The following is a 288,358-nucleotide window of genomic DNA, read 5'->3' as shown; positions in this document are numbered from 1 at the left end:
GCTTCCCACTTAAGCTATCAATCCACCCATGTTTTCAGCTCAAGTGAGGTAGGAGAGGTACTGAAATTGTAATCCTCTTTTCAGTCAATCCATGTAAGTAAAATTACAGTCATTTCTGTCACATTGTAAATAGAATAACCCTACAAGTTGAGGGTTGAATTTTAGACCCCACTCTGCCATAACTTGCTCTTTGATACAGTGGAAATGGCACCGACCGTTCCGACACAGAGGTAGTTCCTTAACTTCTCTGCCATGTGTGTAAAATCTTGTTTAGTTGTGAAGTCATGTACAACTGTTTTGCGACCCCACAGATAGTAGCCCACCAGGCTCGTCTGTCCATGGAATTCTCCAGGCAAGAAGACTGGAGCAGGTAGTCATGCCCTTCTCCAGGAAATCTTCCCAACCTAGGGATCGAACCTGTGTCTCCTGCATTGCAGGCAGATTCTTTACTACCGAGTCATCTGAGAAGACCAAAATAAAGATAATACTATTTAATTCACATGAGAGTTACGAGGATCAAATGGATTCACTTATAAAAAGGAATTAATGGGTGGTATTCAATAATATTAGTCTCCTTTCCTACAAAATGAGGGAGTTGAATTCAGTAAGCTGTATGTTCCCCTCTGGAGCTAACATTTTATGTCTTCTATTATTTTTTCCTAGGTCCTATAAATTGTATAGCAACCAAGTTCCCTCTCCTAGGCTCCAAGCTGCCCAGCCTCCCACCTGTAGACTCAAAACAGCACCAAGCTGGGAGGCTCACGGCAGCCCACTCCATCCCTCTTGCCTGGAAAATCCCACCGACGGAGGAGCCTGGCGGGCTGCAGTCCGTGGGGTCGCAGAGAGTCGGACAGGACTGAGCGACTTCTCTTTCACTTTCCAAGACTCATGCCAAAATGTCCACGCTGAACCCTTCTCTCAGAACTGAATCGCCCCTGACTTCCTGCCTGTACCATGTTCCTCTGTGAGTCTGATGGCATCCCCTCCCTCCCTTTCCTCCCAGGGCATGGAGCGATGTCCACGCCCTATTAGCACAGCACCAAGTGCAGGCCAGTACTACCTGCAATCGTCCCCCCGGCACCGACCACCTGCCGGCTTGGATGCTCACTGCTTGCCTGCTGCCAGTTTGAGAGCCCTCAGCCACCAGCCAGGACATCTGTCCCCAGACCACTGCCAGGCCTCCCAGCTACCAGCCACCCGCCCGCAGGCCCGCCTCACACGCTCGCTGGGTGGAAGCCAACCGGTCCTCTCCTGCTCACCAGTGGGTCCTGCACCACCAGCAGAAACCCGACCTAAGGCGGATGTGAGCCCTGAATCAACACAAGGACACGATGGCTCTCATTATTTCTGAAACGAGTGCATTGTTTTCTATATTTGAATGATCTGTCTTAATACCTATATTTACTCTATTTTGTAGCTTACTTTTTATTATCTACTTTGTTCATCAACTGGCATTTCTCTGGAGGTAAATCACATATTCAGGAAAGTGCACAACACATAACTGTGTATCATCACATAGCAAACATATCCAAGCAAGCAGTTTCCAGGTGAAGAAATAAGACACCATCCTGGAGGTTCCCTCAAGCCCCTTTCCGATCACTACTCTTTAATCCTCATCCAAGGCAACTTCTATCCTGACTTCTAAACCCACAGTTTCCTTTTGCCTTTTTTTTTAATTTTACAGAAGGGGAATAAGACATTATACATTCTCTTTAGTCCGCCTTTTTTACTCTATATTTATTAGATTAAGCCATGTTTAGTTTTGTGGCTGTGATTCATTTGTATTATTACTTTAAAAAGTCCATTGTATGAACCTACCATTATTCATATATTCATTTTACTCATGATGACTATTTGGGCCTTTTCTTGGTTTGGGCTATAACTAATAATACTGCTTTGACTATACTTGGGCATGCCATTTACAGCACACATGCTTGTGTTGCTGTTGGGAAAATACTGATTGAGTTACAGGGTACACATACCTCCAACTTTAGGACACAAATACCAAACTATCTTCAAAGCAGCTGAACTAACTTGCATGCCTCCTGGCAGTATGTGAGGATCCCTGTCACTCCACATCATCACTAATGCTTGATACTTTTTAACTGTTTTCAATTTTAATATTCTGATAAGATGGTACTATTATCTCATGGGTTAATTTGTAGGAACATGAAGTATTCACTTTAATGTAGCCCAATTTATTATATTTCCCTTTTCAATTGCTCATTTTGCTGTCCTGTTCAAGAAATCTTTCCTCATCTCAAGGTTATAAACATAGTTTCCTATAATATAGTAAAGAACTGCACTGTGCATTACTATAGTCACTAGGTACTCATGGCTATTTAAATTTAAATTTATATCAACTGAAAGTTTTCAGACAAAAATTCAGTTTTTCATTCACATTAGCAACATGTCAAGGGCTCAGCAAGCACATGAGACTAGCGGCTACTGTGAAGAACAGTATGGTTACAGAATGTTTCCGACACCATGTAAAGTTCCACTGAGTGTAAAGTTCTCTCCTAGAATCTTCATTGACTATCATTTTACTTTTTCATGTTTGTGCCTATAACTCTCATCTGGAATGATTTCTGTGAGACCCAGGATATTTTTTCCATGTGGTTAAACAATTGATTCAGCACATTGAGAAGACTGTTCATTCCCTGCTGCACCATAATAAAATTATTGTCATAAAAATATTTACTTATTTATGTACACATGTAAATATATGTATATACCTATACATAGACAATATGAAAAAAGCATGTTTACATAAAAACATTTTACATATATGTATTTATGGCAACTATTGAATAAAATGAGTCCTCCTGGCTTGTTCTTGGGCTTCCCTGGTGGCTCAAATGGTAAAGAATCTGCCTGCAATGCAGGAGACCTGGGTTAGATCTTGTTCTTCAAAGGAGTCTTGACTATTTTTGGTCCCTGACATTTCCATATAAACTTTAAAATCAGCTTGACACTTTTCACTAAAAAATAATTGGAATTTTAATTGATATGCCATTAAATCTATAAATCAATTTGGAAAATGCTTTTATATGTATTATACTGAATCTTCTAATCCATGAATATGGCTGCTGCTACTGCTACTGCTAAGTCACCTCAGTCGTGTCCGACTCTGTGTGACCCCATAGATGGCAGCCCACCAGGCTTCCCCGTCCCTGGGATTCTCCAGGCAAGAACACCGGAGTGGGTTGCCATTTCCTTCTCCAATGCATGAAAGTGAAAAGTGAAAGTGAAGTCGCTCAGTCGTCTCCAACTCTTAGCGACCCCAGGCTCCTCCATCCATGGGATCTTCCAGGCAAGAGTACTGGAGTGGGGTGCCATTGCCTTCTCCAATGAATATGGCACATCCATAGAAATATTTAAATCTTCTATAATTTCTCTCAGTAATATATTATATTTTTTCTGAGAACAGTATTACACATCTCTTAGATTTACTCTAGTCCTTAATGCCTCCCTGGTGGACCAGTGGTAAAGAATCCGCCTGCCAATTCAGGAGATGTGGATTCGATCCCTGGGTTGGGAAGATCCCCTGGAGAAGGAAATGACAACGCACTCCAGTATTCTTGCCCGGGAAATCCCACAGACAGAGAAGCCTGGTGGATTACATGATCCATAGGACTGCAAAGTCAGAAACGACTTAGGGACTAATCAACAACACAGTCCTTAATACTATTTGATACTACTGGATTTTCTTATACTCTATGACTGTTAAAAAGAAATGTGGTCAATTTGAAAAACTTTGATGATGCACCTAGCAGCCTTGCTAAACTTATTTTTTTAATTCTACACACATGATCATATGTAAATAATTCTTGTATCTTTTATTGCTTTTTCATGACATCAGATTGGTTAAAGCTGTAGTGCATGTATCTTTTGGGGGTCTCCAACGGTCCCTTCAGGTTTTATGGCTCATTAGAAGGACTCACAGGATTCGTTATTTAGTTATACAAGCAGAGAGATACAAAGCAAATTCAACAAAGGCAAAAAGCACAAGGAGTAAAGTATGGAGAAAGCCAAGAACAAGTTTCCAAGAGTCTTCTCCCAGTGGAGTCAGGACATGCTGAATCCTTCCAGCATTTAACTGTGACAACACAGAAGAAGTATAGTCTACCAGGGAAGCTCATTAGAGACTCAGTGCCCAGAGTTAATAATCCCGGGCTGGTCACATATGTACTCTGCCTGCTGCTGCTACTGCTGCTACTGCTGCTGCTGCTGCTGCTAAGTCACTTCAGTCGTGTCCGACTCTGTGCGACCCCATAGATGGCAGCCCACCAGGCTTCACCATCCCTGGGATTCTCCAGGCAAGAACACTGGAGTGGGTTGCCATTTCCTTCTCCAATGCATGAAAGTGAAAAGTGAAAGTGAAGTCACTCAGTCGTGTCCGACTCTTAGTGACCCCATGGACTGCAGCCCACCAGGCTCCTCTATCCATGGAATTCTCCAGGCAAGAGTACTGGAGTGGGGTGCCATTGCCTTCTCCGATGTATTCTTGCCTAGCACATACGAAAATTCCAGATTCCCAGAGCAATCGTGTTTCTTGTACAAACAGTTTAGGCCCAGTGTGTCACTCATCAACCAGGGAACAGGGGGAATACTCCTGAAATCCAAGTTTCCAGACACCAGCCAAGAGCTAATGCTGCAAACAGGCCTTTCTAAGGATGGGGTCTCAGGCCAGCTAATGCTAACTGTTTTGTGCAACGGTTGAGCATAACCAACAACAATCTTTCTTCATAAATGCTTTTCAGGATTTATTATTGTTTTGCAATCTTCAAAAAGCAAGTGGAAAGTATTCTCTCCTTTCCCTTTGCCTGAAAGAGTTTGTGTAAGAGTGACATTATTTCTTATTATTTTCTAGAATAAACTAGCAAAGTCACCTGAGATGTAGTTTAATTTGTGGAAAAGTTTTTAATTATGGGTTCAATTAATAGATGGGACTATTCAGACTTTGTATTTCTTCTTATGTTGGTTTTAAATATGACTTGGTCTAGGATTTGGGGCATTATCATCATCATTTCATTTACAGATGAATAAAATGAGTCAAACAATTTGTCCAACATTGCATATCTAGTAGGTAGTGTCACTGGGATTTCAGCCTATAAATTCGACATCCAGAGGACATGTACAAAGCCGTTTTGAGGCACATTTTTTTTTCAATGAATTGCTGTTGGAGTATAGTTGCTTTCCGATGTTGTGTTAGTTTCTACTGCACAGCAAAGTGAACTAGCTATACATAGATTCCCTCTTTTCTGGATTTCCTTCCCATGTAGGTCACCACAGAGCATTGAGCAGAGTTCCCTGAGCTATACAGTGTGTTCTCCTTAGGTATTTATTTTATGCATAGTATCAAGAGTGTATGTGTGTTATCCCAGTCGCCCAGCTCTTCCCACCCTCTCTCCCCCCTTGATGTCCATGTTTGTGCTCTCAGTCTGCACAGCTTTTTTAATTTATTTATTTAGTTAGTTATTTTGGCTTCCCTGTGTCTTCTTTGCTGTACATGGGCTTTTCTCCAGTTGTAGCAAGTGGGGGCCACTCTAGGTGAGGTACACCGGCTTCTCACTGCCGTGCCTTCTCTTGTTGAATACCGGCTCTAGGCGCCCACACTTCAGTAGTCACTGCATCTGAGCTCAATAGTTGCAGCTCAAGGGTCCTAGAGGGAGTGGCCTTCACTAGTTATGGCTCACAGACTCTGGAGCCTGGGCTCAACAACTGTGGCACACAAGCTTAGTTGTCTAGCAGCTTGTGGAATCTTCCCAGACCAGGGATCGAACCCATGACCCCTGCACTGACAGGCAGATTCTCAAGCACTGAACCAAAAAGTGGTCCTACATAGCTTCTTAAAATCATGTTTTACATAACAGAGCTTCATTAAAAAAGAAAAAAACAACTAAGCTCTCAGTTTAAATAACCATAATCTCGTAGGGACAGATGTCCTCTAGATAAAGGCTGATGTTTTTGAACAAAAATTATGACATCACTTTATATTCTAAAACCAGTGCATTCCAAATTTAGCAGAGTGTTTGAGATATTGTGTCAAAAATACATATTACAGGGTTCCATCACTAAACTACTAAATCAAAATCTCTCTAGGTAGAATCCAGGAATCTGTGACTTTTAAAATCTTGCAGTCATTAGTAAATGCAGACAGACTTGCAAAGCATTGCTTCAGAGCTAATGAACCTAGAAGTCATGACTGCTTAGTTCATGTACTCAGAGTATTAGCTAAAATAAATCTTGTTCCTGGGTTCATGGACGATACATCTACCACTGACCAGTGTATCCTCCCAGATGCTTGCTGTTCTTCACATAGAAAACCAAGTAAGACTGGAGATTGCTCCATCCAAACTCACCTCCTGGGGTCTCTTCATAGTCTCATAAGAGCACCAGCCCATCAAAGGCCCTATCCTTACAACATCATTTAACTTCAACTACCTCCTACAGGCCCTATCTCAAACACAGTCACATTGGGTGGCTAGCCCTTCAACATACAAAATGGGGGGAGGGTGACAAAATTCAGTCCAAAGCAGGTGCAGTAAAAACAGAATCAGTTACACAAAAATAATAATGCTCAACCTGTATTATGAGGTTATATATGTCAGTACCTAGTATTTTGCTATGACCAGTGCATTTTCTTGGCAAAACTCTATTAGTCTTTGCCCTGCTTCATTCTGCATTCCAGGCCAAATTTGCCTGTTACAGGTGTTTCTTGACTTCCTACTTTTGCATTCCAGTCCCCTATAATGAAAAGGACATCTTTCCTGGGTGTAAGTTCTAAAAGGTCTCATAGGTCTTCCCTCTTCCAACAACACAAGAAAAGACTCTACACATGGACATCACCAGATGGTCAACACCAAAATCAGATTGATTATATTCTTTGCAGCCAAAGATGGAGAAGCTCTATACAGTCAACAAAAACAAGACCAGGAGCTGACTGTGGCTCAGATCATGAACTCCTTATTACCAAATTCAGACTCAAATTGAAGAAAGTAGGGAAAACCACTAGACCACTCAGGTATGACCTAAATCAAATCCCTGATGATTATACAGTGGAAATGAGAAATAGATTTAAGGGCCTAGATCCGATAGATAGAGTGCCTGATGAACTATGGAATGAGGTTCATGACATTGTACAGGAGACTGGGATCAAGACCATCCCCATGGAAAAGAAATGCAAAAAAAGCAAAATGGCTGTCTGGGGAGGCCTTACAAATAGCTGTGAAAAGAAGAGAGGTGAAAAACAAAGGAGAAAAGGAAAGATATAAGCATCTGAATGCAGAGTTCCAAAGAACAGCAGGAAGAGGTAAGAAAGCCTTCTTCAGCGATCAATGCAAAGAAATAGAGGAAAACAACAGAATGGGAAAGACTAGAGATCTCTTCAAGAAAATTGGAGATACCAAGGGAACATTTCATGCAAAGATGGGCTCGATAAAGGACAGAAACAGTATGGACCTAACAGAAGCAGAAGATATTAAGAAGAGGTGGCAAGAATACACAGAAGAACTGTACGAAAAAGATCTTCACAACCAAGATAAGCATGATGATATGATCACTCACCTAGAGCCAGACATCTTGGAATGTGAAGTCAAGTGGGCCTTAGAAAGTATCACTACAAACAAAGCTAGTGGAGGTGATGGCATTCCAGCTGAGCTATTTCAAATCTTAAAGGATGATGCTGTGAAAGTGCTACACTCAATATGCCAGCGAACTTGGAAAACTCAGCAGTGGCCACAGGACTGGAAAAGGTCAGTTTTCATTTCAATCCCAAAGAAAGGCAATGCCAAAGAATGCTCAAACTACCACACAATTGCACTCATCTCACACGCTAGGAAAGTAATGCTCAAAATTCTCCAAGCCAGGCTTCAGCAATACATGAACCATGAACTCCCTGATGTTCAAGCTGGTTTTAGAAAAGGCAGAGGAACCAGAGATCAAATTGCCAACATCTGCTGGATCATGGAAAAAGCAAGAGAGTTCCAGAAAAACATCTATTTCTGCTTTATTGACTATGCCAAAGCCTTTGACTGTGTGGATCACAATAAACTGTGGAAAATTCTTCAAGAGATGGGAATACCAGACCACTTGACCTGCCTCTTGAGAAATCTGTAGGCAGTTCAGGAAGCAACAGATAGAACTGGACATGGAACAACAGACTGATTTCAAATAGGAAAAGGAGTACATCAAGGCTGTATATTGTCACCCTGCTTATTTAACTTATATGCAGAGTACATCATGAGAAATGCTGGTCTGGAAGAAGCACAAGCTGGAATCAAGATTGCCAGGAGAAATACCAATAACCTCAGATATGAAGATGACACCACCCTTATGGAAGAAAGTGAAGAGGAACTAAAAAGCCTCTTGATGAAAGTGAAAGTGGAGAGTGAAAAAGTTGGCTTAAAGCTCAACATTCAGAAAACGAAGATCATGAAATCCGGTCCCATCACTTCATGGGAAATAGATGGGGAAACAGTGGAAACAGTGTCAGACTTTATTTTGGGGGGCTCCAAAATCACTGCAGATGGTGACTGCAACCATGAAATTAAAAGATGCTTACTCCTTGGAAGAAAAGTTATGACCAACCTAGATAGCATATTCAAAAGCAGAGACATTACTTTGCCAACTAAGGTCCGTCTAGTCAAGGCTATGGTTTTTCCTGTGGTCATGTATGGATGTGAGAGTTGGACTGTGAAGAAGGCTGAGCACCGAAGAATTGATGCTTTTGAACTGTGGTGTTGGAGAAGACTCTTGAGAGTCCCTTGGACTGCAAGGAGATCCAACCAGTCCATTCTGAAGGAGATCAGCCCTGGGATTTCTTTGGAAGGAATGATGCTAAAGCTGAAGCTCCAGTACTTTGGCCACCTCATGAGAAGAGTTGACTCATTAGAAAAGACTCTGATGCTGGGAGGGATTGGGGGCAAGAGGAGAAGGGGACAACAGAGGATGAGATGGCTGGATGGCATCACATCACTGACTCGAAGGACGTGAGTCTGAGTGAACTCCGGAAGTTGGTGATGGACAGGGAGGCCTGGCGTGCTGCGATTCATGGGGTCACAAAGAGTCAGACACGACTGAGTGACTGAACTGAACTGAACTGAACCTAGTCCTTTATTTGTACTGTTCTTTTAAACCTCTGGTATCCTATTGTGTAACTACCATTATTGTCCACTTTTCACATGGAAGAAAAAGATCCCCCAAAAGACTAAATAATAAAAATCAGAACATGGCCTTTCTCCTGATTAAAATTTTCCAGTGACTTTCTATTATTCTTAAAATTGGATCCAAAATCTTCACCATGGTGTCCATGAACTTCCTCAACAGTTCTCTCTAGAATATTCTTTTCATAGATCTCTGCATTTTTCTTGCTTTGTGATTCAAGTCTTAAATGAAATAACATCTTCTCAAACCTTGCTACACACTCTAGTGCCATCCCTCACAATTACCTACCAACACAGTGGCCTGTTTTTATTTTCTTCATAATATCATTTCAAAGTATTTTCTTTTATTATTTTGATATTTATTTTTGTTATATTTTTGTCTAACATATTAAAATGTAACCATTGTATAGATAAAAACCTTGTCTTTTCTTCTTCACCCTTTATCCCCCATATCTAAAAGCTGTCATAGAATACAACCAAGTTACACGGAATACACAAGTAGATCAGTGCAGGAATGAACAAATGAGTCATCCAAGATCCCACAATTAAATAAATGATAGGAACTGAGCTCTAGTCATTCCCATTTCAAACCCTACAAAGTAATGTCTAAGAGACTTTTTTCCAAAATTGTACACCAAAGTTTAAAACAAGGAATAGATTAATTTCTAGAAGAATTTGATCAAATAATAAGTATAACTTCCACTTACTAAGGGCCTTACCTGTGCCATGGGGGCATCCGTGGTGACTCAGCAGTAAAAAATCTGCCTGCAATTCAGGAGACATGGGTCTGATCACTAGATCAGGACGATCCCCTGAAGAAGGAAATGGCAACGCACTCCTTTATTCTTGCCTGGAGAATCCCATGGACAGAGGAGCCTGGCGGCTTCAGTCCATGAGGTCACAAAGGCTTGGACATGACTTAGTGACTAAACAACACCACCGCCACCCTGTGCCATTCACTCTGTTAAGAACCTTCCAAGCACTGAATGCTTAACCTTCAAAACATCATACAGAATCACTGTTATTATCCTTCTTTTGCTCTGAGGAAATTGAGGTTCATAGAGGTTGAGTAATTTGCCCACGTCACACCTAACAGGTGACTGACAGACAGAACCCAGGTCTGTATGCCTCTAGATTCTGAACTATCACACTCCATACCAAGCTTCAAAATAATATGTCATATTGCATCTATTTCCTGATCTAAGTATGCATTTACTTGATACTTTAAAATAAATCTAAGACAATTTGTGTCAAAAAATAACATGTAAGTTTTATCATCACTCCTGACACTGTTCTTGTCTTCAATTCTTTCCCTCACTAGGAAACAGGATGTTACTTGATGGTGAAAATTTCCCAGCACTATAATCTAATATGCTATGTAGGAGCACAGTTCCACTAAATGGAAATTATAGCTGGCAGATGTCCAGAGCTAATTCATTGCCTTTTAAATGAAATAGCAAGAATGTCTTTGAAGGGACATTTATACCACCTAATAAGTAATCTCCCAAGTGCAGTGTGTTAGCGATTATTAACCAGCACAAACTGCTGAGGTTAATGAATAATGCTAATCTGAATCCATCTGCAGAAACTCCTTTTACTTGATTTTCTTCCTAGTTTTCTCTTGAGATGGCTATTTACAAACTAAAGTAGGATTTAGAGAGTTGCAAAGAGTTATCAGACATCTACATTTAAACATCTGTGGATGCAGAACGCTGAATGGAAATAACAGATCATAGAGACAGTCTCTTGACTGTTTCTTACCCAAGAACCTGTGTTGAGCAAGCCTGGAAAACCAACTTTCAACAGAAGCAGATGAGCTATAATCTGTTGATAAGAGAATTCTATAGGGGAAAGGATGTTAAAAACATTCACAACTGGGCTACCCTGGTGGCTTGTGGTAAAGAATCCACCTGCCAATTCAGGGGACACGAGTTGGATCCCTGATCTGGGAAAGTCCCACATACCGAGGAGCAGCTAAGCCCATGCACCACAACTACTGAGCCAGAGTTCTAGAAAGCGAGAGCAGCAACTAGTGAGCCTAGGTGCCGTAACTCCTGAAGCCCAAGCGCCCTGGAGCCCATACTCTGCAGCAAGAGGAGCCACAGTAAGGAGAAGGCTGTGCCCACAGCTAGAGAGAGCCCGCACAGAGCGAAGAGACCCAGCACAGCCAAACAAACAAAAATTATTGTTTTAAGGTGAATCTATCTTATACCTGGAGCTATGGTCTGAATATTCATGTCCCTGCAAAATTCACATATTGAGATTCTAACCCACAAGGGGGATAATACCAGGAGTGGTGACTTTGGGGAGGCAATTAGGTCATGAGGGTGTGACCGTCATGAGTAGATCAGTGCCTCAGAGAGCTTGCTTGTCCCTTGAGCCATGTGAGGTTACAGTGAGAAGAAGTCTGTCAACGAGAAGCTGACACTGAACCGGCTGGCCCCATGACCCTGGACTTTTCAGCCTCCAAACTATGAGAAATAAACATTTGTTGTTTATAAGCCACCCCATCTATGGTATTTTGGCATTGCATCCCAAACAGATTGCTTCACTCACTTACATTACCAGCCTGGTCTCTGAAGCCATTTTGATTTGCAACCCCAGATCTAGACTGTGAACTCCATGGTGGAGGTAGGAGAGCAAAGAAAGAAAAAGGAGGTGTGCCGAGATGTTGTTGTTGTTGTTGTTGTTGTTGTTGTTGTTGTTACATACTGCCATATCTTCCATGCCTAGAGCAATGCCTGGCACAAAGCAGATCCTCAGTGTTTGCTGAATAAGCACAATCTAACAGTAAGAGAAGAGAAGGCAATGGCACCCCACTCCAGTACTCTTGCCTGGAAACTCCCATGGACAGAAGAGCCTGGTAGGCTGCAGTCCATGGACTCACTGAGAGTTGGGAATGACTAAGCGACTTCATTTTCACTTTTCCCTTTCCTGCATTGGAGAAGAAAATGGCAACCCACTCCAGTGTTCTTGCCTGGAGAATCCCAGGGACAGCAGAGTCTGGTGGGCTGCTGTCTACAGGGTTGCACAGAGTCAGATAGGACTGATGTGACTTAGCAGCAGCAGCAGCAACAGTAAGAAAGAAGATTATTTTAAAATAATAACTGCAATTCCTCAGTGACAAGTACTACAAAAGAAGTATGTACTGGTTACAGTGGAAACAGCAGGCTTTCCCTCTTTATCCAGCATACAGTATAATAAATGTGAGCAAAAAGGGTCCTGTGTCTCCTGGTCCACTCCATACCGCTCCCCACACTTCAATGTTGGCTTCCTTAGCAGGGTCAGAAACATTTTCTGCAAAGGGCCAAAGAGTACTTTAAGGTTTTCAAACCATGCTGTCTCTGTGACAGCTATTCTACCCTGCCACTGCAGCACAAAAACAGCCATAGCCAATTCGGGGGAGAAACGAGCGAAGCTATGTCTCAATAAACCTTTATTAACAGTCAATGAGCAAAATTTGGCCCACAAACCATCAGTTCAGTTCAGCTCAGTCACTGACTCGTGTCTGACTCTTTGCAACCCCATAGGCTGCAGCACACCAGGCCTCCCTGTCCATCACCAACTCCCGGAGTTTATTCAAACTCATGTCCATTGAGTCAGTGATGCCATCCAGCCATCTCATCCTCTGTTGTCCCCTTCTCCTCCTGCCCCCAATCCCTCCCAGCATCGGGGTCTTTTCAAATAAGTCAGCCCTTCACATCAGGTGGCCAAAGTATTGGAGTTTCAGCTTCAACATCAATCCTTCCAATGAACACCCAGGACTGATTTCCCTTAGGATGGACTAGTTGGACCTCCTTGCAGTCCAAGGGACTCTTAAGAGTATTCTCCAGCATCACAGTTCAAAAGCATCAATTCTTTGGGGCTCAGCTTTCTTTATAGTCCAACTCTCACATCCATACATGACTACTGGAAAATCCATAGCCTTGACTAGATGGACCTTTGTTGGCAAAGCAATGTCTCTGCTTTTTAATATGCTATCTAGGTTGGTCATAACTTTCCTTCCAAGGAGTAGGCATCTTTTAATTTCATGGCTGCAGTCACCATCTGCAGTGATTTTGGAGCCCCCCAAAATAAAGTCTGACACTGTTTCCACTGTTTCCCCATCTATTTGCCATGAAGTGATGGGACCAGATGCCATGATCTTTGTTTTCTGAATGTTGAGTTTTAAGCCAACTTTTTCACTCTCTTTCACTTTCATCAAGAGGCCTCACTTTCTTCCATAACGGTGGTATCATCTGCATACCTGAGGTTATTGATATTTCTCCCAGCAATCTTGATAGTTTGCTGAATATTGTTCTAGAGGAGAGAAACTATTTCTATTATCTTTATAGCTGGTTAAATTGCTGATACATAATTTTTGCTCACTTGAAGCAATGTTAACTGACAATAAGTACCTCCAGAAAAATGCTGCTGCAAAAATAGCAACAACATTTTTTTTGTGCATGGCTTCCTAAGGGAAGCAAAAATCTTTGGACTTTCACAATTAAAGTCTTGACCTCAATATAAATGTGAGGTCTTAAAAATATCCAAGGGAGTATCAACTTAGAAACCTAAACACTTGTTCTGGTGCAGAGAAAATTGACCTTATTATCATCCTATTTTCTCTGATGAGAACTCGAGGAATGGTATTTATTGAGAGTGTGTTGGTTCCCTAAATTAAAGTTTAGATATCAGGGCTAGAAAAAAAAAAGAGAAGGATACTGTATTATACATATGCAACATTCTTTTAATGAGAAATAAAGCAGTTCTTCAGATGAAAGGAAAGAAAACGTCTCTGTGTAGGAAATCATAATCTCTTTAGTCCTGATTATCCCCACTGGAGCTGGAAGATAACTATTCTATAATAGAAAATTAAGGAAAGTACAGAGAAAGGAGACAGAGAACATGGAGAGATACAAAGAGTAAATAATGAGGAAGAGAATAGTAGAAAGAAAGGAAACAGTAAGGAAAAACAAAAGAGATCAATGTGCCTGTCCTGGGAGGTAGCAGGTTGTCAAGAATTTCTTCAAAGTCACATAAGTATTCCAAGGTCACAGATAACCAAAGTTCACAGTTTTGTTTTGTGTGATCCAATAGGTTGTATTTTATAGAAGTTATGGTGACTGGCTTGTTTCAGTTCTATGTATTGGCTTGCAAATTGTTCCCCTTCCTCCCTAAACACACACACACACACACACACACACACACACACACACACTGGATAAGGAGAGAGTGGAGACAGAGGGAGGCCACTTCGGATTGGTAAGTGGCAGGGTTCATAAGCAAGAGAACTTAAGGTGGTTTAATCAGCAAGGGAACTTCCCAGGCTTGTCCGAGGCCAAGGCAAAATGAGTAGAGCCCCACATCCTTCCATCAGTATCTTTAAATTTCATTTAGAGGTTCCGTCGTGTGTTCAGTTCAGATGGTCTCAACAGCACTTATTCTTTCAAGGCGCCATCCTCGAAGCAGCCCCAGCTATGGAATGGTGGCCAGAATGTACATTCCAAGAGCAGGGTTGGGTGGGGAAGCCTCCAGTTGCCCCAGTGCAGATCGCGGGTGAGACGGCAGTCAGGACCTCTGTATAATCTCCCCCAACACTATAAAACAAACATCTATTTTAAAATTCAGGGCAAATATAATTGTTTCAGTGTTACCTCGGTGTGTTTGCATCGCTGGACTCTGCACTTCCACCATCTGCGATATCTGTTCTGAGAAGAATCGTGCTGCATTTGCCAATGAAAGAAAATACATGGGCGGTAAAATAGGTTGGAAATGACTAAAACGGCATTAACTGCCTGTGACATGACTTGTTGATTTCAAGGAGTGACTGAGAAGATGGTTCTTATAAGTGTCAAAGGAGCCTCTGAGGAACTCTAGAAAAGCCTAAGTCCCTCGTTCCACTCTGAGATTATTGCTGAAACCCAAATGGTGAAATTCACATGTGTGTTCATTTTCCTATAATTTGTCTTCCTGGTTACAAAATGGCCACTAGGTTTTACGTTTTCTTTTCAGGGGACTTCACGTGATATGGCCAAGCAGAAATTGCCTAAAGATAATGCATCTTTCTGAATTTTCTTTTTCCCTTAAAGTCTATACACATTTAGGGAGTGAGGTGGGGTCTGAAGGGAAAGAAAAGAAGGGAATAAGGTAAGCGGTTGGAAGAAGAGCTTCTCCTGAGATCCAGGAAAGGAACTGAGAGCTGTGGGGTCTACAACAAAAAAGGTTCTGCAAAGTGAGGAGACGGCAGGACCTCTGAAAGGAATGATGGCTTTGTGTAGGTAGGGAGACCAGACAGGAGGAGCACCTGAGCAAGCAGTAGCCTCACAAAGACCCAGCCTCCGACTGGTCACAGAACGGAAAAGCTGTGTCATGTCACTTACATGTGAACTCTAAAAAAATAATGAACTCATAGAATAGAATGGTGGCTGCCAGGGGCTGGGGGTGGGAGAAGTGGGGAGATGTTGATTAAAGGGTGCAAACTTTCAGTTACAAGATGAATGAGCTCTGAAGAACATACAGCATGGAACTATAGTTAATAACACTGTAATGTACATTTGACAGTTGCTAAGAGTTGGATTATAAAGAAAGCTGAGCGCCAAAGAATTGATGCTTTTGAACTGTGGTGTTGGAGAAGACTCTTGAGAGTCCTTTGGACTGCAAGGAGATCCAACCAATCCATCCTAAAGGAAATCAGTCCTGAGTGTTCATTGGAAGGACTGATGCTGAAGCTGAAACTCCAATACTTTGGCCACCTGATGTGAAGAACTGACTCATTTGAAAAGACCCTGATGCTGGGAAAGATTGAAGGTGCAAGGAGAAGGGGATGACAGAGGATAGATGGTTGGATGGCATCACCGACTCAACGGACATGAGTTTAGGTGGACTCCAGGAGCTGGTGATGAACAGGGAGGCCTGGCGTGCTGTGGTTCATGGTGTCACAAAGAGTCGGACACGACTGAGTGACTGAACTGAACTGAACCGAAGATAGTAGATCTTGAAAGTTCTCATCACAAGAAACAAAACTGTAACTATATGTGTGATGGGATTACTACAATAATAACTAGAATTATTGTGATCATTTCACAATGTATATAAGATATTGAATCATTAAATTATTCATCTGAAACTAATATGCTAAATATCAATTGTGTCTCATTAAAAAAAAATACTGTATTGTATACCTGAAATTTACTAAAGATTTGGATCTTAAGGCTTCTGACCACCACCAAACAAACAAAAATGGTAACTATGTGATATGATGGTCTTCCTGGGTGGTTCAGTGGTAAAGACTCCACCTACAAGTCTAGAAGATGGGCTCGATTCCTGAGTCAGGAAGATCCCCTGAAGAATGAAATGGCAACCCACCCCAGCATTCTTGCCTGGGAAAGCCCATGGACAGAGGAACCTGGTGGACTATAGTCCATCGGTCACAAAAGAGTTGAACAGACTTAGCAACTAAACTACAAGCACGTAAGGTGATGAGTGTGTTGATTTATTTGAGGATGTGTAATAAGTTCACAGTGCATGTGCGTGTGTGTGCTAAGTCGCTTCAGTGGTGTCCAATTTTGCGACCCTGTAGGTTGTAAACCACCAGGCTTCTCTGTCCATGGGATTCTCTAGGCAAGAATACTGGAGTGGGTTGCCATGCCCTCCTCCAGGGGTCTTCCTAACTCAGGGATCAAACCTGCATCTCTTGTGTCTCCTGCATTGGCAGGCGGGTTCTTTACCACTAGCAGCACCTGGGAAGCCTTCGCAGTGTATACTTATATACATAATCACCACATTGTACATTTTAAATATATACAATTTTATTTGTCAGTTATACCACCATAAATCTGGAGTTGGTCAGGGGGTGGGGTTGTAGAACAAAAGAGCCTCTCCCCATCAAGGAGAGATGTGAGCTTGTGCAGATATCTATTTAAACCAAAAACAGAAGACTCATCCCCAAACATTCTCATTGTAGGATTCACCTTCCCGCCTCAACAGCACCTCTGCCCAACCTGGCGACAGAGAAAACTCCAGTAACTAGTGAGCCATTATTTTCAACCTACATAATGAAAGACAGGCTCAGAAGAGATTAAATTTGAGTTAGAGAAGTAAAAGAAATTTCTTACACCTAGATTTTGGAGTAGAATAAAATTCATTGCTGTTGTAGCACTTTTTAATGAGTCGCTTCAGTTTTGTACAGCTTAGTCACATCTCACATTAAATGCAAAGTAGACTCATTGGTATTCTCAGCCTCCTCCACTCATGGCTCATAAGTTACAATGTGTCAGACACTGCTCTCCATACTTTACTGCAATTCTAGGGGGGAGATACCATGATCACCCCCATATTGCAGATGAGGAAACTGAGGCACAGTGAGATTGGATAAGTTACGAAGGTCCCACTGCTTGTGGGCAAGAGAACTCGGGCTCAAAGGCAGGTCACAGGACTGCAGAGGCCTCGGTCCCCATCAGATGGGTGCTCCCGCCCGTCTCCCCGTGGACAAAGCAACTTAAATCACACACAACAAGAACTTCCATGGGCCCGCTCTGTCCTGGTATAGCCATATGATAGCAGATGTGGAAACTCTGAACATTAGCACAAAATAAGCTTCAGTGAATAGCTGTTGATGAACTGAGTGTTTTCCTTGACAAGCCTTAAAAAGCAGAAACTTAAAGCCTTTTTCGACAATAGTGCCAATTCTAGCACTGTTAAGTTTTTCAGTGGTGTCCTGAAGCCCAACTGGTCCCTTTTTAGATTTCCAGAGAAACAGAGAAAGCCTTCTCAGCACACGCATGCCTGCTCAGTCGTTCAGTTGTGTCTGACTCTCTGCAACCCCATGGACTGTAGCGCACCAGGCTCCTCTGTCCACAGAATTTTCCAGGCAAGAATACTGGAGTGGGCGGCCATCTCCTACTGCAGGGGATTTTCCCAACCCAGGGACCAAAAGCACATCTCCTGAGTCTCCTGCATCAGCCAACAGATTCTTCACCGCTGAGCCATCTGGAAAGCCCCCTTCTATCAGCACATCTCTCCTCAAAGACCCCCGTCCCTTCAAAGGAGGGAAAGGCCATCCCCTCCTGCATTCACTCCTGCATGGGGGTGTGGCTCCAGCAAGAAGTAAACTGGGCCAGGAGACTGGCACGTGGTGGGAAATGGGAAGAGGGAATATGTTCCCTACCTTTCTCTGAAGGGTCACCCTCCCTCCACTCCAGACCCAAGAGAAAGGCCACAGCTTGATCGAGAGGGTGTGTAAACAGGAACAAAGATCTGATTAAAACCCCGTAGCATATTCTCAGTCTAATCTCTTTTTTCCTTTCCAACATGATTTCAGCAATTATATTTTTATCGTTTAAATGCCTCCTCTTGTTCATAACTTTGATGATTCTCACATGGGCTGTAGACTGTTTACTCTAATTTTATTCTTATTAACATTTCCATTTTAAATGGCTAAAAATAAGACTTTGGCCTTCCAAAGTGAATGCCTGATTACTGCCCTTCCTTCAGGAGAAATTAACTTTGGAAACATCCCCAAAGTATGTCCAGGGTGATGTGACCATTTATTTTTCTCCCGAATTGTTTCCTTCAGATAGAGTCTCTCATTTCCTCTCTGGGAAGAGACATGAGGGTAAAAGATTCCTTGGATCTCAAAGAAAATATCACAAGATACTAGTAACAAATGGAAAAGGTTTTCACAGGAGAATGCTAAAGTGATTAGTCTTTCTCACAGACTCACTGATCGAATGCTTTTGGTTTTAGGTAATAGATCAAATAATGACTGGGAAGTATTTTTTGTAATATATACCACCAGTTAAAAGTGGCTCAGCCATTAAACTGAAGCATTTGAGTTCATGTTTTCCATTTAAAGAAAAACTATCACTAGATTATTTCAGGGAGAAAAGAAAAGAGTCTGCTTCCCTACCAAAGAACAAAAACCAAAAAAGAAAGAAAGAAAACTCTCCTTAGGAATGTGGGACATGAAGGATAGTGAGGATTTTTTTAAATATACAAAATGGAAGATTAAAAAATATGTGTTAGACACCCTTTTAAATGAATTAAAACAATCAAAGATCAAAAGAGCCATTTGTAAAGACTTGGAAAACCTAACCCAACATATCCCATGTGCCCTTTATAAATGTGTGTGATAGGTGGTAACTGTCAGTGCCAAATAATAATTCTATACATTTTATTGATAATTGTCTTCAGCCTGACATATGGAAGGAAGCATAATAGTTGCAGGGAATTGCAGCAATATATTTAGTTCTTTTAAACCTCTACTTCAATCACCGTTCATAAAGTAAAAGAAATGAAAGGAACTTTGTAAGATATACAAAGGAAACTAAACTTATTGATATATGCTAGAAGATCCAAACCAATTCCTTTCATCCAGACACACATAATTCTTACTGCAGACTAGACTCTATTTTTTGGATGAGCAGTCACTCCCTCCCATTAAAGCTGGAGGAGAATGACTACCTCTGATCAAGTATCACTATCATTAAAATTGAGGAAATATGCCCACCCCCACCCCTTGCATATGAAAGGGAAGAAAAGTAAAAAATCATCATCATTAACTTCCAAGCACTGACTTTTTATGTCTTTTATAGGGATCCATGAATCTTCCAAAATTTATGACAATGGATAAGCTTCCTCTAAGATTTTGCAGGATGCTGCTGGCACATTTCTCCAAAGTAAAGCGATTTACTTTGCCTTCAGAGGAGGAAAAAGAAAAGGGAGGACTTAGAAAAATAAACTAGCTTGAACATAAAATTATAAAGCTGAAGATATAACATATGAAAGAAACATCCCACCTATCCTCAATTTTAATCACCTAAGGGAGAATTAAACTCATTTATTCCCCCAACTGAGGCCATTTTGCTGAAATTACAAAACCTGTCATTTTGCAAAAGAAAAGGAACAAATGATAAACATTATTTGCTGTCCAGAGTACACATTATGGATTAAAGAAGAAGGAGGAAAGATAAAAATGAAGCTCCATTGAAAAGAAGTGATTGCAGTGAACATATTTTCTACTGTGTACTTTAGTAATAATAAACATCCAAATCAAAAACTTTTCTTTATTTCTTTTATTTTTTTTTAATTTATGTATTTATTTTTTGGAGGCTAATTACTTTACAATATTGTATTGGCTTTGCCATACGTTGACATGAATCAGCCATGGGTGTACATGTGTTCCCCATCCTGAGCCCCCCTCCCATCTCCCTCCCCATACCATCCCTCTGGGTCATCCCAGTGCACCAGCCCTGAGCACCCTGTATCATGCATCGAACCTGGACTAGTGATTCGTTTCACATATGATATTATACATGTTTCAATGCCATTTTCCCAAATCATCCCACCCTGTCCCTCTCCCACAGAGTCCAAAAGACTGTTCTAGACATCTGTGTCTCTTTTGCTGTCTCGCATACAAGGTTATCATTACCATCTTTCTAAATTCCATATATATATGTTAGTGTACTGTATTGGTGTTTTTCTTTCTGGCTTACTTCACTCTGTATAATCGGCTCCAGTTTCATCCACCTCATTAGAACTGATTGAAATGTATTCTTTTTAATGGCTGAGTAATACTCCATTGTGTATATGTACCACAGCTTTCTTATCCATTCATCTGCTGATGGACATCTAGGTTGCTTCCATGTCCTGGCTATTATAAACAGTGCTGTGATGAACATTGGGGTACATGTGTCTCTTTCAATTCTGGTTTCCTCTTGTGTATGCCCAGCAGTGGGATTGCTGGGTCATAAGGCAGTTCTATTTCCAGTTTTTTAAGGAATCTCCACACTGTTCTCCATAGTGGCTATACTAGTTTGCATTCCCACCAACAGTGTAACAGGGTTCCCTTTTCTCCACACCCTCTCCAGCATTTATTGCTTGTAGACTTTTGGATCGCAGCCATTCTGACTGGTGTGAAATGGTACCTCATTGTGGTTTTGATTTGCATTTCTCTGATAATGAGTGATGTTGAGCATCTTTTCATGTGTTTGTTAGCCCTCTGTATGTCTTCTTTGGAGAAATGTCTATTTAGTTCTTTGGCCCATTTTCTGATTGAGTCGTTTATTTTTCTGGAATTGAGCTGCAGGAGTTGCTTGTATATTTTTGAGATTAATTCTTTGTCAGTTGCTTCATTTGCTATTATTTTCTCCCATCTGAAGGCTGTCTTTTCACCTTGCTTTTGAATCAGTTCTAATGAGGTGTATGAAACTGGAGCCTATTATACAGAGTGAAGTAAGCCAGAAAGAAAAACACCAATACAGTATACTAACGCATATATGTGGAATTTAGAAAGATGGTAATGATAACCCTGTATGTGAGACAGCAAAAGAGACACAGATGTCTAGAACAGTCTTTTGGACTCTGTGGGAAAGGGTGAGGGTGGGATGATTTGGAAGAATGGCATTGAAACATGTATAATATCATGTGTAAAATGAATTGCCAGTCAATGCATCGCCAGGTTCGATGCATCGCCAGGTTCTATGCATGATACAGGATGCTCAGGGCTGGTGCACTATGACCCAGAGGGATGGTATGAGGAGGGAGGTGGGAGGAGGGTTCAGGACTGGGAACACGTGTGTGCCTGTGGCAGATTCATGTTGATGTATGCAAAACCAGTACAATATTGTAAAGTAATTAGCCTCCAATTAATATAAATTTATATTTTTAAAAAATGAATATACTAAAAGAAACATTTCATAGGAATCTTAGAAATGCAGGAGAACTCTCTGTCTCTGTCTCTCTTTTTTTATTTTTTTAGTGACAATGTCTGCCAGGAATGAGGAGATCTACAACTCTTTTTAGGCTGCGCATAGGCCTTCGCTCATTGTGGAGCGTGGGGGCTCCTTTCTATTGCAGTGCACAGACTTCTTGCTGCGGCTTCTCTTCTTGCAGACAGGGGCACTAGGGTGCACGGGCTTCAGTAGCTGTGGCTCACGGGCTTAGCTGCCACATGGCATGTGGAGTCTTCCCAGACCAGGAATCAAGCCCACGTCTCCTGCAGTGGCAGGCCAATTCTTAACCACTAGACCATCAGGGAAGTCCCAGGAGCACTTGCCTAATCCGCCTCCACCAGACTAATCTACTGCATCACCTGCACTCCCCCACCTCCCTGTAAAGCTTTTAGCCTGTTGAAGCCCAGCGCAGAGACCCCGACCTGTCTCTTCACTCAGTTCTCCTCCCATCAGTTGAGCGCTTGCCAAGACTCCATTGTTTGTTCTCAACTCTGTTTATGTTTCTTATGCTTGTTTATTTAGTTGCATAATTGCATGATTTAACAAAATATCCTTCCAGGCAAGATATGTGATTGCAAAAAGAGAGTAATAGCTTCTTCAAAACCCGTATTGACTGCTTGAGAAAAATGTTATAAAGGTGAGTCACTAAAACATACACTATCAGATTAGATGTGAGTGAGACCATTGTAAAACATTTTTAAACTATCATAGAAATGTGGAGAAGACTCTTGACAGTCCCTTGAACTGCAAGGAGATCAAATCAGTCAATCCTAAAGGAAATCAATCCTGAATATTCATTGGAAGGACTGAGCTGAAGCTGAAGCTGAAGCTCCAATACTTTGGCCACCTGATGCGAAGAACTGACTCATTAGAAAAGACCCTGGTGCTGGGAAAGGTTGAAGGCAGGAGGAGAGGGGGACAACAGAGGATGAAATGGTTGGATGGCATCACCGACTCAATGGACATGAGTTTGAGCAAGGTCTGGAAGTTGGTGATGGACAGGGAAGCCCGGCGTGCTTCAATCCATGGGGTCGCAAAGAGTCAGACACGACTGAGCAACTGAACTGAAAAATGTGGAGGATGTCAGCACTTGGGTGGCTGTGCTCATGTCTTCAGGCTATTATTCCACTTGAAAAAGGCATACCAGAACTTACAATGAATTACAGCTGTGGTTGGTACAAAAATGATGCAAAACTCCAGCAAGGGAACCATATGAAAAATGAAACGGGGGGTCTACACTAAAAATATTGGTTGCTGTGGTTCAGTTGCTCAGTTGTGTTCAACTCTTTGTGACTCCATGAACTGCAGCATGCCAGGCTTCCTTGTCCTTCACCATCTCCCAGAGCTTGCTCAAACGCATGTCCGTTGAGTCGGTGATGCCATTCAATCATCTCATCCTCTGTCGTCCCCTTATTGGTGAATGAGCATAAGTTTATGTTTTTTGAGGTAAGCAAAATCCTTAAGGTGTTTTTTCAAAATAATTCCCTGCTTTAATCAACTTTTCCTATTAAACATTTTAACTACTGCCCTGATGTCATTAGATTAAAAGGCTTCTGATGTTATTTTAAACTAGACCAGAAAGCAAACCATAGAGATCAAATGATTCATTCCTAAAGTAAGTCCTTTATATACACAGAAAAAAAATTACCTGGTTGAACTGGACAATGACTTTGATTTTCGTTGTTATTTTTGTCATCTTATCATTACTGGAATGGGAACAGTGTTACAAAAGTATTGAGGCCACTGCCTTTAAGGCAGGCTGCTCCTGTGAATTCCTAAATAAATGAGAATCTCTGCATTGAAGTTTCCCTTTGATTCCTTTTATATCTGAATAAGAGTTTTGATGTAATAAATTATATGTTGTAACTTAACATTTACCATTCAACAGTGTGGGATGCATGCCTGTAATTATGAAGTAGGCAAATAAATAATTAAACTGACCTACTCTAGTCCAGAGGATATATGACAGTGTGACAGAGAAAGCAGAGCAGTGATTATGCTGCTGTACAGTTCGACCCAGCATTTCTATCCGAACCCAGAACATTAGATAAAACCACCATAACCAGGGAATCCACCAAATAGAGGTACTCTGACGAGGACTCTAAAACCAGGGCAACCATCGCTAGCGTAGTCAGGAATACCTATGGTATGGAAGAAGGGGAAAACAGTTTCATATATATTTTTTCTTGGTAATTATACCTCAGTAAAGCTGGAGAATAAACAACATACTCTCTCAGAAGTTTGTGCTTTTTACTATGGGAATAGCTGGGATGCTATGAGAATATGATTCAATGAGAATTTAGAGGAATATTAGCTAAATGTGAGGGATTCCCAGGTGGTGCTAGTGATAAAGAACCTGCCTGCCAGTGCAGGAAATGTAAGAGACAACGGGTTCAATCCCTGGGTCAGGAGGAGGGCATGGCAACCCACTCCAGTATTCTTGCCTGGAGAATCTCATGGACAGAGGAGCCTGGCGGGCTATAGTTCATAGAGTAGCAAAGAGTTGGACAAGACTAAAGTGACTTAGCACATATGCTAAGTGAACTATATTTTTCCTTTCCTATTTACACATATAAAAAAGCAGGAAAAGGTCATTTTTCAAGGATGCAATTATAGTTAGTTTTGCCACAAGAATAGGCTCTTTAGGAACTCTTAGTAGTGAAGCCGATCAGTAACAAAAACTAAAACTAAGTCCCATAAGGGTAACAAGTTAGGATGTCAACACTAAAGACATGATCTTTGACAGCAATCTCTTTTGAAGACTGAGATGGATTCTGTGTTTTGAGTAGCAGAAGGAAACTAAAAATTGGCTCCAAAGAGTAAGACATGTCCTGTTCAAAGGAAAGAGCCTTCTGATGTGCAACAGGAACATCGTGAGATACATAGAAAAACATCCCCAAATTTGGACGGTACAGCAGAGAAAACTGGAGCGAAAACTGTTCTTCTCAAAAATATTTAGCGGAGGTCTGTCCTCATTCCTTAGTGAAGAGGAATTGAAATTCTAGTCTCGCTGACATCCTTTGAAGTTTGTCATCTGTGATGATGCTGAGGTTATATGAATGGCAGTAAGGCATGCAACTTACAGATTGTCTGCTGCCTGAAAGATCAGCTCTTTCTCCTGCACTAGTCCTGCCCCCCACTCTCTCTTAAGAACTGAAACTCAGATATGTCCATGAACCAGCTTCAGCCAGGCAGAAAAAGACATGCTCTAGGGAACAGCAGAGCAAAACGATGGAAGAATCCTGGATGCCACAGCGACTGCATGGAGCAGACCCTCCCCGTTACCTGGAGTGGGACATACATAACTTCATTTAAACCACTTGAATTTGGAACTCTTCAACACAGCAGTTCAGCCTTTCCTGAAACTTTACAAATATCATGAACTGGAATAACCACATGCATATCCAAAGCTGAGAAAGCTGACCTTCAAGAAACACCAAAAGGAAGCAAAAATAAGAAAACTTTGTGCCTTAAAGAAATGAAGACACTAAGTGTTATTGCTGTCTTCTCAGTTACTTGTACCATTCTTTCTTAGTATTCTCAACTAATTTCATGGATGTCCTTTCAGTAATCTCCATTTATGCTTGAGCTAGTTTGAGTTTCTGTTACTTATATCTCTAAACCTCCAACTAAGACTGAGTTGGAGGAAGTAAGAGGGAACATGAGTAAGAGGAAGTACATCAAAACGTCACAAGCAGTTGTGTCAACAAAGCAGGTATACATGACATTTTTAAAAAATTATCTATTTCTTTTAATTGGAGGCTAACTCTTGAGAGTCCCTTGGACTGCAAGGAGATCCAACCAGTCCATTCTAAAGGAGATCAGCCCTGGGTGTTCTTTGGAAGGAATGATGCTAAAGCTGAAACTCCAGTACTTTGGCCACCTCATGCGAAGAGTTGACTCATTGGAAAAGAGCCTGATACTGGGAGGGATTGGGGGCAGGAGGAGAAGGGGACGACCGAGGATGAGATGGCTGGATGGCATCACCGACTTGACGGACATGAGTTTGAGTGAACTCCAGGAGTTGGTGATGGACAGGGAGGCCTGGCGTGCTGCGATTTATGGCCATCGTAAAGAGTCGGACACAACTGAGCGACTGAACTGAACTGAACTGAATTACTTTACAATATTATAGTGGTTTTGCCATAGATTGACATGAATCAGCCATGGGTGTACATGTGTTCCCCATCCTGAACCCCCCTCCCACCTCCCCCACCCCATCCCTCAGGGTCATCCCAGTGCACGGGCTTTGAGTGCCCTGTTTCAGGCATCAAACAACTTGGACTGGTCATCTCTTTCGCATATGGTGATATATTTTATTTACTTTTTTTTAAGTTTCCAAACTTTATATAATGGAAAGACATGACTTTTCTAATAGAGACTTTTCTGAACTTTCTAAAAGTTTATACCAAAAAATGTTTCTAGTGCAAAAGAGAACAAATCAAGAAAATAATCTTTCTAAAAGCCTTCTCTATTAGTCATATTTCGTGGTTGGGTGTGCCAGGTGTTCCATTAGTAACAATAACTTTATCAAACCTCTATCATGTGCAAGGCACTGTACTTGGAATTTCTAACATGTTATTTCTTGAATGTTTCTACCAAAGTATAAGAAAAATATTACCTCGATTTTAAGGATAAAGCAATTGAGGCTCTGAGAGGTTAAGGATCTTTCCCAAGGTCCCTAGATGAATCATGGAGAAAATTGAGACAGGTTTGTCTAACTCCAAAGCCCATCTCTTGTCACTAGGCAATAAATAAACTAATGCATTTTTTGTTTTTAATTGCTTTACGATGTTGTGTCTGCCATGCAACAACATGAGTCAGCCATAGGGATGCATATCGCCCCTCCCTCTTGAAACTCCCTACCGCCCCTTACTGTAGCATCCCACCCCTCTAGGTCATCACAGAGCTCCAGGTTGAGCTCCTTGCATCATACAGCAAATTCCCACTGGCTGTTTTATTTATGGAATTGTATATGAGTTTCAATGCTACTCTCTCAATTCATCCGACCCTCTCCTCCCCCCACTGTGTCCATAAGTCTGTTCTCTGTCTGTGTCTCTATTGCTGCCCTGCAAATAGGTTCATCAAGTACATTTTTCTAGATTCCATACATATGTGCTAATATATGATTAAATAAAAATTATTTTAAAAAAAGAAAATCACATGCTAAGAGCCCACCCAATTTTTTTTTTTCCAGCAAAGAACTACTGTGCTGCTACTGTGATTGACAGGGAACTTCGATGTTACTTGCCTGAAAAGTGTTAGTTGCTCAGTCGTGCCCAACTCTTTGTGACCCCATGGACTACAGCCAACAAGGCTCCTCTGTCCATAGGATTTTCCAGGCAAAGATACTGGAGTGGGTTTCCATTTCCTTCTCCAGGGAATCTTCCTGAGCAAGGATCGAACCCAGGACTCTTGCAGGGCAGGCAGATTGTTTACGACTGAGCTACCAGGGAAAGACTCTACTTGCCTAGAGTCCTCCCATTAACATAGGGCACCTGGAAAGTGGAAAGTTGTCTTAGTTTTCTCTGAACATCAGGCCTGTAGAACACACCTGACCAAGAAGCAATGACTTTAGGAGGTGACATGATGATAATTTGCCATTATCCACACATAGTGCTCTAGTTAATAATTTGGGGGCATGTAGTACTCCTTTCGGAGAAAGCAATGGCATCCCACTCCAGTACTCTTGACTGGGAAATCCTTGGACGGAGGAGCCTGGTAGGCTGCAGTCCATGGGGTCACGAAGAGTCGGACACGACTGAGCGACTTCACTTTCACTTTCATGCATTGGAGGAGGAAATGGCAACCTACTCCAGTGTTCTTGCCTGGAGAATCCCAGGGACGGGGGAGCCTGGTGGGCTGCCGTCTATGGGGTTGCACAGAGTCGGACACGACTGAAGCGACTTAGCAGCAGCAGCAGCAGTACTCCTTTACTCAGCATTAATTACGAAGAAACTGAAGAACATCAACCTGAATAAGCCCAAGGATACTCAAATGAAGGGTTTTTTTTCAATTAACTAATGAGGACTCTGCAATCTCTAAGTGCTACTAAACATGAGAAACATTGCTCAACACACACAATGTGTTGTTGTGTATTCTAGAGGAGAGTGGGTGATTGAAAAACAAGGGAGTATTACTGGAAATTTGTTCATTTTGTAAATTGTAAGAGGTATTGGGAGGGCTTTGTATCTAAACCTAACACTGCCAACCTGGATTTGTTTGTAACTCTTAGCCAGTGCACACTTGAATCCTTCAAATCTCCTCACTATTTGACCTTGTGAGGAAGGACACAGTGTGGATTGTGTAGAAAGTCTGGATGGTGGTGCTACAATGTGAAAAAATTTCTTCTTGTGGTAAGCAAAAGAATGCCCCCCAGGGACTTCCCTGGTGGTTCAGTGGCTAAGATTCCACCCTCTCAATTCAGGGGGCTCAGGTTTGATCCCTAGTCAAGGAACTAGATCCCTCACGCTGCAATAAAGTGTTCACATGCTGCTACTAGACCTGGCGCAGCCAAATACAAACAGACAATATTTTTTAAAGATAATAATGCCCCTCAAAATGTCCTTGTTCTAATCTGCAGAATCTGTAAATATTTGGAGTTACATGACAAAGAACTAAGGCGGTAGATGGAATGAAGGTGGCTAATCAGCTGGCCTCAAATTATGGAGATTATCCTGAATTGTCCAGGTGGACCTAGTGTGTTCACAAGAGTCCATAAAGTGGGGAAATGAAAACAGATGGGAAAGAGAAGCAGCTGCAATCATAGAAGCATGATCAGAGCCATACAGGATGGGACTCAGCCTGCCAGTGTTGGCTTTGAAGACAGAAGTAGCCACAAGCCAAAAATGCCACGGTCTTTAGAAGCTGGAAAAGGCAAGGAAGCAGATTCTCCCCTGGAGCCAGCAGAAAGGACACAACCCTGTCGACACCTTGATTTTAGCAGTTAGAGTGGTGTCAGACTTCTAGCCTAGAGAACTTTAAAAATTTGGGTTGCCTTAGCCACTAAGTTTGAAATAATATGTTACAGCAGCGATAGAAAGACTGTACTACTAGTGTGAGAGAGCTGCTTGTGGACATGGGTAGATTAAAAAGCAGAAATTGAAAAGAGGCTGAGGTGAAAGAAAATCTGTCTGCCTCTCTGGCTCAAACTGGCCTCTGGAATGGTTTTCTGAAAGTGATTAGAGGGAACTACAATTAGTAATTGTGATGTAAAAGAGAAACAATTACTATGATATGGTGGCAGGATACTGAGAACTGTTCAGTACACTTTCTGCCAGGTTAATCAGATCTGAAAACCCTCAGAAACCTTTAATAACATAACAGAGGGGTAGACAAGTCTTATGGAATCTGGTGAAAATCTGCCCTGTGGTCACTGACCCAGAATCAGAAGCACAGAATCATATGTTAAATGAATTTTGGAAATGGATGAGTTAGAAATTATATAATCCAGTCCTCCTTTTTTTCCTATTTATTTTTCATTTGTTAACAATGTTATTGAGGTATACTTGAGACACAAAAAACTGCACAAATTTAATATACATAATTCATGAGTTTGTAGATGCACAAACACCCATGAAACCATCACCACAGTCAAGGTGATGAAGATATCCATCATCTCTCAAAGTTTTCTATGCCCCTTTGTTTTTGAGGCTTTTTTCTGATAATAACACTTAACGTGAGATCCACCCTCTTAACAAATTTTTTTAATTGCACAATACAGTACTGTTAAATATAGGCAGTATCTTATACTCAGACTTTTGGAAGCTATTCACCTGACATAACTGAAACATTATACCCACTGAGAAGCTCCCTATTTTTCCCTCCCCTGGCCCCTGGTAACCACCATTCTACTGTCTGCTTCTATGAATTTGATTATTTTAGACACCTCATGTAAGTAGAAATAGGTAGTATTTGTCTTTCTGCAACTGGCTTATTTCACTTAATATAAGTCCTTCAGGTTCAAACTTGTTGTTGCTGAAGACAAGATTTCCTTCTTTTTTAATGCTGGACCATGTTTTCTTTATCCATTCATTCGTCAGTTGACATTTAGGTTGTTTCCATACCTTGGTTATTGTGAATAGTGCTGTAGCGAACACAGGAATGCAAGTATCTTTTTGATATCCTGACTCCAAATCTTTTGAATATATACACAAAAGTAGAATTGCTGGATCATATGATAGTTCTATTTTTAATTTTCTGAGGAACCATAGTGTTTTCCATATGTATGGAAATATTTCAGTAAATATGTTACACGAATGAGTTCAACTGCGTCTTTGAATCTTAAAACAAAGGTCCGTAGTGGCTGCATTGCTTTACACTGGGCCTCCCAGGTGGTGCTTGTAGTAAAGAACCCACCTGCAATGCAGAAGACACAAGAGACTCGGGTTCAGTCCCTGGGTGGGGAAGATCCCCGGCAGGAGGGCACAGCAACCCCCTCCAGTATTCTTGCCTGGAGAATTCCACGGACAGAGGAGCCTGGAGGACTACAGTGCCTGGGGTCGCAGAGAGTCAGACACGACTGAAGCGACTTAGCACTCAGTTTACATTCCCACCAATGGTGTATGTACAGGGGTTCCAATTTCCCCACATCCTCACCAACCCATTCAATCCTCTTTTTATACTGGAAAGAAACTAAGGCTCATGAGATGAAATGGCTTGCCCAAAGTAGTTAATGTCACAGCTAATACAAGAACACAGCTGTCCTAATCAGAACATTTGCCTAAAAAGTATAGAAGCTGGCCACAGCTCCAGCTTCTATACTCTATTTCTTGATAAGCTGTAAAAGTAAACTATAGAAGCAAAATAGTTGTCTTTTAGTAGTGAGAAAATATAAATTATTCTAAATCCCGACCAAAATTAAATATTAATATTGGCCAGGAAAGAGATACTCTAAAATTAAAAAGCACCACACCCTCGGGACAAAAACAATTTTTTCAGAATCTTGGTAGCAAAGTACCCTGGAAACACCAAGTAATACTCCCAAACGAAGTCCCTTCATCTAACCACATTTTGGGAAGCATGGAGAGCCTCTTTGAGACCCCAGAACTAATCTTTTTCCTTCAGTGTGTGTTACGGCCCAGTCTTAACCAACCTCAATGATAATGATAAAGAAAGTGAAACTGTTAGTCGCTCAGTCGTGTCTGACTCTGCAATGCCATGGGCTGTAGCCCACCACTCTCCTCTGTCCACGGAATTCTCCAGGCAAGAATACTAGAATGGGTTGCCGTTCCCTTCGCCAAGGCATCTTCCTGACCCAGGGATGGAACCAGGGTCTCCTGCATTGCAGGCAGATTTTTTACCATCTGAGCCCCCAGGGAAGCCCAATAATGATAAGAGGAAGAATAACAGCTCACATCACTGAGCACTCGCTGCATGCCAAGGACTACTCCAGTGCTTCACAAGTATCACCTCATTTAATTTTCACAGTAACGAGATCTTGTTATCCTCGTTTTACACACAAGAAAACCAAGGCACAGGAAGGTTAAGTCACTTGGCAAAAGTCATTCAGCAACTGAATCTGAACCAAGCTAGCCTGTGGCCCGTGGTTTAGCTCTTGTTTAAACAAAGGGTTACAGAAGGGAAAGAATTAGATCTTTATTGGTGCATTTCCGGTGCCTGGCACAGTTTCAGCACAAACAAGGCAGAGGAGCCCTAAAGTTCAGAGCCCAGGCTATGAGGTCAGACACTTCAGGTTTTAAATGACACCAACACTCAACATGATCTACGGTAAGTTATTTATTTTCTCTGAATTTTCAGATTATTTAGCTAAAAAAAGAAAAGAGTATAATAAACATATCTGCCTCATGAGATTGTTACAAAGATTAATGAGGGCTTAGCCCTCATTGAAAGGGCTTAGCCCTCATTGAAAGGGCTTAGCCTAGCACCTGTATTTGATAAATAATAAGCAAGACGGCATAACTGGGAGTTATTTCGTTATCTCTCTTTGCCTTTCAAAAAAATCTTTTAAATCTTCCAAAAACCTAAATGTTTCCCAAATTCTCTCCCAAGTATGGTGAAATGTCCATTTAAAGAAGAATAAAATTTTTTTTTACTTAAAAATCATACAAAAACACTCAAAAGAGGTTTGACTCAACACTCAGAAGGGAAGCCAGGCTAAAATTTGGTAAACATGGCAATGGCAGTGGAAAAGAACTAGTAAAACACAGAATTTTGTGAATAGATATAGGAGTATATTCAGGTCAGCAAACCTTAGACTTCACTCGGACAGTTTTCCAGTTACTCACCGGTAGGTATTCTTTTGGATAATTCTCCCTGTTCCATCTAGAACTGCTTCTGTGACATCGGTTTCCAAACCTACTTTTCTTGGCCTTCCATCAACAAATATTAATTTTTTTATTAAAAGAATTTTTATCGTGGTAAAAATCACATAATGTAAAACATACTATTTTAACCATATTTACATTTCAATGGCATTAAGTACATTCACATTGTGGTACAGCTCTCACCATTATCTATTTCCTGAATTTTTTACTTTCCTAAACTTAAACTCTGTCCCCATTTAAAAAAAGGCGCTGGGGGGTGGGGGGGGGGGGGTAGTATTACTGAGCTCCAAGCTGTGTTTGCTTAGAACTTTGCATAAACTGAAAAAATAGAAAGTGTCACTGTCAAAGTATGGCATGGAAGATTGCTAGAGATTATGGGAGGACTGTAATCTCCCTAAACAAAAGCTTGATGATTGAGTTTGAGGAGGGCAGGGATGGGGTGACTTACAAAGGGGAATCGTTATATTTTGTTCTTTGTTTTTTTGTGTTCTACACTCTTAACCAAAATTTTAATATACTGATGTATTCGTTGTATAATAAAAGACAGGTTATGAAGGTAGAACCAGGTGGTTAAAAAAGAACAATGTATTCCCTGGTGGCTCAGACAGTAAAGCGTCTGCCCACAATGCGGGAGACCAGGGTTCGATCCCTGGGTTGGGAAGATCCCCTGGAGAAGGAAATGGCAACCCACTCCAATACTCTTTCCTAGAGAATTCCATGGATGGAGGAGCCTGGTGGGCTCCAGTTCATGGGGTCGCAAAGAGTTGGACACAACTGAGTGACTTCACTCACTTATAAAATAATAAAGCTTCCATTTATTAGGTGTCAACAAATGTCATGGGGCAGGCATTGAGACAAATACCTTTTATATTTTTTTCAATTTAGAAGAACTGTGAGATGGGTGAGAGCCGCTCTTCTGTGGACTTTAACTGCATCATTTCATATAATGTCCACAACCACACTATGAGATCACTACTATTACTATGTCCCATTTCACAGGCACAAGAGACTGATTAAGCCAATTATCCTCATTAGTAGCAAAACTGGGCTCTCTGACCCCAGCCTCTACACTCTGAGCACTACATTTTAGAGAAAAGAAAAATCTATATAGCAGCTAGGCCTATGCATCCACATTTTGAAGAATACCAACTGTATTACAAACTCTCACCCTGATTCAGGGAGAAGAACAAGGAATGAGTCTGTAAAGTGAAAGAGAGATGTTTTAAATTTTCTCACATGCATGCCTCTAAAAAATAGGGCAATGTGATGTCACGTTCAGACAAATCCACCACTATGTTCTCTTTGGTTTCACTGTGAGAGAGAGTTTCTAGGCAGGTTGATAAGAAGTCCTGGGGTCCCCAAGGAGAGAAGGGTCTGGAATTCTCATGGAGGAGGAAAGGACAACCTTTTTTTTCCCTCTACATTCCTTAGGATTATATAACAATCATGTATCCTGCATTAGGACAGTTTCTGGAAAAAACCTTCTGGCTAATCCTGTTATCTTAAAATGTAAATTATGGGAGTGGGTCTAGTAAGGTCTTTACAACCTCTAGACATTCTTGAGATGGACAGTGCAGAAGCATGACCGAGAGGAGCTACCCCTCACCCAATGGTCAGGGGCGGCGACCGAGAGTGCCAGGCTACATTGGCACAGGAGTGGCCAAGAGGAGCTACCCCAAGTCCAAGGTCAGGGGCAGCGGCCGGGAGGAGCAACTCCACATCCAAGGAGTGGAGGCTGCACGGACAAAGGAGGGCCGAGAGGAGCTACTCCACGTTCAAGGTCAGGGGGAGCGGCCGTGAGATGATACCCCTCGTCCAAGGTAAGGAGCAGCAGCTGCACTTTGCTGGAGCAGCCGTGAAGAGATACCCCACATCCAAGGTAAGAGAAATCCAAGTAAGATGGTAGGTGTTGCAAGAGGGCATCAGAGGGCAGACACACTGAAACCATAATCACAGAAAACTAGCCAATCTGATCACATGGACCACAGCCTTGTCTAACTCAATGAAACTAAGCCATGCCGTGTGGGGCCACCCAAGACGGGCGGGTCATGGTGGAGAGGTCTGACAGAATGTGATCCACTGGAGAAGGGAATGGCAAACCACTTCAGTATTCTTGCCTTGAGAACCTCATGAACAGTATGAAAAGGCAAAATGATAGGACACTGAAAGGGGGACTCCCCAGGTCGCTAGGTGCCCAATATACTACTGGAGATCAGTGGAGAAATAACTCCAGAATGAATGAAGGGATGGAGCCAAAGCAAAAACAATACACAGTTGTGGACGTGACTGGTGATAGAAGCAAGGTCCAATGCTGTAAGAGAGGTATTGCATAGGAACCTGGATTGTCTGGTCCATGAATCAAGGCAAATTGGAAGTGGTCAAACAGGAGATGGCAAGAGTGAACGTCGACATTCTAGGAATCAGTGAACTAAAATGGACTGGAATGGGTGAATTTAATTCAGATGACCATTATATCTACTACTGTGGGCAGGAATCCCTTAGAAGAAATGGAGTAGCCATCATGGTCAACAAAAGAGTCCAGAATGCAGTACTTGGATGCAATCTCAAAAACGACAGGATGATCACCGTTCCTTTCCAAGTCAAACCATTCAATATCATGGTAATCCAAGCCTATGCCCCAACCAGTAACACTGAAGAAGCTGAAGTTGAACAGTTTTATGAAGACCTACAAGACCTTCTAGAACTAACACCCCCAAAAGATGTCCTTTTCATTATAGGGGACTGGAATGCAAAAGTAGGAAGTCAAGAAACACCTGGAGTAACAGGCAAATTTGGCCTTGGTATATGGAATGAAGCAGGGTAATGGCTAATAGAGTTTTGCCAAGAGAATGCACTGGTCATAGCAAACACCCTCTTCCAACAACACCAGAGAAGACTCTACATGTGGACATCACCAGATGGTCAACACCAAAATCAGATTGATTATATTCTTTGCAAGCCAAAGATGGAGAAGCTCTATACAGTCAGCAAAACAAGACTGGGAGCTGCCTGTGGCTCAGATCATGAACACCTTATTACCAAATTCAGACTTAAATTGAAGAAAGTGGGGAAAACCACTAGACCATTCAAGTATGACATAAATCAAATCCCTTATGATTATACAATGGAAGTGAGAAATAGATTTAAGTGACTAGTTCTGATAGACAGAGTGCCTGATGAACTATGAAATGAGGTTCATGACATTGTACAGGAGACAGGGAGTAAGACCATCCCTATGGAAAAGAAATGCAGAAAAGCAAAATGGCTGCCTGGGGAGGCCTTACAAATAGTTGTGAAAAGAAGAGGAGTGAAAACCAAAGGAGAAAAGGAAAGATATAAGCATCTGAATGCAGAGTTCCAAAGAATAGCAAGGAGAGATAAGAAAGCCTTCCTCAGCAATCAGTGAAAAGAAATAGAGGGAAACAACAGGATGGGAAAGACTAGAGATCTCTTCAAGAAAATTAGAGATACCAAGGGAACATTTCATGTAAAGATGGGCTCTATAAAGGACAGAAATAGTACGGACCTAACAGAAGATATTAAGAAGCAGAAGATAGTAAGAAGAGGTGGCAAGAATACACAGAAGAACTATGCAAAAAAGAGCTTCACAATCCAGATAATCATGGTGGTGTGACCACTCACCTAGAGCCAGACATCCTAGAATGTGAAGTCAACTGGGCCTTAGAAAGCATCACTACGAACAAAGCCAGTGGAGGTGATCAAATTCCAGTTGAGCTATTTCAAATCCTGAAAGATGATGCTGTGAAAGTGTTGCACTCAATATGCCAGCACATTTGGAAAACTCAGCAGTAGCCACAGGACTGGAAATGGTCAGTTTTCATTTCAATCCCAAAGAAAGGCAATGCCAAAGAATGCTCAAACTACCACACAATTGCACTCATCTCACACACTAGTAAGGTAATGCTCAAAGTTCTCCAAGTCATGCTTCAGTACGTGAACCGTGAACTTTCAGATGTTCAAGCTGGATTTAGTAAAGGCAGACGATCCAGAGATCAAATTGCCAACATCCATTGGCTCATTGAAAAGATGAAAGAGTTCCAGAAAAACATTTACTTCTGCCTTATTGACTATGCCAAAGCTTTTGACTGTGTGGATCACAACTAACTGTGGGAAATTCTTCAAGAGATGGGAACACCAGACCACCTGACCTGCCTCTTGAGAAACCTATATGCAGGTCAGGAAGCAACAGTTAGAACTGGACATGGAACAACAGACTGGTTCCAAATAGGGAAAGGAGTACGTCAAGGCTGTATATTGTCACCCTGCTTATTTAACTTCTATGCAGAGTACATCATGAGAAACGCTGGACTGGAAGAAGCACAAGCTGGAATCAAGATTGCTGAGAGAAATATCAATAACCTCAGATATGCCGATGAGGTTATGGCACCACCCTTATGGCAGAAAGTTAAGAGGAACTAAAGAGCCTCTTGATGAAAGTGAAAGAGGACAGTGAAAAAGTTGGCTTAAAGCTCAACATTCAGAAAACGAAGATCATGGCACCTGGTCCCATCACTTCATGGCAGATAGATGGGGAAACAGTGGAAACAGTGTCCGACTTTATTTTGGGGGCTCCAAAATCACTGCAGATAGTGATTGCAGCCATGAAATTAAAAGACGCTTACTCCTTGGAAGGAAAGTTATGACCAACCTAAATAGCATATTGAAAAGCAGAGACATTACTTTGCCAACAAAGGTCCATCTAGTCAAGGCTATGGTTTTTCCAGTACTCATGTACGGATGTGAGAGTTGGACTATGAAGAAAGTTGAGCACCAAAGAATTGATGCTTTTGAGCTGTGGTGCTGGAGAAGACTCTTGAGAGTCCCTTGGACTGCAAGGAGATCCAACCAGTCCATCCTGAAGGAGATCAGTCCTGGGTGTTCATTGGAAGCACTGATGCTGAAGCTGAAACTCCAATACTTTGGGCACGTGATGCAAAGAGTTGACTCATTGGAAAACAGCCTGATGCTGGGAGGGATTAGGGGCAGGAGGAGAAGGGGACAACAGAGGATGAGATGGCTGGATGGCATCACCGACTCGATGCACATGAGTGTGAGTGAACTCCAGGAGTTGGTGATGGACAGGGAGGCCTGGCGTGCTGTGATTCATGGGGTCACAGAGTCAGACATGACTGAGCGACTGAACTGAGCTGAATAAGTAGTTAAAAAGTATATAACTCCATTGCTAACACTGGCGAGGGGGCAGTCTTTCTGCCCCTCTTTCTGATGTCTATGTCAGAAGCTTTCTTTATCTCTTTATACTTATGAAACTTTATTACACAAAATCTCTGAGCAATCAAGCCTCATCAGTGGCCCCAAGTTGAATTCTTCTCCCCTGGAGGCCAAGAATCCCAGCATCTTTCATGGTTCAGCAACAACCTTTCAATTGTATGTATAGCAATTATACTAAATATAATGGATATTAAACTAAACCTGACAAAAGAATCTAATTAATAACAGTGCTCAGTTGTCTAATTTTCCCTAGATTGAGGAAGGTAATTCTAAAGGATAAACTATGATTAGCTAGTGGAACACTAATTCATTTTTTAAATCTTCATCTCAAAAGAAAGCGAAGGAAGCTATAAATAATGTTAAAAATAAAGTGTGGTCATTCAAAAGCAACATTTTTAGTAAAGGGAAAGTCTTCTACTCTGAAGTGTTAGTGAAGCTAAATAGGCAAGTTTCTTCTACAGTTAAGGGAGGCATTTGACACTGTATACACCTCTTAGTGGAGAAGGCAATAGCACCCCACTCCAGTGCTCTTGCCTGGAGAATCCCATGGGCAGAGGAGCCTGGTAGGCTGCAGTCCAAGCGGTAGCTAAGAGTCAGACACGACTGAGCAACTTCACTTTCACTTTTCACTTTCATGCATTGGAGAAGGAAATGGCAACCCAGTCCAGTGTTCTTGCCTGGAGAATCCCAGGGGGGAGCCTGGTGGGCTGCTGTCTATGGGGTCGCACAGAGTCAGACACGACTGAAGCTACTTAGCAGCAGCAGCAGACCTCTTAGACTTCACATTCTACCTTTATTTTTCTAGGTTCAGTTCAGTTCAGTTCAGTCGCTCAGTCATGTCTGACTCTTTGCGACCCCATGAATCGCAGCACGCCAGGCATCCCTGTTCATCACCATCTCCCGGAGTTCACTCAGACTCACATCCATCGAGTCCGTGATGCCACCCAGCCATCTCATTCTCGGTCGTCCCCTTCTTCTCCTGCCCCCAATCCCTCCCTGCATCAGAGTCTTTTCCAATGAGTCAACTCTTCTCATGAGGTGGCCAAAGTACTGGAGCTTCAGCTTTAGCATCAGTCCTTCCAAAGAAATCCCAGGGCTGATCTCCTTCAGAATGGACTGGTTGGATCTCCTTGCAGTCTAAGGGACTCTCAAGAGTCTTCTCCAACACCACAGTTCAAAAGCATCAATTCTTCGGCGCTCAGCCTTCTTCACAGTCCAACTCTCACATCCATACATGACCACAGGAAAAACCATAGCCTTGACTAGACGGACCTTAGTCGGCAAAATAATGTCTCTGCTTTTGAATATACTATCTAGGTTGGTTTCTAGGTTATATACCCCAGATCATCACAGGTCACAGCATATCAAGAAAAAATATCCTGGGAAAGTCTGAGGCAGAAAAAAAGGAAGCAGGCCCCATTTTTCCCATAGTAGGGACCACAGCATCTCACATATGTGTCATCTTGGTAGTTAAATGAGTTTCACTGTATCAGCCTGCCTTTCCATTAGTATCTTGATACTTGATAGAAAGTAAGTCACAATAAAATTTACCTTACTTTCCAAAGAAAGATTTCACAATCTAGGCTTTGCCAGTGATTCGGCTCTGTGCTCAGGGGCTCTACTCATACCTGAGGACTACGGATGAGGGGGAAATGGGTAGGGGTGTTGAGGCTCAGCCCTTTGGAGTCCACAGCTCCTCAGCCCTTAAAGCTCTTCTCCTTCAGCTTCTGAAACCACACATCCCTGACCCTTCTATCACTCTTGACCCTCCTCTTCCATTTCCACCACGGTGCCTCCTCTCTGCCCACCACTTTACCATAAGAGCTCCTCACAAGGCCTTCCAGCCTGCATGTGAGATGATGTCAAGTGCAAAGTGATTACAGAGCAGAGGTGGGCAGAAGAATGGGTTGATCAAAGGTGGTGTTTACCACTAGCATGGGTAACAAGAAACAGGATATTAACAAGTCCAAAAAAAAAAAAAACCCACAAACTGATAAAAACAGAACACAGTGGATAAAAACCCACCACAAGTCTGATCATTTAGGATCCAAGGACAAGCTCCATTAGCATGATGATTTCTTTAAACAAGACGACAGTTGTAGTCTGGAGTATCATTTGGATTTCTGCCCACCTATTGTTTCCCAAAACTGCCTCCCTACCCACAAGACAGGGTGTCTGCAGCCGTATTTAAATTGCCTTTCCCTTCCACTCTGACCTCAGTCAATCGGACCAGGTAGGAACAGTTGACCCACACTGGATCAATCAGCTTCTCTTTCCCCAAAGTTTGAAATTTCAACTCAGAGGCAGTGAGTCTATCTTTGGCTAAAACTATAAGATATAAAACTCAGGAGTTTTAGAGCCAACTATATATCCACCATGCAGATGGGTACATAGATAAATCCCATCTGTAGAGAAAGGGGAAGAATAAAACAGAGTCCCAGAGAGCAGAATGAACGGATGTGCAGAGAAAGCGGAGGTGACAACAGAAACGTCCAGAAGCCCTTCAGGTGATCAGCTCCGATCTCTTCTGAAAGCTCCCTACATCTGCACCCATTGGTTCATGCTCGTGCTGTGCTCAGTCCCTCAGTTGTGACCCCATGGACTGTACCCATCAGGCACCTCTGTCCATGGGATTTTTTCAGGCAGGAATACTGGAGTGGATTGCCTTTCCACCTCCATGGGATCTCCCCAGCCCAGGGATCAAACCCACATCTCCTGCATTTCTGCACTGCAAGAAGACTTTACCGCCGAGCCATCATGAGTCCTGGGCTTCCCTGGTAGCTCAGTTGGCAAACAGTCTGCCTACAATGCGGGAAAACAGGGTTCGCTCCCTGGGTGGGATAGATCCTCTGGAGAAGGAAATGGCAACCCACTCCAGTATTCTTGCCTGGAGAATTCCATGGACAGAGGAGCCTGGTGGGCTACAGTCCATGGGGTCACAGAGTCGGACACGACTGAGTGACTAACACCCATCCATCTTAAGTCCTATGTAATAAAGCTCCTGTGTGTGTTAGTCATGACTCGAGGGTGACTGACCCTTGTTTCTAGGCTGGTGATTAGAATCAGCCCTCCATTCAAGATTGTTCTATTTACAAGAAAGACAAAAAGGAGGCAAGAATAAAGCTCAAAGTAAAACTGAACCCAGCTACTGTTTTCCTTCCCATATTAGAATATTTCTCTAAAAGTGGATTCTCCAGGGAAGAGAACATCACAAAGGAAACAGATGGCTAGTTTAAGGCAAGCAGGAGATACTCCATATTGCCTTTAGCAGGAAGGACTTAATCAGTTGTGGTTATTCCTCACGTATATTCCAACCTCCCTGTTTATGCAGTGCAATAGATAAGCAGATAATTGTACTCCTGCACTATCAAACCAGCAGCTGAATGTGGAAAGGGACTCAGAAATGGAAACTTTGTCAGTTAGTTAGTGAATTATCACATGAAACAAATTGTGCACTTTTTGTTCAGTCCATTAGCTGCAAGGATGAAAGGAATTGCTCTCCCAACACATAATATTCCAATTTCATATTTTCACTTAGCACTTCTCTTTCCTGCTCTGCAAATAAAATGTATTTATATTCTGCACGAAATTGTTCCCTCTGACCAGGACGTTATTTTCATCAGAGACAACTGTAAACTCAATTGCTCTCTGAAAGGGAGCCTTGGGAGTGCAGTACCTCTGACACGAGAGCAGGTTGGCTGGGCCTGCCTTTTAGTAGCTGGATGGTGACTGGAATGTACACCCACCAGCCACTCTGCCTCCTATTTCTGTACTTCTGAGATAGACAGTGGCAGAATGGCTCAGAGTCAACTTGCCACAATTCAATGAACTATGAATAATAGTTCGATTCGCTCAGTTTCGTTCTTCCAGGAAACTCCAACCTTTATATTGTTTCATTAATTTGAACAGGGTTTTATATTTTTATTCCCATTTCATAGATATAAATTTTGATGTCCAGAGAGAAATGCAAACCATCTCTGAGGTCACTGAATCAGTTAGTGTCCATTGCTTTTGAATTTCTAGGTAATGATTTAAGACTATCATGCAAATGACCGCAAGCCTACAGATTCACGTCTCAGTGAGATGCAATCAGTTCTACTAAAGCCTAGTCGAATACAAGTATGAAAAGTCATTGAAATAAAAACAATGGCCCATAACAATGGGGCCATTAAGGTACAAACATTTTTATCATTTAAAAGTGTGGGGAAAGCTGGGGATGGTTAAGGGCATTTAAATTTAAAAACAGGAAGAGAAGGAAATTAACATTTGCTAAGTAATTTTTATGGTTAGACATGTATAATATTTAATTTTCATAATAATTATATAAATGAAGTATTTTTATTCCCATTTTACAGAAAACTAAACTCTCAAGCTCAGGAAATGTCTCCAGTAAATCTGTAAACATCACCTGGCTTGTAAGTAGAAAAATGAGCATTTGTACCTCTGTGAAGAACTGACTCATTTGAAAAGACTCTGATGCTGGGAAAGATTGAAGGTGGGAGGAGAAGGGGATGACAGAGGATGAGATAGTTAGATGGCATCACTGACTCAATGGACATGAATTTGAGTAAACACTGGGAGCTGGTGATGGACAGGGAGGCCTTGTGTGCTGCAGTCCATGGGGTTGCAAAGAGTTGGACACAACAGAGTGACTGAACTGAACTGACTTCCATTTACCTGATTTCAAAGCCCATATTCTTTGCTAGAGTCCGAGAGAGAATTTTTGTTTCAGAGTGCCTAATTCTAATGAAAATCAGATCCTCCTAATACTAGTCTCAATAAAAAGCTGGAACAGAAAACGTTTTATCTAGTTATCTTAAGTTTAACTTGCTTTGATATTCCTTTCTCAAGGATGAAATCGGTGGCCTAGAGCTTGAGTCTCCGTCTCCTAGAACCCAGTTAAACCCTTCTATTGAGCAGTTATGCTGGCCACATCTCACCAGAAGAAGCCATACCATTACCAGCATTAGAGGAAGGTAAAGGGGTCAGGTATCCTGAACTTCTATGGCAAAGACTAAGCCAAAAAGAAACAAATAGTACTTCTTCAAGAAGTTGAAATTGCTAAAACCAAGAGGAAAAATGTGAGGAAAAAAAAAAAAGCAAATATAAAATCTCCTGTCTCTTCTCTTGTGCTTTTATCCTGGGTATCAGCACTTTTTTGGTGCTGGTGACAGTAAAAGAAAATGACAGTGGGGAAGGGAGAACCATGTATTAGCTCCCAGACCTGGAGAATCCAAAGTTACATAGAGCATCAGCACGGGCACATCCATGAGTTTACAATGAGACACTGTCCCACCTCTTACTCTTGGCTCTGCATTCCCTCTACAGAAGCCCCCTGACAGCTCCAGACTTATACGCTATCACTTTCCAACCACAGAAGAAAGCACCCCTCTCTCCTCAGTGGTTCCAGAAAAGTCCAGGTGCTGACCTTCTTCAGCCCAGCTCAGAACGCGGCCCAGCCTTGCACAAGTCATTTAGGGCAGGGAGATACAACATCTCATCAAAGTCTTGGTCAGAAGTCCAGCCCTTGGAACTGGGAGGGAGAGTCAGCCTCACCCCAGGTATAGATTGAAAATAGGAGCATATTCACAAAAGAAAATTGGGGGTGTAGTTATTGGCCCAGAAAAAGGTGTACATGCTGGGCAAACAGCACTGTATGCAGAGAGACAACCATCCTCCAAGACATATTTCCAACGTGGGAAAAACACCTCCACCCAGGCTAGGTAGGAGTCATGGTGATTTTTCCTCTCTGTTCCCAGGCAGAAGCTCAAGAGGCACACTCGCTCTGGCAATTAGCTGTCAGCTGATCACCAATTCAAATGTGCTGGGGTGAGCCACACTGATGATCTGTACTTGCAGCAATCACTTGGCTGGGTGAATCAAATTGTGCTTTCCAATGCCACTTCAAATCAGGATTGCTATGTCTGAACTCATTTTTAGCAGTAAGGATTAACCTGCAAGTTATTTTCTTTGATACTGACTATACGTGGGCAAGGGAGGAATTTAGGCTTCTTTTAAGTTCTGCTCAACAGGCAAGACCGAAAAGTCTTAGAGATTTGTAAGGAGGCTAATTAGAATCTATTCCAACTTAATGGATACGCTTTCATACTGAAATGGATAGGGGACATGTTCTGCCCTTGCAAGGTAGAGATTTTTCTTCCAAGTAAGTATCTGAATTAGGAACCTCATTCTCTCATAATGCCAGGTTCAGTGATCAATCAGATGTAATGATCAGAAAGACATTTGCCTCAATCAATCCCAATAAACAAATAACTGCTATTGTGGCAAACCTCACATGCTCTTCACTTCAAATTCACTTGCCAATAATTGGCCTCATTAACGTCTGTGAAGTTAGTTGTTCACTAAAATTGGGCAAGCTGTACATTAGATGTGTTCAGTGGTTTGCCAGCCTTTGGGAATAACAGACGTACTGAATCAGCATCCAGCAAGTTCCATGAAAATGAACAAACTAAAAAAGTAAGGAGACTGTAAGAGAACTGGAAGGAGTGAAGGAGACGTTAGGAAAGTCCAACACCCTTCCTATAATTAATATTAACGCTTCCCTGGTGGCTCAGACGATAAAGCATCTCCCACAATGCGGGAGACCCAGCTTTGATCCCTGGGTGAGGAAGATCCCCTGGAGAAGGAAATGGCAACCCACTCCAGTATTCTTTACCCTTTTTTTTTTTTAATATAATTGGAGGTTAATTTTAAACTTAATTGGAGGTTAATTACTGTACAATATTGTATTGGTTTTGCAATACATCAACATGAATCTGCCACAGGTATACACATGTTCCCCATCCTGAACTTCCCTCCCTCCTCCCTCCCCATACCATCCCTCTGGGTCGTCTCAGTGCACCAGCCCCAAGCATCCTGTATCCTGCATCGAACCTGGACTGGCTATTCGTTTCATATATGATATTATACATGTTTCAATGCCATTCTCCGAAATCATCCCACCCTCTCCCTCTCCCACAGAGTCCAAAAGACTGTCCTAGACATCTGTGTCTCTTTTGCTGTCTCGCATATAGGGTTATTGTTACCACCTTTCTAAATTCCATATATATACATTAGTATACTGTATTGGTGTTTTTCTTTCTGGCTTACTTCACTCTGTATAATCGGCTCCAGTTTCATCCACCTCATTAGAACTGATTCTAATGTATTCTTTTTAATAGCTGAGTAATACTCCATTGTGTATATGTACCAAAGCTTTCTTATCCATTCATCTGCTGATGGACATCTTCCATGTCCTGGCTATTATAAACAGTGCTGCAATGAACATTGGGGTACATGTGTCTCTTTCAATTCTGGTTTCCTCTTGTGTATGCCCAGCAGTGGGATTGCTGTGTCATATGGCAGTCCTATTTCCAGTTTTTTAAGGAATCTCCACACTGTTCTCCATAGTGGCTGTACTAGTTTGCATTCCCACCAACAGTGTAACAGGGTTCCCTTTTCTCCACACCCTCTCCAGCATTTATTGCTTGTAGACTTTTAGATCACAGCCATTCTGACTGGCATGAAATGGTACCTCATTGTGGTTTTGATTTGCATTTCTCTGATAATGAGTGATGTTGAGCATCTTTTCATGTGTTTGTTAGCCATCCGTATGTCTTCTTTGGAGAAATGTCTATTTAGTTCTTTGGCCCATTTTTTGATTGGGTCGTTTATCTTTCTGGAATTGAGCTGCATACGTTGCTTGTATATTTTTGAGATTAGTTGTTTGTCAGTTGCTTCATTTGCTATTATTTTCTCCCATTCTGAAGATTGTCTTTTCACCTTGGTTATAGTTTCCTTTGTTGTGCAGAAGCTTTTAAGTTTAATTAAGTCCCATTTATTTATTTTTGCTTTTATTTCCAGTATTCTGGGAGGTGGGTCATAGAGGATCCTGCTGTGATCCATGTCAGAGAGTGTTTTGCCTATGTTCTCCTCTAGGAGTTTTATAGTTTCTGGTCTTGCATTTAGATCTTTAATCCATTTTGAGTTTATTTTTGTGTATGGTGTTAGAAAGTGTTCTAGTTCCATTCTTTTACAAGTGGTTGACCAGTTTTAGCATCACCACTTGTTAAAGAGATTGTCTTTAATCCATTGTATATTCTTGCCTCCTTTGTCAAAGATAAGGTGTCTATAGGTGCGTGGATTTATGTCTGGGCTTTCTATTTTGTTCCATTGATCTATATTTCTGTCTTTGTGCCACTACCATACTGTCTTGATGACTGTGGCTTTGTAGTAGAGCCTGAAGCCAGGCAGGTTGATTCCTCCAGTTCCATTCTTCTTTCTCAAGATTGCTTTGGCTATTCAAGGTTTTTTTGTATTTCCATACAAATTGTGAAATTATTTGTTCTAGCTCTGTGAAAAATACCGTTGGTAGCTTGATAGGGATTGCATTGAATCTATAGATTACTTTGGGTAGTATACTCATTTCACTATATCGATTCTTCCAATCCACGAACATGGTATATTTCTCCATCTATTAGTGTCCTCTTTGATTTCTTTCACCAGTGTTTTATAGTTTTCGATATATAGGTCTTTAGTTTATTTAGGTAGATATATCCCTAAGTATTTTATTATTTTCGTTGCAATGGTGAATGGAATTGTTTCCTTAATTTCTCTATTTTCTCATTATTAATGTATAGGAATGCAAGGGATGTCTGTGTGTTGATTTTATATCCTGCAACTTTACTATATTCATTGATTAGCTCTAGTAATTTTCTGGTGGCGTATTTAGCATTTTCTATGTAGAGAATCATGTCATCTGCAAACAGTGAGAGTTTTACTTCTTCTTCTCCAATTTAGATTCCTTTTATTTCTTTTTCTGCTCTGGTTGCTGTGGCCAAAACTTCCAGAACTATGTTGAATAGTAGTGGTGAAAGTGGGCACCCTTGTCTTGTTCCTGACTTTAGGAGAAATGCTTTCAATTTTTCACCATTGAGGATAATGTTTGCTGTGGGTTTGTCATATATAGCTTTTATTATGTGAGGTATCTTCCTTCTATTCCTGCTTTCTGGAGAGTTTTTATCATAAATGGATGTTGAATTTTGTCAACGGCTTTCTCTGCATCTATTGAGATAATCATACGGCTTTTATTTTTCAATTTGTTAATGTGGTGAATTACATTGATTGATTTGCGGATATTGAAGAATCCTTGCATCCCTGGGATAAAGCCCACTTGGTCATGGTGTATGATCTTTTTAATGCATTGTTGGATTCTGATTGCTAGAATTTTGTTAAAGATTTTTGCATCTATGTTCATCAGTGATATTGGCCTGTAGTTTTCTTTTTTTGTGGCATCTTTGTCAGGTTTTGGTATTAGAGTGATGGTGGTCTCATAGAATGAGTTTGGAAGTTTACCTTCCTCTGCAATTTTCTGGAAGAGTTTGAGTAGGATAGGTGTTAGCTCTTCTCGATATTTTTGGTAGAATTCAGCTGTGAAGCCATCTGGACCTGGGCTTTTGTTTGCTGGAAGATTTCTGATTACAGTTTCAATATCCGTGCTTGTGATGGGTCTGTTAAGATTTTCTATTTCTTCCTGGTTCAGTTTTGGAAAATTGTACTTTTCTAAGAATTTGTCCATTTCTTCCACATTGTCCATTTTACTGGCATATAATTGCTGATAGTAGTCTCTTATGATCCTTTGTATTTCTGTCTTGTCTGTTGTGATCTCTCCATTTTCATTTCTAATTTTATTGATTTGATTTTTCTCCCTTTGTTTCTTGATGAGTCTGGCTAATGGTTTGTTAATTTTATTTATCCTTTCAAAGAACCAGCTTTTGGCTTTGTTAATTTTTGCTATGGTCTCTTCTGTTTCTTTTGCATTTATTTCTCCCTAATGTTTAAGATTTCTTTCCTTCTACTAACCCTGGGGTTCTTTGTGTCTTCCTTTTCCAGTTGCTTTAGGTGTACAGTTAGGTTATTTATTTGACTTTTTTCTTGTTTCTTGAGGTATGCCTGTATTGCTATGAACTTTCCCCTTAGCACTGCTTTTACAGTGTCCCACAGGTGGGGTTGTTGTGTTTTCATTTTCATTCGTTTCTATGCATATTTTTATTTCTTTTTTGATTTCTTCTGTGATTTGTTGGTTATTCAGCAGCGTGTTGTTCAGCCTCCATGTGTTGGAATTTTTAATAGTTTTTCTCCTGTAACTGAGATCTAATCTTTCTGCAGTGTGGTCAGAAAAGATGCTTGGAATGATTTCAATTTTTTTGAATTTACCAAGGCTAGATTTATGGCCCAGGATGTGATCTATCTTGGAGAAGGTTCTGAGTGCACTTGAGAAAAAGATGAAATTCATTGCTTTGGGGTGAAATGTCCTATAGATATCAATTAGGTCTTACTGGTCTATTGTATCATTTAAAGTTTGTGTTTCCTTGTTAGTTTTCTGTTTATTTGATCTATCCATAGGTGTGAGTGGGGTATTAAAGTCTCCCACTATTCTTGTGTTATTGTTAATTTCCCCTTCCATGCTTGTTAGCATTTGTCTTACATATTGTGGTGCTCCTATGTTGGGTGCATATATATTTATAATTCTTATATCTTGTTCTTGGATTGATCCTTTGATCATTATGTAGTGTCCTACCTTGTCTCTTTTCACAGCCTTTGTTTTAAAGTCTATTTTATCTGATATGAGTATTGCTCCTCCTGCTTTCTTTTGGTCTCTATTTACATGGAATATCTTTTTCCAGCCCTTCACTTTCAGTCTGTATGTGTCCCCTGTTTTGAGGTGGGTCTCTTGTAGACAACATATATAGGAATCTTGCTTTTGTATCCATTCAGCCAGTTTTTGTCCTTTGGTGGGGGCATTCAACCCATTTACATTTAAGGTAATTATTCAAAATTCTCCAAGCCAGACTTCAGCAATACGTGAACCGTGAACTCCCTGATGTTCAAGCTGGTTTTAGAAAAGGCAGAGGAACCAGAGATCAAATTGCCACATCCGCTGGATCATGGGAAAAGCAAGAGAGTTCCAGAAAAATATCTATTTCTGCTTTATTGACTATGCCAAAGCCTTTGACTGTGTGGTTCACAACAAACTGTGGAAAATTTTGAAAGAGATGGGAATACCAGACCACCTAACCTGCCTCTTGAGAAATCTGTATGCAGGTCAGGAAGCAATAGTTAGAACTGGACATGGAACAACAGACTGGTTCCAAATAGGAAAAGGAGTACCTCAAGGCTGTATATTGTCACCCCGTTTATTTAACTTCTATGCAGAGTACATCATGAGAAACGCTGGACTGGAAGAAACACAAGCTGGAATCAAGATTGCCGGGAGAAATATCAGTAACCTCAGATATGAAGATGACACCACCCTTACGGCAGAAAGTGAAGAGGAGCTAAAAAGCCTCTTGATGAAAGTGAAAGAGGACAGTGAAAAAGTTGGCTTAAAGCTCAACATTCAGAAAACAAAGATCATGGCATTCGGTCCCATCACTTCATGGGAAATAGATGGGGAAACAGTGGAAACAGTGTCAGACTTTATGTTTTGGGGCTCCCAAATCACTGCAGATGGTGACTGCAGCCATGAAATTAAAAGACGCTTACTCCTTGGAAGGAAAGTTATGACCAACCTAGATAGTATATTTAAAAGCAGAAACATTACTTTGCCGACTAAGGTCCATCTAGTCAAGGCTATGGTTTTTCCTGTGGTCATGTATGGATGTGAGAGTTGGACTGTGAAGAAGGCTGAGTGCCAAAGAATTGATGCGTTTGAACTGTGGTGTTGGAGAAGACTCTTGAGAGTCCCTTGGACTGCAAGGAGATCCAACCAGTCCATACTGAAGGAGATCAGTCCTGGGATTTCTTTGGAAGGAATGATGCTAAAGCTGAAGCTCCAGTACTTTGGCCACCTCATGTGAAGAGTTGACTCATTGGAAAAGACTCTGATGCTGGGAGGGTTGGGGGCAGGAGGAGAAGGGGATGACTGAGGATGAGATGGCTGGATGGCATCACGGATTCGATGGACATGAGTTTGAGTGAACTCCGGGAGATGGTGATGAACAGGGAGGCCTGGCGTGCTGCGATTCATGGGGTTGCAAAGAGTCGGACATGACTGAGCGACTGAACTGAACTGAACTGAACTGATAATCCCAATGCCATTTACTTTATTGTTTTGGGTTCAAGTTTATACACTCTTTTTGTTTTTCCTGTCTAGAGAATATCCTTTAGCATTTGTTGGAGAGCTGGTTTGGTGGTGTTGAATTCCCTCAGCTTTGGCTTGTCTGTAAAGCTTTTGATTTCTTCTTCATATTTGAATGAGATCCTTGCTGGGTACAGTAATCCGGGCTGTAGGTTATTTTCTTTCATCACTTTAAGTATGTCTTGCCATTCCCTCCTGGCCTGAAGAGTTTCTATTGAAAGAGCAGCCGTTATCCTTATGGGAATCCCCTTGTGTGTTATTTGTTGTTTTTCCCTTCCTGCTTTTAATATTTGTTCTTTGTGTTTGATCTTTGTTAATTTGATTAATATGTGTCTTGGGGTGTTTCACCTTGGGTTTATCCTGTTTGGGACTCTCTGGGTTTCTCAGACTTGGGTGATTATTTCCTTCCCCATTTTAGGGAATTTTTCAACTATTATCTCCTCAAGCATTTTCTCATGGTCTTTCTTATCTTCTTCTTCTGGGACTCCTATGATTTGAATGTTGGGGCGTTTAACACTGTCCTGAAGGTCTCTAAGATTGTCCTCATTTCTTTTAATTCATTTTTCTTTTTTCCTCTCTGATTCATTTATTTCTACCATTCTATCTTCTAATTCACTAATCCTACCTTCTGCCTCTGTTATTCTACTATTTGTTGCCTCCAGAGTGTTTCTGATCTCATTTATTGCATTATTCATTATAGAATGACTCTTTTATTTCTTCTAGGTCCTTGTCAAACCTTTCTTGCATCTTCTCAGTCCTTGTCTCCAGGCTATTTGTCTGTGGTTCCATTTTGATTTCAAGATTTTGGATCATTTTCACTATCATTATTTGGAATTCTTTATCAGGTAGATTCCCTATTTCTTCCTCTTTTGTTTGGTTTGGTTGACATTTATCCTGTTCCTTTACCTGCTGGGTATTCCTCTGTCTCTTCATCTTGGTTATATTGCTGTGTTTGAGGTGTCCTTTCTGTATTCTGGCAGTTTGTGGAGTTCTCTTTATTGTGGAGTTTCCTCGCTGTGGGTGGGGTTGTGTACCACCCCTGCAGGTGGCTTGTCAAGGCTTCTTGGTTAGGGAAGCTTGTGTCCGTGTTCTGGTGGGTGGAGCTGGATTTCTTCTGTCTGGAGTGCAATGAAGTGTCCAGTAATGAGTTATGAGATGTCAATGGTTTTGGAGTAACTTTGGGCAGCATGTATATTGGAGCTCAGGGCTGTGTTCCTGTGTTGCTGGAGAATTTGTGTAGTATGTCTTGCTCTGGAACTTGTTGGCCCTTGGGTGGTGCTTGGTTTCAGTGTAGGTATGGAGGCATTTGATGAGCTCCTGTCAATTAATGTTCCCTGGAGTCAGGAGTTCTCTGGTGTTCTCAGGGTTTGTACTTAAGCCTCCTGCTACTGGTTTTCAGTCTTATTTTTACAGTAGTCTCAAGACTTCTCCTTCTATTGATAAAAACATTGATAAAACACCTAGCACCATTGATAAAACATCTAGGTTAAAGATGAAAAGTTTCTCCACAGTGAGGGACACCCAGAGAGGTTCACAGAGTTATATGGAGAAGAGAAGAGGGAGAAGGGAGTTAGAGGTGATCCGAATGAAATGAGGTGGAATCAATAGAGGAGAGAGCAAGCTAGCCAGTAATCACTTCCTTATGTGCACTCCACAACTGGACCGCTCAGAAATGTTCATGAAGTTATACAGAGAAGAGAAGAGGGAGGAAGGAGACAGAGGTGGCCAGGAGGATAAAAGGGGGGAATCAAAAGGAGCGAAACAGATCCAGCCAGTAATCCATTCCCTAAGTGTTCACCACCTTCTGGAACACACAAAAATTCACGGAGTTGGGTAGGGAAGAGAGGGGATAGGGAGGAGACACAGGTGACCTGGTGGAGAAAAAGGAGAGTCCAAAGGGGAAGAGAGCAGTCAAGCCAGTAATCTTGCTCCCAAGTAAAAATGTGTACTGAAGATTGGGTTCTTAAAGGTACAAAATTGATAACAAATACCAAAAAGCAAAGATTAAAAATCTAGAATAGAGTTTGGAATTTCAAAAATACAATGTTAAAGAAAAGAAGAAAAAAATAAAGAGAAAAAAAGTCACAAAAATTATAAAATATATATATATGAAGTTTGCTTTTATAAAAACAGGGTCTTCTTTTTGCAAAGTAATAGTAGGTTATAAAAGTGAAAATTAAAGGAATAATAGAGGACTTGAAATTTTTTTAATTAAAAAAAAAAGAATGATCCTAAAAATAGTAAAAATATATCTAGAACTTTCTCTGGTATTGTTGTGGGTATTGTGGGGTCAGTTCATTTTCAGATAGTTCCTTGATCTGGCTTATATTTCTCAAGATCTATAGGCCCCTTCCTATGTAGTCAGTACTAATGACAGGGTTTTAATCTATGGCACCTGTCACTTCCAAGGCGGTTCCCTCTGTTTTAGCTTCTTCTGTTTGCTGGTCTCTTCAGTGTCTGATTTCAGCCCTGACACAAAGTGGGCAGTGGTGGACACTTTTTTTAGGCTCACTTGTTCAGTCGCGCTGTGGGGTGGGAGGGACGCTGCAAACAAATAACACTGGTGTGTGCTTGCAATGCCTCAGCCACACTGGGCCTGCCCCCGCTCACAGCATGCATACCCTCCCTGCCCACACTGCTCAGACTCTAGGTTGCTCCGCTGGGAACCATCTGAGGTCAGCCCTGGGCTTCATGCACCTCCCAGGTGTAAGCCACTCAAGTTCAGGCACTCGGGTAGTCCTCAGAGGTGCAGACTCGGTTGGGCCTGCGTTTTGTGCCCTTCCCAGGTCCGAGCAGCTCCGGTGATGAGGTGTTTGGCGAGCGCAGTCGCTGCGACTGATTGCCTCTCCTGTCCCTGCTGCTCAGTTTTCTGGGTGTACAACTGGCACACCTTCTCAGGCAGATGTTGACTGTCCAGAACCCAAGAAGTCTTAGTTAGCAAAGAAGCCTGCTTGCAGATTGGTAGATAATGTCTCTCTGGGGCTGAGATTGCCCCCTTCCAGCTCTGGCTGCCTGTCACCAGAGGGGTATGGTCTGCAGCAGGCTAGTTCTGTTCAGTCCTTTGTTCTGTGCACGGGCCTGGCAGTGTCTTTGGGCTTTTCGCATGGTAGCTATCCCACAGTCTGGTTTGCTAGCCCAAGTTAGTTCGCTCAGATTGCCCTCGGGGCATTCAGGCCAGATCCTCACTCTAAGCAATGCAGCCCAGGCCTCCCTGCCCAGTCCCCGCTTGCTAGTGGCGGGTGCAGGCGTCTGCGCTGCTTCTCAGCTGGGGGAGTTACCGTTGGGCTTGTAATCTGTGGGGTTTTAATTGTTTATTTATTTTTCCTCCCTGTTATGTTGCCCTCTGTGCTTCCAAGGCTCGCCACAGACTCAGTAGTGAGAGTGTTTCCTGGTGTTTACAAACGTCTCTCTTTTTAAGACTCCCTTCCCAGGACGGAGCTCCGTCCCTACTTCTTTTGTCTCTTTGTCTTTTATATTTTTCCTACCTGTTTTCGAAGACAATGGGCTGCTTTTCTGGGTGCCTGATGTCCTCTGCTGGCATTCAGAAGTTGTTTTGTGGAATTTACTCAGTGTTTAAATGTTCTTTTGATTAATTTGTGGGGGAAAAAGTGGTCTCCCCATCCTATTCCTCTGCCATCTTAGGACCTCCCCCCCCACTCCCCGCCACTCCAGTATTCTTGCCTGGAAAATCTCATGGACAGAGGACCCTGGTAGGCTACAGTCCATGGGGTTGCAAAAAGCCAGACATGAAAGAGTGACTTCACTTTCACTTTCAACCTATAAAATCAGGGTTAGCTTTGCATCTTTTTTTAAAGATTTGATCTTGACAGAAAATGAACTTGATTTCTTTTGCCACTAGTTTTCAAATTACCCTGCCCGCATCTGTCAGTTCGTTCTGTTGTTCAGTTATAAAAACTGTATCCAGACTGGATTATGAAAAAGCTGTTTGCTTGCACCATCACCATAGATGCCCTTGGGTTGAACATCAGGCTCACTACAATCCTCCCCTTCAGCTGCTGCGCCAGACCCATCCTTCTTAGAGAGAGGAAGACGCCTCAGCAAGTGAAACACTCAGGGGCACTTCAGATACATGTTGGGCAGATGGACAGCAGCGAGAAGAGTTAAAGTAGACTTAATTAACTCCCTTGAACCTATATGACCTACTCCTATAGAAACGACCAGGGGACCGTGAATACGACTATTTCAGTTTGCCCAGGGGCGAGGGTGCTGTTTTGTCTTGAATTATCCCATATACCAGTACCTCAATAATCCCCATTCCTTACTTCATTTCTGCTTATGCAATGACTATGAATCTCTAGAGAAAAAAAAAATGTGTTTGCTCTCCAGTCTGCTTTCTTACCCTTAAAAGCTATCCAGGGAAAACTAAACATGAGGTGATATTTTGTTAAAGGAAGCGTTAATTATTTGCATAAGACACAGGATATCATTGGATGTCTGCTTTTCCAGTCAGATGATAATCCACCCAGGTGCTGGTTATTCCAGTTTCCCCTGGCGTTTCAGTTGACAGTTCTGAGTCACTTAGTAATTTATTTAATTATAACTATTTTTAATGATGTCCACCACGACCCAGTAAGATATTGATTTTTTAGAGTCTCAGTATTGCAACCGTCTCCTAATTGGTTTTCCAGCACTCTCCAATCCCCCGACAATTCATTTCCACACAGCAGCCTGAGTCACCTTTAAAAATGTAACTCAGATCTTGTTTACAACACTCCAGTGACTCCACTGCATTGAGAGTCCACCCGACCTGCTCTGGAACCCTGTATTATCTCATCCTTGCTTCCCAGGCTGTCATTTTATCCTTCCTCTCCAGCCCACTGGCAATCTGTCTTCCGTGAACACATCCATTTCTGCCTATGATCTTGCTGTTCCCTCTTTCAGAGGACACTCTTTCCATGGCTCTCTTCATGTCTGGCTTCTGCTTATCCCATGGTTCTTAGTCAAATGCCATCTGCTCAGAAATGCTTTCCCTGGCCGGCTTATTCCCTCCCCATTCCATTGCTCTGTATCACATCACTCCAACTATTTTCTTCATAAAATCTGCCATGATCTCAATCTGGTTTTTTGCTGATATCTCTCTATTAGAATATAAGTTTGAAGTGGGCATAAACCTCTCTGCCTAATTCATCACTATATACTCAGTGTTGAGAACAGTGCCTGATGCAGCCCCTGATATGGTCTAAGCCATATCTGAACATTTTGAGACCACAAGTGACATTATAAGGACTCATCATTTCATGTTTCAGAACTGGTTTATTTTGAACACGTGCAAATCTAATATGAGAAGAGCAATATATTACTATTAATTCCCTTGCCTCTTCCCAGAAAATGGCAATCTGCATAAGAATAATTTTCCCAAATAAGAGAATGTCTTTGGAAATTGAAGAAGAAGGGGGAAAAAAAAAACTCAGACACACTAGAAAACCCTGGACTGCTTTCTTTTTCATAAGTAAGACAAGGTTCACGAGAGTAAGCATCAGGGCTTGATTCTTTAGAAGTTGAAAATTAGATCAAATGAATTAAAGGACAACTACATCTTGTATTAATGTTTTCCTTCTCAAATGAAGAAAATGAGATGATGTGAGCCATGACTGCATTTGAAAATGAAACTTTGTATTTCTATTTGCTTTCACGTTAAAGCACACTGTTTTTCATTTTCAAACTTTTCATGTTGGAAAATGTTGCAATACATTACATTCATTAGGTGCAGGCCCATTTACCATGTGCAAGCAAGACAGGCATGAATATATCATTCCCATAAAGCATCATCTCTAAATTACACAGTAAATAAATGAGACTAAGCCAGACACTCGTTTCACAATTCTTAACACTAATGTAAAAAAAAATTTTTTTAACCAGCCTGGGTCACAGTTACCCACTCTTAAAACCAGCAATTTATGGAGAGGGAGATGGGATGGAGGTTCAAGAGAGAGGGGACATATGTATACCTATGGCTGATTGATGCTGATATTTGGCAGAAGCTAACACAATTTTGTAAAGCAATTATCCTTCAACTAAAAAATATTTTTTTAAAAAAACCTGCAATTTACGAACAATCTATTAGGGCAAATAAACTGATCATCCAGGAATACACTGGTTGACTGACCCCAACACATAACAGACAAAAACGCTTTAAGGAAAAACTGAACTAATCAGATTCTGGCTGGTTTTTGCAAAGGATGATTCATAAGAAACCTGGTCTTACTAGGAACCTTGGGCTGATTTCTGATTAGCTGATTACAGAAGACAGCAGCAAAGCCACAATAAAGTAGCGATTCACAGCGAGATGACAGTGAGCAAGTATCTTTAAATTTATAATTGCCCTTGGATCTATATAATTTAGCTTTAAGTCAGGAGGCATAATTGAGACAAATGGTTGCACTGAGCAGGTACCAGATATGACAAGAATCTGGCTGTGATTATTTTGTTGTACTGTTTCCATTTGGGGACTTTTTCTGCCAACACTTCTCCTCTGATGGCTATTAAACTTTACAGGACTTTTCCCATTATTAGTTGTAGTGGCATTTGCATGTTAAATACTCACAACAAATGAAAACCACGATTCCATTGTTTCACATGCCGAGAACCATGGTTACTGCTATTCCAAATGGAGAACAAATCTAAAAAGAATCAAGTAATTCCTCCTCCTTGTATGATACCCCTATAAGCCTGTGGGAAAGCCTTGCAACTCTTCTATTTTCGAAACAACATAGGTTTTTGCCCATGTAAGAAAACTAAGGGTGCCACTATAGCCGGTCAGAAGACAGATCAACTGTTATTTTTGTTGAGGGAGTTTCTCTATAATTAAGTACAATTCTTCCTTCAGTACATTTAACTAAGAAACTCCCCTTTCACTGGGGCTAGAAGGGAAAAGCTTGATGGCTACTTTTGGGTTTTTGATCTTTTACTGAATTACAGTGACTGTAATATAAGTGTAGGTATATAGTATTCACAATTTTTAAAGATTATGCTCCCTTTATAGATAATGTAAAATATTGCCTATATTCCCCTTGTTGTACAGTATATCCTTGCAGCTTATTTTATAGTTACTGCTCTGTACCTCTTAATCCTCTACCCCTATCTTGCCCCTCCCATCTTGCCCTCTCCCCTGGTAACCACTGTTTTGTTCTCTATATAAGTCTGCTTCTTTGTTGTCATATTTACTAGTTGATTGTATTTTCTTATTTCACATATAAGTGATATCATACAGCATTTGTTTTTCTCTGGCTGGATTATTTCACTTAACCTAATGCCCTCCAAGTCATCCCTATTGCCACAAAAGGTAAAATATTATCTAAAGCAACACCAAATTATGGGAACAATAGGAAAAGCAGAGATTAAGAGTGCCTTAGCCAATTTTCTCCTTTGAGAAAATTCAGCAACAGTTCTGGAAACTTCTTACTGTTCCTAGTCTCTCTTAATTGTTTATGGTAAATTTCTGGATTCATTGATCTGGGTTATCATTCTAGATTAGTATTTATAAGTAATTATTCAGGGTCATCTAGATCTAACAAAACAAGATGTAAGAAATTAGGTCTTTATGGATTTAGAAAATGATTGGAATTTACAACTACTTGATCATTTCAGATTTTATTTGGGTTCAGCTTGCTCATCATTTCTCTACCACTGATAATTTTTCAAGGCACTACTCTTTCAGCTCAGATAGCATTTAAACTGCATGATTCTCACATTCTAACCATCAAATCCCTTCTCAAAAACTTCATTGTTTTGAGAATCCTTAAAAAATGAAAGAGCCTCAATCATCAAGATAACCAAGAGTCAAACGTCTGATTTCTCATTGTAATTTTACCTCACTCTGATGTATATTTTAATTTTCTCACATTCTTCTTGAATTTATTTATTCCCAAAATTTCTGACTTGTAACAGGCCATGCAACAGTATGAATTAGTCTAAAATTTTATGCAATTTCCTATTTAAAGAACAAACTTGCTGCTAAGTCGCTTCAGTCGTGTCGGACTCTGTGCGACCCCATAGACGGCAGCCCACCAGGCTCCCCTGTCCCTGGGATTCTCCAGGCAAGAACACTGGAGTGGGTTGCCATTTCCTTCTCCAATGCATAAAAGTGAAGAGTGAAAGGGAGGTCGCTCAGTCGTGTCCGACTCTTTGCGACCCCATGGACCGCAGCCTACCAGGATCCTCTGTCCGTGGGATTTTCCAGGCACGAGTACTGGAGTGGGGTGCCATCGCCTTAGAAGTAAATATTTTAGAATTGCTAACTTAAAAGTTATTCTGTAGCCTTATTCTTCTCTACTTTTTCTCATCCTCTCTCTCCTCAGCCCAGTATTCTGTGCTCCTAAAGCAGATTAGAGGAACAATGGCTGCATTTGTTAAGGGAATCAGAAGCTAAAACTCATTCACTCATTCAGCAATTATTTGTTCACTTAATCACCTCTTATAGCAAGAGATGACTGAAATTTACACTGCATCATTATTTTTTTTCATTATTGGAGTATAGCTGCTTTACAATGTTGTATCAGTTTCTGCTGTACAGGAAAGTGAATCAGTTGTAGGTATACCTATATCCCCTCTTCCTTAGATCTCCTTCCTGTGGTATATCACTATCACTTACCTAAATTTGCCCAAACTTTGGGCAAGTGGCCAGACTCCCAGAGACCTAGCATGATTTGGGGTTGTGAGAGGAAACATCTGTACTGTGGTCAACCCTTGATAACAAGCCAAGTCCTATTTACTGATAAACATTAGTTCTGATAAGTATTACTTTCCCTTCTATAGGTACATACATACACCAAGCTGAATGTCTTAGCAATCCAAAAGTGAGATGTGATGGTCTGTTAACATTGATGCTTGACTAACTGTGCTACTCCGAGCAAATCACTTAACTCTCTGTGACTCAATTTCTATACCACTGAAATCAAAGCTCTATGAATATTATTATTCTACAAGAGAAATGGGTTAAACACCTGAGCAGAATAATCACTTTATTTCAGCATAAAATTCACACTCCCAAGGTTTATTCTCTACTGTTTAGTCTTTCCTAATGTCCATTCTGGAAGTATTTTCTTCCAAAATATTTTGGGAAGCATGCCACAACTCAGTTTCTACAAGCTCAATGCAATCTATATATTCTATGTGTGAAAAGTTCACTTTTCTTACATTGTATAAATAATCATCCTGAAAACCATTCCAACTAGCATGTTCACTATCCATTTTTGAAAGAGAATACTGAATCTTTTAGTAATGTGATAGGAAGTTTCATACAATTCTGAGTTTATCTCAAATAGTGCTGTGAAAACACTCACACTGGAGAAAATAGAAACAGTTTACTGCTATTTTCATCTTATCTAATGAACACAAGGAAAGGCTCTGATCTCAGAAAGAAAAAGTCACAAGCTAGAGTCAGAAGAGGGCTATTTGTTACTAATTTTCAATAGCTACAGTTTAGCTAAGGACACTAAGCTGGAATGTCAAATTTATTTAAGACATTTAAACCTGTTCCATACAATGAGTGGCTATCTGTCATTGGGTTCTTTATGGTGTTTCGCACATTATCACAGTAAGTTACTAGTAGGTAGGAATACACAGAATTGCGTGCTTACTAGCCAAGCCATGACACAGAAAGCTATTGGTGTTATATGACATTGAATTGTTGTTAATTCCCCAAAAGATCATGCTGGCAGTGACACGGGTCCCAGGCATTAAATCCCCAGATACTGGTTCATTTTGTTCAAGGCATCACACACGGTGTTCAAATCGCTGCGGAGGTCCTGCACGACATTTTCAATACTCCTGGTGTCCTTCAGAATTTCAATACTCTGAGTGTAGGGATTGAAGTAGACTGAGAAGGGACGGGTAATTGACTTTGCAAAGTCCCTGCAAAATAAACAGAACAGAGGAGAATATGAGGTCAACCCTAACAGGTTCAGGAGACAGATATAAGGAAGGAACAGAACCAGCAAAATAAAAAGGCATGTTCTCTAGATGGAAGCAAAAGAAGTTTACCTCATCTTTTCTTTGGCTTCTTCAAAACTTTCTGAAACAAAGTAGGCTTCCTGGAAGGTGGTGATAAGGCATTCCTGCAAGCAGGTTGTTTTGGGGTCAAAGGCTTTCACACACGCCTTGTCAGAAAGAGCATGCTGCAAAACACACCGTGAAGCCTGTTAAAGTCCCTGATGAGACTGCCGAAGGGCCACCAGCTCACACTCCTCCAGAGCAGCTCCGTCCTGCCACAGAACTGCCCAGTTACTCCTCCACCATGGCACGGGGGACTCTCCCCAAGGCAGGGGAAACGGACTGTGAAGGGTTTGGAAGTCTGTTAGTAGCTGAGGGGGCAAAAAGGAGATAATGGTATTATTTTATTTACTATTAACCAAATTCATTCTGAAGGACCGTTCAGAGCTGGAATCCCACAGAATGTGCATGCGTGCATGGTCATGTCAGGCTCTGTGACCCCACAGTCTGTAGCCCACCAGGCTCCTCTGTCCATGGGATTTCCCAAGCAAGAACACTGGAGTGGGTTGCCATTTCCTTCTCCAGGGGATCTTCCTGACCTAGGGACCAAAACTGCCTCTCCTGCATCTCCTGTACTGGCAGGCAGATTCTTTACCACCACATCACCTAGGAAGCCCAAGTCCACAGAAATGAAATTTTAAATCTCTGCTATGAATAGAAACAGGAGAGAGAACAAATATGGTCTTCCATTTATTGCTATAAGCAATGGACTGGAATTTCCCTTAAATGGCAGAAGTAATAATTACCTGCATGGAGAGGTAATTGGGACTCTGACTGAACTATTTATGGACTCATTGTGAGACATTTTGAGGCCAGGTACTACGTATCAACAGAGGCTGGAGTGGGCCTGTATATTTGAGGATACATGCGAAGCATTCGTTTACCTTCCCTCAAGCACAGCAGAGCAATATACAGCAGATAAATATTGCCAGGTGGGGAAAAAAAGTAATATTAATAGTTATACTTATGCTCAGAGCAGACATGACGGACACAGGAAAGCTAATGCAGGTACCCTGTGAACCATCATTAGCCCTGTTCAGTTCACTCCATGACTGGCACTAAGAACAGCAAGCAACAATGAATGATCGTATTCAAGATAAATCCAGTGATGCTAAAAGTCAGCACTCTTTTCCTGCCACCTGCCTATTTATAGTCCCTGGATCTGTGGTTCTCACACAGAATGTGCCTAAGAGTCACTGAGGAGCTTGTAGAAAATGCAGAAACCCAGGCCTCAATTTTATTTGGAAGGTCTGGATAAATCCCAGAAGTCAGCATTTTAAAGGCATCCAAGGTGATTCAGACAGGTGGATATAAATTATATTTTGAGAAACACCCCTTTAGATTCCTTCCTTCTTAATTTAAATGATAAACTGGTTGGGAGAGAGAGGCAGAGAGAGAAAAGGTAGCAGAAACAGCCTTGAACCGAGAGTTGGAAAAGCTATTTGCAGGGCAGGAACAGAGACGCAGACATGGAGATTGGACTTGTGGACACAGAGGGGGCGGAAAGGGTGGGATGACTTGAGAGGTTAGGATCGGCGTGTATATACCACCATGTGTGAAATAAATAGCTAGTGGGAAGCTGCTGGGTAGCACAGGGGCCTCAGCTTGATGCTCTGTGCTCTGTGCTGACTCGGAGGGGTAGCATAGGGTGGGGAGATGCGAGGGATGCTCAGGAGGGAGGGAGGGGTGTGTGTGTGTGTGTGTGTGTGTGTGTGTGTGTGTGTGTGTGTGTAGTGAGAGAGAGCTGATTCACATTGTTGTACAGCAGAAATCAACTCAACACTGTGAAGCATTTACACTCCAATAAAATGGGCTTCCCTTGTAGCTCAGGTGGTAAAGAATCTGCCTGCAGTCCAGGAGACCCGGGTTCGATCCCTGGGTTGGGAAGATCCCCTGGAGAAGGAAATGGCAACCCACTCCAGTATCCTTGCCTGGAAAATCTCATGGACAGCGGGGCCTGGAGTGCTGCAGTCTATGGGATCGCAGAGTCAGGCATGACTTAGCAACTAACACTTACTTACTTAAAATAAATAAATAAGAATAAGTGGTAAATCACAGAAAAAGAAAGAAAGAAAAGAAAACGTGGACTCTAGTCCAGGTGTTGCTGCTAACTGGATAAACTTGGCAGATGATTTCACCTCTCTGGACCCCCATTTCCTGAGTGTCCATGAGAAGTCTGGGCTGGCTGATTTCTGAAGGCACTCTATTCCAGCCTCTGGTCCACCCAAAGCACTTCTCAATCTCTAACTGCTAAGGTTTTCCTGGAGAAACACTGAAAAACCTTTCCTGTTCAATATTCCTGCTGCATTCCCCCAACAATTTCACACTGCTTGGAATGATTTGTAGCCTTCTGTGAAGAAGGCTGTGGTTCTCTAAGTGTGAAAATACAATAGTGAACGCAAGGACTGACGGGTGAGAGAAAGGGCACACGGTCCTACCCGGGGTAAGATTTGCTTTCCCGCCAAGTCCCATTGTCCAGATCAATGCAGATGTGAATCAGGGAATGCAGAGGGCCCCATGGAGTGAACTAACTTTTTCTTGGCCCACAGAACCACTTCATGATATGTGCAAGGTCACTGCACCAGCACACGCATTTGTGCTATACTCAGTGCAGTGCAGTAAACAGCAGGGGATTCAGGGCTCCACATGACTAACAATTCTGTCCACATTTTCAAAACAACTTCACAGTTTCAAGAAACAAAATGTGCTTTGATGAAAGCTGTTGCTCCTCTTGGGGATGGTCTTGATCCGTGTCTCCTGTACAATATCATGAACCTTCGTCCATAGTTCATCAGGCACTCTGTCTATCACATCTAGTCCCTTAAATCTATTTCTCACTTCCACTGTATAGTCATAAGGGATTTGATTTAGGTCATACCTGACCTAAATCACTTTTCTCCACTTTCTTCAATTTAAGTCTGAATTTGGCAATAAGGAGTTCATGATCTGAGCCACAGTCAGCTCCCGGTCTTGTTTTTGCTGACTGTATAGAGCTTCTCCATCTTTGGCTGCAAAGAATATAATCAGTCTGATTTTGGTGTTGACCATCTGGTGATGTCCATGTGTAGAGTCTTCTCTTGTGTTGCTGGAAGAGGGTGTTCGCTGTGACCAATGCATTCTCTTGGCAAAACTCTATTAGCCTTTGCCCTGTTTCATTCTGTACTCCAAGGACAAATTTGCCTGTTACTCCAGGTGTTTCTTGACTTCCTACTTTTGCATTCCAGTCCCTTATAATGAAAAGGAGATGGGTGTTAGTTCTAGAAGCTCTTGTAGGTCTTCATAGAATGGTTCAACGTCAGCTTCTTCAGTGTTACTGGTCAGGGTATAGCCTTGGATTACCATGATATTGAATGGTTTGACTTGGAAACGAACAGAAATCATCCTGTCATTTTTGAGACTGCATCCAAGTACTGCATTCTGGACTCTTTTGTTGACTATGATGGCTACTCCATTTCTTCTAAGGGATTCCTGCCCAGAGTAGTAGATATAATGGTCATCTGAGTTAAATTCACCCATTCCAGTCCATCTTAGTTCGCTGATTCCTAGAATGTCGATGTTCACTCTTGCCATCTCCTGTTTGACCACTTCCAATTTGCCTTGATTCATGGACCTGACATTCCAGGTTCCTATGCAATATTGCTCTTTACAGCATTGGACCTTGCTTCTCACCAGTCCCATCCACAACTCGGTATTGTTTTTGCTTTGGCTCTCTTCATTCTTTATGGAGCTATTTCTCCACTGATCTCCATTCTAAAGGAGATCAGTCCTGGGTGTTCATTGGTAGGACTGATTTTGAAGCTGAAACTCCAATAGTTTGGCCACCTGATGCAAAGAGCTGACTCATTTGAAAAGACCCTGGTGCTGGGAAAGATTGAGGGCAGGAGGAGAAGGGGACGACAGAGAATGAAATGGTTGGATGGCATCACCAACTCAATGGACATGGGTTTGGGTGGACTCTGGGAGTTTGTAATGCCTGGCGTGCTGTGGTTCATGGGGTCGCAGAGTCAGACATGACTGAGCAACTGAACTGAACTGAACTGTTGCTCCTCTGCAAAGAATAGGCCTCCTATTGGTTCCCCATGACTTTTGGAACTAAAAGTTGCTTCCTTTGCAACCATACACTTTGCGTGCATTTTATTTAGTATGTTGCTCTATCTGTCCATTTATCCATCAGTACATACAAACAGGAAGACAGTGCCTGACTTAGTGTCCCTGATGTCTGCATATTCTCACTCTCTCACTGAGGGGCACATGCAGAGAGGGAGCAGAACAGGCTGTATGGACGTTCAGGGCACGGCTCCCTCAGGGCTCCCTGCTGAGCCAGACTTCTCACCGGGCCAAGGATAAGCAAGGGAAGAGGAGGAAACTTATCCACCTAGGTCTGCAATGTGACAGACCTTGGCTGCAACAGGAAAGTAGCACCTTTAGCAGTCACCATGTGTAGAGGATGCCTCTGGTATATAATAACAGAAACCAAAATTAGTGTAGTTTTAGAAAAATGTATCATATGATGATTCTACTAGATACTCAAATGAGCTCATTTTGTCATTTTAACAGATAAATGAGATAAGAGTGGACCAAGAAAACACCCAGAGGGCAAAGTGCTCTGCCTTTAAGAAAAGTCAGTGTATTCACAGCATATGATGTGAAGCAAAGTCCATTAGGTAATATATCTCACACTTGACTAATGCAATCATCAAAAGGACAGTTGGAAGTCCATTGTTCTAAGCTCTCAACAATGTAGTCTATCCTCAAGATCCTGCTGCATCCAACAGCTGGTTATATGCTGGCGACCGCTCCATCCATGGAGTATGAGACCAGTGCTACCCCTTGGCTGTTAAAAATATAGGGATGATAATGGTACCCAAGGATTAGCCTGGAGAATGAAGAGTCTAGAGTTGGGGGAATAGCCACTGAGTGAGGCCTACACAGGAGGTGGCGATCACACCAGTAAGTGTCTCACTTACTGGTGGGAAGTTCTTCTGCGCGATGACGGCCAGGAACATCCATGCAGCCCATGAAGGGGCCCTGCTTCTGAAAACTAAAGCACAGCTCAAGGGTTATAGAATATCGTTCATGTCTCCACTGGTTCCACTGCTCAGCAGAGCAAAGCCCTACTGAGTTTGCTTCTCAACTCCTACCCACGTCTCTCTGTAAGCCACCTTGGTCTTAGGGAACAAGTTTCACACTCTCTTCTCTGTGTCCAGAGTCGATTCTCTGTAAACATACAACCAAACTGCTTGATGTCCCTAGGGAGCTCTGTGGTGAATCCTTTCCAAAGTGTTAAGAGTCTGATATCCTGAAGTCTGCAAAAATTAATCCAATTTCCTGCAGAGAGAGGCTTTCTAATGCTAAGAGAATCTGGCTGAGAGCTTTTTACTCTGAAGCCATTTTAAAAGTGCAGGAATGCTTGAGAATCACCTGCTCTCATCTACATACTCTCTAAAAGGGCTGTTTTGGATTTATCCACAGGGCGAAAGGCAAGGACACAGGACTAGGAACCAGGAGACCTGGATTCTAAACATAGCTGTTCCAAAGGTTTACCAGATGAGTGAAAATTCCCCACGTTAGGATGCAATTCCTCTTTGAGAAACTGCAAAGATTATATATCTACCTGAACTCTAAAGCTCTTCTTGTAATAAAGTTCTAACAGGGCCTGCAATACACTGGTTCAGATGGTAAAGAAACTGACTGCAATGAGAGGAAACTGGGTTCCATCTCTGGGTCAGGTAAATACGCAGCCCTCAGTCCACGGTTCCCTCCCTCCACCCCAACCTGCATAAATTCACCATAGCAACCTTTCCCACTGGGCCTGGGTATGGTCTTCCCTCCCTCCCCAACAGAGATGGCCATTACCAATTAATTGACTTTTTAGTGCACGAATTTAAGGCCTTTTTTTTTTTTTGCCTGTTCCAGTCTTTTAAATAGAAATTTCTGTTTAGCATCAAAAATTTCTCAGAGTTGTTCCACCTCTGTAAGCCTATTCCAGTGTTCATCTGGAAAACGGGAATAGTTACAGTGTCTATAACCCAGGAATGTGGTAAGGATTAAATGAGAAAATGCATGCAAAGTGTCGGGCAAGTGGGAAGCGCTCTGTAAATCTGGTTATCATGGCTGCTTCAGGCTCCCAGTGATGCCTGGTGTACACATCCACTGAGCCACACCTTCCTTCACTGGGGCAACTCTGCTGGAACCATCGAGAAAGAAGGATGGCCCTAGCTATGAGACTGCCAGTTCCTAGACTGCAACAGTGCCGGGCCTGAATTTATCAGTTTAAAATCTTCCTTCCTCCCAGCCACCTGAACCTGCCTTTGCAATAACACGGAGTTATTATCTCAGCTCTTCTAGATGTCAACCTGTGATCCTCACTCTCTATATTAGGACTGGTTAAACTTGGGGAAAAACTCAAGTGTGAAGTCTAGGTAGTTTGGGCCCTAGATCCTAAATAAAAACTTACAAACACCTTTACATTCACACTACAATCATCTTTTCCTACATCAGAACATCAAACACATATGTTTGTATAATAAGTATGTATGCATAAGTATGTAAGTATATTTTTTGAACCTCCCTCAAATGTTTTTCCTTCTAACTGAGCACAGCATGGTCACAACACCCCTGCTGCCAAACTGGGTGATGATGGTATCACACATTTTTCATCAGTGATGTTGAAAGTTTCAACAGTTTGAACAAGATTCCGGGGGCAGGAGGGGGCGTTGGGACAAACTCGCTCAACAAGAAATCCCTGTGCAAAAGCCAAAGACCCTTCTCCAGCGCCCATTGTGTGATCTTTGCTCTGTTCTTACTAACAGCGCTGCTTCGGGAAAGGAAGGGGTGGGAAGAAGGGAGCTAGGAGCCATCTGAGCACAGTACAGGCAGAGCAGCTCAGAGGCTGTCGGAGTCCTAACTCCAGCCACGCTGCCGACACACTGCAAGACCTCAGGGAACACGCGGGGGCCCTGGGCCACCTCCACAGCCTGGCCGTAATGGCCAGCCTCTGACCACCTCACAGAGCTGCTGCAAGTGCCTGTAAACACAAATGACTGTAGTAAATACAAAGCTGTTATGTAAATGCTGATAAACAGCTACGTAAAAGCAGAGCCATAGCAGTTGTATTCCAATAAAATAGACAACGTGGAAGAAATGGACAAATTCTTAGAAAAGTACAATTTTCCAAAACTGAACCAGGAAGAAATAGAAAATCTTAACAGACCCATCACAAGCACAGAAATTGAAACTGTAATCAGAAATCTTCCAGCAAACAAAAGCCCAGGTCCAGACAGCTTCACAGCTGAATTCTACCAAAAATTTCGAGAAGAGCTAACACCTATCCTACTCAAACTCTTCCAGAAAATTGCAGAGGAAGGTAAACTTCCAAACGCATTCTATGAGGCCACCATCACTCTAATACCAAAACCTGACAAAGATGTCACAAAAAAAGAAAACTACAGGCCAATATCACTGATGAACATAGATGCAAAAATCCTCAACAAAATTCTAGCAATCAGAATCCAACAACACATTAAAAAGATCATACACCATGACCAAGTGGGCTTTATCCCAGGGATGCAAGGATTCTTCAATATCCGCAAATCAATCAATGTAATTCACCACATTAACAAATTGAAAAATAAAAACCATATGATTATCTCAATAGATGCAGAGAAGGCCTTTGACAAAATTCAACATCCATTTATGATAAAAACTCTCCAGAAAGCAGGAATAGAAAGAACATGCCTCAACATAATAAAAGCTATATATGACAAACCCACAGCAAACATTATCCTCAATGGTGAAAAATTGAAAGCATTTCCCCTAAAGTCAGGAACAAGACAAGGGTGTCCACTTTCACCGCTACTATTCAACATAGTTCTGGAAGTTTTGGCCACAGCAATCAGAGCAGAAAAAGAAATAAAAGGAATCCAAATTGGAAAAGAAGAAGTAAAACTCTCACCGTTTGCAGATGACATGATCCTCTACATGGAAAACCCTAAAGACTCCACCAGAAAATTACTAGAGCTAATCAATGAATATAGTAAAGTTGCAGGATATAAAATCAACACACAGAAATCCCTTGCATTCCTATACACTAATAATGAGAAAGTAGAAAAAGAAATTAAGGAAACAATTCCATTCACCATTGCAACGAAAAGAATAAAATACTTAGGAATATATCTACCCAAAGAAACTAAAGACCTATATATAGAAAACTATAAAACACTGATGAAAGAAATCAAAGAGGACACTAATAGATGGAGAAATATACCATGTTCATGGGTCGGAAGAATCAATATAGTGAAAATGAGTATACTACCCAAAGCAATTTACAAATTCAATGTAATCCCTATCAAGCTACCAGCCATATTTTTCACAGAACTAGAACAAATAATTTCAAGATTTATATGGAAATACAAAAAACCTCGAATTGCCAAAGCAATCTTGAGAAAGAAGAATGGAACTGGAGGAATCAACTTGCCTGACTTCAGGCTCTACTACAAAGCCACAGTCATCAAAACAGTATGGTACTGGCACAAAGACAGACATATAGATCAATGGAACAAAATAGAAAGCCCAGAGATAAATCCACACACATATGGACACCTTATCTTTGACAAAGGAGGCAAGAATATACAATGGAGTAAAGACAATCTCTTTAACAAGTGGTGCTGGGAAAACTGGTCAACCACTTGTAAAAGAATGAAACTAGATCACTTTCTAACACCGCACACAAAAATAAACTCAAAATGGATTAAAGATCTAAATGTAAGACCAGAAACTATAAAACTCCTAGAGGAGAACATAGGCAAAACACTCTCCGACATAAATCACAGCAGGATCCTCCATGATCCACCTCCCAGAATTCTGGAAATAAAAGCAAAAATAAACAAATGGGATCTAATTAAAATTAAAAGCTTCTGCACAACAAAGGAAAATATACGCAAGGTGAAAAGACAGCCTTCGGAATGGGAGAAAATAATAGCAAATGAAGCAACTGACAAACAACTAATCTCAAAAATATACAAGCAACTTATGCAGCTCAATTCCAGAAAAATAAACGACCCAATCAAAAAATGGGCCAAAGACCTAAATAGACATTTCTCCAAAGAAGACATACGGATGGCTAACAAACACATGAAAAGATGCTCAACATCACTCATTATCAGAGAAATGCAAATCAAAACCACAATGAGGTACCACTTCACACCAGTCAGAATGGCTGCGATCCAAAAATCTGCAAGCAATAAATGCTGGAGAGGGTGTGGAGAAAAGGGAACCCTGTTACACTGTTGGTGGGAATGCAAACTAGTACAGCCACTATGGAGAACAGTGTGGAGATTCCTTAAAAAATTGCAAATAGAACTACCTTATGACCCAGAAATCCCACTGCTGGGCATATACACCGAGGAAACCAGAATTGAAAGAGACACATGTACCCCAATGTTCATCGCAGCACTGTTTATAATAGCCAGGACATGGAAACAACCTAGATGTCCATCAGCAGATGAATGGATAAGAAAGCTTTGGTACATGTACACAATGGAGTATTACTCAGCCGTTAAAAAGAATTCATTTGAATCAGTTCTGATGAGATGGATGAAACTGGAGCCGATTATACAGAGTGAAGTAAGCCAGAAAGAAAAACACCAATACAGTATACTAACACATATATATGGAATTTAGAAAGATAGCAATGACGACCCTGTATGCAAGACAGGAAAAAAGACACAGATGTGTATAACGGACTTTTGGACTCAGAGGGAGAGGGAGAGGGTGGGATGATGTGGGAGAATGGCATTGAAACATGTATACTATCATGTAAGAATTGAATCGCCAGTCTATGTCTGACGCAGGATACAGCATGCTTGGGGCTGGTGCATGGGGATGACCCACAGAGATGTTATGGGGAGGGAGGTGGGAGGGGGGTTCATGTTTGGGAACACATGTAAGAATTAAAGATTTTTAAATTAAATTAAAAAAAATTAATTTAAAAAAAAAAAAAAGCAGAGCCATAAATTCACCATGCAAGGATATCCTAAAACTAAAGCCAAAATATAATAATCAGTAAATTTTCAAAAACCACCAGCTTTATCAAAACCTGAAAAGCAGAACAAATTATTTTTATGTAATATTCCAGCGACTCTTATGAGGTAGATGCTAAGGCCATTTGCCAAAAAAAGTATAATCTCTGCCCTTAAGGAAACAAAGAACTAGATTATGGTCTTACCTGTAAAAGGCAAGGAAAAATTACCTTTCATTTTTGAGATGGATTAAGATGGTTGGATGGTATCACAACTCAGTGGACATGATTTTGAGCAAATTTCAGGGGATAGTGAAGGACAGGGAAGCCTGGCGTGCTGCAGTTCATGGGGTCGCAAAGAGTCAGACACGACTTAACAATGAAACAACAGCAAACTTTCTGAGATAAGACTCAGCCAATTCATCAACTAGGAAGCAGTCCTTTACCCCCTAACAAGAACAAACCGCGCTGTTGCTTCTCCAGGAGGACTGGATTCAGCAAAGACCCATATCCATCCCTTTGTTATATTTTACCCCCGTTAGGCACAAACTTTCTTGGAAACTGAGACTTTCAGTTCTGAGTTTGTTCAGTAAAATAAGTAAAGGAAGGAATGAATAATAAATTTTTTAAATGACAGTGATACAATTAAGTCAACTCTGAGATAGAAAAAGAATAGAAAAAGGAAAGAAACACGCTAGACTGTGAGTGAATAGTAAGAATTATCCCATTTTCAACCTTTTGTAAAGTCAGTTTTCCAGATGATCTAGCTCATTATTAACTGCTCCCCACAGTGATGAAGGTTTAGAAAGGTCCTTCCCAAATACACTTCTGGAATTCCAAAAAGCACATCACAGAAAAAATGATTGGAACAAGAGAGGGAGAGCAGTCATTGCTGAGATGTTTTTGATATTCTTTACAGTTAGCAGATGTATGGTAGTTTTTATAAGCATTTCTGTATTTATTTCCTTTATATCTTCAAAGATAAAAAATAAGCATTGTCAAAAAATAGGAAGGAAAAATGAAAGATATCCTTCAAACTATAGAGACACTGCTTGGAAGTACTTGGGCAACTCTGAAGTGCAACATTTGTTCCTGAAAACTGAGCCTCTTAAAGCACACATTCTAAAATGTGCTCAGTTCAAGAAAAGACAAATTGTGGAGAGTTCTGTAAAAGTTAGAAGAACTACACCAAAACTTCTGACAACTTTTCCAGAACCTACAAATGGACGGTAATTGGAACAGCAAAAGCAGAGTTTACCGCAAAAGGTAGCCACATTCAAAACTGCAGTAATAGGTGGGTTTATACAGAGATTATTATAATGCTGTTAATAAAGTTATCCCCACCTGGGCTCAAAACTATCATCTGTTCATTCAAATAAAAGTTGAACAGATGTATTCACAAGAGCTGTGAAAGGGCCCTAGACACTCAGGCCAAGGAGAGCAGGGATGGGGTAAAGCGTAGGGCAAAGCTAAGACGCTAGGGAAAGCTCTTGTGTTATGTACTCTCTGCGAACAGTCAGAAGACATTTCAGAGGGAAAGAATTTCTGAGTTGTAAAAATGGTCCAAAGTAGCAATCACTGGGATGTTGGAGTGTTGAAATATGGGAATGGAAGAATGCTAATGACCAGAGCTGATGGACCAGAACAAGAAGATTCACGGCAGACAATGCCCTTCAGTGTCCATGTTTCTGGCTGATTTCCATTTCCAGATGACTCGATCCGTACCAACAGGAACAAAAACAACAGATTCACCCCAGTGCTGCCTACACATGCCTCATTAACCAGACCAGAGGACCCTGTCAAAAGTTGGGGCAATAAGAGATTGGTTTCCTTTTTTCATTCTGGTGTCATTTGTAAGCCCTCTGAGAAGAATGTAAATAGATATAACTCAAGAGCTACATCATTTTCTGACTAATTCTTTTTCCTAGGAAATCAAGAAAGAGATTATAGGAGGCATGGGTCACACAGGGAGATGACATCATGCTATGGCTGTGAGCTTTGAGATTAACCCCAAATGGACTTTTTTGGTGTTGAAAATTTAGAAAAACAAAATTTTCACCACAACACATCAGACCTTTGTTATGTTGAATATTATCATCTGTTCCAGAGAGGCCTAGCCTCACAGCTCCCGTAACAGGCCAGGCTCCGAGGAGGGGACACTCACGCCGTGGTCAGTGGGCTGATCCAGCATCTCACCTCTCTTCCCCACTCCTCCCAAGCCACCCTTCGCTCTCCTCCAGAATCCGCATGGGCAGCAGCACCTCGTCAGGAAGGCCTCCCAGGCGTGGCCGAAAACGTGACAGGTTTTGTCACACTGTCTGTGTTACCTCGGTCGTTTGTCTCCTGCACTAGAATGTCACCTGCCTTTAACAGGGATCCCAGGCAGCAGGCTCAGGTCCTGGAGCTCACACCGCCTGGACTCGGGACCACCTCCGACACTTACTGGCTGTGGGACCATAGACACGCTCCTTACTGTCCTTCACACCTCAGTTCCTTACCTGTGATGATGATGTTACTTATCCTACTGGGTTGCTAGGAGAATTAAGTGGGTTAATGTGTTGCACCTAAAATTCTAAGGTTTACTGAACTGTCTTTTGAGAGAGCTGTTATCTTCTTCATACTCTTATTCTTCATCATGACTATTTGTCTTTGTACCCTCAGTGCCTGGCACAAGTACGTGGTGCATAGTAGGTGCTCAACTAAATATCTGAGAATTGAATGAAGTCATAAAGTGAGTGGACTCAATAAAACTACAGCTAAATTGCATCTTTCAAAAGTACAAACATCTGAAAAGCTCTAGTAAACATATACATCCCAGGATAATAAATATCCTGTAAGGATAATGAATATCAATATTCAAAAAAAAAACCCTAGGACTGTCCATAATCCTGACCTCAGTCTGAGAAATCAAAGAAAGATTAAATTATTTTCAGTACCATTTCCAGATTAGATATCACAATGCATTCTAAACTCATCAAAACTTGCTATCCCCCAGTGGTATACAGATAGGAATTCTTAATTAACCGGAATAGTTAAATGATCAGAATGTCCCAGACCTAAACATTTCTGAACAAATTATTCTACTGTATTTTAAAGCAAAAAAAAAAAAAAATATATATATATATATATACCCATATATACACACCATCCATTAGACATCACTGCTCGTGTTAGATACCTCTCTGAACGCATGTACATTTAAGTGTTTTTTTTAATTGTACATGCCCATAACTATTTTAATTTACATCAGTTGTGAAGAAGCTAAAATATGCTCAAATTCCCCTTTGGAAAGTAGATGGTAGGGAATCCATGGGTGCTATGGGGGTGACAGAATTGAGAGTAGCCAAGCCACCCTCACAAAGACATTTTATATCAGTAGGGTCCCTGCTAGCTCAGTGCGCACTTTACAGCACCAGACTGAGGCTGGTCATTTGTTACCCAACATCTGAGCATACGCTTGTCATTCCTGTTGGTTCAGGCACATGGCTGCTCATCCATTTGAGTCACATCACAAACCCAGAAAGGCATGACCCATTTTCCAAAGTGTAAAAAGTTAGGTCAGCACCCACATACGAGGTGCCAAGTCCTCTGTACTAAATATTTATGGGGTATCTGTGAGTAGAGAGGCTCAGACAGATGAATCAATATTTTCTGTGACCTTGAACCAGTTTGCTTGGGAAGGATATTTTGCTCACAGCTTCATACCTTTAATTCTCCAATGGAGGAAAGCAGTCCAGCGCCATATGCCCGCAGCTGCCCTTCTTGTTTGCAAAGGCCAAACTCAATCGTGAAGAAATAGCACTGCAAAAAAAAATTTTTTAATGGACACACATCCAGTGAACTGGGCAACAAATTCTTCTGTAAAATAAAAGGGCACCAAAATAAAATGGTGCACTGTGCATAATTTCTTCAACACTGTCAATGTAAATGAATTTGAATCAAGATTTATTGACATCATTCTCTTGCCTAATAATCCCTCCCTAGGTTAAAGGTATACAGGAAAAGCATTAACTGCCAAGAGTCTTATTTTTCCTAGATTCAGAAACCCTATGAGTCAAATCATATCCCTTGCAACGATTTTAAAATTTTTTTAAAAACAGATTTATAAAAAATGAATGTGTCACAGTGATAATGTCATAAGAACATGCTACTATATTTCCTAAGTTGTGGTTCAGTAACATAAATAAATCTGCGTAAATGTGGAAAAATAACTTGGAATTCAATAATCTCAAACTGATTTTTACAGTTGGTTTATTCATTTAGCAAACGTTTGTTGAGTTCCTACTATGTGCCAGTGCTTGTAAAGAATTGTGGTGAAGACACCAGCAGAGTCCAAGAAAACAAGTGTGTGCCTACCAAATTACCATTTTCTTAGCAAAAGCTTAAACGGATGCCAGCGTGTGCACTTATATGTGTGTGTGCGAGCATGCTAAATCACTTCAGTCGTGTCTGACTCTTTGCGACCACGTGGAATGTAGCCCACCAGGCTCCTCTGTCCATGGAATTTCCCAGGCAAGAATCCTGGAGTGGGCTGCCATTTCCTTCTCCAGAGGATCTTCCCGATCCAGGGATCAAACCCATGCCTCCTGCACTGGCAGGCAGATTCTTTACCACTGAGCCACCTGGGAAGCCCACATATTTACACACGAATACATTAAACATATATAGTAAGAACCATTTCATTGACCAATGTTTTAACTTCATCAACTACTGCAGTTTCCCCAAGACACTAAAATCTACACTTACTTCTTTTAAGTTCCTACAAAATCAACCTAAACAGAAATCTCTGTACAACCAAATGACTCACCATGCTCTTGAGAGGAGCTGCAGTTACATTATTTGTGCTCTGAAAGTAAAGTAAGAGGCTGACAATGAGCAATAAAAAAATGCATCAAATTAACGCTGTCCTGTATCACTGATGATGGAGCGATGAAGCTGCTGAGAAAGAATTTAAACCCCCTGAAAGGGGGTAGAAAATCATAATTATTTCTAGCCTATGGCAGTTTGCTGTATTTTTATTTGGAGGTTAAGATGTCCCTTGGCTCCCAAGCATTTTATATTTTTATTACATGTGGATGACCTCTAAATTTGAATGGCCAGTATGCTGGAGCCCCAGACTGCACCTAAAGGACTGGTCAGGTCACAGTGCTGAACCTCTGGAGGCAAAACTTACTTTCCTGACTTATCTCCCCAAGAAGCTAAAATCACAGCCCTTCCTACCTCGTCACCACCCACAGCACCTACCAGCCTCCTCCTTACCCTGTTCTGACTGGGCTTTCTTTTCAATCACATCACTTTTTGACATGGATTTTCATTTGTGTATGAAGTGTACTATTTGTCATCTGTTTCCCCCGTGACATTATCAGCTCCATGAGAGCGGTATCCCTGTCTGTTCATCTAGAGCAGAGGTTCCCAATCTCAGCAGGATTGACGCATTAGGATGGCTAGCTCTGTGTTCTGGGGGGGCTGTTCTGTACATTGCAGGATGCTCAGCAGCGTCCCTGGCCTCTGTCCCCAGTAGTCCTCTGATGCCAGTAGCACCCCCACCCCGTTTGTAACAACCAATAATGTCTCTAGACATTGAGTAATGTTCCCAGAAGGTCAAAATTGCTCCTGGCTGAGAACACCTGACATAGAATAGTGTCAGAAACATGAATAGTTGGTGAATAAATAAACAAATAGTGACTGAATTACGTCTAAATTAGGCTTATTGTAAGGCAGCAGAATCTAAAGGAAAGAAACACACAAGGAGACCCGAGTCTTATACTCATTTCTAATTGGCTATGTGACCACAACCTCTCTGGGCTGTAGTTTTCCTGCCTGTGACATCCATCCATTCATTCATCTACTTATTCTACAAACATTCCTACAAACCTGTATATGCCAAACTCTGCTCCAGCAGGGAACAAGGGAACAAAGTACCCCATCCCACAAAGCAGGTATGCTACATGGGTGAGACAAAGAAAACAAAATCAACATACAGGGGACTTCTCTGATGGTCCAGTGGTTAAGAACCCTCCTTGCAATTCAGGGGATATAGGTTCGATTCCTGGTTGGGGACCTAATATCCCACGTGGAGCAATTAAGCTCATGCACTATAACTGTTGAGCCCACTCACCACAACTGGAGAATCCACGTGCCGCTAATGAAAAACCTCACATGAGGTGACTGAGACCAAATGCAGAATATAAATAAATAAATAAAATATTAAAAATATGTTAGAGGATAATGTCAGGTGAAATCTGCTATATAAATCATAAAATCATGTAACATCAGATATCAAGCAGAGGATATGGCTGTTTTAGATGGAGGGGTCAGGAAAGGCCTCCCTGAAGGAGGGATGTTTAAGCTGCAACTTGCTTGCAAGTGGCCCTTTCTTTAGGATATGAAAAAGCCAATTGTATAAAGACCTAGGAGAAAGAGTGTTCCCAATAAACAGCCAGTGCAAAGGGCCTGAGGCAGAGATATATCTGTATTTCCAAGGGTGTCAGGAAGCTATTGGAAGGTCTGAGGCAGGAGAAAGATGTGTTCTGATTTCCTTTTCCAAAGATCATGTTGGTGTTGGGTAAAGAATAGCCTGTAGGGAGGCAACCGTGGAAGCAGAGAGACTAGTTGGAAGGCAGTTGCAGCCAAGAGACAAAGGTGGTAAGCCACTTAGAACTTGACTTCGGCCAGGGGTAGCAGGAGGTTGGGAGAAGTCAGTGTCACAGAGGCCTCAGGAGAAGATCCCAAACAAGAGATGTTAAGATGCGTCATGAGAAGAATCAAAATAAAAGGATGTAATGTACAGCATAGGAAATACAGTCAATAATACTGTAATAACTTTGTATGGTGACATATGGTAATTAGACTTGTGGTGATGATCACGTTGTAACATATAGAAACACTGAATCATTACATTGTATATATGAAACTAATATAAAACTGTAAGTCAAATACACTTCAATTGCAAAGGAGAAAGAATAGTTAAAATACAGTCCTCAAGTGAGTCCTCAAAAATCTTTGTACAACCCTGGGCACAATGGCGATGTGATCATACAGTCACAGAATGGGAGGACTGGAAGTTCAGCCTTTTTAACAAAAGGAAAACTCAAGTTTAAGGAGATGAAGTGATTTATCCTGGATCAGTCTAGATGGTGATATTTAACAGATCCAGAGCTCAGTGTTTTACGAGCTCAACATCTGTCACATTTTAAAGTTTCCAGGTAAAAGATTAATAGATGCATGATTTTCCCTTACAACCAGAAAAAAAAAAATAAATGGGGAAATGAAAGGCTAAATCAGGAAAACTAGAATCTCATGACATCTTCTTAGTATGTTTTTGGCTTATTTCTCTAATTTATGCTGCATCTATAGCGCATGATGTGAAATCCTTGGAGTCTTAACATTAACTACAGAAGAGTTTGTGAAAACAAAATAAAAATGTGGAGCCAGCTACAGGAGCACTGAGGTCAGCCTGTAACAAGCATTTTTAATTTTCTGCACACTACATCAGTGCATACATAATCCATCGTCATGATCGTGGTTTACCAAACCATGATTATGGTTTACTCTGGTTTACCAAAGTAGACTGAAAGCACCCCTGAGAAAATCTGGTACACCATCCACATGGTTTTCACACAGACCTGGCATCCCAGTCTAGCACGAGGCAGGAACTGAAAGGTCTGCATCAACTCACCTAAAAATTCTAAGCTACATCTATCAGTGTGTCTTTGGTCCCTGGGCTTCTAGAATTGGGGTAGCCTCAGAGGAAAGAACCCCTGAGTTTCTTCCTCCTTGTTGCTTAGAACGCTGTCTGGCCCCATCCCTTATCTGGGAATCCTTCCAGAAACTCTGACCTTATACAGTTCCATCTGCTCATTCCCTATCTGCCTTTTCCTCTGGCTTCCTGCTCTCCTCGACCAAGGAATGAGCCTAGATGCTGCTTCTGCAGCCTTTGCTAGTTAGCTTTCCGTTTGCAGCTCCATGTTGGCTAACAGACAAAGAGGAAGGGTAAAATGTACCTGAAGCTGAGATGTTGGTAACATTTGAATTATGGACTTGCTCAGGGTAATTTTTCTCTTTCTGTTTCTAAGGCCTCAAAATTCATTAGGTGGAGATCTCAAAATGCAGAAGACCCTGAGCACATCACCAGTGAGGAGAAGAGGGCAACGACACATGTCTTCTGCCTAGTGGTTTTTTTCTTTTTTGTGGCCAAGCCATACGGCACGTGGGATCTTAGTTCCCCTACCAGGAATCGAACCTGCTCCCCTGTATTGGAAGCGTGTAGTCTGAACTGCTGGACCACCGGGGAAGCCCCTGCCTGTGTTTTAAATGCAAAGCCAATTTAGAGTTGGACTGGATGACCCCTGGGGACCCTTCAGAATTCAAAGGTAGCTAATTGCTTCTTGAAACTTAAGGAACTAGAATTTGTTTTCCTCAGCGCACTCACCAGATGAGGATCTGTAACATATTCCCTAGAGACTTATCAAATAAATATCCTACCTATTATTAAAAAAACAAAAACTGCGCCCTGAAAGAACTCCTGTAAAAGAGAGAATTGCAGAGTCTTGGCCACTAATGCCTTTTAAACAGAAACAAATAATAATACTAAGACTAACACCTCCCAAATTGAAGGGTACCTTTCATCAAAGCTGACGTTCATGAATTCAAGTTTTACATACCACTAATTATATGTAATTATTTATAAATATTTTATTTGAATATAATTACACATAATCATTAACTGAAAACCAAAACAAGAATGATAGATCGGGCCTCTTCCCTAAAAGAAAAGCAGAGTCATTTACACACACATAGTCATTAAGCAGAAGAGGGTCTGAGTGACAGTGTGAAGTCCAAACGCAGCCAGGGGATGAGCTAGCAGCGAGGCGCTTTGGAATATGAGATAGGTCGCCCAATGCTGCCATCTTCAGATCACGACTGGTAGGACACCATTCTGGCAAATGTTCTGGCCTCAAACAAAGAGCTGCAGTGAGAGCCGGAAGGAGCAAAGTCCACTGACACTGAACACATCGGCAAAACCCACCTGATCCTACACGCACGTGTGTGCTCATGCTCGGCCATGCCTGACTCTTTGTGACCCCACGGACTGCAGCCCACCAGGCTCCTCTGCTCGTGGGATCCTCCAGGCAAGGATACTGGAGTGGGTTTCCAATTCCTCCTCCAGGGGACCTTCCCAACCCAGGGACCAAACTCATGCTTCCCTGTGTTTCCTGCATTGGCAAATGGGTTCCTTACCACCAAGCCGCCTGGAGAGCCCTGATCCCACATGATGATTTACAAAAGGACACGCTGCAATAGCCTTCTTATGTTTGGTGTTAGACATCTGAAGCTCTCGCTAAGGCACATGCTCCAATTAAAGAGTCCACATCTGTGCAAGCTCGATCGTTTCTGACTCTTTGTGACCCCATGGACTGTAGCCCACCAGGCTCCTCTGTCCATGGAATTTTCCAAGCAAGAATACTGGAGTGTGTTGCCATTTCCTGCTTTAGGGGATTAAAGAGATGTACACCTTTTTCAACAGGTTTCCCAGGTGGTGCAGTGGTAAAGAATCTGCCTGCTGATTCAGGAGACCCTAGAGACACAGGTTGAAGAGACATTTCCTGGGTCAAGAAGATCCCCTGGAGGAGGAAATGGCAACCCATTCTGGTATTCTTGCCTGGAAAATTCCATGGACAGAGGAGCCTGGCATGCTACAGTCCATGGAGTCACAAAGAGTCAGACATGACTACATGACTGGGCATGCATGCACACGTTTCTCTCTTGATGAAAAAGAAATTTATTGTTCTGATCTTTCTCTGGAAGAGTTCTTTTGCCTCCTACTTTCCCATCTCTCTGCATCCTTTGAAATAATTATATAACCTCTTCCTGAGACTCAGTCTGCATTCTTAGATTTAAATGGTGCACAAAGTCATAGAAAGATGCCCAAATATCCTACTTCTTTCGTTTTGTTCAGGAAATTTGTTATACACATCATTTAATAAATGCTTGAGAGGGCTTCCCTGGTAGCTCAATGGTGAAGACCTTGCCAATGCACAGGACACAGGTTCGATCCCTGGTCCAGGAAGATCCCACATGCTGAGCAACTAAGCCCACGCACCACAACTACTGAGCCTGTACTCTGAAGCCCAGGGAGCCACAACTACTGAACCCCAAGCACCTAGAGCCCATGCCGCAACAAGAAAAGTCACCACAGTGAGAACATGTGCACTGCAACTAGCGAAAAGTCTATGCTGGAAGGAAGACTTAGCACAGCCGAAAAATTGTTAAATAAATGCCCAAGTGAATGATGTTCATTCTCTACCACCTCCACTAAAACTCGGGGGCTTTTATTGAGCTGGTAGCACATACTTCTAAGTAATCGCATACACCATTTCACACCTGGATCCAGCATCCACATATACAGCACAGACAAGAAACAAGAGGCAAGCAAGGAAGTTCTAAAACAGCCCTAACTGAGATGTGCTAAACATAACAGAAAGTTATGTGCTACATTTGATTTGCTTTACATGTCAAAGAATGCCTCAGGCCCTCACTCAGATGCCATTTATCCATATCTAGTACACAGTTCAAATAAACTTCAGATATGTAGCTTCTAAGTCCACACCCTGACATGAGAGGGGAACAAGAAGAACATACAAAATGCAGATCTGACACAGAACACAATATTTGGTGCTTGGATAAACAACCCTAAACACTTTCGTAATCGAAGTTTCACCTAACAGCAGAGTTCAATCATGACAGTAACAGCAGGAGAAGAGAGTGGAATGAACTGAGACAGCAGCATTAGAACATGTACATCCCCATGTGTAAAGCAGATAGCCAAGAGGAAGCTGCTGCGTAACACGGGGAGCGCAACACGTGCTCTGTGACAGCGTGGGGGGAGGTGGGGCGGGGGGGGGGGGGAGGCTCAAGAGGGAGAGGATATGTGTACCCTTATGGCTGATCCACGTTGCTGTATGGCAGAAGCCAACACAACATTGTAAAGCAATTATCCTCCAATTAAAGATAAATTTTTTTAAAAGAAAAAGATAATAGGGAAACTTAGCCAGTGGACCTCCAGTTTAACAACGTGTCCACGCATACGTCATCTTGCTACAAATCTGCTACCTTACTACTAACTGAATAGAGTAGCTATTATTATTTCCACGGTACAGAGGGGAAAGCTGAGTCTCAGTGATCCAGGAGTCTTCCCAGATTCCTGAACCCACGGCTGGCAGAGCTAGGAGTCACGCTCCTGCTTCCTAACTTCAGATCCCACATTCTTTCCTCATCAACAAGTGCACCCACAGATGCAGGGCCACTACCAGTCTGCCACACTAGCATAGCAGTCCTTGTTGAAATATTGAGACACGTCCAGAACAGGCATAAACATCTGTGAACACTCTCCAAATGCCCCCCGCCAGCCATGCTGCCCCAGCCCTCTTTCAAGCTCTGACCCCCCACCCTTCCCCTCACTACCACTTCTTCATGATCTGGAAACTAAGGTCTCAATACCTATGAAGCTTGAACCTACTGTACCCTGATCCCACACAAGTCTAATGAGCATCATTCTCTTTGGTACCTACGTCATCACAAAAAGATCAGTCCCAGAAAGGAAGGCCACACAAAGATGCTCTTATACCGGGGGTCCACACCTCAGTAAGTGCCGATGAAAATGCAGAAAAAGAGCCCTGTGTTTCACAGCCTCCCTTTCTCTAACATCTTTCCATCGAACAACTAGCACGTCAAAGAAGACATTTCAAAAACTGCTGAAAAAGTGAAAAGGATCCAGGTCCCAGTCACTCCTCTGCCACTTGTTGCCAGCTGCTAGAGTTTGGATTTTAACCACATTGAATTTCAGTCTACAAGCAGCAAGTACCTTCACACCTATACCCCAAATTCCCTTAATCTTGAATAAATTGCAAATAATAATAGTATTGGGACAGGAATGAGGTTTGATAGATAAGGGGGAAGTTTTGAGATGGACATACGAAGGCAATACAAATCCACACGGGGGAACAAAACCAGAAGTGGAGGCTGCCCTGCTGAAGCCATACAGGTCATCTGTCAAATGTCAGAAGGTAGAAAACTCCCCAGACATCCATTTTTATTGCAGTTTCTTTGACCACTTAAACTGTCAACACTCCAAGAGTCACATATAAAGTCAAATCACACTAGGGTGCAATGATTATTACCCCCAGGCTTTGTTTCCAGAGCAAGTGTTCCTGGCTGGGCACAATCTCTGGAACTGAGCTTCAGAAAAGCAAAAAGTGGGGGAAGTGGAGGTTTGCCATCTTCATTAGCTGACCCTGGGCTACTCCTGTGTGAAACAAAAGCGTAAGAAATGCTAGACACTTAGAGCTGGAAGACACTGGTCTTTTGCAGTCCCAGGCTACAGCCACTCTGTAACCACAAGCCATCCGCACCCCATCTCAAAGCCTCCCGGTGGTAAAAGGAGTGTTTCGGCAAAAGTCTTCCACCCTGTGTTCACAGATTTGGGGGCCAGCTGCTGTCTAGATTCTAGTATCATCATCCAGATGACTGCAGGATTATAACCACTCTTAGATCTCCACACTCATATTTTACCACAAGCCCCTAAATGAAAACTTCTATAGCAGATCATAACTTAATACATTTTTTAAATTTATATTTGCCCAGTTCTACTGTGTCAAGCTCTACTGGAGATTACAAAAGTAGTTAAAGATATGGTCTCGAGAAAGGTACAACACAAACAGGTAGACAAGACCTATAATAAAAACAACAACAATAATAATAAAGTTCTGCTGTTTTAATGCCATCACAAATTTCTGTCTTGAAACTGCAGCGTGGCTTATCTGTCTCAGAAGATGAGGAACATGAAGCTTCTGCTGGACTTTGAAGGATAAATGGGATCTCAGACGAGCTTCAGGAAAAGAGGAAGCTGCTGGAAAGAGCAACTAACATCAAGGGCCTGGGGGCTGGTGATATTTGGGAACCCAAAATGTGAATAACAGGAAGTTGAAGGTAAATCAGGTGATGGAAAGGATCGGCTCACAGGCTCCACTGGAGTGGTAGAGACTGCCTCTTTTGCCAGTGGTTCTCCTCAAACCAAGACAGACAAAAAGAAGTTGAGAAAAAGAGGAAGGTTGGGGTTTGAGTTTCATCTTGTCAGCTAGAAAACAGTGACCCTGAATTGTGAAAACAGCATACTCTGTCTTAGGTTAACAGCAGCCACAGAATGAATTAAAATGTAAACCCTAAGCTCTGAGGAAACATTATGGCAAACCTTGTGGAAAATTGATCATCAAATATAAGAGGCACATCCATAGGGAGGATTAAAAAAACATCAGCAGAAAACAACTTCTATTGAAAAACTACATCGACATAGGCGATTTTCAAGCAGCTCTGTTTGCGGCAAGATTTTTCTGTCTGTTTAACTACCCTTGCCTCTGTCTCTTGGGTTGCTTATAAGAACAAATGGATGCTTTGTTTAAGTGCCCTCTGACCGTTTCAATTTTATGGCCCCTTGTTCAGCTTATCTGAGAGCATTTTCAACTTCAAATACCACGTGACTTGGTATCGTTTTACATTTACAAGTTTTTATATCAGGCTTTAATGGTATTTTTTAATTAGAAAAAGAAAAAAAAATCTCTCATCCCCTGCCTCCTGCTCATGGACTAACAGGAATGAGAACCATTCACCCAACATCTGGGCCACCTGAGCCACTGGTCCACGCCTAAACTCCAACAGGATCCACTCCACAGCCTCCACCCCCCAGGGCTCAGTATCAGGTCACAAGGGCCATGTGTTTCAAATCAGCACTGTCCCCACCAGCCTAGCATACAGGTCATACTTCATATGGCATAAAAGACCCTTGGGACTTCTCTGCTGGTCCAGTGGTTAAGGGGTCAGTGCAGGGGACACAGGTTTAATCCCGGTCTGGAAACTAAGATCCCACATGCCCTGGGGCAACTAAGCCCACGCATGTGCCACAAATACACCATCCAGGCCCCAGAGCCCACCACCATCAACTACTGGCCCTCAAATAGCAACTACTGAAGTCTGAGCGCCCCAGAATCCACGCTCTGCAATAGGAGAAGCCACCACGATGAGCAGTCCACATGCCATTAGCAGAGAAAGCCCACCCAGCAAGATCCAGCACAGCCCAAAACAAATAAAGACAGAAGAAAAGACCCTCAAGGACTTAGGGCCCTGCCTCATGCAGCCTCATCGGCAGCCTGCCCTCACTCCCTGCCGCCCACCCTGCTACCACTCTGGGCCCCAAAACTATTTGCAGCTGTGTGGATGGATGTGCTCTTTCCAGCTTGCCACCTAAGCCTTAGAAGACCGCCCTCCCACTGCCAGGGATGCTCTCGTCATGTTCAGCCCCTCTGCCTACTTCCTGCTGGTCTGCCCGAAGGAGATGCGCTTACAGAGTCAGACAGAAACTTCCAGTCTTCCTGCAGCTCCCTCCTCCAGACTCAGGGCAAGGCTAGTCTGCCTTGTGTTTGCCGTTGCTGCCGTTTCACGGCTGGTCTCCTGCCCCCCACCTGACATGTAGCGGGTGCCTGGCAAATACTGAAGGCAGGGAGGAAAAGTGAATGGAGAAGAATTTCCCAGCAGGCTAAGCCGACAGGGTCCACACCAATCTCCCAGATCAGTAAGTACTCCCCTCAGCACCCTTTCCAACATTACAGACTCTGAAAAGATGAAAATCCCACGACTGTAGCCACCGAGTCATTTTTAACCTATACCTTCAGAAATGCATCAGCCCCTTGACCTCTCTCTATACCTCATTCACCAAAAGCCGAGGGTCCCCCGAGCCAGTGAGGAAGGAGGGGGCCTTCGGGACCCGGCATGCAGGCTGATTGGCAGGTGTCTCCTTCTGGAAGCTGAACAGTCCTGTGGCTACGTGGCTTCTGGCCTCCGTCATGACTAGAAACAATTCACTGATTCTGACATCTGAGAGGAAAGCTTTTCAGTTTGCTGTTTCTAAGACTGTGGCCAACTGGAAAGAAGCCAAGAAAAACACTGACTGTGCTTGGTCCGAGTATGGAGGGGTTTGTGCTCAATCCAGCCCCTGAAGTACCCTGAGCACCCGCGAGGAACGTCTGTCAGCACCCCTGCCTGGACCTTCATTGACCAGCTGATAACACACGAGATCAGACAGACACTATTTTCTTCTGGAAATAAACTTGTGAGATGATCATCCGTCCAATTCTGTTTCACAAAATTCTGTAGCACTTTGAAAGGGGCATGAGGAATACACATAGGCTCCTTTTCAGTGTCTTCTGAACCTTCAGGGCTTTGGGTTCACAAATGAAAAGCTGGTCTTACATTCAGTATTACTGCTTGGACCCTAGATTACTGCGTGAGCCTCAGTGAACCATCTCCAAAACAAAGTGATCCACAGAGTTTGGCTCTCTTCTTTTAGGGCAATTCCATCTTTTTTCCAAATGACCCTTTTTGAACTTACTATATCACTGTGCGTCCATGCTCAGTGGCTCACTCATATCCGACTCCTTGTGACCCCACGGGGCAGAGCCTGCCAGGCTTCTCTGTCCATGGGATTTCCCAGGCAAGAATACTGGAGTGGGTTGTCATTTCCTTCTCCAGGGGATCTTCCCGACCCAGGGATCGAACTAGCGTCTCTTACGTCTCCTGCACTGGCAGGCATATTCTTCACCACTGAGCCACCTGGGAAGCACTGCTATATAACTAGCCACCTTGAAACGGCTAAACGTCACTCTGAGTTTAGCCACGACACACCCACCATTTCATACCAGGTGGAGGATCAACACTCCATTTATGTGTGTACTTAATCTACTGTGCACGGAAGACCTACTTAAGCAAAAGCTATAGGTTTGGAAGTGCCGAAGAACTGACTTTTATAACCTAAGCAATTCTGAGCTCCTTGAAGGAGAAGAAAACTGATGAGCACATTTTCAGCCACACATCCTTCTGCATGCCCAAGAACGTTCTGCCTCAGATCACACATTCTCCCAAGATGTGGCGATTCTAAGATAGGCTCTCAGATGCTTGTAGGAGAATAAGCTTTTTACTGCCTCCCAAGTAAGCCGAGGGTAATCACCACCACCTTTAAAGGGTCATTTTATTTTTATCCCTGTGTTATGAAAAGCAACACCCTCCCAGACATCACGACTAGAGAGCTGGCATTTTCTCACCTATTTCTTTCCAGGCAAGGCCAAGGATCTTGGGAAATGATTATGTGTCTGAAAACTGAAGAGAAAAGTACATTGAGTGGAGAGAGCCATTTTCACTGCCCCGTTGCACCGAGCTGTCCTCTATATTAAGTTTTTATTAATGAAGTCATGTTTCTTTTCCAGTCACTAACCAAGACCATGATCATCATCATCTCTCACACTCAGAGTCGACACTAACCATCTCTATGTGCAAATGGGGTTGAAAAGATTTACCTATGAATTGGGGTCCCTGCCACAATGAAGGTCTATAGGTAACTGAACCTCTAAGAAGAATTTCAGCTTAGTTGAGCTCCCCTACCTCTAATAACAATCACTGCCACCCTTGTGGCTCAGATGGTAAAGCGTCTGCCTACAATGCAGAAGACCCAGGTTCGAGCCCTGGGTCGGGAAGTTCCCCTGGAGAAGGAAATGGCAACCCATTCCAGTATTCTTGCCTGGAAAATCCCATAGATGGAGGAGCCCAGTAGGCTACAGTCCATGTGATCGCAAAGAGTCGGACACGACTGAGTGACTTCAATTCACTTCACTTCACACCCTACCACCATACTAAACGCATTACATGGCACTAAACGCATTACACGGCGCTCACCGCAACCCTCAGAGGCAGGCAATGTGACAGTAACGTGACAGGGTGGTTTGAGGGTTTAACTTTGGAGCGAAAGGCCAAAGTTCAAAGGCAGGCACTGCCATTTCCTTGACTTTAGGAAAGTTATGTAGCCTGTCTGAGTCTTAGGTTTCTTGTCTGTAAAATGGAGAAAAATAAATGAATAACATTTACTGAACTCTTACTATGTACCAGTGCTAATTCACGAAGGACGGATGCTGAAACTGAAGCTCCAATACTTTGGCCACCTGATGCAAACAGCTGACTCACTGGAAAAGACCCTAATGCTGGGCAAGATTGAAGGTAGGAGGAGAAGGGGACGACAGAGGATGAGATGGTTGGATGGCATCATCAACTCAACGGACACGAGTTTGAGCAAACTCTGGGAGATGGTGAAGGACACGGAAGCCTGGCGTGCTGCAGTTCATCCATGGGGTTACAGAGTCGGGCACGACTGAGTGACTGAACTGAACAACCACCAGAGCTAAATCCCCCCATTTTAAAGATGGGAAACAGGTGGCATTACTTGGGCGAGGTCAGGGGTGACAGAACTGGCTGGATGAGTTGTGCCTGACGCCCACTGTCCGTGCTGTTTGTACTACACCATACCGCTCGCCTCTGTTCCTGGTGGCGGCAGGCCCTAGAGGTGATGTGTACATCACCCTGGTGGCACTTGAGCTTGGTGGGTTCCTGGAAAGATGGATGCCCATCCAGCTTGCCTACAGATATCCTGGCCTGGCTTGCACTGGGTCTCATGTCAGTTAAGGGGCGCATCACAGACATATCAGGAGCCAGTAGCAGCACACGCTAGAAACTGGCCATGTCAGGAAGCCCAGGCTTTCGAATCTTGCCAAGGAACAAAAGCACTACAGCTAAGCTCAGGAGAGCCGAGACTACGACAAGACAGGCTGCGCTGGAAATAAAATATATCACGTTTATGTTAAAAAATCATATTACAAAGCCCCAAACCAAATACTACATTGTATTGCTTTAAACTACAGCAATCTATTTACACTGGATATAGATGCGTTATTTCATGGGCACAAAATAGATCTGCTAAAGGATCATCGAAAAAGCACAAGAGTTCCAGAAAAACATCTATTTCTGCTTTATTGACTATGCCAAAGCCTTTGAATGTGTGGATCACAATAAACTGTGGGAAGTTCTGAAAGAGATGGGAATACCAAACCACCTGACCTGCCTCTTGAGAAACCTATATGCAGGTCAGGAAGCAATAGTTAGAACTGGACATGGAACAACAGATTGGTTCCAAATAGGAAAAGGAGTACGTCAAGGCTGTATATTGTCACTCTGCTTATTTAACTTATATGCACAGTACATCATGAGAAACGCTGGGCTGAAAGAAGTACAAGCTGGAATCAAGATTGCCAGGAGAAATATCTATAACCTCAGATAGGCAGATGACACCACCTTAAGGCAGAAAGTGAAGAGGAACTAAAAAGCCTCTTGATGAAAGTGAAAGAGGAGAGTGAAAAAGTTGGCTTAAAACTCAACATTCAGAAAACGAAGATCATGGCATCTGGTCCCATCACTTCATGGGAAATAGATGGGGAAACAGTGGAAACAGTGTCAAACTTTATTTCTGGGGGCTCCAAAATCACTGCAGATGGTGACTGCAGCCATGAAATTAAAAGACGCTTACTCCTTCGATGGAAAGTTATGACCAACCTAGATAGCATATTCAAAAGCAGAGACATTACTTTGCCAACAAAGGTCCGTCTAGTCAAGGCTATGGTTTTTCCAGTGGTCATGTATAGATGTGAGAGTTGGACTGTGAAGAAAGCTGAGCACCGAAGAATTGATGCTTTTGAACTGTGGTGTTGGAGAAGACTCTTGAGAGTCCCTTGGACTGCAAGGAGATCCAAACAGTTTATCCTAAAGGAGATCAGTCCTGGGTGTTCATTGGAAGGACTGACGCTGAGGCTGAAACTTCAATACTTTGGCCACCTCATACAAAGAGTTGACTCATTGGAAAAGACCCTGATGCTGGGAGGGATTGGGGGCAGGAGGAGAAGGGGACGACGGAGAATGAGATGGCTGGATGGCATCACCAACACAAAGCACATGAGTTTGGGTGAACTCCAGGAGTTGGTGATGGACAGGGAGGCCTGGCCTGCTGCGATTCATGGGGTTGCAAAGAATCAGACACGACTGAGTAACTGAACTGAACTGAATGAGAATTCATGAGACAGTAAAAAAGTGTGACCTGAAATACTTTGATGCCTCATGACAAGCTATTAAATGAAACTTATCCTCTGGCTCTGGCTACCAAGAGAACTGGCATGTTTGCTGCTGCCTAGAATATCAATCCTTCTCTTCTCTCTCCATTCCCCTGACCAATAAAGGATGGACAGGCAGGTGACTGGAAATGAAATTTCATTTCTCAACTCAGGATCATGTACCCCATCTAATGGGGACAGCAACTCAAGTACGGCCACATGCATCCTTGGATAAAGACAGTCCGACAGCCAGAGGCACTGGTCTTTTCAAGAGCAGCTGGCAATCTGGATTTCCATGTGATGGCCTCTGAAGTGGAAACACAGGGCATTTTTTAAAGCTTCATCAAGGTGTGGACTATATTTTTTCCCACTGACATTAACCAGAAGACTCTGACTTGTAACCCCATTAGAGAGGAGCATGATTTAACCCTGTATGCGAGACAGCAAAAGAGACACAGATGTATAGAACAGTCTTTTGGACTCTGTGGGAGAGGGAGAGGGTGGGATGATTTGGGAGAATGGCATTGAAACATGTATAATATCTATATATGAAACAAGTCACCAACCCAGGTTCAATGCATGATACTGGATGCTTGGGGCTGGTGCACTGGGATGACCCAGAGGGATGGTACGGGGAGGGAGGAGGGAGGGGGGTTCAGGATGGGGAGCACGTGTACACCCATGGTGGATTCCTGTTGATGTATGGCAAAACCAATACAATATTGTAAAGTAATTAACCTCCAATTAAAATAAATAAATTTATTTTTTAAAAAATAAACAGCCCGAATCCCACTTCCGTACCCATAACTTGCCTCCAGGACACCAGGCACATGGCCCTGCTGTCTCAGCCGGTCCCACCTTGCCTTGACATCTAAACTCTTGAGAAGTGGGCTGGCACACCAGATCAGGACACAGAAAGCCCAGTAGCTCAGCCTCTGCCATTACTGTGATGCATGATCTTGGAAGAGTCATTTCCCTTCTCTCAGTCTCATCTACAAATGGGGACTCCTTTCCTTGCCAAATTGTTATTAGGCACCAATTGTATTTATAGCAACATGTGAATACCAGGAAGTGTGCCAGCAGGTAATAACATGAGTCCCATCTGTCTCAAAGTACTACTGAGACTCAAATGAATAAATACATGTCAAATGCTAAATCAATGAAGAGTTTAAGTTTAGGTGAAGGTTCCCTGCTCTGAGGTTATTAAGACCATAGTCATATTCACATTGACTCATCCCCTGTCCCAGGACTCTGATTCTATAGAGAATCCCCTCTGGATAGGTGACAGCAGATTTAACTACAGCTCAACAGTTCCTGAAACCCAGTCTAAGGAGCTCTGCAATATGAAGATAGCCTGTTGAGAAGCAAAAGTTCCCTGGAGTATTAACATCTATTCTGTCAGTAAGCATATATCACAGCAAATTAAAAAATAACAATTAGACTGCTAAGAAAGTCTTCCTCAGAAAACCACTTCTGATCATCCATTCCACTTCCCGAACCTGATCCAAGCACCTTCCTTTCCGTATCTTTGCACTTGTTATATTCAAATCTTTATCTGTATCCCTCAGTAGACTGTAAGGCCCCAAGAAACAGGACCATGGCTGCCTGTTTTACAGTTGAATTCCTGATGCTTGACATGTAGTAGAGGACCAATCACTGAAAGAATATGTGAATGGGCCAATTGATTCCATCAGAGCTAGGGAAAAGATGCAGTAGGAATCCAGCAAGGTCATCCCTTTACTAAACATCTTTGCAAAGAAGCAGAGTCCAGTCCCCCTTTCCTAGCCAGTTACAGCCTTGACTTTTATCTTGGAGACACTCTTCTTAATTAGAGTTGAGGGAGGAAAAGGTGAACAGCCCCCAAAAAAGTGTTTGTGAGAGCTAAACATTTAAACGTTTCTAAAGTATGTCATTTAAGGGCATCTCCCCTGGTTCTATTACAGAGAACTTTCAAGCCTTGCTTTTTCTTTGTTCAGTCACTCAGTGGTGTCCCACTCCACAGCCCTATGGACTGCACCACACCAGGCCTCCCTGTCCTTCACCATCTCCCAGAGCTTGCTCAAACTCCTGTCCATTGAGTCAGTGATGCCATCCAACCATCTCATCCTCCGTCGTCCCCTTCTCCTCCTGTCTTCAGTCTTTCCCAGCATCAGGCTCTTTTCTAATGAGTCTTGCTAGTTAGACACTACATAGGCTCTCTGTGTATAAGTATGGAGACACATCCAAAATGCATCAAAACTAGAACAAACACCTTTTGGAATTCTTCCAATGGCACACTTTTCTGTTAATACAGCCATCTTACAGCCAAACTGCAAACACCTGGCTTAAATTCTCAGGAACGTGAACTCAAGGAGGGAGCAATCAAGATTAGAAACCCCAAATTTATTGCTTTCTTGAGTTATTAAGAAAGCAATAAATTGGATGCAATCTCAAACAAGACAGAATGATCTCTGTTCATTTCCAAGGCAAATCATTCAATATCACAGTAATCCAAGTCTATGCCCCGACCAGTAATGCTGAAGAACCTGAAGGTGAACAGTTCTATGAAAACCTACAAGACCTTGGGGTCGGTGAAGGATCTCAAGATGGCTGGACGGAAACTTGCTCTAAAAACCATTGACTGGGTAGCTTTTGGGGAGATCATCCCTCAAAACCAGAAGGCCGTGGCTAACTCCTTGAAGTCCTGGAATGAGACCCTAACCTCCAGGTTGGCTACTCTGCCTGAGAAGCCACCTGCCATCGACTGGGCTTACTACAAGGCCAACGTGACAAAGGCTGGCTTGGTGGATGACTTTGAGAAGAAGTTTAATGCCCTGAAGGTTCCTATACCAGAGGATAAATATACTGCCCAGGTGGATGCTGAAGAAAAAGAAGATGTGAAAAGTTGTGCTGAGTTTTGACTCAATCAAAGACCAGGATTCAGGAATATGAGAAAGAGCTGGAGAAGATGAGGAACATAATTCCATTTGATCAGATGACCATTGAGGACTTGAATGAAGTCTTCCCAGAAACCAAATTAGACAAGAAGAAGTACCCCTACTGGCCTCACAGGCCAATTGAGAGCTTATCAGCTCGAGTCCAGGAGACAGCTCTGGCCCTGGAATTATAAACTCTGGACATTAAAAATAATTACATGGTAAAAAAAAAAAAAAAAGAAAACCTACAAGACCTTCTAGAACTAATGCCCAAAAAAGATTTCATTATAAGGGACTGGAATGCAAAAGTAGGAAGTCAAGAAACACCTAGAGTAACAGGCAAATTTGGCCTTGGAGAACAGAATGAAGCAGGGCAAAGGCTAACAAAATTTTGCCAAGAGAATGCACTGGACTCAGCAAACATCCTCTTCCAACAACACAAGAAAAGGCTCTACACATGGACATCACCAGATGGTCAACACTGAAATCAGACTGATTATATTCTTTGCAGCCAAAGATGGAGAAGCTCTATACAGTCAGCAAAAACAAGACCGGGAGCAGACTATGGCTCAGATCGTGAACTCGTTATTGCTAAATTCAGATTTAAATTGAAGAAAGTGGGGAAAACCACTAGACCATTCAGGTAAGATCTAAATCAAATCCCTTACAGTGGAAGTGACAAATAGATTCAAGGGATTAGATCTGATAGACAGAGTGCCTGAAGAACTATGGCCAGAGGTGTGACATTGTACAGGAGGCAATGATCAAGACCACCCCCAATAAAAGAAATGCAACAAGGCAAAATGGTTGTCTGAAGAGGCCTTACAAATAGCTGAGAAAAGAAAAGACATGGAAGGCAAAGGAGAAAAGAAAAGATATACCCATTTGAATGCAGAGTTCCAAAGAATAGCAAGGAAGGATAAGAAAGCCTTCCTTAGCTATCAATGCAGAGAAATAGAGGAAAACAATAGAATGGGAAAGACTAGAGATCTCTTCAAGAAAATTAGAGATACCAAGGGAATATTTCATGCAAAGATGGGCAGAAACTGTATGGACCTAACAGAAGCAGAAGATATTAAGAAGAGGTGGCAAGAATACACAGAACTATACAAAAAAGATCTTCATGACCCAGATAACCACAATGGTGTGATCACTCACCTAGAGCCAGTGAGCCTTAGGAAACATCACTACAAACAAAGCTAGTGGAGGTGACGGAATTCCAGTTGAGCTATTTCAAATCCTAAAAGATGATGCTGTGAAAGTGTTGCACCCAATATGCCAGCGAATTTGGAAAACTCAGCAGTGGCCACAGGACTGGAAATGGTCAGTCTTCATTCCAATCCCAAAGAAAGGCAATGCCAAAGGATGATCAAACTACTGCACAATTGCATTCATCTCACATGCTAGTAAAGTAATCCTCAAAATTCTCGAACCCAGGCTTCAACAGTACATGAACCATGAACTTCCAGATGTTCAAGCTGAATTTAGTAAAGGCAGAGGATCCAGAGATCAAATTGCCACCATCTGTTCGATCATTGAAAAGGCAAGAGAGTCCCAGTAAAACATCTACTTCTGCTTTATTGACTATGCCAAAGCCTTTGACTGTGTGGATCACAACAAACTGTGGAAAATTCTGCAAGAGATGGGAATGCCAGACCACCTGACCTGCCTCCTGAGAAATCTGTATGCAGGTCAAGAAGTAACAGTTAGAACTGAACATGGAACAACAGACTGGTTCCAAATCAGGAAAGGAATACATCAAGGCTGTATATTGTCATCCTGCTTATTTAACTTATATGCACAGTACATCATGAGAAATGCTGGGCTGGATGAAGTACAAGCTGGAATCAAGATTGCCAGGAGAAATACCAATAACCTCAGATATGCAGATGACACCACCCTTATGGCAGAAAGTGAAGAGGAGCTAAAAAGCCTCTTGATGAAAGAGAAAGAGGAGAGTGAAAAAGTTGGCTTAAAACTAAACATTCAGAAAACTAAGATCATGGCATCCAGTCCCATCACTTCATGGGAAATAGATGGGGACACAGTGGAAACAGTAAGAGACTTTATTTGGGGGGGCTTAAAAATCACTGCAGAAGGTGACTGCAGCCATGAAATTAAAAGACACTTGTTCCTTGGAAGAAAAGTTATGACCAACCTAGATAGCATATTGAAAAGCAGAGACATTACTTTGCCAACAAAGGTCCATCTAGTCAAAGCTATTGTTTTTCCAGTATTCATGTGTACATGTGAGAGTTAGACTCTCACTGAGCACCAAAGAACTGATGCTCTTGAACTGTGGTGTTGGAGAAGACTCTTGAGAGTCCCTTGGACTGCAAGGAGATACAATCAGTCCACCCTAAAGAAAATCAGTCCTGAATTTTCATTGGCAGGACTGATGCTGAAGCTGAAACTCCAATACTTTGGCCACCTGATGCAAAGAGTTGATTCATTTGAAAAGATCCTGATGCTGGCAAAGATTGAGGGCAGGAGAAGAAGGTGACAACAGAGGATGAGATGGTTGGATGGCATCACCAACTCGATGGACGTGAGTTTGAGGAAACTCCAGGAGTTGGTGATGGACAGGGAAGCCTGACTTGCTACAGTCCATGGGGTCGCAAAGAGTCAGAGACAACTGAATGACTGAATTGAACTGAGCTATTAAGGGAGTGCTGCATGTACCAGTGAACAGCATCGCTCCTAATCTGCTTGAGCAGTTTAAGTCAGGAATTCATTATTTCATGTGCTCTCATTGGCACAGACAGTATTTATTCATTAGTTCTCCCCAGCTGTTTCCTGCAACTTGCCTTTCTCTATGCTCACTCAGGGGAGGTGTGCTATTAGCTCCGACGAGGCCTCTTCCATCTCCAGGGAGAAGTTTGACATAATTTGGAGGAGGCCTTCCCTTTATTATTTATGGTTAAAATACCTTACATTGCAAAGCAGCATGCTGGTCCATCTACACCCCTTTGTAATATAAACTGCACAGCCTGCATTTCAGAAGGGAAAACCTGAGTTCAGTTGAAAGTTAGAGAACTAACCAAGATCACCAGAAGAGTCACAGTTCTCTCCAGGGGTCTTTCCTGCACTTGAGTTTGACTGACTGGTGCAATTTGTCAAATACTCTAGCTGGTATTTACTGAATATCTAGCTCTGTGCTAAGCAGCTTTACAGTGCCTTATCTTATGAATCCCCAATAGCGCTATAAGACTTGATAGTATTACTATTCTCATTTTAATGTTGAAGAAACTAGGGCACAGAGAGGCTAACTAATTTATCCAAGGTTATCCAACCAGTAAGCGATACAGCCAGACGTGAAGTCACATAATTTGACCTTGAAGCCTGCAGTCCGAATACCTACTACACTATACTGCCTTGCTAGCAAGTCCCTAAAGTACTCAAGAAAAACCCTCATATATAGGAGCGTTCACTCTATTTCATTCCAGCTTTCTGTTTCCACCTTACCTGTATGATTATCTGAGATTAAGGGCTCTGGGTAAAGATGTTCATGATCTTATCAAAAAACAAAAACAGTGGGAGGGGTGAATATTGGTTAGATAAAAGTAGCAATCACTAATTTGGGGACAAGAATAATGCAAATTTTGAAGACTGAAGTTTAAAAGATATATGAAAACCAATTTTCTTATTTTAAAACGTGCTAACTTTTTTCATGAGCTGCATCTGATGTTCACTAAGGCACTTTGCAAATGAGCCGAGTGAAAAATCATAATCTCTAATTTCTAGAGTACTTCCAATTTACTTTTTCTTCTGTTGATATAAAAGGTAAAGTCTCTCCTGACAGCACAAGTGTTTGATCAATGGATCAACATCTTGCTGCTTCTTTTTCCAAGGCCAGGACTCCCCTTTACCAAGTTCTTATTTGCCATGGCTAAATAACTTTTCAGAAAAACTAGGAGGTTATACGCCAAATTGTTAACACTGGTTATTGCTGCTGTGATATTACAAATGATCTTTAAATTATTTTCCTTGCTTATCCATTTTTTGAAATTTTCTACAGTGAATATGTGTCACTTGTATAATAAGAAAGAGAAACAAAGGTTTTTGTAAAGACTTCTCAATAGAGGAGTCCCTAATTCACCCCTCCTTCTCTTCATTGCTGAGGGAATGGGTGTTTTTCCCAGTTTTATTGAGACATAATCAACATATTTAACTGTATACATTTAAGGGGTACAGCCAAACGGTTTGACTTACATGTATTGTGAATGATTACTATAAGAAGTTAGTTAGCATCTCATCTATCATCTCATACGTATGTATGTACGTGAAAGTTGCTCAGTCACGTGTGACTCCTTGCAACCCCATCTCATAAAGACAGAATAAAAAGCAAAAAGAAAAAAGTGTTTTTCCTTGTGATGAGAATTCTTAGGGTTTACCATCTTAGCAATTTTCATGATGTTTTATAGACACTGTAAAGGACAGACTTTAAGACTGTTTAAAGAAGGATGAGGGCCCCGCCGTGATTTATTCCTTCCCAGCCTCCTGGCAGTTCTTACGTGACACCTACCCCGCCCTCAAATGATAGTATTTCCATTTTCTGGAAGCCTTCTCCCCAGGATGAAATCCACCCATCAGAAATGTTCCAGAAATGCCCACTCTCACAGTGACAAATATATAAAATTCTAAGCCAATTACAATATTTCTACAAAGGGAGCAAAAAGACTTTTAATCACCATGTGTTCAGTCTCACGTCGCGTTTCTTATTATGCTTTCTTTCACCATGGATCATAATGTACAGTAATGCATTTTACATCTACTAAATGCGTTCTGGGTTTTTATATCACTGTTCGGAAGAATAGCTCTGGAAAATCTTTTGACTCCTTTATTTGAAAACTACATTTGTGGAATGGGGTAATTAAATTCCTATAGTTCAATATAACATTACTTTTTCTATTCTTCTTCATAAAAAAAAAATCCCAATCACCTCTCTCTGCTTTTGCTAGAAATGGAATTACACCACCAATATTTCTGTTAATATAAGCCTAAGATTTTGAAAACCTACTTTATTGTTGTTAAACTAGAAAATTCCTTCTTCTCTACATCTTTATGGAAATTAAAATGACTGTACAAATCTGTGCCTGAAGAATGCATTCCAGCTTACTTTGAGCAGAAAAAGTAAGACGGACTCAATGTCAGAGCTTTTGAATCACAGGAAGAAGTTAGCTCTGTGTGAGGAACTAGAGGATTTAGGGGCTTGAAATGACTTTGAAATTAATCAACAATATAACTCCTCTGGTGCAATTTGGATTTGGGGAGTGACCTGGTGGGCTTCCGTCTATGGGGTCGCACAGAGTTGGACACGACTGAAGCGACTTAACAGCAGCAGCAGTGAGATTAATATCATATGTCGATATACTATATTAGACAATACAGCATACATCACAGAAGTATTTCCTCTCATATGATCCTCATTCAGCATAGAGTGGTAGAAGAATATCTCCATTTTAAAGGAGACATTTGAGGCACAAATAGGGAACATAGTTGGTCCCTGAGTATAAGATTAAGAAGTAACAGAGCTGGTACTCAGGTCACCAAAAGATAAGACCCAGGTGTTCACAAGGACGTGGAGAAAAGAGAACCATTTTGCGCTCCTGGTGGGAATGTAAACTGGTACAGACACTGTGAAAAACATTATGAAGTTACCTCAAAAAATTGAAAACAGAACTACTATATGATCCAGACGTTCTTCTGGGCATATTATCAAAGGAAATGAAAGCAAGATTTCAAGAGGTATCTGCACTCCATGTTTATCACAGCATTGTTTGAAATAGCCAAAATATGAAAACAATCTAAATGTCCATTTGTGGACTAATGGATAAAAATGTGAGATGTATATATATACACAGTAAGTCACTTCAGTCATGTCTAACTCTTTACGACCCTATGGACTGTAGCCCACTAGGCTCCTCTGTCCATGGGATTCTTCAGGCAAGAATACTGAAATGGGCTGCCATGCCCTCCTCCAGGGAATCTTTCCAACCCAGGGATCTGCATCTCTTACATGTCCTGCATTGTCAGGCAGGTTCTTTATCACGAGTGCCACCTGGGAAGTCACACACACACACACACAGTGAAATACTATTCAGCCGTGAGAAAGGAGGAAATCCTGCCATTTCCAACAACATCGATGGACCATGAAGGTATTACACTAAGTAAAATAACTCAGAGAAAGACAAATATCTATAATGTCACTTATATGTGGATTCTAAAAAAAATGAACTTACCAGAACACAAATTAGAATGGTAGTTGCTTCCCTCGTGGCTCAGCTGATAAAGAATCCACATGCAATCAGGGAGACCCAGGTTCAATCTCTGGCTTGGGAAGATCCCCTGGAGAAGGGGATGGCTACCTACTCCAGCATTCTGGCCTGGAGAATTCCATGGACAGTATAGTCCTATAGTCCATGGGTTCGCAAAGAGTCAGACACAACTGAGCGACTTTCACTTTTTCACTTCACTTTACCAGAAGATGGGAATCGGGGGAAAGGGAGATATAGATCAAAGGATAGAAACCTCCAGCCGTAAGACAAGCAAGTCCTGGGGATCTAATGTATAGAATAGTGATCATAGTTAATAATACTGTGTAATGTACTTGAAAGTTGCTAAGAGAGTAGATCTTAAACATTCTCATCACAAAAAAGAAATGGCAATTATATGAGGAGATTCAGGTGTTAGCCGTCACTATCGTGGACACCATTTTGCAACAGATAAGTATATTACTTATACAAGGTTGTAAGTCAATTACATCTCAATATAGTTAGAAAAAAACAAAGCTGGCACCCAAACCCCATCGGGCTCACTTCAGGTTCAGACCCTTCCCACAACATTACCCCACACCATGTACTGCCCATCAAACCATCCATCTAGTAACTTCATCAAGTTCTGAGACCCCCAACTGCTGGCTTGCAGTGATCCTTGAGGGTAAAGTCAAGTGGGCACCGAGCTTAACACACAAACAGGATGAACAGTTATTGAAGCAGCTCTAACTTTATGAGCTTCCAAATATCTAAAATAAGCTGTTGGGTTGTTTTTTTTTTTTTTTTTTTTCCTCATCTGCAGTTATATGATGGCTCTCTGAGGCCCCTAGGATACAGTTATAAAATGATGAACAAAGATTTGAGTTGCAAAAATGGATGACTATTCCGAACTGCAAATAGATTTGTTTCTAAACATAGTGAGCAATGTAGAGCTCACTTTTTAATTCCCAGTAACAATGGTGTTCTCATCATAATATAAATAGATGACAAGCACCTATAATAGCAACCATGAATATCCTAAGTGAATCATATACAGATAGTGCAGAATAGCCTTAGCTCCAGTGTCAACAGTCTCAGGAGAGAGTACAGTCAGAAGAAAGAATGGCCTTGGAGCACTCAGGTAAGAAAAAGACCAAGGACAGGGGTAGTAAAAAAAATTTTAAAAAAGACAAATGACAGAAGTGAAGCTCTAAGAGGCTGGTTAAAGAAATATAGAGCTCCTTGCAGGGCAAGACCACTCTTCTCTATGCACAGAATACATAAAAGTGAAAGTAATGAGTTGGAATAGATATTATTAATTTTTAATTAAGTTACTCTCAGAAATAGCACACTAACTCATCATCCACCCAAACATCTCAATTAAGAACATGTAAATGTGCATTCCTTCCAGCTTTTTGTCAGCTTTGCATCAAATGATCCAAATGCCTAAACTAGTTCAAAGACTCTACATGGAATAAATAAGCCTGGGGCTTATTTCAAGCTTTCTGTAGAGCTATTAAATGGTCATTTTTAATGTAATACATTCCAGAAAGAAGTAGAACTGGGCATAAGCTTTTTAAAACCTGCAAGTTCCCATGCCCAGCCAGGTAGGCAAACTCATAAGAGACGGGGTAACAAGCTAACGTCCTCCATAGACAGGAAAATATTCATTAGCAATTCATAAACTAATGTTCCCTTTACGATTACACTTCTAATGTGAATTACAGTCAGTTGTTAGTTTAAAGCTGACCGTACATTTCATTACCACTCTCAGCAAGAGAAAGTCCTAGATATACCTGGAAATTCAAACACACTTCATTTACAGCCATCAAAAGCCCCAAATAATGCAAACTTTTTACTTGGAACAAATAAATTATTTGTTTTTATAAAGTATAAAAGCACCCTATATTGTTCATTTTTTGACAGTCCTTTCTTACGAAAAAAATTAGCTGGTGATTTTTTTTTCATTCAGAGATTCTGCTGACAATGAATCTCATCCTTTCAAAAGGACATCTAGACTTGTATCTCCTAAACTGCACTCCTTGGAATGTTAATAGCTTGGGATGCTAATATGTATTCCATGAAAAGAGACTTTAGCAACCATCTAATTACTGGGTTGGCCAAAAAGTTTGTTCAGGTTTTTCTGTAACATGGGGAAAACCCAAATGAATTTTTTGGTCAACTCAGTACTTTCTTAATTTTCAAGTTCACATTTTAACATTTCTAAAATAGAGCTTCTTACAAAAAATATTTTAAAATTTGCTAACTGAATCTTTTTTCCCCTTTCAAAAAAAGCTATTAATGATATGTCTTACTACCAATGTCATCTTAAGATGGAAGAAACTTCAGTTTGTAAAAATAAAATTTTTATCACTTATAAGATTCACTCTGCACATTGTCTTAGGAAAGGCCCTGAAAACTCAATACTTTGAAAACAAAGTTGTTTATTTCATTTAATCTAGTTTTCCCCAAATATATTTGTCTATGGATCCCTTCTGTCACAGAGCTCATAATAACATTTCATGAGACTAATATTCTGGGAACGCATTAAGGAAACGACTGGCTGTTCCTTCCTTACCCTTGGCCAAGACTCTCTGCTCACCAGCCTCACCAAGACTCAGGGACAGAAGCTCTTCATCAGGAAATGAAGGGAAACATGTTTTGGAGTTGACAGACTGAATGGATGACCTAAAACTCTCTGTAAAGGGAAAATTCTAACTGGGCCAGAGGCCGATTTATTCTGCTTGGGAAACATCTGTGGTGCGTTTCTGCTGATTGCTTTCTCCAACAAATGATGCGCAGCTTCGCCTGTTTGAAATGCCTTTATGATGTGAGAAATGAACAGACTGAACTGAAGCCGTCTGCATCGTGGGCTGGGATGCACCGCATGGTGCAGGCATCCCTTTACACTTCCTAACAGTTGGGGAAAGAGAAGTCAATAATCCTTCTGGGACTGGCTCCTCAGTTTACCTGCTCAGCAAGTTTCTGTGTGTGCATTCCTGTAAAACTGAACGGCATAAGTCATATGGCAAGCGAGCACGTGGCAGGAGAGTGTGAGAGCAGACACACAAAATGGGACTGGTGACAGGCACTCAGAGACACAAGGCTCCATTTTCAGGCTCAGGAGAAGTCCTAAATAAACTCAGGTCACACTGCACAGTATCTATCAGGCAATACCCTGTGAACCCAGTTTTTAGGAAAAGTATTGAATCTGGAACTAAGGCTAAAGGATTGCCATATGCCTTCTGAGAAACATATCCGAGCCTTGCCTAACAGGCAGACCTGTGTACCAAGTCACCTGCTTCTCTGGACCACCAGTATATCAGCAGTACCTGGGATCTCATCAGAAATGCCAGATTTCAGGCCCCATTCCAGACCTAGTTGCCCAGAGTCTGCCTTGTAACGAGATATCTAGGTTATTTTATACACATTACCATTTGAAAAGCACTGACATAGGGAATATACCCTCTGTCTGTCTTCCTATTTATATTGATTGAGGCCCAGATGCCAGGAAGTCAGGTGTCAATTTTGTGAGGATTGATAAATTTCAAGTTATTTTTGTCCACTAGACATGCAAATGATTTCCTTCAGGGAATAGACAGTCTCAGTCTCTGAAATTCTTCTCTGAGCGAAATTTACCATTTTGCTTTTACCTCATGAGTGAGTTAAATAAATTGTCAACACATGCTCAGCACATATGTATGACAGTCATGCCTGTGACTGTTTAAAGTTGTAATTCAAAACCAGCCACCTCTCAACGGCAATAAGATATGTATTTCTAGTGAACACAGTAATAGCCGTCTTTCCTTGGGAAAAATAGCCAGTTGTCCAGTAAGTGGTAATTGAGTATGTCCAATATAAAACAGAAGTGAATCCAGCATGGGCTGGTCCCTCTGCATGGTATAATACAATCCAACTTTCAATACAAGGGCTGGCAACTGAGAGCCTATAGTTCTGTTTTAGCTTGCAAACAAAGATTTGTAGTTAAAGAATATTTTGTTTTATTTTTATTTTTGGATGTGAAGGCTTTTAGGTATAAGATGTATACTCTGGTTCTCCACAGGCTCCAATACTCCTTATTATCCTATATCAGGCTATTTCAGACATCCTTGCTACTGTCTGGCTCCTGAAGGCATTTAAGTTTACAGCCCTTAAAGAAGACACTAATCTATTAAACCCATGTAAGCCAGCACTACTGTGGGAGACGGCTGGTCTGAAAATTACAGCACATGCTAGGCAGGCATTATTGGGAATATTTTTGCATATCTATCATGCACAGACCCTGGACAGCTATGATGAGTATGAAGAGTACTGCTGCCAAATCCAGTGACCTTATTCATTATCCACCAGAGGGCAAATTATTTACATGTATAACAGTGCATTTCAAATACAGTTACTGAGCATCATCAATTTATTCAGATACAAAAGAGTTTCATTTAAACAGTTCTCAGGGAGCTGCAACCATTGCCCACATAAAACAGCAGAGATAGCTTCATTCTCAAAAATGAGCGTTATTAAAATGTCAAAATAAATATCATGGAGAAATATAGCAAAAAGAGGCAGTAGCTATAGGCAATAACCTGGTCTCTCTGAAATCATACCCAGAATTTCAGAAGCAGCTTGTTTTAAACAAAACAAGAGTTTGGTGGCATCCACCAGGCTTAGCAGAGGTTGCTTTCTTCCTTAGACGGATTTGTTGATGGCACATCACGGAAAGTTAAGTGTCTACTTTTACCAGGCGTGACTCTCCTTTTCCTAAGTGCTTAAATTCACTAAACAAGGAAAGGGAGGCAGTATATAAACAGAGTCATTAATAATATAAATCTTACCTAGAGTAAAAGAATAATATGGGCTGTCTCATTTTTCTGCATAAATAGTGATTTCTGTGCTTTCCCATTTGTCCTCTCTATGGATTTTCCTCTGGCACATCTCATCTCTCATTTTGCTCTAATACTTTTTCAGGAGACTTAATGGAAACTACTTGGAGGAAATCAGCTAATAATACCTCCGTTTCTCATCTGGACAGCTAAGAGGCCTCACTAACCACCACTCTTCCTCCACCATTGGTCTTTTTACCCTTCTCATTGAGGCTTTACCTCTTAATCTCTTAGTCCTTGCAACAGAGTCATTAAATTGAGCTTCTAGCTTCAGCACATGGCTTGATAGTCCTTACTATGTGTGCCATCCAATAGGTTATTTATTCCCAGGTTTACGATGAACTTGCCTAGCTGGAATCAGTTTTCTTTCAAGCCAAATTCCAGCAGTTTTTGATTCGTTTTGTTTTAACTGAGGGATAAGATGTGGTGTTGGAAGTCAATGGCAGTACAGTATTATTTCAGCACAAAACCTTGCTAGTCTCCTCACACTGGGAGTCTGTCTTCCTCTATATTCTCCCCATTATGCGAGTAAAACTTTCCAAATTTTTCCTTGGTCCACAAAATACTTTTCAACGTAAATGGGCAGTCTATAAAATTGAGAAAAAATGGAACTGCAAGGCTTGTGAGAGACAGAAAATCAAACAGAATTGCTCATGCAAGATCTGCTCAAGCAAGGTCAGGAAAAGAGGAGATCAGGCTCCAACTCTCCACTGTGTTTAAAGAAATGCATAATCTTTAAGTTGAAGTCTTTTGAAAGTTGATGGTCTCCTTGGTTTTTATAACAGTCAAAGCGACTATGAGGTTCCAGACTTATTCTCTCCTTTGAGAGGCTTTTGATCCTCCACAACCTGACTCTGCATCCCAGTCTCCAACAATGAGCTCAGAACTCAGACACACTTAAAAGACTTAAATGTACTTCTACTATGTATCTGCTTATGCATATAAATGAAAGCTAACACTGACTGGGGGTTTGCTGTATTTTTGTGTACTGGATTGTGAGTTTTTTGAAGTACTACTTCATTGCCTTTCCCCTATTCCCACTCATGGAACCTGGGATTCTTTAGCCACTTAAAGACTATCTGTTGACTTGAATTGGCTCCTGCAGAAAAGTGGTATCTTCTAGGCAAAGAACAATTGAAAAAGAGGAAGAAAGAGAACAAGAGAAACATGATTAGTGATCTCTAATAGATGGAATTGTTTCCGGCCACTGGAACTAAAGCAATCCATGGCCAAGGGTATTGGAATGATGCAAAGGAATATAAGTTCCAAAGGAAAACTTATTCTACAAATTCACTGGCCCTAGTGAAAAAGGTTTCAAGCTTCCATTGTTGGTTTTACCTTGCAAGTGTTAAAACAGAAACAAAGAAGAATGTCCTCTCAAAGATATCCAGAACCTATGAATATGCTATCTACGCAGTGAGTTTGAATGGGGAAATTTGTGAATTATCCAGGTAGGCCCCACCTTAGCCCTTAAAAGCAACCGTGGATGAGAGACAGAGAGAGATGTGACAATGGCAGGAAGGCCAGAGAGATGCAGCATGGCCGTGTTGCTGGTGGATGAAGGGAGCCACGAGCCAAGCTATGCAGGCAGCCTTTAACAGCGGGAAAACGGCCAGAAGACAGAGTCTCCCCCAGAGCCTCCAGAGAGTGACACAGCCCTGCTGACACCTTCCTCTTAGCCCAGCAAGACGTGTGTCAGACTTCTAACTCTATGAAGCTGCATTTACCCTGTTTTAGATGAGGAGTAATTTGTTCATTGTAATGACAGAAAAGGTGATCCTTGGTTTCAGCATGGTCCTCTAAACTGGTGAGCAGGCCTTCCCTGTCGAGCCTCCAAACCAGAGGTATTTCTTCTAAATGAAACCATCCTTCAGCTCTTCCTTCCCCCCTCCCACCTCTCAAGACTCAACACAAAGTTTCTCTCCTCTGACAAGCCTTAGTTTTATCTATATAGCCTATGACTTTCGGAAAGGTGAGGATCCTGTCATATTGTTTGTAAATGTTAGTTTGAAAGATGGAATTAATTTATCATCGTTCAATGGAAGAGAAAATAAAACTATTTTATTGTCACTGCTTTTAAAAAAGAAATTAGATCATTCACTAGGATCCACCTACATTCACATCCATGAAGTCCTACCTCACTCCTTCTCCTCCTCTCTTTGGAGACAGATAAACACACACACACACACACACACACACACACACACAACCTGGCAGGGTTGACTCCTAGTTTGCAGCTGTTCAGAATAAGACAAGCAAGCAAACCATCCATCTCTGATCAAGAGTATAAGCTACAGGGGTCAAAGGAAATGTCAGGAATTTTCAGACAATTTCAAGGAATTCACGGGGCACAATCAAGTTCTGAAATGTAGCATTTAAAGCCAGAGTTAAGGTTTGAGAATTAAGTAACAGGACTTACGGTGCGGGGTTTTTAAAATACATCTACAGGGCTTCCCTGGTGCCTCAGTGGTAAAGAATCACCAGCCAGTACTGGAGACATGAATTCAACCCCTGATCTTGGAAGACTCCACATGTTGCCGAGCAACTAACCCCATGTGTCACAACTACTGAGCGCGTGCTCGAGCCCATGCGTCACAACTACTGTTCCCACGTGACTTAGAGCCCATGCTCCACAAGAAAAGCCACCACAATGAGAAGCCCATGGACCGCAATGAGCAGGCAGCCCCTGCTCGCTGCCACTAGAGAAAGCCCACGCAACAGCAAAGACCCAGCACAACTATAAATAAATAAAAGAAAATACACCAACAAACGCTCTGATGCTGCTTTCTCCAAACAATAGAGGTGAATTGTCCTCCCCTTGAGTGTGCACTGGAGTGAGTCCCTTCTAACGAACAGAACGTGGCTGATGTGATTAGCACATGATCAAGTCACAAAAGGCATTACAACTTCCTCCCTCAATACCCACCTCTGAACTGACTTGCAGACACAGCGGGGGAAGGAAAGGGTGGGATGAATGGAGAAAGTAGCGCTGACGTATATACAGTATCCTGTGTATACATGTCATTACGTGCGATCACGTGTAAAATGGAGAGCTAGTGGGGAGCTGCTGTATAATACAGGGAGCTCTGTGATGACCGAGAGGGTGGGGCTGAGGGGAGGGGACATATGTATAATTATGACCGATTTGTATTGTTGTACTGTAGAAACCAACACACCACGGTAAAGCAATTTTCCTCCAATTAAAAACTAAATTCAAAAATTAGCTATCTCTATCTCTTCCCTTTTCTCTCTTTCTTTCCCTCTCTCTCTCCTCTTCCTCTCTCCCTCTCTCTCTTCTGAAGGAAGCCAGTTGCCAATATCCACATGGCTGAGCCATCTTGGGAGAACTTTCCCAAATCTGAAGACATCTATAGGTCTAGCCCACATCTTAATAGCAACAACAGAGATTCCCTGAGACAAAACCACTCAGCTAAGCTGCTCTCAAATCTCCAAACAGAGAAACTATGAGATAACAAATGTTCATTGTTTTAAGCCACCAAGTTTTGGGATTACTTGTTACATAGTAATAGATAACCAAAATACATGAGATGCAATTCCTAGAGCAGAGGTTACAAATTGGAAGAACAGATCCTAATTCAGTCTACAAATATATTTTCCTCAGCTCATGATGGTAGCTTTTTTTTCATGAGCTAAAATTTTTAAATCATTAAATTTCACTTAGAAATCCAGATTTCCAATCTCTCTCAAATTTAGAAGATCCAGCAACACAAAGGCCTACATTCCCATCTGGCAGCCTTCTGCTGTAAAAGACACACACTCTCCCGAGCTCATGGCAGCCTCCACCAACCCCTGTTCATTGCCACACTGACACCAGCAGCATGGCTATTCCACTATTTCTCTTCAAGCAGAATAATACTTCTCAGTTTCTATGTCTCTATCAAAATTAGGAAACAAAAGATATATTTCCTGGTGGGAGTGAAGAATATTCCTGCATGCCTAATATGTCACCAATGTATGTCTGCCAAACACACAATTTAGGATCCTATTTTTCCTTCCTCCAGTAGCTTTGCTCATTGTTGTCAACAGACTGTCCCCTGTAGGTGAGTCTGTTACTCTGGCTTCTTCATATGGGGCTAGGATAAAGCATATGAGTTTGCTGGATTGGGCTCTTCAGCAGCTTAAAGGTAGCTGCCAACATTACACCTTTCTTCTCATATGACTTGTTTTGCAAAGAACCTTGCTGAGATTATAGTATCTATTCAATCCTTCTCTGGTTTTGTACTTATAATAATTGTTTAGCATGAGCTGCTTAATGCTGGCTCAAATTGAGTCTGAAAAACCCATACTGACTAGTCAGAAATGATCCCAAGTACAACTCCTGCATGCATGCTAAGTTGCTTCAGTCATGTCCAACTCTGTGTGACCCCATGGGCTGTAGCCCACCGAGCTCCTCTGTCCACAGGATTCTCCAGGCAAGAGTACTGGAGGGGGTTGCCATGCCCTCCTCCAGGGGATTTTCCTGACCCAGGGACCAAACCCATGTCTCACGTCTCCTGAGCACAACTCCTACTTAAATGCATACTTTTCACTATTACAAACAATTCTAGAAAATAAACATTGAACTGGAACAAGGGGCTTCCCAGGTGGTGCCGGTGGTAAAGAATCCGCCTGCCAATGCAGGAGACGTAAGAGATGAGGGTTCAGTCCCGGGGTCGGGAAGGTCCCCTGGAGAAGGACATGACAACCCACTCCAGCACTCTTGCCTGAAGAAATCCCATGGACAGGGGAGCCTGGAGAGCTACAGCTCACGGGGTCATAAAGAGCTGGACACGACTGAAGCACCTGAGCAGCAGCAGCAGCACGAGAGCCAGCAAACGGGCCAAATCCGGCCCACTGCCAGCTTTCAAACACAGAGTCTTCCTGAAATCCAACCACACGTTCATTTGCATGCTGTCTGTGGCTGCGTTTACATCACACTAGCTGAGCTAAGCAGTTATGAAAGAGACCTCAGGACCTACAAGTCTAAAACGGTTACTAGCTAGCTAGCCCCTGAATGAGAAGGATGAAATACAAAGATTTTGGCAGTTAATAAACCAAGTACCCATTGTGCTACAGAGGAACCCACATGGGGGAAATAAAGTTGCCATGTCCTCTCCAGAATGTGCCCTATTATTCACAGTACCTCCAAAGCTTTCTTCATCTTACAAATGGACATAAACAGAATGGGTTTTGGGTTGAAAAGGAACTCACTGTGGCTAGTTTCTGAACATCTTCATCCGACGCTCCCAGAGATGCCAGGCCTATTTCTTGCGAAAACTGAGCAAACTTAGGATCTGCCAGCAGAGGGACATGTCCCAGGAGTTCATGACATGTGTCTCTGACAAGAAAAACATCACAGAGAAATGTCAGATGAGTTAAATTATCACTGGCAGAAAAAGACCTAAATTCTAAATATAACTTTGTTACTATAATTAATTACTAAGTTTTATCAACCTTAAGATTTTTTTATCACATTTTAACAACTGAAATCCATATGCATCCTACAACAAATGGCATCTTAAATTACATGATATACAGCACTTTAATATTTTTCTAGTAATATTAAAATATCTACTATTTTCAAGTAGTAGATATTTGGCAGTAGTAGATACTCGGCATTTTGTCATATGCCAAGCATTTGGTAAGTGTTTTGTTATATACATTGTCTCTTTTAATATTCAGAAGAAACTTGAATTAAAGTAATTTATAGGTGCAACATTCTCTAGATCATGGGTAGGCAAACTGCAGCTGTTGGCCAAATCTCATCTATTGGCTATTTCTGTAAAGAAAGTTTTATTGGAACACAGCCATGCCTATTCATTAATGTATTATGTGTGGCTCCTTTTCACTAAAACAGCAGAGTTGAGTAGTTGTCACTGAGATCATATGGCCCGCAAAGCCTAAAATATTTACTAGCTGGCCCTTTACTGAAGAAAGGTTGACTCTTGCTACAAACAGTCATAAAGCCAAAATCTGAATCCAGCTTATGGTGATTTCGAAGCGCTTGCTCTCAACCCTTAAGTCACACTGCATCTCATGTCACCCTTTTCTGGCACTGGGCAAGAGCAGAGGATCATATTGCCATCGAGTGGCTCTTCCCATAGACAAAATTTTATGTCTATAACACAAGCAACTTCCTGGAGCCTGCACATTGGAAGACCCCCAGTCCTCTGGCTTGTCCAGCCTGAACTGGGTCATAACAGAACTTTGGATCCTCTCTCATTTGCCTGGGCTTCCACCTGGAGCCAGATGACCAGGGAAAGGCAGGTATGTGCTGCAATTAAACAAACTGTTTCCTGATATCAAACAACACTGCAATGCTTTCCCCTATGATTCTCCGAAAACAAGTCAAAAGGCAGACCATATTTCATTTTCTTGACAAAACTAATGAGCCAGGTAGTAATTGAAAGATGTTTCCTGATATCGCCTGGCCTTCTCTTAAGTGTTACTACTTCAAACAGATGCTACAAAATAAATGCCAGGTACTGCCACCATCAATACAGGTATAAAGTAACCCAGAGGGTTATGAGGTTGAGGCAAGGGAATGGTGGTCAAGGGGAGATGATGGATACCAACGTAAAACAGACAGCATTCCTCAGTCAAAAAATCTCGTTCCCACAACTCAAAGCACACGTCCAGCCCTGGCCAGCCACTTCCCAGATATATCAGGTTGAGAGGACAGCCAAACAAGAACATGTAGACATGATACTAAAAGAAAATCCAAATTCATTCCCCATCAACTATGTGCCGAGAGTCTCCTTTTTTTGCACAGAAATTGAATTTGTGGAAAAGACTGTGGCAGTTACTCTCCAATCACACTGCTTAAGGCAGACAATCAGACTCATGACTTTAGTGCATAAGAGGAATTTAAATGTTATTAGAACCCCTCATTTTACCTGCAAAGAAGTTAGAGACAGAAGGAAGAAATAAAGAAAGCTAACATATAGTAGGCTCCTGTTATGTGCTGAGTATGATGCTAAATGTTTTCATATCCCATTAGTAATTTCATCTTCACTTCCAAAGAAGTCTTACTAATGTGAGAAGAAGTCTTTGTAATGTGAGACCAGGGTAGGTCATGGTTGCTGTGGTGGTGGATTTTTGGTGCAAAACTGGGTTCACTTTTGAGCTTGTTAAATGCTTGATGAGGACAGTCTTCTATTAATATCTGCCGAGGTACCAATGGAGTCCAAACACTTATAGGCAGAAGGGAAAGTGAAAAGCAGCAGTTAAAAAAAATGAAGGAAAATGTGAGAGATCCAAAGTCTTTAAGGAGTCAATTCCCTGTGGTAGAAAAGGAGCTCTCACCTGGGTTTCAAGTTAAGGTGTCATTATCAGAAACCTATAACTCAGAGTCAACTTAAGAGTCTTTATTAGCATTACAATGATACGGTAATCCAACCATACATAGAAGAGAAAAGAAATTAAAATTTGAAAGAAAAAAAATCATACAACACAGCAGAATAAGTTTCATTAAGAATGAAGGCCTGAAGCCAGAAGTCTCACAGATTTACTAATGACACATTCTGAATGCCTTTGCTCTGTTCTGAGCAGAAATGATTGCTCTGTGTTCTGCTGGTTTGTACTTTCTTCACTGCTAAGTTTCCACATAGAGACCCCTAGAAGAAACTGCTGTTCAGATCAAGCAGAGATGCAGTTTACATAGTAACCCCACTTCTCACTGAGTCAAGGCTCTAAGCACTGAAATTCCAAGACCATAAATAGAGCTGTTATCTTTTATGACTTTGGTGGAATAATCTCAGAAATAAACACTGGATTGGTCTCATTCCAGGCTCTTTGGCTAAGGCACATTGTGTAGAGAAAGGTAGCTAAAGTGCCTGGAAACTCTTCAACCAGCAAAGAGAGATGTTCCATGTTGCTAATTTAAAAGTTGTTATTTTCTTTAGTTTCTCTGAGACCAAAGGACTTGGAAGCTACATTGACTTCCCACTCAGAGGCTGAAAGAGGTTCCAGACTATTGGAATCTGAGGGAGAAGGCTGAGCCTTCTCTCCAAACTTTGTATCAGTTAAGTTCTGTAGGGCTGATATCATGCTATCTCACACTACTTTACAAAGTGCAATCCCTTTTATGTCCGGCAGCTAAAGTAGTTCATGGTCCCAACACTGGTTGTGTCATCCACAGCAGGATCCCTGAATATCTAATTATGAATGGATTTCCAATGTGAGTTCATAACTATTGCCTGATCGCACCACATCTCTCTTAAAACATTCAATTATCTGGCTATAATTGCACCTGTCAGCACATGCTGCCTTCAATCTCCACATCGGCAAACTTCTATCTTTTCAACTCGCATCCCTTTGATGCATTTTCTCCTGAATAATGCTTCTCAGAGCCCTTTTCACAAAAGCACTCTGTTCGCTGGAAATATAGGAACTTTCAAAAGTGTTAACACTGTAAAACATCATGTCTCCTTTTGAAAAAGAGAAGAAGAAAAAGAAAAGCTAGAGCTGATATCAGACACTAAACTTTTTCTGCTCTAAATTGGAATCTTCTCTGATAAGCCCTGTTAGGAGTCTAAAGCTTACAAAGGGACCTGGGCAAAACGCCCCCAGGGAATTCTTAAATCATTCTAAGAAAGTTGTGATCACTGCTGCTGGGAAAAAAGAAATTCAAAACAAATCTAGCGTTCTTCTCCGCTTATCAGTCAGTTTTTCAAAGCTGACTCCTCCTGTCTGGTGTTGAACAACTTTTTATTGTTGCTGCAAATTAAAGCTTTTAGGAAGTGAGTGAGCATGCCGCATTTGCTTCCCATCCCCAATCAGCACATCTGTCTTTGAAACCCTATTTTGATAGGTTTTGTTTGTTCTAAATAACACAGGAGCCAACACTTCGGCTAAATCCTGAAGAGAAGGAAAGGAAGATGGGGGTGGGGGAGGGTCCATTGATGAAAAGAGCAGGAGGATGAGCTGGGAGCCAAAATAGTGGTGGTGTTGTTGTTGTTGTTTTTCCGGCTTTCACACAACATTTGGTGGGTAAGTGCAAGTAATCCGGGATGACACACTGGGACACACTGAGGGAGGCGGAGGGGTGACTTTGCTTTCACTTCACTAAAGAGATAATAACAGGCACTAATTTGGTATTGAGGCAATTTTTCTCCGTTCTCATTTTAGAGCCACATACAGAGTTTCTGTAGTTTTAAAATAGCAGACTGTAAAATCTGGCCCAGATCAGAGTTTAGGCAGCTCTTATGATCACTCCCTCTTATATCCCTGTCAGAGCACAAATATATTCATATGGGGCCCTCTCTTCATGAAGCTGAGCATCTGGATATTGCCCTTGTGGAAATCTTCCCTTTTTCCCCCCTAGGAATCATTACTCTTCTTCACAACAATTCTTCTGAGACGGGCAAAAGATATTACAGTTAATTTTTTTTAATTTAGTTCAAGAAGCATTTATTGTACAGCTATTAAATATCGAGTAAAATGTTAGGAACTGAGGGTTAAAAGTAAATAAGACAAAATCCTAGGATAACTCTTAGCAAAAGTCACTTCATGGTTCGATAAACAGCAAGTACTAACTTTTCTGATCCAGTAAAAAAAATCTTTCCTAGTTCTTCAAGTAGCACAAAAGAGCTTCAGGGGAAATCTGTACTTATGTCTCCTGTTCCCCATCATCTTAAATATTTCTTAATTCCTGAATAAAAAGAGATTTCTAACTCTTCCCCTGTCTGCTTCCTCTCCCCAAATTTTCACTAGATATTAGGGAAGCAATGTAACATAATGGTTATCAGTTTATAATCTGGAGTTAGAACAAGCCCATGTTGCACGTTCCTGTGCTGATAAAGTGACTTAGAGCAGTGTGGTAAAATAGGGTTTCCTGCAGTGACGGAAATATTCTGTATCCGTATCACCCCGTACAGCAGCCACTTGTTACAGGGGACTATTGAACATCTTAAACGTGACCAGCACTACTGAGGAACTAAACTCATGGTTCTATTTCATTTTAACTAATAAACTTAGATAGTCACATCTCTACCACATTGGACAGCACAGATGTATTGTTTTTTCATCTATAAACTGGAGGTTATAAAGGTCCTTATCTCCTGGAGTTCTTAGGTTTTGTCCTTTTTGAATCTATTTTATCACTTTGACAAGCAGCAGTAAGTTTCTCCAGGACAGAGGTCATGCCATGTTCATTTTTGGGTTCCTGGTGCATAGGAAAGCCAGGCACATATTAGATGCTCAGCAACTGCTTTCTGACCTTAACAGAATAAAGCAAAGCTGGTGGGGCCCTATTGCACCACAGAGAGGTAAATCCACAGGAACCCCAAGCATAGTTTTCCTAATCTCCAAGGTATCATAAGGGTTCTGGACTTAATCTTGGTTTCGCTATTTTCTAGTCAACTGTCCTGATGCTGAAGCTTTAATACTTTGGCCACCTGATGCAAAGAGCTGACTCATTGGAAAAGACCCTGATGCTGGGAAAGACTGAGGACAGGAGGAGAAGCGGACGACAGAGGATGAGATGGTTGGATGGCATCACTGACTCAGTGGACATGAGTTTGAGCAAGCTCTGGGAGATAGAAAGGATAGGGAAGCCTAGCATGCTGCAGTCCATGGGGTCACAAAGAGCTGGACACGACTTAGCAACCAAACAGCAAGTTGTGCGTACACAGGGGAATGACCTGACCTCACCGATCTCTGGAATTACCACCTGTAAAATGGCGACAATCCTGCCTACCTCATAGCCACAAGCAGAATGACGCAAGCTGACAGAAGAAATGTCAGATCTCTCTTTCCTTCTGTGGCTTCTCCACCTGTTTCTCTACACGGTCATGAAGAGGTACAAGGTTACCTCTTCCTTGCCTAAAATTCACTCACTTTGAATTTGTTCTGAATGTGCAATCTTAAAAAGCAAATATTCCTTAAAAATTTTTTCCCAGATCATCTCCATATTCCACGCCTGAAGGTAAATAAATGAGCTTCTCCCTGTGACCCGGCACTGAGAGAGTATGACTTCTGAGTCTGCTGTGGGTGCTTTATGAGCGCTAATTTCGGATGACACACACCACACAAGGAAGGCAAACCTTGGTGGGGGTGGAGTGATGGGGAAAAAAGAAATCCTGCTTTGAATCTGCTAAAATATATACATTCCTACAACTGAAACCTTTACCCCCAAAAAGTCACTACCATTAATAGCCTAAGAGAACAACAGCGTTCTAGCAGGCACTCAGGCACAAGTTTGGTTTCAAAATGCACAGGTTTTAAATAATGTATAGGGTTGTGTGGGGTGGTGGTGGAGTTCATAGAATGTCTATTGTTAGAATGCTCAGAGCTTTTGAGACAAAAGGCTTGCATAAAGATTCCTGGGGCTTATTTTTTGCTTTGAGGCACCTCACAAAACCAGACAAAATATAATGACTGAGAACTTGGGAGGCTGGGTCTAGGAACATGTCCTTGTAACTAAGTGTGACTGGAATGTTTCAGAACACATCAGTCTCCACACGAATTTAAGAGGTGCCAGGGAAGAGTGGACCTATTTGGTACTTTCTATAAAGCCTTTTTCTCTGCGAAGATCAAAGCCTTACTTCATCAGCCCTCACACAGGGGGGTTAAGTGGTTTCCCAACAGTCACACTGAGAGCTGACCGTGGGGCCTGGATTGCGGGCATGTGGTCTGTAGGCCCTTCTGCCTCAGGATGTACACAGTGTTGTCCCATCTGCAACACTGCTCTGGAGTGAGGCACTTCCCCTCCTGCTTCCTCGTGAAATAAAAGATGCCCCCCTCGATGACGGGGTGGGCTAACTGGCCCTGTGAAGATCAAAGGAGAGAGTGGGCTCCTGACAAAGCCTGGTAGCTGGGTCCCCACTGGATGGAAGAGCAAGGCACAGACCATCCAGTAGACACATCCAGCACTTAGGGTCCCAGCACAGCAGGGCCGCCAGAGCAAAGAAAGAAAGCGTCACTCTCAACTAGCTATATAAAACCGGTAATTGGAAAATCAAGAAACTACTCAACTTTAGTACACATACAAGTTTTGAGTTTTCTTCCGGGCTTGTGTGCTAAGTCACCTCAGTCGTGTCCAACTCTTTGTGACCCTATGGACTGTAGTCCACCAGCTCCTCTGTCCATGGGATTCTCCAGGCAAGAATGCTGGAGTGGATTGCCATGCTCTCCTCCAGGGGATCTTCCCGACCGAGGGATCAAAGCCACGTCTCTTACGTCTCCTGACATAAGAACCCGTATTGGCAGGTGGGTTCTTTAACAGTAGTGCCCCCTCTTGTGGGGTTAGCTTAATACAGAATGGTGGTTATTCCCACAGATGCTGGCACCACTCCCTGAGTTCAAATCCTGACTCCCCTACTTACCAGCTGTGTGACCTTGAACAAGTTATTTAACCTTTCTGTGCCTCAATTGCCTCATCCATACATTCAGAATAATAAAAGTAACTCAGAACTTAGAGGGTTGTTGTGAGTACTGAGTTCATCCACTTACAATGCTTAAAATAGTGCCTGGCATATAATAGTTGATATAGACATGTTTGCTGTCAGTAATAATATACACATGCATATATATGTGTGTGTGTATATATATATATATATATATATATATATATTTAATTACTTCTGCTGCTATTGTGTTTGAACTTATCTATGTTGGAGAATGGAAGGGGCCAGGTTTTAGGGCCTCTAACATTCTACCTGACCCCGAGTGTGTGTTAGTTGCTCAGTCATGTCCAACTCCTTGCAACCCCATGAACTATAGCCCATCAGGCTCCTCTGTCCATAGAATTCTCCAGGCAAGAACACTGGAGTGGGTTGCCATGCCCTCCTCCAGGGAATCTTCCCGACCCAGGGACTGAACCCAGGTCTCCCGCACTGCAGGCAGATTCTTTACCATCTGAGCCCCCAGGGAAGCCTTGTGTATAGCCCAAACCAAATTTCTTCTGAGGGAGGAGATGGTTGCTAAGCTCGGAGTGTGAGCTCCTGGTTAAAACTCAGGAAAGGAAGGCCAGATGGGCTCAGCTTTCTGAGAACGAGCCATTCTCTGAGAATCACTGGTGCGATGCTGCTCTGCTATCCTGAACAGCAAAAATGATGACAGAACTGTGGAGGGAGCCAGTTGGCGGGGCAGGAAGCTTGGCATCACACTTGGCAGAGATGAGGCTGATCTGTGGGGGAGGGCAATTTGAAGCTAAACAAGAGCTCACAGGGATGAAGGTTCAATCCTATAAAGCTCTGGCTCATCTTCCCAGCTCACCAAGAAGACCATGCCCAGACTTGACTTCAGCAAGCCCCGATATTAAAAACACCCAGGACAGTCAGGCCTTAAATTAGATAAACTCATAGACCCAGGATGTCTCAGACAACAAGGAGGGAAAGCTGGGAAAAGAAAGGTCCAATGAAAGGAAACTGTTTGATCCAGAGAGGGGTAGTCAAGTTTCCTATCAATGTGAAAGCCTATGTCTTCAGCTGCTGATACCATTAGTTAACAAATGAGGATTGATGTCTGAGCCACAAGAACAGAGATGAATGCCATCTGCCCATCTGCCCGTGTTAGAGAGGGTTCTGTTGTAACACACAAGGGCTAAGCATAAAGTTCACTGACTCGGCTTGGAAACAGATGAAAACCAGCGTTAGAAATAATTCACTTTTATTTTTCTTATAAAATTGAAACACAGCAGCAATTATAAGAAAAATCACCTGAGTGCAAAAGCTTTTTTAAACTTTAAAACAGTTATATTTTAAAATAAAATTAATTGCCCCTGATATGTGCAACTGTGACAAGAAATATTTTTCTGAATGCAAATGCATTGAGTGATATTATGACAATAAACGCTGCAGTGTGAGTCCATGGTGTCATGAATTATTTCCTAGCAGGGAAGGTTTGCTCTCTTATTTGAAAAGGGACACACGAGGAAAGAGCAGGACAGACTCACGTCAGCATGTGCTGACTCATCAGTCATCAACGCAGCCCTGAATGGGGGTTCCCTGACTGAATAAGCTTATACTATGCTGTGCCAAGGATATTTTTGTTACTAGTATATTCAGCACAACATTTGAAAACAAAATAGAAGAAATCTTTTTAAATGTCTTCATTAAAACATTTTTTAAAGGGATTTCTGGTGCAAAAACTGCACTATTACTTCGGCAAGACAGACACTGTGCTGGTTTGACTTCTAAGAACTGACAATGAAGAACGTATGTTATGCTGAAAATGCCGATCTTCTCCCTGAGCAAAGGAGAAGGGGTCAGAGTGCTGTGCTATGGATCTGTGCTTCAGCATTGCTCTGGGCAATACTTTAGGTTTCTAACATACAGAACCTTGAATTATCGGGCCACCTCTGGTCTCCATCCAGAAATACAGATGGGTGGGTTTGGCCTATACTGGAGAAAACAAGACTAAGTCATAATACTTTAGAAAATAGGACCTTCTTGGGCCTTACCTGGTGGCCCAGTCGTTAAGAGTCCACCTTGCAATGCAGGGGACACAGGCTTGATCCCTAGTTGGGGAACTAAGATTCTACCTGCCATGGGGCAACTAAGCCCTCGCAAGGCAACTACAGAGCCCGTGAGCCTCAAGAAAGATCTCAAACGATGTAAAGATCCCACATAACAAAGCCAAATAAATATTTTGTAAAAAACAAACAAAAAAATAGGCCCTTCTTGCTTTTCCTTCCTTCATTTCCTAGACCTCAGTCAGTCCACACGGTTTCTGAAGAAAAGCATGAGATATGGCCCCAGGAGAATATGGTTTTCTTAAACCATATTTCTCATTAAAGAGCTCTACATTTCTGAGATACCACTGGCCATCAGGACTACAGATAAAATTGAAGATCATATAGACAAGTATACATGCACAAGCAAATTCAGTGAGCAAGAATTCAACATCACCTGGCACTACACACAGTCAAGAAGCCTGTTTCAACTATGAAGAATAGAAGCCACAGACCCCCTAAAAGGAAGTGACTGGGGAAGAAAAACCAAATGCACTGAAGCAGAGCTAGGAAGAAGGGGGAGACATACAGCAGCTGAAAACCCACAACGCCTCTGAAAGCTGACATCAGAGACACGACCAGGGCAAGATCCCTCCCTCCAGCTCGCTTCTCCCTGCAGCGTGCCCTAGACTTTCCTGCACTGCGTCTCCACCGCCCCTCTCCAGCAAGAATCTTCTAGAGACAGATGCAGAGATGCTCCTCCACTCACTTCAAACGCGGCCAGCACTACCCAAGACTTTCCTGCACGGAAACTTCAATGTCCCTCTCCAGCAAGAATCTTCTAGAAATAAATCCAGAGATGTTTCTAATGCTCTATCCAGTCACTTAGACGAAGACAGCACATCAACACACAGGACAGTCCTGCAGGGACCTACACCAACAGTTGCAGATACAATCTCAGAGCATCTCTTCTTCATGTCACATTTAAGACGTTCATAGAGAACTCAGAACCCTTCACAGACTGACGCTGTTTTTTAAAGGAGGCCAGTGAGCTTTCCTGCCTTTAAGGTGAAACTAAATTCGGGGTTTTTTTTACCCAAAGGGGGAAATATCTTCTTAGCACCATGTGGTTGGGTCTCCTTTTCTTTCTCTTTCTCTCTCTCTATCCCATTTTCATGAAGGGGAGATGGGAACAACCTTCACATCTCCTTTACCTCCACTCCAGCTTCACAGTGAACAACCAGTGTTGTCATGTGAAACAATGTACATTCTCAAAGCAAAACCGATGAACAGAACAAGCTGCCCGTCCTGGGTGTGATTTAGAGAGAAGACTCTTCCAAATGGTCCAAATGGGCTACCTTCAAAGCTTCAAGTGATGTCTAAAATTCCCTCATTAATGGTTCATGAGTTTACCTGAAGACACTGACTATATAAAAACGACTCATTGAGGGAGGGGAGTCCCCCTACAGTTCCTGAAATCAGAGTGAAGCTGCGGGAGGGGGTGGAGGATCTGCAGCGTTGCAGAAGGGGGTGCTCTCAGCACACGGGGCACCGCCAGGCCTGCCCTGGGCCCCTCTCTCCACAGATCTTGGATGGAGCCTGGCACTCTGCATATGTCTGCCTAATCGGGCACCTCCCGGTAGCAGCGGCACTCACGGCTCCAGCCCACTTTGGCCTCAGCTTTCACTCTACATGCCAGGTTTGGGTATCTACTCCAAATTCAGTCTGGATCTTCTTGTTCCCCTGTTGCCTTTGCCAGCTGGCCTTGAGTTAATTACAGTCTGATGAAGGAGACTGACACATGAACAAATAATTGCCGTGCAGTGCTGCGAGCGCTAGAACAGAAGTAAGGCAAAACGCTACAGGAATACCCAGTACTGCCTGGGAAAGTCTTCACAGAAAAGCGTGCAACTGAGTCTTAATCCTGAGACCTAAAATGATCTCGCAAGAATCATTCCAGGGCTAATGAACCACCTGTGCAAAGAGATGGAGGCAAGAGCCAGCAGGGCCCCAGGATGGTGAGAAGTCTAGTGCGGCTGGAACATAAGGTTTTAGAAGGGGCAGAAAGAGAGACAGAAGATGTGATTTGATGATCGCAGATATTTTCCCCCTGAATGTAACAGGGAACCAACAGAGGTTAAACATGAGAATGCTCTACTCACATTGGTGTTTTAGAAAGGGAACAAAGTCTACAGTAATTGTCAGAGTACCCATGTTAACATGACCTGTCAAATATCTCCTTTTCAAACAGTGGCTTCCACTGGGCAAGATGTTGCCCCCTGGGGACATTTGGCAATGTCTGGAGGCAACTGTGGTTGTCACATCTGGCAGGGGTGGGAGCCTACGCTTGACATTTAGCAGGTAGAGGCAAGAGATGTTGCTAAACATTCTACAATACAAAGGACAGCCGCCCACAACAAAGCATTATTCAGCTCAAAATATCAATACTGCCAAGGTTAAGAAACCCTGTTCTAAAAGATGAGATGGCCAGAGGGTGCAAGGTGACACAGCCCACAGGGACTCAGAGAGGCAAAGAGGAGGCCAGGCGATTGTGGGGCTTCTCACATTTTGTCCTGCCCCCACCCGCAGGTGTGATGCTCACACACCCATGCAACTTGGAGCTCGGCTTCTTTCCCTCGTTCCATGGAGTGAGAAGGGCACTATTACTGCAATAACCTTGAATTTGACCCAACTGATTTTTTTTAAGGAAATCGTTTGTAAACATAAATACTAGATTAGTGACAAAGGTGCTTGCTGATCAAAGTAGGCTGATCAAGGAGGTGCAGAATCCCTGCCTGGGGCAGTGCTCCAAGGGAGAAAGAGCCAGAACACTGCCTCCCTTCAGGCAGAATCAGTGGCCTTTCAGTCCAGGTAGAAATGCATGGAAAAGCAGCTCCTCCCTCCTCTTCCTGAACTGGAATCGCTGATTCCCCAGGCCCCTCTCCTCTACTGTCCCCCAGGCCAGAACACTCCCCAGGGGACAAACCCAAATTGCTGTTGCCATTTTAAATTCAAGTCCCAGTTCCTGGTGGGCTTAGAGCCACTGGAGTTTTAAAAAGTAAAATGGTAAAAACAAGCCATGCTTGAAGCCCAATAATGTGCTGGGAGTGGGGATATCAAAGTACAGTCTACCCAGACCAAAGAGAAAAACAAAGCTTTTTTTCAGATACCGTATTTTTGCTGCTTCCATTCTCTTTGCTAGCTGTGTCTTCCGGGCTCACCTTCGTCTCATTAGCGCTGCCTCCACCACAACAGTTCAGCAGCTAGAAGCAGTTATTTGGAAGCAGGGTACAAGCACCAAACACAGAAGTCACGTTGAACTCCACAAACTGGAAAAACTGCCCTCTTGTTGGTTCTCAATTGAGGACATGGGATTGTATTTAAAAGACAATGCCTGTGAAAGTGCTTGGGCAGTGTTAGGTAGGTAAAATAGGAAACAGGAGTCCAGAATGGCGGTGGCTAAAAGACAAGGAAGGGAAAAGCCCGCGAAAATAGAACAAAGGACGGTCCGAGGACCTGAGTGAGGACTTCAGGAAGAACAGCACTCCTGGCTAGCCCAGTTTGCATAGGGCAGGCCCAGGGCAAGGGAAAAACATAAAAAGAGGAGCCAAAGGGCTCTCTCCCCCTCTCCCTCCCGCCCACTCCCCCAAAACCCCAAACCCCACCCCACCCATGTGCTGGCACGCTCTCTCGCTCTCTTCTCTTTGCATCTTTGAGTCGGCATGCCCTCACACCTCGAGGACGGATTCTCTTGCTATTATCCAAATAAAACAGAGCTGTAACACTGATTTGTCTAAGAGCTGTAACACAGTCTGTCCAAGACCCGAGAGTTGTGACATGCCAAGGGCTTCAATGTCCGTCACTCCAAATCTTTGTTGTGACAAGACAGAACCGAGGAACATACACTCGCTTGACAGGCAGGAAACAGAATTTCATAGATTCAAACTACAGCATGTGGCTGGGAAGAGCTCTGGGACTCTGCAAGACGTGAGGATTGAAGGGATCTTTGCAGAGCACTGTGTCTGCACAGTGTATTCCTGGAAGGATGCAGCGGAAAGAGGCAGCAGTGGCTGCTGCTGGGGAGGACGCAGCAGGGGTCAAGGACCAGGGGAAGGGAAACAGTCACTGTTCACAGCGGGCCCTTCTGTAAGCTCTGAATGCTGGATCGTGGACATGCACCACCTACACATAAATCATCATTGTCATCTAAGAGACAAATGAATGATAAAAACCCACGAAATAGGGGACTTCCCTGGTGGGCAGTGGTTAAGACCGCGAGCTTCCAATGCAAGTGTGCAGGTTTGATCCCTGCTCAGGGAACTAAGATCCACATGCTATGTGGCTTGGCTAAAAAAAAAAAAAAAATTAAAAATACGAGTAACTTTTAAAATAAATAAAACTCACAAAAATGAGCCTGTACAAACAATCCCAAGTTAGCGAATCTCAAGTGTCCATGCTTTCATTTAGCAGCTGTGAAAGAAGAGAACACCAAGATCAACAGCGGGAATTAAAATTCACTTCTGACCTCTCAGCTCTGACTCCCAACCGCCAGGAGCTCCTCTGTCTGGAGGTCCCTTCCAAGGACCTCTCCAAGAGAGGACGCTCCAAATTCAAATCCCCCTCTTGTTTCCCTCTTTCCTCCAAGCCTAAGCCCCTTCTGATATTTTCCAGTATTATTAGAAACAACTACCCACCCAGCTTCCCAATCGAAAAGCCTGAGCAGTACCTTAGGGACCGTCTCACCCTCATTACAGTTGCAAATACTGTAAATTCCATCTTAACGATGCGTTTCACACAGGTGTCCTCTCCTGCTGTTCTACTGATGCCTTACACACCGTACTCCTTCCCTGCAACGGGACCTCCCACCAGTCTCCTGGCGAGTTCATGCTCCATGTGTCCCAGCCCTCACCCCCATCAGCTTCTTTAAACACGATGACTTCATCATGCTGAGGAGCCTTGGATAGCTCCCTGCTGCCTACAGAATTAAGTCTAAATGCCCTATTTTGACAAATGACTGTTTACATTGTGGACCAGTTGATCCTATCCATCCTAAAGGAAAGCAACCCTGAATACTCATTGAAAGCACTGATGTTGAAGCTGAAACTCCAATACTCTGGCCACCTGATGTGAAGAGCCGACTCATTAGAAAAGACCCTGATGCTGGGAAAGACTGAAGGTAAAACGAGAAGAGGGTGGCAGAGGATGAGATGGTTGGATGGCACCATCCAATAAGAGGACATGAGTTTGAGCAAACCCTGGGAGATGATGAAGTACAGGGAAGCCTGGTGTGCTGCAGTCCATGGGGTTGCAAAGAAACACAGAGCCACCCTGGTGCACTGTTCGGCAGGGGTCAGCCGCTCCGCCACGCTCTGTATCACGTACCTGATGAAATTTCACAACGTGTGTTTGTTGGAAGCCTACAACTGGGTGAAAGCCCGGAGGCCTGTCATCAGGTCCAACATCGGCTTCTGGAGGCAGCTGATAGACTACGAGCGCCAGCTTTTTGGGAAGTTGACAGTTAAAATGGTACAGACACCGTACAGCATAGTGCCAGACGTTTACAAGAAGGAGTCCCGACACCTGATGCCTTACCGGGGGATCTGAGCCACCAGAGCCCGCAGCAGCAGCCCCTCGAGCAGGACCAGCATCTGCCACACGCTGTCTGCTCCCCTCCTCACCTTTCTCTCCAAATGGTGGACAAATGCTCCTCCCTGAAGTGTTTTTTTATTTTTTTACACTGGGTGTTCATGTTTTATTTTGAGAGAGAGGGAGGGGAGGGGAGGAAGACACAGGGAATGCTCACATTGCTACTAACATTTTAGGTAGTGGCTTCAGGACTGAGCGACTGAACATCAAAATCGTGAACAGAAGAATAATTTCACCCCTAACACATGCCTGCGCTGTGACCACTCTGAAGGAATCAGCCTTGCTCATTTCTGCCTCTTCCTGCCTCCACATCAAGGAAAAGGCAGCTGTTTCCTTGACTTGAAAGCTTCCCTCTCACCCCCCTTTGCTTATCCAAAGAGAAATTCCTGTCCACTCTTCTGGACCCCTACTCATCTCACATTCCTCTGAAAAGCCTCTCAGGACGGCTCCCTCCTCTTTGCTCCTGTGACACTCTGCACATATACCCCCTCACCATACTCTTTCATAATTGTTTATGTTTCTATCTCTCCTGCCAGAAAAGTCAGAGGCTTTAGCAGAAAAATAAAAAAGCAGCTGCTATATTTCATTCATCTTTGAATCCACTGCACCTCCCTGCACATAAATGTTTGCTGAATGAATTGGCAGCAAGTACTTTGGTAAAAATATAACACATTATTCCCCCAATTCTACAGACCTCTGTGGCTAAAATCTCATTTCTTTGGCCTCTCTCTGCATACCTATTGGCACGCTACCACAGGTCTCAGGAGGGCCGGTTATTCAGACCGAGCTAACAAAGTGCCTGCTATTTGTAAACAGGGCCATTTGTAAACCCTCTGGGCTAGATTTAGAGATTGCCTATCCAACTCGAACAGCAATTCTTTGAGCACTTATCCACTCTAACAAGTGTTTCTTTCCCAAATGTCTGGAGTCCTATAAGTAACCTTTGTTTACCCTGAAAACATTTTCAGGGAAGCTGAAAGGAGCTAAAAATAAAACATAAAAATAAACACCATGTAGTGACCCTAGAGGGACCCACCTGTCAGTGAGCGTCAGGTCCCCTGGGGGGGCGGGGCGCTTCAGAGACTCAGCTCTGACCCCTGGCACTTCGGCTGTCATCAGCTACTTTAGTGCCTGAACCTCCGAGGCTCTCTGCTCCCTAGCGAAGACCTTGACAGTCCGTTAATCACAAGACTGTTCAGGTAAAACAGCATCAAAAGCAAAGTGATAAGCTTGGTGGCCCGAGGAACAGTGGTCTTTAGGGTTCCTGGACCCAATCCTCTCAGATAAAGTGGGCGCTGACCGCCGTCCCAGCACGGTGGTCTCCGCCGCACCCAGGCTTCCCGCGCGAGTACTCACGGCTCCGGGGTGTAGAGGGGGTCCGAGCCGTGGCGGACGTACTGCGTGCAGTGGAACACTCTGTAGGCCAGTCCTGCCAGGAAGTCCCGAGGACTCAGGTACCCGGCCACGGGCCTCACCGTGAAGCCAGATCTTTCTAAAGAGGTAACAGAAAGAGTCAACTAAGTATTAAGGCGACAGGACTTTTAAGCCCAAGCAGGGCTTTCTTTTATTTTTAAGGACGTTCCAGAAACAATGTAATCAAGGTTCTAAAACTCTTGACAATTGAATGACATGCACTGTTAACAGCTATCACATTTGTGGCTTCTGATAACTAGAATATACTCACGAATGATGGTTTCCAGGGGAACAAGACATTCATTAAAATGGAAAGAAAGGTGAAAAAAATTTAAGGGTTTAAATTCAGAGCCCAAATTAGGATAAGAAAGCTCAAATGCACAGAAGACTACAATGTAAACTTCTGGTGGTGAGCACACTAGACTGCACACAGAAATAGAAATGTAAGGTTGTACACACAAAACTTATCTAATATTCCAAACCAAATGTGGCCTTGATAAGAAATAAACTCTTTTAAAAGACATCAGATTGTGAAAGACTGTTACACATTTTGTGCATCTATTTATGTGAAGCCCAAAGAAGGAAAACCTAAAGACAGAAAGCGAATCAGTGGTTTCCCAGCGCTAGGGATAGGAACAAGGATTGATTACAAAGGAGCAAAAGAAAGCTTTCTGTAGTGATAGAAATGTTGTAAAACTGAATTATTGTAATGGTTACACAATTCTATAAATTTACTAACATCACTGACGTGTACAGTTACAAAGGGTAAATTTTATTTTATGTAAACTACACCTCAATGAAGCTGCTAAAAAATATAAAAATATAGTGATGCTTACCATGTATCACTTGATATCTTTCTAAAGACACACCTAGATAAGAATACTTTCTGTGTTTATGTGGTCACTGAATACACTGCCAATTTAGCCCGTTGACTAGCATTATGGAATTGGTTCATACTACAACTCTTTATTGATAGTCAAACCTATGGTTTTTCCAGAAGTTGTGTACAGATGTGAGAGCCAGACCATAAAGAAGGCTGAGTGTCAAAAAATTGATGCTTTTGAACTGTGGTGCTGGAGAACTCTTGACAGTCCTTTGGACTGCAAGGAGATCAAGCTAAAGTCAATCCTAAAGGAAATCAACCCTGAATACTCATTGGAAGGACTGATGCTGAAACTGAATCCCCAAAACTTTGGCTGCCTGATGTGAAGAACTGACTCTGGAAAAGACCCTGATGCTGGAAAAGATTGAAGGCAAGAGGAAAAGGGGGTGACAGAGGATGAGATGGTTGGATGGCACCAATGACTCAATAGACATGTTTGGACCGGCTCCGGCAGATGGTGATGGACAGGGAAGCCTGGCATGCCGCAGTCCATGGTGTCACAAAGAGTTGGACACGATCAAGCTACTGAACAACAACAACCCCCTAACCCCTTCGTTCTGCATTGCCTATCCCATTTCTTTGATATTATGAAAACAATTATATTAATTATGACAATTTGAAAGATACACTAAAGCTCTCCATGCTCTATTGGTTTGTGGTAAGAGGACAGAAACAAAACAAGCAGAATACAATAAAATCTATGAAAATCACACTAGATGGCTAACCCAGTTAAAGACTGCCTTGTGCTTCCTGCTCATCAGGGCACACAAAAAAACGACAGGAGGGCTCTCCTCTCTGATACCAGCACTGTAAAGGCTCCCATTTTGAAAACCTCAGTTCATTCGGAAAGCACCTCTGAATGGTTAGAAATAGTTTTTAAAGATAAAAACCAATTAAGAGTATAAAGCAAGTCCACCCTGGGATCCTGGGTACCTACAGGGAAATAACCCTATTCTCAGATATCCTCATGCCTATGATTCTAACAGTATTAAGGTCATTCCAAAAGTTTCCAGGTAGATTCATTATTCCCCACTGAAAATCAAAAAGATACGTATATTTTTTTCTTTTTGTATTCTATGCCAGTATCCCACATGTGGGGTACAAGGGGACATTCTTTAATAGCTATATATTTTATTTTCTTATAAATTTTAAAATGTGTATCTATCACATCAAGAACTTTGACTTTGTGAATACCATTGCTTAAGAAGTTGCTTCTTAAAATAAAGTTGGTATTTTAAAAGTGAGTCAACCAAAAGAAATAAAAATACACACAACTTATATTGTGCTTGCTGTTTACCAATGAATGATGCAAACTGAGTACCCAGGACACCCAGTTCACCAAGGGCGGTGAAAACAACAGCAAGAACAGTAGTGATCATAGCTGACACTCTGGTACGCTTAAAGTGTGCCCAGCAAACTTTAGGCACACATTGTTACTTTCCCCTCCCAACCTTGTAAAGTAGATAAAATTATGATCTCTGTTTGCAGAGAGAAAATGGAGGCAAAGAGAAGTTAAGGCAATTCATCCATCTAAGGCCACACAGGCAGGAACTGGTGGAGCCAGGCCTCAACCCCAGGCATTCTGCAGGCAGAATCTGTTCTGTACCATACTGCCCCTCATAAAAATATTAAACTGGGTGACAGATATGGAAAATATTGAGATGGTAATGTAATTACTGGGGTTTGAGAAACAAAGCAGTAAAAAGCAATCCTCATATAGGAGTAATCAAGCCCATGGTAAATATATAATACATAACTCCATGGAAAAGCAAGAGAGGCAAGCCAGAGGCGGGGCCATCAGGGAGCATGGAATCTAGTCAAAACCAGCATAAGGTATCACACAATTAGGGGCTAACTGAGTGATACTGATCAGCAGTTCTTAATCTCTTTCAGTAACAAATCCATGGATGGCGACCATGCACAGGGCCCTCCCATCACGCTAAGGGTGGTCCTCAGGGGACCTGCTGTCAGGCCATGCCTGCCTTTCCCCTGATACACACATGATCCGGGATGAAATCGGGAAAAGGAGAGGTCATGGTGGCTGTTACGATCAGGATTCAGAGAGAATCCAGGGCTTGCTCCACGTCCTGAGGAACACAAAGAATTTGAGTAGGTGGAGGGATGACTGTGGTGCTGGAGAAGACTCTTGAGGGTCCCTGGGGCAGCAAGGAGGTCAAACAGTCTGTCCTAAAGGAAAGCAACCCTGAATACTCATTGGAAGGACTGATTCTGAAGCTCTAATACTTTGGTCACATGATGCGAAGAGCTGACTCATTGGAACAGACCTTGATGCTGGGAAGGCAGAAGAAGAAGAGGGTGACAGAGGATGAGATGGTGGGATGGCACCACTGATTCAATGGACATGGACTTAGGCAAACTCCAAGAGATGGTGACAGCCAGGGACACGTGGCACACCACACTTCATGGGGCTGCAAAGTCAGATACAGCTTGTCAACTGAACAACAAGGGACGACTATGCTAGCAAGTCACAGAGCCTAAGTAATGACATGAAGACCCACAGCTAGAACAGTTTGTGCAGAATGGTCACAGCAGGAGACACCCTGAGAAAACTGGGTCAGGGCCGTGAGCTGAGGATGAGCAGCTAAGAGCTTGCCTCTGTTATAAAGCAGAGGCCAGCAAACTCTGGTCTGATGAAGGCTGATGAAGTGTGGCGAGAAGAGGGTGAGTAGGACTTCAGAGAAAGAGTGTTACCAAGCAGGACTCTCTGAGGCCTTCCCAGAATAGACCCCATCCATGTCCTCTGCCTGCCTTTTGTCTGTGGAAAACTCTGTGCCAATGAATAAATTTAATCAGAGAAGTGAGAAGAGAAAGGAAAACAGTCAAGCAAGCCAAAATAATAAAACTGCAGCCATTAAACAAAGTCCAGGACCTTTCATTCTTCCGCAAGGAATATGGACAATATTGTGAGCTGTCCGTGTTCTTTGAGCTGTTTTGCAGAAACGGAAACCTCCACCAGGTGGAAGAAGTTCACTGTACACCCCACAAGCATGTACACCCCAGACTACTCCCAATTACCTCCCCACCAACCACCTAGAAAAACGTCCACGAGCTGCTCACAGCCTGCTCCTGGAACACTCCCAGATTCCTCAGGAGGCCCCCAGGGCGGGACACATAGTTTGGAGGGCATTGACCTGCTCTGGCCCTTTGCCTGGAGCAATAAAACTACTCTTTAGGCAGCAGGAGTCCTTAGTACCTGAGCCTAAAGAATCGATCACCCATGATAGAAACAGGAAGGCAGGTGAGGAAGCTCCAGGAAGGGAAGCAGGCAGCAAGATTTCAGCTTTTAGAGCCGGCGTGCTTGAAACAGGGGAGAGAAAAGACGAGCAGAACCCGAGGACTCAGCCACAGTGAAGGACAGAGCAAGCAGCAGGACCACGCTGAAGCTTCACCTCCACCTCCAGCCCTGCGAGAGCCCAGAGTGTTCCCGGTCGCCACCCCAGCAGGGCCAGCGAGGAGAGCGGCCACACAGAGAATGCGCGCGGGGTGACTGCGCTTCCCCGCGTTCACTGCCACCACCCGGAGCGTGACTTATGCCAGCACTTTAGACTAGTGATCTGACTCCCTGCCAGAGGACAGTCACTGTGCCCAACATTATCCATGATATTTCTTCATCCAGTATAAAACTTGTTTGTTTCACTAGTGAGCACTAGTGTAATAAATTGCTCGGTTGTTCACCAGCTTCCCACAGGTGGCCCAGGTACTGTCGGGGCAGCCCTCTCTTTTTAAACCAGGGGAGTCCTACCTTGTTTGGGAAAAGGGCAATCACGACCAGCTGTGTCCCTGGCAGGCCCGCGAGGACGCTTAGCCTGAAAGAGCCCGTGCGGAGCGCACCTTTCAGAAACGCCGCGACGTCTTCCAGCTGGGGCACGTTGTCCTCCCTGTAGCCGCAGTGTTTCGTCAGCAGAGGGAAGTTTTTCAAGTACTCCCGGCAAGCGTGCGTGGGATAGAGTTTGGAGAGCTCCCGGAACACGACGCCCCACGTCTTGGTCTCTTCCTCCGTGTACTCCACCCTGGGGATGGGCTGACCGCTAGGCAGCAGAGAGGAGAAAAGCGTGACTCGCTCTGCGCCGCTGTGCGCGTGTCCCCGCCCTCGCACCCACGCAAGTCAGCTTGCTGCAGAGTGCGATGCCTGAGCATCTCAAACGCTCCACTAAGTGTTCTTTCCTTGAAGCAAATGCTAACGTTCTAAGTTTGTGTTTACACTTTCATATAAGTGATTTGTTATGTCTTCACACATCCTTCTGGACACTGGAAATTTTTGTTCTGATGCTGGGATCAGTAACAAGGTAAGAGTTCTGGGTTGAAGGAACTGGTTTACATATAAAACTGTGCTCTGCGGACTTTGCAATCCCCTGACAACAGTAAAACATGGATATTGCCTTTTGAAGATAAAATTGCCCATAGATCCTCTGTCCTTTGGGGGAGCTCGCCCCAATCTCCAAGGATAATTTTGAGGTTATTTGTTCACTTTGCAATACCCTGGGAAACACTAAAGGACTGTGGAATTTAAGAGTTTTGCAAACTGCAAAATGGGAGCATTTATTAGACATCATGCCAGGAGGTGCACACATTAAGCCCTGTCTGTTAGGAGAAAGGACAGCAAACTTTTTCTGTAAAAAGCAAAAAAGTAAGTATTTTAGGCTTATAGGCCATACAGTCTCTATCAAAACTGCTCAGTTCTGCCATCTTATCTTGAAGACAGCCACAGATAAGATGTAAACACAAGAATGTAGCTATGTTCTAACAGAACTTGGGTTACAAAAACAGGCAATGAATGGTCTGGATTCAGCCCATAAGTCACAGGGAGCTGATGTCTGGTTTGGGATACTGAGAGGCAGCCCTGGACTGGAGTGGTCAGGGAGAGCTTCCTGGAAGAAGCACAGCTGAAGCTGAGACTGTTGGCCAAGCAGGATGTGCAGGTTCCCTGACAGAAGGAAAGCTGAGTTTAAAAATGCTCTTCTAATAACAGACAGAAGGAGAAGGGGCAGCAGAGGATGAGATGGGTTAGATAGCAGCACTGACTCAATGGACATGAATCTGAGCAAATTCCAGGAAACAGGGGAGGACAGAGGAGCCTGGCGTGCTGCAGTCCATGAGGTCGCAAGGAGTCGGACTCGACTTCTCGAAGGAAACAACAAGAAAAACAGCAGATGGCAGCCACGAGCAGAGACCAGAGCTCCTGAGGCCACACGAGCCAGGAGGAAGTGGAGAATATGGACATGTACTTTCAAAAACTATTGCTTGAGGAAGCAGAATCTGAATTTAGCCTGAAAGCGAAGTTGGACTTGGAGAAAACTCCTCATGACATGTTCAACAGTTATCAGCCGCATCCTCCGACTGCCATCCCCAGCCACTTGTCACAGGCTCTACCCCGCAGTCAGCAAAGACACACACAGCATGTGGAAGTCCAGCACACACACACATAAGGTAGGGAGTCTCTCTCTGTGAGCTCATAAACCAGCCTGCACAGCAGGCCCCCAGGAGCCCAGGCACAGGCAGCCACTGCCCCTCAAGCTGTTCCAGCCTCCAGGCACTGTCAACACACTGTGGTCACTCAGAAGGACCCCTGGGGCAGGGCAAAGGGGTGGGGAACAGTAATCAGAGCAGGCTTACAGCAGATCCCAGCTCCCACTCTGCAGACTTCAAAAGTTCTTACCAAAATGTTTTCTAACGTTCAGCTTCAAATGTGGGTCCCATCATCCCAAATTATTTTTATTTTTAAAAAACTAATGGCAGTACATGAAGGATGAATGAATAACACATACTGAAGAAAACCCAGAAATTAACATTGATTTTCTTTAAGTACCAGGACTAGGGCTTATGAAAAACCAAATTAGAACAAGATTAGCCTTGTTTGAATTTGATTGTTGATAATAAATAACAAATTACAACCTGGCAAATATTTGCTGTGAACAGTAAGACTGCTAAAAATTAGCATCATGATAAATTAGAAGAAAGCTTGAAATGAAGAGTAAAAATAGAAAGGATGTAAGGAAATAAAAATATAAGCGATATTCTCTGGTACTAGAAAATTCAACACAATCAATCTAAGGCAGGGAAGACGATAAAGCTACTAAGGGCTACGCAAATCAGAAGGTAGAAAGCAATGAGGCTGAAACAACACATGAGATATTGAGAAGCCATTTGGAAAGAATCGTGAGGTCAAAATTTTCCCTTCAACATCAATCTGTAAACATGCAGCGTTTCAAAGGGAAACTGACTGTAGCCAACAGGAAGTAGAAGAAAGACAAGTGTGAGCTGGGGTAGAGAGAAAGGGTGATACAGACCCTCCTCCACTTACAGTGGGTTAATCATGATAAATCAAAAATATCGCTGTCAAAAACCCCTTTAAGACACCTAACCTACCCCACATGATGGCTTAGCCTAGCCTATGTTAAATGTGCTCAGAACACTTACATTGGCCTACACGTGGGCAAAATCATCTAACACAAAATCTGTTTTATAATAAAGTGGTGAGTATCTCATGTAACTTATGGAATACGGTACTGAAAGCGAAAAACAGAATGGTACCTGGCTTTGGAATCGGGTGGCTGACTGTGGCTCCCTGCCACAGCCCAAAATCATGAGAACTTCTCTGCATACCACACTGAGAAAAAAGATCAAAATTCAAAGGACAGTTTCTCCTGAATGCATTTAACTTTCATACCATATCGAGGTGGAATCATTATTAAGTTGAGGACTGTCTGTATTACTATCTGTTACTTACTAATGAATTTTCAGCATCACAATCTTGGGGGTACAGATGGTCACACAGAGTCTCATTTGTCCCCACTTGTCTGTCCTGCCTGGGTAACTAATGAGGCTGCTCTCTGAGTGAATGGCTGGTGGAGTGCTCTGCTGCTTCCCCGAACAGGTAATTCTGACTGATCGTAGAAAGAAATTTCTTACCCTGCTCTGACCTCCTCATCCTGGGTAACTATTTAAGGTAAATTTTTAAATATCAGCTTCACACCAAGTAAAGGCTAGTTTTACCCATTTATTTTTTGTTAAAAATACCCCTAAAACAGACAAAATAAGACATTTCCCATTTTTCTATGTAGTTAATACAGGTATATAATAATAGCTCATTTTTGAGAGCTTCCTATGGCCAGTTTTTTCAAGTTCAGCCTTTTTATTTAACTTAGTCCATTTGATTCTCACAACTTCTTTGAAGTAGACCCCCTCACACACACTTTACAGATAAGGATACTAAGGCTCAGAGAAGCTAAGTCATTTGACTAAAATCATGGCGCCAAGCTTAAAACTCAGTCTGGCAGGTTCAAGACTGGCTGTGGTCTTAACCAATTAGCATACACCTATGAAATGAATTTATTCCAGGTATCAGATTATTTCCACACGCCAAATTAAAATAAGGCTATAGGTATCCATACTTAAATACAGAAAGTCTCGGGTATAATATGTTATCACAGTAGCAGCATGTGTCTGTAGATTCCACAAAGTCCTGTTGTATTTATTCACTCATCTAACCTTCTCAGGGAGGCTGCCAGCTAGTGCTGGGGGCACCAGGAATGCAGGAGCACCCACACTTTTTTTTTAAACTTTGAGATTTGACATGTAGAAAAATAAAAATTGTAGTCATGAGAAAAATCGGAATGTGCTACACTTCTCTGCACTTGCCATGGGATTGTAGGCCTTTTGTGAATCATGTATAAGAACGACAGAGTCGTGTCCCAATCTTTCTGGAGCCTAGGACATATACCCACATATCATTATGCATCTATCCTTGGGTACATGTCATAACATGCATGTAATAGGCATCACATCCCAGCATCCTAAAACTCTGCTCTCCCACAGCTGAAGTCCTGAAGCAGTCCACATTCTAGAGAAAGCTCCCAGCAACTGGCGCCTACCACCTCCCTGCAGGGCTTGGTAGGAGGAGCGGAAATGGCTCTCCCACCAGCAAACCCCTCTCATACCAACCTTCCCGCCTCACCAAACCTCACCCACCAGTCTAACAGGGAGTCAGACACGCAGGACCACAAAAGAGGCCAGTGTTGGAGGGGAAATCCCTGCTCTTTCTCCTTCAGGGGAGAGGGCAGCCTGGGCCACAGAATCATTTATAAGGCCTGCAGAGCCCTCGAGAGGTAGGCTCTGGCCTCTCTTTTCCCATCTGGACACTTGCAGAGCAGAATATCCATGCCCTCCCTGGTGCTATCACCAGAATGGAACAGTAGAGGGCTTCCCTGGTGGCCAGTGGTTAAGAACCCAACTCGCAGTGCAGGACACACTGGCTTGATCCTTGGTCTGGGAAGATCCCACGTGCCATAGAATAATAAGCCCCACGCGCCACAACGAGTGAACCCATGAGCTGCAAGGACTAAACCCAGTGTGCCCCAGAGCCCATGCCCTGCGACAGAAGAAGCCTCTGCAGAGAGAAGCCGAGAGGAGAGGAGCTCCTGCCGGCCACAGCTGGAGAAGGCCCGTGTGCAGCAGGAAGACCAGCCAAAACAGATAAATAGTAACATTTTAAAACAGAAGAAACAAAAGGACGGAGCAGTAGAGATGGCCCCGGAGAGTGTCTGGAGGCCCCGGAATGTGGTGTGCTCCGGGGAGGATGAGCGCACCCTGGACAGGCGTCCTCTAAACCTGAGGTTCACGGGAACGTGGGTGTGATGCCCGGTGATGGCTAGAAGCCTCCACGGGACCCACGTGCTGTGCCTGCCTGGAAGATGGCCCCACTCCAGCAGTGCTGCTCAGCTCTCAGGGGACAGAGGAGGGCTCCAGGGGCACCCCTCAGCCCCGACAAGGAGGCACTAATGGCCAGGTGCGTGTGGCAGGGGTGCCCAAACTCGGACGCAGTAGAGACCACCTCATCAGAAAGAACCTTTCCAAACCAGGGTGCAAGAGGCCAGTGGCCTGCCCACCCCAACATTCAAACAACCCTACAAAACGCCCTCAGCCTCCTCTCTCCCTCCTCCCAGTGCCCAACTCCAGAGGAACCAAGTCCTGGAAGAGAGAAGAGAAGGAAAAATATCTCCAAACCATGCACACACACACACACTCCAAAGAACTGAGGAGGAGAATACACTTTGAACCAAATTTGAGATTAAGCTCTTTTTAAATGAATGGGCCTAGGTCTTAAATACCCTGCTGAGACTATTCTAATAACTGAAAATGACAGGAAATTAGATGTTGCTAAGGAACTTGCTTCCCAGTAGGAAAGTAGGATTCAACACGATACAGTTGAAAGCAGTGAGTGGGGAAAATAAAATCATTTTACATTTACATCAGTACAAACCCCAACAAACTAATTACAAGTGAATATTATAATTAGAGCTCTAGGGAGTCTCCTCCACTTCTATGGAATTAGTTGCGATTCCAGAATTCTAAACAACCATCAAAATTATTGCTCATAGATTCCTAAGTCACTGGAGAAACACAGATGTGACTTTCAGTAATTACCACTCACTGCAGATTCTGCCCTCTTGCCAAAGAATGTCCAACTAAGATGTTACAAACACGATAGGGAACCATCGCTCAGCCAGGACAGTGCAAGGAAAGGGACCAGAACCTTCACTGTCAGGATTTAGCTTGACAACAGGAAAAACTTCCTGGTACCATATGTGACTCAGAGATGACTGAGAACTTCCTTGGGAAATACTGAAGGATGTGGGAGGCATCCTTCTGCCTGGACAGTAAAATCCCACTTTTTCTAAAGGCAGGGAGATGATTCTGAAAAATCTGTTCCATACAGAGAGGAGAGGGTGGAAAGTACATAGACAAACCTAACTGGAGGCAGGTACAGACAGAGCTAGGGTTTCCCAGGTGGCGTTAGTGGTAGAGAACCCACCTGCCAGTGCAGGAGGCATAAGAGACGTAGGTTCGATGCCTAGGTCAGGAAGATCCGCTGGAGGCGGGCACGGCAACCTCCTGTATCCCTGCCTGGAGAATCCCATGAACAGAGGGGCCTGGACTCCAGCCCACAGGGTCACAGAGTCAGACACAACTGAAGCGACCTAGCACATGCGCACAGGGTTATTCTCTGTAAGTCCTGAGCTTGTTAAAAACAATGCTGCTTAACAACCACACTTTTACACTGAAATCCAGGAACATCGACCCCCACTGAGGCTGAAGTTACAGAAGTTCTCCCTACAGCCAGATGAATAAGCTTTTGTTTTAACTATTTGTCTGATCTCCTCTACCAGGTCCAATAGCAAGCTCCTTTTCTTATACATATGTATATTTTTTTTAATTTGGGGGATTGGAAAACATTTGATTATGGTGGTCCAGCCTGGCTACCTCCTGGAGTCCCTGCTGCTAAAATTCCCAATAGGAGATGCAGTTTCTCTGCTTGTGTTATCTTTAGAGGAACTCTGGGGTCAAGAAGCAGTTCCCCTACTCAGTGGAGGAAGATGTGACAGGCTGCAACTGAGAGAATTCACATCAAGATGGCAAGGCTGGCTGAATCATGATGCAGGCTGTATTCTTGGGAAACAGATGGATTTCCTCTGTGGCAAGGACTAACAGAGCAGAAGAGAAACTGAGAATTGTTTACGGGGGGGGCGGGTGAATCTGGTATTAACAGAAACAGGGATGGACTCATTTTCTATTTTATTTCATTACACATTCCTCGTGGCAGGGGATGCCTCACTTACTCAAGCACTACCCCTTTCATCTCTGCCTCATCTTTCCTCTCCTTTCCCATCTTAGGCATTTCTCTTGTGGTGGACACTTCCACCTGGGACTGCTGAAGGGAAATGAGAAGAGGTGACAGGTAAAAATCCATAAATTTTGCAACTCATTAGCAATTAACAGCTCCTCTGAGGGGTTGGTCAAAGCCTTTGGAGAAAGATTATTGGAACAGGAAGGCATGAGGTTTCTGCGCCTCCTCAAATCAAGACGTGTGTGCTGCGCTTCTCACTAGGCATACCCTGAATTCTGCCTCATTCCCAGGGAGCCATCTGTAATCCACCTTCTCTCCTTCTCATCCAGAGCACGTAGGAATATGGCAAAGTGAGGCTGACATGATTCCAACATTATGCTAAGAATAACCTTGATTTTGATCTAATGTAATTTTAAAAAGCAGAGATCACTTTTCTGACAAAGGTCCATATATTCAAAGCTATGGTTTTTCCAGTAGTCATGTACAGATGTGAGAGTTGGATCATAAAGAAGGCTGAGGACCAAAGAACTGATGCTTTTGAACTGTGGTGCTAGAGAAGTCCCTTCAGAATCCCTTGGACAGCAAGGAGATCAAACCAGTCCATCCTAAAGGAAATCAACTCTGAATATTCATTGGAAGGACTGATGCTGAAGCTCCAATACTTTGGCCATGTGATGCAAAGAGCTGACTGAGTGAGTGGAAAAGACCCTGATGCTAGGAAAGATTGAGGGCAGGAGGAGAAGGGGACGACAGAGGAGAAGCAGGTGACAGAGGATGAGATGACTAGACGGCATCATCGACTCGATGGACGTGAATTTGAACAAACTCTGGAAGAGAGTGAAGGATACAGTGAAAGCGGAGATAATGAAAGGAGAGATTGAAAGAGATAGCGAAGGACAGGGAAGACGGGAGTTCATGGGGTCACAAAGAGTTGGACACAGCTTACAATATTTAAAAAGGGAAATACTCATTATTTTCAAAACTTGTTAATATTACCAGCATTTGTCATACTGCTAAAAATTAGGGGACAGACCAACATGCAGAAATCAGTACTGGATGACTCTCCCCGCACAGCCAGTGACAATCATGGCACCTAATACTGTGCTGGCTGACACCACCTTCACGAATAGCATCCCCTGCAGCCCGTTTTCACCAGAGTAGAACCGTATAGTCAATAAATGTTCCACAAGATGATGGCTCATGTCTTTGAGACTGGGAAAAAAAAATGTAGTTACAAATAAGAAAAAAAGAAAGAAATTCTCAGTAAAGTAGATAAAGTCCATTAAAGTTTAACCAGAAGGCAAATGCCATTTTTATCTACTAATTTTTAAGAGTCAGTGAGAAAAGTCTATGACTCTAGAATTTGATACAATCATCCTTCAAAAGACACTCAATAACTTTATGATAAATTACTATCAGTAGTACTCAGGGGGAAAACAAGTAAAATATCCAAATTATTATTCTGCTCAATCTATGCCCCATTACCATGGGTATTCCTTGAAGATAGGAACTTTTGTTTGCTTTGTTCATTTTTATAGCCTTGTCCACCCTCAGAACAAAGCCTGGAACAGACTGGTGTTCAATAAATAATATTTGTTAATAAGTAAATCAATCAATCAGAATAAAACAAGCCACACATTTAACAGTTGAAAAAAAGTACAGTTTTTATCCAAAAGTCTGGCAGACAGGTATTTGTCTTACCTCATCCCTGTCTCATGGATTTTAATTGCTATGGAAAAAGCAGCTCCAAAGACTTTGAGATTTCTATACGTTTTCTGGAAACTTCTGATTAATTTTATGTCCTGCTTACTTTACAGGCAGAGGTTTCACTTGTCTAGTTTTCTCACGTGGGTTTCCTAGGCATTGTCACCCCTCACACTTGTAGCCAAAATCTTCACCAGGAAAGCAAGCAGCCTGTGCAGACCCAAAGTGAAGTGAAGTCGCTTAGTCGTGTCTGACTCTTTGCGACCCCATGGACTGCAGCCTACCGGGCTCCCCAGTCCTTGGGATTCTCCAGGCAAGAGTACTGGAGTGGGTGCCACTGCCTTCTCCAGGGGATCCTCCCGACCCAGGGATCGAACCCAGGTCTCCTGCACTGCAGGCAGACGCTTTACCGCCTGAGCCACCAGGGAATCCCAAAGGGACATAACTAAACCCAAAGGACATAACTAAATACAGAGATGTTCCCTTGGCTCGACATCTTTTTTAAAATCTATTTATTTTTAATTTCTTTACAATATTGTGTTGATTTCTGCCACACCCCAGTATGAATCAGCCACAGCTATACACGTGTCCCCTCCTTCATGAATTTCCCTCCCATCTCCTACCCCATCCCCGCCCCGCCCCAGGTTGTCAAAGTTGGCTAGGTATCTTAATGAATGAACTTCCAAAGATATCTTCAATGCCACAGGCATAATGATTAAATTATATTTTTCAAAAAGGAAACTCACAGATCAGTATAGTGACTTAAATCTTGAGTTATACCAAGATTTGCAACCATTCAAGTCATCTGACCTTAAGCGGCTCGATGAGGGGTTCATTTGATGAGGAGCTGGGCGGATGGGGACTGCTAAACTACACCAGAGAGAAAAGTGTAAAGGCACAAACTCATTTTCAGCAAGTCCCCTAGGCCAGTCAGGTAAAGAGCACTTATGATCACATATTTTATTTGCTTTTGCAAATGAGTTTTGCACACATGAATTTTCGTAAATGAGTCTATAGGCCCTAAGGAACTTTCAGATGGTAGCAAACAAAAACGTTAGTGTGTTTTGCTCACATTGTTAATACTGGTGCTGCCTGTACAAGAGACATAATGAAAATAAACTACCACACCTAGGGAGCCTCGAGGAGAGAGATTTAACTCCTGGAAATTATGTTTTTATTTGTCCTGTGCACCCCAGGATAGGGTTTCCCACCATTTTCTTACCTTGCAGAAAGCCCTCACCACATTCTAGAGGAGTGATTTTCTTCTGTCAAAACTACCATGAAATTAAATATCAGCAGCAGCAACAGTGGGTCTAACATCCACTGATACAGGCTCAACATACACAGGGAAGGGGGAACTCAGAGAATGTAGTCCAGAAAAGAGCTAAAAGTTAAGAGCAGCCAACAATCTCAGGTCGACTTTAGGATGAAGAGACTCAGGCTAGGGTCTCCCAGAACCGCAAGTTCAATCCCCTATATCCTGCATCTTGACCAGCAGGGACCAAATGTTGCTGACTGCTGGGCCCCAACCTGCCTCCTTCAGGAGTAGATGACGGAATGCAGTCACCCTACAGCTCATAGGCCTAATAGCAGCATCCACTTGTCCACCGTCCACTTAACTGTAACAATAACAATAATCTCATAGCACATGACATGGATTTTCTTCTGTACCACTGCCCTTATACAGTGATTAAATGACTATTTATAGTTAAGGAGGTTAAGGCTTACAGACATAGTAATCTAGCCAAGATCAAACAGTAAGTGGCATAGCAGGTGCTGGGATTCAGAAACAGCAGCTCTGGAGACCCCACTCTAAACCAACATGCCTCAGTGCAAAATCCAGACTACCTAGCACTGAGTTTGGCCTCTGTTTCCTCATTTGAAACTGAGGGAAGAAATACAACCGCACAACACAGAGTATGAAATGGGACATCTTTGCAAAGCTCCAGGGCCAATGCCTAGTATCTAAAGGTACTCAACATAGTTGATTCACTTCCTCCAGGTGTATAGAAATGAAAAAGATTTCATCACTTCCCTGCAGGGTTGGAAATAGGTCTGGAGATGAAAAACCACATTCTTCCTTATAAATCCATTCACTTCTCAGAGAGCACTTGTGGAAGTAATTTTCATCCTTCATGTTTGTGGAAATCATTTCAAAGTAAAAGCACTCACACCTCACTCCCCACGAAAGATGTTAGAGTTTGGTGCAGAGGTCCCCGCAGCAAGTCACCCGGTGGCACTGTTTTCCTCTTCCCCAGCTGTGGGAGCTGTGCTATAACCAGACAGCATCCTACTAAAACATTGACACACACCTGAAAAACCCACCAAGCCCCAAAACTGGAACGGAGAAAACTTTTCCAAATCAATTTTCCCTTTCGTCTTTCTTAGGAATCCTCAGGCTCCCTTCCTTTCAGCCATTGAGTTGAACTTCAGGTAGAGAGAAACATTTAGCATGAAAATGATTCTCCATAAAGCCTGATGTCTTTTAAATACATACAAGAGCTGTGCATTTAAAATATACTGAGAACTCTATACAGAGTATAACTTTTTAAAAACCCATGTTATTTAATTCTGTTGCTTTTGTTTTCAACTTGTGTATGATACCACCTATGTCAAATGGAAGTGGCTATGCAGATATTTTCTAAGACAACAAAAAGCATTGCCTCTTGGCAGAAATAAAAAAAATATTTAGATTCTCCAAGACGGAGAGACTCTTGAAATCTATAATGTGACCTTCCTCAGAAACTATTCAAGTCATCTGGGAAATGACCCCATTACGACAAATATTTGGTTTTGTTCTACTTTTCAATTTACCGCTCCATTTCAAAGAAATTAAAGCATCAACAACTGGTGTTTATGCAGGAGTCACAAAGTACCCAAACAGCCACATACATCTCAGTTTCATTCAAAAGCTGGGAAAGCAAATCAATGGAGGATAATGGAATGGGATAAAATTAGCTCAGTCAGGGAGAAAACATATTTGCCTTCTCAGGTGCCTCTTCTCAAATGGGCAGAGAGGGGGGAAACTTAAAACCCGGTCCCCCATCACCATAGACCCCATAATTCATCCAGGTGGCCATCTGCCAATGAAACTGATGAGAAAAATGTTGTGAAGGAAAAGAAGTTGCAACCCCCGTTAAGTTTTTTTTCTGTTAAGAAAGCATAACTTTTCTCTTTCCTTCTTGCTCCACCTTCTATTTGTTACATTTCCAATTAAGATTTGGCTATCTAAAAATAGGTAACTTGGCACTCATGAGTCCTGTTAGTAATGCAATCCTTTAAGCTATATTCTGAAACCATGCAGGGTCCATAAATCATGGCTCTTCTCACATGAAATGAGAAATGCTAAGGTCAACTGAAATTTCTGGAAAGGTGGAAAGGTGGAGCCACCCCAGTTATTTTTCTGCAAGTTGCAATAATTGCAAATGCCTCCGAAGAACAACTCAGCGTCAGCAATTCTCCAGCTCAAACCTAAGCTGAATCATTGAAGCTACCTGTGACCAGGTAAACCCCAAAATGCACAGTACTGGGTAAGAGACCCGGAAGAGCTTTTGTCTCTGATCATCCACCTCCTTCCTCTTCTTTACAAGCCTTTGGCTGACTCCAGATGAATCATCTGGTGAAGGGAAAACTAAGACCTCCTAAGAGGTGCGATGCTGGCTTGGAAATCCAATATGTTTATTCCAAGGAAAACCCAGTCCACAATTATGTATCTATTCAACATCTTTAGAAACATGCGTTCTATCCCTGGGTTGGGAAGATCCCCTGGAGGAGGAAATGGCAGCCCACTCCAATATTCTTGCCTAGAGAATTCTGTGGACAGAGGAGCCCGGTAGGCTACAGTCCAGGGGGCTGCAGAATCAGAAACAGCTGAGCCACTGAGCACAACAGTTTGGAATGCACACTGCATCGCTGAACCTTAGTCCCAGGGTGCCTTATCTTGATGATTCGCAGTATTTGGGGCTGTGGGTGGGAGGAAGGAAGGTGGTAAGAAAATGCCCGTCTCTATTTTGATAGGAAGAGGAGCTTAGAGTCATCATAGTTCCATGTTGAATGAAAGCATTCTCTCTCTTTCTCCCTCTGATGGTGCTGAATGGAATATTCACAAGCTCACCCAAATTTAATAAGCCTGCTGGGCTGGGTGATTGCACTTTTCAAATATGCTACTTCCCATTTGGGGCTGTTTTGTTTTAGAATCTCTGTTTAGCTGTGTACTTACACTTTGAGCAAATGAATCACAAAAGGTGCAATTTTGTAAATCAAAAAAATCAAGAAATAGTCTAGCAACTAGAAAAAACCAGAGAGGGACAAATCCCTGGCAATTGTTTTTCAAGCCTCAACCCAGCCATGTTTATTTCCAGCCGTTATATATCCCCCAAGGGTCAGGCTCCAGGCAGGAGAAGAGGAGCTCAGGGCCTGAAAGAGAATGAAGTCGCTGCTCGGGGCAAGGATGCGGCTCTGCCATGCCAGGGCCAGACAGATGTGTCCCAGGCACCCAGGAGAGATAGCATGGCCTTGCAGTCAGACAGGGCCGGTCAAAGTCCTGGCTTCATAAAGTCTGAAGTGTATTAAGTACACACAAGAACCGTGCATTTCAAACATCTGAGAATTCTGTAAAGAGAAGAATGACTTTTTAAAATGCCAAGTCCCTTACTTCTGTCACTATTATATTCAACTTATCTCAAGGGAAATGCTACAGCCACTTCCAGACCAAAGAGAAGAAGATGTGCCTTCTTGAGCAAAGAAAGACATTTAGATTCTATAAGAGAGGCATACTTGAAAGCGGTCTTTTTCAGAAACTATTCTGGTCATCTGGGAAACAAACCTAAGATTACAAATATTTGTTTTCATTCTACTTTCCCATTTACTACTCAACTTCAGAGAAAGCATCAACCATGGGTGCTTATCCAGGTGATACTATCAGCTCTGTCACCTTGAGTATGCTTCCTGATGTCTCTGAGCTTCAGTTTCCTTATCTTCAAAATGAGATCACATACCTATCTCAAAGGCTCATTGAGAGTTTACTGGAAGACCATAAGCAACATGCTTAATTAATACCATGTCCAGCAGATGGCAGGAATTTAACAAAAGGAAGCTAAAACCCTCTGTGCATTACAGCTGAGAAGTCCAACTTTGGTGAACATTTCTATCACCATCAGTTACTCAGAAATGAGTCCAACACAGCCTAGCCCCTATCTGCTCCCTCTGACCTTAGCTGAGACCCACTGGCCTGCAAAGGTATTGCAGAGAGTCAATTTTTCAGACTGAAGAAGCAAGCTGTGTACATGAGTTACAGGACACTATAGGGTACACACACACAGATATACACACACCACACACATTTGCTTTTTAAGCTTCTTTAACCCAGTCTATTATAGGGCCTGAAATTCCCTAATTCATTCATTCTTTAAGGTACTTTGTTCATGTTAAAGCTTAACAGATGATTACATGGAATCAAGGAACCATCAGCTACTCAGCACATGATAATAATAATCATATCTATCACAGAATCAACCCCAGCTTATACCAGTCAGCATCTGAGCCCTGAAGAACTGACAATCCTCCCAAACATACAAGGTGGACACTGCGCCCATTTTGAGACATGGGCTCTGAGACTAGGAGACTGGGTCAGTGCTCATGGCCACAGAGCTTGTAAGTGAATTCAAACCCAGTTCTGTTTAGCACCACAGCCTATGCATTCGGTCACATGTTTCGCCACACCATGCTGCCTCTGCTCTCACAACAATTAGTTCTGCAGATAATGCATTCACACTCACCGTGCCACAGTTAGGGAGGGTGTGGAAGAGATAAAGGTAAACACTAGTTAAATGTATTTGGTAGCCAACCTCCAAGACAGTAGCCAATGAACCCCACCCCCTGGCACCATGAGTCTGTAGTCCCCTCTCACAGTGTATCACAGTTGGGCTCTGAAGCCAACAGAATGCATTAGGAGTACTGGTGAGTCACTTCCGAGGCCGAGTTATTAAAAGCATGGTAGATTCTGCCTTGGTCTCCTTTGGAAACTTGACTTGGACAAAGCCAGCTACCATATCCGGAGGACTCTCAGGCAGCACATTGAAGAGGCCCATGTTGCAAGAAACTGTGGCCTCCGGCCAACAGCCATGTGAGCAACCATACTGGGAGCAAGGCCTCTCAGCCCTGGTCTAGCCATCAGGTGACTGCCTCCCTGATCAACTAGAGCATCACGAGACATCCTAATCCAGATCCACCCAACCGAGCTGCTCTTAACCCTTGTTCCACAGAAACTTCGTGAGATAATAACTTTACTGTTTAAAGCTGCCCAAGTTGGGGGGGTGTTACTCAGCAATGAATAAAACAGTATAAAAATCTGACAGAAGTCAGGGCTTGAAGCTACTGTTGGCCAAGGGGAATGAAGAACGGTGTTCACCAAAGTGTAATAAAAATATTTAGGTCATGAGGGCAGACAAAAGGGAGAGATGGACTGCAGTGAGAAAAATACCATAATGATACCAGCAAATACTTATATCGCAGTTCCGGTACAACACGCAGAGTTCTGCTGACGGATTAGCTCATTTCCTCCTTACAGCAATCCCACAGAGCAGGGGTAGAGTTATCTCCATTTCACAGATACAGAAACTGAGGCCCAGAAAACAAACAGTTTGCAGGGGTCACTCAGCTGGTAAGTGGCAAAGCTGGAATTCGCCCAGGCAGTCCAGCTCCAATTCCTACACCCTTAGCCGACCCACACACTGCCTCTCAGATCAACAGAGAAACTGAAGAAAGCAACCAAGGCCCTGCCACGGGTCAGGGGTCAAAGCGAGCCCCAGAGCTTTCTGGCCTAGACTCTTTCACTGTTGTTTGATAAAGGTAATAGTAAAGTTCAAAGTGCAGCAGTGCTCCATTGATTTCATTTAATCTTTGAAACACTCCTGGGGAGAGATGGAAGAAATACTATCATCCCCATTTTACAGGTGAAAAAACGGAGGCTGAGTGACGTAAGGGGATCACTTGGACTCCTGTATTTAGAATCAAAGTTTTCTTGGCAAATTATGGAATTTTCAACTTTGAGTAAATTCTGATATGTTGAAACTCTCTTGTTTGCCTTATCTATTGACATTTGCATTTGCCTGTTTACATTTCTGTTTCCATGGACTTAAAAAAGAGAAAAGAAAATCAAAGAGGAAACAGCCCCATGAGAAGAATATGAGATTCCTCAGTTCAGTTCAGTTCAGTCGCTCAGTTGTGTCCGACTCTGAGTTGCAGCACGCCAGGCCTCCCTGTCCATCACCAACTCCCAGAGTTCACCCAGACTCACGTCCATCGAGTTAGTGATGCCATCAAGCCATCTCATCCTCTGTCGTCCCCTTCTGCCCCCAACCCCTCCCAGCATCAGAGTCTTTTCCAATGAGTCAACTCTTCGCATGAGGTGGCCAAAGTACTGGAGTTTCAGCTTCAGCATCATTCCCTCCAAAGAACACCTAGGACGGACCTCCTTCAGAATGGACTGGTTGGATCTCCCTGCAGTCCAAGGGACTCTCAAGAGTCTTCTCCAACACCACAGTTCAAAAGCATCAATTCTTCAACACTCAGCTTTCTTCACAGTCTAACTTTCACATCCATACATGACCATTGGAAAAACCATAGTCTTGACTAGATGGACTGTTGTTGGCAAAGTAATGTCTCTGCTTTTGAATATGCCATCTAGGTTGGTCATAACTTCCTTCCAGGGAGTAAGCATCTTTTAATTTCAGGGCTGCAATCACCATCTGCAATGATTTTGGAGCCCAAAAAAATCATATACCTCCTCAATTTCAACCAGAAGAAAGTACATTCACAACAAAGCACAATCACAGTCATATTAAATTAAAGCAAACAGGAGTGGCATGATTAAAGTCAGAGCTCAGAGCCTCTTCTCCAAGAGAATAAGATGGATTGAAAAAAGCACAGCTCCCCCCCACCAAAATTATAATTAAATATACATGCCTATTGTTGAGGAATAATCATTAAAATAGCTCCCAAAGGAAGATGTGTTTATATCTAGTCAATTAAATATATATATTACTGACTTCTCTTCCCCACAGTGTAACAGTCGTAAAGCCTACAGACATGTAGCAGCTAAACACAAGGGTTAAATACGAAGGTGCCGATGACACAGAACTGAAGAGTTTCAGACCTGACAGCCCCAGCTCCACAGTCAAAATTTTCTCTTCCTCCACATACCATCTGCCACACACACCACCACCCCAGCCATGCACTTCCATTTCCTCTGAAGTGCATGTCCATGTAATGTGAACATTATCTGAGCAGGAGGTTTCTTTTTCTGTTTATGCCAGGATTTCTTTTATTTGGGTGGAAGAGATCAGGGTTTGGGGGACAGGGTGTCTCACAGATGATTTCAGAAACAGTGTATTCCTTCCCCATCCACCGCCTTCCATCTCAGGTCGGCTATGGAGAGTGATATTTGCACTGATGAAGGCTTCCTCTGCTGTTACTGGCCAGGCAATCAGGCCCTCCAGACCCTCACGGCCCACCATTCAGGCATGTCTGCAGCAGGCCTCCAGGTAATCAGTACTGTTTCCCGGCAGCTCTGCCAATCAGAAACCCCCTGAGTGGCCCCTTTGCACAGCTCTCAGCATGCCGCGCGGACACACTCCCTTTCTGCTTTACATCTCATGGCAACACAGACTTTGAGCCTGCTGTTTTTCCATCATCGAGTGGAATTTTTTCATTTCTCTCTGCTTGTGTTGATTCTTTCCCCCTGCTTTATCCTTTCAGGACTATCATAGAAAATATGGTATTCAACACGGATTCCCCAGAGGGCTTCTTGGCTGTGGCTTCAATATACCTTATTCTGTATTTCGTTTCTTCTCCTTCTCTTCATCTTTTGACACCTCAGACTCCATCCTGCCAATTGCTAGGACACCACTAAAATATCTGTTGCTCCATCTCCATTTATATTTCTGACCTTCTCAGTGTTTATAAAGCCTGAACAAACTATGGACAGGGAACGGAATTATTTTCCCCATGTTCAAATTGTCCCTAATTTTATTATTACCAAACTATATTTGCAGAAACCTCACTTGCTGAATTTTTTCAGGACCACTCCAATTTCAAATAATCTGGCTCCTCAGGCCAGTGGTTCCAAGCTTTGGTTTGGAAAAATGCAGTCACAGCATGCTGCCAGAAGCCACTCAAGCGAACTTAAGTAATTATTGTATTGACATCTTTCCCCTTCGCTCACTTGGAAAGCCAAACTAGAAAATACATATTGCAATTAGAAATTGCATCTTTCTTTTCCGTTAGACCGAAAGGAAACCTTCCTTACCACATGGCACACTGGAGACCATGGCTCAGGCCCACTTGTAAGAACTTGTACCCCAACCCACCAGCACCAGCGCATGAGCTTGCACACCTGCAGGCACCTATCCATCCTCAAAGTCACAGTCAGAGAAGCCACAGGATGACGACAGGAAGGGCATGAGGGACGATCCTCTTCTCTCCACCTCCCTCAAGTCCGAGGCTTGTGCTTCCCACCACTCCCAGCAGGCACTCCCCTCATGCTATTCACTTACAAGAAGCACCTGAGGCAACGGGTGATCTTTCTCAGCATCTTGGCAGCTTCCCACACATACCCAAATGGGAATATGACTGTTTTCTATGAAATTTCTCCGTAAAGAGGGAGGCTGTTCAGCATGAAGAGTTATCAGTCTAGGAGCAGCCTTTTAAATGAGAGACTGGAGAGATTTTCTTTCAAGCATTGCTTCTCAGGATGTTCAAGCTATAGTATTTCCTAAGATGGTGCATAAATGGTGCTATTAAGATAGCTAAAGAATGGAAGCAGAAGCCAGCCTGAGGAAAGGGAGGGGGTGGATGTAAAAGCAGTAACTGACACCGATGATCACAAACTGCGTGCCACCTTTGTGCTCAACACAGCGTACACACTCTCTCGTAGCCCTTACAGCCCCGAGACGGGGCCTCCTGTCAGACACACTTGCCAGAAGGAGGGCCTGAGGCGCTCACCAACTAGGGAGCAGGGAGGCTAGAACTCCAACTCCACCTTGTCTGACTCCAAAACTCCAGCTTTGAACCACTTTCTTATTCTTTGTGGTCAGCACTGTCCAGAAGGAGAGGGTTACAAGGCCCCTAGATTCCAAACTCTCTCATCCAAACACCCTTTGCTTTGATGCTGTATCCACTGACTAGTGTAATCTGACCTCCCTGGCATCAGGACCGCAGGAAGAGTGGTTTCTGTCTAGGCAATGATGAAGAGGCAGTGCCCTGCCTATCTCAGCCTCCTGAACATTCGGTTGCTAGGAGTCGGTCCCCTCCAAACGGGAACCAGATCCTGGACTGCTCCACCTGCATGCAGCCCTCCTTTATATAAAACCTCCACCACGTCCAACCTCCAGTTTTTATTTTCATTTTCTGGAGACACCAGGCCTCAATTTCACCCTTTAGCTAATGGGAAATGGTAACTGCAAGCTCTTGTTAACACTTTGAGGGCCTCACCCTTCATCATTATAACTATATGCTCTTTTCCACTCCTCTCCAGACAAATATGCTTTCTTTAAAACCATATAACTACCCATCATCAGTGCTCCTTGAAACGGGTGGACTCATGTATACCAGTTCCTACTAGCGTCACTACATTATAAGCCTGTCTTGGTCCAATTTCTGGGCTCCACAAGAAGAAACAATATTTGAGGTAGTCCCTTGATCATAACTACAGGCTTCCAGGGTGGCTCAGTGGTAAAGAATCCACCTGCCAATGCAGGAGACGCAGCAGGAGCTGTAGGTTCAATCCCTGGGTTGAGAACATCCCCCTGGAGAAGGAAATGGTAACCCACTCCAGAGACAGAAGAGCCTGGTGGGCTGCAACCCATGGGGCTACAAAGAGTCAGACATGACTCAGTACGCACACATGCACTTGATCCCTATGCTGACAAAATCCCTTATATATATATATATATATATATATATATATATATATACACACACACACACACACATACATACATACATATTGTTCTTATATATATAATACATTCCATAGAGCATCTGTGTATTAAATACATTTTTGTCTATCTGCTTTATCTAAAGAAAAAGGCTCTGCCAAGAACTGAGCTTTTACCATGTCCTGGGCAGCTCGTGCCCAAAGGCCTGTCCTGCCTACCCTCTGTCTATGCAGACATGATCAGATTTCACAGGGAGGGTCTGTGAACCAAGGGGGCCGATATTAAGGTTACGGCCGTCTACCAGGGCCTGATGTGAAAAGGTGCACATGGCCCGTCAGAGTCCTCACTGGGCACCCTGACTGGGCACACTGGGAGACGGAGCTTACAGTGACGGCGCTGAGGGTGCAAGGGCCGTGGGGCCAGGCCCGGGCCGGGGTAAGCCGTGAGCACGCTGCCACTGCGAGGCGACAGAAAGTCACCGTTGTCTAAAGAGGGTCAAGAACCTGCTTGGAACAGAGGAGTCAGGACGAGAGGAGACACACAAGGAAAAGTGTGCCGAAGAGTCCCCACTTCTCATGCTTATAAGAAAGAGTGAGGGGTGCCAGCACTTGAGAGGAGGGAGGGAAGAGCATCCAAACATCAGAGGAGGTCAGAAACGAGCGCAGGACTGCCAGCCAGAGGTGAGGGGGGATCGGCTCACTTCGCTCTAAGGACCTGTGTGTCAGATTCTTTAAATAAAAAAAGGAAACACAGGTACCCTCTAGAACACACGTAACGTCAACACAACAGTCAAGCCTCTCACCAGTCTCAATGAGAGGAAGAAAGACACTGTACTACCAGGTATGGATTTACAGCGTGTTCTCTTTTTTTTTTTTTTTTACAGCATGTTCTCTTCAGAAGATTCATGCAGCTGATCGAGCACCAGAGGAAAGCAGCGACAGCGCTGTGATGGCCTGTGTGTGATTTGTATTAGTGTGAGCAGAAGAAAGAGAGGCCTGATGTCCGCTCCATCTTTCCAGGCGTGGCCTGTGGCCGCGGCCACTCACCATTGCCAGTCACAAACCTCCTGCCACTGCCACTTGGCCCTGTCCCAAGGCTCTCCAGTTTCACCTCAAGCCTAATCCCCGACTGGGGAAGAAACTCTTCCAGTCTAGGGAGTTCCCTGGTGCTCCAGTGACTAAGACTGTGTGATCCCACAGCAGATAGCCTGGGTTTGACCCCTGGTCAGGGAAATAGATCCCACATACCACAACTAAAGATCCCCGGTCCGCACACCGCTGTGAAGAAGGAAGATCCTGAGTGCCGCAACTAGGACCTCCTGCAGCCAAATAATAAATAATTTTTTTAAACCCTCCAGTTTATAGGAAGTTTCCTCTTCCTACAAAATAACCACATCTCTCCTCTGATGGCTGCTTACATGAGCCTTTTCGTCATTCTTATGGGATCCTCTTTCACTGGGGGAGCTGAACATGGAAGGGAGTCACTAAAAAGTCAAGTCAAGAGTAAAATTAAAACACATTTCCCAGGCCCTGTAGAGTGTACAGAAACAGCTCCTTGCCTTAGTTGAGCTCTGAGTACCATGGTGAAAATGTAGCACTCGGCATTTGGCCCACAGCACACATTATTTTGCAATTATACCCGCATGTCAAACATCCATGTTGGCATTTAAAGCCTACAGAGTTGGTGAGTGTATAAAATGGTTGATGTCTGCCTTTTGCAAAAGTTAAAATGGACGAGAAGACAGATCTGTTTAGCCCAGCATGTGTTTTACCTAACCCGCCAGCAACAAGTCACAGGAAAGAGCCACACAGGTACTTACTATTTGTAACCCATGGCTACATCCACAAAATACTTCCTTCTCTGTCGATAGACATTGTCTTTAAATCCCTTAAACAGAAAAGAGATGAGGTTATTTAACAGACTGCCGAAAAAGTTAGTTGCAGAAGGCCTAAAAGAAAATTGCTGTGATGTTTATTGAATGTCCAATTCAAACGTAATTTTTCCCCTTGGATGACCACCTTAATGACACAGGCAGAAGCAAACTGTACATACAGTAAAACCTCATTAAATTTGGGCTATCCTAATTTGGGATGCATGGGAATTCAGACTAAAGTTACCCTTGCCGTAAGTAGGCAGAATGGCTTAGTTAAGCAAATTGATACCGTGAACAATATCCTTTGGTTTTTAAGTATCATTTACATGTAACTGATCTTAATTACAAATTAATCTTATCTGTTCAATAAAACAGATCCCTTTAACATGGCTATTCAGTGAGTTAACCTAAATTTAATTGCTTTGTGCAAATAACCAGTAAATGTTCATGCATTAAAATTCTATCACTCAGAATAATCATCAAAATCCCAAATTAGGATGAATTAAAGAGGTTTTGCTGTATGTTATGAGTATAGCCACATAATGCAAAATCAATTACAAGGGATCCAGACACAGGATAGCAAGCTAGCTCCATTTCCTTCTGAGTCCCTATAATTCTGACCAGTTTTCAGCAACGTTCAAGATTTTACCCATCATCACGCTCTTGGGAAATTAACCATCCTGTCTGTCATTCTCCTATGAAGTGGAATCCTTCTAAGAGGACTCCCTGGTTTACTCAAGAGTCTTTCCTCTTGTCAACAGACTTTCAATTTCCCTTTCTTTCAGGTACTTTCAGACAATCGGTTCTTCCCAGGGTGTTTCTTCAAACAGCTGGAAGCCCAGATGGTATGGTTTCAGTTTAACTTCTTACCTCTGCAATCCCTGGAACCCTGAAGGAAGCCCAAGACGCGAGGGCCCCCCTGGGAAAGAAGGTCGGGCAAGAGGACAGGCTGCTGGGACCACAGCTCCGGGAGGAGAACCGGGACAGGCCCGCAAAGGCCTGAGCCCCCTCTGCCCAATCGGCATCCACTCAGACACGTTCAAGGGGAACCTTAGCTCGTTTTGCTCTCTCTTCCGGCTGAAGGAGAACTGGCCTTGAGGTCAGAAATCTTCACAGGACTGAATGCCGAACGGAAACACGGAAGGTCCACTGCCAAGAGCCTTTGTCTCAGCAATGACCAAAGGTCAGTAACAGAGGGAGACAGTGAGTGCCCTGAGGTCACCCGAAGGCCCTGCAGAAGGGAAGTGCGCCCACCCTCAAGGCTAGCACTCTCTCTTTCGCTGTGAATTGGAGGTCTTTAAACTGGAGTTCAAAAGCAGGCTGAAGGAACCTTCAAATGTCTATATACAAAATTTGTGATTACAGTTACAAAATTTGTGACCACCTTTACAAATGGGTCTGTGACCTAAGAAAAAGGTCTTATGCCACAGAGGTAGAAAGTGCTAGAAAGCGTGGATTTCAACACTCACTAGTCACCTGCAGCAACCTGGGATGGTGAAACTGAAGAACTCCAAGCACCCTTAATACTCAAAGAGAAAGCAGGCCGCGATGAAAGGAAAAGAGTTATGTGAAAATCTGACCATCTGTTCCCTGATTCCTGCCAAACCAGACACCATGGTAACAGCATCGCAATCTGCTGGGCTTCCCAAAGAATCTTGACTATCTCCTTGGCAAACACCTGCACCTTTTCCAGGCACAGAAGAGAGTGATTTACTACTCATCATGGCTCATCAGCCTAGCGTGGTGGTAATTACACAAGTGTTATGGGCGAACCAGAAATTTCAGCATTGAAATGTGCATGGACTGGCAAAATAGAACAGAGATGCGAGCTACACTAACGATTACAGAGATACAGAATTCCTTGGCCATCCTTTCCAAATTGATGCCAGGGATAAGGTTACCAGATAAAATATAAGACACTCAGGCAATATTTGGGACATTACTTATACTAAAAAATGTTATTGTTTATATGAAATTGCTAGGTAGGTAGAATAGGGAAAAAGAGTCCAGAATGGTGGTGGCTAAAAGACAAGGAAGGGAAAAGCCTGCGAAAATAGAACAAAAGAAGGTCCGAGGACCAGAGTGAGGACCTCAGGTAAAACAAACAACACTCCTGGCTGGCCCAATTTACACAGGACAGGCCCAGGGAGAGAGAAACAGATAAACAGAGGAGCCAGAGCCAGCTCTCTCTCTCTCTCTCTCCCGCGTGCTGGGGCGCTCTTCTTCTCGTGTCTTTGGATCCATGTGCCCTCACGCCTCGAAGATGGATTTTCCTGCTGTCTTCTAAATAAAATAGAGCTGTAACACTGATTTGTCTAAGAGCTATAACATGGTCCATTCGAGACCTGAGAGCTATAACACGGTCTATCCAAGACCTGAGAGCTGTGACACGCCAAGGGGGCTTTAATGTCCGTCACTCCAAATCTTTGTTGTGACGAGACAAAGAACCGAGGAACATACACTCACGTGACAAAATGAAAATGTAACTGGGCATCCTATGCTTGTATTTGCTAAATCTGGCAACACAAGCACTTAGAGAGTATCTGCTACACATGACCCTTCCTCTCTCAGTTTAAATCAAGGGGAACTGAAGACTCAACCAGCACCCAAAAGTGCTCAGCTGAATGTACACTGGCAAGCATAGATATCCCAAATCGGTCAACCCTGGCAGAATACTGGAATCATTTGCCAAGGCTTAAATAATACTCCAAACCTGGACACATTCCCAGAGGTTTTGATGTAAGCACACTGAGATGCGATGCTGGCATTAGTGTATTTTTCTAATTTCCCAGAGATTATCTAAACAGAAAGCTTGAGAATCGCTGAGTTAGGACACCAGTTCTCAAACTGTAGAGCTCACTGGATTCTCTGGGAAATCCACTTAAAGGCAGATTCCAGGGCCCATCCCTGGAAGCTCTGATTCAGTAGGCTTCAGATGAGCCCCCAGGTACTGCATGGTTAGTGAAAGCCTTATGCAGGGGACCTTGAATCCCACTGTGAAAGACCCTCACAGGCTAGATCCTTGCTATTCAAAGTGTGGTTCCCAGACCTCCAGTGTACGCCTCAACTGGGAGCTCCCGAGAAAGGCAGAATCTCAAGACCTCCACCTGCGTTTTGTAAAGATCTATGTGATGTGTATGTCCTTAAATGTTTGAGATGGACTCACCTACATATTTAACCCTTTCTTGAGAACCTCAGCAGCATGACTTATATTCCAAGCCCTTTGTGAGCCATCTCAGCACAAGAACGTGATCCTGACATAATAATCCCTGCCTTGGGACTGAATTCCCAGGCACAAAAATTCCTTAGAAACTTTTATCTATCTTCATCAAATAATAATTTTAAAAACACCAACTTACCAATATTAAATTTTGCATAATGAAAATTTGGTGTGCTTATGTAAAAGAAATATATGTGGTAAAAACTGATTCAGGTAGGAGATTGCTAAGTACTTGCAATTATTTCAAGTGGCTGCATAGACAATAAGAGAAAGTATCTTAAGATGGGTACAGTTAGGAATGATGGAACAAAATTAAGCATATAAAAATTTATGCTGGGTATTAGAATAAATTTTTTCACAGCAAGGTCAGTGGTTCCTGTGGTTGTTCTGACCCCCTTTCTCTAGCTTGAGTAATTTCCAAACTAGACTAAGGGGAGCATTTGGAAATAAGAGGTTAGCAAAAAAAAACCTTTACTGTCCAGGCATTGATCTGCATGATTTAATACAGCATTTCCTTTCCCGAAATTAAGCATTTACTCTTGCCAAAATGCTTTCCAGTTGTTTTATTAACTAGGCCTTTCAAACGCCCCTTTGAGCTCAATAAGCATTTTATGTCCACTTTTTATGTAAGGAATTTGAGTTGCAGAAGTAGAGGGACTTGCCCAAGGTCATCCTGCAAATTAACAGCTGGTGTCTGAGCCGTCCGGTTACTGCTAAGATCTTAAATCAGGCTTCTGTGCTAATTCTGACTCCTCTGAAGTGGAAGGGGAAGATAAACAAATGGATGATTATTAAAGACACTTTTGAGTATTTCTCTAAAGTTCAGGAGCCTTTCATGTGAACTACTATGAATTATTCTGAATTTTTAAGCTATACTGGCAAATGTAACAGAATGTGTCTTTGAGCAAACTCAGTTTTTTGAATCATGGAATTGAATTAGGTTTGTTTGACCACTAAATGGCATGCTATGAATTGGTTTGAATTTGTATTTTATGCCAAAAGACTGGTTTGACTGAATAGCTCGCTCTTGTTGGAGTTGTCCTGGTTTCCTTTAAAGCAGGGGTTCTCACACTTGAGTGTGGGCTTAGTGAGACAAGCTCCTGGGTGATACCGAGGCAGCTGGTCCCAGGACCACACTTAGAGAACCACTGAGCAGTCCGTCAGATTTGCAGACTTCCCCCATTTAAATAAAATGGATATCTGAAAACCATTACCCTCAGTCCACAAAAGGCTCCTATAAGCATGACCAATCTGCTCGGGCTTCACCCTTTAACCCACCACTTTTAGACACAGGGCACTGGGGGGAAATTGTTTGTAATGAAGGAGTACATTGCTTGCTTCTCCCAGACTACTAACTGTACTTCATTCTGACCATAAAGAAGTTTCAGGCCTCTTGCGTTAAATAAAAACTGATGTAAAGGGGAAGAGAGGGAATAATGGGAAATGCTTACTACATATCATATTTCTTTAAAGGTGGTCATTTTTACAGCTGTAGAGCTGAGATGGCGGTAAATAGATTCAGGAAGGAGAGATGCATCTTCCGTTATAGTCTGATTCTATCACCTTCTGCCTTTCCATTGAGACTGAAGTCCACCACATTGCTCTGCTCCTAACTACTTCCAGTCGAGGAAAATAACAAGGAGAATTTTACTCTCTCACTGAGCCCCATAACGCCAAGTCCTCCCTAGTTTCCCAAAGAAGTGATCAATTTCAGTTCCTCCTTTCTTCCCAGGGCCACCATCTGCAAGTATATTTCAGGCTGTCTAATTCTACAGAAATGTTCTCCAAGGTTTATACTCTCCTCCTCTTTTATCCAACCCTTTTAAAAATAAAAGCAAGGTGGAACTACCATCCTTCTAACCTGCTTCCAGCCAACGTACACATACAGAGAAGCTTTATCATTTAAGAGCCTGCTCTCAGTTACAGGGAATAAATAATAAATTGCTCTATGATAAAGCATCATGGCACAGAATATGGCACACTGCCATATGCTGGAAGAGCACATGTGGGATGGATTTGACTGAGCACTTACTGGGTGGTCGGCATCCAGCTCCGAACCATACATGAGAACTCGGTGAGAACACCTGTCTAACTCCGAGATCTTCCGGGGAAACCAGGGCACGTCCTCCAACTCTGTTGGAAACACAGTGCAGGTTCAAAAATATTAGCTTCCCCTTTGGCACACGTGTCAGCTTGCAAAATCACCCAACAGACCAAAGCTGGCCTTGCCTTCTTCCTCCGTCCAGATGTTCTCTGGCGGATTCAGCGTCACAATTGTGGTTTGAAATTTCAGTGACTGAATGAGCTCATTGAATTCCGTTTTGCCACACTCACAGTCCACAAAGATTTCAACTTCCGAACTTCGCCGCCGGGATTTCCGGGACTCAATATGAATCATGTTGACGTGTTTTTCCTGTCAAAGTATAAACAGCATGTCTAAATCACCTTCAGGGCACAACAAAAGAGATGCCATGGATTGTCCTTGTTTAACATGTAAGCAGAAAGGTGCCAAGTGCCTACAAAAGGGGAGAAGACAATTATCTCACTCTTTGGTTGATGAAAACATGGAAATGTTTTCCAACCATTGGAAATACTGTTCTATGAATAAGAACAGTAACTGTGTGTAGGTTTTCCTGTCTCTTTTTCAACATTATGGTATATACAGGGCCCCATAAAGTGTATAATAATGTTCTCTTTCAGCAACCTCCAGGCTAACTAACTTCATCCAAGAATGTGTTGCTGCAACAATCATGATGGATTTCATGAGTAAAATCTCCTTACAATAAGATGTTCAAAGCAGGGCTGCAATTTCATACTTAAGTCTCAAGTTTAAATTTCCCCAGTGATATAGTCTTCCTTTGTCCTCAGTTAACTGAAGACTAAGTTCTCTGCATCCTAACAACCCCCAGACAAGCAGATCCCTCCCCATCAGTCCACCATCCTCTGATTATCAGCATAGCTCCTAGTACAGTCCGGGAGGCCTCAGGACTCTCAGCACAGCAGCAGGACAGGCAGTTTCCAGTGCCAGACCAGGATGAAATCATAGCATCCTTCTCTGTATAAAGAAACTCATCCTGTGACCAGGCTGCTAACTGCTCTACTTATGTTTTTAATAAGTTTTGCAATAATGCCATATTTTCTAAATTGGGAGGTAATAAAGGTAAGATTAACATTAGGTTCAAAGTTCAAGCGTCTCCACACAACTGGGTCACCGCGTGGACTGTGGTTGAAGCAGAGCAGATATTTTTAGACAAGAAAACTGGGGTCCAGATGCGTTAAGTGATATAACTAAGACCCCAGCACCAGCTGATGGCCAAGTAAAAACTCAGAGCTAAGGACCTTGTCTCCAGGGGTTTTTCCACTGCACCCAGCTTGGAATTGAATTGGCCTGCCTTTGGGCACTGTATGGAGACAGCACTGGATGATATCATTATGTATAAAATATTTCCCCAAACTTCCATTACCACTCTTTATGGTACCTGATCCTTTCTTCAAGGTCAGAAGGGAACAAGGAAATATTTGCCAAATCAGGCTGCTAATTCCCCCTCTATGGTCATCAAAGAGGCATCACAATAATGCCTAATGTCTGCACACTTTACAAAGCACTTACACTCCTGTTATTTCAGCAGAACAACCTTGTTAGGTAGGAATTATTACTGCTATTTTACAAATGAAGCTATTGAATCTAGGAAGCAGCTAGGGATTAGCTGAGCCAAGAGAACACAGGTCTGAAACCTCTGCCTGCAATTCAGTCTCTCCGTGGCACCAGCAGCCCAAGGCACCAAATGGTGCTAGGCCCCCCTGTTACAGCTCTAACCATGGCCAGTGCCCCCAGACAAAACCCACTGGTAAAAGGCATGTCCTGAAGGAGAGGGAAACCATCAAGTGTACCCTGGCAAGAAGTCAAGAGTTTTTCTGAGTTTTTATAACCATCCCCTCAACTACGCTCTTTCTTGAGGTTTCAACCCACCCATTTAGATGACTATATTTCTTTAAGAGAAAGCTAGCCCAAGCTCCCAGGCTTCCCAGGTGGCGCTAGTGGTAAAGAACCCACCTGCCAATGCAGGAGATGTAAGAGAAGTGGGTTCAATCCCTGGGTTGGGAGGATTCCCCTGGAGGAGGGCATGGGAACCGACTCCAGTGCTCTTGCCTGGAGAATCCCATGGTCAGAGGAGCCTGGTGGGCTACAGTCCATAGGGTTGCAAAGAGTTGGACACAACTGAGGCGACTTAGCACACACACAGTCCTAGGTCCTATATAAGGAGAATGACACATCTTTACAAAAGACACGTTAGGTTCTTGAAACAATGAGGCTTAGGGGAATAACAAGTGCCTATACTAACATATGGGGAAGGCAATGGCACCCCACTCCAGTCCTCTTGCCTGGAGAATCCCAGGGACGGGGGAGCCTGGTGAGCTGCCATCTATGGGGTCGCACAGAGTCGGACACAACTGAAGCGACTCAGCAGCAGCAGCAGCATACTAACATATCGCATTTTATGCCATCAGTGTGCTCTGGGACATATGTATGATTCAAATGTGAACACACTGAATCAGGCTGCAAGCTCTTAATATTTAAAGATGCCAAAAAAAAAAAAAAAAAAAAAAAAAAAAATTTAAAGATGCCTTCTTTGGCTTCTTTTGTGTTTGCCTTTCCAGGTGTGAGGCTCAGACTTTTAAAGTACCAACTTCCTCACCTGACAACAGTATGCAGAATTACTCATTGGCTGACTCTGAGTTAATAGACCATGATTTCCACGAATGTTTATTTTATTGTTTGACAGACCAACCCCTCTTATAGAGCTTCATGAAGTTTGGTCTCTTTGAAGCTTTCAACACATTATCTAGAAATGGATTCAGTGATACTTCATCACAGATGACAGATTTGTAAACAGCACACAGACGCTGTTAAAGTTAGATAATGATATTTCACATTCACCTGGAAGAGTTTCAGCGCTTTGACCAATCCACCAACTTCATTTTTCAAGGAGAATACAACTGCCGTCTTGCCACTCTCGGTAGCGGTGTCATTTTTGCTGCTTCCCTTGTTGCCTTTTTTATCATCATTTTTGCCAGAGTTAGTTTTATTTAGCTTCAAGAAGGTAGAAACACACACCAAAGTATTAGTTAGGATTCCAGAATTTTCTGTAACCAGATTCTTTTTCAGATATTCCATTCATATGCTGGAATCCTTAGCAAGCATACAAACTCAAGGAGAAGTTTCCAAGTCACTTATAACTGTCGATCATAAGTACTGGTCTAATTTACTCATGGGTACTATTTTGCAGTGCTCAAATATATCATCCAATGGTTGAAATTAAAGGGAAATCATATTTGCTTCATTTTAATAGCAACAAAAATCTGACCATCATAAAGTCTCTTGTGTGAATAACTCCTTTCTTTCTAATAGATTTTATAGCATGAAGTTTGATCTGTTAGCCTAGTTGAATTATATCAAAGCTATATTAATTATTAAACATAAAATTAAGCTATATTACTAAATATATTTTTCACATTAATTTTTTTCAATTAATCTTAAAAACAAAATATTAATTTTGTTCTGAAATATGTCAGAACAAGAACTGAAACTGATCAGCTTACATTCTGCAATTAGATCCACATGGTCAATGTGAGTCTATCTGCAAAAGTTCAGCACAAAGGAGTGTATTCAATGAAGACTGCCTGTATCAGCAGATGATATCTGAAAAGTGGCCATAAAAATTCAGCTACATGAAAAAACTGAAGAAGAGAAAGAAAGATGAAGGAGGGGAGGGAGGGAGAGAGAGAGAAAGGAAGGCAGGAAGGAAGAGGAGGGTAAAAAGAAATCAAGAAACAAAGAGGCTAGCTCATCATTAGGAGCCAAGAGAAGAATCTGAGAAATCGAAAAATATTAGCACTTCATTGGCCAACCAAGATACCATAATAATAACACAACTAGGTAATGACTACTAGTCCTATTGGCTAAAGACAAAAACGACAGATTCCAGAAACTTGGATCACGTTGTCAGAAATACACAATTATAAAGCTGGAAAATTATTCAGCAGAATGCAAACTGGAGTGTACCTTTCCATGTTCTTTATATATAGATGAAGAATTGGGCAAATAGAACTTTCTCCCTGGCAGACAGTGGTATCGTACAGTCATACCAATCTATTACTTGCTCATGAAACTGAGAAATGCACATTTGATACGGAACCCAGTGAACAGTTCTTTGTTATTTTCTTCCTCTGATTTCTCTACTGGCTTTCTTTTCACATGTTACTATTGCCTCACTCACTAGATATATATATCACAGAAATAAATATTTTATAATTTATGACTTGAGGGACAAAAGAAGTTTATGCAGGCATTGGCATTTGGCAGTATGTTCCATCATTAAAGGCTCAAATGTTGTAGTGCTCTCAACATCTGCCACAGATCTTATATATTTAGGTATTATTTTCTATATGAAAGGGAGATTATACATTAACCAGAACTCTGAGTTTTCCTTGTTTTCCTCCCAGAAGGTCACTATGGCTTCAGAATTCTTCATTGTAATATTTCATTCAAATATTCATTTCTAACATTTAAATGTTAGAAAACTTATTTATGTTTTAGACTCATGTTTGCAAATTGATTTAAACAGTTCTTCAAAACTTGCCCTGATTACTTTTCAACATTTTTAGGAGTAATAATATACTAGTACAATACAACCCTCTGGCACACAGTCAGAGCTACAATACTGAAACAGATTTTTCTATGATACACACTGAATTGTAATTGGCTGATTAACTCTGATAGTATGGTAATGAAATATCATTTAATATTTTTAATAACTAGAAATCTGAATACATTTTTCATGCACTGTCTTCTTTATTAAATCCTATGATTATTACCCCATATCAGGATCTAAATCCTGCAAAGTGTTACTTTTTTATTTTGTTACTGTTTTTTTAATAAAACTGCCTTAAATATTGAAACAACTGGTATATTGCTTTCATTACCCCATCAATTAAACTGAAAAATAATAGAATAATGAGGAACACAGGAAAACTTTTGAAAGGAATCTGATCTTTCTCTTATTCCAATAAACAGCACCTATAGACAAAAACAGAAAATATTACTTTGTGTTTAAAGACCAGGTTTTGTAGATGGAAGAGGGTACAGAAGACACAATAATCTTGCAGGAACCATAAAAATCCATTTAATTTCTTCTCTGTGTTCCAACTCATAATAAACGGTCCTTTCAGAAATTCTGCACAATTATTTTGGTTGTTGATATAAGACATTGTTTCATAGAACTTCTCATTCTTAATGTTCGGGAACTTCTTTACTTTCAACTCAAAAACTTTAAGGGAAGAAAGTTTTGCCCCATAGAAATCAGGACATCTGCTTTACTTTACGGAGAGAGAAGGAAAGATGGAGAGAGGCAGGAGGGAGGCAAGTTAGACAAATGATAGAGGAAGAAATTAAGGGTGTGTGTTTAGAGTACGTGTCCCAGTGGCAAGAATAAGACTATCCCAAGCCTGGAAAACACTCCTCTAGAGAGTGCCAGCTGCTCAGTACTCACTGTTAAGCTGGCGAGCAGCTGATGCTCTTCGGGCACTGCTGAATCCAGGGAAAGCCCTCTCCTTGCCCAGTATTTACTGGAAAACATCATCATTGCTGGCTGCATGGGTCCCGATGTAATTTGCTTCCTCTGCAGCAGAGGGGCTAGCAGGGCAGCAGCCGCGGCGAGGTGAGAGGGGCTGGCAGGCAGCGGACCTCTTGGGGCGCTGACCAGAACCCTGCTGCTGAAGAAAACGCGATGCGAATCTTCCCCTTCCAGGCCCCTTTATATGAGTGACTGGGGACTGATGGAAGGCTGATTAGAAAGAAACTCATTTCTGGCTGCCGATGGCCACAGTCAGATTACAAACCTGAAGCCTGGGGTTATCTGTGTTCCCCTGCTATTTGTTTGTTTCATAGGTCGAGTAGCTGCTTGGGCACGGGTGGTGGAGAACAATACATAATGGAGTGTTATTTGTAAAAGAAAACATCTCTCCCCTGACCTTAGCTCTCATCTCTCAAACCTGCTACTGGCAAGTTTCAATGTTTTCCAAAAGAAGGAAAATAATTCGAGAAAAATCAGTATTGCAGAGTCCCTAAGCCATTTTACTTTATGTTAATAAATTTTTTCTGATCTGATGTGTTATGACTGTGTGAGTGGAATTGTGTGTGTGATGGCGTTCATAAACTGCACTGCTTCCCGGCGTGTGATACCACTATGCAGTGATGTTTAAGCAATTGTAAAGGAAATGTGAGGCTGTGATTTAGCCACATATATGCATAGTTGGAAAAGACTCTGATGCTGGGAGGGATTGGGGGCAGGAGGAGAAGGGGACGACAGAGGATGAGATGGCTGGATGGCATCACTGACTCGATGGACGTGAGTCTGAATGAACTCTGGGAGCTGGTGATGGACAGGGAGGCCTGGCGTGCTGCAATTCATGGGGTCGCAACGAGTCGGACGCGACTGAACAACTGAACTGAACTGAACTGACGCATAGTTGAGACACTAACCCTAGAATCTTCCTCACTACGTAGGAATGAAAAGGATATGAAATGTCCATATAATCATTCCTTTGATGACTTCAAACTAGAACAAGTCCAGCAATTCGAAATGCATAGATCAACTGATAACTTACTATTCAAACTTTAGTAAGTCATAAAGTTACCAAGGAAAATATTAATAGCCTCCTGAAGGATTGAAGACTCTTGATCAAATGGACATGTTTATAGAGAAACAGACATAGAGAATAGATTTATGAACATGGGGAGGGGGAGGAGAGGGTGAGATGTATGGAAAGAGTAACATGGAAACTCACATTACCATATGTAAAATGGATAGCCAACGGGAATTTGCTATATGGCTCAGGAAACTCAAACAGGGGCTCTGTGTCAACCTAGAGGGGTGAGATGGGGGTGGAGAAGAGAGGGAGGTTCAACAGGGAGGGGATATGTGTATACTTATGGCTGATTCATGTTGAGGTTTGACAGAAAACAGCAAAATTCTGTAAAGCAATTATCCTTCAATAAAAAAATAATATATATTTTTTTAATGGACATGCTTGACTGCCTGGTGGCTCAGAGGTTAAAGCGTCTGCCTGCAATGCGGGAGACGTGGGTTCGATCCCTGAATCGGGAAGATCCCCTGGAGAAGGAAATGGCAACCTGCTCCAGTATTCTTGCCTGGAGAATCCCATGGATGGAGGAGCCTGGTAGGCTACAGTCCATGGGGTCGCAAAGAGTTGGACACGACTGAGCAACTTCACTTCACTTCTTGACTGCAAAACTAACCAAGGACTGGCACTGCTTGTCTACATAGAAAACAAGATGAAAATTTTTCTAAACAGGAATGGATGAGCAAAAATTAACTGGATTTTATTGATAATTGTTTCTGGAGTCTTGAGGGGTCATAATTATTATTTGATCTAGTTTTTGAAATATTATTTGGCTTGAATTTACTCTAAAAATCAGCTCTGATAACCTAATAGGAAAGTGAAGTTTAAATATACTGATAGAAGTAATAATAACAAAAACAAGAATAATAGTAATAGTTAATATCACTGAGTACTTAGTATTTGCCAATTCCTATTCTTCCAATCCCAAAGAAAGGCAATGCCAAAGAATGCTCAAACTACCACACAATTGCACTCATCTCACACGCTAGTAAAGTAATGCTCAAAATTCTCCAAGCCAGGCTTCAGCAATACGTGAACCGTGAACTTCCACATGTTCAAGCTGGTTTTAGAAAAGGCAGAGGAACCAGAGATCAAATTGCCAACATCCACTGGATCATGGAAAAAGCAAAAGAGTTCCAGAAAAACATCTATTTCTGCTTTATTGACTATGCCAAAGCCCTTGATTGTGTGGATCACAATAAACTGTGAAAAATTCTGAAAGAGATGGGAATACCAGACCACCTGACCTGCCTCTTGAGAAACCTATATGCATTTCAGGAAGCAATAGTTAGAACTGGACATGGAACAACAGGATTCCCAATAGGAAAAGGAGTCCGTCAAGGCTGTATATTGTCACCCTGCTTATTTAACTTCTATGCAGAGTACATCATGAGAAATGCTGGGCTGGAAGAAGCACAAGCTGGAATCAAGATTGCTTGGAGAAATATCAATAACCTCAGATATGTAGATGACACCACCCTTATGGAAGAAAGTGAAGAGGAACTAAAGAGTCTCTTGATGAAAGTGAAAGAGGAGAGCGAAAAAGTTGGCTTAAAGCTCAACATTCAGAAAACGAAGATCATGGCATCTGGTCCCATCACTTCATGGGAAATAGACGGGGTAACAGCGGAAACAGTGTCAGACTTTATTTTGGGGGGCTCCAAAATCACTGCAGATGGTGACTGCACCCATGAAATTAAAAGATGCTTACTCCTTGGAAGAAAAGTTATGACCAACCTAGATAGCATATTCAAAAGCAGAGACATTACTTTGCCAACAAAGGTCCGTCTAGTCAAGGCTATGGTTTTTCCAGTGGTCATGTATGGATGTGAGAGTTGGACTATAAAGAAAGCTGAGCACTGAAGAATTGATGCTTTTGAACTGTGGTGTTGGAGAAGACTCTTGAGAGTCCCTTGGACTGCTAGGAGATCCAACCAGTCCATCCTGAAGGAGATCAGCCCTGGGATTTCTTTGGAGGGAATGATGCTAAAGCTGAATCTCCAGTACTTTGGCCACCTCATGTGAAGAGTTGACTCATTAGAAAAGACTCTGATGCTGGGAGGGATTGGGGGCAGGAGGAGAAGGGGACGACCGAGGATGAGATGGCTGGATGGCATCACTGACTCAATGGACGCGAGTCTGAGTGAACTCCGGGAGTTGCTGATGGACAGGGAGGCCTGGCGTGCTGTGATTCATGGGGTCGCAAAGAGTCGGACACGACTGAGCGACTGAACTGAACTGAACTGCTTCTAAACACTTTTTAAGATAAAACGTGATCCATCATCGCAACATTTACAATGCAGTAACTATTATTTCCATTTTATATATGGAGAAACTGAGGCACAAAGAATTTAGGTAACTTGCCAAATGTTTGGTTTTCCCTGCTGGCTCAGCAGTATAGAATCTGCCTGCAATGCAGGAGCCTCAGGAGACGTGGGTTCAATCCCTGAGTCGGGAAGATCCCCTGCGGGAGAGCATGACAACCCACTCCAGTATTATTGTCGAATAGAGAATCCAGTGGACAGGGGAACCTGGCAGCTGCAGTCCACAGGGTTGCAAAGAGTCGGGCACGGCTGAAGTGACTCAGCACACATGCATGCCAAAGGCTTACATGGTTAAAAGGTGGCTGAGGCAGGATTTAAATGCAGGCAGTTTGGCTCCAAAATCCATGGTCTCAACTATTACATTATATCTTCGAGTATTCCAAACAAAGAAACAAAAGTAAGCTCAAGAAAACATACATAGATTATTTTCTAGAAGAGGATTTGGGAAGATGTGTAATTCAACAAAGATTTGTTAAGGACTCACTCTGTTAGGACGTCCCTGGTGGCTCAGACAGTAAAGCGTCTGCCTACAATCTGGCAGACCCAGGTTCAATCCCTGGGTCAGGAAGATATTCTGGAGAAGGAAATGGCAACGCACTCCAGTATTCTTGCCTGGAAAATCCCATGGATGGAGGATCCTGGTAGGCTACAGTCCATGGGGTTGCAAAGAGTTGGACACGACTGAGTGCCTTCACTTCACTCTGTTAGTGACTGAAACTGAGTCCTGGGGATGCAAAGACAAATGAGATATGTTGCTACCCTCAGAAAGCACAGACTAGCTGAAAGAAACATACGTGCAAATAAATAAGTGAAACAAAACACATTGAATTCTCTACAGAAGACAGTAAAACACAAGGGACAGAGTGCTCAGTGTTACCATAGGGGAATTAAGTGGGCCTTGGTAGAAGCTGAATAACTAAAAGTGAGTTTGTGTTTATTAACTGGAATGGAATAGGAGATAGAGAGGAGGGGATTCTATGTAAAGAGAACAATATAAGAAATATATCAACAAATGATGTTGCTCAACAAGAATGGAGTGTGGGTCCGCGGCAAAGGTGCCATGAAGGATAAAGCCAAAGGGGGAAACGGGATCCAAATCCTGATAAATCTTGAATGGCGTTCAGTGGGCTTTTCACTTTATCACTTTATCCTGTAAGGGAAAGAGATCACTTGGAAGGGCATTAGGCAAGGCAACAGTGTAACCATCTTGGTATTTCAGAAAAGTAGCAGCTTGGAGAAGGACCTCAAGACTATAGGCATAAACCACTTAGGACGTGAAATAGTCCAGTCAGGAGAGGGAGCATGCAATGAAAAGAACAAGAGATGTTAAGGAGTAAAATACATAGGACAACATGTCTACTTGGATGTGGGAGCAGATAAAAAGCTTCCAGAATAACTCTCAAGTTTCTGACTGGATGGACTGAGTAAATTATAGTCTCATTCATTGAACTAGACCACACATAAATAATTGCAAAGTTAAGAAAAAAAAAAGAAACTCTTAAAAGTTAGATCTTATATATATCGCATGTGAATGACCAAGTGAAACTGTCCAATAAGCATTTGAGTATATGGATTTAAAATTTGAAAAGAGACCTAAGCTGGATATAGAGATTTGGCTATTGTCAAGTACTGAAAAGGTGTAATACAGCTTCACTCACAAAGTATATGTTGTTTGAAAAGAGAGTCACGAACAGAAAACCCTGGGAACATCAAATTTAAGAAGCAATTTAAAACAAAATAAAAATAGGAACATAAAAAGGAAAATAAGACAGGAAAAATTTCAGAGAGGTAGGAAAAGCAAAGCCAAGAGAAGGTAAGTTTTTGGAAGACAAATATTAAACTTGAAAAACAGAATGAAGGACTGATTATTTGTAAATTTGATGCCAGGATTGTTGCTGTTGTTTAATTGCTAAGTCATTGTTTTACTCTCTTGCGACTCTATGGACCACAGCCCTCCAGGCTCCTCTGTCCATGGGATTTCCCAGGCAAGAATACTGGAGTGTCCTTGCCATTTCCTTCAACAGGGGTCCTCCAGACCCAGGGATCAAACCTACGTCTTCTATGTCTCCTGTGTTGACAGGCAAGTTCTTCACCACTAGAGCCACCAAGCAACAGCACACTGGAGGAAACTACTTTGCCCCCAAAGGCCCTGTCTTTGCTAGGTTCGGGGCAGCTGCAGCTCTCATAGGCAAGTAGGGAGAGACCCACAGGCGCAGGGCACAGGCCCAAAGCTCCCTGCCATTTCTAACCTCAGCCACTGGCCAGACAGGAGGCCACATGCGCCTGGATCTTGGATGGGAAGAAACTGCTAGCGCAGCACGGTGAGAAGTCTCTGGGCTGTCAATCAGCCACTGGAGCTCCAGGGTCAGGTGGCGCAACACACCCCACACATCTTGAGTTTCAGACATTCCTGCAGCATACAAACCAAAGGACGTGGCCACTCAGCACCTAAACTGGCTTCTAGGTACACAGGACACCGGAAGTGGTCAAGGGGCTCAGCCTCTGTCCCAGACCCTGCTAGCAGCGCACGATTCAAAGGGTCCTGCAGCAGCCTAGCCATCGTGCAGCTCCAGGTCGCAGCAGAAAGGGGCGGTGGGGGGGAAGGGAGACGGGGAGGAGAGAGGAAGGGAGGGGGGAGGGGAGGGGAGGGGGGGAGAAGGGAAGGGCGGTGGGGGGGCAAGAGTCAATGGGGTGGGTCTCCTGGCCAGCAGGGGCGGAGTGAGGGCCTGAATATTGCTTCTGAAATAGAAGGTGAAGTCCAAAATAGGAAAAAGACTAAACTCTCAAGTTTCCATGGCTATAAATGGTGGTATTTTCACTATTTCCAAAGAAGGAATAAGTTTTGGGAAAAAAAGAGGGGAAAAAAATTTTGGAAAAAGAAGAGTGAATTTGAGTTGACTGCAGTTACTATCAAGGAACTTTAAATAGCATGCAATTATAAATGTTAGACTGGAATTTGGGAAGTAGATTAGAGCTAGGGATAGAAATCTGAGAGTAATTCAGTGATGTTAGCTGGCGCAGGACACGGACTACCCAAATAAAAGAATATACAGAAAAAAATCCTATCTACAGAGACTGGAATCCTTTTGAACTATTGAGGGAAATATAAAATGGTACAGCCAGCCTATGGGAAAACAGTAAAAGGATTCCTCAAAAAAGTAAAATAATTATGGTATGACTTGGCAATCCTATTTCTGGGTGTGTGTATATATACACATATATATACATTAGTCACTCAGTCATGCCAACTGTTTGCAGTTCCATGGATTTTAGCCCACCAGGTTCCTCTGTCCATGGAATTCTCCAGGCAAGAATTCTGGAGTGGGTTGCCATTCCTTTCTCCAGGGGGTCTTCCCCACCCAGGGATTGAAATTGGGTCTCCTTCATTGCAGGCAGATTCTTTATCATCTGAGCCAACAGGAAAGCCTGTGTGTGTGTGTGTGTGTGTGCGCGCGTGCGTGCGCCTGTGTGTGTGTGCACGCGTGTGTGCGTGTGTCCAAAAGAACTGAAAGCAGGGACTCAAAGAGATATTTTTGCACCCATGTTGAGTTGAATTTAGTCACTAAGTCTTGTCTGACTCTTGTCACCCCATGGACTGCAGCCCGCCAGGCTCCTCTGTCCATGGGATTCTCCAGGCAAGAATACTGGAGTGGGGTGCCATTTCCTTCTCCAGGGGATCTTCCTGACCCAGGGATCAAACCCAGGTGTCCTGCATTGCAGGCAGATTCTCTACCATTCGAGCCACCAGGGAAGCCCGGCACCCATGTTAATAGCATTGTTATTGACAAGAGCCAAAAGGCGGAGCAACACAAGTGTCTATCAATGAACAAAGTGGTAAACAAAACATGGTATATACAAACAATGGAATGCTATGCAGCCGTAAAAAGGAAATCCTGACAGATGCGATAACATGGATGAACTTCGAGGACTTTATGCTAAGTGAAATGTCAGTCACAAAAAGACCAATACATGTGATTCCCTTTACATGAGGTATATAGCGTAGCTGAACTCACAAGCAAAACAGAGTTTGTCAGGGGCTGGGGAGAGGGGAAAATGGGCACAGGGTTTCAATTTAATAAGAAAGAAAGTTCTGGAGATTGGTTGCACAATGACATGACTGTACTTTTAACATCATTGAGCTTAAGAATGGAGAGAGACAAACTTTATGTTATGTGCATTTTATCACAAATTAAAAAATTTTTAATAATAAATAAATAACCAAGAGAACCCAGGAACTAAACCACAAAAGATGCTCATAATTAAAGGTAGAATGAAAAAGCAAAGTCATCCAAGTGAAGAAGATTAAAGGAGGTGAAACATAGAAAGGAGATAAAACTTATGGTCAGTGGTTTCAAATACTACAGAGAAGTGGAATGAGAACTAGAGGAAGACCGTTAGATTTGGCTATCACAGGTGACTTTAGAGAGTGCGGTTTTAGCAAGAGAGGAAATAAACCCAGATTACAGGAGTTAAAGATAACGTGGGTTCCAAAGTGTAGGCAGTAAGTCCAGATCATCTATGTAAGAATTTAAAGTACTCTTTCTAATTAAGAGTGTAGATTTAACTATTTTTGCTCCCTCCTGAAATCCTACTAAAGCAACAGTAAAGGATTGCCTTTCCTTTCCAAGGCACTAAAGAATAGCATTAATTGGAGAAACAGCAGCAACAAAAAAATTGGAAGCTAAAAAGAAGATGAAAAAATGATCAAAGATTTTGTAAACGTGAGAAAGCTGAATCCTAAGCTATCAATGAAGAACACTGAGAAGCAACTCAGCTAACATTATTGAATCTCAATCACTGCAGATGGTGACTGCAGCCATGAAATTAAAAGACGCTTACTCCTTGGAAGGAAAGTTATGACCAACCTAGACAGCTTATTCAAAACCAGAGACATTACTTTGCCAACTAAGGTCCGTCTAGTCAAGGCTATGGTTTTTCCTGTGGTCATGTATGGATGTGAAAGTTGGACTGTGAAGAAAGCTGAGCGTCGAAGAATTGATGCTTTTGATCTACGGTGTTGGAGAAGACGCTTGACAGTCCCTTGGACTGCAAGGAGATCCAACCAGTCCATCCTAAAGGAGATCAGTCCTGGGTGTTCTTTGAAAGGAATGATGCTAAAGCTGAAACTCCAGTACTTTGGCCACCTCATGCAAAGAGTTGACTTACTGGAAAAAGACTCTGATATTGGGAGCGATTGGGGGCAGGAGGAGAAGGGGACGACAGAAGATGAGATGGCTGGATGGCATCACCCACTCGATGGACATGAGCTTGGGTGAACTCCAGGAGTTGGTGATGGACAGCGATGCCTGGCGTGCTGCGATTCATGGGGTCACAAAGAGTAGGACCCGACTGAGCGACTGAACTGAACTGAAAGGCTCAAATACCTCTAGAAGTGGGGGTAAATGGAGGAAACTGAAAAAGAATTGTTCAAAGACTGTTTAAGAAGTCGTTAAACAATTTCAAAATTTAACAAAGTACCCAAACCAGTGTGGCGCTACAAGACAAATGAGTTAAGTCATTTCAGTTGTGTCAGACTCTTTGCAACCCTCTGGACTATAGCCCACCAGGCTCCTCTGTCCACAGAGATTCTCCAGGCAAGAACACCAGAGTGGGCTGCCACGGCCTCCCCCCAGGGTGTCTTCCCCATGCAAGTCCCTTTCATCTCCCGTTGGCGGGCAGGTCCTTTACCACTAGCGCCACCTGGGAAGCCCATAAGACAGCAGACGTACAAATGGAATAGAATTCAAAACAAGTAGAAAAGAGTTCAAAACAAGAGGAATAGAGTTCAAAACAAGTTTTGACCATTTATGGTCAACTGATTTTCAACAAGTGTGCTAAAACTGTTCGACAGCAAAGAATAACTTTGGATATCCATGTGAAAAACAATGAACACTGATTCCTACCTTACTTCAGACACAAAAATTAACTCAAAAATGAATCACTGATGTAAATTAAAAGCTAAAACTGTAACAGTCAGCAGAAAACATAGGATTAAATCTTCATGACCTTGGATTAGGCAATTTTTTCTTAGATATGATAACAAAACCATAAGCAATCAAAGAAAATATAAATATGATCTCATCAAAATTAAAACCTTTGTGCCTCCAAGGACATCATCAAGAAAATGAAAAGACAACCCACAGTATGGGAGAAAGTATTTATAAATCATGTATCTCATAGAAGGCAGTAACCAGGATATATAAGAGTCTTTTACAAGTTGACATTGAAAACACAAGCAAACCAATTTTGAAATGGACAAAGGATTTGAACTGACATTTGTCCAAAGAATATATGACCAATGAGTATATGAAAAGACGGTCAACGTTAGTCATTAGAGAAATACAAATCAAAACACACAAAAAGATACTACTTTATAAATCACTAGAAAAGCTAAAATAAAAAAGACAGACATATTGGAAGAAAGTGGAAAAATAGCAAGTCTCATACATTGTTGATAGGATTGAAAAATGATGAGTCACTTCGGAAAAGTTTGGTAGTCTTTCAAAATATTAACTATAAAGTTACCATGTGACCCAACAATTTCACCTCTAGGTATATGTTACAATGCAGTAGTCATTTTGGAACAATGTTTGGCAGTTCCTCAAAAAGTTAACCCTAGAGTTACCATATAACACAGCAGTTCCACTCTTTGGTATACACCTAAGAAAAATGAAAACGTATGCCACATAAAAACTTGTACATGAATGTTTATAGCAGCCTTAGTCATAACAACAACAACAAAAAAAACCCAAATTCATAACAACGCAGATATCAACTAATGAAAAGACAAAACAAAATATGGTGTGTCCATAAACAGTAACATAAAGGAAGAAAGTAACCTTGAAAACATCATACTGAGTGAAAGAAGCCAGTCACAAAAGATCACACAGTGCATGATTCCATTTATATGAAATGTGGTGAAGAGGTGAAAACAAACAAGAAAAGGGACTGGGGAGAGGAGAGAGATGGACAGACAGAAAGTAGATTCACGGCTGTCGGGTGCTGGGAGGAGTGGAGAGGCAGGAATGACTGCTGCTGAGTGCCGAGTTTCTTCTGACAGTTATGAAAACACTCTAAGATTAAATATTAGAGTACTCGCACAGCTCTGTGAATATATTAAAAATCAGTGACCTGCAGACTTTAAAAGAGTGCATTTTATGGCACATGAATTATATCCTAATAAAACTGTTATTTTTTTAAAGGCAGTTAAAACTCTATATTCCCCTCTTGTATTCTACATAGCCAAGCCACTTCCCTTTCTGCCCCCAGGGGGATGAATGGAGCTTATTTTCTGGAAACTGTAAAACAGAGGACCTCTGGACAGAAGGGCACTAGACATGCTTGAGAACAGTATTACCCTGAAAGTAATGTGATTAAAGGAATGTGTGCACCGAATACCGAGACTCAGACCACAGGAGGCTGAGAGCCGGGCATTTACCCTGCAGCCCGGGCACGGGGAAATGGTTGAAGACTGACCAGGAAAGAGAAAAATCTGAAAAGACATTGAGAGCTCTGAACAAAATAGAGTAATCAGATTACCCTATGGTAAAGTCGCCATCATTGGCAAGCCGATTTAAACATATGGTAGATTGGATTAGTGATAATTATGTAAAAAACAAACAAACAAAAAAACACCCTTAATAAGAATTGACTCCCAAAGAAAAATTAAAGGGTCAAAGAAAGACATGTCTCAGCTAAGAACTGCATTGCCCTAACCAATATAATGAGCTTCCCTGGTGGCTCAGTGGTAAAGAATCTCCCTGCCAATGCAGGAGATTCAGGAGACACAGGTTTGATCCCTGGGTCAGGAAGATCTCATGGAGAAGAAGGAAATGGCAACCCATTTCAGCATTTGTTGCCTGGGAAATCCCATGGATAAAGAAGTCCAGTGAGTTGCAGTCCACGGGGGTCACAAGACAGTCAGACACAACTTAGCAACTAAACAACAAGAACAGACTGATATTATATCAACTATATTGGAAGATGGAGCAATAAAGAAGGGTGCATGTATACAGTGGGAACTGAGGGGAGAGGGAATAAACAATTGTTAGTTGGAGAACTAAGACCCCACAAGCCACATGGCATGGCCAAAAAAAAAAAAAAATCCAACTGAGACTACAATGTCATCAAGGTGAATTTTCAGAGATGTCAAGAAATATGTTCGGGGGAAGGATAAAAGGAAATATGCTGACGATAACAAAAAATTTTCCTGGTCCCGCCCCAAGATGAATGGAGAAGGCAAGTGCAGTTATTAAAGGACAGACATGGGTTGTCAGAGTACGGAGTTACCTGAAAAATAATCAAGAGTGGTTATTTTGAGATTGGGAATCAACAGAAAGTCTGATCTCTTTCCCTTAAGTAAGTCTTTCTGGTTGTAAGCCATTGTTCAGCCTATCCAGTCTGTGTCACAAGAAAATATGATATGTATGCCTTCTGTGCTTAAACCACATTGAATAAGGCAAGAGAAAGGCTTTAACTTCATAGCACAAAACCAGCCAACCTAATGATCACTTTGGTTGGATTTTTTTTTTTTCCATTGACATCTGACTCCTAGGGTTTACAAGATACATTTTTGGTTCTGTGACAGGAATTGTTCATTATTATATCATCCATTCTCAATTCCTTCAACCTAACCACATGAATACCATACCAAAATAAACATGCCATAGCTAAAGTATTTCGTTAACTTAGTAGTATAGTAATTTATCAGTAAAGAAATGAAACACGCCTGCCATGACTAACATTTAAGAAACTCAAGCAGGTATTTACATAACACTATTTTCTTTTCAACATATTCACAAACCAACTGTCATATACATATTTAATGAAGTTGTCATCTATTCTAGTACTCTGCACGTATGCTAGATGCATCAGTCATATCTGATTCTGTGTGACCCTATGGACAAGACCCTGCCAGGCTCCCCTGTCCATAGGATTCTCCAGACAAGAGTACTGGAGTGGGTTATCACGTCCTCCTCCAGGGCATCTTCCCGACCCAGGAATCAAACCTGCGTCCCTTGATCTCCTGCATTAGCAGGCAGATTCTTTACCACTAGAACCATATCCTGGTACTTTGTCTACGAATGGATTTTTTTTTTTTTTTTAAAGCAGCAGTATGGGAAAAAAAGTCTTAGGCTCACATGAGATCTTAGGAGATCCCACTCTTTGAATGAGAAGTCTTCATAAAGCTGATTTGCCATGATTGTCAATATGGGGCTTCCCAGGCGGCGCTAGTGGTAAAGAATCCACCTGCCAATGCAGGAGACACAAGAGATGCAGGTTCGATCCCTGGGTTGGGAAGATCGCCTGGAGTAGGAAATGGTGACCTGCTCCAGTATTTCTTGCCTGGAAAATTCCATGGACAGAGGAGCCTGGAGGGCTACAGTTTATGGGGCCACAGAGTTGGACATGACTGAACACACACTCATAGTCAGTATGAGGTATGCACTTGTGCTCACAGGAAGAAAATCCCCAAACGATACCAACTCAAGTGGCCTCCTCTATGTCCACTCATACTATAATACACGAAAGTGTGCAGACACAATGGAAATGATTTACTCCTGTGGAACATACCCAAAGACTAGAGAAACGATCATTTTGAGAAAAACATTTCAACAAAGATGGATTTAAATTTTGCAAGGATGTTCTATCAACCAGTCAGACATCCAGACAATATAATCCGAATTAAGTCATGAAGGATAAGGGTGATTTGGTATCAAGAGTCTGACGGAACTGACCTAATGTTGAATCATAACCAAAACCAGCTGCTACAGCCTTAGGAATCCATTTCTTTCCTGATAAAATGTTCACATGACTATCAGTTCAGTTCAGTAGCTCAGTCATGTCCGACTCTGCAACCCCATGGACTGCAGCATGCCAGGCTTCCCTATCCATCAACAACTCCCAAAGCTTGCTCAGACTCATTGTCCATGGAGTCGGTGATGCTGTCCAACCACCTCATCCTCTGTCGTCCCCTTCTCCTCCTGCCTTCAATCTTTCCCAGCATCAGAGTCTCTTCCAATGAGTCAGTTCTTCCCATCAAGTGGCCACAGTATTGGAGTTTCAGCTTCAACATCAGTCGTTCCAGTGAACATTCAGGACTAATTTCCTTTAGGATGGACTGATTGGATCTCCTTGCAGTCCAAGGGACTCTCAAGAGTCTTCTCCAACACCACCAAAAGCATCAAATCTTTGGTGCTCAGCTTTCTTTACAGTCCAACTCTCACATCCATATACGACTACTGGAAAAACCATAGCTTTGACTAGACAGACCTTTGACTATCAAATAGACACTATAATTTCCCATACCACTAAAATACTTAGTGCAGACAAGCCTGGTGATTTTTATTTTTTATAATTTTCTACACTGACCAAGACGGTTGACTAGAGACTTCTCTATTAATAAGCAAAATATGAAATCTATCTTACATTTGTGTTCTCATTATCATATTTTTATGACAAATTTCATAAAGGAAGATTCATAAAAGGCAAGCACATTTAAACCAATTTGAAAAGGATAAAACTAACGCCGAAAAGGAATAGCGATTTATTCTGGGGTCAGTGAGGCAATGGCTCAGATGAAACCAGAACACAGTTCAGATTTAAAATCAAAATGACCTCAATGAAAACAAATCAAATGGTGCCCCCAGGCCATACCTGTTAGATACTATGTTTTGTCAGGAAAAGCAGACCACGTAGCTTTAATAAAAAACGATGGCCTGCCGAGGTATCTATTTGGTTGACATCAAATAACAATAGTATTTATTTATCATGCCAGGCACTGTACTAAACGTTTTATATATACTCCATTTACTGGGAACCACTATGGTCACAATATTAAGAAGCGACGGAGCCAGGTCTCAAATCCATGACTACCTGTCTCTAAAACGTGTCCTCCTACGCAAATAGTTTAACTCTTCTGTTTTGCATTCGTTACGAAAATGTTTTGCATTTTCTAGTACGAACAATTCAGTGTGAATAAATTTTTTTCTGACACCTGACTCCCAGAATGTTACAGGATAAACTCCATGCCTGTGGCAAGAACACAAAGCACTTTATGATCCAAGCATCTACACCCCACCCTAAGCCACCTTGAACTGGGAAAACAAACACCTCAAGCTAGTTGTACTATTTGTCCATTAGCACCACCAATCAAAAGAACTCATATTTGTGTTGATACAGTTATGCTATTCTAAGCTGTGGCCAAGAAATTGTCAGTGATAGCAAATAAATAAGAAAAGAAGAAGAAAAATAAGGTATACAAAACTTCAAGGTTTTTAAAAGCAAGTTTAACAAAGAAGCTCCTGTATTTAAAAACAAAAAAAAGCCATAGTGAAGCTCTCAGACAATGTGAGTCTTTAATAACAACTTAGAAAACTATGGAACGAGATTAAAGAGGGACCCCCTGGACTGAGGCCAGGACTCTCATGGACTCACTCCACACTGTAAAGCTAACAAATAAAATGCTCACAATTATTCAACTCTTCTTGCAGAATAAACTTGGGGTGGGGGGGGCAGTGCTCAGCTGCTCAGTCACGTCCAACTCTTTGCAACCCCATGGGCTGTAGCCCCCCAGGCTTCTGTCCATAGGATTTTCCCCGCAGGGATCCTGGAGGAGGTTGCCATTTCCTCCTCTGGGGAGCATGCCCAGCCCAGGGATGGAATGTTTCCTGAGTCTCCTATATTGGCAGGTGGATTCTTTACCACTGAGCCACTCTTCTAAACATATCTTCTAATTCTGAAGAGTTGAAAATACGGAAAATTCAGCAGCCCAGGCATGTGAGAAGCACCACAAATCAAATTTAGAGTGACCAAAAAAAAAAAGGGGGGGAATTTCTGTGGTAAAGGATTTCCTTTCCACAAGTGTTCAGAAAAAAAAAAAAAAGTGGGGCGGGGTATGGATTCTCATGGCTGGAATGATTCACTTATAGTCCCATCAGGAACAAGGGAATAGGTTAGGAAAAAATGATTCTGCTAAGGCAGATGGCTCCAGGATTCTGCCACTTGAATTCAACTCACCAGACTACAGTTGAAACATTCCTATTCCTTACATTCCTTCCCTAAGATGTACCTCTGTCAACACTAACCCATCCATTACCTGTATATGTGTGGCTGAGTCCCTTTGCTGTTCACCTGAAATTGTCATAACAGTGTTAATCGGCTATACCCCAATACAGAATAAAAAATTTAAAGATATATTAAAAAAAGAATAACCCCATCCATTCTGTAAGTTGTAGTTTAAGCAACAAGGGTTTTTTTGTTTGTATGAAGTATCAATGAAACTGATTCTTTTCCCCCCGATCTTCACCAATCAATAAAATTTGGGGATAAGTCGTATTAAACAAAAAGTTAAAAGGCTGAAGGAAGCTAGAAACATCAGACTGGGTTTCCCCTCATTAGCCTACATACAGAATCCTTAAAAGCTCTGTAAACCAGAGAGAATAAAATATTTGTCCCAAATTTATTTAGAAATTGCATTTAAATTGAATTTAACAAAACTGTCTTGTGGGTTAATGTTTTTACACCCTGACGTGTGTGAAAGAACTTATTGTGAATTTTGGAAGGCAGAAATAGGAGCATGTGTGTTTATAATAGCATTATTTCTATTAAGACTATTAAAAAAAAAAAAGTTTCACTCAGAAAACAATTTAAGTCTTTATATTATCTATTTCAGTTAGATGCCATTCATTGTTAATGACTTCCTGGTCAGCAAATACTCCTTTTGGCCTATTTAACATTTGATTTCGTTAACAAAAAGGACGTGACTCAGACTTTCTCTGGATGTATCTTGCATTCCATGCTTGCCAGGCGCAGCGGCATGCAGTGTTAATATTAAGCATCAATAAGTACTTATACTAAGCATCAAGAAGTACCTTGATGGCTTCTCCGCTGGAGAATTTGCCTTACAAAGGGATCCTTCGACAGTCATGAAAAAACGCGGGGTACAATCGGGCCATGAAACATCTAAAGCAACCTTAAAAACAGCTCTCGGTGTGTTTTTAAAGCAGTCGGCTAACTCATGGGGTCTGGTGCCTCCAGCCTAGTGTGGTATCAAAACTATGCATTATTGACTGTCACAGCAAAAGCCTATTTCTGAAGTTAATACATCTTCTTAATTAAAGAAACCTGAAAGGAACTGTTCATTGATCGCAGTGAAGCTTACTGGAATTTGTTCTTTTCATTCTACTTTACTACATAGAGATGTGAAGAGCAATATACCAGAGAGATATCTGAGGAAAAGTGTATTTAACAGCTCACCTATTTATTCTAGGGTTTCCCAGGTGGCTCAGTGGTAAGGAAACCGCCTGCCAATGCAGGAGACAGCGGACACAAATTTGATCCCTCTGGGGAAGATTCTCTAGAAAATGGCAACCTACTCCAGTATTCTTGCCTGGAAAATCCCAGAGGAGCCTGGTGGGCTAAAGTCCATGGAATCCCAGAGTCAGACATGACTGAGGAAGCATTCACTCCATTATTCAAGTATTCCAATTCTAACTCTAGGGATTGAACATTAGGTAAATACAGCATTTCTGATCCCTGATGGTTCTTAGAAAGAGATTTGGATTACGATCTGTTTTTCTTTACAGTGAGTCTTTTAACAATGTAATTTCCCATGGGCCAAGAATGCTTTGAATACCCCAGAACTTAAAGAAGTATGTCCAATCACACCGCCCCACCCCCATCTCCTCTGCATCTAAGGATGACACACTCTTTTTCCCTAAGTCAAGACAGCCTGAAAAATAGGAGTATACTTATAAGACCTAAAGATAAAAATGTTTGTAACCAGAGCAATCCTCAACTTAACTTAAAAAATCCAACAACTTAAAAAACTCCCATATTATAAGGACCCAAAGGGAGGACAGGCCAAATACACTGTTATCATTTAAATGGCAGTATTCATCTTAAAAGTACCGAGTTGACCAAAAAGTTCTTTCAGGTTTTTCCCTAAGATGGTTTTTTTACCAGAAAACCCTAACGAACGTTTTGGCCAACTCAGTATAGTAAGTACAGATGTTTACTGTCAGATAATGACATTAGATACTGATTAAAACAACTTTCAGATTCATCTCAAATTTAACCCTGTTTCACGTAAATAAAATGACACTGAAAGTTTCTCTTCAAAATGTAAGAACAGAGGAAGAACCTACATAAAATAGTCAAAGTTGACTGTCATCACTTTCTACTAAAAATGATGACCAGAACTAGGGCAAATCCACCTTAGGAAATCAAGGAACTAGTTTAAAAAAAAAAAAAAAACAACTTAAGGATGTGTCTACCTAACTGTAAGTCAAAATTTAAGCCAAGCAATACAATATACAATGGCAATTCTCTAAATCTTCAATACAAAAAGATTGCCCATAGACTCCTATCAGAATTGAAAACACTTTTTACAGCACATAATATAGCTCAGCTGGTAAAGAATCCACCTGCAATGCAGGAAACCCTGATCTGATTCCTGGGTCGGGAAGACCTGCTGGAGAAGGGATAGGCTACCCACTCCATTATTCTTGGGCTCCCCTCGTGGCTCAGCTGGCAAAGAATCCGCTTGCAACCAGGACAGACCTGCATTCAATTCCTGGATTGAGAAAATCCCCTGAAGTGAAAGGCTACCCTACCCACTCCAGAATTATGGCCTGGAGAATTCCATGGAATGTCCATGGGGTTGCAAAGAGTCAGACACGACTGAGCGGAGTTGCATTTTCACTTTCAATATTTTATGTGTTATTGGCAAGGACAGAGCCCCTTGTGAAAATTAAAACAAACAATTCTTTTAAAAGTCACACTAAGACCCTTACCTGAACTGTATCTATCTTAGCAATATCAACAGTTCGAGTTTACATGGTTATTTGCTAGCTGGTTCTGAGGAGTAGGATTAAATCAGACTTTACTTAGCACTGTATTATTTACATATAAAAAATGGACCAAAGAGAAATATTACATGTTTAGTAAAAATGTTTTTAACAAGTAGTTTTAAAAATAAAACTTCACAAAAGTTAAACTTACTAAATGTCTTAAGATTTTTTAAAACTCTGAAGTAGACATTATATTACATAGTTGGGGCGGGGGGGGGGAAATCTCCCCAAAAGTCCCTGTCCAGGAAGAACAAGAAGGACATCAAGATGTTTTCAGCAATTTCCTGAACAGCAGGAAATGAAAGGCTGGAGATACTGAGCTTTGATCAGTTTACTTTTTTTTCTGAATAGACTTACTCATTATTAACTGATGAAAGATAACACACATATAATATTAAAAACTACAATCTAATGGTTCTACTGTCATGATTGTCAGTTAAAGCTCAAGTAAGAAAAAGTTCATCTGGTTCCCTAGTTCTCTGGGGTGCGGGGAGGTGGGGGCCCGCGGGGAGGCAGGGTGCTGGGAATCTATCTAGTGGACCATTTTAGAACTATGTAACTTTTATTTTACATTACTAACTTCACTTGTAGGAAGTTGCTTTACTGATTCAGATAATTATATCCTCCAAGGTAATACTATACTCAATTTCATGCTAATAGAAAGTTTCTTTATAAAAGAGTCATGTTTCTCACTTCTTTCCACAACTCATTCAAATGACTGTTTCAATCATATAAAGATACAAGATGCACTAGGGTCTATCTCAGGGTTTTCTTCTTCTGATGAAGAACTAGCAGATTATTTCCAAGTGCAATTTAACTGAAAACACCATTTCAACTTCAAATTTATTTTAATGATATGTACAGAAGTAAACAAATTACAATTAAAATGGAATCAGTTATGTTCATTACACATAACTTAAAATCATGCAACACTGCATGGTAAAAACAACAGCTTCATTCATATACAAAAGAGCATTATTTTGAGACTCATGATAGTATAATGAAATTTTTGACGTAAGCTTTTGGTAAAGAGTATTTCATAAAAATTTAAAGACCTGATTAATCAGTTAATGCATTATTAGGAAAGATAGTAAACATTATTAGTAAAATGAGACTATAAGCAATTAACCTGAAAATTACACCAGATATGGGGTTGAATGTAGTCTCCTGAAATAAATGTTTGGTTAAGAAAATAGCTTTGAAAAAGATCTCATACTGAAGCTATGTATTTACTTTGTGAAATCAGGTTATATAAATCAATAGTCAAGTTTATTCAATTAAAGAAAATATGCCTATCCTTTCTTATACTCATAAATAAGTACTTATACAGTCTTTATATACAAGTGAAGAAAAGTTCAATGTAAAAAATATACTGCCAATCCACTTATTATGGTTGAAATAGCTCTTTATCTACACATTAAATTGCATTGATGAAAATGTCCAATTTAAATCACATTCAACCAGTGTAAATATTTAAGCTAAGTATTTTTGTAAACAAGAGAGAAAAATAAACTCTTTCATTTCATCACTGGGCCACAACCTACTTCTCAGCTTAGAAAGCTATAGAAAGGCTCAGCATTTAATCAAATCCAAACCTGCTAAACCTGGAGTAAACAAAGTGAATGTTTTCAAAGTGCATAATTTCCAACTCATCCACTTGTACTATTTTTCCAATTCCAGTTCATCAGCAAGAAAATAAAATGTACTTAGCTATAAAAAATACTAAGGAATGTTATTGAAAAGGAAAGGCTATTTGGTAGAAGTAACTACAAAAATAATTAGTTTAAATCTTTGTAAAGCTTTAATGCAAGAACATCAGTACACATTCTTTCCATAAACCTTAAAGCACGATCAATACCAAGATTTCAAATTTCCACCTTTCAAGTACTTGAAAAAAAGTTGTAACAAAGTGTCTCTTCAAAGAATGATCATGCAGGTGTTAATCTGCTGACATTTGGGGACATGGGTATTTCTGTTGGGTTGTCATCTCTGCCTCCACTGGCAGTAAGGACAGGCAACGAGTTACTCTGAAATGCAGATGGAGGACCAATAGTCATGCCAACGTTTTCATCTTCCCCATTGTCTGAATCTGGTGTTGTAACTTCACTATCCTGAAGCCCCAAGATCTCACAAACTGCTTGCGGCAACTCCTGAACAAGAAGAACCAAATATAAAATCATCATTCACCACAGAGGAAAAGTAATCACAAATGAACACTTTCTATTTAAGATAACATCGAACATTTGTTCCAACAGTGCAATTGTTATGCACCTTCTCAGACCTTCCTTCTCCACTCGAAATGAAATCCAAACCATTCTTTTTAATAAGTGGTTTTCTGATCTTCTATTCTGAATTAGCCACTCCCCACCCTACCCCACCCCACCCCACCACTCCCACAAACACACTGTTTTCTAACATTTTGCATTTATTTCATTCTCTTTCATTCTTTTCCCTCAATACACAAATGTTCCTTAAACTTGAAGAGTATCACTGACAAATTTTGAACAGAACAGCTATCAAATAAATATTTGTAAAAGTGAACTAAAACAGGGCTTCCCTGCTGGTTCAGTGGTAAATAATCCACCTTCCAATGTAGAAGACACGGATTCGATCCCTGATCCGGATGCTGTGAAGCAACTAAGCCTGTGCATCTCGAGTACTGAGCCTGGGAGCCTCAATTAGCGAGCCCGTGTGCTGCAGCCACAGAAGTCCACAAGCCTGAGCTCCCCAAGCAGGGGAGCCCCTGCAGGGAGGAGCCCCGCAGGGAGGAGTCCCCGCAGGGAGGAGCCTGCGAGCCGCAAGGAAGAGCAGTCCCCACTGCCCTCAACCAGAAAAGCCCAGGCAGCAATGAAGTCCCGGTGCAGCCATCAGTATATAAATATGTACAATTGTAAAGAAAAAAACTGAGCCAAAAAAAATATTTGGAACCATGAACAAATAACACAAAGACTAAATAAGAATTCTCTTAAAAATCTGAAAACCAAAATACACCAAGAGTATAATAGTTTGGTTTAAATTCAGGACATAACACCTCAAACTTGCCTTATTTTTAGAGACAATTAAGAGCCTGACTGATATAAATGTAATGACACTGACCAAATAATATTCATTTAATTATTTCTGATTAGCATCTGTCTTTACTTGAAGACACTATATATTTAATATGAGGTCCTATTCTGTGTTCACTAATTTGATAATACATCAATGCTTCTACAGCCTCTCTTGTTGTTGCCAAAGTGTTTTCATCACTTTTATCATTCTGTCTTATTACTGTTTGTCTCCTAGCATAATTATTCAATTGTTTTCAATTAAGTGCTGTAAATCTATAATGGTAAACAAATGTTAGCCAATGCTTTGTGTCTGCCATCAACTAATTTAACTTCTAAAAAGAAAAATTTTGTGACCTCAATCCACCAAAATCATACAGACAAAAAATCTTTTGATTACTTAAAATACTGTATACCTTGCATTTTACCATCTGTAGTGAAATTGCTTCTGCCTTGCATAGTACATCTTCCACATCAATTTTCATGGACAATTCATTGATATGCTAGAATAAATCAGTAAAATCATTGAAACTGAAACACTATTATACTCTATTACACAATTTATTACTAGTTATATTCAGTCAGTTCAGTTCAGTCGCTCAGTCATGTCCGACTCTTTGTGACCCCATGGACTACAGCATGCCAGGCCTCCCTGTCCATCACCAACTCCTCCTGGAGTTTACTCAAACTCATTTCCATTGAGTCGGTGATGCCATTCAACCATCTCATCCTCTGTCGTCCCCTTCTCCTCCCGCCTTCAATCCTTCCCAGCATCAGGGTCTTTTCTAACGAGTCAGTACTTCAAATCAGGTGGCCAAAGTATTACAGTTGCAACTTCAACATCAGTCCTTCCAATGAATATTCAGGACTGATCTCTTTTAGAATGGACTGGTTGGATCTCCTTGCTGTCCAAGGGACTCTCAAGAGTCTTCTCCAATACCACACAGTTCAAAAGCATCAATTTTTCGGTGCTCAGCTTTCTTTATAGTCCAACTCTCACAACCATACATGACCACTGGAAAAACCATAGCTTTGACTAGATGGACCTTTGTTAGCAAAGTAATGTCTCTGCTTTTTAATAAGCTGTCTAGGTTGGTCATAACTTTTCTTCCAAGGAGCAAGCGTCTTTTAATTTCATGGCTGCAGTCACCATGTGCAGTGATTTTCGAGCCCCCCAAAACAAAGTCAGCCACTGTTTCCCCATCTATTTGCTATGAAGTGATAGGACCAGATGCCATGATCTTAATTTTCTGAATGTTGAATTTTAGCCAACTTTTTCACTCTCCTCTTTTACTTTCATCAAGAGGCTCTTTAGTTCTTCATAGCTTTCTTCCGTAAGGGTGGTGTCATACTAGTTATATTACACTGTAGACAAAATCCTCAAAACAAAATACCCTCAGACTACAAGTAAATGGGAAATTTAATATATTCCTCATTAGAGCATTTCAAAGTTTTAAAGCTAAGGAACAGCTATTAATAATAAGCTTATGGAACATAAATCCAGCAGCTGTCCCAAGTCTACTATCTCAAAGTTATAAGCAAAAGTATTACTTTGTTTAGAAAAGTAAACAACATAAAAGAGCATTTGTCTCATTTGTTTCTCTTTCTAATTAGCAAGGAAAAAAATGATTGGCCAACATGTTCAACCTGCTGAACTGTCCTTCTCAGAAAACTGGTCCTAGTATTGACTACCATTGATAAAATTTTAAGGCACTCAAGAGATTCAATAACACTCCAAGGAAATGTTTGTTTTCCAACAAAAAGAGGAAAGGGTCAAAATATTAAAATCTAAATTAAAAGAATAACTACCTTAAGTATTTCATTAAAGCCATAATGTTTTTCCATTATTTGTTGTTTTTCTGACTCCAGAATAGCACAACAGAGAAGAAGATGAAAATTTTTACATGGTAGTTCAGTCCACATTACCTATAGAAAACAGAACACATAGTTAGTAAACTCTATCAATTCTAAAATATTTCCTTCATAGATAACGATGCTCAATTCTGAATGACTTCTATGCAAAGCAGAACTTGCCTAGATGGAGTAGTCCATTCTTTTTCTAGTTAAGAAATGAGGTGTGGGGAATGAAAGTCTTACCTTTACCCACAAACAATAAATGAATTATGATGAATTCCAAACATGTCTCTTTAGGTGACTACAGTTAGCACTGAGCCTAATCAATACTATATGGGTAAGGTGTAAGGGTTAGAGGTATTTTCAATATTTTTCTGAACCTTCAGTTTTTCATTTTTAAATCATCTTCAGTTTCTTGGGGTGGGGGAAAAAGCTACATCATAGGAATAAAAATGCAGTTATACACTGCATGGAATCAAAAACACCCAGAGGTAGCTCTACATTCTAAACAACAAATTATATAATAAATCAGAATATCTCTAATTGTGACAAAAACTGAATCAACCACTCCAAATTTATACCCAAATGTGTACAACATTTGATCATTTCTTCCTAATCAATGTCCTAAAACTTAAAGTCTTAATTTCCTCTGGTTAATGTACTTAATATCTTTTTAGAAAGATCAAAGACTCATGTAAACAATATTATTAAAGCATACCAGAAATGTTTTTACTTCTTTTACTAAAAATAAACCAAGTAGAATCATTTTAAGACTAAATCCATTTTTGAAAGGTTAATTATAATGCAATTAACCTCAAAGATTTCATTAAAAGTCCTAATTTATTTGGTAAACACAGATTAAGGAGTTATTACAATTATTGAAAACTTTTAAAAAGAAGCTGAGATACTAATTTAATGAAATTGATAAACTTTAAAGTACAATTCTAGGTCAAGAAGATGTAAGTTTTCCTTCTAATTTCAAACAAAGAAGTGCTCCTCCAGAAAGTGGGGATCCTTCAGTTAGTGGATCACCTTCTCTAATGGGAGCATAGCCTCCAAAAGTAGAGGAATCAACCTCCAGGTGTAAAAGCCTCAGGATACTCACTGCATATTAAGTTTACTTATTATTCAAATAGAGTATTTCCCCATTCTTTCCTTGGCAAAGTTTCTGTCACCTTTACTTTTATAAAGAAAAGGTAGTGGACGGTCATCATACCAATTGTCTATTTCGAAAGCACTGCCATCTGTTAACAATTAACAGACAATATGAGAAGAAAATATATCTTGCTTTTCATCATGAGTTGCCCTGGGTACAAGATGGAATAAAAAGATATAAACCAAAAACACAATCATGAATACTCTCCAGAGTGAGGAAAAGGGTAATGGGGCTTGGGGTGGTGATTAAAGATCTAAGCTATATCTTTCAATATTTTTTGCCTTGGAAAGAAAGAGAAAAGACTATTGGATTGGCCAAAAAGTTCGTTCGAACAAACTTTTTGGCCAACTCGATAGAAGTAAATAAGGCAAAATTATTACATACGTTGAATGCAGATAGTAGCATATTTGTTACATTATTCTTAGTATTTTGCTCTAACTTAAATTTCTTTAAAAAGCAGAACAAAAGTCAGTTCCCTCCCAATACTCCAGACTACAAATAAAGTACCATCTCAACTGACTGGCCTGCCAAAACTTCCTTAACTATATTTAAATCTACACCCAAATTCAGCACAGTCTCATAAAGTATCCCAAGGTCAAATGGTCTACACAACTGGTTCTGGGAAACCTCCTGGCCCCCAGACTCACAAGGATGTGATCTACAGAAAAAAGCTCCCAAGACCACATATTCAGTTCAACATAGTGTTTAAGGAGAGACCAAAACATCAGAATTTCAGAACTGCTTTAGAAATTTTAGCCAGGACACTATAATCCCTTTACAGAAACAAAATGGTTATTTCCATAAAAAGTGTTACATTTTTACAATAATCTAAGAACTTACCTCCCATAATCGAAGAATATCTAGAAAACTAAATTCCCTTTTAAATCTGATTAAAAGCCATCTGAAGCAAAAATAAAGGTATCCAGAGTCCTGGGATTCTACAAAAAAAGGAGAAAAAAAAAAAACACCTTACTTTCTCTTACACTAATTATCTCAGAATAGGGTACCTATTTCAAACTCAAATTTTTCTGTTCATCTTAGGCTTAAAAGTTCTATAAGTTTAATTGTCTTCTACTAATTCAAGGAAACGATTCAGAATTGCAGGCTATATTCTTTAAAAGCAAACCACCAAATAACAGCTGACTCTCTGTCTGTGGATTCAACCAATTGTGAATGGAAAATATTTGGGGGAAAAAAAAAATTCCAGGAAGTTCCAAAAAGCAAAGCTTGATTTTGCTGCACTTGGCAACTATTTAGAAAGGATTTACATTGTATTAACAACTATTTGTGAGGTATAATAAATAATCTACAGATGATCTAACGTATACAGGAGGATGTGCATAGGTTACACGCAAATAATATGCCACTTTATGTAAAAGACTTGAGTCTCCTCGGATTTTGATATGGGAGTGAGAGAGTATGTGTGTTCAGTTACTCAGTCATGTCCAACTCTTTTCAACTCTAGACCGTAGCCCGTCAGGCTCCTGTCTATGGAATTTTTCAGGTAAGTGGGTTGTGTAGTGGTTGCCATTTCTTCCTCCAAAAGATCTTCCCAACCCAGGGGCAGTCCTCACAAATGAGAGATGACTCGTATTTCATAGTATGAATAAACTGTTTTAAGGCTGAACTGTACAAGGGGGACAGTTTGGTCCCACAGTTTTATTCCTCAGAGGAACCCAGGCAACACTGGTGGATTATACAGTCTACATTTTTTCTCTCTGCATATTACCCTACAATTTGCTGAGTATAGCTTTGTTTCACTCAACTCACCTAAGTAACTGCAAAATCCACTGTCCAACAACCGAAGTAAGGTACTTAGCTGAATAAGCTGGGTCTTCATGCCTTGCATCTGCTCTTCGAAATTTTGATGCTTTAAAAAAAAATATCAAGTAATACTTAATAAATATTTTACAGTACATAACCACTGATAACTGTGTCATTAAAATAAGGACAAATGTTGGACTTACACCATATTGGTTATATTTTAAAATCACAAGTAATTAAAATGCTAAAAGATTATTTTTTCCCACTATTCAATTTTTTAAGATAAAGAATAAAGCAGACAACAGCAGCTGTAGACTGACTGATATACTATTCTTATATCAAATAAGAAACCTGGGTGAAAGGAACATACATTTGGGATACAGACTTTTATCAAATCACTTTACTGCTAAATATTTCTTTAAATTAACATAGGAAGTAAAATTAATTTTAGCTTTAATATGTGTCCAGTGTTAAAGAATTAGCTAATTATTTCTTATGATTTGATAGCATTAAGGAATCTATGAAGTCAAAACCATTTTCATGACAACAGCAATACTAAAACAATCTATGCATTTTGCACTTTAAATTCTCCCATAATTGTAAAGGCTATAATAAGGCCATATACTGCAATAGACTGCATACAGGAACAGATGTGAAAGTCAGCTGTCTCCTATTAAACTAAATACTACATATTAAAAGAAAATTAAAACTGGAAGATAATCCCTCTTTTCAGTAAATTCTGTTTTGGAAAAGTTATTTTTCATTTTTTAAAAATGTATGTAAAACTTCAGAAGGTTTACTGTTATCTTTAAATGAATAAATAAATAAATATCTGGGCTTCCCGGGTAGCTCAGTGGTAAAGAATCCACCTGCCAATGTAGAAGATACAGGTTCCATCCCTGGGTTGGAAAGATCTTCTGGTGAAGGAAATGGCAACCCACTCCAGTATTCTTGCCTGGGAAATACCATGGACAGATGAGCCTGGTGGGCTATAGTCCATGGGGTTGCAAGAGTTGGATACAACTTAGCAACTAAACAATAAGATATTTATAAATTTCCTAGAACTTTTCATAACAAACACCAACAGATATAACCCACATAAACAAAAGCTCTTAGAATCTGCAATAATATTTAAGAGTGTGACGAGGTCCTGAGATCATAAAGTTTGAGAACTACTGTGGTTTAAATGTTTTAATCTCTGAAAGTGAGTAGATTCGCTACCAAAAGTTCAGTCAAGGTTTGGGGATGGGGAGGGCACCAAAATAAATGAAAGATTTCTTATGATTATGATCCCTTTAACCCTCATGTTCCTACCCCTTTATGGTGAACTACTGCCCTAATCTTTGTGAAAAGCCTAAGAATAACATCCTTTCCCCCCTCACATTTCTTTTAGTTTTTGAGACAATAATAGTGCTTTATTAGAAGTATCAATTAAATTAGTTGGTTAAAAAAAAAATTAGGGCTACTGATTCTCAATAAACTGGTTTCTCTTTAGTGATATGAATAGTTTAGTGAATGAAATGCTATAATAGACAAACGCAAGTTTTGGGGATATAGTTTCTTCACATTTCCCACAGGAAAATAAAAGGGAAAGGCAGGACTAACTCTTCGATTAACAGTATAATTTTTGCTGTGACATGGCCAAAAGCTTCCATTGTTTTGGAAGTAACAACGTGGCGTGGCCACTGCTATCCACTCTGCTATAAAAAGTAGTACTCCCAAAATGACAGAAGCCAACTTCAGAGAAGTAGCTATTCCTGCAGAAAGGAAAAGGAGGTCGACAATGGATACACAGAGGGCTTCAAGTCTAACTATAAATAAATGTGTTATGTACATTACCTATGTATGTACATGTGTGCATATATACATATATGTGTGTGTACATATACACAGGTATGGGTATGTGTATATACACACAAACATACATATATCGAAGGAGGTAAGAAGGAAGGGCAAGTTAAAACTATATGGCAAAATGAATGCTGGCTATAAGGAAGTTCATTAGATCATTTTGCAGTTGTTTCTATAATATGGTGGTAACAGACAGAAGTCTATGCCTAGACCAACACTAGATGTGAGTAAATACCAGCAAAAGTGAATCCACAGACATTGGATTCAGCCTCCATAAAGTAGTAAAAACTTACATGAAATAAAGCTGTAAAACAAAAAGAAGGAATCAAACAGCAGAACAGATTCAAGCACACGAAAACAGTAACAATGCAGTGGGAATAATTGTGCAGACTATTTTGACTGTAACTTACTGCCCTTTCATATTATGAAATGCTTCATGTTATGTTTCATATTATGACACAAAAGATGTTAGCAGACATTAAGAAATCTTTCTAGAATAAAGACTAGAAATATCCCCAGACCGCTGTCAATGGAAAAGGCAAACAGAGAACATCTACTGTTGAAAAAGACAGAACAAAGAACTTGAACCTCCATACACAAAAATGACAAATAGACTGTGAAATGTGTATTAAAGATGCTCAGAAAGTGGTCTTTACATCTGAGGCCTAAGTACATGCACACATATGCATGTATATACGTATCTAGCACACAAGATAATATATTTGAACATGCCAGTATTAGCTCTTATGAAAACCACTACTGTAATGAGATGGTTAGGTAGCATCACTGACTCAATGGACATGAATGTGAGCAAACTCCAGGAATCTGGAGTGCTACAGTCCACGGGGTCAGAGAGTCAGACACGACTTAGCGACTGAACAATGACAGAAAAAGTAAATGCCATACATTTGTACTAATACTTAGAAAACCTACTATAAGCTGAGATCTAAACTAAGCACTGGGGAAATACTCATGTATTTATTTTACAAAACTCTGTTGAACACACACCTCATGTCAAGCATCAGGAAAATTCTGGAAGCATATCACAGAACGAGCTAAACAAAGACATGACCTCTTTATCATACCAGCTCTAGTGAAAAGAGGATAAACAACAAAAACACAAGGAAAGCAAACAACAGTTTTTATACAATTATTATCAGTTGTACAGACCTTTATAACAAATGCCTCAGGTTTCTAGAGCACTTATGGAACTAAGTATATGGAACTAAGAAGGCAGGTAAAAATCAACCAATCAAAAAGGTAAGGAAGACAAACTATGATCTTACCAGATTACTGCAATTAATAATCTTTCTAAATAATCCAAAAATATTAATTCATGGTAAAGGACTATATAATTTGACTATTTATTACTTTAATAGTAAAAAAATATTTTAAAACTATCAAATCTTATTAAGTATGGAAAAGAACTAGGCGAAGTAATGATGAGTTGGAACCATGGAGGAGAGACTTGAGGAAACAGATAAAACTGAGACAAATTAGAAGGGGAAATAGAAACAGGCAAGCAAGAGAGGAAGAACAGAAGTCATCAAAAAACAGAAGCAATCAAAAAGTTTCACATCTGTATCCCAGACTCAATATTACAAGGAATCACTGCATATGATTACATATTTGAAATCTTTATCCACTTACAAGCAAGCCATTTCAATATCCGACCATCAAGGGCCAGCATTAAGTGTATTAACTTTATTTTGAAAGAAGTACAGAGACCTATGTAGTCAGGTCTTTGGATTTCATATGCTTTTATCTCCTCTTAGCCCCTTTGCTTTTTTTCCCCCTTCCACTTTCTAAAGATTACTTGAGAAGACCATTCTATTTTATTTTCCTGTTAATACTCTCTCTGTACTATTGTCCTAGAACTCTGTCTCTAAGATACATCAATGATAATAGATAAAATGTTCTTTGCAATAATATGTATATAGACAGTTCAACTCTAATAATCACATGCTTATGAAAAAACTAAGAAAGTGTCAATGTAACAAATAGTTCAAAAACATCTGGAGAAAAATCAGTCACTATAATGATAAAATCTAAAATGTTCACAAAAGGTAAGGATATTACTCGGCATGACTAAGCTTTATCTCTGAAATAGATGAAATGAAACTACCTCACAAGAACTGAATCATCTACTTCATCAATATTCTATGACTCATTACCCTTCTGCAGATCATAAGCATTTACCAATATTAAATCCTGATTATTCCTCTTCTATAGGCACTTACTATCTACTTTTTATATTAAAAATATTACCAGCATTTCCAAGCCTCTTGAAAAGTAACAAACAACTGAGCAATTCTTTTAAAGTTCTACCATGACTGGCTAAATATAAACATCCATTTTATATAATAAGATTATCATATAACTAAAATATTCAAAATTAGTTTGAGTAAAAGCAGGAATCTCTCTTCTTACCATTTGGTCCATGTAGGAGGCAAAGCACCAAAAGGCATCCACTTCATTTTCCATCACATATAACAGAGGTGAAAGTAAGTCACTCATTCCTTGCACATAGCCTTAAAATAAACAAGAAAAACTAATCATACTTCTAAAAACCTAAACTTTCTGTATCCATCCATGCATATCTCCACCAACTCACTTAAAATTACATCTTTTTCGGGTTTCACAAACTTGTGTATACTGATGTTCTTAAACCATGAGGAGGAAATCTAGCAACCAGGTGAGAAATGGGAGGTGCTTGAGAGGTCAAAGCAGATATGTAACTGCTGTGTGTCTCAGTGTAGGTATCACTATCAGGAGAGGATAATACTAAAAAATTATGTGCAAAAGCATTATGATAAAGAGGGATGATGGGAAACCCAGAGAAACATCAAACTGGAAAGAACATAGTCAAAGAAGATTTATGAAAGAACAGTTAAGAGGAAATGTGGGGAAAGCAAGGGAGAAGAATGTTGGAAAAGTCAAGGGGAAGGAAGCTGCAAGGTCAGAGTAGACACCACCACCAAACTGTCATGAATAAGCCAAGTGAAATAAGACCTAAAAAGGGTCCAACTGATTTAGCAACCAGACATTGGTAATCCACACAAAAATAACCACAACAAAATTACCTCTTTTAATTTCTCTTTTTTTTCCTTTTGCTGTTACTCTAACCCAATCAATGCTAGCAAATGGACTTAAATCCAATCAATATTTTGTATCTAAAGCTACCATTTCAACCATCTTTCTCTTGATGCTCTTACAATTTCTCAATCATGACACTAATTTAAAGCCCTTGATTAAAAGAAAAATTGAAAGTTAAAGAATCAGGCCCCTCCCTTAAAAAACAGAAAGTCTTAGTTTTGCTTTTCACCAGACCATGTCAAAAGTCTTAAAAATCCTCAACTTTCTTAACTATTTTACAATTAGATTTCAAACTTAAAATATAGAGACCTGAATGAACCAAGGGATAAGAGCTCTTACAAAGCCTTTTCACATACATATTATCATTCAACTTTGGCAACTTGTATATTTGTTAAAGTTACACAGAGAAGTTTTTCCCCCAATTACAGTCTGAGGAAAACAGGCTTTCATTTGCAGAACCAAAACTTACATTCTTATCATTCCCCAAAATCTATGTGCACTGAAGTCATTTAAAACAGTATGCATATTTTTAAAGGAGAGGGGATATTTCTGAAGAAATTATACATAATTTTACATCATTCTTCCTATTTTGGAAGAAAGCTTTAAAAATGACCACAGGAAGCAGGTAAACCAAAGTCTCTTAAGAAAACTTGGGTTAACAGTGTAATAAAGACAACCGTTCACTTCAGGATCTCCTTACGAACAGAAGTCTAGTTCTATCTGCTATTAGCCTCTCCCTGTCACCTGCTGCTACGCCTAATCCCCATCAACCTCACTATGTCTGCACTACACCCCGTGGGAAAGTACTGCTCCATGCACATTAGTGCACACGCACACACACACAAACTTGGGGTCCCTTATTACAGTGCCAAACAATGGAGTAGCCAAGACATTTAGAGAAAAGAGCTAGAAAAAAACAGCATATGACGTGATACCTAAATGTAAGCATTTATACAAATTTATTGCAGATGCTTTTTAAAAAAATAAGACACACTTGTGATGATGAAGCTTGTGTGTCAACTTGAGTGAGCCACAGGATGCCCAGATGTCTGGTTAAACATTATTTCTGGGAGTATCTGCAAAGGTTTTTCTAGAAGAGATTAGCACTTGAATTGGTGAACTGATTAAAGCAGATGGCTTTCAGAAGTGTGAGTGGGCATCATCCAATTCACTGAGGCCCTGAATAGAACAAAAAAATGGAGGAAGACTGAATTTGCTCTCTGCCTGGTTGCCTGACCTGAGACATCTATCTGCCCTCAGTGCTCCTGGCTCTCATACCTTCAGACTCAGGAATGAGACCTAGACCATGGCTCTCCTGCTCTCAGAAGGCTTTAAACTACACCACTAGCTTTCCTGGGTCTCCAGCTTATAGATGGCCGACGGCGGGCCTTTCAGTCTTCATAATTACATAAGCCAATATCTTATAAGCAATCTTTCTTTTTTTTCCCTGGCTAATACATTTTTCTTAAGAAAAGAAGTAGGTTAGAATGAAGACTAGACTGTTATCACCAAAACTTTCCTACATGGCAATGACACAATGAAAGCAACGACAAACATAAAGGCTAAACCAATCAAAGCAGGAAGGAAATTTATCTGAATTCAACAAAGTGCAAAAGAGTACCACTTTACTGGGTCAGACTACCTATAGTCTATAACAGAACTATTTCAAAGTGTGCTATTCAAAAGATTTACAAAGCACCTTTCTTCTGGGGGAAAACGAGTTTCATTATAAAGTTATAATGAATAAAAACTTCTAAGAATCTAATTTAATCCTTTAAGTCTTCAGCTTTCATACCAGATCAGTACTGTATTTCTTCTGTAAGTTTTAGTTAAATCAACTAGTCAAATTATTCTTCATACTCTTGTTGCTTTAAATCTATTTTATTGTATACATGATGTTTTGGGGGTATGTCATGAGTTGTGGGGGTGGAATTAACGTACAAATTCCTTTTAATTAAAGAAAGATTAAAGCTGTTTAAACTAGCATTCAATGATGTTCAGATTCTGCACTAGTGCTGACTGATCTACATCTTAATCAGTACTACTACGAAGTCTGAAAAAGTTCCCCTAAATTACTTTCGTAACAAAGTTGTTTTAGTTGAGAGGTGTTAGAAATGAAATCATCATCCTAATGTACACATTCTTAAAGAGAAAAGAAAGATTTCATCTTTACATAGGTCAATTTTCCAGGTTAACTGAAGCTTATTCAGTTATTAGAGAATAAAATAAAAAAAAAATCTTAAGTGTCGGGAATCATTTTTTTTCTACTGGACACACTCCTGCCTTATATACAGAATAAGTATATTCTGAGTATAATTTAACCTTCTGTTGTTTATTCAGGATCATGATTATAAACATACATTGTAGAAAAAAAATAGGTACCTCCCACAGAAACACCTTAGGTGTACAGTCTACACTAAGTAAAAGTTACTCTTCCTTGAGTTCTTCTATCTGCTTTTGGTAATGTTTGTCTTCTGTCTGCTTTTGATGGTTTTTGCCTTCCTCCTCACTACTGAGACTATATTAAATGCAAACACACCAATACCTCATCTGTGGGCTAAGAAGCCAAACAACTCAACAGAACAAAATCAACTACAGGAGTAAATTTACAGCCCAGGTTACTTTACTATGAGTAAACAGCAAGAAGGTGGGGGAGCTGGTAAAGAATCTACCTGCTCAATGCATGAGATGCAAGAGATGCAAGTTAAATCCCTGGATCAGGAAGACCCCTCGATGAGGAAATGGCAACCTTCTCTAGTTGCCTTTCCTGCCTAGAAAATTCCATGGACAGAAGAATATGGCAGGCTACAATCCACGGAGTTGCAGAGTCAGACGTGACTGTCTGCTACTTCAAATCCATGTCAAACAGCAAGCAATTTGGCCCAGGGCTTTACAAAAACTACCCTGGCTTCTTTCAATGCCAGAGTTCTTAATAAAATCCCTGGGTATGTTTCAGATAACTTAAGAATGTGGGGTTAATATAGACAAATGGAAACAGCAATTTATCCAAATAGCTTGTCTGGGACTCAATACCTGGAAAAACTGAGCATTCAGGAACGACTTCTGAGACTATACATTAATCCCTACCTCACAATTACCTTTGGAGAGGATGCCTCTTGTTCTCTACTATAAAAGCCCTATTTCCAACAGTGGTTAATAGAAACTGAAATGGCAATGGGTTGGGGTGCTGAACGTGTGGAGGTAAGAATGACAGCCTAGAAAACGCCCTGGTGGTCCAGTGGCTAAGACTCTGTGCTCCCAAAGCAGGGGGGGCCTGGGTTCAATCCATGGTCAGCTAACTAGATCCCATATGCCATAACAGCCAAATAAATAAAAAAAAAATATTTTTTTTTAAATGCCAGCCTGAAATAAAGAGCTGGGCCTCCACCCCCAGTCCAGTATCTACTACTTATGCAGCCCTGAGTCACTCTCTAAATCAATATAACTTTATTCATACAACTGGGATTATTAATCCACTTCTTAAAAGAGGCTGCTAATACAATCAAAATTGAGCAGGACAACACTCGGTCACCTGAGAAGCATTCCAGTCCCTAGTATTTTCAGTGATCCAATCTGGGGTTCATTATAGGTGTGAGCCAACAGGACTGGGCACATTTCACATTTTAAAGAGAAATCTGTGATATTCACTTACTGTCATAGGGGCTGATGTTGCAAGATCCTCAAGAGTTTACATCTTTCCCTAACCCACATATAAGAAGCCAAGAAGAACTCTTGGTTCACAGATACAAACAGTGAAGAAAATATACTCGCAGTTCAAGATTCATTTGGGTTTAACACGACAAATACCCAATTGCCTTCTCCAAAACAAAGTTTTAAGTTCTATTAAGGTAATCTGGAAACATCTACCCTCGTTATCCTCTACTTGGGAGTCTCTAACATCAGTAGGTAACTGAGAAACTTGTCCACTCTTTATACTCACTTAAAGGTGGATGCTTAGGGAGTGTGTTGGTCCCTTAAAGAAACAGCTCAAGTCGTCTCATCCCTTAAAATACTGTTTCCTCAGATTTTCTAGCCCTTAGCATCACTTTCCCCATGCAATGCCCCAATCCAACCTCCAGCCCCAGTCTTTCCAACCCATTCCTGGTAGAAAGCAGACTAACCAAGAAAGAAAGAGTAAAGTTTCACATGCCCTAGGTAATTATCTGCACCTCTTATCTACGCTATCAAATCAGCATTCTTCTTCATAAGGGAGAAGGCTATCAAAAAAAGGTTTCCAAACTTTCTCAGGTCACAGTACGCCTCAGGAATTTTTTTCCAAGGCATCCCAGGTTCAAAAATATTAATAACATTTCCATTTATTAAACATGTCCAAACAATTAAATAAATACTTATATCCTATGAACTTTAGGACCTGTTGGGCACCACACTACATCCCAAACTTTTGGAATCCAATGGGATGCCACCATCCTCATCTATTTTCTCACAGTACTTGCTTATCACAGCAAAGTCAAAAACTCTCCTTTGTGAACACAACTTCATCAGAGGAAGGAATGTGGTGATCTAGCACTGAAACCCTGAACGACTCCAGCTAGGAGTTAGGGCAGTGTCCTACAGATGTCCCTGTCTCCCTCAAACGTGTGAAATACCCGACACTGGTCCCGTCAGTTTGCTGCAGCGACCTGGTGCTCTCTGCTGCACGGTCTGGGAACCACAGCCTTTTAAGTTTCCAGCACCCAGTAGAACAACCCCTATAAAAACTAGGTCACAGAGCTTTTTACATACGTCTAGCAGCTAAATTTAAATTCTAAATTAAACATACATCTTTAAATGAGGGTATCAGAGAACTTACCTAAATCAAAATCATACATACAGTAGGTCATCAAAATGTCATGAAGCAAAATCAACCCTGGATTATCTTGGCCTTCATAAAACTTGTTTGTTCGATCTGTTCTGTTAACATCTTTTTCTGAGAAAGAAAATCACATATTTGAAACTTTTAGAACAATAGATTTTTATGAAGCTCGTATCATACAAGTAGTTATTTTTCTTGTTATTAATTTTACTCTTACTAAGCTTTTACTTAATGAAAAAGTTCATCAAATTCCATTTCAGATAAGCAATAAAGCTAACATTTTGAAATTTTTTTCCAAAGTCAGTCCACTTCCTCTTGGGTATATTTTAAAATATTTTTCAATTTTTATCTAAACAGAAACCTTTCAATTGAATAGTAGGAAATATTTTTAATTAATTATAACCAACACCAAGTAATAACAGTTCACATTAGTTAGCAATAAAAATGCCAATCATGAATATATGTAATAGGCAGTAGTATTTGAAAACAGTAATGAAAAAAGTTAATATGCAGCCAAGTGTAACCAAAGAGATTTGTTTTCATAATTGTTTCATTCATTGTAAGAAGTATTATCAATTTCCTTGTCATGTTCCATAATCATCTTTAGGACAAATTACTTCCATATTCTCATATATACATTATTCAGTTTATATAAGCAATCTATTTTAATTCTGAAAAAATGAAAATCCACATTTTTCTGGAAATGATTTTAAGACACTAAAAAAAGATCTGGAAACATCACCAGGAGTGTAACTCAACTAGTACCTACTAGATGCTTATTGCTGTGAAACACCTTACAATTAAAAAGGCATTCCTCAAACTTGAATCCCTCAGTAAATTAAGAAAAAATAATGTAAAGAAATTTAAAGTGATTAACCTACTCTATAATCAGTTTTGTTTAAAAGTTATAACTGTTCTCTTCCCCATCCCTGCCCCAGTAAATGGAATAATCTGAAAACATTCTCAATTAACTGTTGTGAAGAGATGAGAAGGTATTTTACAACAAAGCAGAATCTAACGTAGCATGAATTTAGATTCTGTAAGAGTGTTTAAAAAATCATAAGGACAACAGTCTAGCTTTCTGCTAAAAGATACTACACTTGATTCAATAAATGTAAGCACCTATCTATAGAGCACTGTGAATACATGTTCAAACAAGGAAAAGCAACAGCAAACAAATCATGCTATAAATGTCAAATTTCATTTAAAAACAGCTTTCATTCTCATATCATGGTTGATAAAGAGGTACATGGTAAGTAATTTTTATTAACTCAAGTGCAATTTACCTAGTCATAATGCCAACATAGAAATTCTTCCCTTACAGGTTTTTAAACACAGTAAAAAATTATTTGTGCCCTCAAGAACTATCTGTATTTCTTTCCTCTTGTGTATTTAGTAGACATGCCAGGCAGAAAACAAAAAGGTATCAAAAAATGATACAAGGACAGTGTTTCTAGAAAGAAAATGAGCACTGAATTTTTTTTTTAAGTCCTCATTAAATCCAGCTCTCTAACCTGATGCAGCGAAGACTGACGAAAAGCACAGCTGCGCAGCCTGCTCTGTGTCACCTTCACCATTCCTAACGCCGAGGCGGTCCTGCCTGGCAATCATGCTCTATTTCTCTCATGCGTTCCCGTTCTTTTCGTATTATTTTACATCTTCGCCTCTCCCAAGCCTCCAGTACGTTATCCCCCCCCACACACCTTACCTCTGAGGATCTTGCTTCCTATCTCTGAGAAAATGAAAGTTATCTGAAGAGAACTCCACAGATTCCTACTACTTGAACCACACAGCAGCCTCTGTACCCCTAGTCTTCCTCCTCTATCACATTGCTACAAAGCTTCTGGGATTGTAACTACAACCAAATGCCTCCTCTTGTGCATAAAAGCCATGCCCTATTGGCTACTCAAAGATAGGGTCCCAGTTAATTCTTGCCTCGTTCTCTAGTTTCATCCAGCATTCAACCATACAATTGCCTCTATCATCATAAAATTCTTTCTTAACCTCACTCTTCCCTCTAATTGTGGCCCCATTTTTTCTGGTTACAGCAAAACTTCCTGAAAGAACTGTATATACTGTCTCCATGTCCTCTCTTCCCATTTCCTCTCAAACTCAGTCCAATCAGGTTGTCACATCCACCACTCCACCAATACTCCTTTTCCATCAAAATTTTTAGTGATCTCTTTATCACTCTGCTCAACAGTCAATCCAAGTTTTCATCTTACTTAACATCCCAGTCACTCCTTGAAACGCTTTCAGCTAACGTCAGGACAAATTCTCAGTCTTCTCTCCTTTTTCTCTGGTTGTGTTCTCACCCTCTTCTGCTGATTTCTCCTAACTGTTCCCTGGTGGCCCCACTGGTAAAGAACCTGCCTGCAATGTGGCAGAACTGGGTTCGATCCCTGGGTTGAGAAGGTCCCCTGGAGAAGGGAATGGCTACCCACTCCAGTACTCAGGCCTGGAGAATTTCATGGAGAGAGGAGCCTGGGGGGCTACAGTCCACGGGATGGCAGAGAGTCAGACACAACTGAGCAACTAACTCTCTCGCTTTTCTTCAATCATGCACTTAACAAAGGGCAGTCTTGGTAAGACTCTACATAACTGTGCAGTCCATGGGGTCGCAAACAGACATGACTGAGCGACCTTCTCTACAAGTTAAAGTGCCTCAGGGCTGTTATCAGACCCCTTCTTCTCTAAATGCAGCCACACCCTTGGTAATTTCATCTGTCTCCTACCATCAGTATGTTGCTGCTGCTGCTGCTAAATCGCTTCAGTCATGTCCGACTCTGTGCAACCCCACAGACGGCAGCCCACCAGGTCCCCCTGTCCCTGGGATTCTCTAGGCAAGAACACTTGGAGTGGGTTGCCATGTCCTTCTCCAGTGCATGAAAGTGAAAAGTGAAAGTGAAATCGCTCAGTCGTGTCTGACTCTTCGCAACCCCATGGACTGCAGCCCACCAGGCTCTTCCGTCCACGGGATTTTCCAGGCAAGAGTACTGGAGTGGGTTGCCACTGCCTTCTCTGATTGATATGTTGATGATCTCTAAATTTCTATCCCAGCCCCTAGCTCTCCTCTGAATTCCCCACATAATATATCCACTTCCTACTCTTAAGGAAATCCAATAGGCACTCTCAAACTTAACATGTCCAACACTAAATTCTAAATATTCCCCTTCAAACTTGAGTCTCCCACAGTTATCCCTGTTTTAATAATAAAAGAAAACAGCAACTCTATACTTCCAGTCATTCACCTTAAAAACCTATTGTCATTCTTAACTCTGTGCTCTTCTTGTCTGACACTGATGTATCTGTGAAACCTCCAAAATACATGTAAAAATCAACACTGAGACCGCCCACCCACTCCCTCCACCCCTCACCTAACACCCTCCCCTGGAGCCACACTGCTCTCCTTGCCCTTTTCCAAACACGAGGAGCTCACGTGGCAGAAACAAGTCTAGGTAACGCCGCTACGGCATGTCCACTGTGACAGCTGCATGGCACACGCCTTCGGCTTCCTTCAGTCTCTATTCCAGCCACACTCAAACACTGGGCACCATTCTCCCTCATCCAAATCACAGCAACAGCCTCAAATGGCCTTTCTACTTGCACCCTGTCCCTCAAAGCTATTCACCAGATAGGAGTCAGAGTGATTTGTTAAAACAAGTCAAATCACATTACTCTTTTGGCTCAAAATCTTCCACTGCCTTTCCATTTCCCTCATAGCAAAACTTCAAGTCTTTACAAAGCACTACGAGGCTCTATGTGATCTGTACCAACACCTCCACCATTTCTACTGTGACCTCATCAATTTCTAAACCTTAACTCATTCTGACCACATCTCCCAGCTGTACTTCACACATGCAGAGATCCTGGATATAAACAAGTCTAACACAAGTCATTCCTTTCCGCTTGGAATGCCCATTACCTAGATATGTGCATGGCTTACTCATTGCCGCTTTCAAGTTTCTATTCAAATAGAACATCCTCAGTAAAACCCTTCCCTGGTTTAACTTGGTCACCCAAGTTAAACCAGTGACATCACACCTTAAATTTCATCTTCCCTGACTTGTTTTTCTATTCAACACTTATCACTAATAACAAAATATATTACTTACTTATCTTGTTTACTGCCTGCTCTTTCCCATAGGAATTTTGCCTGTTTTTTCATTGGTGAATTCCCAGAGCCCAGAGGAAAGCCTCATATATGTAATAGGCACTCAGTTCAGTTCAGTTGTGTCTGACTCTGCGATCCCATGAACTGCAGCACACCAGGCCTCCCTGTCCATCACCAACTCTTGGAGTCCACCCAAACACATGTCCATTGAATCAGTGATGCCATCCAACCATCTCATCCTCTGTCGTCCACTTCTCCTCCTGCCCCCAATCCTTCCCACCATCATGAGTCAGCTCTTCACAAGGTGGCCAAAGTATTGGCGTTTCAGCTTCAACATCAGTCCTTCCAACGAACATGCAAGACTGATCTCCTTTAGAATGGACTGGCTGGATCTCCTTGCAGTCCAAGGGACTCTCAAGAGTCTTTTCCAACACCACAGGTCAAAAGCTTCAATTCTTTGGCGCTCAGCTTTCTTCACAGTCCAACTCTCACATCCATACATGACCACTGAAAAAACCACAGCCTTGACTAGACGGACTTTGTTGGCAAAGTAATGTCTCTGCTTTTTAATATTCTGTCTAAGTTGGTCATAACTTTCCTTCCAAAGGAGTAAGCATCTTTTAATTTCATGGCTGCAATCACCATCTGCAGTGATTTTGAAGCTCAAAAACATAAACTCAGCCACTGTTTCCACTGTTTCCCCATCTATTTGCCATGAAGTGATGAAACCAGATGCCACGATCTTCATTTTCTGAATGTTGAGCTTTAAGCCAACTTTTTCACTCTCCTCTTTCACTTTCATCAAGAGGCTCTTTAGTTCTTCTTCACTTTCTGCCATAACTCTACACATGGACATCACCAGATGGCCAACACCGAAATCAGACTGATTACATTCTTTGCAGTCAAAGACGGAGAAGCTCTATACAATCAGCAAAAACAAGACCGGGAGCTGACTGTGGCTCAGATCATGAACTCCTTATTGCCAAATTCAGACTGGAATTGAAAAAAGCGGAGAAAAGTGATTTAGGTCAGGTATGACCTAAATCAAATCCCTTATGACTACACAGTGGAAGTGAGAAATAGATTTAAGGGACTAGATCTCATAAACAGTGTGCCTGATGAACTATGGACAGAGGTTTGTGACACTATACAGGAGACAGGGATCAAAACCATCCCCAAGGAAAAGAAATGCAAAAAGACAAAATGGCTGTCTGAGGAGGCCATACAAATAGCTGTGAAAAGAAGAGAAGCAAAAAGCAAAGGAGAAAAGGAAAGATACACCCATATGAATGCAGAGTTCCAAAGAAGAGCAAGAAGAGATAAGAAAGCCTTCGTCAGCATCAATGTAAAGAAATAGAGGAAAACAACAGAATGGGAAAGACTAGAGATCTCTTCAAGAAAATTAAAGATACCAAGGAACATTTCATGCAAAGATGGGTTCAATAAAGGACAGAAATGGTATGGACCTAACAGAAGCAGAAGATATTAAGAAGAGGTGCTGTACAAAAAAGATCTTCACAACCCAGATAATCACGATGGTGTGCTCACTCACCTACAGCCAGACATCCTGGAATGTGAAGTCAAGTGGGCCTTAGGAAGCATCACTACGAACAAAGCTAGTGGAGGTGATGGAATTACAGTTGAGCTATTTCAAATCCTAAAAGATGATGCTGTAAAAGTGCTGCACTCAATATGCCAGCAAATTTGGAAAACTCAGTAGTGGCCACAGGACTGGAAATGGTCAGTTTTCATTCCAATCCTAAATAAAGGCAATTCCAAAGAATGCTCAAACTACCCCATAATTGCACTCATCTCACACGCTAGTAATAGGCACTAAGTAGATATTTGTTAAATGAATGTATGATTGTCTAAAATAATATGACTTCTAAAAAGACCCCTGGTAATTCTAACATGCAGTCAAAGTTAGGAAACAATGCTCTAAAGACCCATATTCCTGCCTCTCTTTTTTCCCTAGGTGATATCATCTATTACCATGGATATTTACATTAATAATAACCAAATTTACATAACCTACCCAGACTACTGCAGATTACTGCCACTTGACATTCCATTTGTATGTCCTACCTTAAGATATATACGTAACATCTAATTCAATTTCACTATACTTCATGCCAAAAACAATTCCATGCCAACAACACTACTATACTTTGCCAACAAAGGTACGTCTAGTCAAAGCTATGGTTTTTCCAGTAGTCATGTATGGATGTGAGGGTTGGACTATAAAGAAAGCTGCATGCCAAAGAACTGTGGTGTTGGAGAAGACTCTTGAGAGTCCCTTGGACTGCAAGGAGATCCAACCAGTCCATCTTAAAGGAGATCAGTCCTGGGTGTTCATTGGAAGGACTGATGTTGAAGCTGAAACTCCAATACTTGGGCCACCTGATGTGAAGAGGTGACTCATTTGAAAAGATCCTGATGCTGGGAAAGATTGAAGGTAGGAGGAGAAGGGGACCACAGAGGATGAGACAGTTGGATGGCATCACCGACTCAATGGACATGTGTTTGAGTAAGCTCTTGGAGTTGGTGATGGACAGGGAAGCCTGGCGTGCTGCAGTCCATGGGATCGCAGAGTCAGACACAACTGAGCGACTGAACTGAACTGATACTCCATGCATCTCAGTAAGCAGCACCACCAAATGATCAATTTCTCAAGCCAACAAACATAGTCCCATCCCTAATTTCTCACAAAGTCTTACCAATTCTATCACAAAATATAACCTCTCTACATCTCCACCGCCACCATCTCTGTTTTGGAGTCATTCCTACTAAGTGGTCTCCTTGTTCCTACTCTTATCTTGATTCAATCCAATTTACATACAGCAGAAAAAATGACTTTAAAATATAAATAGGATTTTACTTCAAATACTTCAACAGTTCCTCTTCATATTTAAAATAAAAGTCACCTTCTTGGCATGATCCACAAGCCCTCAGCTTATCTGCATATTTTTTTTTTAATACAGAGAATTCAGGGCTTCCCTGGTGGTCAAGTGGTTATGAATCCGCTTTCCGATTCAGGAACACAGGTTCGCAGGAATACAGCTTCGATCTGTGGTCCAGGAGGATTCCACATGCCGCAGAGCAGCTGAGTCCTGTGCCACATCTACCGAGTTCACACTCTGAAGCCCAAGAGCTGCAACTACTGAAGCCTGTCCAGCTAGAGCCTGTACTCAGCGACCAGACAAGCCACCACAGTGAGAAGCCCGCACACCGCAACAAAGAAGAGCCCCCACTCTGCACAGCTAGACAGAGCCCACACGCAGCACTGAAGACCCAGTGTGACAAAAATAGATAAATTTTAAAAATAGTAACTACAGAAACTTTACAACAAACAACAACAAAGACCTTTTGGTAATTTTTTCTAAAGTCCTAAGGAATATTTTTGGGAAAAAGTATAACAGGAAAAAAAATGCTTTTAAACGAATGCATTATATACTTGTATTTGTAAAAAGCACAGTATAGCTGAAAGATCTGATTATGAAAGTATCTATGCTATAGAATGATCCAGATAGATGACTTAAGATAATTTACTAACCTTTTCTGAACTTCAATTTCATTATCTGCTAAAAATGAGAAAATTACACTAAACTTTGCCTCAATTCAAATTACGTAACAGGCATTTAAAACATCTAAATTTTTCTTTCAATTTCATGGAAACTGAAAACAGGACACAGGAAAGAGTGACAAGATCAGTCATCACTGCTACTGCTTGATAAAGGGAAGAAAGGACGGCATACGGAAGGAAAGGGCTTAAAACACTGGGTTCGTTTTTCTCTAAGATCCCTTTCACTCGCAATGTTTCTAAGCAGGAAGGAACAGTACATTATCATTTTCCCTACTGAAACAGAAAATAGTAGGAGGCTTCAGGCGGAAACTTCAGATAACCCCATTCCTCAAGACCTCCAAACTTTTGCCTTAATCAGAGGAAGGACGTGGTTTCCTCTGGTCTAATTTATTTTTCAGGAAAATAAAGATTTTTTTCAATCAAATAAAGATCTCAGCATTTGTCTTTATGTCTACAAAAGCTGCCAAATCAATCTGTTATGCTGGGATTCCTAACTATGATTTAGAGAAATTTTTCTTTCATGGGATGATAGTGATGATCATGGTGGTCAAAAGCATCCCTCAAATCTTTATTTATAAAGCTACAGGTACACAAAACCAAATGCAAGAATTTTACAAGTTTCACTACTAACAAAAACTATCCTAAAATTATATACAGGCCATGCAAGAAACAGTAAGCATTAAAACTGGGTACTGCTCTTATTAACTATATGACTTTGGACAAGCCATTTATGCTCTCAATGCTTCAGTTTTCTTATCTGTAAAATGGAAGTTATGAATGGAACTTGTCAAGTAAACATGTATAGCAGTAACTATGCACACCTTCAGTAACGTATACCAACCTGGCCTTCATCATAAGAGCCAGACAATCTGGTAACTATTTGGTAAAGGTTAATTCTTTTAATGTAAAATTCTATCAAGTATCTCTTCTTCAGAGAATAAATATTCCCAGATGAAGTTATTCAGTTCTTAAATACTGATAAAGATTTACTATCTGGAATCATTTATTTGAATAAAAAATAAAATATATGTATATTTAAAGAAGGTCTTGAAGGATATAAGCCAAAGCCTCTTAACCATTGCTGTTTTCTTTGAATGACAGAAAGAAAGATTTTTATTTCATTCTCTTAGGCTCATCTATAGTTTCTAATTTTTCTACAATAAACAAGGTATTTCTGTAAGGAGGAATATGATTATTTTTTAATGAAATTAACAAGCAAATAAAGTTAAATATTTCTTTAATTCATGTTTTGGAACTCGAAATATATTAGTACTTATACTGGCTGCACTCATATTCCTATTGGAAGAGACAACCAAGAATATTAAACACACATTTTAATATATTTTCCATTCTGATTTCTCTTTTTTTAAACTACAATTGACTTACAGTATTATATTAGTTTCAGATATGTAACATAGTGATAATATTTTTATATATTATACTCCATTTAAAGTTACTACAGAATAACAGCTACATTTCTTTGTACTGTACAATATATCCCTTTGCGTAACTATCTTATACTTAGTAGTGTGTATCTCTTAATATTCTACCCCTATCTTGGCCCATCCCTCTTCCCTCTTCCCACTGATAACCACGAGTTTGTTTTCTACATCTATTATTCTGTTTCTGTCTTCTCATATATATTTGGTTCACTGTATTTTTAAATATTTCATATATAACTGATAATAGATTATTCATCTTTCATCTTTCTCTTATTTCACCATACATAATACTCTCTAGGTCCAGCCACACTGTTACAAATGAGAGAATTTCATTTTTTTTTTTATGGCTGAGTAAGGTCAGTTTTCATTCCAATCCCAAAGAAAGGCAATGCCAAAGAATGCTCAAACTACCACACAATTGCACTCATCTCACACGCTAGTAAACTAATGCTCAAAATTCTCCAAGCCAGGCTTCAGCAATACGTGAACCATGAACTTCCAGATGTTCAAGCTGGTTTTAGAAAAGGCAGAGGATCCAGAGATTAGATTGCCAACATCTGCTGAATCATCAAAAAAGCAAGAGAGTTCCAGAAAAACATCTATTTCTGCTTTATTGACCATGCCAAAGCCTTTGACTGTGTGGATCACAATAAACTGGAAAATTCTTCAAGAGATGGGAATACCAAACCACCTGACCTGCTCTTGAGAAACCTATATGCAGGTCAGGAAGCAACAGTAAGAACTGGACATGGAACAACAGACTGGTTCCAAATACGGAAAGGAGTACGTCAAGGCTGTATATTGTCACCCTGCTTATTTAACTTATATGCAGAATACATCATGAGAAATGCTGGGCTGGAAGAAGCACAGGCTGAAATCAAGATTGCTGGGAGAAATATCAATAACCTCAGATAGGCAGATTTCACCCCCCTTATGGCAGAAAGTGAAGAGGAACTAAAGAGCCTCGTGATGAAAGTGAAAGAGAGTGAAAAAGTTGGCTTAAAGCTCAACATTCAGAAAACAAAGATCATGGCATCTGGTCCCATCACTTCATGGCAAATAGATGGGGAAACAGTGGAAACAGTGGCTGACTTTATCTTTTTGGGCTCCAAAATCACTGCAGATGGTGACTGCAGCCATGAAATTAAAAGACACTTACTCCTTGGAAGGAAAGTTATGACCAACCTAGATGGCATATTGAAAAGCAGAGACATTACTTTGCCAACAAAGGTCTGTCTAGTCAAGGCTATGGTTTTTCCAGTGGTCATGTATGGATGTGAGAGTTGGACTGTGAAGAAAGCTGAGCGCTGAAGAATTGATGCATTTGAACTGTGGTGTTGGAGAAGACTCTTGAGAGTCCCTTGGACTGCAAGGAGATCCATCCAGTCCATTCTAAAGGAGATCAGTCTTGGGTGTTCATTGGAAGGACTGATGCTGAAGCTGAAACTCCCATACTTTGGCCACCTCATGCGAAGAGTTGACTCATTCGAAAAGACTGATGCTGGGAGGGATTGGGGGCAGGAGGAAAAGGGGACGACAGAGGATGAAATGGCTGGATGGCATCACCAACTCGATGTACATGAGTTTGAGTGAACTCCTGGAGATGGTGATGGACAGGGAGGCCTGGCATGCTGCAGTTCATGGGGTTACAAAGAGTCGGACACAACTGAGCGACTGAACTGTAGTACTCTTTTTACTATTCTGAAGGCCCTCCATACTGTTTTTTATAGTGGCTGCACCAACTTACATTTCCCATCAAGAGTGTACAAGGATTCCTTTTTAATCATATCACCAACATTAGTTATCTGTCGTCTTTTTAAATGATAGCCTTCTGTCAGGTATGAGGTAGTATCTGTGGTTTTGATTTGCATTTCTCTACTGGTTAGCACTGTTGAGCATCTTCTCATGTGGCTGTTGGCCATCTGGATGTCTTCGTTGGAAAGTATCTATTCAGGTCTTCTGTCCATTTTTTAATTGATTTTTTGAGCCATTTATGTATTTTGGGGTGCTAACCACTTAAAGGTCCTATCATTTACAAATATTTTCTCCCATCCAGCAAGCAGGCTGTCTTTCATTTTGTCAATGGTTTCTTTTGCCATGAAATAGCTTTTAAGTTTTCATTAGTTCCATTTGGTTACTTTTGCTTTAGTTTCCTTTGCCTTAGGAGACAAATCCAAAAAAAACAATGCTATGATTTACATCAAAGAGTACTCTGCCTATGTTCTCTTCTAGGAATTTTATGGTTTCACACCTCACATTTAGGTATTTAATCCATTTTTAGTTTACACTTTTATATTCGGTGTGAGGAAATGTTCTAATCTGTTTTATACACAGCTCTTCAGTTTTCCCAGCATCATTTAGTGAAGAGGCTATTTTTTCTGCATTATATATTCTTTCCTCCTTTGTTGTAGATTAAATAACCGTAAGTATGTGAGTTTGCCTCTGGACTCTCTATTCTGTCCCATTGGGACCTATGTATGTTTTTGTTTCAGTACCATGCTGTTTCCGTAACTGTAGCTTTGTAGTATAGTCTGAAGTCAAGAAAGCATAATACCTCCAGCTTTTTCTTTGTCTCAAGATTACTTTTGCATTTTGGCGGTCTTCTGCAGTTACATGATTAATTTTAGGATTATCTGTTCTAGTTTTGTGGAAAATGTCATACATTTTTCAACCCCCCCCCGCCTTTCTGGGATTCCCATAATGCAAATGTTAGTATAGTTCCTGTTGTCCCAGTGGTCCCTTACACTGTTCATTGTTTTTTCTTTTTGCTGTTCTGGTTAGATGGTTTCCAGTATTCTATCTTCCAGACCATTTATGTGCTCTGTAGCATACAGTCTACTATTAATTCCTTAGAGTGTGTTTTCCATTTCAGTCTGTATTTTTCAGTTCTTTTTTTCTATTTTCTGTGCTATTACTCATAAAAACGCTTTGACTTCTTTATCTGGTAAACTGCTTATTTCTGTTTCACTAGCTGTTTTTTCAGGGGTTTTCTCCTATTCTTTCAATTGAAACAAATTCCTCTGTCTTCTTGTTTTGTTTAACTTTTACCTAATTTCATAGAGGAACAGCTTATGGGTGTCATTATGTGGGGAAATCCCTATACAGTCAGCATGTGCCTATGGCTTTGGAGGGAAAGCTGGATTCATCCTGAACACAGCTCACGTTTTCCCTGAGAGCATGATGGTAGCTATCACCTTAGTAGGAGGTGTGGCTCAAGATGGAGGGGCTAGGGCCAGAGCCAGGTATGAGCTGGCTGTCTGACCCTCTGCTGTCATCTCCCTTTCAGGGACAGGGTCAGGACTCAAATTCCTGGAGTATCTCCTCATGTGTCCCAGGGGTCAGTCTGAGCGGGTCCTCTTCCCTCTAAGTGTGTACCCTATACACCTCTCCCAGTGGGAACAGTGCTAGAACACGAGGGGCTAGTGTGGGCACTCCAAGTGTTGGGGCATGGGCTATGGGTCCTGCAAAGGTTACTGATCCAGACTGCTTCTCATATTCTGCCTGTAATGGGTGCCCCCACCCTGCTCATATGCTGCTTCAGGCCTGAGTTGCTTCTATATCTCACAGCCTGTCTCCCAAGCAGGGCTATAGTGTCTGTTTAGCTCAGGCCAGGACATTCAAGGGTGGTTATGCGAAGCCCACCAGCTACTCCCGCAGCTTTTGATCCACCCTCTCCACTCTGTCTCAGGTAAATATGTGCACTCTCCTCAAGAGCAGAGTTCAGGCTTCCTACAGGCCTCCTGTTAGGCCCACTCACCCTCCAACCAGCCAAGGGGGCTCATTTCACGTGCTGGACCCCATGACTGTGGTACCCAGTATGTGGCTCAACCCACTCATTCCCCAAGGAGGACCTCTACCCATGTAATTTCCCGAGTCCTCTCCCAGCAACACAAGTCCCAACCTCGTCACCTGTCTTCCTTTCCTAATCAATATCATGTATATCTTTCTCTCAGCTTTGACTGTGCAGGGGTCTCTTCACCAGTCTCCAGTTACTTTTCAGTGAAAATTGTTCCACGTGTAGATTTTTGATGTGTTTGGGGGAAAGGTAAGTTTTGCATCCTCTACTCCATCTTGTCTCTCTGAGACACAGCTTTATGACCTTATTATCTGGCCCAAATTCACAACGTTAGTTTCCTCAGAGGGCTAGAGAGCCAGAAAGAGGCTTGCCGCCAGAAAGAGCACGTAAATCATACTCCGAAGGCTGTCCTAGGAGGTTTGAGGTATTTCCATGGCAAGAGTCTTTGCCACAAGCCTCTGATTTTTTATTTGGGCCCTAACTCTTACTATATACCTTCATTTCCTAAATCTCATCAAAACTTCCATGCAACTCTTCCAAACATTTCCAAAATTAAGAAAAAATTACCGATAAGACTTCTATAATCTCTTAACCTCGAATTTCTTTTCTCTTGTTCCTCGCTGACAGATTTCCACTGCAGTTTCATTCTGAAGTATTCATCACTATAAAAAACAATTTTACACCAAAAAAAAAGTTACTTGAACACCTAAAAAAAAATTTTAATGTATTAAAGCATTTATGATGCTGCTGCTGCTGCTGCTAAGTTGCTTCAGTCGTGTCCGACTCTGTGCGACCCCATAGACGGCAGTCCACCAGGCTCCCCCGTCCCTGGGATTCTCCAGGCAAGAACACTGGAGTGGGTTGCCATTTCCTTCTCCAATGCATGAAAGTGAAAAGTGAAAGTGAAGTCACTCAGTCGTGTCCGACTCCTAGTGACCCCATGGACTGCAGCCTACCAGGCTCCTCCGTCCATGGGATTTGCCAGGCAAGAGTACTGGAGTGGGTTGCCATGCTAGTGAGATATAAATTTACAAATGACAGTGAAATGTTTAAAGTTATGATAAATTAGTAAAAACAAAGGAAAAATAAAATAACCTTAGGTCATAAGCTCTGTTTAAACTAAGTGAATAATTTACATGAGATTTTAAGGAAACATTATTTAAATCCTTAAATCAGACCTAAACTTATTCCTGTCATTAAATACTTTATAACCACTACAGTTTCTGAATAATGACAAATATTCAGTTGGCCAAAAAGTTTGTTTGGCCAACCAAATATGACTTTTTGGCCAACCCAATATAAACCTAAGGGAAAAAAAAATTTCTTTTTTCTTTAATGTAACATAAGAGTGCCATTTTCCAACCAGTTTACTGCAGAAATCTGTTGATGTGAAAATGTCTAAGAAGTTCTGGCAAACATATTGAGATGAGAAAGGACTGTGAATTTGAATATATACATGACTGAAAATGAGCTTTAAATTAAAGGTTAGACTGACAAACTGGGAATAAGTAAAACTGGACAGTTGGTCTGTGTTTCTTTTTAAGTCTAACTAATTGCTTAAAAACAGAAACACACTTCCCCAAAAAAAGAATCAAAGACCAGTTTATAAGAGCACCAGGAAAATAATTTAAAGGTAATTAACCTAAATAGCAAATACTCTTATGAACCATTTTTATAATTTCATAATAAACTATAAAAATGAATCAAGATAAATTAAGATATATTTAAAAATCTGTAAGTATTTTTTAAATGTAGATAACAAAGGAATTAGAATTTTTTTAACCATCTTTCAATATATTCACCAATGTAATTGCAATAAAATCTCTTTGATAAGCATTTCTGGTTTGAAATTAACTACTGTACTCATAACAGAGAAGGCAATGGCAACCCACTCCAGTACTCTTGCCTGGAAAATTCCATGGATGGGGGAGCCTGGTGGGCTACAGTCCATGGGGTCCCTAAGAGTCACACACGACTCTTGAGACTTCACTTTCACTTTCATGCACTGGAGAAGGAAATGGCAACCCATTCCAATGTTCTTGCCTGGAGAATCCCAGGGACGGGGAAGCCTGATGGGCTGCTGTCTATGGGGTTGCCCAGATTGGACAGGACTGAAGTGACTTAGCAGCAGCAGCAGCACTGCACTCATAATGTTTAAATTAAAAAAATGAAAATAAGAACATACTCCCATATCCCAGTATATTACACTTTATATGGTTAAGTTACTTGGGTTTCTTTAGTAAGCATACAAAAGACCATTACTTACGTCTTTTGTTTTTGTAACTGAGTTCTTTCCTCTTTGGTACTGTCCCAAGGAAAATAACCCAGAAGAAATTTCCATGCTTGTTTTCTCAATGCATGACTAAGTCCCTGAAGAAAATATGCATATTAAACACACTTGTAAAAAATGAATGCAATACCTTATCTTACAAAACTTTAATATAAACAGAAAAACTAATGATTAAGAGATAGTTTTATTCAGGCATATCTCATTTTACTGCACTTTGTTTCACTGCATTTCTCAAATATTGCATTTTTAAATTCAATTAAACATCTGTGACAAGCCTGTGTCAAACAAATCTATCTTTGCAATAATTTTTTAACAGCGTTTGTCATTTCATGTCCTGAGTTGCAATTTGGTAGTTCTTGCAATATTTCAAGCTGTTTCATTATTATTTGTTATGGTGATTTGTGATCAGTGATCTCTGATGTTACTGTTATTAAATCTTTTTGTTTTGTATTTTTTAATTAAAATATGTACATTTTTCCTTAGACATGACACTGCTGAACAATTAATCAACAAATACAGTACACAGCACAAGTGTAATTTTTATATGCATTGAGAAATCAAAAAATTTGAGTGACCTGCTTATCTACAATATTCACTTTACTGCAGCAGTCTAGAACCAAACCCACAATATCTCCAAGGTACGTATATATATGAAAATAGCTCAATTCAGTGAATACTACCTTGTTTTTGACTTTGAGATTCTGAAGATGTAAGCAGCTGCCAGAAAACATAAACAATGAAGAGTATACAGAAGACTATATAGCTGACAGCGGAACTGATTAGACTTCCTAAACCCAAACCTTACTGGAAAAGGCAGCCACCACAGAGAAACACACCACCTCCTTCATATCACCACAGAGCTTCCAAGTAAGAAAGAGTGCCTTTCCACAGGCTTAACAGTACATCCCTCCAACCCAGCCCCCAAGGACATCACAAGCACCTCACTCTGTCCTATACGGATTTGAAGATATCATTCATCAAAATGGAGTTCATCTCTCCAACATTTCAAAGAAAAAAGAAAACTCAAATACCAACAATTTAAAATACTAAAGTAATTACCCCTCTAAATATCATCTGCTTCATATTATCTACATTTAAAATTCTTCCTTCAGAATCAACATTCTTAGTCCATTCTTCCAATGATACTGGCTCTCTCCTTTGAACAACAGGTCTTTCACCCAAATCAATCTAAAATAAGATAAGCAAAAAGTACACCTTTAACAAGTGAAATGAAATCAAAGTATATAGCAACTAAAACTAAAGTACTATTACTCACACATAAGTTCTAACATTTCTAATATTTTCCCTTGGTTTCCAATCTTTAGTTTAGAAATTGCTATAACACTACATACATTTTTCCCTCCTACTAAACACACAAATAACTGAGTGATAAATTCAGAAACAGGAAAACATTTGCTACTTTGGGTTTCAATTACCTAAGTATAGAACATTCAACATATAAATTCTAAAACAAACCCTTCAAACTAAATGGTATGCTATATTATTTAAAAAAGAGAGTACTATTCCATTCATATTCTAAAATTAAAGTTTCTTCCAAACTAAAATTGGTAGCTCTCAGAATTGATTCATGATTCATTAGCTTCACGTTGCATTTTATAACAGTTTTTTATTCAATTAATGTTGGTAATTTTTAAATGCCATTTGTAAGATAAGTTCTTTAAGAGTGTGGGTGTGTTAGTTGCTCAGTTGTATCCAAGACTTTGCAACCCCATAGATTGTAGCCCAGCAGGCTCCTCTGTCCATGAGATTCTCCACACAAGAGTACTGGAGTGGGTTGCCATTTCCTTCTTTATTAAGTACTATAATTTCGATATTTCATAATGTTCTGTGTGGAGCCTAGAATTGTAACAAATTCAGAAGTCTTGTTGAGCAAACGTAAAGATCTGACATAACTCAAAGCCAAAATTCATCTTACTTAAAACAAAAATATTCACATAAGAATGAAAGCCCAAGAGTAGTGTCCTGATTAGCTGCCTGTGTAGAGTACCTGGGAAACAAAACTCTGGAACAGAACTATGGGCAACATGCAAGGCTTACTATTTACTCACTCCTATGCACTCAGTGGACTTCCCTGGTGGCTCAAATGGTACAGCGTCTGCCTACAACACAGGAGACCTGGGTTCAATCCCTACGTTGGGAAGATCTCCTGGAGAAGGAAATGGCAACCCACTCCAGTATTCTTGCTTGGAAAATCCCATGGATGATGGAGCCGGTAGGCTACAGTCCATGGGGTCACAGAGAGTCAGACACAACTGAGCGACTTCACTATGCACTCAATGAAAAGAATGACCTATTCATTATTATCAAAAAGTAATCAAAGAAAAGAGATCCAACACTGATGAATAGAAAACGAAAGCAGTATAGCTGGTGAAGAAACAACCAAGAATCTGGTGGCAGGATAAGCCTGAATTTTTATCTGTTAGCAAAAAGTTATAAGAAAGGACTGTGAGAGAGAAGCCAGGTATGACCAAAACTGAGTTTCTACTGATCATTCAATTTCTATATTTCTATAGAAATGCATTTCTGTACCGTTAAAAAGCATTTCTCCTGCTAAAATACGAGAGCTATATTAACATAAACTCCACTAACCTTTGTGATGACTTCAAATCCTGGTTCTTCTTGTTGATTTATCTTTAAACCTGGAATAGCATCACTAAGAAAATCTGCCATCTCTGAAGGTGGTCGCTGATGTACGGAAGGATCACTGCCTCTTAAACTATCAAAAATGTAGTTTGTGACTTTGGAAAATCCTACCATAGTTGCTGTATAAGGATCCTTTTTAATTTTCTATGTAGTAAGAAGAAAAATATTGGCACAATTAATTCAAATAAACAATAAAAATACCTCATGATAAGATTAGCATAAGGGCAAAGTTTTTTAAAAGAGGGAGGGAAATCAGAACTAAAACAGTATTCTAAGATTATTTTAAAATTTTATTTCTTTCTGGGAAGAAAAATTTAAATTTTCTAAGCCAATTTTTTCATTTGGTTAAAGTAGTGTATTAAATGACAAGCTAACGCTACTGATTGAATTGCAGATAAACAAATGATTTGCAGGCTTCATTCAATCTGCATACACCAGAAATATATGCAGTGCTTACTTTCCACTGATGAATGGCCCACAACAGCTTTCTTCTGTCTATCAGTCCTGCCTTCACAAAAAAAAAAATACTTCTTAAAGTGCGCACTACCACACTAATGTAATACAAAATATCTGACAGCTAAGTTTAAACACTCACAATATTTAAATATTAGCTGACATAATTTATATACGGGTAACTCATGCCAGTAACAGTAATTTGTTCTGGACAGTGCTGTCCTAGAAAACAGTAAAAAAAACCGTTTTTCTACTGCTAAAGTTATTTCTAAATCCCAAACTGCTGCTTATTCATAGTTAGCAAAAACAGCTACTTCTTAAAGGTCTATCTTCAAAATGATTATTTTTCATAATAAGAAAAACTGTTCCCTCAGTTTTTATTTTAATCAGCATTCAAGAGCTCTCCTGTCCTCCTTCCTAAAAAATCCCCACTTTATCGTCAGAACCAAGAAAAGAACATCTAGGACAAAGTAAGCACTTAAACATTTGCTGAATGAATGAGTGAATAAACAAATGAGTCAACAAACATGCCATTAAGTTTACATAGAAATCTGAGTGAAAAATTATCTTTAGTTCTGCCTGTGCTTTTTAGCCAAATTCAATGATATACTCAAATACTTGAAGAGGAATTAGACTAATCTGACCTCAAATGAACCTACTTAAATGGAAAATAAACACTCAAACCAGATGATACATACTATCTCTATAGTATGATACATACTATCTCTATAGTATGATACATACTATCTCTATAGTATGATACATACTATCTCTATAGTATGATACATACTATTTCTATAAAATTACAGAGAATAGTTCCATAAAGTTTACACACAGACAGACATGTGCCTCATTCTGTATAATCTTTAAGAAAGTAAGAGGTATCATGTATATAAAATAACGGGGTCAAACTAACAGATTAATACAAAATAGACAGAGGATGAGATGGCTGGATGCCATCACCGACTCGGTAGATATGAGTTTGGGTAAACTCCGGGAGTTGGTGATGGACAGGGAGGTCTGGCATGCTACGATTCATGGGGTCGCAAAGAGTCGGACACGTCTGAGCAAGTGAACTGAACTGAGACTTAAGAAACATACCTGTATTATACCATATGCTGGTTCATCAAGAAGATTTTCAAAAGACTGTGAAAGACTCTTATTCTGACAATTCACAAGAAGTATTCTTTTGTCCTGTGGAGATCTGTAATAAAAAAATAAAGAGCTTTGTAGAAAACAGTAGCACACTGTATCAGTGATACCTGAATAATTACTAATGCAAAGTTATTTTTCCTTAACAACAACAACAAAACCTTAAATGTCCAATTCCAGGACAGTTTCCCATCAATACAATATTAGCAAATATTTAGTAACTATCTTGAAACTACTAAATTAACAATTAAAAAAGGATGAAGTATATTTCTATTTTATTTTATTCCAAGAGAACTAAATTATAATAAACCCAAACCCAAACTCTTGTATAGAATATAGTAGAAAATCCTTACAAATATATCTTCCCTTATTATAAGAATATATTTTCTCTTATAAAGAAAGTTGACTTCAGGATTCATTGGTATATGTAATATGTACACTATAGGAAAGGAAACGTCATATTTTGAAATGGACACTTCACAGCTTGGGAGTATTTCAATATAAGATGTTAAAAATACAAGATACAAAAGATTATCTGTTAAAGATCATTAATTATGCAAATCATTATAACACACATGGATTAATGTACAGTTCACATAACAGTATATTTTTAGTTCTTGCTCATTAACCTCTGGACATAAGTTTTTCTTCACATTTCCTAGTAACTACAGAATAAACAAAATGCTTTCCAAAAAGAGACCTAATGTGAAGTAAACAAATGAATTAGCCAGTCTTTTTTCTATTCAAAAGTTTCATAAGTTAGTAAGCCAGCTGTAATAAATCCACAACTTTTGTGTTTAAAACCAAAAATTAAATGCATTGTTTTGCTGCTATCTACTTCTAGTTTATTATAAAAACTTGAGATAAGAACTTCAGTATCAGTTATCTCTTCTCAATTCTTACATAAGAGGATGCAACAGCAATGATGGGGGGACATGAAATCCAAAACAGATTTTATTCTTAGTCAGAACTCACTCCTCAGAGACAATAACAGCTTAATAAGCCCCTTGGCTTTTTAAAAGAGTTAAGGTTGAGTTATTGGAAGTAGGGAAAAAATCACTTTTAAATGTTCGATTGTCATTAATCACTTTTCTGAATATCTCCTGAGGGGTGGTTTATGCTTAACATGAAGACCTACGGATTCTCACAAGGCATTTCTAAGTGATAGGTCAACTTGTAAATGTAGCATCAGAAAAAGAAAATAATTAATACAGGGACGTATTTTTTCCTAACACAGTGGTGCTGGCGCTATGGTTATTTGTCTCTAAAAATAGTTTAAATCAACTTTTTTCTTTAACTACAAATAAGCGATCATGAAAGTCAAAACACTGGCTTATGCATGTTGAAGGGGAATACATACGCAACCTTCAGTTATCTGTGCCCAGCCAACTATTTGGCTCCAGATATAAAACTATGGTCACAAGACCCGAGATGCGAAGAAGAAACAACTGCTCAACCAACAACCAACCACAGATACTTTTATAAAAGGAAGAATTTATTTTATTTTTTTAATAACTAATGCTCTGTGGTGAGGGGCTAGAGGAAGTCACATTATACTTGTTTGCCCCTAAAGAAATCAACAAAGCATTTTTTTCAAGCACATCAGTAAGAGGACAGGTGATATGCTGTTGAGCAACTGCAGAGCTCACCAGAAGGAGGCCTGGCATTCCAAAATACTGTCACATTTCCACCTGCCAGATTACCATATTGATTGAATCTGGGGGGGTTAATTATTATATTTACAAATTCTGGGGTATTATAGATTCTTGGAAGTTGCTCACTCATAACGTTATTCAAGACTTTCAAAACCTCACTGCAGCAGTAAGATAGAACTTTTAATGATGCTAACATCAGCAATTCTATAAGATCCTACTAAAGGGCTTAAAGAAAACCACTGTAACATCATAACTATAGATGTATAATTACTGAAGATTCAGAAGTATTTTGGACTGAGCCTCTCTCAAAGACTTCAGAATTCAGAAATTACAACAGCTGAAGAATGTTTGCACACTGAGAGGAAACAGTAACTATTTTATATTGCTACTGAGATCAATATGGAAAGCTAAATAAATAATAATATTGCAAAAGATACAAAGCAGAAAAGGTTAATAAAAAGGTACAGAATATTCACAGCAAAACAGTATAGTTTAATCCTATTTGTATAATTTATATATAGGCTTCTCTGAGGGCTCAGTGGTAAAGAATATGCCTGCTTATGCAGAAGACGCAGTTCAATCCTTGGCTGAGGAAGATCCCCTGGAGGAGGAAACGGCAACCCACTCCAGTATTCTTCCCTGAGAAATCCCATGGACAGAGGAGACTGGTGGGCTACAGTTCATGGAGTCACAAAAGAGTCAGACACAACAGCAACTAAACAAATGTGTACATACACACACACACACACACATAAATGTATCTCACAAAGAGAATATATAAGGGTCAAGAACCTAACCTCGTAAATGGCTGGTGTTACGATACAACCAATTTGGCTTTTTAAGGAAATATTTCACTGCTTGGATATTTACGTATTAATTTTTAAATGGCCCAATATATAAAATAATTTTAACAGAACCAATAACCTTCACTGACATCCTAGCAACCAACTTGGTTCCAAAAAAATAACAAAAATGTTTCTGTGGCTCATTCTTTGATCCCACTAAATACGATGCTTTAAATGCTGATAAGCCAAACAGTAAAAAACGTCAACGAATAAGACAATTTGTTTATCCCAGTATTTAAGAAAACTAGTTGAGAAGCTAGTTAAGTCTCAAGAAGCTGGCCTATTTTGTGCTGACTGATCCACTTGATAAAACTGAAAGAAGGAAATGTGCATAGCTGCCCCAGCCTTTATCTCACTAGCAAATTTGCAATTTCCTTTCACCTGTATGGTTAAGGCCGTTAATTCATTACAGGGAGTATTAGGAAGACATCACGGCCAAAGATATAAGCCACATTCCTTAATTGAGGTTAATCAGAGAAAAGATAACGTAGTCTGATTCTACCTCTCCTGATGTTTTAAACTCAGAAGACAAGAAGGATGACCTGGGAACACAGCGGCCAGGATCTCAGTAAAGCTGCTGAAACCAAGCTTTTCCTGACCTACTCTCCTTCTTCTGGTCTCTAGAACAACTTGTGACCACAGGAACATGACTCTGAAAACACCATTTTGCTTAGGATAACTGCTCCAGAGACAGGAAATGAAACCTAATAAAGCAAAAAATGGGGGATAGTTGGGAATTTTCATTTCTTTGGACTTAGTTGGAAATTCCATTTATTTGGATCCTAAGTTATGAACATAAAAAACAAGAACCTTTAGTATCTCCCTAAGAATCTGACAATAGGAGATAGCTTATACAAATTTGTGACTTATTTTTATACTGGTGACTGTTTTTTTTTTAAATTTTTTCAGCACAGACGGGACAAACCCATCCCCTTCGGGGCCGCATCCTGGGGACTGTGCCGCGCCTCCGGCGCCGCCGCCCTATACTGGTGACTGTTTACCTGGAATTTCTAATGTCCTACCACCTAGACTCGGCATACAATCTCTGGTAACCTACATGACACAATGTAATTGGGCACAATTTATGACAGGAAAGAGATCAGGGGGTGCTTATTTTCTGCCTGGGGTACAGAGGGCCCTTGGGGATAAAATTTTTGATGTACATATCAGGCTATTCAGGGGCAAAGAATAAACTGGCCGCCAGTCACAGGAGAATACACAATAGAGAAGTGGCTGGTATTAGGGATGTAGCTTTTAAAGGACTCGCTTTACACTGCTAGCTCCTCCCCTAGAAACAGTCACATCCCTGGTTGACCACAAATGTGATAAACCCTGGTGGGAAGAGAGAAAACAAAGCATAGGGAGTCAGACTCCTCTGCTAGGGTCTTCCCTTTGACCAGGTCATTAAAGGCTATAATTAATCACTTAAGCTCACATGCTGTCCCACTTTATTCTCTCCTTAGTTAATCTCATTCTCTCTCAGAGCTTTGATTACTAGTAACCCACACACACACACAAACTTACATATTATCCTATTATATGCTATATTTCATTGTGCTAAATTTCTAATTCATAGCACTTTTAACAGCTGAAACTTTACATTTATTTGTATAAGCAATGCTTGTCTTTCTTGCAAATAGTACAAACTCCATGAAGACAGAGACCATTATCTCTTTTGACTAAGTGCTCCTTTCCGCCACTTAGTATGATGTCTAGGACATGGTGGGTCCTCAGTAAAAAAAAAAAAAAAAAAAAGAAAACACCTCTTGAATGAAAAAAAGAGGGGAACACCATTCCCATGGCTTCTTGTTTCCAGGTGGATGCACACACATCCAAGACATATCTGACTGCTGAGGCCAGAAAAGAGGGAGGCACACGTGTGGCATAGCCCCTTCCAGGCTCTCTTTCCTTCTTGGATCCACCTGCCAAGGGAGAAGGTGGCTTCTAGCCTGCTCTCATTCATGTCATAAGTGGTCTGCCCTCACTAGGGAGAATTGTGATTGCCCAAAAGTGGTAGCTGGATGAATTCAACAATGATTTGGGCTGAATTATTATGAGGCTACATATCCAAACCTCACCAATAATGATATTTTTATCACCGTCTGTCTGATTCTTATATTTACTTCTCTCTTGTTTACAAATACAGAGAAGGAAACATAGTTTCACTTACCACCTTCATTAAAACATCAAGAACACATATTTAAGGTACATATTCTCTTTTAAGGAGAAAGCGATGGCACCCCACTCCAGTACTCTTGCCTGGAAAATCCCATGGACAGAAGAGCCTGGTAGGCTGTAGTCCATGGGGTCATGAAGAGTCGGACACTACTGAGCGACTTCCCTTTCACTTTTCACTTTCATGCATTGGAGAAGGAAATGGCAACCCACTCCAGTGTTCTTGCCTGGAGAATCCCAGGGACAGGGGAGCCTGGTGGGCTGCCGTCTATGGGGTCACACAGAGTCGGACACTACTGAAGTGACTTAGCAGCAGCATTCTCTTTTAAGCACCTAAGTGATTGTTGAGTCTATCCTTGAACTCATCCAGGACAGAAAACTCAATCTCTTGAGCTATTTTCTTCTAATTTCTATTTCTGGAGCTGTTCCCTTCTAATTTATCTATTTATCTTTGGAGTCCAATTTATTTAACAATGCTTTCAAAATTATTCGTAGAACTGGTAAGTACCATGCCATTTATTCATGCAACTAAGATTTACTGCACAAATACTACATGCCAGACACTCTGGCTAGGAACTCAGGAGAAAATGTAAACAAGATAGACATAATCCCTCCCTTTAAGGGCTTATATCTAGAGTAGAATATAACAGAAGTAATCAGACAAAATTATTTCATTCTGTTAAGGGCCACGAAGGAAGCAAACAAAGGAATGAGGAAGCAAAAAGGCATGGGAGTGGGAACCTACATTAAACAGGAGACTAAGATCCAAAAAAGCTCCTCTGAAGAATTGACATTAAACTGAGACCTCAGAGATAAGAAAGAGAGAAGAAGAATCTAAGCAAAAGAAACACATACATACAGGACTTAAGACAAAGAGTTTAAGGCATTTCAGGAACTGAGAGAAAACCATGTGACTAGAATATAGAAGAGAATAGCATGAAATGAGGTTTAAGAAATAAACAGAGCGAAGATAGGGCAGGTCACTGAGCATAGTAAGAAGCCTGGGTTTTATTTAATGGTACAGCATTAAACTCTTCTTCTTTAAGTTAAATCCCCACATACTTCTAGTGTTTTTCATATCATTTTGATCCCTCTCATTATACTAGTCATCTTTTCCATGTAGTAGAGTTAGTCTAATATATTTAAATGCAGTGTTTAAAACTAAGCCTAGTTCTCCAAAATACGATCTTACTAGGATAGGGAGGGACTACCACTTCACTGTAGGGAGTATGTATCAACCAATAGTCTCAGCCCACCTCACTCTTAACAGTTACATCCCAAGAGTGAGCAAAAGGAGCTTGCTATGATGCTAAAACGCCCAAAGAGCCAAGCCTTCTGCCCTAGTTATGACCATGCTCCTTCTGAAATCCACTTGACCTCATGCGTGGTAGCCTATTCACAGTTTCTCAGTTCCAAGATCCAAGACCACATTCCACCAACCAGATTTGACTTTCTCATGGTTACAGGTACTCATCAGCATGCCCAGTGCCAGCCAGAGGTGGTCAACATGCAAGGGCGAACTCCACGCCAAAAACAGTGTCTCTCAGCTTCTGGATCACTCCTAGCTTTATATAATCTGCATTTAGGCATGACGTTTCTCTATTCAAGTGAGGGCATTAATATAAATAAAGTTAATAATCATCCTTACAGCTTCCCAAACTAAAAATCTCAACTTCTCCCTTCTTTCACCTCCACATATCCAATCAATAGCAAACTCTAGCACTAAATATTCCTCCAACACGTCTCTCCTATTGCTCACCTAGTTCATGCCACCATTAACTCCTCCAGATGACAGGAACAACCTGCTAACATGACTGACAGCACCCTTCACTCAGCTCTCTGACCTCATCTTTCAATCTGGTGTCCTCCCCTCTCCCACTGTGCAGACCTGTGGTACTGACCTGCCCTGCTCCATGGGTACAGCATGCTGTATGCTCTTCCCTCTGCTCTAATTATCTCCTTCCCTTTCGTGCTAATGTTCACTCACTTGTCAGGTTTCAGCCTAAACACTACCTCCTCCACAAAGCCTTCCCTGATACCTACCCAACTCCCCATCTGAAGTACCGTCCTCCCTTCCTTGTACTTCCTCCATCTTAGTTCTTGAGTTTTACTGCTATTTACTGATCAGCCACCTTCTACAGACCATAAACTCACAGATATCCAGAACATGCCTGTTTTGTTCACTTCTAAATATCAAACAGCCAGCACAGTGCTCAGAACATAGTAGATATCAAAAATGTATTTGTGGAGAGTGAAAGCGAGAAAAACTATGTGCGCACAAACACACCTACATAAATAAATTTAAGACACAAGATTTTTGGAAAGTGAGAACACCCTAACTTCCACATTTAGAATAATTTTATAAAGGCCTTAAATTTGCCTGACTTAAATCTGTAACATTACAAACGAAACTATTAAAGAGAAACTACGTAAAAGGTAAAATTGGTAAAGATATAACCCATTAACTATTGATGTGTCATCATTCATTTAAATGTGTATTAAAACTACTGGACCATTTTTTTCTTTAAAGCATTAATAAGGTGATACACTGCAGACCCAAATTACTAAACTGGCAAAATGTTATTCATTCATCCAAAATAGTCAGCATTCCAGAAAGAACAAAGCTGCTTGTCCCCTAATATGCACATGGGTCATTGATATCCAACAACAAGTGAAAATAGTTTGCCTTGGGACCAACACAACAATCCAGTTTCAGTAAGCAGAAAATAATTTGATACTTACTCACATAATGCCACATATTTTTCAAGAGAGTCAATGAGTAGTTTGCTGTCTCCTTGATGAAAGTGCAGAGCAGGGAGAACGACGTCATCCTTTAGACAGAATACCAAATATGACCAGCCCATACCCTCTTTGTTTTGCTTGATTGATTTCAGGTCTGTCAAACTGAACAGGAATGACCATTTGCTTTTCCCATTTCTATGACTTGGAGCATCTTAAAAACAAGAAAGTGGGGCAAAATATTTTTGTTCACCTTTTTAAAAGGTACTGACAGCACTCTTCACAACTGCCTAACAGAAATCTGCTGAACCTAGGGAACGACTGCAGCATTCCTATTACCATGGCTTCCACCTGTATTAGAAATGGCAACAAACATTTTCTTTAAAGAACAGCCTTTACAATAGTTATCTTACTGCATACAAATTTGAAAAAAATGCTATCCTTATTTAAAATATCAGCTTTGCCCCAAAATGATAGTGGCTTTAGAAGCAGGTAGGCTGGATTCAAACTGCAACACCACCATCTTACTAACTGAATGATTTGGGGCAAATAATTGAATCTCTCTGAGCCTTAGTTTCTTCATCTGTATAATGGAGATAATTATACTTACCTCCGAGTGTTACTCTAAGAATTAAAAAGATAATACTTGTCAACTAACTACTATGGTGTCAAGCATACAGCAAATAATAAATATTCATCCTCCCCACTTCCCTCAAAAACAAATCAAATGATGCACTTCAACACTCCATTTAAAACAAAAACCAACCTTTATTTCTCACATCCTTTCGCAATTATTTTTAGCAGACTACACTGAGTGAAGGTAAAAGTATGCCAATATAAAAAGTAACACTGGAGTGAATACACAAACATCTGCAAAAACCCACAAAACAGTGGGAAATTGAAGATGAAAAGGTAATCAAGTTGTGAATGCTTCAAAAAGAATGAATACATTCAATATCACTGCTAAAATCAACCTTTTACTAAATTAAGACCTCAGTTCAAATCAAACTATAGCTATGTAAAATAAAGCATTTCCTAGTATTTGGGCTCTTTAGAGAGTCTTAAAATCCTAGGTTTGTGAATAATTATCATAATAACAAGCGATTTAAAGATTATCTATTTAAATAAAATGTAAAGAACAAAGGAAAAAATGCTATCCAATACTTATAATTAATTTCTTATCTAAAAATGTCATTTTAACATTTTAACTCAGATCTTAAGCAGGAAAGCTTCTGAAATCTTAAAAAACCCTTTCTTGAATGTAATTTCAAAGAAGTGTCATACTATCCTGTTATTGAAAATTGTCACTAATTCTGTCCCAACACTATGAATTCCACAAAGATAAACCACATAGATAATATCTGCTTACAGAACTTAAATTAATCAAAGGGTAGATCAGTCGGTACTGACCTGAATGTATGTCGCCTTCTTTTACAGTCAGGAACATTACAGCTCCGTCACCTCCATCAAGATCTCCTAAACTGACACAGAGGAATCTACACCTTACAGAAACCTCTACTTGCAGGGAATGCAGACACCATCACTCTTTCACGGACATGTGATCAAGTGATACCTTTAACAAGTATCAGTGAAAGAAAGTCCAGAAAGGCTAAAGTAACTTATCTATGCAGTGACCTGCTGACTTCCTGTTCAGATGGTGAACTCATATCCAAGGTTGATAACAGATTTAGTACTATGTGCCCACTTTACTACACATCATGTTTCACTGGAATTTATATTACAGTGCTCATAACATCACTACAGAAGAACAGCAAAGTGAGAATTCTAGAATTCCAACATGCGTCACCTACATATGAATGTATCTGGACTACCTATAAAGGATTCATACTACTACATTATCTACAAAGACAAAGATATTTTCAAAGCAAAACAACAGTGAGAAACTAGATACAATTTTTAAATTATTAAATTACACAAAAAGTATTTAATCCAAAGTAATGCAAGAATATCATATGAAGAATATTAAATAATATATGCAGACTATACGAACTATAAGAAGTTTGTGCACACTCCCAAAGTAAAAATTTTATACAGATTTTCTCTTGTTAATGGAAGAGAAACACATTACATACTAAATACAACAGAAAATGCCTCACACATTTTCTCACTTGAAGTTCTGATAAACGATGAAAGAAACAAGTCAATTCTAGAAGTCCCTTTACTAGAGTGTAAGTTTCCTGAAAACAAGAACTTAATTCTGTTCACAGCTATATGCCCAGTGCTTAGAAAAGTGACTAGCACATGGTAGGTATTCAAAGGTGTGTTAAAAAGAATAACAACTTAGTACCAAGTCAACAGAAAAGTAATGTGCAATCTGGTCTACCAACACAAGCTAGCCAGAACTAGAAATTGTAACAGAAGAAAACTAACAGAACCCAAGAGTTAACCCAAAATTTCCTTCTTTCTCCTTAGAGAAAGGTAAATAAAACTAATGAGTTCTGATGAACCTACCATGTTACCAAATACATGTAAAAAATACCTTCAACACACTGACATGGGAAAACTGGCTACAACAGCGGAAAAGTGAATAAAATATTAAGTTTCTGTTTGCCTTAAACAGAATTAACATGAAGGTCATGACATTTTACTTGAATAGCTTTCCAGAACATCATGGCAGTCTGTTGTTCTGGAAAGATGTATTTTCAAAATATCTGACCTAAAATATAAAAACAAAGACTTAGCAGTATATTTCCTAAGAAATATAAACTTTAAAAAAGTTTCCAATAGTCAATTTTTTTAAGGTTTGCCCCAACTTTTCCTCTGTAAATTACACAAAAAAAGTTTAAAAATATGAAGGTTATAATAATAAAATTAAAAATTTTATTTGAAAAACTGTTTCTCAAAAACGAACAAAAATTTAATGGCTTAATTTTTAATTCTGAAACATTAAGATTAGAAAATGTCTTAAGAAGCAGTTTTTATGAAACATGACTGGATGAGGCTAAGTTGAGGATAAGATGAGATGGAATGGGAAGAAATGGACTACATGTACTTCATTAACTCCTTGTTCTGTTAAATATGTACATGTGTTTGCACACTGGGCCATACTGTGCAATATATTTCTTACTGCTATCATAAAATTTTTTAAGTAGTGGAGAGAACAGAGAAAAAGAAAACGTGTCCTTAACTTTTAATACTTACTAAATAAAGGCTCTTTACAAGCCATCATACAGTGCCAAGATATACAAGCAGTATTTATGTCTGTTTCTTGCTAAGCTATGCAGTACGCTGTTACACAGACATTCTCAACTCTGAACACTAAAATCACCAGGAGAACTTCTGAAAAATACAGATACCTGGGCTCCATCTCCAGAGGATGATTTAATTTGCTAGATGAAACCCAAGCACTGGCACTTTTTTGATTTTTGGTTTTTTGCCATGCAGCACAGCAGCAGGATCCAGGACCTTAGTTCCCCAACCAGGGATCAAACCTGTGCCCTGCAGTGGGAGCACAGAGTCTTCCAACCACTGAACCACCAGGGAAGTGCCAACTGGTAGTTTTTTTAAAAGCTTAACTTCCCCATGTGATTTCAATGCACAGCCAAAGTTAAAAACATTAATCTAAAAAGATGTTTACTGTCAGATATTTTTCTCAAACATGTTAAGCTTCCTTTATGAAGTTCTGAAAATTCACTCATTTTGCCCATTTCTGTAACTTTTTCATTTTCAAGGATTTTGCAATAATATTAGGCAGCAAAAAATAGCAATTCACCTAAACCAATTCTGAAGGTCTGATCTAGAGAAGTTAAAGATCTCTCAAATGCTAAATATACTAAAATTCTGTGGTTTTCTTTTCATAACTAGGCTTTCTTGAGGTTTCAACCCACTCATTAGGACTATTGTATTTCTATATGAGAAAGCTAGCCCTAGCTCATAGGTTTCCCAGGTGGCGTTAGTGGTAAAGAACCCGCCTACCAATGCAGGAGATGTAAGTAAGAGAAGCGGGTTCAATCCCTAGGTTGGGAGGATCCCCTGGAGAATAAAATGGCAACCCCCTCTAGTATTCTTGTCTGAAGAATCCCATGGACAGAGGAGCCTGGCAGGCTACAGTCCATGGGGTCACGAGAGGAGGACCCACCTTAGTGACTAAACCACCATGCACATATGCATTTTCTTTTTTTGGCATTCCTATTCTACAGGGAAGGTTCTTATCAGAACAATGTAAAAATGTTATGACAGAAAAACCACAGGATTTTAGTATATTTAGCATGTGAGGGATTTTTAACTTCTCTAGATTAAACCTTCAGGGTTGGTTTATGTGAATTGCTATTTTTTGTTTGCCTAATAAATGCATGAGCTGATTGTTAAAAAAAAGCTGTGATTTACTATTTATTTCTTAATTGCTACTGTTCCCAAGAAATGATACAATACAAAGTATAACTACTGTATGTGAGAATGATTCCCCAGGCCATACAAGAAAATCGATTTTACTTATATTAACATAGCAATATATATATTAAACATAGCAATAATATTCTTGTAAACCTTGGCTAGCCTTTTTGACTATGGTAAAATGCCGATAAATCCTAAATTCAGACCAAAATCATTGAAAGATCAAATATCCTATTAGTTATAAAATACAAAGAAATCAAAACAAAAAAAATGTAACTTTAATTTAGAGTGTTTAGTATTTTTTAGAGACCTCCAGTAAGCTGGCCACATCACGGACAGTCTAGCGAGCTTGTATCTGGGATAGTATATGTATGTGTTCTACCGGACTGCTGGCTTGGCTCTTTCTTTTTATCTACATATAGACAGTCACCACACAGCAAAAATAAATTTATATATAAAGGAGAACAGTCACTGAACATATATATAAAGGGGAGATTGCAATGAGCTGTGATGATTCCAGTAAACACTGAAATTAGAACGATATGGTGTAGTGGTATCCTCCATCTCCCCCTGGTGCTTTACGATGAAATAACATGACTTTTTAAAAATTCTACAGGATTATGAAAAATGTACATGAGAGACAACCAAAGCCATTTTTAAAGTGTTTCTATTTTATGCCATTAATAACTTAAACAGAACAAGTACTTTATGAAGTCATAACCAAGGCAACAAAAAGATGATAAAGAAATAAAAACATAATATAAAGAATAAACATAAAGGAATAAAAACATAATATACATATTAATCAAAGCACCAAATCATCCTTCCTCTAAGAAGCATGAAACCATTTTCTTTGCACTTTTGTTTATACTGTAGCAAATCAGTTTAAGATTTCAAAAGACTGAAGTCATACCTCCATTAGTATGTGGTTTCTTTTTAAATGACACTGTATTAACCATGTCCCACTCTGCTTCGTAACTGTTCAGATGTTCTGCTACTCGATGAGCTCTTTCTTTTGGGGCCTGGGTCCATTCTACAACTGAGCTGGAGTCCTAAAATAATCATAACATATAAAATATTTAGGGACTAAGACTAGAATTTCAATCAATAATGTCTTTTTTCTATATAAATTAAGTTTGTAGGTTGTGGCAGACATCACTGGTGGGAAAACTGAACAGTATTTCCTATCCTTTCTCCCTTGTTCAAGTTAACAAAAAAAGAAAAGCGTGTCCAGACTCTCCTGCAAATAGAGTTATCAGTGAAATATAAGCTAAGTCAACAGTAGGCCTTGGGAATGCTTTGATTTTCCTAATAAAAGCCTTATCCCTTTGCCCCTACTTCCTGCTTTCAATGCAGCTATGTAGGTAAAAATGTAACAGCCACCTAACAACCATAGAGAAAAAGCAAGAAAAACATTGCAAAGAACTCCAAACCTTCAGAATTCTGGTTATTTGAGGAAAACAGCCAACAGCAGCCACTTATTGAAGTCATCATCACTGGTTGCTATATTCCTCTTATCAAAATTACCTAAAAGCTACAAACAACATATCTACATGTTTAGTCCTAAAGAACTTCGTTTTAAAAAAGACTAAAACAAAAAAACAACCAAAAACCTAAAAAAAAAGTCTAAAATGCAACATTAATAATTTGACTAAATCAAAAAATTTAACTTCTAGTCAACCAAAGATACTACACACAAGTTAACCATAAGCAAAACTTGTGAAATCTTTCTAAAATACATAGATGACAGGAAAACATTCAGACTATAAAAATAACCCCTACCAACGTACTTAGAAATCAACAAATATCAAAAGAGAAAAAGAAATGGCATGAACAAGCAAATCAAAGAAGAAACATGAAGAGACAAAGAAACAACTTCAGAAACAAAGAGAAGCAAGATGAATTTCAGCTTTTATGCCCCTTTCAATTAAAAAATAAAAACACAGAAGACAGTGTGAGGAAATGCTATCTCACGCTGTTGATAACAGGGATAGTAAGTGCTGACTGAAATGAAAATTGAGTCATATCTATTAAAATTTAAAATATGCATATTTCACAATAACTTTATCTACATTAAGAAATACTTATGTATACAAAGAGGCAGATATAAGAATTCTCATCATAACACTGCTTGTAAAAGTGAAAAGCTGAAAATATCTTATTATCCATCAATGAAAGTAAGTAAACAAACTAGGGATAGCCAATAAAATGCTATGCAGAAGTTTAAAGATTGATATCTGTTCATGTGTATTTATGTTCAATATGTAAAAGTAAATAAAAGGAAATCCTGAAGCAATATATGCAGTGTAACAACTGCATGGAACACACATAATGAGAAACACACTAGAGAAAACCAGGGAAGATGGAGGAATGAATGGATACAGACAGCTACATAGATAAGGTGGGAAATGTGTACTGATAAAAGTCTGGAAAGATACACAGTAAACAGGGACAGATGAGGGATGGAGTTCTAGTCAAGGAGGGCTTCAACTTTCTGTTATTTGAATTTTTACAATGTGTAATTCTTTTCAAAAATGGAAAAAAGATTTTATAGGAACAGGAATATATTATAAAAAATAGAAACAGACTGAAGAATAGGGCGGAAAAAAAATGGAATGAATGAAATTATAAAGTGGAGTGCTTTTTCCTCAGAGTCCTTCCACAAATGTCACTTCTCAGGGCATCCTCCTTGTTTGCCCAATTTAAAAAATGCAACCTTTACCACCATCACTACTAATACAGAGGAAAGCTAAGCAGCACTTACAGAATCCAACCGCACCTGAAGGCTTGGACCTGGTGAATCAGTACTTCTGGAAACTAGGATAAAGGTCAAACTGAAAAAAGGACTACTAACAAAAGTCCAGAGGCTGGAGGTTTATTCATTGGAAAAGGTAAAACAGATAAGCAAAGAGATAATACACTGAAAACAGGACAATAAGTTCATCAAATGAGTGGCAAGACTCCCAGCTCTCTTCCTCCACTCAGTTCCAGAACAGTAAAACCCAGTTTTCCCTCTTCAGGCAGAAACCTGTAGACTCTTCTCTGACAAATGACCAGCCCAAGAAAAAAGACCCAGGTTTCAAAGTTAGGAATTCCCCAAGGAAACAGCCTAGCCAGGTCACCCTGAGTCCCAACTATCAACAAACCTATCCATACACTGAGAGTATGATCAGTTTTTTGTATGTGCTGTTTATTAGCACCACAATACAAAGATCACCAAACAAAGGCAAGTGTCTACATAAATGATAAAAGTCTAAATCAAACAGGGGGAAAGATAGTGAATTAGAGAAAGTGGACTATATACAGAAATGAAAACATCTAAAAAATTATCCTTAAATTCCTCAGAAACAAGGGAATCATGGATGGATAACATCCATGAAGAACAAGATACAATTTTTCTTTTAAAGGGGGGAAAGGGGACAAAGAAAGCTGAGCACCGAAGAATTGACACTTTTGAACTGTGTTGTTGGAGAAGACTCTTGAGAGTCCCTTGGACTGCAAGGAGATCCAACCAGTCCATCCTAAAGGAGATCAGTCCGGGGTGTTCACTGGAAGGACTGATGCTGAAGCTGAAACTCCAATACTTTGGCCACCTTATGCGAAGAGCTGACTCATTGGAAAAGACCCTGATGCTGGGAGGGATAGGGGGCAGGAGGAGAAGGGGACAACAGAGGTTGAGATGGCTGGATGGCATCACCAACGTGATGGACATGAGTTTGGGTAAACTCCGGGAGTTGGTGATGGACAGGGAGGCCTGGCGTGCTGCGATTCATGGGGTCACAAAGAGTCGGACATGACTGAGCGACTGAACTGAACTGAACAAGATGCATTCAAAATTTAAAAAACAGCAAAGATGAAAATGGTTCCAGACGAATTGAAACATAAGACTAAAGAAATATCCTAGAAAATAACATATATACAAAGAATTATAAAATAGTAAAGTATTAAAATACTATAGGACCGATATAAAACATATAAAGGGTTCCAGAAAGAATGAAAATAGAAAATGGACAGGAAGAAGAAACCACCACTAAAACAATTCAAGAACATTTTCTAAAAATTAAAAGATACAAGTTTTCACATTAAAAAGGCCTATCAAGCACCCACACAGAGGATAAAAAGGACCACAAGGGCACACTTCCATGACATCTACAATACTAGAAACAAAAAGCTAATTCTAAGAACTTCTAAAGAGGAAAAAATATAGCAAGGATCAGGATTCAAATACATTAGACTTAACATCAATAAAGGAAATAAGTGAAATGTAAAGATAGTAACTTCCAAAAATATGGGGGTAATTTTCAAATTATAATTCTACACCAGCCAGTCATTAATTCAGAATTGATAGCTCAACCCAAATGTTCATAGAGGAATAAAAAAAAGTCTGAAAACAGAGATGTTTTTGGTCTCATACATGCTTTTTCTCAGGAAGCACTGGAGGTGCACCAAAACTAGAGAGTAAACCAAAAGAGAAGACAGCACAGGAGACAGGAAACAGGGATTAAAATATGGGAGAGAGGCAAAAGGAACCCCCGGGATAACTGCTGCACAGCAAACCAAAGACCAGCCAGTTCAGAAGGAACTGGGAAGAAAATTCTGCAAGAAATGTCTCTAAGAAGGTAAAATTAGATCGTCTATATGATTAATACTTTTAGAAGAAATGTGGACAACTGAGCCATAGATTCAAGGTGAGTTAAGAGATAAGACAAAGCTAAACCCCCACCTTCCATTGCGAGAACTCAACACGTTAGACACGGAAAATATAAATTAATCCAACTATCCCATTTCTAGGTTTTCAAGGAAAATATGTCCACACAGAAATCTGAACCTGATCATGCACGGTAGCATTATTTATATTAGCCTGAAGATGGAAACAACCCAAATGTTCATCAACTGATGAATGAATAGACAAAATATGGCACATATCCATAAACACAGTATTATTCAGCAAAAAGAAAAAAAAGGAAAGAACAGATAGGTGCTAGAACATGGATGAACCTTGAAAACATTATGCTACATGAAAGCAGCCAGTCACAAAAAACTACGTATTATATGATTCCATTCAGATAAAATGTCCACAATAAGCAAATCCTCAGAAACAGACAGTAAATTAATGAATGAAGAGTATTAGAGTTAAGTGGGAATGAGAGGTGACTGCTTTTTTGGCATAGAAATGTTTTGAAGTTGGTTATTGGTGATGGTTATACAATTCTGTAAATATACTAACGAAACTGAATTATGTCCTTTAAAAGAGTGAACTTTATGGTATATGAATTATATCTTAATAAAGCTTTATTTAAAAATGTCATTCCTTTAGTCATTTATTTCTTCCTTAAATACCTTTCCAGCATAGAGAATATTAGAAGAATCTAATGCATCATCCAATGGTTTCCAGTCCACTATTACTTCAGCATCCTAGAAAAAGAAATTATTAACCACATTTACTCTTCAGCAATATCTTATTTTTCAGTCACCTATAGTTAATTCCCTGAACCAAAAGTGAAATTTTTTGGTGGGGAAGGCATGCAGGACCTTAGTTCCCTGACCAGGCACTGAACCTGTGCCCTTTGCAGTAGAAGCTCAGATTCTTAACTACTGGACTACCAGGGAAGCCCCCAAAATGAATTTTTAACCTCTTAAATTTATTAGCACCTTAATATGCATATCATATGTAAACAATCACTATTTGACAACAAACAATATGCAGATTTCTAAATTCCAATTTTCATTATAAAAATTTATATTACCATAACTTTTACATAGTAAATTTTAAAATATTCTATGCCATTTTACTGACTTATCTGAAGAATTTTATTTCTAACATCACTTTCATGTTAAATTTACAACCACTGTTCAATTATATAATTTTATATGTGAAATTCAAACTTGCTGATAATGTCCCAATTATTATTAATTCAAACAATTGTTTTTAAAAATTTATTTAAACAACTGTTAAATAAAGTCATTTACTAGAAACATACCTTTTCTAAAACACGTAATATTCCTGAAATCAAGCTGTCCTGGTCATTGGTCTTTCCCAAAGATGAGTGAATATAGACCCCTTCCTGTTCATATATAATCTGAAACAGCAAAAATAAGATTAATCAAACTATTTTTATGCAGTACTATTTCAACATTTGTCTTAAAATATTTGAGATGTTTTTTCTATAATGCCTGAACCAAGTTTTTTGTTATTTCATATAAAAGTATTTAAAAATACTACTGAGACTTAAAAACACTTCAGACATAAACTAGAAAGGAATTTGCTTTGTTACACATGCAAGTCTGGTGATATGTAGTCACTATCTTGATCTTCTCCTTAGACAAAGATGTCAGCCTAATTGTTATATGACACTATATGCAAATTTCACATAACATATACATTTTTAACAAACAATAAGCAAAGTATTGGGTTCAACCCGAAAATATTAAAAATAAGAACATGAAATATAATGGGAAACTAATGATTTCTAACTATTTCCATAACAGCATATGTTTTTACTGTAAGTTTATTTTGGTATGCTTTTGTAGCACAATGGCCTAGAAATTCATGGAATAGCATGGGACTATCAAAAAGTAATCATGAGGCCTTCTTGGGATGATCAGAACTAGTTTAAGCTCATAAACACTTGCTGAGTGCCTCTATATGTAAAAGCATATAAAAAGGTAAGTATAAGACTATGATAGGCTTCCCTGGTGCCTCAGATGGTGAAGAATCCACCCACAAGGGAGGAGACCTGGGTCTGATCCCTGGGTTGGGAAGAACCCCTGGAGGAGGGCAGGGCAACCCACTCCAGTATTCTTGCCTGGAGAATCCCCATGGACAGAGGAGATTGGTTGGCTACAGTCCATGGGGTCGCAAAGAGTTGGACACGACTGAGTGACGAAGCACACAAGACACGGTCCCAGTACAATGTCCTACAGGAACATAGGGGATAAGTTAATTCCTAGGTAAATTGAAATGTTTATAAAGTGAAATCTTATTTGCTAAAAGCATTATCTGATATAGTAAGACTCTATTTCTGGGACCCATTTCAAACCGTCAAAAGTTATTTTCATTATGAAAATAAGTAAAAAGAAAATAAAATAGTCACTCCCAGACCTAAGTAATTTTGACATAAGTTTGGAATACAGTCTACTTTCTATTTATGTAGACCTTTTATCAATACAATCACACTATTCAAAATAGCATTTGTTGTCGTTCAGCCACCCAGTTGTATCGGATTCTTTGCAAACCCATGGACTGCAGCACACCAGGACTCCCTGTCCCTCACCATCTAATGAAGTTTGCCCAAGTTTATGTCCATTGCATTGGTGATGCCATCCAGCCATCTCATCCTCTGACACCCTCTTCTTCTGTCCTCAATCTTTCCCAGTCTCAGGGACTTTTCCAATGAGCCGGCTATTCGCATCAGATGATCAAAATCCTGAAATTCCAGCTTCAGCACTGGTCCTTCCAACAAGTTTTCAGAACTGATTTCCCTTAAGATTGACTGGTTTGATCTCCTTGCTATCCAAGGGACTTTCAGGGGTCATTTCCAACACCACAGTCTGAAGGCATCGATTCTTTGGTGTTCTGCCTTTACAGTCCAGCTCTTACAACCATACATGACCACTGGGAAGACCACAGTCATAATTATACGGACATTTGTCAGCAGAGTAATATCTCTGCTTTTCAATACATTGTCTAGGTTTGTCAGTTTTCCTGCCAAGAAGCAATCATCTTCAGATTTCAGGGCTGCAGTCACTGTCACAGTGATTCTGTTTGGGGAATTGAGATCTGCAAGTTGTGTAGTGAGGCCAAAAAAAGAATCTGATCCTCTGACAATAGCATGAAGATGATATTTCTTCATTAAACTCACAGTGAATTGATCCCTGAGGAGGATGAGACTGCCACAGGACATTCTGCTTCCTCCATTTACCAATGGTAATGATTAATACTTGAAAAGCTATCTCTAAGCTTGTTTGATATGAAAAATTATTTTGTAACCAGGAACAATTATGATTTTCATCTAAGATAATATTCAATACTTTTAGTAAAACATGCTTCCAATTTCCTTACTCTGGTTTTATTAATAAATTCTAATATAAAATAAAAGGAAAGATTCAAATGCTACTATTGGCCATGTAATATTTTTACTACTCATTACTTTACAAAGTATTTCTACATTATCACATTTGATCCTCACAATTCTATTAGATACATGTTATCACTCCCACTTTGCCACTGAGGGAAAAAAAAATGCAAGGAAGTTTTTTTTTTTTTTTTGGTCATGCAGCATGCAGGATCCCAGTTCCGTGACCAGGGACCACACCCATGTGGCCCACAGTGGAAGCACAGAGACCGAACACTGGGCCACCAGGCAAGTCCCAGAAGTGATCTGATCGAAGTTCTGCTATTACTCTACTTTGGCCGCCTGATGAGAAGAGCTGACTCATTGGAAAGGATCCTGATGCTGAGAAACATAGAAGGCAAAAGGAGAAGAGGGTGGCAGAGGATGAGATGGTTAGGTAGCATCACTGACGCAATCAATGGACATGAATTTGAGCAAATACCAAGAGATAATGAAGGACAGAGAAGCCTGGCATCCATGGGTCACAAAGAGTCAGACATAACCTGGCAACTGAACAAAAACAACAAATTCCATTATTCTGAGATTGAGACTCTGGTCTGCTCAGACAAGTTTTATTTGTCCAAAGAGTACATAATGGAAAAGACAATCAATTTAAGGCTTAGCATGTGTGAACCCTGTTCTGGCATTAACTCTTTGTAGCCCATGGACTGTAGCCCACCAGCTCCTCTGTCCATGAAATTCTCCATGCATGAATACTGGAGCAGGTTGCCATTTCCTTCTCCAGGGGATTTTCCCAACCCAGGCACTGAACCCAGGTCTTCTGCATTGCAGGCAGATTCTTTACCGTCTGAGACCCCCGGGAAGCCCCTCATCAGTGCAGGAAACCTAACAAATCACAGGGCACAGGCAGATGCTCAGAACAGTCCTGCCTCAGCAGCGGCCACTGTTGGCCCTACATGAAACGCTGTGCTGACAAAAACAAGGCCCTGCTTATAGCACAGGGGGACAGAGTCAACATCCTTCAATAAACCATAATGGAAAACACCATGTGGAAATATATAGATCGATGAATCCCTTTGCTATACACTGCAAACTAACACAATACTGTAAATCAACTATACTTCAACAAAAACAAAAACTGTGCCCATCACATCTAACAAGGTTTAAAAGCAAGTCCCAAAGGTATCAAATTATTTCCACACAACTAACTGTCTTCTAGGATAAAACTCAAGAATATTTTACAGAATATATATATATATATCAGTATTGACATTTGGCTTAAAAAAAAAAAAACTACCGGATAGACTTTGGCATCTGGTACCAAAAAAACAATCAGAATGATATGACTCACAACAAGGGGGAAAATCAACCAATTAAATATGACACGATTAATAAAACAGGGAAAGACATTAAAACATTACTACAACTGAATTCTCTATTGTTCTCTATTGTTCAGGACACTAGAAACAAGTTACAACTTGCTAAGACATCAAAAATATAAGAGATCCAAACTGAACTTCTAGAGATGAAAAATACAATGTCTGAGATAAAAAATACACTTAATGGGTAACGGCAGATTAAATATTTTAGAAGAATAATGAACTTGAAGTTACAGCAATAACTATATAAAACAAAACACAAAAGGGGAGGGAGCTGAGAAAAAAAGTGAACAAAGCATCAATGAGCTGGAGGGAAATTTTAACTGATCTAGTATATGTATCTCATGTACCTGAAAGAGTTGAATTAGAAAAGAAACAAAAAAAAAACTTTTTGGATAAAATAATTGCAAATGTTTATTCAAATTTGACTAAGACTGTAAACCCATAGATATAAATACCAATAAACTCCAAAATGAAAGCAAGAATCAAAGAAAATCATTTAAAGGCACACTGTAATCAAATTACAGCATATTAATCAAATTACAATGTATTATGACCTCCCCTCATAGCTCAGTTGGTAAATCATCTGCCTGCAATGCAGGAGACCTGGGTTCAATTCCTTGGTTGGGAAGATCCTCTGGAGAAGGAAACGGCAACCCCCTCCAGTATTCTTACCTGGAGAATCCCATGGACAGAGGAGCCTGAGAGGCTACAGTCCACAGGATTACAACAGTTGGAAACGACTTAGCGACTAAACCACCACCAATCAAATTATGCAAAATCAGTAACACACAGAAAATCTTAGCCAGAGGAAAAAAAAATTAAGCATAATGATTATAGAAGATTCCTTTTAAGAAACAATGGAGATCGAAAACAATGAAGCAATGCTCTTTTAAAAATCACTTTATTGAGGAGTAATTGACATATAAGAAGCTATACATATTTAACACATACATCTTGGTAAGTTGTGTATAAGTATATACCCATGAGACTATCACCATCAAGCCACAAACATATCCATCACCTCCCAAAGTTTCCTCCTTCCTCCTTGGAGGAAGATCCAGTGCAACAAAGACCCAGCGCAGCCATAACTAAATTTAAAAAAAAAAAAAAAAACACAGTTTAAAGACTTTTTCAGATATGTAAAAGCTTAAAAACTTCATCACTAACAGACCTACATTACAAATGTTTAAGTAAGTTTTTCAGGAAGAACAGATTACACTAGAAGGAAATCTGGATCCATACAGAAACGATAGGCACCAAAAATGGTAACTATGCAAACAAATACATATATGTATATGTTAATCAAATCCCTTTGTTTCAAGGCTTCCCTGGTGGCTCAGAGGTTAAAGCACCTGCCTGAAAGGTGGGAGACCTGTGTTCGATCCCTGAGTCTGGAAGATCCTCTGGAGAAGGAAATGGCAACCCAATCCAGTATTCTTGCCTGGAGAATCCCATGGATGGAGGAGCCTGGTAGGCTACAGTCCACCAGGTCACAAATAGTTGGACACGACTGAGCGACTTCACTTTCACTTTGTTTAAAGCCTAAATAAATAAAGAAATCAATACATGTGGGGGCTTCCCTAGGGGCTCAGCTGGTCAAGAATCCTCCTGCAATTTGGGAGACCTGGGTTTGACCTGGGTTGGGAAGATCCCCTGGAGAAGGGAAAAGCTACCCACTCCAGTATTCTGGCCTGGAGAATTCCATGGGCTGTATAGTCAGCCCACAGGGTCACAAAGACCTGGGTTGGAAAGATCCCCTGGAGAAGGGAAAGGCTACCCACCCCAGTATTCTGGCCTGGGGAATTCCATGGACTGTACAGTCAGTCCACAGGGTCTCAAAGAGTCGGACACTACTGAGCCACTTTCACTTCCCTTTCATATACACGTGGACTTCCCGGATAGTCCAGTGGTTAAGAATCCGTCTGCCGATGCAGGGAACAGAGGTTTGATCCCTGGTCTGAGAAGATTCCATAAACTGTGGGGCAACTAACCCTGTGCACTGCAACTACTGAGCCTGCGCTCCAGAGCCCACAAGCCCCAGCTGCTGAAGCCCATGTAGCCCTGAGCCCGTGCTCCGCAACAAGAAATGCCACCGCAAGGACAGGTCCAGGCATCACCACTAGAGAAGTCCATGGTCAGCAACAAAGACCCAGCATGGCCGAAAACAAATACAATTGTTTAAAAAGAAATGAACATATGTTCTGTGGAGTCTGCACTATATGCAAAAGTAAAATAAGAAAAATAGCACAAAAGTTGGGAGAAGAAAAATGAAAGTATATTGTTCTAGGTTCTTATACCTTCCGTGAAGCAGTATAACTCCTGAAGGTAAATGTCATACACTAAAGACGCATACTATAGGCCTTAGAGCAATCACTAAAATAAGAGTTAATAGTTAATTGTCAACAAAGGAAATAAAACTTAGAATAATGAAAACTACTTGATTAGTCACAAAAAAGGCAGAAAAAGAAAATGGAACAAAGAAGAGATGGCACAATAAAAACTAGCAAGATGATAAGACAAATTTAACCATACCTCATTAAATACAAATTACCTAAAGACCCCAACTAAAAAGAATATCAGATTGAAAAGTAAGCCCACATTTATGATATTTGCAAGAAAAGCATTTTAAATATAAAGACACAAATAGGTTAAAAAGAAAAAGGTGAAAAGATATACTAACACTAATTAGAAAAAAACTATGGCTGTATTAATATCAGATAAAAATAAACTTCAGGGCAAAAGAAATATTACTGGTTAGAAAGAAAATTTCCTAACGATAAAGTGGTCAATGGTTCAAGATGATCTAACAATCCTAAATGTTTATGCACCTAATAAGACTTTCAAAAAACATGAAGCATAAAGTGACAGGACTACAAGAAGAAATAAACAAGTCCACAATTACTATAAAATTTCAAACCCTTCTCAATAACTGATTAAATGAGGGAAAGAAAATCAGTAATAATATAGAAGACTTGATAACACCATCAACCAACTGGACCTAATTTATGCTTACAAAACATTCCACCCATCAATACTCATTTGAATACTCATTCTAATGAGTATTCATTTGAATATTTGAAAGAATACTCATTCTTTCAAATATACACAAAACATTTGCCAAGAGAGACCAAAAATTGAGCCACAAAACAAATATCAATAAACATAAAAGAATTCAAGTACATTCTGTGACCACAATGGAATTAAATTATGAATCAGTAATAAAAATATCTTTGCCACATTCTCACATATCTGGAAAGTAATAACATATTTCTAAATACCCAAGGGTCAAGAAGAAATCAAAGGGGAATTAGAAAGTACTTAAACTGAACCAAAATGCAAGCTTATCATATTAAAACCTGTGCGTGGTCTGTGCAATGCCAGTAAAACAGTGCTTAGTGGGAAACACATAGGGTTACATGCCTTTATCAGAAAGGAAAAAAGGTCTCAAATTAATGACCTCAGCATCTACTTTAAGAAACTAGAAAAAGAAATGCCAATTAAACCCAAAGAAGGCAGGAAGAAATAAAGATCAGAGTAGAAATCAATAAAATACAAGAAAGTTTAAATAAAATACAAAAAAGTTTAACCAGTTTTAAATAAAACTGGTTAAAACTCTAGCCAAACTGAGGAAAAAACAAACAACATAAATTACCAATATCAGGAATTAGAACTGTGACATCACTACAGATGTACACACGGAGAAGGCATGGCCCCCCACTCCAGTGCTCTCGCCTGGCAAATCCCATGCATGGAGGAGCCTGGTGGGCTGCGGTCCATGGGGTCGCTGAGGGTAGGACACAACTGAGCCACTTCACTTTCACTTTTCACTTTCATGCACTGGAGAAGGACATGGCAACCCACTCCAGTGTTCTTGCCTGGAGAATCCCAGGGACGGGCGAGCCTGGTGGGCTGCCATCTGGGGTCGCAGAGAGTCGGACACGACTGAAGCGACTTAGCAGCAGCACAGATGTACACAAGTAAAAAAGATACTAAGAATATTTATGAACAATTTATACTAATGAATTTGACAACTTAAAACAAATCTAAGAGACAACCACCAATACTCACAAGATGAAAAAGATAATCTGCCGAGTAGTACCGTACAAATTAAGAAAATTAAATTTATAGTCTTTTTAACAGTGCTCAAATGGATACCTATGTACAAAAAAATAAAACTTCAACCCATACATCACACCACATACCCAAATCAAGCAGGACAAGGCTTAGATGTAAAACTTAAAACTACAAAGCTTTAAGGAGAAAATTTATGTGGCCCTCAGTTCAACAACAACAAAAAATTTAGAAATGATGCCAAAAGCATAAAAGACTGGTAAATCATCAAATTGAAAACTTCTCTTCAGAAGACATTAAGCAAATGAAAAGTCACAGCTCAGGTGGAGAAAATACATGCAAGTCCTGTTGTATGTGCAATAAAGGACTTATATCCAGAACATAAAGATAACTCTCAAAATTCAGTAACAAGAAAATGAAAAAAAAATTTTTAATTAGAAAAAGGACAAAAGGTTTAAACAGACACTTCACCAAACAAAATACAGGGATGACATAAAATCACATAAAAAAATGCTCAACATCATAAGTCATTCTTGTTGCTGGTTTTAGTTGCTAAGCCATTAGGGAACTGCAAACTGAAACCATCTATTAAAATGACTATAATTTTTAAAACTAACATGCCAAATGTTAACAAAGATGTGGAGCAACTAGAACCTTTATACATCACCAGTGGGAATGTAAAATGGTTTGGAAAATAGTTTGCCAGTTTCTTAAAATCCTAAATATCCCATTTACATTGTGCCATGTGCTTAGCCTGACTCTCTGTGACCACATGGACTGTAGCCCACAAGGCTCCTCTGTCCATGGGATTCTCCAGGCAAGAATACTGGAGTGGGTCGACATTTACTCCTCCAGGGAATCTTACTGAACCAAGGCTCAAACTTGCGACTCCCATGTCTCCTGCACTGCCGGTGAATTCTCTGCCTGCTGAGCTATAGGGGAAGCCCACAACTAACATGATCCAGCTATTCTACACCTAGGTATTTGCCTGACAAAATATACATCAATGTTCACAGAAACTTTATTTGTAAAGCCAAAAGTGAAAAAAAAAAAAGTTCATGAATAGATCAATGATTAAACATACATATACCCATATACCTATATGACAGGATACTACTTGGCAATAAAAAGGAATTACTAACTAATGATACATGCAACAACATGAATGAACCTCAAAATAATTATGCTGAATAAAGAAAGCCCAAAAATAGAGTACATGCCATATAATTCCATTTATATAAAACTGCAGAAAATGCAAACTAATCTAGTCACAAAAAACAGCTCAGTGGTTGACTGTGGACAGGATGATGGTAGTGACAGATTACAATATGTCAAGAGGACACTTCTCAGTGGTAGATATGTCATTATTTTGATTTTATTGATGGGTCTATAGTGTATTAAAAGTTATCAAATTATACACACTATGTGCTACTTAATGTTTGTCAATTAGTATCTCAATAAAGCTGTATAAAAAACAACTTACAGGAAAGTCTACTTTACCCTGCAAAACCCTATCTAAAAGTGAACACATGGCAGAAGTATCCTACTGGAAAAAAAGAAGTTGATCCTGCTGCAAAAATTTTTTTAAAAATCACACCCTATCTATTTTTCTTTGGGGATTAAGTGTCCATAGGGAGCAAAAAGTATCAAGCACATTCAAAGACTTGCCACTTGGTGGTAATAAGTCAATTATCTAAACTTAATTCAACAAACTTTTATCGGGCACTTATTATGTGCCAGACACCATCGAGAGCAGAAAAAATAAACAAGACAAAAGTTCCTTGTCTCTATGTACCTGGTAATTTTATAAAAAGGGTAAAATCTTTACACAAGCTAGAGCATTCTAACTGCTTCCCACCCTCTGGGGGGGGGGGGGGAGAATGTGTAAAGGTACTAAAAAAGGAGAAAAAATCTCTATTTGGAATAAAATGGTCTTAAATATTTGCTAAGATGCCTAACTAGGTAATTATATTTATAAAACTTCCAATGACAGCCTGCAACAGAAACTGCAGATTTTTTTTTTCTTTACCAAAGAAACCATGTCCCACACAACTCATTAAAAGTACTCTGGGAACCAAAGCAAATTATTTAGAATAAACTTACTGACCTCTTAATTTAGCAGAAATTAGAAGAAAGTTGCACAATACAATGGCAGATAATTGTTCATTTTGTTCCTTACTGGAATTGGATTTTTATCTGTATTATTCTAATCTTTATTTTCAAAAACTAAAGATAAAACATTCAACTAATATTTGAAATTTACTCTTAGGCTTTAAGGATAAAATCCTTGCCCTAAATCTCTGTCCAAAACTGGAAATTCAACACCTACTATACACAACATACATTCTGAACTTTAGCAACTGTGAATTTTTAAACTAAATTTAACAACAAGAAAGTTACAAAATTCAGTTTAAAACTATTCAGCATATAAGTAATTTAACGTTTTGATTAGAGATGTTATCTGCAGGAAATGCCAGAATAAGCCCAGAAACTCTAATGAGCAATATGTAAGCACCCACTTGATGTCTCCACTTGAACAACCCACAGACATCTTACAGTCAGTAAGTTTTATCCTAAATCTGCTCCTCTGATATTCCCAACTGTAAGACAACCCCTCCACCCAGTACCTAAATGCCTCTTTCACCATCCCCATGCTACCTCCTAAAACCCCTCAAACCTTCCCCTCTGACACTGACCCTTCATCATTTTTAGCCTGGGTTACTAAAATAATATTCTGATCACTCCTCCCCAATCTAGTCACCTTCCAATAATCTGTGTGAACTGTACAGTGTAAAACAACTGACAAAAATGACCTTTATAAAATGTACGTCTCACCACACCACGCCTGAGTTTCAAATTCTTCTGACTACCCTTTACTTCTACAACTCTGCAACATCTGTCACCCCGCAATACTTCGTGCCTTGGGCCCCTCTGAACTTCCCTGTTCCTCAAAGCCTTGTGCCTTTGCATGCTGTGTGCATTCTGTTCCTTCTACCCAGAACACCCTTTTATACCTTCTCTCTGCAAACAACTTCTACTAAGTCCTTCAAAAGGACACAAGCAGAGCCTATTCAAACACATCCAATCTTCTGCATTTCCCCTAACCTGATTTAAGCGTCTTTACTCATTCACATTTACTTAGCACCAACTAGATTTGGAGATAAAAAGTGCTGGTGGAAAAACATACATGGTAAGTAATGTCATGTAAGTCAACGATCATAGAAAAATGTGACAGAAGTGTACACAGGATCTTGTATGAGATGTCAATTACAGTCATTTCTTCAATAGTTATATAGTGAACGCCTGCACTGTGCCAGGCACAGGGCAGGCTTCTGGGTAAAAATAAGTGAGATTGCTATGAAGGCAGTGACTGAATCTAACTGGGGGTTAGGACAGGAAAACAGATAAAAGCAATGTATGATTTAATAAATATGTAAACAGTTGCCAAAGCAGACCCTAAAGGGGATGGCTACCCACTCTAGCATTCTCGCCTGGAGAATTCCATAGACAGAGCAGCCTGGCGGGCTACAGTACATGGGGTGGCAGAGAGTCGCACGTGACTGAGCAACCAACACTTTCACCCTACATGAAAGGGGTCAGGCAGGACGAGAAATCAGAAAGACTGTAACTAGTGTGACATACAGCCCAAGACCTGAAGAATGGCAATGATACCTCAAAGAGGGTGTATGTTCTTGGCAGAGGGTATGTGTTCTATGCAGACAGTAGTTTCATTAATGACTGCAACCCGGATCAGCAAGCAGTGACTAACAGTTTCGACACAAGAGCAGGAACTAGATCAGATGATGTGTGTCAGTCGCTCAGTCGTGTCCAACTCTTTGCAACCCTATAGATTGTAGCCCACCAGGCTCCTCTGTCCGTGGAATTCTCCAGACAAGAATACTGGAGTGGGTTGCCACTCCCTTCTCCAGGGGATCTTCCCAACCCAGGGATCGAACCCAGGTCTCCCACACTGCGGGCAGATTGTTTACCAACTGAGCCATCTGGAAAGCCCCCAGTGATGACAATGTTTTTAAACCATGCTCAGGAATTTGGGAGTTTGGAGTTTACCCTGAAGACAATTATTTACCACTAAAAGTCATTAGAAAGTTCTAGCAGAATGCCATGGAATGGAATGCCATGACATGGAATGCCATGGCAGACCTGCCTTTTCAAAACCAACACACCAGCTGCAGAGCCAAAAGAACAGCTGCAATAATGCACAGAGGAAGCACTTCATGGTGGCTTCAACCAAGGCAGTGGCAGTGGGATGAGGAAGGCAGATGGCTCAGAATGGTAATTACAAGGTCAAAATGACAGGACTCCATGACTGATCAGATGCAGGAGGGGAAGGGAGAAGACTCGAGGACAAAACTGAGTGTATGTGGCTATTCACCGAGAGAGAGAATACAGAAGAAAGAATGTAAACAATGAGTTTTATTTGGGGCATGTTGGTCAGTAATGACTGTGTAACTCAAAGAAATGTAGAACACAGGTGGTTTTAAGAGTAACAAACCACACAACTTTCTGAGAGTGAAGACAGAGAGACACTGAGGATGGTACAACTCTCAACAAAGGGCAGGCAGAACTGCTAATGCTTAAGAGCATCAGTGTGCCAAACCATGTCAGAGAGGAAGGCAGTCCAAGAGGCGTAACGGGGACTAAATGAAGGACTTCTCTTATGCCAATGACTACAGACACACCACAGACTGTGCAAGAAACAGTAAACAAATTCCAAAAGGATTTCCTTCCTTTCATTTAGTCTCAGCAACTAAAACCCATCAAAGCAAACAATATTTAAATTCTTTCCCCAAGTCATGTTTTTATTAAACCACAAATTGAAATGACTTCTTAAAATGGCAAACTACTGTGCTGTGTCAAGAATAAAGAACTCAGCACACAGAAGGTACTCAAATGTTTGTTAAAGAATGCCAGAAAAATAAGGAAGACATATTCATTGTATCCTACACCAGGAAGACACTACCATTTAGTAAGATCTAGTCTAAGAAAAGGACTTGCCTGTTGCTCAAACAGTAAAGAATCTGCCTGCAATGCAGGAGACCAGGGTTTGATCCCTGGGTTGGGAAATTCTCTGGAGAAGGAAATGGCAATCCACTCCAATATTCTTGCCTGGGGAATGCCATGGACAGAGAAGCTTGGCGGGCTATAGTTTGTGGGCTCACAAAGAGTCAGACATGACTGAGCAGCTAACACACATACACTCTCAGAAAATTCTCCAGGAAAACCTACCAGATAATAAGAACATCAATCTTTCTTAAGCACAGGATTTCACAGGACTATAAACGTATCTAAAAGGAACTGGAAAGGGCCAAATTTAAGCTACAAAATAAATTCTTCCTAAGAAAACCATTTTAAAAAAAACTCAGAAAAAAAAAACAACAGGTGATTTCCCAACTGTTTCTAGCTATTTTCAATAGAGTCAAATTCTGACACAATCACAGTAAAAAACCACAGGCCTAGAGAGAAATGCAAATATACTAAAACAGGACTTTTCAACTCCAAAACAAGAGCACTTTCAATGAACCCATCCATCACTCTTCCTCTAATCCCTCTTCATTTTTTCCCCCCTATTTTCTTGCTCTTTCCTCCTCAGTGAATACATACTATGTGACAGCATCTATGGCCAGATACAGATGAAACATTTCAGACCTTGCCCTCATGAGGATGAGTCTAGTCTACAAGCCTCAAGAAAACAAACATCACTATTAACAGCACCAGTTCAAAAACCTGAAACTCACTGAATTTATTTAAACAAGATAACGGGATGGATTTTAGTCAATATTTTCCTTCTGAAGAACTAAAATCTGTAATTTCCAAGGTAAGGACTGTCTAATGTATCCAGAATGCCTAGACTAGTCCCTGGAAAAAATCAGGTGTTTAATAAATATTTTATAAATGAATAAAAGGAAAACTGCAACCCTCATAGGCACTGGGTATAAAGGCCAAAACATACTTCTAATGATCTCTTTTCTCCTGCCTCCTTCGTGATAAGTCAACTTATTCCACTAATTATCCTACAGCAGGACAGCTTTTGCAGGTAATGGCCCTATCTCTCCCCTAAAAAATCACAACACAATCTACATGAGATGATCTATCCTCATATAGAAGGATCTATACGAGAAGAAGAGTTAGCTGAACCTACTGTGGTAATCATCTCACAATACATACAAATCAAACCATCAGGCTGTGCACCTTAACCTTATATAGTGATATGTCAATTCTTTACTTTCCTTTTGCCTTTTCTCCCTCCAATTTATTTTATATAACTATAGTGCTTTAGTATTTGGGGGCAGCTTTAATCTCTTTGTATAAAATGGCAACAAAATACAAATATTCAACTATTTCCAAACAATAACCTTACAACTTTAAGACAGTCTGAAAGATCTTTCTTAACAATAACAGCAGTTAACATTTATTAAGCACTTATCTGATACCAGGTACTATTCTAAATGCCTTGCAAATATTAACTCATTTAATCCTCTCCAAAATCTCATGATGGAAAATAATCATTAGCTCCCATCCTACAGTATTAGCTCCCATTAAATCATTAGCTCCCATTTCTCAAATGAGAAAACTGGTGCACAGAATGTTCAGACATTTGCCCAAAGTAACACAGCTACACAGCAGTGGAGCCCAGTTCTGGACTCCAGCAGTCAGGCTCCGTCTCCTTCACCACTGCCCTACTATGACGGTTTCTCATTCATCACAACCACATGACTTTGGAGGGGGTTGGCCACACCATGCAGCATCCTAGTTCCCCAGCAGAGGAAGCACAGAGTTCTAACCATTCGACCCCCACAGAACACCCTGTGACTTCTAAAACAAGGTATTTTTCAAATTCTGAAAAAAACACTGAGAATTATAACACTCAACATTCAAAAAACTTAAATCATGGCATCCAATCCCATCACTTCATGGGAAACAGATGGGGAAACAGTGGTTGATTTTATTTCTCTGGGCTCCAAAATCACTGCAGATGATGACTGCAGCCATGAAATTAAGATGCTTGCTCCTTGGAAGAAAAGTTATGACCAATCTAGACAGCATATTGAAAATCAGAGACATTACTTTGCAAACAAAAGTCTGTCTAGTCAAATCCATGGTTTTTCCAGTAGTCATGTATGGATGTGAGAGTTGGACTATAAAGAAAGCTGGGCACTGAAGAATTGATGCTTTTGACCTGTGGTGTTGGAGAAGACTCTTCAGAGTCCCTTGGACTGCAAGGAGATCCAACCAGTCCATCCTAAAGGAGATTAGTCCTGAATATGCACTGGAAGGACTGATGCTGAAGCTGAAACTCCAATATTCTGGCCACCTGATGCAAAGAACTGACTCATTTGAAAGACCCTGATGCTGGGCAAGATTGAAGGCAGGAGGAGACAGGGACGACAGAGGATGAGATGGTTGGATGGCATCATGGACTTGATGGACATGAGTTTGAGCAAGCCCCAAGAGTTGGTGATGGACAGGGAAGCCAGGTGTGCTGCAGTCCATGGGGTCACAGAGTCGGACACAACTGAACGACTGAACTGAAATTCAAAAATGAATTTCACACTCATACCAAAAACCATATTCTAAACCTTCAAAATTCTACCATACTTAACCACTGACTTGCAGGGAAATCAAGATGATGAGTAACACCTACACAGGATCTAAACACCACATGCCAGGATTTGTTCTAATACATTTCCTTATCTGTCCTAAAAATCCCATGAAGTACACACTATTATCATCCCTGCATTACAGATAAGGAAACCGAAACAAAGAGACATTAAGTAATTTGACTGACATCACTAGTAAGTGTGAAGTTAGTTTTTGAAACTGGCTTGGCTCTCCAGAGTCCATGCTCTTAGCTGTTATCTTACACTGCTTCTCCATATGACAGAGATTAACTTCCTCACCATGTGACTTCCTAGAATCACACTTTCAAGCAAGTAGACTCAGTAGGAAAGTTACTCTACATCCTAGATCTAAACACCACAAGGTTCTAATGAATAGAATTGGGCTGTGACCGACCCAGCATCCATAGTTTTAAAAGTACCACACGTGATTCCTAAAAGTCTTGGTTAACATTCACTGCCCTAGGTTTCTAATTAGACAGGTCTTAGCTGAACCTTTGGGGTGGGGGTGGGGAATAAATCAATACAAAGACACACATATACACACTCTTTCACAAATATATGTGTGTGTTTTCTTTCCTATCCCCCTTTTCCCAAAGAAACAAGACTGAGAAGTAGAAAAGTATAAGATAAAGCCAGAAAGTCAACACAGATTTTTTAATGCCATGTTAACCAGCCTTGAGTATTATTTTAATGGTGACAATCCCATAATGAAGACTTTTGTTTGTTTTTTTTAAAACAAGAGACAATCAGCCTCGGGCACTAGAAAATAACTCTAGTGCTTGTGTACAGAGGAGACTTTGGGCAAAGAGACTGTAGAAAAGAAAAAAAAAACCTGCAGAGAACTCAAGGCTAAACGTCTGAATGAAGAGGATGCAGCAAATTTAAGAAATCTCTTTAAGGTAAAACTGGTAGGATCTGATTAGTCCTACCATCTTACTGATTAAATGCTGTTACAGAAATGGACATCACCAAGTTTGTTTTACATGCAACCAAGTAAATGATGACGCCATTAACTGGATCTGAACTTGAAGAGGGAGGAATAAGCAGGTTTCACTGGTTACAACAGAATTATTTGAAAGATGGGCAGCCTTTGGCATGAAAAAAAAAAAATTAGGTGCAGTGATGAGAATGGGTGGAAGTTTGCAACGTGTGAGAATAAATGCGCTGATAAAGTAGCGTTAAGTAAAAGATGCAGTCAAATTATGAAATGTAGTGAGTGCCTGGAAGGAAAGGGTGGAAAAAGTCCTATTTCACAACTCCGCTTCATCATCGCAAAGGTTCTATCAAAATCAATCCACACCTGAAAGAGCGAAGTGTAGTTCAAATAAAAAGGATCCCTTCTTGGAAAGTCCTAGATTGGATCAGTCCAGATAGAAAATCTTACTGTATGTAATGAGTCAAAGAGAAGAGCAGCACCCATCCTAAAGACAGAAACAGACAAGACAACCAAAGACAGAGAAAACTCGAAAACGATGACCTACCCATCATTTAAAATATTCAGTATGCAGAAGGACGTACTTTCTTAATGCTTATATCATTTCATATAATCCTAACTCCAATGCAAGAAATAATGACTAGCACCACATCCACTCTGGAGATAAAGACCTTGAAGGACAAAGAAGTCATGCTTGCTCAATTTCGCAAGGTCACAATTCAGGGTAAAAGTAGTGTGTTATTCTGGCTAGTAGTTCATACACTAAAACACAAACGCTGTCACGCAATTCAAAATGGTATTCAGAGGGCAGCGTAAAGAAAATGAGTGACATCAAGGAACAGACGAAGCTCTCCGCGGAAAGTAAATAGTCCTTGGTATGAGATGAGTCATTACCCCACCCAACTGTTTACGAAATACTCCCGCAACTGGAAATGTTGCCGTAGTATGCCACGGTAGTACTAACAGGCATTATGACGTTGCCTTGGAACACGAATAGGCAGAATGCAATGAAATATCCTCCGCACTTAATCCTAACTCCTAACGAAAAACGAGGCGGTCAATGACCAACTCCGTAAAACAGCACCACAGAGTCTCCCACGGGAACATCACAGCTTTGCTTTCGAAATAAATACCGTAACTAACGCCTTCCCAGACAAGCGTGGGATGCTGTAAATCTCCAGCTCCCTGAGAGGAAACATCCCTACTGCTCACCATCACCAATCAACTCGAAATCTGGTAAAATGGATCCAATGTGCTCTTCTAAGTGCACAGCTGCAAAGCACCTGTTTTCAGTTCCTCCCGAAGAGGACAAAGATGCCTTACCAGAGTGAAGCAGAGGAAAGCGGAGGCGAGTCTGGGTGACGCCTCAAAGGAAGACAGAAAAATCCCTGGAGTCCGAAAAGTGACAGAAAGAACGACACTCAGAGAAAATCGAGCCAGAAAAGAACGCAATAGGGCAACAACCTGTCTCTTAGAAAAGGCAAGACAGGTAAAAGCCTCTCGCCCTGGGGCAGAGCGGACCAAACAGCGCCACGGCCTAGCTAGTCTTGGAGTAGGAGCCGGGTCTCTTAATTCCCAGGCTGAACCGGCGTTCTCAAGAAAACAGCTGACACCTAGGCGTCTTCTCCTACATCCTCTACATGCTGTTCCCGATACAGAAAGGCCCTCGCATCCCTCCTCAGCCGGCCTCCTAGCAGCAAAAGCAGCCCTACCCGGAGAAAAACTGGAGAGTCCCTCCAGGGCCGTTACCTACCTTCCCGCTCACAACACCCGCCGCCGCCATGTTTCCTGCGCGTGCCTGTGATGACGTAGCAGTGCCTCACGTGTCTCCCGGACTCACAACAACATCCGGCAAAGCTAGACTGACATCCGGGCGGGAAAGAGGCGGGGAGAGGCGGCAAGGCGGAGGAGTGAAGCGCGGGGGCGGGAGGAGCAGCCTGACGCATGCGCGCTGAGTAGGAGGCGCGGCAGCTACTTGGGTGGAGTCTCTGGTACAAGTACCGGTTTAATTTTCCTTGGCGAGTATAGAAGTTGAAGTCGTATTTTGGAGTTTGTCTGGGAGCGAGGCTGTGAGCTGTTCGCAGGCCTCTTCAGCTTCGTATGATGGAAAGTACACCATATTGGGACCCAACAAACCTATGGCTTTGTGGCCATAGGCAAGTCACTTCCACCTTCAGCCTCAAAGTCTCATTGTAAAATTGAAATAGGGCTGTAGTGAAGTTAACGGAATCCAGCCCTCTATCCGAGGCGCACACACAGACTTTTCGCCTTCGTGTAGTTTCTGACGTTGAGGCTGGTGACTGCCACTGACATATGACCAAGAACAAGGTATTTTGATAGGAACTGCGATAATACCACGCCTTCGTTGCTCCAGAGTCCAGCGCACAGTATCTCCTAACTCCTACACAGTTGACTGGAAACAAGTTTTTAAGCTGATTATTTAACATATATGCAGAGTACATCATGAGAAACGCTGGGCTGGAAGAAGCACAAGCTGGAATCAAGATTGCTGGGAGAAATATCAATAACCTCAGATATGCAGATGACACCCTCCCCGCCCCCTTCCCCCCTCCCCCCCCCCCCCCCCCGCCTTATGGGAGAAAGTGAAGAGGAACTAAAAAGCCTCTTGAAAGTGAGAGAAGAGAGTGAAAAAAATGACTTAAAGCTCAACATTCAGAAAACGAAGATCATGGCATCTGGTCCCATCACTCCATGGCAAATAGATGGGGAAACAGTGTCAGACTATATTTTGGGGGGCTCCAAAATCACTGCAGATGGTAACTGCAGCCATGAAATTAAAAGACCCTTACTGCTTGGAAGGAAAGTTATGACCACCTAGATAGCATATTAAAAAGCAGAGACATTACTTTGCCAACAAAGGTCCATCTAGTCTAGGCTATGGTTTTTCCAGTGGTCATGTATGGATGTGAGAGTTGGACTGTGAAGAAAGCTGAGGGCCGAAGAATTGATGTTTTGAACTGTGGTGTTGGAGAAGACTCTTGAGAGTCCCTTGGACTGCAAGAAGATCCAACCAGTCCATTCTAAAGGAGATCAGCCCTGGGTGTTCTTTGGAAGGAATGATGCTAAATCTGAAATTCCAGTACTTTGGCCACCTCATGCAAAGAGTTGACTCATTGGAAAAGACCCTGATGGTGGGAGGGGTTGGGGGCAGGAGGAGAAGGGGACGACAGAGGATGAGATGGCTGTATGGCATCACTGACTCGATGGATGTGAGTTTGAGTGAACTCAGGGAGTTGGTGATGGACAGGGAGGCCTGGCGTGCTGCAATTCATGGGGTCGCAAAGAGTCGGACACGCCTAAGTGACTGAACTGAACTGAAGCTTCAGGATGGAAAATGAGAATTATTTATGGAGTGGCTGTAAAGATCTCACGGGACAGTGCATATGTGGTGAGATGATTTGTTGAGATATTAGGATAATAATTTGTTTTGTTCTCAGTGTTGGAGAAAAATGTCAGAGAATGATAGGATTCTACTCCTAATCGCTCTGGCACACAGTGCGGCACTTCTCTTGCCCCTGGACTGAATAAAAGTTCCCTTTGTTTGCAAAACACCTGTGCGCATTGAGGTACTTCTCTCTTCCCGCAGTGGAGAGAGGTTAGAGGCTTTCGAGGTTGGTTGAGTGAGTGGTAATCAATGGGAATAACAGAGGAGGGGGTTACTACTTCTGGGAATGCTGCTGCTGCTAAGTCGCATCAGTCATGTCCGACTCTGTAAGATCCCGTAAACTGCAGCCTACCAGGCTCCTCTGTCCCTGGGATTCTCCAGGCAAGAATACTGGAGTTGAATATTGTAAACTTAATGGGTGAAGGAGGTCGCAAGACCTTCGATGGGAATGAATGCAGTCCTACTACAAGGAGGACTGCATCAGAGATACCACCCATGCCCAAGATCCCATGCCCAAGCTTGGTATTCAGTTGGCAAAACAGCTCACCCAGAAAGTATGAACAAGCTGGGGAAAGGAGCATATTAGCAGTAACCAACATTGAGTCAAGACTTGAGGGCCTGCTCTAAGAGTGCTGGAAACTTCACGCAATCCTAGGTGTGATGTTGAGCCCTAATCAAGACACAGATTAAGTTTTCCATCAGCTTGGAGTACGGAGAAGGCAATGGCACCCAACTCCAGTACTCTTGCCTGGAAAATCCCATGGACGGAGGAGCCTGGTCGGCTGCAGTCCATGGAGTCGCTAAGGGTCGGATGCGACTGAGCAACTTCACTTTAACTTTTCACCTTCATGCATTGGAGAAGGAAATGGCAACCCACTCCAGTGTTCTTGCCTGGAGAATCCCAGGGACTAGCGAGCCCGATGGGCTGCCGTCTATGGGGTCGCACAGAGTTGGACATGACTGAAGTGACGCAGCAGCAGCAGCAGTAGCAGCAGCAGCAGCAGCAGCTTGGAGTAATTGGGTGTGGTTAGAGAAAAATTTTAATGATATCTCTTATGCCCTGTGTTTTGGAGAAAATTGAAGCCCTAGTACAGTACTTGGAATCCAGTACTCAATAAATGGTAGCTATTATTGATATTTATATAACAAACTTGGGAATTAAAGGCTTTTCATTGAAAATTGGGTTCATCTGCTACTTCATGTTCTTAAGCCTCATCCTCCAACTGCCCCTTAAATTACGATGTACCTTGGACTTCCTTGGATTATCCTTGGACTTCCTTCCTTTTTTCCAAAAGCTAATTCTGTATTATTATCTTGATGTTCTGATATCACCTCCTAAATGTTGATGATTCCCAAATATCTCAAGTCCCAGTCTCCCTTTTCTAAAATCTAGAGCCTAGATATACTGCCTACTGGAAATTTTAAGTTGAATGGCCCACTCACACCTTAAAAAATCCTAAATCTTTACTACTCAAAGTGTAGTCTGCAGACAAGCAATACCATCATATCCTGGGAGCTTGTTAGAAATGCAGACTCCTACATCCCACCCCAGACATACCAAATAAAAATCTGCATTTTAACACATCCCCAGGTGATTTGTGTATATACTAAAATTTGAGAAACATGGTCTTAAATAAAACTTAAATTTTGCTTTTCTTCTTTGAAGATTACTACCATTTACTGAAGTAGAGATGCAGTCAGAATCCAGTTTCTCCAGGAAAGTATTGCTATCAAGGTATGCCTTTTTGGTTTGTCTTCTGGGAAACATCCCCATCATGTCGCTCCTTCCTATTCCCAATACCACTCCTGCAGTTCAGGTCTCTCATTTGAACAACTATTCTGGCATCTTTATTCATTCTCTTGCTTTTGTGTTCATCTTACTCCATCTCATCATTTGTATTCATACCCACAGCTCCAGTCAAAGTACACGTAAATAGCAGAGGAATAATTCTCAGAGAAAAATCCATGAACCTTTCCAAAAAAAAAAAAAAAAAATGAGTGACTGCTAAGCACACAAGCAGAGATCGACTAAAGAGGTTCCATTTCTGCACTTTAATGGTGTCATGCTGGAAAATGCTTTGTGGTTTAATGAACTACCTTCCTTCCCTTACTAGGCTATGAATTACTGAAAAGCAGGTACAATGCTTTTTATATGTGTTACCACTGCACCTGGCACAAATGCCTGACCCATGGAAGATATTAAATAAAGTTTTAACGAATTAATATCAACTAATTCCCCATTTAGAAATGGCACAGCTATACTTTACATTCTAACACCCAAAAAGATGTCCTTTTCATTATAGGGGACTGGAATGCAAAAATAGGAAATCAAGAAATACCTGGAGTATCAGGCAAATTTGGCCTTGGAGTACAGAATGAAGCAGAGCAAAGGGTACTAGAGTTTTAGCAAGAGAACGCACTGGTCATAGCAAACATCCTCTCCCAAAAACACAAGAGAAGACTCTACACATGGACATCACCAGATGGTCAATACTGAAATCAGATTGATTATATTCTTTGCAGTCAAAGATGGAGAAGCTCTATACAGTTAGCAAAAACAAGACCAGGAGCTGACTGTGGCTCAGATCGTGAACTCCCTGTTGCCAAATTCAGATTGAAGAAAGTAGGGAAAACCACTACCATTCAGGTATGTCCTAAATCAAATCTCTTATGATTCTACAGTGAAAGTGAGAAATAGATTCAAGGGATTAAATCTGATAGACAGAGTGACTGAAGAACTATAGATGGAGGTTCATGACATTGTACAGGAGGCAGGGATCAAGACCATCCCCAAGAAAAAGAAATCTAGAAAGCCAAAATGGTAGTCTGAGGAGGTCTTACAAATAGCTGTGAAAAGAGAAGTGAAAGGCAAAGGAGAAAATGAAAGATACACCCATTTGAATGCAGAGTTCCAAAGAATAGCAAGGAGAGAAAAGAAAGCCTTCCTCGGTGATCAATGCAAAGAAATAGAGGAAAACAATAGAATGGGAACGTCTAGAGATCTCGTCAAGAAAATTAGAGATACCAAGGGAACATTTCATGCAAACATGGGCACAATAAAGGACAGAAATTGTATGGACCTAATGGAAGCAGAAGATACTAAGAAAAGGCGGCAAGAATACAAAGACCTATACAAGAAAGATCTTCATAACCCAGATAATCACAATGGTGTGATCACCAACCTAGAGCCAGACATTCAGGAACATGAAGTCAAGTGGGCCTTAGGAAGCATCACTACAAACAAATCTAGTGGAGGTGATGGAATTCCAGTTGAGCTATTTCAAATCCTAAAAGGTGATGCTGTGAAAGTGCTGCACTCAATATGCCAGCAAATCTGGAAAACTCAGCAGTGGCCACAGGACTGGAAAAGGTCAGTTTTCATTCCAATCCTAAAGAAAGGCAATGCCCAAAAATGCTCAAACTACTGCACAATTGCACTCATCTCACACGCTAGTAAAGTAATGCTCAGAGTTCTCCAAGCCATGCTTCAGTACGTGAACCGTGAACTTTCAGATGTTCAAGCTGGATTTAGTAAAGGCAGAGGATCCAGGGATCAAATTGCCAACATCCATTGGCTCATTGAAAAGGCAAAAGAGTTCCAGAAAAACATTTACTTCTGCCTTATTGACTATGCCAAAGCTTTTGACTGTGTGGATCACAACAAACTGTGGAAAATTCTTTAAGAGATGGGAACGCCAGACTACCTGACCTGCCTGTTGAGAAATCTATATGCAGGTCAGGAAGCAACAGTTAGAACAACATGGAACAACAGACTGGTTCCAAATAAGGAAAGGAGTACGTCAAGGCTGCATATTGTCACCCTGCTTATTTAACTTATATCCAGAGTACATCATGAGAAACGCTGGACTGGAAGAAGCACAAGCTGGAATCAAGATTGCTGGGAGAAATATCAATAACCTCAGATATGCAGATGACATCACCCTTATGGCAGAAAGTGAAGAGGAACTAAAAAGCCTCTTGATGAAAGTGAAAGAGGAGAGTGAAAAAGTTGGCTTAAACCTCAATATTCAGAAAACGAAGATCATGGCATCTGGTCCCATCACTTCATGGCAAATAGATGGGGAAACAATGGAAACAGTGACTTACTTTATTTTGGGGGGCTCCAAAAGCACTGCAGATGGTGACTGCAGCCATGAAATTAAAAGACGCTTGCTCCTTGGAAGAAAAGTTATGACCAACCTAGATAGCATATTCAAAAGCAGAGACCTTACTTTGCCAACAAAGGTCTGTGTAGTCAAAGCTATGATATTTCCAATAGTCATGTTTGGAGTGAGAGTTGGACTATAAATAAAGCTGAGCGCCAAAGAATTGATGCTTTTGAACTGTGGTGTTGGAGAACACTCTTGAGAGTCCCTTGAACAGCAAGGATATCCAACCAGTCCATCCTAAAGAAATCAGTCCTGAATATTCATTGGAAGGACTGATGCTGAAGCTGATACTCCCATACTTTAACTACCTGATGCGAAAAGCTGACTCTTTTGAAAAGACCCCGCTGCTGGGAAAGACTGAAGGTGGAAGGAGAAGGGGACGACAGAGGATGAGATGATTGGATGGCATCACCAACTAGATGGACATGAGTTAAGTAAACTCCGGAGGTTGGTGATGGACAGGGAAGCCTGGTCTTGTAGTCCATGGGGTCACAAAGAGTCAGACACAACTGAGGGACTGAACTGAATTGAAACTTCACATTCAAGAGGAAAGAGACCATTTTCAATGATATCCTCTGTCTGTATGCAAAGAGGAAGAAAGAATGTCAGAATTTCAATGTAATTTGTTTCATTTGTAGGAGTTTACTACAGTAGAAGGAAAAAAACATAGTAAATTCATGTATAACAAGTGTACAGCTTTTTAAAAAGTAGCATTCATAAATTTAATGTAAATAAAGTCAGTGTTTCCTATGACTTAAAATAATTACTGTCTTTGTGGAATTGAGCAATTTTATAGTTTCTAAGTTCACTCTCATAAACTACATAGCCATTCACTAATTATAACTTATCACTCAAAATAATCATATAATGCAAAAGAATCTTAAGAAGCATCTTAAAGAATCTTTGGACCTGGGTGGAACTTTAGAGAGAATCTCCCAGGTTTTTCAGTTGAAGAAATTGAGGCTCTTAGAGATTAATGTTTTGCCAAAGTCATGAGCTACTTTATGGCTATCTAGAAACTTCCTTAAAGATATGTGTCTTAGTCGGCTGTGCTACACTTATCATCTGAAAGTGATCACTCCCCTCTAAACTACAGAATTTAATTAACTGTTCAGTTTGATTTTCACACACCTCAGTTTGACTAACCTGTTTGTCTTTCATGGGTTACTCCATGTCACACATCATGTATTACGATCTCCCAAATGTTGTCACCATTCATTTATCCCTACCTTGCCTGAATTCTTATAACAGTCAGACTAAAAACTTTGTTTTAGTGCTTAACTATACAAGGTAGTGGGCTTCCCAGGTGGCTCAGGGGTAAAGAATCTGCCTGCCGATACAGGAGAAGTGGGTTAGATCCCTGGGTCAGGAAGATCCTTTGGATGAGGAAATGGCAGCCCCATTCCAGTATTCTTGCCTTGAAAATCCCATGGACAGAGGACCCTGGCAGGCTACAGACCACAGATCAGAAAGAGTCAGACACGACTGAGTAACTGAGCGCACACACACAGTAGCATGCCTGGGAGAACCTTATGCTGGGAGCAGACAGGGTAACTGCAGAGGCAGAGTACTTTGGGAGGAGAGGTGACGGCCCGGAGGTGGAAGGGGTGACGCTGCACCAGGGCAGGTGCCCCGCTGCCTATGCCAGCAGGAAGCTGAGGGCAGAGGCTGCAGCTCCAGAGGCACGTGGGGTGTAGGGCTGGTGAAGCTGAGAGTCGGTAGGTGAGGGCAAAAGCAAAAGATTCCAGAGCAAAATTTTTGAAAGTCACTCTGAAAAATTATGCTGTATCATATTACTTTATGCTACCTTGTGTCAAAATTGTGACAATTCCTGTGCTACACAGTAAGGGCCTTGTTAGTTGTGCACTGTGCTAAGTCACTCAGTTGTGTCCGACTTTGCGACCCTATGGGCTGCAGCCGCCAGGCTCCTCTGGCCATGAGGATCCTCCAGGCAAGAACTGCAGTGGGTTGCCATTTGCTCCTCCAGGGGGTCTTCCTGACCCAGGGATCGAACCCTGCCTCTTGCATCTCCTGCATTGGCAGGTGGGTTCTTTACCACTAGTGCCACCTGGGAAGACCCTATTTTACATATAGTGTGTGTCTATTCAATACTCTGTAATGGCCTGTACAGGAAAAGAACCTAAAAATGAGTAGATCTATCCATGGTGTACCTGAAACTAACACAACATTGTAAGTCAACTATACTCCAATAAAAATTTTTTTAATTGTCATAAAAAATGTATTATAAGTGGATTTTGTTTTGTCTCCCAAAGCAAAAATTCAAAAGATAGTCAGGGTTGATTAATTCATCACTTCAACTAGGTCATCAAAGACCCAGCCTCGTGCTGTATTTCTCCCTCTTCATTTCCAGAATGTTGGTACTTGGTCCTAAAACTGTCCGCTGAATCTCAAAATGACTACAGCAGCCCCATTAATCACATCCTTCTATAAAAACATGCAAAGACCAGGAGAACGTTTCTTTCCTGGGTTCCTTTTTTAAGGCTAACGAAAAGACCTCAGGAGGTTTTCTGTAAAATCATTGGCCAGAATTGCATTTTATTCCTAAATTAGTATGGCTCTGGAAATGTAGTATGGTCCTGAGCATATGGTTCTCAATACTAGAAAGCAGCAAAGAAAAAGGGAAAACCGGTTATTGGGTAGACAGCCTGTATGTCTGTCACACCATATGTACAGTTGGGATTTAAAATTTTGTTTAACCCTTGACACAATTGAAAAGTAATAGCTCTATCATTACCTGAGGACACTGTCATCACCCTCATGAATAAGTACAGCAACTACTCCCTGCCTAAAATATTTTCCCTTCTAATCCTTTTCCTACAATGAGGCTCAGTAATCTTCTTAATCTTTCCTCCCCCCCCCCCGCCCCCCGCCCCGGCTTAAGTCACAATGTCATTAATCCCATAAATCATCCAACAATTTTTCACCAACATTGATGGAATGAAATTCAGGACCCCTCCTTGACCCTTCAGCCTATTTTCCATCATCCCCTGCAGAACTTGATACTCTAATGACCCCAACTATTTAGGTTCTCTGAACACTATGCTATTTCTTCCTTTGCTGAAAGGAATGTGCCCTCTTCAGCCAGGCATGCCCTTGCTTTCCATTCCCAAACCTATACATTTCCAATAGGAAATGGCTCCTTATTCTTTAAGAATCAACCAGGGTTTCAATCTTTCTCCTGGAAGGCTTCTCCACAATTCTTCATCAGAGTGGTAATAGACAAAAGAACCTCTACTAATAGAATTGTAAAAGTAAGCTAGAAAAGCAATAAAGAACAACTGAAAAACTAATAAACAAAAACTTCAAACCTGAGGCATGGTTATATATAAGGAGTTTTTGAGTGTCAATTGTTTCTCAGTGGCAGCCTGTACATACAATATTTTTTTCTCTGATGTTATGATGCTTAGAAATGAAAGACCCCTGTTAGGCAAATAATAAAAAATAGCATCCCAAACTGCTGATTATTCATAAAATGTTTCCATTTATTTCAGAAGAATAACATTGCTAACTATTGAGAAATGGAGTTATTGTTGAAGCCTGAGGAGGTATTCTTGTTTTCTCCTATCAGGGCCCGTATTTCCCAATATTAAATGTTTCCCTCTCAGCTTCATTGCTTACCTACTTACATTTTTCTCTCCTTTAATGTGTCATGGAGATTTATGTTTTTAAATGTTTTTTTTAAAAAAAAAACTATAATTGGAGGAGGAAAACAGAAAATTTATAAGCTATTTGGGGAGAAAAAGGAATATCAATGTAATAATCATTTAAATTATACTGGTATGAATCTACAGCATTTATCTTTTGTACTCTGATGAAGCTAATGGAAAACAAAACTAGCACATTCAGATATTTGCATAAATTGAACTCTTGAAAATAACAGTTGCTACAGTCTACTACTCCATCCACAGTTTGGGGGATGTATTTCTCTACAAAAGCTGGAAAGGCATTATTGCAAATAGCAATGTTCCCTACAAATAGCATGTGCAAGCATAACTGAGTCCATATTAACATGAAGAAAAGACATACAGTATACATGGCACATGATTTCATTAGCTGATAGATTCAGGAGTCCTGCCCACTAATCCTGTTACTGGAATTTAAGAATGCTTCAGAGCCCACTACATAAGTGAACTATTTGGTTTCCTTACCTGTTAAGGCATGAACGAGAACAGACAAAAGGCCCTAAGTGTCTGCTGCGCAGATTCTAAACCAAACACCAAACTCCTGAGAGCATCAGAGGAATATCACTTTCTACTTTGAGCAATTTGTATTGTCTAAAATTTTAAAAATCAGTTTATTTTTTCCCCGTTATTGTTAGAAAGTTCTTGTTCTGTATTGAAACTGGATTCCTTGTTGTCAGTTCAGTTCAGTCGCTCAGTCATGTCCAACTCTTTGCGACCCCATGGACTTGCAGCATGCCAGGCTTCCCTGTCCATCGCCAACTCCCCGAGTTTACTCAAACTCATGTCCATTGAGTCAGTGATGTCATTCAACCATCTCATCCTCTGTCATCCCCTTCTCCTCCTGCCTTCAATCTTTCCCAGCAACAGGATCTTTTCAAATGAATCAGCTCTTCCCCCAGGTAGCCAAAGTATTGTAGCTTCAGCTTCAGCATCAGTCCTTCCAATGAATATTCAAGACTGATTTCCTTTAGGATGGACTGGTTGGATCCAAGAAGACTCAAGAGTCTTCTCCAAAACCACAGTTCAAAAGCATCAATTCTTCGGTGCTCAGCTTTCTTCACTGAAAGTTGTGTCCAACTCTCACACCCAAACATGACTACTGGAAAAACAATAGCTTTGACTAGACAACCTTTTTTGGCAAAGTAACGTCTCTGCTTTTTAATAGGCTGTCTACATTGGTCATAACTTTCCTTCCAAGGAGTCAGCGTCGTTTAATTCCACGACTGCAATCACCATCTGCAGTGATTTTGGAGCCTCCCAAAATAAAGTCTGACACTGTTTCTACTGTTTTCCCCATCTATTTCCCATGAAGTGATGGGACCAGATGCCATGATCTTCGTTTTCTGAATGTTGAGGTTTAAGTCAACTTTTTCACTCTCCTCTTTCACTTTCATCAAGAGGCTCTTTAATTCCTCTTCACGTTCTGCCATAAGGGTGATGTCATCTGCATATCTGAGGTTATTGATATTTCTCCCAGCAATCTTGATTCCAGCTTGTGCTTCTTCTAGCCCAGCGTTTCTCATGATGTACTCTGCATAGATGTTAAATAAGCAGGGTGACAATATACAGCCTTGACATAGTCCTTTTCCTATTTGGAACCAGTCTGTTGTTCCATGTCCAGTTCTAACTGTTGCTTCCTGACCTGCATATAGGTTTCTCAAGAGGCAGGTCAGGTGGTCTGGGTAATTTTACACAGTTTATTGTGATCCACAGTCAAAGGCTTTGGCATAGTCAATAAAGCAGAAATAGATGTTTTTCTGGAACTCTCTTGCTTTTTCCATGATTCAGCAGATGCTGGCAATTTGATCTTTAGTTCCTCTGCCTTTTCTAAAACCAGCCTGAACATCTGGAAATTCACAGTTCACATATTGCTATATTAGGTTCTCAGTTCAGTTTAGTCGCGTCCGACTCTTTGCGACCCCATGAATCACAGCACCCCAGGCTTCCCTGTCCATCACCAACTCTCAGAGTTCACTCAGACTCACGTCCATCGAGTCAGTGATGCCATCCAGCCATCTTATCCTCTGTCGTCCTCTTCTCCTCCTGCCCCCAATCCCTTCCTGCATCAGAGTCTTTTCCAATGAGTCAACTCTTTGCATGAGGTGGCCAAAGTACTGGAGTTTCAGTTATTACCTTCTATGAAATAAATAACTTACAAATATTTTATCCTATGCCATAGGTTGGGAATTGTGTTCATTGTTTCCTTTGCTATGCAGAAGCTTTTTAGTTTGATGTAGTTCCACTTGTTTATTCTTGCTTTTGTTGCTTGTGCTCTTGGAGACATACCAAAATAATTCTTGCCAAGACCAATAACAAGGAGAATTTTCCCTGTCTTCTTCTACTAGTTTTATAGTTTCAGGTCTTGTCTTTACACATTTAATCCATGTCAAGCTAATTTCTGTGAGTGGTATAAAGTAGGGGCTCAGTTTCATGCTTTTGCATATAATTACCCAGTTTTCCCAATATCATTTATTAAATAGACTATCATTTCCCCATTGAGTATTCCTGGCTCACTTGTCAAATACTAGTTGACTGTGTATGTGTGGGTTTATTTCTGGGCTCTCTGATTCTATTCCATTTGTCTACATGTCAGTTTTTATGCCGATTCTACACTGTCTTTCTGTCTATAGTTTTGTATTATAGTTTGCAATCAGATGAGATCAGGAATATTCAGGATGGTATGGCCATAGACTATAGGTTGTAATCAGGAAGTGTAAAGGTTCTAGCTTTGTTCTGCTTTCTCAGAATTTCTCTATTTGGGTTCTCTTGTGGTTACATAAAAATTTTAGGATTTTTTTTTCTATTTCTGTGAAAAATGCTATTGGGATTTTGAAAGGGAGTGCATTGAATTTATAGGTGGCTCATGGGAAATAGATGGGGAAACAGTGGAAACAGTGTCAGACTTTATTTTTCTGGGCTCCAAAATCACTGAAGATGGTAATTGCAGCCATGAAATTAAAAGACGCTAACTCCTTGGAAGAAAAGTTATGACCAACCTAGATGGCATATTCAAAAGCAGAGACATTGCTTTGCCAACAAAGGTCCGTCTAGTCAAGGCTATGGTTTTTCCAGTGGTCATGTATGGATGTGCGAGTTGGACTATAAAAAAAGCTGAGCACCGAAGAATTGATACTTTTGAACTGTGGTGTTGGAGAAGACTCTTGAGAGTCCCTTGGACTGCAAGGAGATCCAACCAGTCCATTCTAAAGGAGATCCGTCCTGGGTATTCTTTGGAAGGAATGATGCTAAAGCTGCAACTCCAGTACTTTGGCCACCTCATGCGAAGAGTTGACTCATTGGAAATGACTCTGATGCTGGGAGGGATTGGGGGCAGGAGGAGAAGAGGATGACAGAGGATGAGATGGCTGGATGGCATCATCGACTTGATGGATGTGAGTTTGAGTGAACTCAGGGAGTTGGTGATGGACAGGCAGGCCTAGCGTGCTGCGATTCATGGGGTCACAGAGTTGGACACAACTGAGTGACTGAACTGAACTGAAGATATGGAAACAACCTAAATGTCCACTGATAAGCCAATAAAGAAAATGTTGCATATACATACAGTGAATACAATTCAACCTTAAAAAAGAAGTAAATCTGAAATATGTGACAGCATGGATAAACCTTGAAAACATTATTCTAAGTGAAATAAGCCATCACAGAAAAACAAATCCTGCACAATTCTACTTATATGAGTATCAGAAATATTCAAATGCATAGAAACAAAGAGTGGAATGATGGTTTTCAAGGACTGGTAGAGTGGGGATAATCAGCAAATTATTAATCAATGGGCATAAAATTTTCAGTCAAGTAAGAGAAATAAACTCTAGAGATGTGGTTATACAACACTGCACTTACAATCAACAATAATATGTACTTCAAAATTTATCAAGAGGGTTGATCTCATGTTGTGTTGTTACCACACACATACACACACACACATACATACACACAAATTAAAATAGAGGCTACACATACTCTGCAGCCCAGAAACCCCACTTCTAAGTATGCTTCCTGGCGAACCCTCCAAGTATATGAAGAGTCATATACAAGAATGTTTCCTGCAGCACTATTTATAGTGGTAAAAACCTCTAAACAACCTGAATGATCATCAGGGAGAGAATGTCTGTGGAATGCTGTATGGCAATTCATATGAATAAACTAGAGCATCCGTATTAGTATGAGTAGATTCTACAAATAATGTTAATTTAAAGAATATTTTTGAACTGTTTGGTATAAAAGTGTTTTCTAAAAATCCATGGCTCACTTATTTTTATGCACTGCTAGAAAATTAAAGTCATTTTTGTCTTTTTCATCCTTAATTGAATCCTCTACTTCTTAACATCTCCTTCTCTTTTCATTTGTTAAGAAATCATTTTCTTGCTGCTATAATAGGAAGAACAATGCTTGTTTCCTGCCTTGTTACAAGATTGTATTTCCATTCATAAATTCGTCATGGTATATTAAAACACAAATGAGGTAGCTATAATCAATGGCAGTGGAATTCTAAAATACAATTACAGTGCTTCACAATTTGACTGGAAATGACAGATTGTAATTTGGATTACAGCGTATTACAATTAATGCTAAATTGCCAACAGCAAATACATTTAACCCCGCTTCACACTAGCATGAGATAAAGCACATCAGGGAATACAAATCATTACAAAATAAAAAATACAGGCACTTGAGGAAGAATTAGTGCAATATCCATTTCTGTTAAAGTCAACTTTCGTTTAATGCTTTTGTTTTGGAATGTAAAAGGCAATCCTTGTGGTAAACTATTTCATCAAATTTACTCATTAGAACCAGTTAATCTGAAGGGAAAAAATTTCTACTGTATTTTATGAAAATAGCTTACTCTTTACAAAGGACTGGATTATAACTTATCCTTCTTTACAGAGAGAGTTTTACTGTCATTGAGATGTATTTTCATAAAGAGAATACTAAGAAAAACAAGATACTCATGGCCAAAATTATATAATTTTTGATTAAGCATACTTACCCACTAATAAATCAAATGTGGTTAATTTGTGAGCATGCCTCAGGTGGTGCCTGTAGCATATATTTATCCTGAGTTTACACTGAGTCACAGAATAATTGGAAATTTCCCTTGGGAATAATACGACACCAAGAAACTCATATACTCCCTTTTTAAGATACTAAGTTTCACTTTATGAAATTGAAATTGGATTCCAAGAACAAATTTTCCTATGCATTGAATTGTGCCTGTTATAAAGGTTATCAGTCTACATACAATTATCCGGAATTGCTCAATATGCAAGCTCAAAACAAAGATTAAGTTGGCCTCTTTGTGGGGAAAATGAACAAGATACCATTTAATAAGAAAAATTAATCTAAAGTGCCACAATCTGCTAATGGAATTCGTGCGTGTGTCTGTGTGTGTGCGCGTGTGCATACATGCGCTCAGTCGCTAAATTGTATCTGACTCTTTATGACCTCATGGATCATGCTCCTCTTTCTAATTTACCCTCTGAAAATAATTTAAAGGTTGAAAGAGCTGGTGTATAATTAACCTTTTAGAAAACTTTAAGGAAGAAGGATTTTTTTTTCTAATTTTTAGTTGCTCTTAGTGGCCCATAAAGAAACTGTTTAGTACTTGGTCTCGCTCTTACGTCCCCTCCATTGTCTGGATACAATTACTGGTCATAAGCACAGAAAATCAGTGACAGGGACTGCCTCTGGCCCAGTGTTACTGGAGAGAAACCTAAGCAACCATCGGGGGTATTTTGCTTCTCTCAATAGACATTCTTCTCCCCTGGCAGCCTCGCCCCATTTCTTATAGATTACCTATTTCAGCGGTTCTCAACCCTGACTGTACATTAAAAGCATCTGAAGAATTAAAAAATAGGTCTATGCTCAGTCTCTTGCTCTGATCAGCATTTCTGGGAGTAGGGTCCAAATCAATATAGAAATCCCCCAAGTGATCTGAACGTGGATTTAGGCTTGAGAACCATGTCCTCTGTCCTTCCCTCATACTTCTTTCCCTCCTCTATCTTTGGTTGAAAGCTACCATTTTCAAACTTTCTTAGCAACAGAACAATTTTCAAGGAATTTTCAAAAAGCTTTAAAATTTTTTTTTTAATTTATTTTTGGTGGTGTTGGGTCTTTGTTGCCAACCAAGGACTCTCTAGTTATGGCGAGAGGGGCTCCTCGTTATTGTGGAGCAAGGGCTTCTCGTTGCAGTGGCTTATTTTATTGTGGAGCACACGCTCTAAGTGCATGGGCTTCAGTAGTTATGGCTTGCAAGCTTTGTTGCTTTGCAGCAACGCCTGGCCCCTATATTGGCAGGCAGATTCCTATCTACTGTGCCACCAAAGAAGTTCAGGAATCTTAATAAATAACACAAATTAAAGGGATAAAGAGCATGATGGTTAATTTTCTGTGTCAGTTGCCTGGATAAAACACTGTTTCCAAGTGTTTCTGTGAGTGTTTCTGGATAAGATTAGCATTTGCTTTGATGGACTCAGTAAACTACTAATAGATGGCCCTCCCCAACTGCAGTTGGGCATCCAAGCCATTAGTGGCCTGGATAGACCAAATGGTGGAGGAAGGAAGAATTTCTCTTTTCTCTAGTCTTACTGCTTTAACTTCTCATCTCATCCTCTGTCCCGAATCTGGTATTTAATCAGCTCTCCTGGTTCTCAGACCTTCAGACTCATACTGAATTACATCGCTGGCTTTCCTGGGTCTCCAGCTTCCAGATGGCAGATTGTGGATCCTGTTGGCCTCTGTAATCACGAGGCCTCATAATAAACAGATGAGCACAGATAAATAGATACTCTCCCATCCGTCCTGTTTCTCTGGAGGCTGCTGAAGAACGTAGTTTCTTTGTTTTTGTTGTTCAGTCACTAAGTTGTGTTCACTCTTTGCAACTGCATGGACTGTAGCATGCCAGGCTCCTCTGTCCTCCAGAGAGTTTTCTCAAATTCATGTCCATCGAGCCATTGTTATCTAACTATCTCATCCTCTGTCTCACCCTTCTCCTCCTGCCTTCAATCTTTCCCAGCATGATGGTCTTTTCCAATGAGTCAGCTCTTTGTATCAGGTGGTCAAAGTACTGGAGCTTCAGCATCAGTCCTGCCAATGAACAGTCAGGTTGATTCCCTTTAGGATTGACTGGTTTGATCTCCTTGCATTCCAAGAGACTCTCAAGAGTCTTCTCCAACACCACAACTTGAAAGCATCAATTCTTCAGCACTCAGCCTTCTTTACGGACCAACTCTCCCATCCATACATGACTACTAAAAAAAGCATAACTTTGACAATATGGACCTTTGTCAGCAAAGTGATGTCTCTACTTTTTAATACCCTGTCTAGGTTTGTCATCGCTTTCCTTCCAATGAGCAAACATTTTTAAATTTCATGACTGCAGTCACCATCTCCAGAGATACTGGAACTTAAAAAAATAAAATCTGTCACTGCTTCACTTTTTCCCCATCTATTTGCCATGAAGTGATGGAACTGGATGTCATGATCTTAGTTTTCTGAATATTGAGTTTTAAGCCAGATTTTTCACTCTTCTCTTTCACTCTCATCAAGAGGCTCTTTAGTTTCTCTTCACTTTCTGCCATTAAAGTGGTATCATGTGTGTATATCTGAGGTTTCTCCCTGCAATCTTGATTCCAGCTTGTGATTCATCCAGCCTGGCATTTTGCATGATGTACTCTGCATGTAAGTTAAATAGTTTCTTTAGGCAACTTAAATCTCCATTGTTTACAAAATCCTAGTATTAGCTCATTGGAGCTCTAGGGTTGCAGAATTTAAAATTACTTTTTTAGGCCCTGGAGTACATCCAGAAGCATTTACCAAAAGTACTGGTACCATGATGACTCCAGTACATTCGTTATACTCACTGTTACCTATGGGTCAGTTGCTAAGCCAATAGGGCTAATAAAGATATTAAAAAAAAAAAAAAGTTCCAGTATTCAAAGTAGCTCCTGATCTAATGTAGAAAACATTAATAGATCACCACAATTCAGTACTCATTCATTCAAAACATATTTAGTGAATACCTATGATATTCTGGCATTATTCTAGGTGCTGGATATGTAGCAGTGAACAAAGCAGACAAAATCCCTGTCCTTCCTGATTTTACAATCTAACCAAGGAAAACAGATAAAAACAAAATAAATAAGTAAAAATCATACTATGTTAGAGGGAATTGTTGTTTTAATTGCTAAATTGTGTCCAACTCTTTTGTGATCCCACAGACTGTAGCCCGCCAGGCTCCTCTGTCCATGGAATTTCCCAGGCAAGAATACTGGAGTGGATTGTAATTTCCTTCTTCAGGGGATCTTCCCAACCTGGGGATTGAGTGCACATCTCGTGTACTGGCAGGTAGATAAAACAGTTGTGCTTGATCTTGGTAAAAGCAATTTTGTGGAGTGATGGGGTCAGGTACAAGACTGCAATAGGTTAAGGAATAGAAAAGAGGTGCCAATGTGAGCTTTCAGTAAATTTGATTACAAAACAGGAGAGAAGAGATGCTCACAATTATGGATGGATTTTAGGTGGGCAGCTCTTGCGCATGTTTATAATTCTAGGAAAAGGGCCAGAATGCTCAATATGCTATGGGAAACATGAAACATCTATGCAGGTGGGACACAGTTTGTGAGAAGTATTAGGCTTGGGTGAAATGATACAAGCAAGATCTTCTACTAATAATAGTATAATTTCTAATATTTATTTAAAACTTAAATGTATATAGATATTCTAAGCACTTTATATGTAATAATTCATTTAATATTCTCAGCAACCTTACAAGGTACATACTGTTACTATCATTATTTTATAATTGAGGAAGCTGGGGAACAGAAAGTTAACTGCTCAAATCACAAAGGGAAATATAAAGTGAAATTTCAAACTCAGACATTTAGCTTCAGAGTCTTTGGTTTCCATTCCTATCCTGTACTGATAAGTGTGAAAGGGGAGGAAGACTGAAGGTCAAGGGGTTTGAGTAATGGTTTGAATCTTTATCAAAATGGTTATATTTAGGAGTGGGCAAAGGGTTACGGTTTTCAAGAGTGTCAGACTGAATTTGTAGCCAGAACTTTGAAACAAAGGGGAACATGGGGTTGCTCATTTTGTTGAAGCCCAGAGGTCCCCACTAGACTAAAACCTCCACCAGAAAAGTCAACATGTCCATTTGGTTCACAGCTAAATACACATGCAACACCTTGCACTGGATCTAGTGAAGAGCAGGCACTCACTCAAGGTATCTGTCAACCAGTTAAGATAACTGAAGGCAAATATGTCTTGGATTGGGTAGGTATTGGAGTGAACCACATGAAACTGCATTTATGTTAGTCTTAATTCTTCTGCAAAGCCCTCTTTTATCTAACTTTTTCTTCTCATTTCCCTTCCCAGGCCCAATGCCCCAGTCAAATTAATTTGCTTGCTAAAGTTTGCCATTTACCATTTTCATGCCTTTATACATATCTTCCTCTCAGAATATCTACTTCATTCTCAATTCATGTCTCTCCTCTTTCAAAGTTTACTGCAAAGACTACCTACTTCCAAGTATTCTTTAAAGATTCTTAAATATTTCAGCAAACTTTTGCTAATTTTTGTGTTCTCTTGTGTCCCATTCTTGATGCTTCTTTACAAAAATATTCAATATTTTAGCAAATGCTCTGTTTATACACCTAAGTTTTCTTATTTTCTGGAATAGGCAATATACGCACAGTCCCCAACTTAGGATGGTTCAACTTATGATTTTTTGACCTTATGATAGTGCAAAAGCAATACACGTTCAGTAGAAACCGTACTAATTGTGCACTGTGATCTTTTCCCAGACTAGCCATATGTGATTCTCTTTTGCGCAGTGGATGAGCCACAGCTACCAGTCAGCACATACTCACAAGGGGAAATAACTGATAAGCTTACAACCACCATTCTGTACCCAATCATTCTGTTTTTCACTTTCAGTACAGTATTCAATAAATCACATGAGCTACTCAGCACTACTATAAAATAGGCTTTATGTTAGAGGATTTTGCCCAACTGTAGGCTAATGTAAGTGTTCCAAACATATTTAAGATCGGCTAGGCTAAGCTACGATGGTGGGTGAGGAATTTTAAATGCATGTTTTTGACTTATGATATTTTCAACTCTTGAAGGGTTTATCATAACTCCATCATAAATTAAGATTTGTATCTAATGGCTCCTACATTAAAATATACCAAAAAGTGTCCAGTCAGAAGTTTGTTTCTCAAAAATAAAGAAAAGAACTAAACAAAACAAAAAACTATAAAAGAAGTTTGCTTCTCATCTCTTTCCCCATCCAATTCAGCTTTTCTCCTCAGAAGCAACCAATATTATCAATTTTTAATGTAACTTTTTGGAGATATTCTAGGTTTATACAGGCAAATATGTATAGTTACCCTTTTTTTCTTTTTCAACAACAAAAGGATCAGGAACAAGACAAATATATCATTTCTGACCATTTCTATTCAACATAGGCAGTGCAAAAAGACAAGAAAAAGAAGTAAAAACATCCAAATCAGAAAGAAAGAAATCTCATTGTCTTCATTCACCAAAGATATAATACCTATATAAAAAAATCCTATGTAATCTACAAAGAAGTTATTACAACTAATAAGTGGGCTCAGCAAAGTTGTAGGATGCAAGTTCAATACAGAAATACCAAATATTTCTATATATTGCTGCTGTTGTTGTTTAGTCGCTAAGTCATGTCCAATTATTTGCGACCCCCCAGGGACTGTAGCCTGCCAGGCTCCTCTGTCCATGGGATTTCCCAGGCAAGAATACTGGGGTGGGTTGCCATTTCCTCCTCCAGGGGACCTTCCTGACCCAGGTATTGAATCTTCATCTCCTGCTTGGCAGGGAGATTCTCTACCACTGAGTCACCTGGGAGGCCTTGTTTCTATGTTAACAATGAAAAATTAGAATTAAATTTAAAACATTATTTACAATACCATCAAAAACATGAAATACTTAGGAATACCTCTGGTAAAAGACCTGTACACTAAACATTACAAAATGTTGCTTAAGGAAAAAAGAACACCTAAATAGAGAGCTATACTACCTTTATGGATTCAAAGACTCAATCATTACTGGATGGCAACTCTTCCCAAACCAATCTATGGATTGATTGCAATCCTAATCAGAATTCTAGCAAGATTAAAAAAATAATAATTTATAAAAGTTAATAAGCTGATTCTAAAATTCATATGAAACTGAATGACCCCCCTCAAAAAAAAAAAAAAGAAGAATTTTTTAAAAAGATAAAAAGGGAATGAACCTACAATGGACAAAAACAATTTTGTAAAAGAAGAAAGTTGGAGACTAATACTACTTGATGTTAAGACCAACTATAAAACTACAATAATCAGTACAGTGTGGTATTGGCATTAAGATAGACAAATCAATGTTCAGAAGTAGAACCACCCATTAGGTGGACAACTGATTTTCAACAAAGGTATAAATAATAACAGTCTTGTCAACAAATGGTAATGCAGTGAACCAACAAAAAACTTTAATATTTACCTTGAACCATATTCAAAAAATAACTCCAAAGGAATCACAGACCTAAATGTAAAACCTAAAATTATAAAACTTTTGAAGAACATATTGGAGAAAAATCTTTGTGACCATAAGTAAGCAAAGAGTTCTTAGGAACTACACCAAAGCACAATCCAGAGAAGAGTTTAAAACTTCTGTTCTTTGAAAGATAATGAAAAGATAAGTCAAGCCAGGAGGAAGAGTTTGCAAATCATGTGTCTGATAAATGACTTGTATCCAGAATACATGAAGAACTCTCAGAACTAACTAAATAAAATATGGGCAAAAGATTTGAACAGACATATAACCAAGAAGATATACAGAAGTCAAATAAGCATATGAAAAACATTCAACAGCATTTGTCATTACCTATTCAAAGGTATATTTTAAAAATTGACCATATATCAAGTGGTGGCAAGGATGTGGAGGAACTGAAATTCTCATACTGGTGGTAGGAATGTAAAATTACTTTGGAAAACACTTTGACAGTTTCTTGAAAAGTTAAATATACACCTACCAAATAACCTAGCCATTTTACCCCAAGGTAATTTCCCAAGAGTAATAAAAGCATCTATGTTTACAAAGATTTGTACACTAATGTTTATAGAAGCTTTAATAACTACAAATGGAGAACAATCCAAATGTCCATCCACAAATGAATAAACAAAAAGTAGTACGTGCATACAAAGGGATATTACTTAACGAAAAAAAAAGGGAATAAACGCAACAACATGGATGAGTCTTAAAATAACTATGCAGAGTGAAAGAAGCCACACTAAAAAGTATACACAGTTTGATTCAATTTATATAAAATTCTAGAAAATTCAAACTAATCTGTTGCACAGCAAGCATGTGAGGGAAAGGATTACAAAGATGCATAAGGGAACTTTATGGGTATATTCATTATGTGATCACGGTTTCTAGGTCAAATGTGTCAAATTGCACACTTTAAATATGTATCTTGTGTCAATTACACTTCAACAAAGCTAATTTTTAAAAACAGTTTACACAATTCTGCCCCCTGGCTTTTTTTTTTTTTTTCAAATAATATACCCTGTTGATCTCTTCAATAAAATTAGAGATACCAAGGGAACATTTCATGCAAAGATGGGCATGTTATGGACCTAAACAGAAGCAGATAATATTAAGAAGAGGTGGCAAGAATACACAGAACTATACAAAAAAGATCTTCATGACCCAGATAATCATGATGGTGTGATCACTCACCTAGAGCCAGACATCCTGGAATGCGAAGCCAAGTGGGCCTTAGGAAGCATCACTATGAACAAAGCTAGTGGAGGTGATGGAATTTCAGTTGAGCTATTTCAAATCCTGAAAGATGATGCTGTGAAAGTGCTGCACTCAATATGCCAGCAAATTTGGAAAACTCAACAGTGGCCACAGGACTGAAAAACATCAGTTTTCATTCCAATCCCAAAGAAAGGCAATGCCGAAGAATGCTCAAACTACCGCACAACTGCACTCATCTCACACTCTAGTAAAGTAATGCTCAAAATTCTCCAAGCCAGGCTTCAAAAGTACATGAACTTCCAGATGTTCAAGCTGGATTTAGTAAAGGCAGAGGATCCAGAGATCAAATTGCCAACATCCATTCGCTCATCAAAAAAGCAAAAGTGTTCCAGACAATTGCCTACTTCTGCTTTATGCCAAAGTTTTCGACTGTGTGGATCACAACAAACTGTGGAAAATTCTTCAAGAGATGGGAATACCAGACTACCTGACCTGCCTCTTGAGAAATCTATATGCAGGTCAGGAAGCAACAGTTAGAACTGGACATGGAACAGCAGACTGGTTCCAAATAGGAAAAGGAGTATGTCAAGGCTGTATATTGTCACCCTGCTTATTTAACTTATATGTGGAGTACATCATGAGAAACGCTAGGCTGGAAGAAGCACAAGCTGGAATCAAGATTGCCAGGAGAAATAGCAATAACCTCAGATATGCAGATGACACCACCCTTATGGCAGAAAGTGAAGAGGAACTAAAGAGCCTCTTGATGGAAGTGAAAGAGGAGAGCGAAAAAGTTGGCTTAAAACTCAAGATTCAGAAAACGAAGATCATGGCATCTGGTCCCATCACTTCATGGGAAATAGATGGGGACACAGTGGAAACAGTAACAGACTTTATTTTGGGGGGCTCCAAAATCACTGCAGATGGTGATTGCAGCCATGAAATTAAAAGACGCTTATGACCAACCTAGACAGCTTATTAAAAAGCAGACATTACTTTGCCAACAAAGGGTCGTCTAGTCAAAGCTATGGTTTTTCCAGTAGTCATGTATGGATGTGAGAATTGGACTATAAAGAAAGCTGAGCACTGAAGAATTGATGCTTCTGACCTGCGGTGTTGGAGAAGACTTTTGAGAGTCCCTTGGATTGCAAGGAGATCCAACCAGTCCATCCTAAAGGAAATCAGTCCTGAATATTCACTGGAAGGACTGATGCAGAAGCTGAAGCTCTGATACTTTGGCCACCTGATGCAAAGAGCTAACTCATTTGAAAAGACCCTGATGCTGGGAAAGATTGAAAGCGGGAGAAGGGGAGGACAGAGGATGAGATAGTTGGACGGCATCACCAACTCAATGGACATGAGTTTGAGTAAACTCCGGGAGTTGGTGATGGACAGGGAGGCCTGGCGTGCTGCAGTCCATGGGGTTGCAAAAGTCGGACATGGCTGAGTGACTGAACTGAACTGATGCCCTGTTGATTGCTTCTTTTAAACACACAAAGCTTTGTAATTCTTTTTTATAGCTAGCTACCCATAACTCTATATATACAAGAACTATAATTTTTACAATTCCCCCATTGATGACGATTTATAAATAATGCACCGGAAAACCTTGAACAAACTCATTTCCTTCATACACAAGCATATCTATAGGATATATTCCTGCTGCTGCTGCTAAGCCACTTCAGTCGTGTCCGACTCTGTGCAACCCCATAGATGGCAGCCCACTGGGCTCCCCCATCCCTGGGACTCTCCAGGCAAGAATACTGGAGTGGGTTGCCATTTCCTTCTCCAGTGCATGAAAGTGAAAAGTCAAACGGAAGTCGCTCAGTCGTGTCCGACTCTTAGCGACCCCACGGACTGCAGCCTACCAGGCTCCTCCATCCATTGGATTTTCCAGGCAAGAGCACTGGAGTGGGGTGCCACTGTCTTCTCCAGGATATATTCCTAGACTAAGTCAAAAGGAAATGCCCTTACAATTCTGATTGATACTACTAAATTGATCAGTCAGTTTTCAATGCAGCAAACAGAAACCATTCTAGATACTTAAAACAGGAAGGCACTTATTACAGGGAATTTGGTGCTTACAAATTTAGTGGAAGGGCTGAAGGAGCAAGGTCTGGGAATCTATGTTGAGTTTCCCAGGATTAATCCCACCTTGATACAAAACAAATTCACCAGGGGAGCTACTATCTCTGCGATCATACATAATTTTGCAACATTCAAAGACCTCCAGAAGATGGCCTTTGCCTCATTTCTCTTTTCAAATCATACAGAGAACATTTAACTGAGAAAACCTAATTAGCTTCCAGAACCCTAGCTACACACCAGAAAAACAATCTAGGAAATGTATTTATCTCTCAACTTCTCTGACTAGGTGGGCAAACTGGTAGTTGAGTGAGTATATCCAAGAAGGCACAGCACAGCATCCTCAGTGGTTGTTTCAGTTTATACCTCTACCAGCAAAAATACTTGTTCCTCAATTCTGATCAATGATATCTAGGATATAAGAGTGTTTCATAAACATTAAAAAGTCTTTCTTGTTCAAATAGATTAAAAAATATTTCTTGATATAGTTTTATTTTGTATTTCTCTTAATAGTGAAGCTGATCTTTTTTTTTTTTTTTTTTTCCAGTTTAAGTCGTTTATATCCCTTTCTGTGAAAACTCTGTTTACAGTCTGGATCTTTTTTCTTTTGGAATGGTGAACGTTTTCTTATTGAATTACAGGAGTTCTTTATATATTAAGCAAAGCATGACATGATTTGCAGATTTTTTTTGTATATTTGTCATTTTTCTTTACAGTGGGTTCTGCCATTATTTTATATAGTGTATGGTTTATCGTTATAAATTTATAGTGAAAATCTATCTTTTTTATTGCTTCTGGATTTTATATCAAATTTAGAAAAGCCTTTACCACACTAAAATCTTTTAAAATTTTCCCCACGATTTCTTCAGGTACTTTAAACATTTCAGTTTTACATTTAAAACTGGGCTTTATTTTAGTATAATATGAGATATGAATCCAACTATTTATCCTCCAAACAGCTATCAGATGTCCTAATATCTTTAATGAGTTAAACCATATTCTCCCCCACTGAAATGAAATGTCATCTTTGCCTTGTGCTAAATTACCATATCTGGGTCTGTTTCTTACCCTTCTATTCTGTTCTAAACATCTGAGTAGCCATATGCTAGTGCCAAATTCTTCTAATTACTAGTGCTCTCTAGTTTAAAATTCTGTAAGACTAGTCTGACCTCATTGCTTTCTCAGAGTCTTCTTGGCTAGCCTTGCTTCTTTTTCATGGGAAGTCTGGAATCAGCTTTCTAGTTTTAGAAAATCCTGACAGTTTTCTTGGGGGTTGCATTAAGATTATAGAATAATTTACAAAGAACTGGCATGAATGATGTTAAGTCTTCCTATCCAAGAATACGATATGCTTTTTCATGTGCTCAAACTTTCTTTTCAGAAAAGAAGGTTTTCTTTTTGTAGTCTTGCATACTGTTTATTCCTAGGCATTTAAAAGGGGACTTTTCTTCAATTGTATCTTTGAACGGCCTATTATTTGTTTAAATGAAAGCTTTTACTTTCTGTGACTAATTTTATACCCAGTGACTTTATTAGTTTTAGGATACTGCTTTCAGTTGACTCTCTGAAGCCTTTTACTATCTTCTATAAATTTACCTCCTCCTCCATTTTTAATCTCTCTGAATGCCCTCACATCTGTCACATAATTTTCCCCTAGATTTTTAAGTTCCTTGAGGACATGAATTATAGTACTGCATTTTGTACACCTTTCAGAGCACCAGTAAAATTCTCTGCATAGAACGGTTTATGGCTGACTCTTTATTATGAAAGCAAAAACATGAACTGCCTGCTAAATTCTGAATCTGTCTCAGTGATTCACTCATATCTCTTTTTCCAGGTCTCACTCACAAATGAAACCAAAACTGATTTCCTCCTAAAAAGAAATTTATCAGTTCTACCCATTCATGGCATCTAATTCCTTTCTCCTTCCACAATAACTTTTTAAATAAAGTGTCATATATATATATTGTAATAAAGTAGGCCTTTCAGCTTATAAGATTTTTTTCTTGGATTTACATATGAAATTGCAGGCAAAAAGTAAAAATTTTAGTCTCAGTTTTGCTTAAACATCCTTGATAATATTCATTCATTGTCCATAATAGTTTTCCTAAAGGAAATGATTTCATGTAACAACTATACACATTAGGTATAACATGATGGGGGAAATGGCCATTAAAGCTTAACATCACATAGATCTAAACCAAAGATGTTTACATGCACAAAACAGAAGATTAAATTCTATATACAAGAAAATCAGTCTTCTTACTTTATAGTTAGAGATCTTATTAAAATATTTCCAAAGTACACCTGGATATCAGAAGAATAAATCAATTACGTGTCCTTCTTAAAAATACTACACAAAATCAGAATTTCAATGATAAAGCAAATGTTCCTTCCCCAGACCATTTTCAAATGTGGTTAAAAATTCTAACTTCCAAATTAAAATTTTCATTAGGTGAAGTAAAGTAGCAATAATTGTGTGATACAGTGAAATAAGATGAAAATTCAAGAAAGTATAGACAAAAAGCAGCTTTTTTTTGGGGGGTGGGAGGGCACGCCACATTGACTTGTGGGATCTCAGTTCCTCCACCGGGGACTGAACCTGGGCACAGCAGTGAAAGCCCAGAATCCTAACCACTAGGCACTAGGGAACTCCCCAAACTCCCCAAAAAGCAGCTCTGAAAACTGCCCAACCAAAAAACATATAAAGCAGTTTCTGTATGTTTAATATTTTAAGTAGCTCAAATACCTGTTTTCATACCTATAGATAAAAATACACATCCAGGAAAGAAAGATAAAATTAAGATTAAATACAAGTGTGTATATATATAACTGAATCACTTTACACCTGAAACTAACACCACACTGTAAACCAACTATACTTCAATAAATAAACTTTAAAAATAAAAGAAATAAACCAGAAAAACACTGCCAGGCAAAATGAATAAATATTTGTAGATTTTCCTCACAGGATCATAAGATACCATCCCTCAGCTTAACTCTAAGGCTCTTCTCAAACCTCATGATGAGGTTCTTTCACTTCTTCAATAATTGATTCTTCCTTATATTTTATAGTAGACTAATATCCCTTAGATCTTATACTGACTGTATATATTTCACACTCCCAACTCCTAAAAACTGAGGCATAAATTTTCAAATGTGCTAGTATTCTAAGATTACTATCAAAGACCATTAAAGGCAGGCAACTGAAATTTGGAGATCTAACCAATGCGTTCATAAGATCAAGATATGAATCCCGACCACAACATTCAAATAATATAAGTGCAATTAGTTTTATTTCTTATTTAGATAAATACAGGCATACCTCAGAGATATTGCAGGTCCCATTCCAGACCATCAAAATAAAGCAAATATGGCAATAAAGTGAGTTATACAAATTTTTTGGTTTCCCAGTGCATATAAAACTTTTTACTCCATACTGCAGTCTATTAAGTGAGCAATAGCATTATGTCTAAAAAATAAAAGTACATAACAATTTAAAAATACACCAAAAATTGCCAATAGTAACATAAATCACTGATCTCAAATCATTGTAACAAATATGCTACTACTGAAAAAACTTGAAATATGAATTACCAAAATGTGAGAGGCACAAAGGAAGCAAATGCTCTTAGAAAAATGATGCTGATAGACTTCCTCATTACAGGGTCACCAGGAACCTCCAATTTGTGAAGAAAAAAAAAAAAAACAAACTTCTTTGTGCAATAAAGCAAAAGCTCATTAAAACAAGGTATGCCTGTAGATAAATGTCCATCTACAAGGCTAATCAGTGTAAATGACAACCTGTGATTATGACTCATTTATTTTATCTTCTGCCTCTTTTCCTGTCCATTCACTGTTTAATTCTCAGTTGGGGTGTGTGTGGGGGGGGTGCTATCAGGTACATGCAAACTTTCCTTTTAGTATTTCTTGGTGTGTACAATAAAATAGCATAAAAATTCAGTTAATATAGTAAGTGTAGTGATCTGCTTTGAATATCCCATTAAAATGTACTGAATTAATTATAAGTAACTGGCATGTACATTTTTAACTGCAAAGTAACCAGGAAACAACAGCTAAATCACCTTGAAATACTGAAGCTAAAAACATTAAAAAAAATCTTTTTCTATTAGAAATTAAGAATTTGGGGATACTAACTTCCACCCAGTTTTTAATATTAGGGCAAAAATGGTGAGACATGCTTAAAGTTCTCTAGTTCAAGTGTTTCCAAAGATAACAGGCAGTGCCATAATCAGCTTCAAAAAGACCCTGCCATCACCACCACCACCACCAAAAAAGAGAGCAAAGATGGTTAGGAAATTCAAGGACAGCATTAGCAGAAATTGAGGCATATGAAAAACTGAGAATTCATTGCAGAAATGCCAAGTAGCTGGAAGCTTCTGTGTAATTTAATTATCATGGAGAAAGACTGTAATTGGGGGGTGGGGAAGAGTTGACTAAGGTATTAGTTAATCTTAGTAACTAAAGGTCACAGAACTTATCTCAGTCATCCCTAACAATATTAAAATTGACTTTAAATATTGTTAGTAGAAGTTATTATTAGGTTAAGGGACATACTCAAATGTCTCTATCATTATTAAATGCAAGCTTTTTTTTCTTTAAAAAGAAAAAAAGCAGAGCTTAACTTAGAGCTCCTTCCTTTACTTCCTTTTCCAGCACTGCCACAAATACTCTGATTCTTTGATGGTATGTTTTCAAGTGGCTATTTTTGCATTCTTGGCTTTTAATACTCTGAATCACAAATCTTGCCAAATTTTATTTCTCTAATGAAACTCACCTATATTCCTAGATTGACTGTTCACAGAAAAAGACAAGTCACTTACCAGACTGAATGAAGCTCTTGATCAACACAACTCTTGAACTTTAGCATTTAGTTCTGTATTTAAGATAATTCCCCCTTTCCGCCCCCATATATTAAAATCATATTTTGTTCAACCTTTCATAGATGAGAACTGCTCATGTATGTTGATTATTTTGTAAATAATTCTATATCCAGTTAATAATTTAAAAAAAATTGTTTTGGAAGAGGCACAGCTGTAGTTCTGGCAAAGCAGTGAATCAAATGCTGAGGAACTAGAACTGTCACATGGCAATCTCAAGGCAACATACTAAAGATTAAGTTCTCAGTAAATGAAGAATGCTATACCTGGCAATCTTCAATAAAGTTCATCCTGGATTATATCCTTAATAAATTTCTTGTGCCACTACTGCTGACCTTTGACAGAGAGGAAATACTAAATGCCATTTCATCAGCTAAAGTACGTTTTCAGGTTTTGTAATACCAAACATGGGTATTACCAACACGGTATCCTCAAAATGGGGAGCAAGGAGCTTATACTGCATAGTATTTGGATAAGAGGAATAACTTTGTTACCCAGGAGACAGCCAGAAGTCTCAAAGCCTCTTGTTCTTACAATACAGTTTTTCCTTTACAGGCTTCTTACGTTTTGAGGAGCTGTCACTACATTATTAAAAGTATTTACGTTTTGTGAACTAGTGTAGATGAATTAATGCAGGTGAAAAGAAGTTACTTCTTGATAACTGGTTCATGGAATAGTTTTTCTTACAAACAAATGTCAATGATTTGACTTTGTTTTCTCCCCAAGAGGATCAAGAAGAGACATAGATAACTTTAATAACACACAATATCAAAAATATTCTTAAAAGGCACTGGAAAGAGTATTAGGAAATCCTGATATTCATTAAGCTGTCTTTCTGGCCTGTATCTTCAATTTCGGGAAGGAAAAAGGCAACCCATGCTCCTAAATTGGAAAGTGCCTTTAGAAATAGATGTTATGGAGTTCCCTGGTGGTCAAGAATCTGCCAGCCATCGTGGGGGACACAGGTTTGATCCCTGGCCCAGGGTGATCCCACATGCCACAGAACTAAGCCTGTGTGCCACAGCTACTGACCCAGCACTTTAGAGCCTGAGCCACAACTGCTGCATTCCATGCCCCCTAGAGCCCGTGCTCCACACCAAGAGAAGCCCCTGCGATGAGCAGCCTGTGCACCACAACCACAGTACCATGCGCATCAGTGAAGACCCAACACAGCCAGAATACATGTCATAGCACGCTACCCTCCCCAAAGGGGTTTACTATCACTCGGGAATGGAATGCATCCTGGATTACTATCTGACAAGGGAACATCTGTCAAAGGCAAAGAAAACAACTGCTTTTTTAAATACATTATGCTTCAAGATCAAAAAAAAAACTGTGTAAACAAGCAAAAGACATGTTTCTTCAGTGTGACCACAAAATCTGGAAAAGTAATAAGAACTTGAGGACTTAATTGCCACTTAAGGCTAGAAAACTTATTCTATTTTAATCTGGCTAGAAAATGTAGTTTGCAAGACCCAAAATTCTGTTCCACTTTACCGCAAATTCACTTACCAACTACTGTCACTCTAATTACTGCACCTCACAAGTTTGACCAGTACCTGTCTATGTGATCAGAGTGTTAACTTGTGCTTGGTTGACCTCATATCCACAAATAAATCATTTATATCCTAGACCAAGGGGATCAGTCCTGAGCGTTCTTTGGAAGGAATGATGCTAAAGCTGAAACTCCAGTACTTTGGCCTCCTCATGCGAAGAGTTGACTCGTTGGGAAAGTCTCTGATGCTGAGAGGGATTGGGGGTAGAAAGAAAAGGGGACGACAGAGGATGAGATGGCTGGATGGCATCACCAACTCGATGGATGTGCGTTTGAGTGAACTCCGAGTGTTGGTGATGGACAGGGAGGCCTGGCGTGCTACAGTTCATGGGGTCGCAAAGAGTTGGACATGACTGAGCAACTGAACTGAACTGAACTGTGGGCCATGGTAATCAGTTCCCCATCGCCAAGCTCTAACTATAAAGTCAGTCTGGTTCCCCTGTGCATGCTCTGGGCACTCAACGAATGAATGAAATTGATAGTCATGATGAACAAGAGAACATGTTTTAAATTTTTAAAAATACCATATGGAAACAATTAACAAAACCATGTAAACTTGTGCTTAACTTGCTGTCTGAATTGTTTTCACTAAAAGTCAAATATGAATAAATCTGTTTTTCTGGAGCACACATATTTATGTCTCAGCACACACGCTTAGCTATAACCTTGACAGTGTACAGAAATACTCTTGAAGTAATTGTTGGGGATATTACAATGCTTCCCAAGCAGGAAAATATGCCAAAAGTTACACTGGTATCAAGGACTTTGGACTCGCTCACCCCTTTTTCCCAGTCCTATTTCCATCGGGGGCAAAACCAATAATTTTATGGACTTCCCCAGAATGCTGCTGCTGCTACTGCTGCTAAGTTGCTTCAGCTGTGTCTGACTCTGTGCGACCCCATAGATGGCAGCCCACCAGGCTCTGCCGTCCCTGGGAGTCTCCAGGCAAGAACACTGGACTGGGTTGCCAATTCCTTCTCCAATGCATGAAAGTGAAAAGTGAAGTCGCTCAGTCGTGTTCGACTCTTCACGACCCCACGGATTGCAGCCTACCAGGCTTCTCCGTCCATGGGATTTTCCAGGCAAGAGTACTGGAGTGGGTTGCCATTGCCTTCTTCCCAGAATGCTAGTTACTCCTAAAGGAAATATACAACATCTTGAGTCAGGTACTTAACTTCTATTTCAAGAACTGTCATCACTGATTTAACTTCTTTTAAAAGGTATGATTCTGACTTGTTCTTGCAAAGTTGGTCAATTGATTAAGGGCAGAATTTGACATAGGGTAGAAATTGCTTTCGACTCAGCAACTAACACTTTCAGTCGTGTCCAACTCTTTGGGACCCCATGGACTACAGAAGGGGGTGACAGAGAATGAGATGGTTGGATGGCATCACTGAGTCAATGGACAGGAGTTTCAGTGAACTCTGCGAGACAGTGAAGGGCAGGGAAGCCTGATGTGCTGCAGTTTATGGGGTCATAGAGTCAGACACGACTTAGCAACTCAACAAGAAACTGCTTTCAGGGAACTGAACATTTATAAAGGCCAAAGATAAACTAAAACATTTATGTATTAGATACAGACACATACCAAGTTGTTTACAACAGTTATCTCTAAAGAGGGATGGTGGGGGAGGGGGAGACCTGAAGAAAGATTTTCATTTTTCATTCTGTATTAATGGCACAAATTAACCAAGTTTTCAGTTTTGGGTAGCATGAAGTCTTGTGTTATGTAATGCTCAAAACTGTATAAAGACTCATTTTAGTTTGTCCTCTTTTTCCTATCAACTATACCTTCCCTTTCTTCCTTCTTTCCTCAAATAAAAACTTATTCTGAATAAAGAAAAAACCTGCTAAAGTTAACTCCTGAATTTTATATATTAATCAGTCAACAGTAGGCCAAAAGTAAAACACTTCAAATGAATTGCAGGCAGATGTCTAATTTCTTGATTCACATGCTTAAAAGAGACCCCGATTCTAAGTTAAGCCCTGCCTTGCATTTAAATTCTATGATTCTAATGAAATCCACCTAATTGGCCAGATTCCTCTGGGGAAGATTTTTTTGTTTTGTTTTAGGCCATGTGGCATGTGGGATCCCAGTTCCCTGACTACACCAGTGACCTAACACGTGCCCCCTGCATTGGGAGTGAGGAATCCTACTCATCGGACTGCCAGGGAAGTCCCTGCAGAAGGTTTTATGGGGAGTCAGGAGTTATATAAAACGGAAAAACATACCCAAAGAGATTTGGAAGAAAATGAAAATCTGTATATATTGACATAAAATCTCCTAGACATTTTGGTAGGAAAAAAAGCAAGTTTCAAAACATATGCATAGTAAGACACAATATGTAAAAATTTTAAATGCATAAAATTATGTATTTCTACAGGTAAACATGTTACGTATATAAATGCATAAAGAAAAGGTGATTGAAGAGTATACACTCTAGAGCAACAGTTACCATTTTGGAGAGGGTACCCCAGTGGCACTTCTACAGTATCTGTATTTTTAATATTTTTCCTAGAATATAGTCATATGTAATTAAATACAAAACGAGGAACTTTTTATACTTCTAGGAAGTACTTCATACGATGGTTTCCTTAAAAGAGCTTGCTACCACTCAAGATTCTCGAGTAGTTTAGTCACTAAGTCGTGTCCAACTCTTTGTGAGCTCATGGACTGCAGCAGGCTAGGCTCCTCTGTCCATTGCATTTCCCAAGCAAGAATATTGGAGTGGGTTGCCATTTCCTTCTCAAGGGGATCTTCCTGACCCAGAAATCAAATCCGCATCTCCTGCATTGGCAGGCGGATTCTTTACCACTGAGCCACCAGAGAAACCCACCACTGAAGGAATAGTTTACCAAATAGGACTGTTGTCTGTTTTTCATCACCATCATCCTTTACTCCTGCTACCCCACACCTTTCTCTCATTGTTCCACACAAGATCAAATCTAAGGAAATTACATAAGCTTTTTATTGAGTATTTGATAATGAAGAAATGATTCAGTCGCCAGGAAGTACCAAACTCATAGAGAACTGATATTGTGACAATGAAGATCATTTAAGTAGGTGGCCTCATCCTTTGGCTTTAATCCAATGCACTTGGAAATACGTGCACTATTTTAGAGAAGACAAGATGCTTTAAGAATAAGATTCTTTCTGGGTGTGCCATGTACCATGCCATGTTCATTATTTACTGCAGAAGAAAGATTAACACCCAAAAAGCACACTCAGCTTCCTTAGAAATTATATATCAGTGCTAAAGATCTGCCAAAGTGGTATTTGTTTAGAAGCAAAGCATTTTTGCTTAAAATTGCAAACCTTTAAGAGTATTTCTGTATTTTTCATTACATGTGATTAATACTAAAATACTTAACATGTAGGAAAGTTTGCTGAAAATTAGTTTTCTTGAAAAGGGAAAAGCTATCAAAGTCAGACATATGTGTAGCATGAATTTTAGCCCACAACACCAAATATATTCTTACTGTTTTAGCTGACAAAAAATTATAGAACAGCAGCTTACTAGAATCAATGACTATTAAGAAATCGAGTAAATGTACAAGTTTAATGAATCCCAGCTTTTAATTATTAAAATCTAGGTAATGCAATTTATAATTTAGAAAAGAACACTTAAGGATCTATTTAGTTTCTGTATCTTTAGAAATTATTGTAAGGTTCTTGCTGGTCATTACTACCTACCGCACTTTCTAGACGATATGAACATTTTAAATGGTCACAAATTAAGTATTCCCTCTGTCACACTGTGTCTACTTTAAAAACTATAATGGCAAACAGAAGTCAAAAGGTAAATTTCAAAAGTCAAAGGCACGATCAAACCCTTCTAGAATGTAAGTTATATCATCTGAAGTTAATATAAGATCAATGATCTAGACCCCTGGTAGCATCTGTAATACAGAAAATTGCAAATTATGGATTAAAAGAAATAAACAGTATAACAACTCATTTTTAATGTTCTAAATATTTGGCACAATGTATTTGTTAAAAGTACTGTAATTTTTTAAATGATTTTTAAAACTGTCAGGTTGTACAATTTCCTATCTACCTGATTTTCATTCTACTTCTTACTACCTTCCTTCTCTATTTCTCACTGAAAATCTAAAAATGAAATATTCTGCTTTTATTTTAATGCCAAATAAAAAGTAATTACTAATACTATACAAGCTAATATTTTTTAAAATATTTTAATTTAGCTATTACAGCCATAGTGCTAAGTCGCTTCAGTCGTACCCAACTCTGTGTGAACTCATAGATGCAGCCCACCAGGCTCTGCCGTCCCTGGGATTCTTCAGACAAGAGAGCTGGAGTGGGTTGCCATTGCCTTCTCCAATGCGTGAAAGTGAAAAAAGAACGTGAAGTTGCTCAGTCGTGTCCGACTCTTAGCGACCCCATGGACCGCAGCCTACCAGGCTCCTCTGTCCATGGGATTTTCCAAGCAAGAGTACTGGAGTAGGGTGCCATTGCCTTCTCCGTTACAGCCATAGCTTTGGGCTATTTTCAGAAGATATCCCCAGAACCAAAGAAATTCAGATATTTCATATGATAATGTGATGCTTCTTTTCAGATTACTGTTTACCCCCAAATTGTGAAATGTGTATTTTTAAAAACAATAATCTTGCTCTATAATCACAATGCAAAACTAGCAGAATACCCATTGTCATTACAGAAACTGTGATTATATACTTTAAATATTTGGGTATCTTTTTAATGACTATCTTAAACCAACTTTTAATTTATATATACCAAGAGTATACACTTATTAGTTGAAAAATACATTGGTTCTACATACCTACTACTTTTAATACACAACATGATAATCTGTGTCTTCTTCCTAGTAGCACAATTATAAGGACAGGAACACAAAAGATGTTTTAGGGAGGTAAAGTAAGTACCGGAAAAACTTTCTTAGCCTTGGTTTATCATTTTTTTATCTTTCCTTTGAATACACATTGCAACTGATTTGTCCTCTTTCACTACCCTTTGACTCTATTCCTACCTAAAACTTTGGAGCTTTGGAGCAAGGTCAGGTATACCATATTATCTATTGTTGCTACTAATTAAATTATAGGTGAAAAAAATAATGAAATGCTTGATGTTAAGGAAGATACATAGAAACCAAGGAAGAGACACAGAAACCAAGGAAGAGTAAAGAAACAGAGAGAGTGGTTGTACCTCACCAATAATTATCTGGCAATTCTGGAGAAGAGGTTTCTATCTGGACTTTATATCATTAATATAGGGCTGAAAATCAAAGAGTTCAGCTCTCCACTATGACTTTTGATTTTACTTTTTAAAATAAACCTTAATTTCATCTATGATTAGTTTTAAAAACATACTTCACTCCAATGGAGAGGAGCTTATTTCCCATCTACATCTACAACAAGGCTTTCTCTATAGAAAAAAGACAGGAAGGCAAAAACTATTTGTTCCAGTATCTGTACTCAGAATCCCCGCTGCCTCCCTCCGGGAAACCAAGAAACTGCACAGAGAACGATCACCCCATAAAAGAAGATGACTTTAGCTTATC

General features: G+C 40.7%; 2 protein-coding genes and 1 pseudogene across 5 annotated transcripts; 1 reads left to right on the top strand and 2 right to left on the bottom strand.

The window, feature by feature from the left end:
• Positions 1 to 59,253: 59,253 nt before the first annotated feature.
• Positions 59,254 to 161,032, bottom strand: TPH2 (tryptophan hydroxylase 2). Of its 2 annotated transcripts, none has more exons than XM_068971002.1 (11): positions 160,928 to 161,032; positions 158,317 to 158,469; positions 155,607 to 155,790; positions 155,410 to 155,510; positions 150,104 to 150,171; positions 128,851 to 129,047; positions 124,059 to 124,194; positions 107,873 to 107,999; positions 73,290 to 73,385; positions 59,558 to 59,691; positions 59,254 to 59,428 (listed from the first exon to the last, which is right to left on the bottom strand). In XM_068971002.1, exons 1-11 carry the CDS (start codon positions 161,030 to 161,032, stop codon positions 59,254 to 59,256), a joined length of 1,476 nt encoding a protein of 491 aa, XP_068827103.1. The 2 variants fall into 2 exon arrangements, with proteins under 2 accessions (XP_068827103.1, XP_068827102.1); XM_068971001.1 differs by having other exon boundaries at positions 158,317 to 158,488; positions 160,929 to 161,032.
• LOC138077960 (ATP synthase subunit d, mitochondrial pseudogene) lies at positions 91,184 to 91,724 on the top strand (annotated as a pseudogene).
• Positions 161,033 to 180,231: 19,199 nt separating the features above from the next.
• On the bottom strand, positions 180,232 to 251,972 carry TBC1D15 (TBC1 domain family member 15). Of its 3 annotated transcripts, XM_068971981.1 has the most exons (18): positions 251,954 to 251,972; positions 234,080 to 234,178; positions 233,439 to 233,513; positions 229,012 to 229,150; positions 223,749 to 223,959; positions 216,281 to 216,383; positions 215,184 to 215,234; positions 214,673 to 214,870; positions 213,122 to 213,250; positions 212,039 to 212,142; positions 210,340 to 210,434; positions 196,835 to 196,951; positions 191,359 to 191,459; positions 187,084 to 187,183; positions 186,154 to 186,251; positions 184,113 to 184,229; positions 182,720 to 182,806; positions 180,232 to 181,406 (listed from the first exon to the last, which is right to left on the bottom strand). In XM_068971981.1, the coding sequence occupies exons 4-18, from the start codon at positions 229,055 to 229,057 to the stop codon at positions 181,185 to 181,187; spliced, it is 1,779 nt and encodes a 592-aa protein (XP_068828082.1). In that variant the 5' UTR covers positions 229,058 to 229,150; positions 233,439 to 233,513; positions 234,080 to 234,178; positions 251,954 to 251,972; the 3' UTR covers positions 180,232 to 181,184. The 3 variants fall into 3 exon arrangements, with proteins under 3 accessions (XP_068828082.1, XP_068828083.1, XP_068828081.1); XM_068971982.1 differs by lacking the exon at positions 215,184 to 215,234; XM_068971980.1 differs by lacking the exons at positions 182,720 to 182,806; positions 215,184 to 215,234; positions 234,080 to 234,178; positions 251,954 to 251,972 and having other exon boundaries at positions 233,439 to 233,499.
• Between the last annotated feature and the right edge of the window lie 36,386 nt (positions 251,973 to 288,358).

The sequence above is a fragment of the Capricornis sumatraensis genome, chromosome 4, assembly GCF_032405125.1.
Source record: "Capricornis sumatraensis isolate serow.1 chromosome 4, serow.2, whole genome shotgun sequence".
NCBI classification, from domain to species: domain Eukaryota; kingdom Metazoa; phylum Chordata; class Mammalia; order Artiodactyla; family Bovidae; genus Capricornis; species Capricornis sumatraensis.
Note: the sequence above shows the minus strand (reverse complement) of the source record. Positions and strands in the feature narration are given on the sequence as shown.

Bases quoted from the DNA above. Each gene is read 5' to 3' on its own strand.
- TBC1D15 (XM_068971981.1), bottom strand. From the start codon at position 229,057: ATGGTTAATACAGTGTCATTTAAAAAGAAACCACATACTAATGGAG. The intron at 215,235-216,280 runs GTATGTTTCTTA...TTTTTTGTGAAG, and splicing joins CAGCATATGGTATAATACAG to GCAGGACTGATAGACAGAAG. The intron at 196,952-210,339 runs GTAATTTTTTCT...TTTCTTTCTCAG, and splicing joins AGATTATAGAAGTCTTATCG to AAAAAGATGTTAACAGAACA.
- TPH2 (XM_068971001.1), bottom strand. From the start codon at position 161,032: ATGCAGCCAGCAATGATGATGTTTTCCAGTAAATACTGGGCAAGGAGA. The intron at 155,791-158,316 runs GTGAATGTGAAA...ATACTTTGACAG, and splicing joins AAGCGCTGAAACTCTTCCAG to GAAAAACACGTCAACATGAT. The intron at 59,429-59,557 runs GTAAACTTCTTT...TTTATTTTGCAG, and splicing joins GAAGCCAAAGAAAAGATGAG to GGACTTTGCAAAGTCAATTA.